Source organism: Sinohyriopsis cumingii, chromosome 8 (assembly GCF_028554795.1).
Source record: "Sinohyriopsis cumingii isolate HCF-2022 chromosome 8, ASM2855479v2, whole genome shotgun sequence".
NCBI lineage: Eukaryota > Metazoa > Mollusca > Bivalvia > Unionida > Unionidae > Sinohyriopsis > Sinohyriopsis cumingii.
This window is the reverse complement of record NC_142968.1, coordinates 65,219,441-65,507,798: the sequence shown is the minus strand read 5'-3', so window position 1 is coordinate 65,507,798 and position 288,358 is coordinate 65,219,441. Positions and strand designations below refer to the sequence as shown.

The following is a 288,358-nucleotide window of genomic DNA, read 5'->3' as shown; positions in this document are numbered from 1 at the left end:
CAAGGCTTGTCTTGGTCACCAACCTTGCATCCGAAGTAAAGATGATATGCCTTCTTCACTTGAGAATTGATACTTTTCTTCTGGTTGGCAAATGTCACTTCCCCACAAATATAGCAAAAATTGTCCGCGGTATTAACACACTTTCGAGGCATTACTGTTCTTTATTGTACTTAAATGGATAAAATAATAAGTTTTATGTAACAGTAGCTTGAACTGTCTCGCACAACGTCTAAAATATTTTAAATGCTGAACCTATCTGATTGGGCTTTATATAGTACACTGCTTACGTCAGCTTCAGCAGCCGCCTGGCATTAGTATAATAGGTCTACACATGTATAGTACACTGCTGACGTCAACTTACTTCAGCAGCCGCATGGCATTAGTATTGCATTGCATCAGAAAATGATGCAATCAACTGTGGATGATGTGAGCATGATGGTATTATGCAATGTTACATCATTATTCCGGATGTTGCTGCAGTCCTACTGGAGAAATTTACACAGTGAAACATAGAAAATGAGGTATATGAATATCTTCAAAACGAGAGCCAATACAAATTTTTCACGGTTATATTCGTGTTCGGCACACCAAAATACTACAGATTAGGGCCTTTTCAAGTCAGTAATGATTTCACTGTTGACCAGTGTTTTCAGTCTGATTTACATAATCAATTACCATATTTCTTGTGTCAAAGATGGTTCTTTAATCCTCTTTAAGATCATACATGTACTAATATTGATTCCAGTCCAGAAATACAGCATCAGTCTTAGAAGAATTACAGAAAATGGCAGCTAATTGCCATTGTAAAGTTTTGTAGAGACTATCAAATGCATTTTCATTAGCGTTAAGCTTAGTATTGACCTTTTTTTACTTCATCAGTAGAAATTGGTAGCCATTTTGATTTATCTATATCTTTTTGATTACTTACATATTACCATATGAATGAAATTATTGCAGAAAAATGCCAGTAATACTTTAAACCACTCAGCCACCTAGGTCCCTGTAGAAAATTGCAAGTACAGTAGAACCTGTCTTGAAAGACCACCCCTTCTGCCAAATAATAATGGTCTCTCAAGACAGGTGGTCTCTCATGTCAGGTCATAACACTATACAGTAAAACCTGTCTTGTGAGACCACTGCTATGAAAGACCACTTGTCTTGAGAGACCAGGTTCTCCTTGCACAGATTTATTGGTTATATAGTGTTATGACCTGACATGAGAGACCACCTGTCTTGAGAGACCATTATTATTTGGCAGAAGGGGTGGTCTTTCAAGACAGGTTCTACTGTATAACCAATAAATCTGTGCAAGGAGAACCTGGTCTCTTAAGACAGGTGGTCTTTCATAGCAGTGGTCTCACAAGACAGGTTTTACTGTATTAGCTAACCTCAATCATACAACAGTAAAGGTTAGAATAGACTATCAGACTAGTCTCCCCCACACCCCCAATACAAACAGGATTAGGCCAGACTTGCAGCATTAACCCTATTTCATCATAAATCAAACTACAGTGAAACCTGTTGTGAAAGACCACTGCTATGTGAGACCACCTGTCTTGAGAAACCATATTCTCCATGCACAAATTTATCAATTATATAGCACTGTGACCTGTTTTGAGAGACCACCTGTCTTGAGAGACCATACTTTTTGAGCAGAAATGGTGGTCTTTCAGGACAGGTTCTGCTGTATATTCATCTTTTGTATAATGTTTACCCAACATAAAGAACAAAGACCCTTGTCTGCAGTTGCATTATTTCATGTATTTTAACATTGACTTTGCCTGAAGTACTTTATGGGGCATGTAAATAATGACCTTCCAAAAAATATGGATGATGAGGAACCAAATAAAGTGAAAATTGCCATTTAAAGGTATCAAATTCTAAAGAAATGACAACCATTACTGAAATAATTAGTGTTGAATGCATACATGATCTATGACTTACTACAGGACATTTTGCAGTGACCAAATAGGGTCTGTTGTATGTGTCTGTGACTGTTGTTTGTGCTTCTGTGTGCATCTGTGATGTTGTGCAATTTGGTTTAAATTGTTTCAGAGGGGATAATATGGTATATTATAAAATGTAACAAATTTCATCTGTACATTTAATCTGCAGGAGCGTGGAGAAGTGACATCTTCATGTCCTTCTTTCTTGTAAATAGCTATGTACATTTTAGCAATTGTTCCATCTCTCTTAATCACCTTTTTTTTAACTTAACCTGTCCCAATAGTTAGAATTACCTGTGTTTGCATCTAGATCCAGGTGATAAACATCATGCTGCAAACACAAATGAAAGGAACAAGGTTCTCCAGGTAGGAGTTGCAGTGTAATTGTAGAAAATAATTTGAGGCAAACATACAGGGGTATAATTTTGCTCTCTGATCTGAGGGTGTCTTCTACTTTATTGCCATTTCCACTCTGATACTGAAAATTATTTATTGGCATGCAGAGCAATAAAGGGAAATCTGAGGCTGAAATTCAGTTATGCTTGTAGCTGATATTCGCTTAGCCTGCATATTTTGTACCAGCTTATGGTACTCCATTTATAATACTGAAGGGAAGGAGAATTATGAAAGTTACTATGGTTACATACTCAGGATCTATTTTAGGGTTCACCAAATCAACTGTATGTAATTGATACAAATTTATCATGTAAGTCTGCACTAAAGAAATATAAATTGCTTGGATTTAAAATGAAAAGAGATGATCATTCTTTCCAAACTACATATTTAAAAACACAGGGAAAACTGAATTTTCAGGACATTATCCTGCCTGTAAAAGATACCAGGTTTAATGAATGCACCATAAATAATGCATTAGAATTATGTTTTGTTTCAAGGAAAATGTGAAAGCTCTACAACATATAAATAAGATCAATGTGTACATTATGATACTTATACAAGATTTATTATTAATGGAATTTGTGCATTAATTTCTTTCAGGAAAGTTACTTATAAAATCAAGTTTTTTGTGTGCCCCAAACATACACACTGAATCAAACCAAAATTTAGAATCCTAACTTTGAAATCTGATCACATGATCTATATGAATCCATGTCCATAAAAAAGGGAACTGAAATTTATGATGGTGTAAATTGTTGTAATCAGAGCCAGTCCAGTGTCTGGTAAGAACATCTGCAAGCAAGCAGCTTCATATCATTTGGTATCTTATCAGATATCAGGGACTTGGATCTAGCTTTGGAAAGTTTAATTAGAATTTACGATGCCTTTACAGTTCACTCCCTTATCCCTAGATTGGAAATCATTCAGAAACAAGTCATAGATCATACCTGCACCCTAGAGAAGGTATGCTGGACAAAAGGTTTGCTGTCAAGTCAGGCTTTCATTTAAGATGAAGTGTGTATGAGTAATCCATTGAGTGCAGAGCCTATAAAGTATGAAAAAACAAACTCGCAAGCATCACCTACCATATATATAATACAACTTTTAATTGCAAGGTAATTAAAATGCAGGTGTAATTATCAAAGAGACTTTGTCATCACAATCTCTTAAATTTTGTCAGATTTTTCTTTAAGGTTGCTGTTATCATTAATCCTGCTGAGCATTAATTATTTTGAAAATATCTGCATCAGTTGCATAAATAAAGCAATAAAATTGGTTCATGCGTATTATTACAGATGGCACTGGTCTCAAATGTGATGAAAAGGCCTGTCTTGAGCGCAGATAAGCCAGTAGTCATACTGTTGACTAGAATATTACCTCTGCTCTAGATTTTTTTATATTTTTTATTACAGTATTGGACTTTTTATGTGAGAATTCAGCACAAATGTAGTTAAATAATACAAAACAGACCCCGAGACAAATGGAACTTTTTCTAGAAATGAGTTGGTAGAAATGTTGTAACAAAGGTCTGTAGGACGCAAATGTCATGCTTGAGTAACAGCTTTGTCTTCCTGACCTTGTCTTCCTGACCATTCAAGAGTTGTATTTTCAGGTATAAAATCTTTTTGTCCGCTCCACAATATTAAGTTGCTAAGCAGAACAGTTTTCTGGTGCCCGTGTCATCAGCAGCTTTTAAAATGTTCAGTTAAACTTTTTTACATATATTTTAAAGTTATGACATTTGATTCTGTGATATATTCCATGACTCCTTTTACTTTGGGATCATGGTCACAGTCTTAGAAAATGTGCTTTAAACTTTCGGTTAAAGATTTTTCGTTGCTTATATTTCCTAAACATCTTAATGGGTTTTGTTTACTGTCAGTTCATTCCGTGTCATGCTGGCATGCCCCTTTCTCTTTAAGGTCAAGGTCACAGTCGTAGAAGATTTTCATTAGGGTCTGAGTTAAAATATTCTCCATTTTCATACATTTCCTAATTCCCTTGATGGATCTTGTTCATACTTGGCATGACTCATTATTAAACTTGGACAGTTCATTCTCTGACATGCTTGTTCACCTGTTCTACTTAGAGTTGATGGTTATTTTCAGACAGTTTTGCTTGGTTAAAGGTTTTTCATTTGTTTATTTGTTCTTCACTCTTTGATGGATTTCATTCATACTTGGCCAGAATCATTTTGAATCTATGACAGTTCTGCAACTTACTTGTTTACCCCATTTTACTGTTGGGACAGTGTCATAGTTATGAAATATTTGCATTTAGATTTTAGTTCACATTTTTCTTTACTTCAGTTTTCTTCATACCAAGCATGAATCACTATAAAGCTAAGACAAAAGACATTTTATTTTACAACATGCTCACTCAATCCTTTTACCTCAAGGTCTAGGTCATACTTTTACAACAGTGTGGGATTGTGGGATCGATACAGCACAAGTATTCCCTTTTGCTTTTAAGAGATCATATTTCATTGAATAGTCATTTGTCATAAACTAGTTCACTCAGTCTTTACCTGGGGACAAGGATCTGTTCATTTGCATGCCTATCTTGCCTTAGATATGTCTCCCCATTTCAGGGGGAGAGACCTATTTGTTTTTGTGTTAACTCTTCATCCATTCTTCCATCAATCAATTACTTTATGAGTATGAAATATTAAAAACTATCAGTTCAATCAAACCATATTGGATATTTACATACCTTGAGGGGAGACATGGTAGCTCAGTTGTTGGAGTGTCAGACTTGGAATCCAAGAGGCATGGATTCCTTACCTGCTCAAGCCAGCCTGGGTTGGTTGCCTTAGTTTGTCTTTGGGAAAGGCTCCCATTTCCTTAGCATGATGTAACCAGCAATGTTTTAAAAAATGCCACTGAAACCCACAACCTCCCCCCTAAAAAAATAGAAACATACCCTTGAGTGGGTCTTAGGACCCAATTATGGTAATGTACCTTATTGTCAAAATAATGGCACAATAATTTGTGTCAACAAAGGGACATAGGTTTGTAAGCAAGATTTGGTTAAAACTGTCTTGAAAGATGGCTGCTATATAATAATAATAACAACAATGAGGACTTTGTATAGCGCCTAATCTTTAGAAGCTCTAAGCGCTTTACAACATTAGACAACACCTATAAGATAAAAAACATATAATAATATTATTATAAAAACAAACACCATGAAATTAGAAAAACATTAAAAAATAAAAAACATGCTGGGAATATTTCACGTAGGAAACATTATTAGGTCTTTGAGTTTGTTCTTGCAGTCGAAATAAGTGAGTTTTGAGAGCCCTCTTGAATGTGATCACTGTGTCTTTTTGTCTAAGTTCAGTGGGCAATTCATTCCATGTTGCTGGGCCCTGGTATGCAAAAGAATGTTGTCCATATGACTTTGTTTTTATAGTGGGAATAATGAGTATACGATTGTCAGAAGAGGAGCATAAGTACCTTGCTGGTGTGTACACATAGGTGAGGTCGGATAGGTATGTTGGACTAGAGTCTGACAGTGAAACGTAGCACAGAGAACAAATTTTGTGTTTGATTCTGGATCGAATGGATAGCCAGTGTAGGGTACAGAGCAGCGGGGAGGTGTGCTGTAATTGTGGTACTCTAAGTATGATCCAAGCAGCTGTGTTTTGAACTTTTTGAAGTTTCTGGAGTAGATATTGAGATGAACCAGACAAAAATGAGTTACGATAGTCCAGTCTTGAAAGTACTAATGAACACACAAGTGTTTTAGTGGCATCAACTGAAAGATATTTTCGAACTGAGCTAATGCTTCTCAGCTCAAGATATGCAGTCTTGCATATGTTCATGACATATTGGTGCGATGTGAGAATACTGTCCAGAGTAACACCATGGTTTTGTACTGATTGTGTGAATTTAATGTTGGTGTTGCCGATATTTATTGTTTGAGGTAAAGGATGTGAAAGAGAAAGTCTTTTATATGAGGCTGCTTGTTTTGAGAGACGAGATTTTTGTTGCACAAATTAATTACTTATATTATTTGATGACATATTTTGAGAGACTACATGTTTAGAAATACCATCTTTTATTGGCAGAAGGGGTACTCATACAGTATTCTATTTCAAATATGGTTTAATCAGATGGGGGTGGAGATATATCTTAATATTTTTTCACCAGGATTTACAAAAGAAAAGAATATCATCTTATTGTATGGTGCAATAAAATTGATAGAGGTCATTTGCCAGCTCATTTGGTTGAAAGAGCTTTCAAGTTGAAAGGGATCTAATTGGTTTGGCTCACTTGTGTTATTGTCCTCATAAAGTAATTTTGACCAATTTATCATACTGCAAGGGCAAAAATATTTTGGGTCCTTTCTGTAGAAATATTTACAGCATCTGGATACAAGAGTAAAATATATACCATGTTTTTTTAGTGAATAGAATTAATTTAGTAAGGTTTGGATAATTTGGTAATAATAGCTTTCGAACTTTACTGTAGTGCTATCTGCACTAAAGAACCTGTTTGTGTTGCTGTGATACCAAACATCAAACCAGACATTGAAAAGTAAAAGAACAAATGCATAGCCAAATTAATTATTTTAAAATATGAATGATGTAATAAAAATTAGTTAACAAATAGACTAATATGTAGTATGATCAATCAGGAAAAAATGCCAGTGATAACATAAGTAATGTCACTGAAGATGATGATGATGATAATTATGGTGATATTATTTTTATCTTTTAAGGATAAATGTAACTTATTTTATACACCACAGATATAAAAGGCCTTGTGGTAAACAAGTACCTTGTTTCCTTGTTATAATTAAGTTTTGTCGTCTTCAATAATAGGTATATAAAGGGGTTGGCATTAATGCACCAAAACAACCCACTTAAAATGAGCTATTTCTTGACTGACTGATGAAAATTTTGTTAACACATTAACCCCTGGAGGTTTTTGTCGTTATCGCCTGAAATTTGGGTCGGAAACACATTTTGAATGCTATTTCTGAATAGATCCAAAAACACCAAATCCCAGGTGATTTTTCAATAACATACTGCCTAGTTGTGTTAGAAACATTGTTTTTCATTGGCTATTTAGCTCGCGCATGAGCAGAAGGGTTGCCTTTTTTTACATTTTTTAAAATTTTATTTTATTTTATTATTTAAATATTTTTTTTGGCTAAATGGAGCCATTATTTTTGTATGGAGACCACTCTTTATTCCAAATGCCCATCTTATCCTACTTTTTGCAAAGGTTCATCTGTCTCTTTGCAGTTCATACTGGTTAGCCTTAGATCTGAGACCAAAAAGTCTAAAATCTGGACACAAAATCGGATTCCGACCACAGGTGAATTTTGGGTAGAAAAAAATCGGGTATAAAAATGAGGTTATTCCCTCTGTATTTTGTAGTGCAACTAGATATTCCAGATTATTTGGTATCATTGTAAAGCTACATCTGTCTACCTTTCTATAATACCAACCACTTTAGTGTATCCTGCATAAACCTGACGCTACAGAGCTTGGCAGTAGGCTACTACCTCCTGCCATGTTAACTCATCGCTAGGGGTTAATGTGTTAAACCACTGGTATTGCATGGATCATTTGGTGGTAAATTTTAACCAGTTAGGTGACATGTTTATGCAGTAGTCCAACTTGATTTATTTTGTAGAGATTTTTAAGCCTATCTTCACATAAAAGACTAAAGGCATTTCTAAACTTTAAACGTGTGCTGTTCAGCTATCTGAAAATGGATTTTGATCAAACAAGCATCAGTGGATAGTGAATTCTATTTTAAAAGGATCCTTGAAAAGGTTTTCACATTAACAGCACCAACCATTTTCTGATTGGTTTTAACTGTTACCAGACAAGAAAATTTTATGTTTTTGAGATTTTGTGTATTTTGTTTGATAACTTTGCAATGAAAACTATTTTACAAAATCTTTGAAATGGTTTACCAGAACGAATTTTAGTTATCCTACAAGCCTTTTTTTAAAAGAAAAAATGGGGACAGATGTCTGCAATATCACTGTTTGTAAAATGTTTAAACAATTTATCTCTAAAGTTGAAAGGTTTTTATACTGAGTATAAATGGATACGATTTTGTCATTCAGTATTCGTGTGAATTGAATTTTATACTAGAATGTACATTTTGAAATTTTAATGCAGAAATTATGGGGAAATATGCATAGAAAATTGTAGCTGCCATTCTTACCTTGATAAATTATTAACACTAGAGTAAATGTGATTCATTGAAAATCTTTATACTGCTGCATTGTTAAAAGTAAAAGAAAGTTCTTCAGATAAATGTAATATTCCCACAGTAATTACCATCTGGGCATCTTAAAATTTAATTACACAGCTCAAGTGGAAATAATTAATTTTAAGTGTAAATTACATGCATTAAGAAATAACTAGCTGGTTACACATAGAGGGGATATGAAATCAGTTTTTCTTGAGCAAAAAGGAGAACAGTTAAGCAGAGGCGTACCATATATATTTACAAGTGAAACCCAACTGCAAACAACAGAGACCCTGATTTGTTATTGCATAATGCACAAGCAGATCAGGGTCTATGTTGTTTGTTCTATTGTTTACTTCTAACAAAAATGCATACACCCAGATCTGCCTGCATATTATGTGATGGTAGGTCTGTGCAGTTTAGTCAGCTTTACTGGCAAGTTATTATAAATAGTACTATTACACATATACTGCTTGTTATTCCAGTTCTTTATATCAAACGATACATACATAGCACAGAGATTTGTAACTAGGCCACCAGCTTTGTTTTCATGTGTGGCTGCCTTTTCATTTGCAAATGAGGATATTGGCAATGGAAATGCCCTGTTAAGTGCCTGTATATGCTTCAGCTGTGTTTGAAGTCAGTCGGAAATGCAGACATTCATGATTTTTAGCTCACTGCTGATGTCACCTCTGCTATGATATTTTTTCTCCATTTAATTTAAATAAATTTTGAGTTTTATAGTTTGCCAAATCTTACGCACAATTAATACTTGTTTTGTGCAGTTATTGCTACAAAGCTATAATGTTCTAAACCATTCAGATTATTTTATCAGTCTGACATGTATATTTGGTTGATAACATAGTTGTAATCAACATAAATTTATCAGCTTAGAAAAAATGACATTTTGGATGATTTGGATGCTGATGAAGCTCATTGTTATTGCTAATTCTCCCAAACTACTTGGAGGATACATACGAAACTTGCACACACATTCTTCTCAAGGTCTAGATGTTCTTAAGTGAAAATGGTGCCACTCAGACACCCAGTATGGCTGTACTTTGGCCATCTTGAGTACATTGTTATCAATACTCCTCCTGGATGTTCGGTCATATTGGCTGTGTTTTTTCCACCAAAATTATCCTTCCTGATCATGTTCACTTTGGCATCAATGAAAATGGCATGACTCTTGTATCAGAATTGTCACCATTTTGGTCATCTTTAAAATCTTCGGAATGGAATGTCAGATTGAAATGAGGTTTTCACAGGAAGGCTTATTATATCTGGTTGGTCTGAAATGACAATGGTCAAAATCTTAAACTCAGTATGGTGGCTCTCTGGAAGATATTGTTATTGCTGTTCGTCCAGAACAGATGGTTGTATTGACATAGACATTTACCAGTGGACTTCTTATAATGTTTAGTTGGTCCTAATTTTAAATGGTGCTGATCTACAAAATAATATGTCCACTATGGTTGACATCTTGAAAATCTTGTTACTGATACTTCTTCTCAATGAAAAGTAATATTGACATGGGGCTTTCACTAAAAGACTTCTTGTGATGTCTTGTTGGTCATAAATGAAAATCGTGTCCTTTGGACATTCATTATGTCCACTGTTTGGCTCTTTTGACAATCTTGTTGTCACAACTTCTGAGTAGATGATTATATTGGCACTGGGCTTGCAGTAAAAAACTTGTGATGTCTAGTTGTTCCAAAATAAAAATGGCACTGATCTTTGGTGGCCATCTTGAAAGTCATATTATTATCACTTCTCTTGAGTACATGATTTTATTGATAAGGAGTTTTGACTAGAACTGAAAGAAGAAAAAAAACATTTTCTTATTCAGATATTCTTTTGCTGTATTCTAATAGAATCTGAATGTTTGTTAATATTAATAAAGCTACAAAATCCATCCTTTTTTATTTGTCTTCGCTGGTATTTATAACTCCATGAACCACCAAGCCAGATTAAAATGATTGTGAACTCTATCATCACAATCTAAATAAATTACATTTTAGGGTCTTGAATAATTTGGGGTGGACTTGGAATGACAGTAAAGCAATTGCAGGTGGGATTGTTCCTGTTCATGTAAACACAATATCAGTAACAAAAAAGTTTCTTTACTGGCATCTTACCAGTTCTCATCAGAAACCACTAATAGTAATAGTTCTTAAAAGCATGAATTTTAAAATTTGTTTTAATTGTTATGCTGTCCTTTCATTAGTAATTTGCAACTGCCTTTTTTCAAAAAGCACACCTAAATCCATCTTATTTATATGACTTTGCAAAGGGAAAGCATACATTGACTTTGTACATGCGCAGTAGAAGACAATAAGGGTAAATAATCACTATTGTTTTTACTACATGTACATGTATTGTGGATATGTCAGAAAACATTATTTGAAATCTGCATGTTGTAAAAATCAGACATGCATTGATGAAAGTTGCAATGTGATTTTTAGGTCAGTGTTCCATTATGATATGATTATTACTACTAATAATATATAATATGTAATAATATAAATGAGATATTAGGCATATGATTATTACTACTAATAATATATAATATGTAATAATATAAATGAGATATTAGGCATAAAATGTAACTCTTACTGACATAAAATGGATAACATAATACAACAACCATGTAACGAGAATCACTTCAGTAGGGCAAGATCATCTGGTCCAATAAGACTGTAGAAATGGTATGTACAGCAAGCTATTCTCACTAGAATGATTTATGCATTAGTTTCTCATGAGAAGAGTGTTAAACTAATTTTATTGTTAAGGTATTAAAATATACTGAAAATTGATCTTGGAAAGTAAAATAATGTTTGTTTTATTGATGAGAACTGGCAGGACACCAGCAAGGCTGAAGACAAGCTATAAAAAAAATGAGCAGTAACAATTGGTTAAGAATTCTGTTAAATGTGGAGACTGTCAAAAGGGAAGGAATTAAAGGCTTTGTTGATCTTGTTATAACCCCCAGTTATAAACCATCTTCTATATCAATTCGCCTTATCACACTTTTTCAAGAACACCTAAGTGATAACAAAAAGGGTTGGTTCCTCTTTGAATAATCACAGAAATGTATTGTGATTTGAAATCTGTTCGCTTTAGCTCTAGTTTTCCTAGATGTAGTTGGTCCCAAAAAAATGAAATATCAGTCTCACCTCCCAAAATCTGAAAAATCTTACTGTCCTAAACAGATGTACTTGCTTTGGCAGTACATATATTAAAATTGGAATGATACAGAGAAGATTAGCATGGCTCCTGCACAGAACAATTAAAAGATGACCATACAAATGTTTTTAAAAAGAAAAACAAAACTCATTTTTGGTGATATATACGTGTGTGTGTGTGTGTGTGTGTGTGTGTGTGTGTATATATATATATATATATATATATATATATATATATATATATATATATATATATATATATTGCCATGATGTTTAGCTCCTGAAAATCTTCATATGGCTATTCCTTCATCATGGATGATCTTACTGATATGAGGTTTTCAGTAAAACAATATTATAGCAATATATAGTTGGCTTTGAATAATAATAGTGTTCATTTGACCTCCAACATGATACCATAGTGGCCATCTTGAAAATCTTTTTATCACTACTCTTGCATGAATGGCACTGACATGTAATTTTTGCTAACACATTTCTTGCAATATTTAAATTTAATTGGTTCTGAATGAAAATGGTTTCAATCAGGTCAGAGGTAATTGCTTACATTTTTATACTCCACTGAGCTTATGAGCACAGTGATTAGTACAGATACAAGTTAATTTTGACTGGATTATTTAATTAGTTGCATTCAGATGAGCAGGTTAGTGCAATGATATTGAATTTAAGATCAAAAGTTTTAACTCTGGGTTTTAATACAAGTAATTCGTTTGAGGTGGCTCTATAGTTCAAGTTACATGGGTCATGTATGCACATTTACTTGTTTTAAATTAAATATAAATTGTTCTTTTAAAATTTAACACTCATTTTCTTTAAACAAAATATATTCAATCCTGATTATTGAATGCTATATACCTTTATTGTCACCAAGAAAGTTCAGATGAAAATTTTATTTTATGCTATGGACTTATACATTGGTGGCCATGTTCTAAACTTTAGTTTAAATAAAAGCACGTAGAGTGGCATTGTCACAATCGAGGCTAGTACGATTTTGTTCATCAATATGCGTAGCTTTCATTACGATGTCACAGCACATGACATTCAATCCGGATTGTACTGGATCACACCTTTAGGTTCATTTCTTCCAAAAATGTCTAAAAACTTTAACATTGATTTTGCCATATGCACCTCAAGGGGCATCTAAACAATGACCTTCTAAAGTAATATGGATGTATATGAATCCAAATGAAGTCAATACTTGCCACTTAAAGCTAAGTAGAATAAATTCTGAAAAATGACACCCATTAGTCAGTGTTGAATGCCTACAAGACCTGTGTGACTTGTACTATAGGTCTGTGCAGTTTAGAGTTGGCCTTGACTTATAACTGAGTATATTTGGTAACTCTGTCTCCCTGACCCCCATCATGGTCAGGATATAAGGATATGTTAAATTTACCATGACGCCGGCAGTGTGGGGTAGGAAAACAGTCCCAGGGCTCACTCAGGGTGTATTACTGATAACCAGAAATTTTAAATGAGGTTTATGATTTACAGTCGACATAAAATTTTCAGGCTTTTGAATGATACCATATGTAATTTAATGACATAAAAATATGGAGAAATTTATAAAATAGGGAAATTATATATTTAACATTTGCGACAGAAAAAGGATTATGTTAAAGATAGCAGTTTTGCTTTAAAATTTGAAATGAGCCTTTTCTAATACTTTGCATTATGCATACAAATTTTTAGGTTTTAAATGCTGCCAGATATGACTGGATTTGATAGAACATGGTGAAATGTATAAAATATGTTTGCATGGGATGGCTGCAACAGAAACAGGGTTCAGAGTACATCAGGGTTAGCATTCTTGTAACTATTTATAGCCTAAATACTGCCCATACATTTAAAAAGAGATTTAAAAAAAGTGTGCAGTCAGTAGAAAATTTAATAAATCTTTAAATTGAATCAGATATGGCTTAATTGCATACAACTTCTTGCATACATTAGAGCTATATATATATATATATATATATATATATATATATATATATATATATATATATATATATATATATATATATATATATATATATATATATATTTGACAGTTGGGAAGAAAGTGATCCAGGTGATTTAAAAAAATTTATTGCTCATATTATTTAATTTTGCATTTTCTCAGATACTGTTAAGTGTATACCAAATTTAGCTAAAGAATCCTACCATACATGATTTGATTTAACAGAACAGGAAGAAATTCATAAAATAGAGTTGTTAGGATGTAGTTATTTCAAAGGTAGAATTATATGTTCATTTTAGATACTGTAATTAACATTTTGATAAGCTTTTAAAACATTTTGCTGTTTACAAAAAATGTATGAACCTTTTGAATGATATCAGATTTGATTTTGTTTGAATAGACTATAAAGATATTGCAGAAAATATCAGTCAAGCCTCAGTATGTGCTGATACCTGTCAAAGGTGTGAGGCATCATGGGATTTACCTGCAGACCGGTAGCTTATTGGTCATTCAGGTGTAATATCCATCATCAATTTGACTACCACCGTGTATCATATACAAATTCAAATCATTTTTCAGTTATTTTTCAGGAAATTTTTTCATGAAATAAAATGCAGTAAGAAAGACCTCAATAGTTTACTTGGGGTAACTGTCAGCATAAAATACTTTAATATCATATGATTTGCAATGCTAATGAGTCGGGTATGGTTTTCTTTTTATCTGACGATAGGTTAATTGACCACTTGTTACAGAAAGCAGTTCATGTTGTCCTAAGAATAGAATGTTATGCTGATGATTATACTATGGTTACCGTCCTTTAAATGAAAATTGGATTTTTTAAAACTTGTAGTTATCAGAAATCTTTCAGCATAGTCAATAGAGATAATGCCCCAATTTGACTGTCAGTGTCACACACACCCCTTGTTCTCTCAACTCACACTGCCTTAAAATTCTTGGACCTTTTAGTTACAAAATGTATAAGAAACAGCAAGTGATAATGCCATTTTCATATCTATGTTATATATTGCTGATATATTCCAGAGAGATCACAGAAAAATAAAATCAAACCACATTTTGAGGCAAAACTTGAAATTACCTGTTGTGGTAGACTTAGAGCATGGTTGCCTCCACTTTGTTCTCAATCACATTCTGCCAGGTGGTTTCAGAAAGAGCCTCTGATCTATTGACCAGTTACTATTCTTTGTGCTATACATGTTGCTGATTTATCAGATCATCAAATTAATACAGTGCCGTGCTGATGGGGACAATATTTTTAATGGCACTCAGATTCTTGCTAGTGAACATGAATCCTGGATTTGCTTTTCATTTTTAACAATTCAAACATTTTGTAGGAAAATACTGAGAAAACCCAGAATCATTGATAAATTGTCCAACAAGCTCTGATGACATGCTTGAAATGACTGCTGTGCAGTCTCATGACACAAGCTCTAATGACATGCTTGAAATGACTGCTTTGCAGTCCCATGACACAAGCTCTAATGACATGCTTGAAATGACTGCTTTGCAGTCCCATGACACAAGCTCTAATGACATGCTTGAAATGACTGCTTTGCAGTCCCATGACACAAGCTCTAATGACATGCTTGAAATGACTGCTATGCAGTTCCATGACACAAGCTCTAATGACATGCTTGAAATGACTGATATGCAGTCCCATGACACAAGCTCTAATGACATGCTTGAAATGATTGATATACAGTCCCATGACACAAGTTCTAATGATATGCTTGAAATGACTACTATACAGTCCCATGACAAAAACTCTAATGACATGCTTGAAATGGCTGCTATGCAGTCCCATGACACAAGCTCTAATGATATGCTTGAAATGACTACTATGCAGCCCCATTACACAAACTCTAATGACATACTTGAGATGACTGCTATGCAGTCCCATTACACAAGCTCTAATGACATGCTTGAAATGACTGCTATGCAGACCAGTGACACAAGCTGTAATAACATACTTGAGATGACTGCTATGCAGTCCCATTACTCAAGCGCTAATGACATGCTTGAAATGGCTGCTATGCAGTCCCATGACACAAGCTCTGATGACATGCTTGAAATAACTGCTATGCAGACCAATGACAAAAACTCTAATGACATGCTTGAAACAGCTGCTATGCAGTCCCATTACACAAGCTCTAATGACATGCTTGAAATGACTGCTATGCAGTTCCATGACACAAGCTCTAATGACATGCTTGAAATGACTGATATGCAGTCCCATGACACAAGCTCTAATGACATGCTTGAAATGACTGATATGCAGTCCCATGACAAAAATTCTAATGACATGCTTGAAATGGCTGCTATGCAGTCCCATGACACAAGCTCTAATGATATGCTTGAAATGACTACTATGCAGCCCCATTACACAAACTCTAATGACATACTTGAGATGACTGCTATGCAGTCCCATTACACAAGCTCTAATGACATGCTTGAAATGGCTGCTATGCAGTCCCATGACACAAGCTCTGATGACATGCTTGAAATAACTGCTATGCAGACCAATGACAAAAAACTCTAATGACATGCTTGAAACAGCTGCTATGCAGTCCCATTACACAAGCTCTAATGACATGCTTGAAATGACTGCTATGCAGTCCCATGACACAAGCTCTAATGATATGCTTGAAATGACCACTATACAGCCCCATGACACAAGCTCTAATGACATGATTGATCTCGTGTCATGAACCATATCTACACTAGCTATACTTGCAGTGTTTCCTGCAACAACAAAACCCTTTTTGTTTATATTCGATGATCTGCCATTAATAATGGCATGGAGATAGTGCTGACCATTGAACTGGAACCAGCTAGAGGAAGATGTTATAAACTAGTGCCAAAATAAAGGAAATTAGCAATCAAAGTTTGATTGTCTTTTACAGGAGTCTTGAAATATTAGGGGACACACTGAACAAATGGAAAAACTACACAAACTTCATTAGTAGCTAAAACCATGAACTGACTGTCATTTTGGATTTGTGTACTGACAGTCATGTAGCCTGTCATGGGGTCCCTTGGGGATGACAGGTTCACTGAAATAAAGAAATTTTGTTACTATAGCCAGAAGTATGTTTTAAGTTTTTGAAAAACAAGATCAGATCATGTGAAATAGTTATTGAGGGTTTGAGACTTTAGCAAAACACATTTCTCCTAGCAACTACAATATATCCTTGCTTGTAAGTTAGGTCCAACTGCAAACATCATACACCCTGATCTACCACAGTGTAATGTGCCAGCAAATCAAGGTTTGTCTGGTCTATTTACTGATAACTCATTTCAAATGACATAGACCCAGATTTGTGTCACATTATGCAACGACAGATCTGGGACTATACTGTTCGCAGTTGGGCTTGACTTATAAGTAAATGTAATATGGTACCTTTTTCATATCTAACAAAAGCATATTTATATTTCATTGGAATCAATAACACTTATTGAATACATCATTGTGACTGCTAGCATCATGTTCTGTTTTTCTGTTTAAACAATATTCATACAGTTTCAATATCATTGTTTAATGTACACACACTTTATTATCCATTGCTACTGGGACAAAATGTTGCCTTGACAATAGCTCCTGTTGCTATGGTATACCGTATATACTCACTTCTAATGTATCAGCTGCTAACTGTTCAGACCCAGATCCTCTGTAACATAATGTACTGGCAAGATCTCTGTCTACACCAGAACAAACAACATAGACCCTGATCTACCTGTGCATAATGGGATAGCAGATCAGGGTCTGTATTGCTTGCATTTGAACTGGACTTGTAAGTGAATATACATCACTGTTTTCAGTTGCTGAATCAGGTAAAGTCAATACCATGATTTCTGGCCACTTTCCACATCAGTATGAGTAAACTCCAAAGCTTCTCCACTTGGCAGGTGGAATTCCAGATCTTTCTGTTGTGCTAGTTTCACATGGTCTCCTTAGAGAAGACATAATAATTGATTAGTGAAAACTGGAAGTTACACTGCTGGATAAAGTCCTAAGAGCACTGATCTGTTTTATTGGCACATTCTCATGAAATATTTCATAAGTCTTGTACCCATAGATTATATAATCCAATGCAGAAAATATGCTATCTACCTACAAATGCATATGTCAATTTTAACAATGGCAGATTGGAGGGCAAACTGCACATTTCAAAATTTACCAAGGCAAGCAACTTCTTCCTAGGTGTACAAGATACTAATATGTCATTTTCACTTTTACTTTCTTGTAATTTGTCTCAGTTTACCTATAAACAATGAAAAAGTATTTATTGATAAATGTTGAAAACATTACTCTTATGTATTTGTGACATATTTCCATCTGAGCTTAGATCATCAAATACAGTGATGGTCCCTGGCAATAGTAAGTAAATGGCGAGTAATATAAACAAATAAATGCTGTTAAATAGATAAAAACTCATAAATAAATTCATAAAGTTGTACCATTCATAAAAGCAGACATACAACAACTTATAATATAATTTTGTTTGAAATTATAATTACAGAGTGATTGTGATTGAGATATTGATTCGGTTTTGACCCAGTTTTTAGTACAAATTGATTTAAAGATACGAGTCTAAAACATGTTTTATAAAACGTATGCATAAAAAATATTTCCTAGAGAAGATAGATTGCTGCTGTATAAAGAACGTTTTTAATTGGTCATTTCTCATTTGGAACTAAGATAGATCCAGAAGCTCTCTACAGAGTAAAGAAATAGTTGAAAGTGATGTATCTTGGTGATTCAGATACAAATGGCTTTGATAGGAAGTCTTTCATTTGAAATACTTCTGACCATTACCCATCTTAATGCATTTACTTGTAATATGACCATTGCATTTCCTCCAAAATTTTCAATAAGTTTGATTGCTTGCTTGGTGTTTAATAGCATATAAACACATGAATGGTTTGATAATAATGGCAAAAAAATATAACTTGTCAATAAGGCATACATATGAAATACTCACCCAATGTCCTCTCTTTACCCATTTCTATCATATTCCAGTTCACTCAAGTACAGAGCACTACTACAGAGTGGCATGTTTGCTGTAATGAGCCATGTCTTCTGCATTCATTCATTTCAGTCTTTTCATTTTTGTCAAATATCATTTTTGCTGAAATGACTTATGTCCTCTGTGTTTGTTCATTTCAGTCTGTATATTTTTGTCAGACATCATTTGCAACATTCTGTGAGTTTTGGTCAGTTGTTCATTTCAATCTGTATATTTTTGTCAGACATCAGCTGCAACATTCTGTGATTTTTGGTCAGTTCATTTCAATCTGTATATTTTTGTCAGACATCAGTTGCAACATTCTGTGAGTTTTGGTCAGTTCATTTTCAATCTATATTTTTGTCAGACATCAGTTGCAACATTCTGTGAGTTTTGGTCAGTTGTTCATTACAATCTGTGTTTTTTTGTCAGACATCAGCTGCAACATTCTGTGAGTTTGCAACATTCATACCATCTGTCACAGACTTTCTCCTCCTTCCACAGTATAGTTTTGGAACATTGATTGAAAGTACATCAGCACATACCATCTGTCACAGACTTTCTCCTCCTTCCACAGTATAGTTTTGGAACATTGATTGAAAGTACATCAGCACATACCATCTGTCACAGACTTTCTCCTCCTTCCACAGTATAGTTTTGGAACATTGATTGAAAGTACGTCAGCACATACCGTCTGTCACAGACTCTCTACACCTTCCACAATATAGTTTTGGAACATTGATTGAAAGTACATCAGCACATACCATCTGTCACAGACTTTCTCCTCCTTCCACAGTATAGTCTTAAATGGTACAGCAACTGCACAAGATACGTAAACTCGTAGATATGTAAATGAACTGCCTGGTCTAGACTCCTGCTTTTGCGATCTTAAAATCGAGTACACCCGCAGTATATAGCTTTGTTCCTCATCATGTGTACATGTGTAAATCATTTCTGTTGCAATTTTTTCATAATTGTAAGGATTGTTTTTGGTATGTTTTGTTGAAGTTACACTTCACCATGATGTCAAAGCATAAGAATGATAGTAAAAACTTAAATAAAAACCGATTTATGTTGAGGTTGCAGGAAATGTAACCCTTTAATGAATCTTGGGAAGTTGCTATATAAACAATGTGATATTATTATAATATTTTTTACAAAGGTGTTAATATTGTGATAAAGCTTCAGGCTTATGATAACATCACTTCAGACCACTTCACCACCATGTCTATTTGCAAAATTTTCAATCAATTTCGTATGTCACAAGATCTTCTTAATTGTGGATAATGGGCAGGATGGAATTGCTTTTAAAATTATTTGACATTATGAAATAATCTCTTATATTTCTTGCAACTGATTTAAAATTACTGTGGCCAGACATTGTGTATACTAAATTATTTTAAAGCTATTTATAAACCTTAAAATTAGAGTCAGGTAGAGCTGATAAATAAGTCTTATTCTGACGATAAACTCTACTTTTCATAAGTTTTAGGTTGGTATTACACGTTTTGAAACCAAGATAAATATCTCTAAGGAATTTGGCTTACAGGGTTTGTTTCATAGCATTAAACTTTATATTGTTTAAGGTACACACAATGTACATTTGCTTTAATTATCTCAGATGAAAAGGACAATTGGTTGGTTACTTGGTTCTTAACAGCAGCTGTAATATATTAATGGCTATATCGCTCAGAGGAAATAGTGGCCAAGGAAACACCAAGGCAGATGAACCGAGCTGGATGGGGTGGATACTAGATATACTTTGAGCCAACTGCTCATTGCGTAGATCCAGACTTGCTGTAGCAGAATGCACTGGTGGATCCAGATCTGTACAGTTATGAATAACTCATTAAGCACCATGCCGCCTTTAGTCATGATGCAGTTGTACCTTACTTTCAAGCTTTGTAGTGTCACAGTAATTTAAGATACACCAAAGTGTGTGGTAGTACAGACAAGTAGATAGCTCTACAATGATGCCATATAATCTGGACATTCTAGTCACATTACAAAATACAAATGAAAAAATTTAATTCTCTAGACCTGATTTTTTACACTGTAAATTCGCCGGTTGTGAGAACTGGATTTTGTGTCTAGATTTTAGACTTTTTGGCCTGAGATCTAAGGTGGCAGGGTCCAGTTTCGTAAATTGGCCCCTGGCAAATTTCTTAACTTAAGGCTATGGTGTGACTTTTTCAGCTATTATTGTTTAGTATTGATAGATATGGATATATTTGTGAACTAGGTGTTTTGGTCTGGTGTTGTTCTTGAAATTGATGTCAGTCATGTACACCTTCCATAGTTGCTCTGCAGTATGTTGATAGTGAAATACCAATAGTTGGCTAGGAAGAAGAGCTAGCCTCCCATAGCAGTAAACACGTGGGTTCAAGGCAACTAGAGTATCTCAAAAACGGCTTGGATGACAACTATTCTGAATTGCATCAAACTATTTAGTAGACAATGTTTTTCAAAATTTTCATCCAGGGAAAGGGCTTGCGTTTGCACTGCGAGCACCACATGCTGTCAAAAATGGCATTTGGATGTGAAAAATGCAGGTATAAAATAGGGGTTGGGGTGCATGATCCTCTTCTGCTGTGAACTGCCATTGACTTCTCTGGTCAAGTGAACACTATTATTATGCTTTGTTTTAATAAAGGTATCTAAAAATATGGACCTTTTTGATCTCACTTGTGTATTTAATTTTTTATGATTTTTTATACTAGGTCACTGATTGCGGCATTAAATTTGTACATAAAAACTGGACCCTGCCCCCTAAGGCAGAGTGGTCTGAACTGCACATGGAAAGACAAACCTTTGACAAATTAGGATAACTTTGAGATCTGGGGTAAAAAGTGGCCAGGACCCAAAAATGAAAAAAAAAAAATATTTAAATTTCTACTTAAGGGCAAGCAAAATAGGCAAAAAAATACCCTGATATTTCTAACACATCTTTGCATCCAGCTAAATGAAAATCTCTTGTATTCAGAATTAACCTCCAAGATGTGTTTCCTGCCCCCAAATAGCAAAGACCCTGATCTGTTGGTGCATTATCTGATAGCAGATCATGGTCCATGTTTGCAGTGGGACTTCATCTCTGACCATTAGATTACAAGTCAAATTCTCTACCAACCAAGCTACCATGGCTCCCTGAAATGGCCAGACAAAATGAATAGTTGAAAAGAAGAATAAAATTGTGATAAGATTTTGCAGGAAAATTAGGTAGACATAATTTATGGTGGATTGGACAGTACTATGTAGCACTGCTTACCACTAGTAAGTGTTGAAGTCAGTGGATAAGGCAGACTCAGTATTCAGTTATTGACACAATCTAAACATTTGTACAAGGGAATACATGTACTAATATTAAATCTTCAATTAGAAGAGATCAATAGTACATTTGACACCAATTTCATGGTTAGTATTAAACATTATCAAACAGATCCTTTAGGTAGTCAATTATGTACTGCTCACAATGTATACAATTGTTGTTGAATGAGTTTAAAAATTCAAAGAATAGACAATTCTTGAAATCAGTGTCATAATTGTAGTCTACATATTTTTAAAGTATTGAAATGAAAAAATTTATTAGATAAATTGCAATCATTCACTATACACTGAATGGAAGTTTGAGATGTTTTCTATGCTCCAGTCAGTGTGACAGATAAATACAGTATTGTCCTCGTTAATCTGTCTGTATCTGTCCATCCTTAAACTTGTGTATTTGGGTCAGTTTTCAGGCACTGAATTGGGATTTGTGTTTAAAGCTAACTCCCTTGACTTGCACAAAAGATGTGTTCCCAACTGGTTGCATAACTTGAAATTGCATAACTCAGATCTTTTGGTTTCACTGCATTGAATTTTCATGGAAAAATATGTAATTCATTTAACTTTAATACTATTCATTTTGGCTGTTTATGAATCCAGGTTTGATGGTTTAAGGCAAATAATTATGATTTTCATCTTCATAAAAAATACATTTAAAAAAATTCATGTGAAATCATGTAATGTGAAATTTTGGTAGATGCCTTTACTGAACACATCTTATTTGAAGTAGCCACAAGGTATGACAGTAACAATATTTGTCACTATTGTTCCCCTGCCCCTCCCTAACTCCATATACATTTATCAGCAGTATCCCCACCCCCACCCCCATCACATACTTTTAAACCTTTGTACTGTATTCATGAATCTCCTAAAATTCACTTTGCATCCACACAATCTATTTTATAGCTTGTTTTTTGACGTTAAAAAATTGACTTTTATTAAAACTTGACGTGTCACTGAAACATGAAGCCTTGAATCATTACAAGGTTCACAGACTGTACAATACATGTAGTTTTACAAACATCTGCTTAGAATTTGAATTGGGTCAGATGTCTTCTTTCTTTTTAAATTGAAGTTTTCAAAAACTATATTCTTTAAAAGTTGGATGTTCCAAGGGATAATTGTAAGTCGAAATCTTTAATATCTCTGGTACAGATGGACAAATAATTGATGTAGACTTTAACACATTCTTTTAGAATTTAAACCCTACTCTGAAATGTGTTTACTTGATTAAACAGGTACTTGCCAGACATATCTTTATTCAGATATTCCATTAATATACACTGGCAGCATTTGGTCCTATCACAACATTAGCAGCAGGGGGTGAAAACATCAGACTCCCATTATCACTGGAACCAGTGTAGACTTTCACCAACTTCAAAAAATAAAGATAAGAGATGAGTTTAGGATGTATCAAAATCTAGGCTTCAGTCTGGATCTAACTGCAAGGCATAAGTAGGTCATTTTGATGTGGAATGTATTTCACTAGACAAAGGACACATTGCCTCCAACATGATTCTTAGCTGATCCAAGTACCTGAAAAGGTGCATCAAATAGATTTCTATAGTTCAATTGTGAGGTTTTTTAACACTGTAATCCACCAGATTTGGCAGTGTGGTCAATTTCATGATATGTAGGAGTCGGCCTTGCATTCTTGTTAAATGCCTTTTGTGCAATCATCATTAGCTTGGAGGTGGTTCTTGTGATTTTTGCATGGCATGGGCCCAGAAGGGTCTTGCCAGGTCAGGTTCATGCATCTGTTTACCACAAACATCTTTCAGATAACTTCCTAAATAATCTTTAACACTGAGTATCAGGAAGAGAGGAAACAGCTCTGTCAGATGATGCATTTACTTTAAACCACTAGGATGTCAAAACCATGCTTTTTTATATGGCTGTTATATTCTGGTGCTGTCTCTTCATCAATCTGATAAAATCTATGACTGGTGCATAACTCTGAGCAAGTTTGAGGCAGTTTGGATTACTGAAATGTATGTCATGACCTGACTGTACTTTGTGCCATAGCCTGCACTTGAATTCGATGGTGTCATTACAGCAAGTAAAAATGTAACTCTTTGACATGTTTCCTTTGTTGAAGTGAAGATATTTTCATGAAAGAGATTATATATGTATTATTACTAGACAGTGTATTGTATACCATATTGATGTTCCATACCTGAAAGTCAAGGTCACAGCAAAGGAAAATGTAACTCAGGGACCTATTTCCAATGTTTGGCGTACTGTCTGAACTGCAGGAGATAATTTAATGTAACATTTTCCAGATATCTATATTATGATTAGATAGTGTCAAACACTACAGTCACACCCACTACCTCAAAAGTCAAAATTATCATGGAGGAAAATATATTTAAGTACATCAGCACATACCGTCTGTCACAGACTTTCTCCTCCTTCCACAGTATAGTTTTGGAATATTGATTGAAAGTACATCAGCACATACCATCTGTCACACTTTCTCCTCCTTCCACAGTATAGTTTTGGAACATTGATTGAAAGTACATCAGCACATACCATCTGTCACAGACTTTCTCCTCCTTCCACAGTATAGTTTTGGAACATTGAAAGTACATCAGCACATACCGTCTGTCACAGACTTTCTCCTCCTTCCACAGTATAGTTTTGGAACATTGATTGAAAGTACATCAGCACATACCATCTGTCACAGACTTTCTCCTACCCTCACAGTATAGTTTTGGAACATTGATTGAAAGTACATCAGCACATACTGTCTGTCACAGACTTTCTCCTCCTTCCACAGTATAGTTTTGGAACATTGATTGAAAGTACATCAGCACATACTGTCTGTCACAGACTTTCTCCTACCCTCACAGTATAGTTTTGGAACATTGATTGAAAGTACATCAGCACATACTGTCTGTCACAGACTTTCTCGTCCTTCCACAGTATAGTTTTAGAACATTGATTGAAAGTAAAGATGAAGTAAACTTTTATGCAATGAAAATCTTCATCAGATTCAGTGTTTGCCTCATTCAAATGAAATTTCACCCTTGCGTCACATATTTTTTATCACTCAGCTTAATAGATTAAAGCCCAACATGTTAAGAGTCTTACCAAAACAAATTCAGCTACATTTCCCTGTAGGTGTGGGATGTAAAATGGGTCTGATTACATTTCCCTGTAGGTGTGGGATGTAAAATAGGTCTGATTACATTTCCCTGTAGGTGTGGGATGTAAAATAGGTCTTATTACATTTCCTGTAGGTGTGGGATGTAAAATAGGTCTGATTACATTTCCTGTAAGTGTGGGATGTAAAATAGGTCTGATTACATTTTCCTGTAGGTGTGGGATGTAAAATAGGTCTGATGTTGCCTTCAGCATGTCATGAGAGGCAACTGATGGAGGCAGGAGTCACTGGCTCAGTGGTTAGTGTGTCGGACTTGCAACCAAAAAGGTACAGGTTCAAATCCTACCTTTGGATCAGCCTATGTCAACTTTTTTTTTTGTATGTCCTTCAGCAATGTACTTGACTCCAGTTGCATCCGCACTAAAAAAAACCTGCTTGTGTTGAGGTGCCATAAAAGATCACTGAAATGAAACAAAGCCAATCAGCTTTACAGTTTTACCATTTTCAGCAAAATTTAACTGACATATGGCATTGTTATGACTTTGAAACTTTGATTTGCATCTTAAACCAAAATGTCTTGAATTGTATCATATTTCTGGTGCCATCCATGACTTCTAGACAACATTGTAGTTTGTAGAAACTATTACAAATGTGCATGTACATACAAGCAGACAATGAAAAAGTCCCCACCCTCAGTCTTTGTCAACTTGGGTGTATCATGTACTGCATGCCATACTCATGTCTTTTTTAATCACATTTATTTTTTGTATCTGCACAACTGGCACAGTTCAAGGCTGACATATTTGCGTAGCAACTTGAATCATCTCATTGACTGATCTGGTCAGCACTGAGAAATATTTGGTGTACTTGTCATGTGTTTATGTGAATTGGATTTTTAATGTAGCTTTTTTTTAAAATTCAGTCATATTGCTATGATGTCTGCAGTGTGGCAGTTTATAGTGATGTTTAGCACTGGGACATCATGCTGCAGACATGTAGCATGATGTCCCACCCAGTCACATTATCCTGACACCATGCTGACCAGTCCTAACACTAACCTCTTAATGCTGAGTGCCAAGCAAGGCAGCTGTTAGTACCATTTTTATAAGTCTTTAGTATGACTAGGCTGGGGATCGAACCCATGTCCTCCTGCATCTGAGGCAGACGCTCTAACCACTAGGCCACCGGAGTAGTTAATGGACTTAGTATAAAAATTAGATAGAAAAATATTTCAAATGGGAGTCAGTTTATTGTTTTCAGACACCATGCTATATAATGCAATAGAGAAAAAGGAGGGTAAAAAGACAGGGCTGTTACGTTTAGTTTGACTTTGAGAAAGAAAAAAATCTTGTGTATGATAAAGATTAAAAGGGAATTTAAAGCAAGTAAAAACTCCATCCGATTTATAATGGACATGCTTCTGAATGTCACATAAACTTCACTTGGATTAAATGACCAAGAAGCAACTGGATTGATTTCTTTTATTTCAACATTTTCAGAAGTTAAATTTTAATCAGCATTATGTAGCCAGGATTGTGCTGATGTGCCATTAAAATCATACACATGCAGACTTTTATTTGCGGGCAGTGGTTGTCAATTTTTTTGAAAGAATGGCAAAATATAGATGAGCAACGTAAAGAATAGTCTCTTGTTTTTCTTCATTTTTTTTGTATACATTGGATTTTTCTCCACAATTTGAAATATTCTATTCTTGTTAGAGATTACATGGTTCTCCAGAATGTTAGCATTTCTATGGCTGCACTACAGTTATGGCTTTGATTGCATTCTAAAGGAGATTTGGAGTGTTTATTCCCATTGCTGTTGCTCTACTGAAGACAGGAGCTGCAGTTGGAATGCATACATCTCCTCCCATGCCTGATAATCCATGATGGAGGGGAGATAAAATGGTTTTAATGTCTTACTGAACCTGAACAGGATTTCCTCATGCCTGTCAAAACAGATTACTTATCAGGTAAGTATTTCTGGCCTTTTTAAAATAAAAAAATAAAAACTAGAGTACACTTTACTTGCTGATTCTTTATTTTGTGCTTTGAATAAATAGCAATGTTGCAATCATTGAATATTAATTGCCATGTTAGTTAGCCATAGGTAGCACAAGCTGTGAGTGCAGTGAGAGGACATGTTGAGGAAGATAATTAAGATGTATCCACTAGACAAAGATGAATTTTCAACTCCCACAGACATAGGACCATTGAGCTGATGGTATGGCACTGTGCCTATCATGTGTCTGTCAGCAGTTGCTATTTTAAGCTCTTTTCAAAACCCACCAGACCAATTTTGACCAGACTTTGTACATGGCATAAAGGTATTCCAGAATTTTACAAATGATAATAACTTGTCATCATATATTGCTATCATCAGTACAAAATGGAAAAACTTGTATAGGACTGCTCCAAAACCATTCAAGGGAATTCAGTCATTATTTAATAGAGGATCTTGGTTTCAGAAACTTTAAGAAATTTACAAATGATGTGATCTGATAACATTTATGGATATCCTTACTAAAAGTAGAAAAACCTTAAAGTCAATTCTTATCCAGAACTGCTTAACAAAATTTGAATTTGCAGAAAACACTTGCGCAAAGACCTTTCATGTTTTTATAAAGATGCCATTTTGACATCAAATATGACCATGAGTAATAAAAATATAAAAACCTTTAAATTACTTTTTATCTAGGATTGGTTAATTGAATTTGACCAAACTTTACAGAGGCTACCATGGTGTGAAGACGTTTCAGATGCAATAAATGATGCCTATCTACCATTTAACATGGCCACCAATAGCATTTAAACACCTGTCCAAAAACTGCTGAGCAGAATTTGACCAAATTTGACAGAAATCATCATTAACTGTGTTACTTTCCATATAATACAAACCTTAATGATGTGCTAGCAAATATGGACACTCTTTCTAATTATAGACCAACTTTAAATGACTTATGAAAATATCCTTGCTTAAAGAACTTTAAATGATACCAATCCACATTCAGATATGGCTACAGTTACTGCACAGCAGAATTTTCTAAATTTGAAAGAATGTTTGGTTTTAAAAGCTTTCAGATTTGTTCAGATGATAACAATATGCCATCAGATATTACAACCATTAATAAAATTTTAAATCCTTAAAACAACTTCTAAAATCCTCAGCAGAATTCAACGAGATAGGTAGAGCATCTGGATTGAAGAATTTTGAGTTTGTGGAAGCCAAGCCTGCTGTTACTGAAACAAAATAAAAATCCTTTGCTGCAATTTGACATAAGCTTTAAGGCTTTCATATTTATAAAAATTATGATGCTGTTCCACCCTCAGCTAAAGTTGCTGTTACTCATTAACTTGAAAACTGTTGTACAGAATTTATGCAAACACAAAGTGTAATGGCACAGGAGTCTTTCAGTGTTGGGCAAGTGATGTGCCATCAGTAATGGATGAAGATACAAAAAATATTGGTTGAGGCAGTTGTTTTCATAACATATTACAAGAAATTTCAACATAAAACAACCCACCCACCCCCACACAAATTTCTCAACCAACTGCTCTTGCATTTGACTATTTGGCAGATGCCAGCTTGGTTAGCACTTGGAAACCATCATGGGCCTCCTGTTCTCAATTATAACTGAACCTGTTTCAATATTTTAGCTTGCTGTGGCAAAAATAATTGAAGAAGCATCATTGACATTGTCTTACATGATCAAGTAGACATCACAGATGAGGTAGTGACATGCTGTTAAATTAAAAAAAAATATTCATGAGCACAAAACTATACAAATATAGCGTGACAAATAAAGTTACAAAATATTGTCCACATTCATCATGACATAAGGGAACTATATTAGTTCAGTTGAATCACACCTGTAATCCATGGGTCACTCAGGCTGGTCCAGGTCATCTGCCTTGGTGTGTTCTTGGGTAAGGGACTTTCCATGTATACTCGTTTGAACAACTGCACAGACCCAGATCTGCCAGCACATTATGCACTGGCAGCTCTGGGTCTATGCAGTTTGTTAGGAATAATCAGTAAAACAAACAACATAGGCCCAAATCTGCTGACACGTTATTTAAGAGCACATAAGGGTCTGTGTTGTTTGCAGCTGGACCCAACTTGTAAACAAGTATATATGGTAGTTCCCACTTCCTCAGCATAAGAAACTTAATGGGTTGAAAGTGCCTTACAAAAACCACAAACCAACCAAATCATTGTAACATGTAAAATTTATTTTGCTGGTGTGTAGATTGGAAGAACTTTACATTAGCTACTAAACATCTGAAAAATTATGAGAATTTTAGATGCCAATGTTAAAGATAGGTGTCAAATATTAACATTTGCTGATGTCAGTCATAGCATGAAATGCATTCTTTAAAATTGAAAGTGAAGGGATTTAAAGTAAAATCCAGTGAAAAGGATACAATATCTTAAAACTCATATCTAAAAATGTTGTTCAAAAATGCAACCTCGGACATTTTAGCTCAGGTTCAGGGCTTGTATATTGCCCTGCATGCTCCACAATGACCAGATCAGAGCCTATAGTTGCCCTTAAAAATCATCCAGTTAGCATACATTCACTGCAGTTTGCTATCAATGGCTTAGTTTCATGTCCTGTAGGGCATATAGACATGTACACCTTTTCAGGATAAATAAACACCAACATCTTTATTGCATTAATTGTATTTAGTATTGCTTTCATCTCCTCTGAGTGACAGGTTGTCTGTTTCTCACTACATGTGAAGAACCTGTAGTTTTCTCTTGGTCTAGCTTGCCTGTAACATTCAAAATTCCAGAGAATCTGTGAGAAATTATCAAAGCTAGTTCAGTGCAGGAAAAACATTTACACAGAGACATAACTTCTGATAAGATTGGCAGATGGATAAGTGCTAATTTCATCCAAAGGTTTCAAAGTCAAAGAAAATTGCTTGGTTCAAACCCAAAGTTATCATACACCTTATCATAAAGAATTAAATTTGTAGATTTTGTAGAACACATTTTTACCACTTTTCCAGATGCCCATTGAACTTAGACACAAAGACACAGTGATCACATTCAAGAGGACTCTCAAAACTCACTTATTTCGACTGCAAGAACAAACTTAAAGACCTAATAATGTTTCCTACCTTAAATATTCTCAGTATGTTTTTTAATGTTTTCTTATTTCATGGTGTTTGTTTTTTTTAATCATAGCATTATATGTTTTTTTTATCTTATAGGTGTTTTCTAATGTTGTAAAGCGCTTAGAGCTTCTAAAGATTAGGTGCTATACAAAGTCCTCATTATTATTATTATTATTATTATTATTATTGTTATATACCAGCAAAGCATAAAATTAAGTTTTGAGATTGTATCTGTCCCCAGAAATTGATTCATCCAAACACAAATTTGTCATTAGCCACATTATCATCTAGAATTATTTATAATAATATTAAATAAATTATTAGGTTGAAAATCTGTGTACATTTCCAGATGCATATGTTTGGCAGACATAAATGGATATATATATATATATATATATATATATATATATATATATATATATATATATATATATATATATATATATATATATATATATATATAATTGTGTCATGATTTGTAACAAGTTTTAATGAACTTGAGAATGTTCAAGTTGAAAGATTTGTTAATTCTTTCATAACTGGATCATTAAATCCTGTAATTGATTTCTAATTTTCACATCAGAAGAAATATTGTTGGTAAATAATGATGTCTGGTTTGTAATCCTCACATCAGGAGGAGAGCAGGGTCATCTATGGTTTAACTTCAAAGGATTGAGATGGGGCCAAAATTAGGACCCTTGGCCCTCTCCACAAATATTAATCCTACTTGATTTATACCTTGACTTATATTTCTGTTACATTTACAGCTTGACACCTTTAATATGGTTCACTGAAAGAGCACACCAAGATGCCACAAAATACATGTACTGTCATCTGAGCTTAGAACGGGTTGGAGTTATGTCATAAAAGTTAATGCACGTTTGATGTAGTTAAGGTGTGTTTTAATATAGTGTGCTACTGTTTGGGATGACAGTACTAATGTATTTCAAATCTCAGCTTATTTGCTTGCTACTTTCATAAATCCTGATAGTGTGAAAAGTATCATAAAGTTGTGTTGGAGGGTCTGTAGTTACTTTAATGCCATCATCTTGTACAATATGTCTTGAATTTTGCTTTTGAATTTAATAAATTATTTGATATTGTCACTTTTATCCAACATTATGGAGTTATTTGGCCCATGTGTAATAAAAAGAAATATAGTTTCTGGTGAAGATCAATAAATTATGAAAGGTACAATTCAGAAATCCAAAGTGCCATGTAATGTACTATAATTAATGTTCCAATATAGAGGATCTTTTTGTTACTTCCAGGCTTTTTCTGTATAAAATGTTACATTTCTGTATTTCAAATGTTTATAAAACAGAGGGAGCACAGCCTATTTCTTGTTATTATGTGGAGAGAAAAAAATCCATTATGCCATTCATACTCGCTTAGAAGTCAGGTCGAATTACAAACAGTATTGTCCCTAACCTGTCGTTGCATAATGCACCGGGGTTTGTGTGGTTTGTTGTACTGATTACTGCTAAGAAACTGCATTGACCCAAATCTGCTGGTGCATAATATGGTGGCAGATATGGGTCTGTGCAGGTGGGTCTGACTTGTATGCGAGTAGGTGTGGTAATTTTATCAGTTTGTTTTTTCTTGGAAGAGAGCTTTTTACACCAGATCTGGATTTTATCAAACTGATATTATCAGGGTGGTGGACTTCCTACAGTTTGATAGCAGCACAGAAATGTTACAAGATAAGGGATCAGGGATTGCCATTAAAGTTTTAGGTGACTTCATGTTGAGAATTACTAGTATATGTACTTTGTGAAAAGAAAGAAAGAAATGATCATCAGCATATTACAGGCTATTAGTCAGGTTTAAATGAAGAAGAATACTTTCAGATCATCATTGACCATTTGATTAAGGAATGATTTTGTAGTGTAGTATTAGTGATAATAAAGAGAACCTTTGTCAGAACTGGACAGTCGTCAGAATTACTTGTTTAAATTTGATTTGACCACTTTGTACACAGACCAGATTTGTAGGATTTTTGTATTTTAGTTCAGACTGTCAGTTTGGTTTTGTGGCCTTTTATGGCATAGTAACACCTTCAAAGTTATATTTTGCCAGGGCAAGTACATTTATGGAAAGCCATTGCCACCCACAATATGAAATTAAAACAAAATAAATAACATTCATGTAAAATAAAACTGAAATACAGTAAAATAAGCATGCTTGTAGAATGAAAATATTAAAGCTCAGACAGTATGGTCAGTTCTCAAATAAAGCAAATGAGGCATGAACAAGACATAAACATCAAAAGAAGCAAAAAACATATGATGAACTCAAGCAAACGTCAAATGAAATAATGGTATTTAAAACAATGAGAACAATACTTCGATAAAACGAATGAAATACATTTTAAACATATATCAAAAGACACAAGGTACAAATGAAACAAGCAAAAGCTAAATGAAATAGAGCGAATTCAAATGAAGCACATTTTAAACAAATATCTAAAGACACAAGGTACAAATGAAACAAGCAAAAGCTAAATGAAATAGAGCAAATTCAAATTAAGCAAATTCAAATTAAGTGAATTTAAATTAAGCTGGATAAGCTAACAATAAAAATGAAACAAACATACAATTAAAAAAATGGAAAGAAACATGGATACAACACCATGCTCTTCACAAATGAACAAAACAGGATAGTCACATGATCAACTTTGTAAGTAAGGAATGGATTACATTTCTTGGCCCAAGAGTGCCAAACATTTCAAAACAGGATAGTCAGATGGTCAACTTTGTAAGTAAGGAATGGATTATATTTCCTGGCCCAAAAGTGCCAAACATTTCAATACAGGATAGTCAGATGGTCAACTTTGTAAGTAAGGAATGGATTATATTTCCTGGCCCAAGAGTGCCAAACATTTCAATACAGGATAGTCACATGATCAACTTTGTAAGTAAGGAATGGATTACATTTCTTGGCCCAAGAGTGCCAAACATTTCAAGGTGATGCATCAAATGAAACAAAATTATATCACTGTAAGTCTGTTAAATGAAGTAACCAATTTGTTGTCACATGCCTTAAAAAGAAGTACAGATGACTTGAGGTTACTGTAGGTCATGTCATAGCTATTGACAGCATCAAGAACGTCCCATGAATTGACTAGGGCAATATCATCACAGAGATATTTTATGAGTATCCAATGTAATTAGGCTTAATTGGTTGCAAAATGTTTATTTTCCATTTCTAGTCAATTAGGTACAGTTCACGAGAACCTCATACAGCAACAGATGAGTGTGTAGTGGGACTTGAAAGTATTTTAGGTGTGGATTTATGAAATCCGGAAAAGACAGACAAAAGGAGATACTGAGAGATGTGGTGAACATATAACCCCTATCGTTCATGAAGATTTATACTAGTCTTCCGTTTGTGTAAAAAAATTGGCTTGAATATATTCTGCTCTTTTTCTCTGTGGCGCAGAGAAAGTCTCAAGTGATGATAACTATCGTCCACTTGTCAAACAGGTTACAATGTTTTGCACATTTTCTTCTTTAGTTCTATTTTAATTAGATACCTCTGCACTTGCTATAATTTTCAGGCATGCAAAGTTTAGACAAAAAGAACTTAAAACAAATGACAGTATTGTCGTCCTTATAACAATTGTTACACAAATTATTTTGATGGTTAATTTATTTGATCGTCTATTAATTTTAATAAAATAGCATAAACTATGAAGTTCATGTGGAGTAAAGAAACTAGACAATTTCATTTTCATGTTTCAGATGTTATGTACATTTATTTTTTATTGTTTGTTTGTTTGTTGGCTTTCTCAATGCTTAAATGTTATGTACATCTGTATTTTCTCAACAACTTGATTCATAACTAATGTTTCTATAGGAGTATAAATGAAATATTCAGATCCTTATCAATGGAGGCAAACATTTACTTTAGTCTGAATGTAGAATATTAGTTTTTGACATGGAACTTCTTAAACTTTAAATGTTTTAGGAAAGAAACAACAGTTCTACATCTTGGTTCTACATCTTGGTTCTTAGCTTTTAATATGATGTTGTTTGCTTAACACATCACTCATTCTTGCCTTAACATCCAGAGCAGAATCATTCTTATTGCTGTGTTCAGTTTTTAGTTTGGTTGGGTTTATTTACTCAAAGTTTCATTTGCTGGAATTACAAAGTGCTCAGTAGTATTCTTGGGAAAAAACATCAGTTTGGAATTATAGTGAAGTTAGACAAAGACATTTTGGATTATATTATTGTGAAACATCAAGACTTAACACATCACTATTTTCAAGACCATTGGTACATTAGCACATTCTAGACCATAGGCACATCAACAAATTCAATATTGCAATTTATTCGAAACACCACTGGAATTCAGTTGGAACTGAATACATTTGGATTTATAATAGTACTTTAAGGACTATTTGGGATACAATTCACAATATTGGTTTTGCTGTTTTTGTTACTTAGTTTAAAAGCATAGGGTCATAACAGAGAAAATGTACATATTGATAATATAGACATCGAATTAGCAATTATTGTATGTTAAGTTGTGAATTTTCAGAGTAGTTTTTGTGAAAAATCAAACAATTCAGCCTTACAAAACTGATACATATTGAGGTCAAAATGCAACTTTCACATTTTTATTACCGTATGTCTGTTAATGATGATATTAAAATACAGTGGTGATATACAAATATATTGGGTGGAAATATATTACAAAATAATGAGCACACAAGTAGATTTCATGCTCACTGGATTCTCATGCTCACTGGATTAGGATTTTTCTCTCTCATCTGCTCATCCCCCCATATATGAAACAATGAAGTCTTGTCTGCATACTATCCTTTACAAAGCCTTAAATCATTTACTCATTTAAAATACAGAAACACAAACGGGATGAAACGGACATGTGTGTGTGTGTGTGTATATATATATATATATATATATATATATATATATATATATATATATATATATATATATATTCTTGTTTTGGTTTTGACTCTATTTCTTAGAACATGATAGGCTATACACAGTGGCCAGTATATATGGTGGAGTTAGTACCTGGAAAAATTCCGGGAAGAAACTAATTTGTATTTTAACATTTGTCTTATTTAAGAAGTCACTCAATTTGCATTTGTTGAGATGCTTCTTATTTATATTTCCTTTTCTCATTTTAGCAAACTATTGAAAAGATAGTTACATATGTTATGAGGCACACAATTGGCATTTCCTTTGAGATATATCATAACTTTAACTTGGAAACTTCATTGTTCCAAACTTTCTTTAAATTATTCATTATTTCAGTGGAATATATGCTTAAAATGGCACAACATGAAACAGTTTTTTAAAAATATGTCAGTTCTATTTGAAGAGGCATTATAAACACTCTCAACATGAATTTGGTTTACAGATGCTTTCCAATAAGGTCACTACCATATGATATTCTGCCCATTTTACCTGGACAAAGGTAAACTAAGCAGTTTCTCCTATATGAGACCACCAAATTGACCATTTTGAACAAAGCATACTGAAGCAAAATCAACTTGTAAATTTCAAATATGGATATTAACAGAAAGCCTGATTTGAATTCTGTTTATGTATTTTTTGTAACAGTATCTTGAGATTCAATGAATTTATTACAACTTCCAAACACCATATAAACTCATCGTAAATCTACCAGCATACCACATTATGGCCACTGATGACGTCTGTCAGGAAAAATTTATAGAGGGGACTGACTGAGATAACCACAAATGATTCATTCCTAAATCACACAGAAGTTTGCCTGATAAAGGAAAGTGACTTAAAATTTATTTCCTAGCAACAGTATGACTTAGTATTATTTATTATTTCTGGAATTTTTTATTTCTTTAGTAACAAGTCTACCCCAAAATATGACAGCCCTAAATTTTATGTCAATGTTGGTAGAAAACCTATCGGTCTCTCCAGAGAAGACATATACTGGTGTACATTTTCTTGATCATAGTCAGTAAGGTGATTACAACCACAAGATGGCAGCTAGCAGCCATTTTAAAACAATGTATTGGGCAATCAAAACTTTAAAGTTTTGTAGTAGTCGGCCAAGTTGTACTGTGAAGTCTTTGTCAGTCTCAGTGTTAATATTTTTCATGGTTGTAGGAACATCTACAGCAGTGAATATGTTATTTATTTTGAGCTGAAATTAATGACCAATGGGACTAAAGTTATTGTCATTTAATTGTTGTATTCTTAATTGGAAAAGATAATTCAGAAAAAAATGGGAGATATTATAAACTGCAGCTCATTTCACAGCATATCAGATACCAAATAGCTGGAAATTATCCTGATATGTCTTTCATCCCATGATACCTGCCATTTTACCTCATTTGCTTTTTAAACTTGTGTATTCATTGTGAATGATATCAGACCCACTTGGGCATCATGTTTTTCATACCTTTAAATTCAGGTATCAAAAGAAAAACAATATTAATTACCTTGTTCGATAGCAATATGATATTAATCCTAATATTTAAGTGCAATACATATATAGGTTTCTGATGTATTTTCTTTGTTTTGGTATCAAATAACAGTTAAACCTCCATACATGTGACATCACAGAAAAGTCAAATCAGGAAATTTACATAATTTCAGCAGGAGCTTTTATTTCAAACAAGATTTTTATTGACCAGATTTTTAATGTGTCATTAAGGACAAATACAGTATAAAAGAAAAGAAATATATGTATAATTGATTAAGTTGTATACCACCAAACCAATATGTAATTCAAGAACATGATTTTTAAAAATAATCACAGATGTGCAGTAAAAGCACCTAACTTCAGTACTATCTAAAACCAAGAGAAGTAATGTAATCTTGACCAAAGTTAATATTTAAACATGCCATAATATAAAAGCATATGATCACATTCATGCTATCCTCAGTAAAAGTATGTATATATATATATATAAAGATAGTGTTGCACACACGCACCTAAACATTAACCATTTTGAAAAATCTTGCTATCACTACTCCTCCAGAATGAAAAATCAAATCAACCTTAGATTTTACAGGAAGACTTACTATGATGTCTACTTGGTCCAGAATGAAAATGGTATTAATCTGGCAACCAATATGGCCAACTTGAGAATCTTATCACTACTCCTGCTATATGGATGGTCCTAACAACCCAGGGTTTTCCACCAAAAGATTTCTTGTGATATCTAATTTGACCTCTTCTGATATCCGGTATGGCCACAAGGGCTGCTATATTGAAAATGTTGCTGTTGCTACTTCTCATTCGAAAGTCATATCAGTATGGGTTTTCCACCACTGCCTTTGATATCAAGTTCTGAACTAAATTGGTACTGTTCAACCTCCAATTTGGCTGTCATGGTGACCATTTTGAAAATCTGAGAATCTTTTTGCTACTCCACCTGAATGGATGGTCATGTTGACATGGGGTTTTCACCAAAAGGATTGTAATGTGATGTCTAGTTGGTCTTAAATGAAAATTGTTGCTGATCTTACATCCAGTATGTCTGCCACATGTGCCTCATATGAAAACTTTGTTATTGCTCAGAAATTTCAGGGATGGTTTCAACACTCGACAGTTAGAAAGAAGCAATGGTTTTATCATGAAGTGCAGGACAATTTTTCTGCCAGAAGAGTCAGTCTCTATAAGGGTCTTGTGTTTAATTTGCATGACTAACATTTACAATCAATATATAATGTGAGATTATGGATTAGAACAGTAGCTCATGATTTACACAGTTCTTCCTCTTGAATTAATTTTGCTTCTGTATTATCAATCATCTTCAGATGGTCTGACATTAAACTGAGATCTTCCTAATCCAGAGCCAGTTGGTATATTTTCTTCATCTTAAATTCAAATATTGGTCAGAAATATTAGACCTCATTAGAGATGTTAGTCTGTATTAGCTGATCATCTATAACAAGGATGGATAGTTAAGACCACTCCCCCACATTCATAAGTACTACCCTCAAGTGGTAAACTGATATATCCTCCACCATCATGGATTTTTGTTAAGGAGAGGCTTCTTCTATGTAAAGAACTAATTAGATATAGAAATGCCTAGTTTGGTTTATATAACTCTCAAGATTTTTATTCAAAAGATTCAAGTTGTCTCTTAAATGAACTCTTTGGAATATTAAACAGGCAGTTGCGCAGTTTCATAGCAGCTGTGACCAGTGGTTCTTAGCTTAATATTTTAACTTCATGTATATTTTCTTTTGCAAACAAAAAAGGGTTGTGGTATCCTGCAAGTGTTTAGTATTTCTGTCAGTATGATTGAAGACATGCAGAAAAAAAAACTTTGCTGAGAAGGTTAAGTGGGTGTCAGTTTTTGGATGAGACTCACCTGATAATTGTCCAGGTTATTGTCAGCAGATTTCCAAAAAGACCTCATGCTGTGTTTTTCTTCTTTATCTCATCAGCCTGAATACCTTGTATTGATAATTTATGGTTTGTAAAACATGTGAATGAAGATATATAAATGGAATGTGATTCCAGTTAGCAGTTTATAGACATTCATGGAATTAAATTATTTAAATGTCTGAAGTAATGAAATTATTTATAGTCGGGTTATTTGAGGTAGGGTTTTTTGACAGGTACTTCTCAGACTCAAATACTATGTGCATATTGGAAGAATTAGAAATATCTTTGCTAGTTATGATATCTGATCACAATTAAGTGATTTATCTTTTATCTTACTATGTCAGTTCCCAAAAGCAATGATTGTCCCCCATCTTTTCATGAAAAGTTGGTGACAGTATCAATGTTTCAGTCCTGATGTCCTTCTTTATGTTTACTCTTTTGTGTTCTCTCTATAACATACAAACTTTAAACTTCTACTTGTAAATCATGATTAGCAGGTGTATGACATACCACTTTGGAGGTCTTGTCTTCAAGGTCAGATATTAAAGCATGACTGATAGAATTTTTGTCATGACATCAGTTATGTGAGTACTTAAGATGCAAATCATATTCCTGGATGGGGGTCAAAAGTTCATCCTTTTGGGAAAAAAAAGTTTATTTATGAATTGACACATACTTCATGTCACGTAATCCAAGTATGACCTTTACTCAGCTTAATGATTCTTACTCTGAGAAAGAATAAAAACAAATTTAAAAAGTTGTTTACCAAGACTGTCACTGATTTTAAGGTCAGCAACTAGATACAATGTTTCTATTATTAGGTATTTACATCAGTGAAAATAAATTTACAAAAATCAAAGAAGTCAAACAGAACTGAACTTAATTCTGAAAAAAATCAAGTCCAGTAAACAATATTACCATACAGTAACATGTAATGGAATACAAAATATTTTAAAACTAACAGATATACAATTAATTTAAATATACATAACAACTGTCAACATCTTTGACCTGTTTTTACCAACTATTATCAAAAATTATGTGACTCAGTTTGACCAAACCAGGTCACAGTAACCTAATTTTAATTTTCATGCTTGAGTGACACTTGTACTTTTTGCCATTTGTCGGTTACATCCTCAGTGTTTAATCTTGTACCTAGGCTAATCAAAATTGTTTTTGAGGTTGCACTGATGTAACTTGGTAAGTTGATGTATCTTAGAGTGTAGTATATTGCTGTACAACTCTACCATGATAATTCATGTACAGTGGGTAACGTAAACACAGACTGTAGTATACGTGACTGTCCAAATTACTGATGTACCTAAAAGTAAATTAAGAAGGGGATACTTTCCCAGCTGGACATCAACAAGGAGTAGTCAAGGGGGATTCTGCTAAATGGTTTAATACTTGTTTTAAAATCAAATTAGAAAGAAATTTTGACAGAATACATTTTTTATTATAGTTGTTCACTTTCTCAGTAAATTACCTTTATTTTTAAGATAAAAAATTTTAAAAATTTAAAAACTCCATGAGTATTCAACAAAATGGCGTTAAACCCTACAACAACAACAACAACAACAACAACAACAACAACATGAGTATTCAACAAACTCACAGCTGTAGTTTTGAAAACATTCTGTATTATACCACTGTTTTTTGCATGCATGTTATTGTGAATTCACTACAAAACAAGATTCTGTTTTTTCTTCTTCAAAAACTAGGGACATTTATTTCATGAAACAATAGTCCTCAACATTGAAACTCAATTTTTTTCTCCTGTGGAGTGGTATGGAGGACTAAGGTTGAGGCTGAGGCAAATGTATGGAGGACTAAGGTTGAGGCTGAGGCAAGTGTATGGAATGGTATGGAGGACTAAGGTTGAGGTAAGATGTTGAAATTTCAATTTCATTGCAAGTAATAATGAATTTTCTGCTCATCCTTCAGCAAACCTCTGAGTGCCAGGGTACATTGTATTTGTGATGATTACACTGAAACTGAATTTAAAAAATGAACTAAAAATAAGTTTCACTTGACAAAAGTTACTTAATTGGTATTTAAAGTGATGTCACTAGTAGGCATGATATTTTTATAAAACGAAATATTGTCTAATATTGTTATGTACAGTGTCCTGAGAATATTTTTTGTAGAGAAAAATTAACAATATATAAACTTTATATATCAAACATTGCACATTTCATGATGATGAATCAGATTTCTGGGCAATAACTCCCTGTTCAACTAACAAGCAATATATCTAAGTTTCATTTACCACTTTTGATCACAATTTTGTACACTTTCATCATATAGGGGTCAATTCTTTTGGTATTTTCATGGGGAAAAATAGGATCCATGCTTGACCATGCATTATAAGTGGGTTCACAATTCATCCAGGGATGAGGGAGAGATGCAATATTTTCCCTCCTCAAGATGATGGCTGAGTCATTAGCTGCATTCATGACCATTGGTAATAGGCCTGAATCCTGTCCAGGCAAGCCCAAATCAGCTGTTGTTGCATCTTTTGTAAGGTTCCACACTCTGGTTGCCTCAACCACAGTCCACCATACCACTCCATACATTTGACTCAGCCTCAACCTTAGACTTCCATACCACTCCATACATTTGACTCAGCCTCATCCTTAATCCTCCATACCACTCCTTACATCTGACTCAGCCTCAACCTTAGTCATCCATACCACTCGATACAGTGGTGCATCTCATCCATACCACTCAGTACAGTTGCATCAGCACCAGTCCTCCATACCACTCTGTACATTTGTCTCTGTCTCAGTCCTCCATACTGCACTGTGCATTTGTGTCAGCATCAGTCCCCCATACTACTCTGTACATTTGTCTCTGTCTCAGTCCTCCATACCACACTCTGCATTTGTGTCAGCATCAATCCCCCATACCATTCTGTACATTAACCTGAGCATCAGTCATCTTTACCACTCTGTACAGTTACTTCATTACCAGGCATTTGTGTCAGCATCAATCCTTCATACCACTCTGTACATTTGACTCAGTATCAGTCCTCCATACCACTCTGTATAGTTGCCTCAGTATTAGTCCTCCATACCACTCTGTACAGTTGCCTCAGCATCAATCCTCCATACCGCTCTGTACAGTTGCCTCAGCATCAATCCTCCATACCACTCTGTATAGTTGCCTCAGCATCAATCCTCCATACCACTCTGTACAGTTGCCTCAGCATCAATCCTCCATACCACTCTGTACAGTTGCCTCAGCATCAATCCTCCATACCACTCTGTAGAGTTGCATCAGCATCAGTCCTCCATGCCACTCTGTACATTTGCCTCAGCATCAATCCTCCATACCACTCTGTACATTTGCCTCAGCATCAATCCTCCATACCACTCTGTACAGTTACCTCAGCATCATTCCTCCATACCACTCTGTACATTTGCCTCAGTATCAGTCCTCCAGACCAATCTGTACAGTTGCTTCAGCATCAGTCCTCCATACCATTCTATATTTGTGTGCTTCTGTTGACTAGGTGATTTTATTTACTCATAAATACCTTATTTTTGCTATGTCCATCATGCAAGTGTTTATTGCCACTTATATGACATGTTATTGATGTTGGCATTAGGTAAAGAATAACTCAACACAAACACAAAACAACCAACTTTAGATGGGTTCCCACTTACCCTTGCAAGTACCATATATAAAGCTGGGCTGCAGAGGTGTCAGTCGGGGATATTACTGCCATGCTGTCCAGGCTATATAGGGGTAAAGGAGATGATGAACAGGAAACAGATTCAGTAGATGCATGGTTTGGTTTGTTATTTTACAGCATAGCATTGTTTGGTGCCAAGACAGTTGGAGTAAACTACCTTGCCCAAAGACACCACGGTAGCTGGCCCAAGTTGATCTGACGGTAGAAGTTGAACCTACACCCTGTTTTCACAATTTTGGCATGCTAACCAATGTGTCAATGCAGTGCCTTATGATGCATGGAGCCATTGATATTTTTAAAAATCATTTGATTCTCTGTGGCTCGGGGATTAAGCACTTTACTGTCTTTTCCTTGGAATGATATAAACTTTAAAGTGTTGCAGTACTGTCAAATGCTGTTTCCCACTCCCAAAGCAAAAAAAATAATAAAATAGACTGATGCTGTACTGCTGCATACTTTCATGGTCACAGGTTATCTTGCCATTTACTATATTATAGTTCCAACAGCAGATAATACAAAGAGAACTGACTGCAAACATGAAAAGTACATAGACTTGTTGGTTGGATGAATGATACTGGTTGACATAGTAATTTATTGTGAACAGTGGATTGGGAGTTTTCATCATCATCATTGGGATGTCATGAGACAGCAGCATCATATATGTTGATAAACATTATGTTAGGTGTTTCACTTCAAAATTCAGTGTCTTTGCATTGTGCAAAGACTTTAGCATCATCCTTGTTGATGAACAGTACATTTATGTGATCTGTTAATGAATCCATACAGTGATAATGTCCATTGATGGATGATACTACATGTATTTGTTATATTTGTTGATAAACAGTACATTTATCTGTTAATGAATCCATGCAGTGATAATGTCCGTTGATGGATGATACTATGTGTGATGTTTGTTGAAGAATGATATCATTGTTATATTTATTGACCAACTGTGCATTGATTGTATCTGTTGATGAACAGTGCCATTTGTTGTATCTGTTGATGAACAGTGCCATTTGTTATATCTGTTGATGAACAGTGCCATTTGTTGTATCTGTTGATGAACAGTGCCGTTTGTTATATCTGTTGATGAACAGTGCCATTTGTTGTATCTGTTGATGAACAGTGCCATTTGTTGTATCTGTTGATGAACAGTGCCATTTGTTGTATCTGTTAATGAATCCATACAGTGATAATGTCCATTGATGGATGATACTATTTGTGATATTTGTTGATCAACTGTGCATTGATTGTATCTGTTGATGAACAGTGCCATTTGTTATATCTGTTAATGAATCCATACAGTGATAATGTCCATTGATGGATGATACTGTGATGTTTGTTGAAGAATGATATCATTGTTATATTTGTTGGTCAACTGTGCATTGATTGCATCTGTTGATGAACAGTGCCATTTGTTATATCTGTTGATGAAGTTGATGTGCACATGTAGGCTAAATGTATAATTCATTTAGTTTAATTTGTGTGTAAGGTTGATGTAACATCGTTTGTCAAGGGTTTCAGAAATAACATATTTTTTACTCGTATCGTAAGTAAACCTGATTATCAATCACATGCTCTTGTTATGTGTCCTTGCTGGATGCCTCCCCCCCCCCCACCGCCAATTTTATCTTCTTACATTTTGAAGTGTTTGATTTGTATTGCATTTGTCTTATGAAAGCTGTTGGAGTATATTTTTTAAAATTCATTATATGGATAAAATGTAAAGAAAGTAATGTCAACACATGCTGGATATAAGGCATGTTTGATTAAGGAAGGTGTTTGTGGAGGAGAGGTAAAATATACAAGAAGATGAAATCAAGAGAAGGTGATATCAACTTCTGGCTGGATGTGAGAGGTTTTGGCTTGAAGGAAGTGGCCATTATTGGAGGTTGGACTGCATTTTTTATTTGTACAGTATAGCTCACCTTGTTGGGGTGGGTTTATTGGCGGATTGTACCTTCTTACAGTATGTCTGCTTTATTTGGATCTCATTATCTAGGAGAAGATCGCCCTTGGTGTTATAGCCTGGATCGAGTAAATATTAATGTAAAGTGTGGAACTTATAAGTGGAATAAATAGAGATCTGAGCAGATACATAGAACAGATTGACACGAGCCCCTGTATATGAAAACAACAATTTAATCAATTGCATAAACAATTGTGAAAACACAGTACATTAGGAAGATACACTTCTCTTTGAAATAAATCATTCACTGAATTTCAAACACAAATATATTTATATAAGTAGCCGATCTGTTTTAATGATATAATCGGTCATCATAGAATCAAGTGTACAATTGAAGTCATTGCCTTGTACAACTTCATAACCTGTACATTCTGGTTTACTCCAATGTCATGGTAGTTGTTCCTCTCAGCCCTTACGCTTTTTTGTTTTTCTCCTCCAACCTCCCTACTGTCTCGCCTCTTTCCCGCCTTCAAACTTTGTGTGGGTAGGTGGATACATAAGCATGTAGATATGTAGATACTTGTATCAGTAGGTACATGGATACATCAGGGGATACATCACTGTGTACATCAGTGGAGCTATTTCCCCTTTTAAAATAAACAAAGAGCATCCTAAATCTTCTGTCAGATATCCTACTGGAAATCAAACATTACTCCCTTCTCGTTATGGTCAGATATCATTCTATTGGAATTTGGACAGATACAAGGCTATCTGGTTAGCTAAACATGGCAGACCATAAACAAACCTAGTTTCATAAGATTTATGTATTTCCTAATGGCTATTCAATCCTGACTCACATTAACAGCACACGAGACATAACAGTTCCATTCTTGTCTGAATTACACAAAATGAATGAATGAAATTCATTAAATGGCTTAACTATGCTATTTTCAACAAATACACACATTCAATTCTTTATCATACGTGAAATCATCTAATATTGGTGAATATAAATGGATTCTCCTAACTCATATCAACTGAAGTAAGGCATGAAATCTTAGAATACCCAATTCCTATACAAACAAGATGACAACTTCAACCAATTCATCAAACTTATATAAAGAAGATAATTGTACAAATTCAGATGAACTCAAACACAGTTATATTAAGAACTTGGTATACAAATTTAAACAAATAAATTCATGCAAATATAAGCAAATAAATTTATGCAAGTCATAATATTGGTATTGACAAATTACATGAAATTGATGCAAATACCTCGTGCTTCAAGCGACATCTGGCCTCGGTGATAATTGTTTTATGAGAGAATTTCTTCCAGATTTACTCTTGGAGTCTCTTATAGTTTCACTCTTGCTGGAAAAATGCAGACTAATTAGACTTTTCAATGGAGCAATATTTAAAGGCCAAGGAATTTTGTGTGGGAAACAACACCCCTATTTAGTATAACCAATGGGGATGAAACATATTTACCACCCTTTATAACTAGGTGCCACAATTGGATTCAGCCTGACCTCTACTTTCCCGAATAACTGTTCTGGAGAATTTCAATTCTGACAGTTCTGATATGAAATTGAAGTTAAATGTCCCGTTTTTATTTATTTAATGACTAAGTAAATGAAGGCTTAATTAAGAATCACTTCCTCTCCCAACACAGACATTAGAAATCATTGCAGTATAGCAATTTAACAAGCACCTGTTCCATAAATTTAATTAATTTTTTCTATGGCCCAAAGGAATGTGCTTTTCATAGATCAATAGAAATTTGCATCCTTACATACAGGTAAAACCTGTTATAAAGCAATTCATTATGATGTGATGGCTTCCATTTTTTAATTTAAGGTGACCTCTCTTTTTTGACATCCTAAATATGTGCTCTCGGAAAAGCTGATTATGCATTTGCATCCTTACATACAGGTAAAACCTGTTATAAAGCAATTCATTATGATGTGATGGCTTCCATTTTTTAATTTAAGGTGACCTCTCTTTTTTGACATCCTAAATATGTGCTCTCGGAAAAGCTGATTATGCATCTCCCTAGCTGATTTTTAATTCCAGCACTGTGTTTAATGTTGCCTTAACTTCAATGTGCACTGTTTCCACCATATTGGCATATATACAATTCAAAACTGAAGTATATTTGATGTCTGATGAAACCCAGTGAACAAAACAAATGATATATGATCAAGAGGTTAGTTGAAACTGATGACATTGAAATTTCTGTGTACATTTTCTATGGGGAAGTTTTTTGAAAAATTTGTTTATGCAATCCCACTTATATTGCTGTATTATTCTTTGGACCCTGAGCATCATATTATAACGGGTTTTACCTGTACCAAATTTGTGAAAAAGTTTTTGTTTTTTTGTTCCATCACAACATAGTTTGCACATTTTGATACATTGTTTCATTTGATTTGTTTCATTATTTAATTCATTTTCTGTAGATTTCCACTGCCATTCAGACATATAAATAGTTCAGGTTTTCATGCCTCTATGTTATGTGGGAGTTATTTTTTGTTGTTTGGAAGGTGTTTGTCCCTGATGAAGAACTTGATTTAGCTTATATGGGAAAAAGTACTTATGGTAGGACTAAAGTGTAACCAGTTTATAAAGAACTCTCAAGGACCAGCAATGTTATTCTTTATGAACGTATGCCTTTCTATAGAGGTTGCAAATACAAGGAAAGGGGTTCATCTATTTTCTTCTATGATCAGGTCTCCTTTATATGGAGATGTGTACAAAGAAAGGTTCTGCTTTATTTTGTATACATGATCATAAAAAGGTTACAGTTGTAGATATGTACATTTATTGATAAGTGAGCTATCACTGGCATGTTTTCACTCAGGAAATAAATCTTGCTTTAGGGGAAATCAGGAACAACTGTCAGATGATGTATTTGAATTACTACCTGATAGCAACAGACCTTTAAGCCAGTGGTTGGTTTGACATAATGCTTGTACACAAATTTTTACATAAGTTTATATTGTACAATTCATTAAATGAGGGTGATTTACATGTTTTGCATTTAAAAGAAGAGACCTGGCAAAGATCGCAATGATTTTGGACCACAGTTCACCGTTTTAATTCCTGAGACTTTTTAAGGGAAAAACTATGATTTGTATTGATTAGTGGATGTTCATTCCAGAAGATTTAGAGTGGTAGCATTGTCTTCCTGGTCCCAAACAATAGGTTTAAGTTTTCACTATGATAGTGTCTAGCATGCAGAGTGTGTTTGTCACGCCACAGATGTTCTTGAGATTTATTATGGAGGAGCACTCCATTTAGAAGAGATTTGGAACACAGAAATGAGAAGTTGTCACTGTGGTGCCTTTGTAGGCCAGCTGGTATGGGGGATATGCTTGTGGACCATACTGTATGTATGCCTGTCAGAAAACTATTTGATGCACTGCAAGGAATTATTGCATATATTAGATTTACAAGTTATCTTGCTTACATCCTTGAATCAAGATTTTGGTAGTTAGAGCCTCTCTTGAAAGACCATCCTTTCTGTCAAAAATGTTTGGTCTCTCAAGACAGGTGGTCTCTCATAACAGGTCATACCACTTTATAATCAATGAATCTGTGCTTTGAGAATATGGTCTTTCAGTACAGGTGGTCTTGCATAGCAGTGGTCTTTCAAGACAAGTTTTACAGTACTGCAAAGTATTCTCAAGTTGATCTCAGGCCACATATGCAGATTTGTCAGGGCATTGTGGAATTGGCATTTTTTCCACAGATTTTATTTCTGCCACCAATCCGATTTCTTTGTTGTCTATGTGCGTGTCTCAGCCAGTATATGCAATTACTTTGCTCTCTGTATGCATATCCATTTATAAGTCCTTCAGTGCACCCATCCATGATCTTGATTAACCGCAGTGTTCAAGTTTTTATGTGGTCTATTTCCCAGTGTCATTTTTCTTGGTATGTCATGGGGCAAGAATGTATCTTTTTCTGCAACTTGCACTTTTTAAAGAATGGAGAAAAAATTTCAACTTGCAACTTGCAAAATTTTATTTCTACTGGCTCTTTCTCTTACTAGTAACTGTTATTACCTCAGAAGTTTGGGAGTAAGATTAGTAACTATAATCAGTTTCAGTTGTAATTTTCATTATCATTCTCAGTTAAGAAAAGCACTTATATGCACAGCTGAATTAATTTGGGTTTCTTTGTTTCTTTTATTAACTGAAGTTTGATTATTAAACATGTCCAGGTTTGTATTTGGACAATAAAATGTTTGTGAACAGTCAGCCACATCATGATTAAATATGAACATGATGCATTTTTGGGAGACCATCCTACAAAAAAATACTACTGTAGCATATAATGTGAGGAGACATAGTTACAGATTTTACCAAAATGAAGATAAGATTGAAAAAATGTTCTTGTATTTGCAATGTGAGGGAGCAAATTTCTCCTGATCTATGAAGAATACCTTAGTTTGAGACCAGAGAATAATTAATTCGATTTATGGAGACAGGCACTTGTTAAATCACTATACTGCAAGAATTTCTAAATGTCTGGTCGGGAACGGTAGTGAGGCTAATTACACTTTTGTTTATATAGCAGCCAGATGGACTATTAGGGACACAGGTAAACTTCGATTTCATAGTGGAACTGTCAAAAATTGAAAATTTCCTTAAACCGTTAGTCACAATGTGGAAGGTCAAACTGACCCCAGATTTGGTGCCTAGTTATAAAAGGTGGTAAATATATTTAATCCTGAGTGGTTACAGTAAATAAGGGGCATGTTTCCCACACTAAATTTCTTAGTTTTAAAGATCACCACATCGAAAAAATCTAATCAGTCTAAACTTTGCTGCAAGAGTAAATGTACGTGGACTCCGAGAGGAATTTGAAAGATATTCTCTCTCGTAAAACACTTGTCCAAGGGACCGGAGGCTGGAAAGTTCAACAGTCACAATTTTGCTGGTAGTAGAGAAAAACATTGATATCACAGTGGAAAATAGCTCTTCCGATGTATCCTCAGATGTACCTATGCACTGACGCAATCAGGTAGCTGTGTATCTACATGCTTACGTAACCACCTAACCACACAAAGAAAGCGGACCGAAGGGAGGCGAAGCAGTAGAACAGTTGGAGAGGAGAAAGAAAAAGGAAGGAAAGAAGGGGCAAAAGGACAGAGAACAGCTACAGTAAAATTGGAGGGAACCAGAGCTAAGCAGGTTATGCAATTGTACAAGGCAATGACTTTGACTGTTCATTCGAGCATATCATTAATTCTATCAGTAAAGCTATTTTTATAAATATATTTGTGTTTTGAAATTCGGTGAAAGATTTATTCTAAAGATGTGTATTTTCCTAATGTATTGTATTATCTCCAGTGTTAATGTAATTGATTAAATTTTTATTCTTTTCGTATGGGGACTCGTGTCATTCTGTTCTATATATCTGCTCAGATCTCTATTTATTCCACCTATAAGTTTACTCAGTCTGGGCAATAACACCGAGGGCGATCATCTCCTAGATAACAAGAACCGAATAAAGCGGACACATTGAAAGAAGGTACAATCTGCCAATCAACCCACACTCCATGCAAGTGAGGGGCATACCTTTACATGTGAATAAAATGATTTGGCACAAAAAATATATATCTAATTTATCTTGAAAATATAATAGTTGTGCTCTAATCCACTGTTTATGATCAGTAGGCTTAGCTTACTGTAAAGGAATCAATATGGAACTTGAAATCTCGACTCAAATTCCCACAATTAACTTGAATTGGATGTGGTCACTCATATATTCAGTTACCCAAGGCTATAACTGATAATTAAATTCTTTAACATAGAAATTATAATATTTGTTAATATTTAAATACTAAATTCCAGATTTCCTTCATGTCGGCAGTGGTTGTTTCTTAACTCCTGGTGTTTAAGTTGCATCAAGGTGCCACTGTTAATTACAGTGGTGACACTAAATCTGTCCAGTTCATACCTGGTATCATTTGTCTTAAATTTCAATTTACGTTAAATCAAGCATTCACTGCATTATGGTGGTGATGGCTGTAGTAAATGCAAGAACATGTTTTCTGACTACCTTAACCTCTTTGTTTTCAGACTTCAAACAAACTTGCCTTTATTCGGTCAGACTAAACATTCTCCTTCTTAAGATTCTCTGCCCCCTTTCTTCCTTTCAAATCTGGGTATATGTCTGAAAGGCTGAGATCTTAAACATTTTGGATTTCATTGTAATTACTTGATAAAGGAAGAATGGTGAGGGCAAAAGTATGTGAAAAAGGCTAATAGATGAAATCTTGTGTTTCAAATAAGACACACACAAGGTGCAAGTTTCAAGCATTGATGCTACTGGTTCACCCGTAAACACTAAGCACACCTGAATGTATGCAGCAAATTTCCTTGTCACTGGGAGCCGTGATGGTTAGAGTCTTTGACTTGCGACCAGATGGATTGGGGTTTGAATACAGCCCAGACCAGTCCTTGACTCCAGGTTGACTGTCATAATATGCCTAGAGCAAGAAACTTAATTTTGACTGTTCTCTCCCAACATAGTCTTTGTTGTGTTGATATGCTATTAAAAATACCAATTAAGAACTCAATCCATGTGACCTTCAACCCCAACATCCTGTGCAGACTTGGGTAGCTGTTAGACTTGTATTATTAAACAATAGGGTTCAAGTAATTCAGTGTGAATATGGCACATAGTTTAAGTGGTCTGAGTTGAGAGAAGATAAAATGAAATAGACACTGATTTGGGTTTGACCTGACTGATAAAGTTATTACAGATCATAATAAATCATACCACTAAAATAACAGCTTTATAGGGTCAAATAAACAACTGACCTACAACTTCCAGGATGGGTAAAAGCAAAAACAGTATTTCAGTTATTATTTACTTGATATTCATTATGCAAATATTAGGCCAAATGTACTTTCCTGCAGGTTATAGGAGACAACTAACAAGGCAGGTACTGTGGTAGGTAAGTGGTTAGCATGCAGAACTTAGTCTGTATGGATGCACTTTGAATCTTACCTTTGGATCAGCCCAGGTCAGCTACCTTGGTGTGTCCATGTGCAAATCAGTTTACCGTACTCCAATCGCCTTGGCACTAAATGGCCTTCTTGTGTTATTGTGCAATAAAGCATTAAATTAGACCAAATCTAACAAGATAATTTGGATGGCTCAGATGTTTCTGATCATTATGGAAATGGTCACTGAACAAGCAGTTAATAACCACTGGCCTATTCAAGAAAGTCACATTTGCTTTCTTGTGCTATTACAAAGACTTGAACATGGGACCATAGATATGCAAAGGATTACCGCTGTTCCCTCCAGCCTCCAAGGCGATAAAAGTGCTACCCACTCATTTTATTCAATGATCTAAATGAAAAGGTTTCCTATAAATAACCAGTATGTTTGATGCTTGAGCACCAATTTACTGTTTAATCAAATGAAGGTCAATGTGAGAAGGTTGTTGTTGTTGTTGTGGGGTTTAACGCCATTTTTCAGCACACAATAGACTATGCATGGCAGCAAGTATTAATGGTGGAGGAAGAACCTGGGAAGAACCACCAACTCACGAGAAGCTACTGGCAAGCTTAGATTTATGAGGCATCATCTTTTTATTCCTCCTTCTCCACTGTCTTTGGTGTGCATACAGGTAATAAAAAGTGAATATAATCTTTAAGACCAAAATTCGTTTGTCAAAACTTGATGCCTTTAGAAATCCTTTCTCCTCTTCTAGATTTTTAAAATAGCTAAGGCAGCCAGGAAAACGTGCCTTTTTATCATCCAAACTGTCACACTTGCAAGTAGAGGCTTATATATGTGTTGGTCAGTCTTCACGATGAAAATATTTTAAATTGTCAAGCAAGGACTTGTAATCCTTCAGCCCTAATAGTCTTGTACAATCTTGGGTTGTTATGTTGTATCCTAGCAGGAGAACAATGTCCATGACAGGAGGTGAAGAAGCAGCCTTCTGTTTGCCCCTTTATCAGACAACTGGTGCTGATATTGTCAGCTAAGCCAATATTATGGGTGCATGTTTTTGTCCTGGTGGCCCCAGAATGAATATTTTTCCAGTATGTTCTTCCTGCTAGAAGGCTGTATGTTGCATTCTCTATACTGATAAAAGACGTCAGTATCTAAACTTTGTAACTTCATACGTGTGACAGAACCAAGATGTCAAGTCACTAAGACTTTGATGAGATCATTGATTTTTAAATCAGCAGGAATTGGCATAAATTTTGCCAGATTGTTTTTTTCCCATAATATGTATTCTCTTATAAAGCTGAAAGTTTCAGATTCTGATGGCAGTGTTTATAAAATCCATAAGCATTTTAAATTTCCTTAACAAGTTTGCTGCTTGGCTGTCCACTGATGTTATTATCAGGTATTGCACTGAACAGGCTGTCATTAGTTTTCTGATCTATTTGTTCCCTATACAGTGGCATCTGCATGTGTTTTCTTAAAATTGACTTTGCTTTAAACACAATATGCAAAACTCAGGAATTTTGCTACTGCCTGCACCAACTTAAATTCTGATTTGCAAGCATTGTTGAACTTGTAATATTTTTTAACTGTTGGTCTATTAACATTGAGAGAAAGTGCAAATTTCAGCATTTGACATCAATTGATTAAATAAATATAAGAGCGTCCATTAAATATTCCTCTTCACACAGCTTGAAAAATGCTATTACAATTAAACAAGACAAAAAATCAAAATGCTTATTCAAATGTTTATGCCAAAATAATTTTTACCTCTGTCTCTCCTATTTATCTCTACCCCGGCAAAGGTCAGTTGATTTTTCACAGACTCACAGATTTTTCACAGACTCACAATTGATCATGGACCACCTTTGAAACCATTTTACATAGAACTTCTCATAAAATATCCTGCCTTTGGCCTTGACTCTCCAAATGTCAGCTGTTGTGTAACAATTTACCATTAGATTACTGAACATGCATTGATGCGCTGGTCTTTGCACTGTTGGAACATTTCCGATTATTAGCAAATGATTGTGACTGGTTTCTTTAAAGTGCTTGGATAGCAATGTAAAATTACTAATGGGCTCACCAAATATAAAAATAAATATTTTAAGTTTTAAAGTAGACTTCAAATAGGTAGTTTTGTCCTACTGCTGGTAGAATCATGTGTATGAAACTTGTTTGTTATGCTTCACTGTGTTGCCATATGTGTTGGGTTAACCCTGATGGTGGACTGTGTACCAATGTAGCAAATGAAAATTAATTTAATTATAAGTAAAAAATTAAAAAAAATAATATTTTATTTAGTTGCCTTAAATTCATTAATTAATTAATTAAAATTTGCAGACAGTATCTATTATTAATCTGTTTCACAATAGTTGAAATTTATTTTACTGAATAGATTTCACTCTGGATAGATTGCCAAGATGTTCCCAGAAATCTGGCCTACCATTTGGTTAGGTGGATTTCTAGATCATTGTAAAAGAATAATTTTGGTTTACATGGATACCACCTAGGTACTGCAGGTATTGCGAGAAATGATTTAAACATTTTACCTTCATAATATAAGATAATGAATGTACTGATCATAACAGCTTGTCCCTGGTACTAAAATAATTTTAATCACCCCCACTGAGATGGGAAACGATCTCCAGTAATGTTTCTCAAAACTTTCATCAGCTAATGCCTGATATTGTTTATGCCAATGTAATCTGTTATATCCTTAAGATTTGCTGTTAGGCTCTACACCACCCAAAACATGGCTCAGGCTGGAAGCTCAGGTGTTCCCGTTTTGTTATGTGCAATGTGTGAAAGCCTTTTATTATGTGCAGTCCTTTGTGTGGCAGTTATATTTTAGCTCCTTTGAGCTTTGATTTTTGTCTTCTCTGTGAAGCATGTGGAAAAAAACAAGGTTTGGAGTTGTTGGCTTAGGCATGAATTTTGCGTTTTGCAGTATTTTTTTAAAACTTGAATTTTGCAGTCATGAAACTTTAGGTCCTTTCATCTTATGGAGTGTTATTCATGTTGCTAGTAAAAGTAAATCAGAGCAACCTCCATCTAACAGCAGTGAATATGTTCTGTTTTTTGCATTTACTTACATTTCTCTGACACTGTTGCATGAATACTAATGAAATTCAAAGGGCACAGTATTGCATGCAAAGTACATGATGGTCACAGTGACATGCTGTTCAGGCTGCAGTGACTATGCTGTATTACATATTTATTAAATAGAGGCATCCTTCACAGTTTGTAGCATGCAGAGTGCTTCTATTCACAGAATATGATAATAAATTTATCTTGAATATGATAAAAATGTATCTTGAATATGATAAAAATGTATCTTGAATATGATCATAAATGTATCTTGAATATGATATAAATGTATTTTGAATATCATGATAAATGTATCTTGAATATGATGATAAATGTATCTTAAAATGACTGTATTAAATCAATGTTTAGTCAATATTTAAAAGAAATGTCACATATTAAAGGAAAAACTCTTTTCTTGCTATGGGAGTTATTCTAAACAGATATTTGCTGTGATACAAGTGATGTTTGTTTTGCAGATATGACCTAACTCGTATATTTTTCAGTTTAGTACACATGTGGTACATATGATGATACAAAATGGCTCACAATACCCAGCTATACTATTCAAGCATGATTAAAGACTTGTATTGGTCAAATCAAAGGCTTTCTTTAGTCCCTGATGATGTAAGTAACTGCTGATCAATTGATCAACGAATAATGGTAAATTAAGGGGTGTTGAAAGGGTTAAATCACCTTGAGGTTCAGCTGTGAGTAGAATCCATGTCAGCCATGTTTAGTTGTATCAAAACCCTTTGATACTTGTGTTCATAAGACTTCACATAAAGTGCCCATCCCTTACACCTATGTTATCTTTGTTTAATGCTTTTAAATATTTCTGAATATTAATATTGACCTAATATACCTATATAATGTTATTTTAAATTGACCAATCAGGGCACAGTATTTTATGCAGCAGATGTGCATTATCATAGCTATCATGTCCAACCATATCTGGGGAGGGTAAGTGATTCCTGAGAAGATGGGCTAGCATTATTTATTACAGAAAAATAAACAGACTATGCTGTAGGCATGAAACTGCAAATGTTATAAGCCAAACACATGATATCCATAATAAAGCTTAAAACATATGTTATATATATTTAATTTATATTTTGTGCAGGACCTTTGTCCATAATAGAGGTAGAGTTTTTCTACCTGACTTTTGTCATTTTGTTAAAAACAGATATTTACTTAAATTTAAGTTCAAGGCCTATCCTTGTTCATGAACTTAGAATATTCCAGGATTGAACATGTTGACAATTTGGTGGAATTGTCCATTGGAAATTTGGGAATTCCAGAAAATTCTGTTGTGTCACAGGTCAGGTGGGGAGGTTCATTAAAGAATTGTTTGTTCCTGTTTCATATCAGTCTTTGGGAATCTGTGATAAGAGTTTGTAGTTCAATTGTAATTTGAGAGGAATTATTTGTTTAAATTATTCATTGGAATTAGAAAATGCTCATTGACTGTTTGGATCAATAGTACTTTGGGATTATTGAGAAATCATTCAAAGACATTCTGGATTACATCATTGTGGTACATCAAGACATTCAAGATTATTGGAATTCATGCAGACTATTTTATACTTTGGGACTTGGGATACAACATATAGAATGATGTGGGATTTAATTCAAAATACTGTAAGTGCCTTTTAAATTTTCACTTTATAACTTAGAGAGAAAAAATTGTTGTTGAATTTTACTTCAGTTGTTATTTTCACTTTCTGTTTGATAATTTAAGACCACAGAGTCATAACACAGGGTCATACCAAGTGTTGCCTTTGGTAACCATCACCCCTGAAAAAGAAAGCACTGCAAACTGTTTATTTTTTTAAACATGTTAATAGTCATGAGAATGATAATTAAATGGAGGTATTTTAATTTTTAAAAAGCTGTACATTTAAGGAAAATACAGACTATAAGAACATGCACTGTGAAATTCACAAGCTTGATGTTTCATAGCTAGGCCCTAGCTTGAAAAAATTAGTATTATTTAAAATACGTTGTATTGAAGCACCCTCCTTTGTTTTTTCAGAAATAGTATTGTATATAGACCTAATATGTACATGACATGCATGAAAGAATACGATCATTTCAAGTGTAACCTTATTGATTTAATTTGAAATACAAACAGAAAATAGCATGTCCCCACGTTGTCATTGGAGTTGTCTCCTCTTTTGTTTGAGTACTCTAGTCCCAAAGATGGACTATTTTAAGACCTACTCAGCTTGGAGTCTAGGTTTCCTGAGTCCTTGTTGCAGCACTTAAGGTGATGTGTAGTATTTTGTTGAATTCTTATTGTCTCTTTTATTTCATTTGGAACTATTCAGATTCTATCCTTGTTGAGATTTTGGGCCAGATTATGAAGCAGTTCTTGCTTATGGATTGTTGATGTCGTACCATTCAGCCATCTGGCATTAACACTTTGGTTAGGACATGCATTTAGGTCTTTTGTCAGTCACTGTTACTCAGTCTGATATAACTGTTGTGTTTAGATGTGTCCTGTGGAGTACTATGCCTCTCAGTGAAAATTAGGTCACTGATATTTTTCAGTCAAGTGATTATTGTAAACCTTTGTAATTACATCTAGCTGTTTTGCAGGCATTGGTGCCTGTGGAGTGACATAACTCGGTATGTAACTGCAGGCATTGGTACCTGTGGAGTCACATAACTTGGTATGTAACTGCAGCATGAAGAGTGTTACAGATATCAGTAAAAACCAGATCACTGTGACCTATATGGGCATGGTTCATTGATTTGTACCTAACTTTGGGTGGAGCTCATGTTGTGTGGTTAGTGTTTGCATTTCAGTCATTTTATCAGACAGCATAGAGTCAAACAAGTTTTTAGTTAGATATGTCAGTCTCTTGTTCAGGTGTATATAAAAAAAATTTAAAATGATTTGTACACCATGAATAAATATAAATATAACTTCAAGGTTTGCATTCTGGCCATATTGCCATTGGTGGCCTTTTTGTGCTAAGAAAAACACATTTAAATATTAAAATTTAAATTTAAAATTGTACTATGTGGCATCATAAAGAGGTTATAAACAAATTTCTTTGAAACATATATAAATATGTGTTTTCAATTTCCCTTTACTTTTTTTGTCTTATTTTTTTGTTGGATAGGCATACCAAATTCACATTCGGTGTGTCAAATAGTGTATCATCACACCATAACTTGAATCTTGTTTTATAGTCATAAAAAGCTTATTAATTTCCTTACATAGTGATAAGGGTCTGTCCCTGGGAGCTAATGCTGTTTACCCTAGATAAAGAGGGAAATTCTGTCTAATAGCTTCTTATCAGTTCAGGTGTTGATATTGTTCTGATCACTATTTAATATGATTTTTATACCTGTGTCGTGATTGTATTTTATTTCAGCTTTGCTTCAAGTGGTTCTGTGGTAGAAATGTTATACAGGACGTGGAATTTTGCTAGACTTTGAGATTTGGGCTGACAGGTCTAATGCAGAAATCTGATTTACAACTGGCTTTTTCCCCCAATTTAAAACCAAATTGGGTTTTAAGAGGACCTAATTTGAGTAATAAATTGTGTAATACTTTCACTTAGTTAAGAGGTTGTCACTGAGATGGCCATTTATGCCATGTTGGATTGCCTGGCAAGCACAAACTTGAATTGGAAGAAATCTCTTTTAGGGTACAATAGGCATGTTAGACATTTTAAAAATTATTTTTGGGTTAAACTACAATGTGATCCTCATCTACCAATTAATTTAAGGTGAAATGATGCCACAATGGGAAGGAGCCTGGGGTAATTTTGGATCCCTAACCATTTGAGATCCAAAAAATGAATATGGTTGTCTGAAATCAAGTAACTGGCCAATTTGCATGTTGGTACTTCTGAGAGTGCATTGTAAAGATTTTATTCTGAATGTAGACATGTATTATTTGATTAAACAATCAGGAAATAATGTTACTATTTACATCTCAGTACATTCATGGAAGACACTCTTAAGATGTGTATTAATTTGAGGATGTGTATTAATTTTGGGGATGTATATTAATTTGGGGGTTTGTAAAGTGTCAGAGGTGGACAACCTCTGACCTGCGGGCCTTATCCGGCCCGTAAACATGTTCTGTCTGGAACTCAGGGCAAATTTAAACACCACAGAAATCTGGCCTGTGAACAGTAATTAATGTTTAAGAAATTATTTTTTTGTGGCTCTCGAGTGGTCTTAGAAAATGCAATCTGACCCTTGGCCGAAAAAGGTTGTGGACCCCTGCTCTACAGGCAATGTTCACGAGATTAGCAAATATGAAGCAAGTAAGCCGAACCACTTAGCGAAAGCTGGGCTCAGTGACATTGTTACAGTTCATATCTGTACTATCCTCATGTGAACCTTGATAAATTGTAGGTATTGTTCGTAGAATATTTACACTATTGTGCCTAATAGGTAACAGTTGCCTCCATACAGTACTCATATTACTTAATTCTATCTACATGTATTTAGGTCCATTTCTCAAAGAACTGTCCATACTTTTGTGAAATTTTATACTTTAATGTACATGAACATGTTAGAGTACTGGACTCCTGTTTTCAAAACTTGTTTACCGGTGACCTTTCGCTACTTTGTTTTTTTTTATGAACTTTTTAGTAAACTACTTCTTTTCACCCTAACTTTTGTAAAGGCAACACTTTGCTGTCTTGAACAGCTATTACATTTGTTCTTGGTAATATTTATGTGACTCAGTTATACAATAAAAAAAGGAAGTTATTTTTTCAGATTTCATTAGAGAGCTTTATTTCTTGTGTTTTGTTTGCAAGTTTTGTTTTGTTCTAGGGTTTAACACCATTTTTCAGCACAAGATAGGCTATACATGGCGGCCTCTATAACTTGTGGAGGAAGAACCCTGGAAAACCCAGGGAAGAACCACCGACCCATGAGAAGCTACTGGCAGGCTTTCCCACGTACCCACGCTAGCCGTGCCTTGGACTCGAACCCACACAGATAGAGGTGAGATGGCAGTGATCCGGAACGGTGAGCACTTTAGACCACTCGGCCACTCGGGGGCCCCTGTTTGCAAGTTTTAATTACCATATATACTCATATACATGATATGATCCAACTGCTGACTTCACAGAACCAGATCTGATGTTCTATAAAGCACTGGCATATCTGGATATATTGGTTTATTATGAATAATCAGTAGATGAAACAACATATGCCTTAATATATCAGTGCATTATTGTCAGCAGTTCATAGTCTTTGTTGTGTCCAGTTGAACCCATCACATACACAAGTATATATAGAAATTTAATTTTACATATTTTGTATTGTTCATATCTTGACAATATTAATGTTATAATTTTTTTTCCCAGTTATAGAAGGAGATGTGTGAATATGCAGCAGTAGCTAACACTGTGGAAATAGTATATTAAAGAAATTTGACCAATGTTAAAATTACCCAAGAGAGAATGTATTGGTATGATTTTGATTTATCTGGCTTATGAAATGCTGCTAGTTACACAAGGCTTGTATGCATGCATCCATGCATCCATGCATGCACGCACACATGCACGCACACACACACACACACACACACACACACACACACACACACACACACACACACACACACACACACACACACACACACACACACACATATTGTCCATCATCCAATGTCATCTGTCAGTTAGCACAAGTTTGTTATCTCTATTCCTCTCATACTTCATCCCAAGGTATACTTGATCCTGAAAATGAATATTGTGTTGCTCAGATATTCATTGGTCACATTAGTGGCCATCTTGAAAATCTTGTTATCACTACTTTGAATTGGAAGGTAATATCAACATGGGATTTTCTCCAGAAGGCTTCTAATATGTCTAGTTGTCCTAAATGAAAATGACCGACACATCTTGAAAACTTGTTTCATTTATAGTTGGTCTTCAGTGAAAATGGTGCTGATCTCATATCCAATATGGCCACCATAGGAACCATCTTGAAAATATTATCACATTGCCCTCTGAATGGAAAGTAATGTCATTTTGAGGTTTTCACCAAGAGACTTCTTATGATGTCTACTTGGTTCTAAATAAAAATGGTGCCAATCTACTATATTACTGAAAATTATCACCAGTGGGCAGTTTATATTGTTAATTTTCATAGAGGCATTTTAAAGACAAAGGCAGTTAGAATAAACAACAATTCCACAGATCACTTTATTGACTGACAATGGCTAGGGTGATTTTGTGCTTGATGGACCTTTAGCATTGCTGTCAGAGAGCTCATCAAGCTAATTTGCATGGGTAAAGTACACAGTTGGAACAGCCCAGTTTGTTTGAAGTTTGGTAAATCAGAGATTGCTTAGGAAAAAACAAAATGTATTACACTTTGTTGCTGTAATGAGAATGTTTAAGTTCTCATTATTAAAGATTTATTTGCTTATGATCAGTGGTAAAGTTTTGCTAAAGCTGAATTTTACACAATTCCAAAAATACAACATTTAGTTGGAATTAAGTTGGAGCTATTTCATTGGTGGAAATTTCTATGGCTGTTTTCAGGAAAGGATGATTCTTGCAAAACTAAATGTCAGAACTTATAGTTGATGGAGTTTGACCTTGAGAAGTGTAGCAGCAGCATTTCATACTTGACACACACTGCAAACACCATATAAACATTAGTCTTTCTGTTGTATATGATTACACCATAATACCACCCAGCATCAAGGCAGATGGAGAAAGATTATTTTAAGTGCTGAGAAAAATTCAACAAGACCTGTGGGGAAGTTTGAACATCAGTTCTATCCAGTTTCTGATGAGTGAAAAGTTGGATGCTAATGACATTTGCATCACCTTCAAACCCTCCAGTGAACTTCAAGGAGCAGCAAAGTCATTAACTACAAATTTACTCATTTTCTCCAGGAGATTCTTTTTCATTTTCACCTGAAATGGGGCCAGGAAGCCTTTTTAAAAATTTAGTTCTGATTTTATCCAAAACATGTTTGTTTCCAAAAGATTTACATATTGCCAAATGCTTAAGTGTGCAAAAGATGCTATTTTCAGTAGGCTATTTGGCCTATGCTTGTGCAATAGAGTGAATATTGGACATCTTTTGTTTTTGCTTATTGGACCCACTTGTTATGTCCTGGTCCCATTTTACTCCAAAGGGTCATCTGACTGTGTGCAGTTTGGACTAGTCTGCTATAGATCTAATGGCAAAAAGTCTTAAATCCAGGACACAAGCTCCAGATGCCCAACCTGTAATTTTCTGCTTAAAAAATAATCAAGAAAATTACATTTATTTCCACTGTATTTTTCAACATAAGTAGAAAGTCTTCATTATTTGGTATGATTGCAGAACTACATCTTTCTCTTTTTCAGTAATGCCATCCACTTTGTTGTATTGTAAATGATGGCATACATGTGATTCTACTGGTATTAGGCAAAAAAAATACTATTTTTATGGTTATCTATCATATGTACCATTTTGAAATCTACTGCTTTTGAAAATTGCAAAGAATTTTTGTAAAAATTTAGTTTAAAAACCCATGCACTGCATTTTTATGTGTTCTGTCAACACGTCAGAAAAATCAGTCAAAACATGACTACTGGGGACAGAAAAATCAGTCAAAACAAGACTACTGGGGACTGGAAATGCTCCACCGGTACACTGACAATTGCAATGGTGCATTGCAGAAAATGATCAAAATTTGTACACAACAAGCTGTTAATTAATTGCCTTAACATTGTAATAGGGAAGTTTAAAGCCAAGCATGGCATTTCTTTTGAAGTGTTGTAAGTAATAAAAGAATGAAAGGTGGCCCTGTTGTCTTCTGAGCCTTTGGTGAAAATCAGCCAGCCATTGTCAGAAGGGAGATAAGATGGATAGACTGACCATAATAAATAGTTTTGCCAGACACTTTGGACTAAGTAGTTTTTTCATTGTTTACTTAAAGTCTAAATCATTCTTCTGTTTTTTTAAATGTACAGTGGTGAAACTGGTCAACATATTTTTGAGATCTGAGTCAAAAGGAGAAAGAGTTCCTTGAGGATGAGACTCAGACATATATCTCAGTTCCAGGTCAGAAACTTCTTCCATGGAGTGAACATAACTTGGAGGACTAATGGATAGCAATCATGCATCTCACAAAGTCAGCTACAAGAAAAACTGAAGAGTACAGTTATTTGCAGGCTGAGCATAGTTGTCCTGTCATTACAAAGTTCTAATGCTGATACAAAGAGAACGTTATCCATTCTTTGCAAAATACAAAGTGGTTCACAGGGAGATATGGACCAGAGAACTATTGAGAGCCTGATAAGTGTGAAGCGTAATAATTACAGTGAATGTCAGCAGTGGTCACCTGACAGTTATCTTGTAAAGAAAACTAAAAATCCTATTGTATGTCATTAAAAAAGTTTGCAGTGAATTGTAAGATAAACAGCTCTTCCTTTTTCAGTTATTGACAATATATTGACTGATGTTAATTGATTATTATAGTAACATTGTCATCAGAATCTAAATCCAATTTATGTTCAAAACTTGCTGATTTATTTTTCCATGAAGAGAATACAAATTATGGCAAAAAATGTACTTTAATTTCAGTCCTCTTAAAGAACATAAAATTTATGCCATTAAAAAAATATATTGGTTTAGCAGCCAATCTACTGATGAAAATTTATAAATCTACTGGTGTGAGATCCTGGTTCAGTCACATCACTGACGATGTTATCACATAGGTCCAAACTAGTGTACTACCTCCTGATGCATAAAGGCTGCATGAAGGGATAATAAATTAATACAGTAGTCCACAGTTCAATGGATTTTAAGGCAGAAACATGGTCTTTTATTTAATATCTGTGTGGCTGGTGTTTTGTAAGAGAGAGTTTACATAAGTGAGATGAAGAGCACTACACTATGTATAACTGCTATTTTTATGTTTGGAAATGTACTCATGGCTTCAAAGAAAACATATTTTTGGGCTTTCAGATATGAATTTCCAATCATTTGTATGGGCATATATGAATAACTAACTTATTGTCAATTGTACAGTGTTGTTAATTTGGGTCACACACATTGAGGGCCCCCTCCCTAAATGGGACCATTAAACAGACTTTTCAGTCTATAAAAGACCCCAAGGTTGGCAGGTATATTGAAGGAATACATGGTTATTATCTATTTTGATATTTGCATGGTTGTCAATTGATATTTATGGGTCATCAAACCATTTCTTCACTCTATATTGAAAATGCAGGGTGGGGTGGGTGAGGTTTGAGACATGAAAATGGGTGTTCCATATTTATATTGATAGTAAACATTGAGAAAATGTTTTTTTTCTTCATCTTCCACATTTGTACAATACTTTTCTTAAGAATTTATGAATATAAGAACATTTTAAATATAGTTCAAGCTACATGATGCTTCAAACTGAACATTTCATTTTAGGTTATGAATTATTTTTCTTTGATTTAAATGCAAAAGTCAGATAATTCATTGAAATTGCTTTTACTTCTAATGAACAATTTTCAGTTGAGAACACATTAACTGTGGCTGAAATCGGTTAGACTAACCAGCTAATCCAAATGTTCAGCTATTAACTGCAAATTAGTATTTAAGCTTGCTATTTTGAATGGGTTGCCATGCCAACAACTCATCCAGAAGATTCTAATTGTCCTCTTTTAGAAGATTTCTAATTGTGAAACCTTATGCTCTGCTTCAAGTCCCTAATTATCCTGTACAAGGCATACCTGCATAGGGTTTTTCAGGTAGCAATGGAAAGCCCAGATTAAAGTGTTGGCATGACAATGGTCCATATCACCATAGCAAGAGATGGTTGACTAGTAAATGGAGGAGTGCATGGAAATATGACAAGTGGATGCAAGCTTGATGGGAGGAAGTCAGGACCCATTTTGGACACTGCTAATAGAATGAAAGTCATTACTGGTGTTAGTAGCACATGAAAAGGATTTACCAATTTAATTTTATTCTTGGTATGTGAAATGGATTTCAATGCTCTTTATTAAAATCAAACTTTGGCCAATGGTTATGAAGAAAGCCATGGTGCTTGCAATAGATTTAAAGAAATATCTCCACACCTTGAATAGAAAATTATATTACAGTGGGTGACAGTTTTTAAATGACATTTTGCAGTTATTTCATCTGATGTGTAATTGAGGGAAATTATGTTTTCAGGAAAGGAATTGTACTGTACATGTATTGTAAAAGCAGTGATAACACCATACCTCTAAAAAATGTAATGGACAGTTTCAGAAAAAAGATAAAGAAGATATCAGCAAATTATTATGTAAATTGGAAATCCCCAGCAGATTGACAGCCAATTTTTGACTGGAAATCAATTATTTTTTGAACTAATTGAAAAAAAAAAACAACATAAACAGATATACAGCGTAGATAACAAAAGTGCTAAATTATAGTTCTGTCAAGGTTGGCATTTATCACACCAGAATTATAAAGTGCATGTAGGTGAAAATTTAATTTAATTTAATTGATTTAAATAATTGAAAGAATGAAAATTGACACAAAATATGTATTTGGCTATGTTCTCATATGTCAGTCAGCATAATAAATCTAATGTTTTGGCAAAGAAAATGATTTTATTATGAGCTTGAGGAGTCAAGGTATAGATTATAAACATTCCGCTACTTGATAATCAGTTTGGTTTCTTTATCTTTCTTTGATATGAATCTCAGTTTGCTTAGGTAATTATCATATTTGTGTCCAATACTAAACAAGTAAATATCATTTCAGTATTTTTCCCCGTATTGACCTAGGAGACCCACCTTTCACATTTTTGGGAAAGTCACTGTTGGTTTCAAGATTGGATAAGCATATTGCCATATGTCACTCAAATCCAAAACATTTCTATGGACTGCCAGCTAATTCTATTGCTGGTCAAGCTTGTGAGCAGCGTGGGATTTTCAGGTGTACTAGCAGCTTGTCAGACAGCATGCCTGTGAAACAACCAGGATTTCAAACCATTAGATTTACAAAGTATGATCTGTTGATTGACTTCAAAACCAGCATGTTTTTATCAGCATGAATTTACATTTTAAGAGATTGAAAACAAAACAAGCATATTGTTTTGCCATTATATTTATTCTTTCTTCATGCTATAATAAAACTGTAAGATTTAAACATGAATCAGATCTGGATTCTGATGGAAAATGCTACAATAATAAGTAATTGATGCCATAATAATTAATACAATAAGAATTATTAGTAAAATAATTAATATGAGTCAGCATACTGTTGATTAATCTTCTAGATCATTGCAAAGATTATTTTGATATAAAATCCAATAGCAGTTTTCATTTCCTCCACAATATAACTATCTGGTAACTACTGATAACATTCACTGTGATTATTAAGCTTGACTCTTTCCATTTATATAATTTTGTATTTTGTGAAGAATGGAGAATGCCCTCTCTTTATCAGCATTACATTGTTATAACAAGATGACAACCATGCTCAGCATGCAGAGAAATTCTAACTTCAGTTTTCCAGTTGCTGGGACGGCGCTTCAATACTCCTTGAAGCTATGCTCACCCCACGGAGATTGGGAGAAAGTACATGTTGTATCATTTTGACATGAACAAAATATATAGGAGCTGTTGCTCAGTAATTCTCTAAATTTATTAAACAATGCAGTAATAAATAAACATAACAAAAATCAAAATACTTTGCATGTCTGCAGAAATCAATTTTTATGTTTGGTCTCTCCATTTTTATCTCCCCTCTGCCAAAGGTTAGCCAGTTTTTCTCAAAGGCTCAAAAGACATCATGGACCACCTTTTATCCCTTTATTACTTATAACATCTCAAAAACATCCTGCATTTGGCCTTAAATCCCTAAATACTAACACTGTATCAACAATTTTGTATGTGCACATGTCAGCTGTTCTTGAACATTTCAAATCAGATTGATCTGCTATTGCAGCATTGCACTGATTTATTGTAGTATTGGTTAGCTAGCTTAGCCTGGGAAGATTGCTGAGCAAAAGGGTTACCCTGAGAGAGCCACTCATAATTTGGCAGTAAAACTTAGAGAGTTAGATTCTAAGGAAAGAAAAAGCTTTGAAAAGGAAGCTTTTTAGGGGACACATAACTTTGGGTTTGATTGAGTCCTGAGTCTTCAAGAGTTGGAGACGAAAGTGAGACTAGCTGAAATAGTCAAAGTTGACCAAAATCTAGTTGGTGGAGAGAAGATGGAGGAGGAGGAAAAGGAGTCTGGAGGAGAATTTGGAGGAGGAGGAGAAGGGTATAGAGAAGTCGAGGAGGAGAAGGAATTTGGAGAAAGTTGGGGAGGATGAAAAGAATAAATAGGGAGAAATAGAAGAGAGAAACATACAACAGATGAGTAGAATACAAGGACAGGTGGAAATCGATCTCACATTGCTAATAAAGTGATGCAGTAGACTATTACAGTGTTGAGCGGAAGGGCTCTTATTGGGAATTTGAATCATTTGATTATTGAATTGTTATTAAATTGTTATTCATTGAACTTCAACCTTTTTGTATATTTAACCATCTAACCATTGGCATTGCTAACTGAGGGGCTTGGAGCTTCACATGTATCTTTCACTAATTTAACTTCCAGCCAAAACTGAGCCTGGGTGGAACTTCTATAATAGTTTAAATAAAATATTGGGAGCATGCCACCCCAACCATAACAACCTTTATATACTGTTTTTTCTGAACAAACTGCATAGACACAGATGTGCCGGCACATTATGTGATAGCAGATCTGGGTCTGTGCAGTTTGCAGTTTGACTCTTATAAGCAATTATATATACAATATGTATGATACAACAATGCTGAGAATATTAGGGTATGATTTATGATGCAACAGTGATATGAGTATGATACTGTGATGAGATGTAATATTAGAATGATTTATGATACTACAGTAATGATACTGTGATGAGATGTAATATTAGAATGATTTATGATACGACAGTAATGATACTGTGATGAGATGTAATATTACAATGATTTATGATACTACAGTAATGATACTGTGATTAGATGTAATATTAAAATGATTTATGATACCACAGTAATGATACTACAATGGGATGTAATATTAACATGATTTTATGATACTACAGTAATGATACTGTGATGAGACGTAATATTAAAATGATTTATGATACTACAGTAATGAAACTTTGATGAGAAATAATAAAATGATTTATGATACGACAGTAATGATACTGAGATGAGATGTAATATTGAAATGATTTATGATATGACAGTAATGATACTGTGATGAGATGTAATATTAAAATGATTTATGATATGACAGTAATGATGCTGTGATTAGAAATATTAAAATGATTTATGATACGACAGTAATGATACTGTGATGAGATGTAATATTACAATGATTTATGATACTACAGTACTACAGTAATGATACTGAGATGAGATGTAATATTGAAATGATTTATGATACTACAGTAATGATACTGTGATGAGATGTAATATTACAATGATTTATGATGCTACAGTAATGATACTGAGATGAGATGTAATATTGAAATGATTTATGATACTACAGTAATGATACTGAGATGAGATGTAATATTAAAATGATTTATGATGCTACAGTAATGATGCTGTGATTAGATGTAATATTAAAATGATTTATGATACTACAGTAATGAAACTGTGATGAGAAATATTAAAATGATTTATGATACGACAGTAATGATACTGAGATGAGAAATATTAAAATGATTTATGATACGACAGTAATGATACTGAGATGAGATGTAATATTAAAATGATTTATGATATGACAGTAATGATACTGTGATGAGATGTAATATTAAAATGATTTATGATATGACAGTAATGATACTGTGATGAGATGTAATATTAAAATGATTTATGATAATACAGTAATGATGCTGTGATTAGATGTAATATTAAAATGATTTATGATAATACAGTAATGATACTGTGATGAGATGTAATATTTAAATGATTTATGATACTACAGTAATGATGTTGTGATGAGATGCAATATTAAAATGATTTATGACACTACAGTAATGAAACTGTGATGAGATGTAATATTTAAATGATTTATGATACTACAGTAATGATGCTGTGATGAGATGTAATATTTAAATGATTTATTATAATACAGGTATGATACTGTGAAGAGAAATAATATTAAAATGATTGATGATACTAAAATTAATGCAGGCATAAAACTATGATGATACATTATTTTACGATTATTTCTGATACTAAATGATACAGGTTACAAGTACACTACAGTGATGTATATATTTCAATGATTTTTGATACTATTTGTATTATTCTATATTGATGTGTTTGTTATACAGTGATGATGTATGATAACAGTGATGTGTGATACAATGATGTTATGATACAATAATGAAAATAATGTACTGTAAATTAATTTCTGTGAGTACTTATACCAACTTCTATGGTTTTTAGAAGGAGTGCCATTGTCGCCACACAGATTCATAGTTGTTGAGTCTTTATATTTATAGTTTTGAAGTGGGCATCCATAAAAGTTGGTACCCATACAAATATAGTGAATTCAGGGTAAGTTAATTATAGGTCAAATTTTAGACCTTTGTTGGCAGTTCCTAGACAGTAACTAATTTCCTGCCCTTATCGTAATTAAATGTATAACATGATAATTGGTCATTGTGACTTCTTTCATCTTGTTACTAGTTTTGAAATTTGACCCAATATAATTAACTGATTTTCCCTGACAGCAATTTATCTTATTTGGAAAAGAGCACACTTTAATATCCCTGAAAATAAATTCTAATGCTTCATCAGTGGTTTCTGTTCAGTGGAGTGTACTCCTGATTGACTCATTCTTACAAGTTTCTATTAACATTAAGATTTCTGTAATTTTATCTGACCCTACACAGCTCTTATATTTATAATGGCCCATACTTCAATGATAAATTTAGCTTTTGCTCACTAAAAGCCCTCTAATTTTCTGCTCAAGTTCACCAGGGTTTAAATGTAAGTTGACATGACTGTCTCTCAGCTGAAAGATAGCATCTCAGTGTAAACTTTACACAAGTAACACTAATAGGCTATCTGGAGGGTAAAGACCCTGAGTTTAGTGCTACTGAAATTGTCAGAGTGGAAAGGTTTTCAGGTTAATTAGAGTTAGCCAAGAATTCAAAGGACCCAACACTTTACCGCTGTCCATCCTGTCAATACATTTTGGATTAAAGAATGTATTTTTTTAATGAAGAGAAATGGAAACAAATATAAACGCATTGATATTTCATACAGTTTTAAACTAAGGAGTACTGCACACTTGCCAATTTTCCAGATAGTGGGTGGGGTGGGGTCAAGAGAGAACAAGTCATTTACTCATATAAGCCTAAAGAAAATGACTGGAAATTTAAAAAAATGAACAAATATTCAAAGATTTTTTATATGTCAGATACACATTCAAACCAAAAAGAGTTGTTTCAACCAGCATTGTCATATAACTTCAGCACACTCAAACATGTGTGCTCAAATTCACATAATAACAGACAGACAGACATTAAATGAAAAATGCATCACGTTTCTGCCTTGGAATTTTCACTTAAGATGAAGACGTTCCTGTTCTCAGTAGTTTGTAGGGGAATTGAAGGTGATGTGAGTGTCAGTGTTCATCTTTGCACTAAGAAACTGGATGGAACTTTTGTTCAGACTTTCATGTTGATCTAGTATAGTAGTTCTCAACTTTGAAAAAGATCTTTCTGCATCAACTTAGTATTGTTACTACACGTGCTTTCCTTTTCAATTAAACTGGGTTTGATTTTCATTAATTTACCTTGGCATGAAAATATGGTATATAAATAAAAATTCAAGCAAAAAGCAGTCTTTATTCTGTAAGTAGAAATAATTGGGAATCTACTTAAAAAAGGGGTGTTAGTTAAAAGAACAACAACAGCAAAAAATGCCACAAATACATCATCCATACAGGGGTTGAAGAATCTCTTGTGATCATGAAATGTTTATATTTGCCCAGTCAGGCAAGCGCTAAATGTTTGTATTTGCCTAGAATAGACTCTTACTTAACCATTTATTGTACAAATATAAAAGGTGACGTGAATGACCTAAGTTTGATCATGTGAAAGGATGTTGTAGAAATATAAAAGATGATGACCTAAGTTTGGTCATGTGAAAGGTGTTTCTGCAACTTATTCTGTGACCCTTTTGACATCAGATGTAAGTAATTACAAACTGAGACCAGTCTGCTAACACTCTTGGTAAGCATTTATCTGTAATGAAAAGTAAGAGTGAACCACTTTTGTGAGCATGTCGAAAATAAATAGAAAACAGACTTTTTGGTAGAAAGTATAGACTTTCAATAGAAGACAAACATTTGGTAGAAATTGTAGACTTTCACTGAACAAAATTGGCAGTATTCTTTTGATCGGAAAATTTATTCTAGCATGATAGTAATTTTCACTAATTTCATGTTGGGAGAGTTCAAAAACATTTCATTGCCATCCTCCCCTGCCACTGTGTATTTAATTCCTTGGGCTTCAGTAAACTTCCCCCTTTCAGAAATTTATTATGGACACTTTGAGTCTACATATTTTTCTTTCAGATTCACTGCTTTGGAAATAAATGCATTGGTGATTTTGCTGAAGATTTCATCTTCTCATAATGTTTCTGTGATCATTGACCATGAGCTCACAAATGGTACCCAAGTTAATCAGAGTCAGTAAGACATTTATGTCAACCAATGACATTGATCATCTCGGTCTTTTGCAAGAAAAGCCCGCTTTGTTCAGTAAGCTATTTTGGGTGTGCTTGATTTAGTACTTCTAAAATCAACCACAGTGATCTTTTATATTTATTTTCTGATATGAATTTTTATGTGCCCTGTATGCTGTAAATTTATAAATTTTTCATGTGCTCTGCATGCTGTAAATTAACAAATTTGTTATGTACCCTGCATGCTGTAAATTTATAAATTTTTATGTGCCATGCATGCTGTAAATTTAGGAAATTTTATGTGCCCTGCATGCTGTAAATTCATATGCTTTTTGTGTACCCTGCATGCTGTAAATTTATTAATTTGTATGTGCCCTGCATGCTGTACATTTATGTTTTTTATGTGCCCTGCATGCTCTAACTTTTAACAGTTTTTATGTACTGTGCATGCTATAAATTTACACATTTTCTTGTGCAAAAGATGAAAACTATAGGTCAATGGTGCATTCTAAATTGAACACTGAAAAAGTATAATGGCAGAAAAAAGAAACATTTCACACCCTTCTTTGATATAGATTGACAGATTTTACACCTTCAAAGTAATTATCATACTACTGTAATTAGATTTTTTTTACAGTGCATTAAAATTTTGAGAATTTAGAAATAAAGCTGAGTTTATTTGTATCAGTAGGACAGTGATGCGAGACACTGCTGCAGTGTCAAACCAGGGAATTTGATCTACCATCGTTACTCACTTATTAGTCAAATACAGACAACATAGACTCTGGGGGCCCCGAGTGGCCGAGTGGTCTAAAGCGCTCTTCGTTACGGATCACTGCCATCTCACCTCTGTCTGCGGCGGTTCGAGTCTAAGATTCAGCCATTGTGGGTATGTGAGAAAGCTTGCCAGTAGCTTCTCGTGGGTCGGTGGTTCTTTCCGAGGTTTTCCTGGGTTCTTCCTCCACCATTAATACTGGCCGCCATGTATAGCCTATCGTGTGCTGAAAAATGGCGTTAAACCCCACAACAACAACAACAACAACAACATAGACTCTGATCTACCATTGTTACTTATTAGTCAAATGCGGACAACATAGACTCTGATCTACCATTGTTACTCACTTATTAGTCAAATACAGACAACATAGACTGATCTACCATTGCATAATGCAGATCATTGTGTATTATTTGTTCTAATAATTACTCCTAACAAACTGCACAAATCCAAATCTGCAGGCACATTATGTGATGGCAGATCTGGGTCTCTGCAACTTGCAGTTGGAAATGACTATTAGTGAGTACATATAGTAAATGAACTAATTTTGCCTTTATAGTCTCATTGCCATTAACTTTATTTTTGATAAACCAATTGTCAGATATACTAATTTAGTTTTGGACAACTTCAGGTATGATTTTTTGAAGTGTACCAGCTGTCCAGTAATGCGCAAAAATTACAGTGATTATATTGTTTGTTAAGATTTCAAGTGGACGCTGTAGAATATTACCAGTTGACATATATGTAATAACAGCTTTTGTCTATGCTGTTTTCAGTTGTTTGTGTGCAGATATACAGAAAACTCCAGATGAAGTCAAACTTGTCTTGAATGACCACCTCTTCTGCCAACAGAAGTGGTCTCTCATGACAGGTGGTCTGTCATAACAGGTTTGTGCAAAACAGAGGATTTTTTTTCCTTCCCTGCCTTAATACCAGATGTATTTCATTGTGTTGTACCAAAAACTTGATAATTTAATAAGTGGCAAAGCCACAAGTTAAAATATATAGTTTTTAGTACCACACAATGAAAGACAACTGGTATTAACAGAGGAAAAGAAAAGTTTCCTTTTATTACGTAGCAGACTTGCTCCAGAATCGACGTTTGGAAGATTAGACCTTCTGGAACAACATGCACCCCAACCCCTTTTTGTAAATTCACCTCACTTTCATAGGCTGATCTTAGAAACGTACGTGACTCAAGAAAGTGGTAGGATTGGATATACCTAATTTGTCATTATGTTTTTGTCATTTTGATAACTATTTGACCCTATATGAAAACAAGGCAAGTCCAATTCAGCAATGTATCACAGTAGGTTTTTCGTTGTTGTCAAGGAAGTAAGGGGAAATAACTTAAGAGAGGCTCGATTGGCATCTGTTTAGATTTCTTTATCAGAGATTTGTTTCCATGTCTGAAGTGTAAGGCAGTTTCTATTTATTTGTTCTAGCTCACAAAGTACTCTTTTTTTGTTGTTGCAGGTACAACCTTTGTAGGCACACACAATCAAGCATTGCATGGCATGATGGGAAATCATATATTCTTACATGTGAAAATATAAGGATATAATATTCACATATTTTTCACATATGAAATAAAGGGATATATTTTCATATGTGAAAATATTGGAATGAAAAAATATATAAATTATTTCATCAATAAAACATAAAAATTCAACTGGGATTAAGAAGGAAAGGTATCTAGAATGCCTTTATATTATTTATTCATAGTTATTGTTAAAGTTTTTTATGCATTCATTTTGAAATAATTGTTGCTAGCAATAAATATATATACATCAATAAACATTAACAGTTATTTTTGTAAAATTGTTAAAATGTCCATGATGGAGATGTTAACACCTGTAGCTGTTTTGATTAGGCCTTTGGTCGTTATAGAACATATATGTACAAATTAGGCCTTTGGTCATTATAGAACATATATGTACCAATTAGGCCTTTGGTCATTATAGAAAATATATGTACCAATTAAATCAAAATTCAGAATTAACTCATCCAAAAACAGAATAAATTTATTTAGAGATAAGTCAAAGGCTAAATTCACCCACAACATAGCATGGATTGACTTGTTCAACAGAAAGATGTAACTGACATGCTGCAGCAGGCCAACAGTATGATCTATGATGATGGTACTTTCAGCATGGTGTTTGGGTTTTAATAACTTATGTAGGGGTACCTTTACAATTACTATAGAATTAACTCATCTCAAAAACGCTAGTAATTTCTTAAAAAAACCTGGAATACATATAACCCTATAGACATTCAAAAGTATATTCGCAACATTGTGCAGTGAAAGCTTTAATTTGTACCATCTCTCAAACAACTTCCTTTAAAGAATGTGTGGCTGATCATAATGGGATGCATATAGCATAAAATAACATTGGAAGTAGTTGTACGAATACATATCATTTTGGCTATTACTTGGAGTGCACCACTTATGACAGAATAGACTGACAATGTCCTGATCGTGACTTTGTCTTGCTCCACTGCAGTATTATATCACGTGAACAAATGTAGTTCAGGATATAGTTTTCAAAGGACTTAAATTACATCCAAGGCTTCTTTTCCAACAAAAAAGGCAGAGGATGTTCTGATGGTACATTGGAAATTACCGATGTATGAACTTTATTTAGTCTGGTATACGGTAAGTAGCAAAGAATGCTACATGTTGGTTTAAGGCAACTGATAAGGAGACAAACTTTTTATTTTCATCTGGGTTCACAATAATCTGCACTCCACCAGCAGGCTTTGTTATTGTGGCTAAAAGTAAAGGTTAGGTGTGATTCTGTTTGGTTTTGTGATGCAGCCATTCATGTACATATTTTGTGGCCTCTGGCCCAGTTCAGCCGGTGCAATAGTGCATTTGTATCATAAAATCAATCCTTATAGGATGATCCATTGTTAGAAATGGCAAGTAGTTGCTCGTATAAGATATGTAAATCAAATCAGGGTTTTACTGCATACTTAAGTCTGAGTGACCCATAAAATCATATTGATCTGAATTTCATTTTTGTGTGGCAAAACGTATTATATACAATACCAAAGCTACCTTGTATTGTTATATTTGTTTACATCATAAATTAATAACTATATATATATATCTATATCTATATATATATATATATATATATATATATATATATATATATATATATATATATATAGTAGAAACTGCCTTGGAAGACCAATCAATAAATCTGTGCATGGAGGACCTGGTCTTTCAAGACGGGTTGTCTCTCAAGACAGATTCTTCTCTCTATCTCTGTCTCTCTCTCTCGATATATATATATATATATATATATATATATATATATATATATATATATATATATATATATATATGCACACACACACACAAACACTGGTGCCAATTTAATGGCACAAGATTGAATGTATTAAACCACCTGTTTGACCCAGTCAGTGTAGAGCTGAATCAGGAACTTGTGTATCTCAAGCACAACACACAAAAAGATCATTGTTATTATGTCTTTTTATGTCTGATACTTGTTTTAATGAGATGGCGACAAAAAGGCCATTTCAGAAATCATCTTGAACTCATTTGCCACTCTTCAAGGATATTCTAGTCAACAGATTTGTTAAACAATTTGACTTTGTAAATATGAATTACTTGATACTGTAAAGGCTCTTTTGATCTCTATTATTGACTATTCAGCAATATTTGTTGAGGATCCCTGCTGTTTGAAAAGGTGTTTATGATAGAAGAAATCTAAACCATTATTATTTGGAGATTTTGAGTGTCTAAAGTATGTTCAATTTTTCTCTCATTTACAGTCAATCTTAACAGGAGCAGGTTGACTATAATACCAGTAGTTTAAAATTACTTTGTTCATTTAGATTACACATGACACCCACAGGAAAGATCTGAAGACATTGTATAACCAGGTATCAAAGCATTGGTCCTAATGCACATTACTAAGTTGCATATACAATATAACTTTTACACTTCTTTGCAAGGTGGGGACTGGGGCATATTGGTTTGGTTGTATGTTTGTCTGTCTGTGCAATCATCATGATAAGCTTGTTAGTATCATTACAAAAATATAACTTGACTCAGTGTTTGATCATGACTTCCAAATGCTGTATATTATTTAATTATTATTTCAGTGCAGTATGTTATTAGCATATGGCTGATTTGTGTGCATCAGAGTACACTAAAATGTAGTATCAAATTTGTAATATTGACACACCATTATCCCTATATATGTGTGATTTTAAAATCTCCGCATTGTTCTCAATAAATTTTAGACCCAGTACCCAATTAAATGACTTGAATTTAGAAAAATGTGACCTGGAGACCTGGGCTGGCTTATCCCTGAGTCACTTACTGATCCATACAACCTAACAAATGATGGAAATGACATGGAACAAGCTGCATGAATGACTTTTGTTGGGGTGGTTGTATATTGGTACAATTCCAAGTGGAAAGTTGCTTTAAAATAATGCAGAATTCCAAGTGTAAACAACTTGTTTCTGTTTTTTCTGTTTTAGAAAGAAGATTTTTGTTAAGAATAGCATAGTGTTACGATGAGGCTGTCAGGCCAAGACTTATTCATAAGCAGTATCAAACATGTTCTTTCCCCCTCTTTTATACTTCCTAAATATTTTTATCAATACTGTATAAATGAAATTCAAAGCGAATCAGAGTTTATGAAAGTTTGATTCACTGTGTCTAAAACTATTTGAATGCTGACATCAAAGAAGACACCTAAGTAATTTGAATCTGGGTGTGTGATATAGAAATATAGACTGAACAGCTGTATCAAATGCCTGAGAAAGCATGTAAGATTAAATGTGTATGCAATCAAAGATGTTAATGATGTCATAGATTTTTACCATTCCAGCTTAATCACTTGAAAGCTGCAGTGATGCACTAACCGAGTTTTGTATTTGCACATTTTATCCTGTTGGACATACCTGTATTCTACTTCTCTCCATCTGTAGATACATGTACGGAATCTTCAGTTGCACTAATTTTTTTTGATGTCTGAAAAGAATACAGGACCAAACAAGAAACGCACACAACAACAGGAGAGGTCACACATTTATAAGAAAACTTATGAACTTTTGATCCTAAATTCATATTCATATTCAGGTATCACTTATTGACAATAAATTAAATTTCACCATTTTGATTTGTGCTGCTTTTCATATTTCCTGAAACCTTAAATTACAGTGCTTGCTTAGAGATAACAGGAAATAAAACAATAAAATAGCAAGGGCCAGTGGGGACTGGTGGGGGATAGCATGTGAATATAAAATCTGGTCTTCTCATAGTTTCATGATTTGTTGAGCATCTTAACATGTGTGATTTGCGTGGTATTTTAATTTTTCAGCCTATTGCCCATTAATTTTTCTTTTATGCATTAGAAATCTAACTTTGTGGAATTAAAGAATCTGCATTGAAACTAGGAGATGCCAGGTGTTTTCTCCCTTTGAAAAAAAGTGTTTTATACAAGATATATTCATTATTGGCAGATATATTGGTTCATATCAGTGAACTAGGATTAGCAAGAGATTTCAAATAACAGAAGCTAGTCTTGTGTGCTTTAGTGAAATGAAAACCAGGACAGAAAATAAGGGACATAAATTTTCCTTGTATCAGTTAAAAGACATGATATTGGTTGTTTTTATCAACCTTATCAGAACAGTGGTGAGGCAGTGAGTCCTTGGTAAATTCTCCTTTGCAAAACGCCCTGAGTGTTGTGACTTAATTTATTTGATGTATGAGAGAGATGTGTGATATCTTCAATAGTCCAGTTTCATGGGTTTGATGTTTTCCTGTCTATGATATTTAAGGGGCTAGATTAAATCCTCTTGTACTGTTACTGATAAAACATGTTACAATGGTAGCTTTAAATGTAGTGGGCATATGTTCATGTCATTGTTTCCCTTTGAGGCAGTTACTCTTAATCAAAATGAGAGAAGATGAAAATTATTGGAAAATTCATAGAAATTTTTCCATTCATTTAATTTAAAAATTGGTAACAGGCCAAATCATAAGCAATGTCCAGTTGATTTATTTCTTTCAGATTAAAATTATTCAGTTCAATGATATTTAAAACATTTTGCATTCTTGACTTTTCTTTAATAGTTCCTCTTATGTTTATATTTTTATCTTTCTCCCTTTAACTCTGTGTTTCAAGTATACTTACATTAGGCTTTCCCTTATTGGCAATTAGTAAAGTTGAAGAAAATGCCATAATTATAAATTCTCATTTAAATTGGCAAGTTTAATTTGTATTGTATTAATTTTATACACCCACTGTGAAAAGGAACATATTATGTTATTGTATCGATCTGTCTGTCTGTCTGTCTGTCAGTCTGGTACTAGTTTTATTTCCAAGGAGTAACATGAGCCGTGCATTAGCTACAGGTACCAGACAATGGAAATGACCTGCTCTTGGGATGAAGGAGAACCATTCTGATTTTGGGGTCAAGAATTTAAAAGGTCATGATAGCTGACTGCAAGGAAAAATGCTTTCTGCACATTTCCACTATGTACATCTGCCAACTTTTGTGGATGGCTTGCACTTGGGATAAGGAAGAAACCTGTTGATTTTGCAGTCAACGAATAAGGTTGCTGTGACTGAAAGAGGTAAATGATTTCTGCATAGTAACTTGAGTTCCATGTCACATAACCGGACAAAATGTTGTGGAAGGTTTGCATTTGAGATAAGCAAAAAGTTTATCCATTTTGGGCTCGAAAGGTAAAGGGTCAAGTTCACAATGACTGAAAGATGAAATTTGTTTCCACACACTAACTGATCTGAACCACACTTTTGGGACTGCTTACATGTTGGATAAATGAAGAAGCCTATTGGTTTTGAGGATTTAAAGGTCGAAGGTTAAGGTCACTAACTGAAAGAAAAGTAGTTCTTACATTGAAACATTAGGTATCTGTATACAGGACTATTACAACATGGGGCAGGTATATACCATGCCATCTCTGGTACTCTTGTTAATAATCTCCAAATCCTGAGGACAGATCTCCCCAGTTTTATGAATTCAGTATTCACCTTAAGTTTTCTATACTGCTGTAATTACACATATAATGTAGAAAGCACTGTTATTTCTAAATAACAAGAAGATTGATCACCATAATTAATACAAGACTGGGTTAATTTAAAATAATACAATAATTCTTTAAGTAAATCCTGTAAATGTAATGTTGAAAATATCAAAGATGTAATAAACAAACTTAAATTGCAAAATATCAAAGGTACATTTTAGTTGTATAAAATGAATCTGAACTATTTGTGTCACATTTTGTTTCAATTAATTATTACTTAGTAAGTATCATTAAGAGCTTGTTTCAAAGGAGCCCTAGTCTTTAACATCCATATGTACTGAATGGAGCCCTAGTCTTTAACACCCATATGTACTGAATGGAGCCCTAGTCTTTAACACCCATATGTACTGAATGGAGCCCTAGTCTTTAACACCCACATGTGCTGAATGGAGCCCTAGTCTTTAACACCCAGATGTACTGAATGGAGCCCTAGTCTTTAACACCCATATGTACTGAATGGAGCCCTAGTCTTTAACACCCATATGTACTGAATGGAGCCCTAGTCTTTAACACCCACATATGCTGAATAGAGCCCTAGTCTTTAACACCCACATGTACTGAATGGAGACCTAGTCTTTAACACCCATATGTACTGAATGGAGCCCTAGTCTTTAACACCCATATGTACTGAATGGAGCCCTAGTCTTTAACACCCACATATGCTGAATAGAGCCCTAGTCTTTAACACCCATATGTACTGAATGGAGCCCTAGTCTTTAACACCCACATATGCTGAATAGAGCCCTAGTCTTTAACACCCATATGTACTGAATGGAGCCCTAGTCTTTAACACCCATATGTACTGAATGGAGCCCTAGTCTTTAACACCCACATATGCTGAATAGAGCCCTAGTCTTTAACACCCACATGTGCTGAATGGAGCCCTAGTCTTTAACACCCACATATGCTGAATAGAGCCCTAGTCTTTAACACCCATATGTACTGAATGGAGCCCTAGTCTTTAACACCCACATGTACTGAATGGAGCCCTAGTCTTTAACACCCACATGTACTGAATGGAGCCCTAGTCTTTAACACCCACATGTACTGAATGGAGCCCTAGTCTTTAACACCCACATGTACTGAATGGAGCCCTAGTCTTTAACACCCACATGTACTGAATGGAGCCCTAGTCTTTAACACCCACATATGCTGAATAGAGCCCTAGTCTTTAACACCCACACATGCTGAATGGAGCCCTAGTCTTTAACACCCACATGTGCTGAATGGAGCCCTAGTCCTTAACACCCACATGTACTGAATGGAGCCCTAGTCTTTAACACCTACATGTTCTGAATGGAGCCCTAATCTTTAACACCCACATGTACTGAATGGAGCCCTAGTCTTTAACACCCACATGTGCTGAATGGAGACCTAGTCTTTAACACCCACATGTGTTGAATGGAGCCCTAGTCTTTAACACCCACATATGCTGAATGGAGAAATAGTCTTCAACACCCACACATGCTGAATGGAGTCCTAGTCTTTAACACCCACATGTGCTGAATGGAGACCTAGTCTTTAACACCCACATGTGCTGAATGGAGAAATAGTCTTTAACACTCACATATGCTGAATGGAGTCCTAGTCTTTAACACCCACATATGCTGAATGGAGTCCTAGTCTTTAACACCCACATGTGCTGAATGGAGACCTAATCTTTAACACCCACGTGCTGAATGGAGACCTAGTCTTTAACACCCACATGTGCTGAATTGAGACCTAGGCTTTAACACCCACATATGCTGAATGGAGCCCTAATCTTTAACACCCACATGTGCTGAATTGAGACCTAGTCTTTAACACCCACATATGCTGAATGGAGACCTAGTCTTTAACACCCACATATGCTGAATGGAGCCCTAGTCTTTAACACCCACATGTGCTGAATGGAGAAATAGTCTTTAACACCCACATGTGCTGAATTGAGACCTAGTCTTTAACACCCACATGTGTTGAATGGAGCCCTAGTCTTTAACACCCACATGTACTGAATAGAGAATTCACATTTGCCTCAAATGCTGCAAAGGTATGTAATCATTACTAATGATAGTAGACCATATTAAATAATGGTACTTACGAGCAGAGTAAATAAAAATTAATAGTAACAACAGAACAAATTCAAATTAATTAAATGGAATTCATTACTGGTGTCACATTTGTATAGCCCCAGTTCGTAAGTCATGTATAAACTAAGGTATTATTACAAACCATGGTTTGATGTCTAAACATTGCCGCAGGCTAGAGTTAATCTCTTACACAAGGTTAATGTGACCAGAGATAAGACTGACATCTTGAATCAGTACAGGCACTTGATCGTGCGACTTCCCACCTATGTGTTACAGCTTAATCCAAAGATCAGAGGAACCTGCAAGGGACCAGGACATGTTCTAAATCTGTCCCCACATGGACAGACAGCAAGAAGGACATTGTCTGCTAAGTTTGATTGGATCAGGTCAAAGCGACACCCAAGTGGAATTGTGATAACAGTTTTGATCTGAATTATTACTTCTAACCAGCAAGCAAAAATTTAGTCTCACCTAGGAAGATTGCTGAGCAATATAGGGTTACTCCAAGGAAACCACTCGTAATTTGGCGGTAAAACTTAGAGAGGAGATTCTAAGGTAAGACAAAGCTTCATAAAGGTCAGTGAGTTATTTGCTTCATTTTTGCAGAATATTATGGCATTGTAATTGTAATTATGTGTAGTATATATTCTTCATTACTTGGATCATGTAGTATGTAGAATTACCTTTGTAGTGTTTAATTTACATGTGTATTTGAGAAATGAGTTTGAGTATTATGTAGAGAATTATGTAGATTGCTAGCTTGTGGTCAGACCACAATTTGTCATTTGTTAATTGGTTACTTCATAGTAAACTAGTGTATTTATTCATGAGATATGATAGAATTTACACATGCTTGAAATGTGAATTTGGAAAATGTGTGTAAGATTAGTTAACATGGATGTATGGATATATCAGAGCATGGATATTTGAATATTTATTTACTTTGTATGAGTTGTAATGTAAAGAAATGCATCGGTCACATTTGCTCAGTCCCAGTTAGTAAGTCGTGTATAAAGAAAGGTATTATTACAAGCCATTTTTTGATGTCATAACAAAGCTACAGGTTAGAGTTAATCTCTTCCGCAAGGTTACTGTGACCAGAGAGAAGATCCAGAATCTTGAATCAGCACAGGCACTAGATAGCATGACTTCCCACCTATGTGTTACAGCTTTGTCAAAAGATTCTATGAACCTGTGAGGAATGGGGCATGTTCTAAATCCATCCCCGTGTGGACAGACAGCAAGAAGGACATTGTTTGGTTTAATGGGGTCAAAGCAACATCTAATTGGACTTGAGACCGAGAGTGTGATACCAATTTTGATCTGAATTATAACTTCTAACTAGCAAGCAAAAATTTTTGTTTCACCTTGACAGATTGCTGAGCAATAAGAGTTAGTCCAAGAGAGCCACTAGTAATTTGGTGGTAAAACTTAGAGAGGAGATTCTAAGGAAAGACAAAGCTTCATAAAAGTCAATAAGTTGCTTGATTTTTGCAGAATATTATGGCATTGTAATTGTAATTATGTGTAGTATGTATACTTAATTACTAGGATCATTTAGTATGTAGAATTACCTTTATCGTGTTTAATTTACATGCATATTTGAGAAATGAGTTTGTGTATTATGTAGAGAATTATGTAGATTGTCAGCTTGTGGTCAGAATTCAAGTTGTCATTCACTAATAGGTTACTTCATCATAAACTATTGCATTTATTCATGTAATATGTTAGAATTTACACATGCTTGAATTGTGAATTTGGAACATGGTTGAAGTGTGTAAGATAGTTAATATGGATGCATGGATATTTGAATATTTATTTGTGTACTTTGTATGAGTTGTAATGTAAAGAAATGCTGTGACATTGTTTAGTATAATGGGATTAGGAATATGCACTGATGTGATGCAATTTATTGATGTATATATGAGAAGTAACTGATACTGTGCTTTTATTAGGACAATGTTTTACCATACAAGAACGTATGAGTATTTCGATGTGAATGAATGTGTGACCGAAGAAATTTAACAGCCGTTATCTGATGATAGTCTGGGTGTAGTGTGAGATGTGTATATACAATAATTTAACCATCAGAACTGCTGACTTGGGGCTCGGAGCTTTACGTCTATCTTTCACTAATTGAACTTCCAACCAAAATCGAGCCTTGGTGGGACTTCTGTAATAATTTAAATAGAATATTGGGAGCACCCCACCCCAACCATAACACACCTACCGCAGTGGCGCCATAACAACTTGTCACACCGATTACTGTGTATAATACTTGTGTCAATGTCAGATCCAACTGCAAACCGCATAGACCCATAACGTGCCAGTAGATCTAGTTCTGATCTGTTAGCGTATTCTGCAAAACCACATAAGAATCTGCGCCTCAGATGCAGGAGGTCATGGGTTTGATCCCCAGCCAAGTCATACCAAAGACTTACAAAAATGGTACTAACATCTGCCTCGCTTGGCACTCAGCATTAAGAGGTTAGTATTAGGACTGTTCAGCCTGGAGTCAGGATAATGTGACTGGGTGGTACGTCGTGCTACATGTCTGCAGCATGATGCCCCAGTGCTAGACATCACTATAACCTGCTACACTGCGGACATTTTAGCAATATAACTGAAAAATTGTTAAAGCTACATTAAAAATCCAAATCACACACACACACACACATAAGAATCTGAGTTGTTTGCAATTGGACCTGACTTATAGGTGAGTGAAAATGGTACAATGCCAGTGCTTTAAGAGGAAAAGTGGTATACTGTGGGTCTTCATAGTGTATATGGTACCATTGTGAGGACTATATTCCTGTTGCAGTCTTGCAAAAGCTAAACGATAAATCTGATAAATCTCAGAAAGTTTTCAAACTAATTTCTAGTTTGGCAGATAGTACCCAAAAAAGGCATCAACCAGTACAATTAACTGGGTTTTAATTGTCATTACTCAGTCAGGTTTAAAGGTTATATCATGGACCAATTAAGCTAATGGTTTTTGTCATGAACCAATCAGAATAAAGATTATATTGGTATGAGATCATGTTTAGTAGCAAGTCAGATTTTTGCCCAAGGGGGTATAGGTCTGATAGATCATCTTGGAGGAACTAATTTGTCAGATTTATTTCTGTTCTAACACCCCCATCAGATAGTGATCAATACACTATGCCTAAGGCAGGATCTATTACTTATCACATATATGTATACATTTCTGGCTTCTTCCTCTTGCTGGGATTTTAAGCAAGTTGCACATTTGTTAATAAAGACAATTAAAGATATTTTAAATACTTGAAGAGAACGAGATTTTAAAAAGGTTCAAATGTTCTAGCTGTTATAAAATTTGTAAGATTAAGTTAATAGGTTGCATGTTGTAAAAAGAACACTACAGCTGTGGTTTGATTTTGACTGTGCATGACTAAAATACTCCATGTCTGGTGTTTTCATAATAAGTCAAAAAGCAAGTTCCATTGGAAAAAGTGTACTTTTGTTATAAAGAATTTGTCTTTGAAACATACCAGTACATTTACATAGATGATGCTCTGCTAACTCATTTGTGAAAATTGGATGAAGTTGTAAAAAAATGTTTTGATTTTGCATCAAGTTGTTAACACATCAACCCCTGCCGATGAGTTTACGTGTTAGGAGGTAGTAGCCTACTGCCGAGCTCTGTAGCATCAAGGTCTTGTATGATACACTAAAGTGGGTGGTATTATAGAAAGGTAGACAATGATACCAAATAATCTGGAAGTTCTAGTTGCACTACAAAATACAGAGGGAAAAATCTCATTTTTTGGACCCGATTTTTTTCCACCCAAAACTTGCCCGTGGCTGGAATCTGATTTTGTGTCCGGATTTGAGACTTTTTGGTCTCAGATTAAGGCAGACCAGTATGAACTGCAAACAGACAGATGAACCTTTGCAAAAAGTAGGATAAGATGGGCCTTTGGAATAAAGAGTTGTCTTGATATGAAAATAATGGGTCCATTAAGCAAACCAAAAAACCCCCCAAAAATCCAACTTTTACCCTTCTGCTCATGCGTGAGCCAAATAGCCAATGAAAAACTATGTTTCTAACACAACTTGGCATTAGGTTATTTGAAAATCACCTGGAAGTTGATGTATTAGGATGTATTCAGAAATAGCTTTCGAAATGTGTTTCCTACTCGAATTTCAGGCAAAAACAACAAAAACCTCTAGGGGTTTAATAAATGTGTTACGGTAATATTTGTTACAAATATTGTCATCAGTTTCCATCTGGTACTGTATATACCAGTAGTCACTTGTAAGTTGAGTCTAACTGCAGACTGCACAGTCTCAAATCTGCTTGGGCATAATGCATTGGCATATCTGGGTCTATGCAGTTGTTAGGAGTAATTAATAGAACAAACAATTTAGTTCCAAATCTGCACGGGCATAATGCATTGGCAGATTTGGATATATGCAAATTTTTTTAGGGGTCATCAGTAGAACAAATGACATAGACCCTGATATGTCAGTGCATTATGCGATGGCAGATCAGAGTCTGTGTTGTTTATATTTGAGTATGGTACTCAGTTTATGGTGCTGCAATTTTGTCAGTTTTTTATCCACCCATCTAAAGGTGTATTATGTTATGGCATTGTACTTCTATTAACATGATAGTCCAGCCCATAACTTTGTAATGGTTGGAGATATGTTCATGATACTTTGCCCAAGTAAATATCATAACAAGATGGTCTGTGACTACCCAGTCAAGCACCCATGCTTCAGGGTCAAGGTCTTGCTGCCTTTTATCCTTCTCTGTAGTGTACTGAACTGCTGAACATATTTTCATGAAACTTTGAATATATACATATATATATATATATATATATATATATATATATATATATATATATATATATATATATATATATATATATATATATATATATATATATATATATATATATATATCATGGCTAAATGGTTTGTCATGTATTATAACAGTGCACCCTTACATAAGGTCAAGGTCATGACAAGAGTAAGTATGGGTTATAACTCCTGATCCACTGAAGATATTTTCATGAAACTTTAACTGTTAAATATTGTGACTAAAACTGTCTAACATATTCAGTCATATACCTTACCCTCAAGGAAAGTGTAAGTTATTAGCCTGTTGCCTTGTCCAGATTGTCACATTTTTACACCAGCTGTAAGGTGGTGCAGGTCATGTCATGACATCTGTCTGTTCCCCATTTCATTTTTATACAATAGCTAAAGTTTTCTATCATCTACTGTTGACAAGCTTTGCAAATAGCATGCATTTGATGTAAGGAAGAAGCCTATTGATTTTGTGGTCAAAGAGTCAAGGTTACTGAGTAAAAGAAGAAAAATTGTTTTTGCACAGTAACAATAGTTCTACAACACAGACCCAGATCACACTTTGTGGATTGCTGGCACATGGAACTTGGAAAAAGTCTATAGATTTTGTAGTTAAAATATTAAGTCACGGTTATAATGACTAAGAAGAAATAGGGTTACAGCACATTAACTTTTAGTTCTACATCACGAACCTCGACAAAACTTTGCACTCTATGGTAGAAGCCTATTAATTTGGAGGCAACAGTTAAGGCCATTGTAACTCAAAGAGAAAATGGAGTTTGCTCAAACATATTCCTAGGGTAACTTTCTTGACCAAACATTGTGAATGGTATGCACTTAGAGTAAAATAAAACCTATAGATTTTGATGTTGAAAGGTCAAAGGTCATAGTTGTGGGAATTCTGATGAGAAAATAATGGTTATTGCATATAAAGTTTAATTCAAGATTGCACAAGGTCATTGAGCCCATTGGTCAATAATCTCTATAGTCCAGCATGCCCTGTTAATATCTATATAGAGGAACATTAAGCACAGGGCAGTTTTCAGATTATCCTTCAGATCTTTTGATAAAACTTTACCTAGGTCCACACCTTATCATGTACTAGTCAAGTCCTTATCTCAGAAGTCAAGGTCATTAATATGCAAAAGGTTATGAGATGTACATGTCATGGGATATTTGAGGTACTCTTGTTCAACTTTTGTAACGAGCAAATTTGGTGATCATTTTAGACGTTTCATTGGCATGGAGTTTTCCTAAGAATATGATTCTAGGTCATATTTTTATATATAAAAAAACAAGGAATAAAGTTATTTCCTGAGATTCTACCATACATTAAATCCTGTATAAATTTCGGAACTTTAAACCTGTACATTTTTTGCTTTGTTTGAGTTTGTATAAATTGCCCTTCCTGAATAATATCACTGTTTGAATTTTTTAATTTACCATAAACAACTGTATTGAAATCCCCAAAATTGTTTTTAAAAATGATCCAATAATAAAGAATTGGGAGATCTATTTTTTTATTTGCCCTTGGTAATTACCAAATAAACAAATACCTATTCATAAAATCATAAGAAAAGAACAGAGATTTTCTTTTATCCTTCAGCTTACCTATTTCCTTACATGTAGTACAGTTGACATATTTCCTTACATGCAGTACAGCTTACTCATTTCCTTGTATGTAGTACAGCTGACCTATTTCCTTGCATGTAATACAGCTGACCTATTTCCTTACATGTAGTACAGCTTACATATTTCCTTAATGTGGTACAGCTTGCCTATTTCCTTACATGTAGTACAGCTTACCTATTTCCTTATATGTAGTACAGCTGACATATTTATGTACATGTAGTACAGCTTACCTATTTCCTTACATGCAGTACAGCTTACATATTTCCTTATATGTAGTACAACTTACCTATTTCCTTACATGCAGTACAGCTTACCTATTTCCTTGCATGTAGTACAGCTTACCTATTTCCTGACATGTAGTACAGCTTACTGATTTCCTTACATGTAGTACAGCTTACCTGTTTCCTTACATGTAGTACAGTTTACCTATTTCCTTGCATGCAGTACAGCTTACCTATTTCCTTACATGTAATACAGCTTACCTATTTCCTTACATGTAGTACAACTTGAGCAATGATCCAAACTTTATTTGACAGCTAATTTAGATTCTTTACTGAAGTATCAGCTCTAGTATTACATCTCTTGAGGGTGTTTACTTTGTGTATGAAATCCACTTTGATTGTACAGTGTCACCTTTTTCTGGTCAGAAAAAGTTTGTTAGGACTTTGTTCTGAATATAGGTTTTATCATCCTATAATTTTTTTATATGTCAAATCACTTTAATGTTCATATTTCAATACACTTGATGTTAACATATTCAAAATATAAAAAGTGTCATTTTGTGCTGTGCAATTTTAAGAAATTATATTATCATCCCTACTAAACCAGTTTGGATGATGACATAATTTCATAAAATTGCAAAGCACAAATAAAAACACTTATCATCCCTGCTAAACCAGTTTGACTGCCCTGGTGACCTAAGTGGTTAGTGCATCCACCTCTGATGTGGGAGGTTGTGGGTATAAACCCCAGACAAGTCGTACAGAAAACTTATAAAAGTATGGTAACTGCAGCTGCCTCACTAGGTGCTCAGTACTAAGAGGTTAGTGTTAAAACTAGTCGGCCTGGTCTCAGGATAATGTAACTGGGTGGGACATGATGCCACATGTCTGCGGCATGATGTCCCATTGCTAGACATAACTATTAACTGCCACACTGCAGACATCAAAGCAATATGATGGAAAATGTTTCAAAACCTACATTAAAAATCCAAATCACACACATGCATACATACACACACATACTAAACCCATGTCATATCAAGGCTTGCATTGTTTTCCTCTGAATAAAATGTTTTTCATTAAATGATAATAATAATATGCTTTTAAGGTTGAAAATGTAGTCTGAAAAGCTTAATTTCCATAAATTGTATAACTACCGGGATGTTAGTAGATAGAACATAACTTTCCATTCTCGTCATAATTGAATTGACTCGTCCCCTCTGTCTGCAAAACCACATTCAATATAAGAGTTATATCCTATATAATTTAATATTTATGAAATAATGTCACTGATTTTGCAGCTGGCAAAAAAATTCCCAAGTATTTAAACAAATGTTCAAATTTGTTAAAATTCCAATATTGGAAGTTCACATTTATGTAGGACAGTTGTTTGTCTCACTAATTTTCCCTTGTTCAAAGCTTTAAATGGTTTAGATTTGTACAGGTGTATTGTGGAAATATTTGAATGTGTCTTCATTTGCTTCATAATTTCATAAATAATGCAGATTTGTTGCAATGAAATCTGGATATTGTAATATGTTGTATTTTGTATTTGTATTTTTTAAAAAAAATCTTTGGTTTAAAAAACAAATATCAACATTTGTCTAAATAAATATATGATTCCAGATTCACATATATTTGCTTGTCAATGAACACATGAGTGCCCTTCTATAATCAAAACCCTATAATTTCATGGCTTGCTGTGCACACTGGCTGCTGTACTTAAAAGCAAGGACATAAATCTCATCAGCTTGTCTCATCACTCCTAATAACGAAATTCATACTAACTCCTCCTTAATGTTGAATAGTTAGAAGGAAGAGACTGTAAAAGATCAGTATCAACAGCTATAATAGATAAAGCCAATTGTCCCTACTTTGCCTTAGGCTTGCTTTAGCCATCAGAGGTCCTAATAGTCAGACTTTCTGATTAGTACAGGATAATATGGCTAATGATGTGGTTGGGCAACTCCCCTGTCATCTCTATGATCAGGTAGCTGAACTGCCACTGTGGAAAATTTGATCTCCAGCTTTTATGATAGTGATTGATAGAAGATATGGTAACAAAAAGCCCAATTTGCAGGTCTACCTTGTCTTCTGAGCATTTTAGTGGGAAGTAAAGGACACGAATCCACAGATTTAGTAAGTAGAGTGTAATGAAGTACAGTAAATACAACTACTGTGGTATATAGTACATGCAGTTTAATGTAATATAGTAGTATATGCAGTTTAATACAGTATAATTGTAAAAACAGTAAATAGTTTAATTCAGTACAGTAAATACAGTTTAATTCAGTACAGTGAATACAGTTTTAAATAGTTTAATCCAGTACAGTCAATACACTTTAATGCAGTACAGTATATAGTTTAACACAGTACAGTATATACAGTTTGATGCTGTACAATATAAAGTTTAATTCAGTACATTATATACAATTTAATGTTGTACAGTATATGTAGTGAAATGCTGTACAGTATATGCAGTTAAATGCTGTACAGTATATGCAGTTTAATGCTGTACAGTATATGCAGTTTAATTCAGTACATTATATAGTTTAATACAGTACACTATACAGTTTAATGCAGTACAGTATATAGTTTAACACAGTACATTATATACAGTTTAATGCTGTACAATAAATACAGTTTAATGCTGTACAGTATAAAGTTTAATTCAGTACATTATATACAGTTTAATGCTGTACAGTATATGCAGTTAAATGCTGTACAGTGTATGCAGTTTAATTCAGTACATTATATACAGTTTAATACAGTACACTATACAGTTTAATGCAGTACAGTATATAGTTTAACACAGTACAGTATATAGTTTAATGCTGTACAGTAAATACAGTTTAATGCTGTACAATATATAGTTTAATGCAGTGCATTATATACAGTTTAATGCAGTACAGTTTAACATAGTATAGTAGTAAATAGAGCTGAATGCAGTACAGTAAATGCAGTTTAATGCAGCATATACATCTTAATGAGGTATAGTAAAGATGGTACAATGCAGTAGCATAAATACAGTTTAATGCAGTACAGTCTAATAATCAGACTGAGACAATGGTCATTAAAACTGATTTCTAAATCTAATAGATACATACAGTGAAACTTCTCTTAGCCATGCCCTTTAAAAACTGTTCACCAACTAGAATGTCCCTGGCCACATATTTTGGTCCTGAATAAACTATTAAAGTATGAATAAAAACTCAAAAGAATAGCCTAGTCCATTAAAATGCTACTCGTTTACAAATGGTTTTAGTGTATTATGTAAACTGACATTGCTAAAATTGTTTCCACTCCTATTTTGATTTTAAAGCAATAGATGTGTTGAAATCGCCTTGACAAGATTTTATTTATATAAAATAACACAAAAATTAATCACAGCCATAGCTGTGAGAGGAACCCAATGTATTGAGGTAGAAAAGCTCTTGTCAGGGAAGCTAAGAACAATTAGAAAAAAATAAGTGAACTCTTGGCATAAAAGTTATGGAGTGGAGATTTACATTATGGTATAAAGAAAATTAATACAGATTGTATAAAGAAAATTAATACAGATTGTTTACAACACAAATATAACATGAAATAAAAAGTCACAAAATGGCCATGTTACAGCAAGCACTTTCTTAACTCCTTAGGTTAACTTTCAGACTTCCTTTAATGAGGTATGATTGTCTATGTCAAATATTGTATAGTGTTGAGGTCTTTTTGGTAGTTTATAGTCCAGTCAGTCATCCCAAGAAAAGAATGGAAGCTGAGGTTCAAACACCTTTTTTGGCATGACTGACCAACTCCTTTTTCTTTGTGACTGACCAACACCTTTTTCGTTGTGACTGACCAATATCTTTTTTGGTGTGATTGACCAATGATAACTTCTCTCAGGTGCTTAAGTATCTTGCAGTAGTTGTCATAATATGCAAATGAATATCCATCTCTTTTGTGAAATATGCTGTAGTCTTGTAATTAATTTGGCAAAGTGTAACTCCCAGAATGCATTGCATCATTTGCTTATAGATTTTGACTGGGTACAACTTATGCCATATATATGCTACCATTTCCTGAAAGAGTTTTATTTCAGACAGCTTATTTGAAGAAAAAATATATAAATGAAAAGATAATACTATGACTGAAGCAACAGCCAATCCAGAATTGTTGTTTTGGGTTTGACACCATTTTTCTGCTCATGATATGCTATACATGGCAGCTAGTATAACCCACAGGAACCTGTCAGAAAATTACACATTTTCTCGTACATCAAATAATGGAATTTATCAATATCCTCTCATTTATTGTAACTGATGGCTTTTTTTAATGTATTCAGAAATACATTTTTGTCACTGTCAATTGAGAGTGTTGATTGTTTGGAAAAAATATCTTGAAAGAACCAGGAGATTTTGGAAGCCTTATATAATCATCATGGTTTTTTAATTTCATTATCTCCAACTGAGTTCAGAACATTTTATTTCCAATGTTACATATCCATGTTAGAATATAGTACCTATATCATAGTATGATGTCTATGAGGTCTATTTGAGTACCTATATCATATTATGATGTCAATTTGAGTACTTATATCATGCTATGATGTCTATTTGAGTACCTATATCATATTATGATGCCTATTAGAGTATCTATATCATATTATGATGTCTATTAGAGTGCCTATATCATATTATGATGTCTATTTGAGTACCTATATCATGTTATGATGTCTATTAGAGTACTGATATCATATTATGATGCCTATTAGAGTACCTATATCGTATTATGATGTCTATTAGAGTACCTATATCATATTATGATGTCTATTAGAGTACCTATATCATATTATGATGTCTATTTGAGTACCTATATCATGTTATGATGTCTATTAGAGTACTGATATCATATTATGATGTCTATTTGAGTACCTATATCATGTCATGGTGTCTATTAGAGTGCCTATATCGTATTATGATGCCTATTAGAGTACCTATATCATATTATGATGTCTATTAGAGTACCTATATCATATTATGATGTCTATTTGAGTACCTATATCATGTTATGATGTCTATTAGAGTACTGATATCGTATTATGATGTCTATTTGAGTACCTATATCATGTTATGGTGTCTGTTTGAATACCTATATCATATTACGATGTCTATTTGAGTATTTATATCATGCTATGATGTCTATTTGAGTTCCTATATCATATTATGATGTCTATTTGAGTACCTATATTATATTATAATGTCTATTAGAGTACCTATATCATATTATGATGTCTATTTGAGTACCTATATCATGTTATGATGTCTATTAGAGTACTGATATCATATTATGATGTCTATTTGAGTACCTATATCATGTCATGGTGTCTATTAGAGTGCCTATATCGTATTATGATGCCTATTAGAGTACCTATATCATATTATGATGTCTATTAGAGTACCTATATCATATTATGATGTCTATTTGAGTACCTATATCATGTTATGATGTCTATTAGAGTACTGATATCGTATTATGATGTCTATTTGAGTACCTATATCATGTTATGGTGTCTGTTTGAATACCTATATCATATTACGATGTCTATTTGAGTATTTATATCATGCTATGATGTCTATTTGAGTTCCTATATCATATTATGATGTCTATTTGAGTACCTATATTATATTATAATGTCTATTAGAGTACCTATATCATATTATGATGTCTATTTGAGTACCTATATCATGTTATGATATCTATTTGAGTACCTATATCATATTATAAGGTCTATTAGAGTACCTATATCATATTATAATGTCTGTTAGAGTACCTATATCATATTATGATGTCTTTTCATCATCATTCTGTTTCCTTTGTCATTTCTGAACAATAACTTAAGTTCTCATCATCAGTCATTACCAAATCTTTTAAATAGCTTTAAATAGCTTGCATTTAGGATAGGAAGAAAACCTATACAATTTCTGTCAAAAGGCAAAGGTTATTGTGACTGACATAATAAAACTGGTTCCAGCAAAATAACATTAGTTCTGCGTCACAGAAATGGGAATATGCAGATGGCTTGCTCTTTGATTAAGGAAGAAGCCTACTGATTTTGTGGTGAAAAGGTGGTCAAGGTGACTGAAAGAAATAATAGTTTCTGTACAAAAACTTTATATCAACATGACAAACATGGATACCAATTTGTGGATGGCTTACACTTTGGGAAAGAAAGATGACAGTGCAGTTTCTTAGTAGTCAGTAGAACAAAGAACATGGACCCTGATCTGCAAGTGCATTATGCTACAGTTGATTGGGATCTTTGTTGTTTGCAGTTTTAGTCAACTTAAAAGTGAATATATATATATATATATATATATATATATATATATATATATATATATATATATATATATATATATATATATATATCATCTCTCAACAACACATTTCAGATATTTTAATATTGTCTCCATTTTATCCCAGAGCCATATTCAATAAAAAGTTTTAAGACATTTTTATTATCAGGTACATATTGAACCATTCATGATTGCTTTGGTAGTGAATTTATTCTAAACTTAATGTCACTGATTTAATTTAATGGCATTCAGTGCAGACTGTAATATATAAGAAAGTTATGAATATCAATGATAGTTTGAAACATAAAATCAGCCACAGACTTGAGATGGATACTCTGTACTCAGTGTGAAAAAAAAATATCCCCTGTAATTGAATGTCAACTCCATGCCTGAAAATTAAATACAAACACTTCTCTCACCTACATAATTAAAGGTTTTACTGGTTAGTAGTTAAATTTTAAGATCTTTAACCACTATCATACCTGTTGAATGAATTTGCATAGCCAAGTTGACAGGGATGGATAAAATACTTGGTTACACTTTGAGAGATAGTACACAAAAGATACAGATGAGGGATGTGGAAAAGACCACTTGACAACTGCAGCTACCGTACATACTTGCGTAAAAGATGAGTATAACTGCAAACTGCACAGAAGCATATCTGGGTCTGTGCAGTTTATTAGGAGCAGTCAGTAAAAGAAACAAGATGGACACTGATCTGCAATTGCATTATGACAGAGCAGATCAGGATCTTTGTTGTTTGCAGTTTAACTCAATATACAAGTGAGCATATAAGGTACATTTTTACCAATGTAAAAATATTGAAACCTCAAAAATTCATCACAATATTAAGCTATATTTCATAAATCAAATTAAATACATTTGTTCATTTAACTGAAATTCAAACAGCTGGATTTGGTAACAGACCTCATTTTATAATGAATTATTTTTGAATGGGCTTTAATCGATACCAGCTTCCAGATGATTGACTTGGCTCACCTTCCCATGAGGTGCACAAGTTGTTATGTGGTCCTGTGCAATCCTATGAAAGCACAGATCTTCTATAGGAGCTAGACATTGTTATCTTCACACAAACATTTGATGTAACTATATACACAGAACCCCATTTATAGTCTAAACAATCTTTTAATCCTAAGACTTTTTTTTATATTACAGTCAACTGTCTGAAAAAAAACCCAACTCATCCATGAACCTAGTGTATTCAGTAATTTACCTGGGACCTATTCAGCACCTGAATAACATTTATGTTACCTAGTGCCTAGCTATAAACGCTCTTACAGATTGAATTTTATTAGTCCAAGTGTGTGTGTGTGTGTGTGTGTGTGTCCACCTTTTGTGGGAACATATAACTCATGTGTTCGTTCATTATACATTCATCTGAGATAAAGAGATCACAAAAATATTTGTATACATCATCATCTAAGGAGGTATAAAATGTATCACAATGTGGATATTTATTTACACCACATTAGAATGTATTAAATGTACCATAGTGGAGATACTCATTTGGAACATCTTCCAAGTAAAGTAACTTTGACTCTCTGAAAGAGATTTGAAGGTTACCTTAGTAATACTTCCAAGATTAGTAAGCTTTGGCAAATGAACATTCAGAGAACTGTTGTATAATGTGATAGGTCTTGAACATGATGCATGATGGCATTCCAAGAATCAATAAAATACCTGCACATTTGATTTGCAGTATTATTCCTACAGCATTGTAATAAACAAAATTGAAGAAATCATTTAGTTTTAGCTTTCTGTAACTATTGTTTGTATTGCTGTTAGTGATTATGTGTCATCTATTCATTGTCATGTTGTGAAATTATTATGACCCAATAACAACCACAGACTTGAGGACAGTTCAAAATTGCTACTGTTTACATATGAATTTATTTTCTAGCATGCGATGGAAAAGGCCAAGGACACATAGATTGATTGTTCTATGTAAACAGAAGTAGTTCCAGTTATGGTTCTTAATGCAGATGAATTACGTCTGAGGTTTCTTTTTCAACTTGATGGAAATTTCATAGTATGTTCCAACTGTGGAGATACTATCATCAAAATCATGGTCAAGGGACAATATTTTAAGTTTTATGTCACATTTTCCACTCAAACTTTCAAGTCGTTTGAGATTAAGGAATGAAACTAGGTATAATTGTACATCATTATTAAATGGTGTATCACATACCATATGTGACATCCTTGAAACTCAATGTCATTTGTCAGTATTTTAAGTTTCTTGTGACTCATTCTTCCTACTCTACAACATCCATTCAGGATTTACAGCTGTTTCATTTGTTTGGTTTTGAGCAACCAATTCAACACATTATAGACCATATTCTGTGAAGGAAATGGGAGCTTAAACCAAGGCAGCTCAAATGGGCTGGCCTGGCTAGGTAAGGTCTTTACAGTACAAGTCTGACATTATAGTAACGGAACTAGTGTGGCATCCTTGACAACAAGGGTTGAAATTTGGCATGCTTCTGCATCATAATTAGAAGGATTGTTGCATAATAAATATGGGTGGTGTTGGGATTATGGTCTTGTCTTTAAGGTGATGGTCAAAAGTCAGCAGTTTAAAATGCATATGATGTCTCCCAGATCTTCTGGAAAAGTGGTAAAACTCCTTGTCCACTAGTTGGGAAATTGAATCTCTGTGTTTTTTTTTTATTTTAATTATAATTTTATGAAATTTCATAGTATTTGTATGTTTCCCATTCAGTTGTGTAGAACTGAAATTAATTATTATGAAGATTCCTTAGGAGAGTGCAGCTGATCTTAGATTTTCTTTATGTTCTTTTTAGCTGTACAGGTACTATTTCATAAGAGCTTATGTGGTGACTTGTTGTCAATCTATCTTTTGTCTGTGGTCCATCCATCTGAAAACACGAGTTTGTTGTCTCTACTTCTAAACTAAAATAATGCCATTCAGACATCCATAGTTTCCATTTTGAAAATTTTGTTATTGTTGCTTCTTCTGAATGGATGGTCATAAAAGACATTATATGAAGTCTAGTTGGTCCTAAATCAAAATGGTGTCCATTTGATATCCAACATGGGAGCCATGGCAGCCATCTTGAAACTCTTATTGTAGTAGCCTAAACAGAAGGTCATGTGATCCTGGGGTTTTCACTTGAAGACTTCTTATAATATCTCATAGGTTCTAAATGAAAAATGATGCCAGCCTGTTATGCAATATGGCAACCATGGCAGTCAGCTGGTAAATGTTATTGCTGCTACACCTAATCAAAAGGTCATATCCACATGGGGTTTTCACTAAAAGACTACCTGTGATGTCTAATTGGTCCCAGTTGAAAATGGTGCTAATCTGACATCCTTAATGTGCCACCATAGCTACTCGTCCTCAATGAAAAGTCTTATCAATATGAGGTTTTCATGAAAAGACTTTGTGTCTGGTTCGGCCTAAATGACAATGGTGCCAATCTGACATCCAATATGGTGGCAATGAAAATCTTGCTATTTCTACTCTTCTTAAATTAATCAACACATAAATTTACATGAGTTTTTTTTTTCCAAAAGGCTTAAGATGATGTCTAGTTGGTCCTAAATGAAAATGGTGCTGATCTTACATCCAAAATGGCTGTCCGGCAGCTAATTTGAAAATCTTCTAATTGCTTAGAAGGTCAGAGATGGTTTAAACACTATGAAAAAATTTCCTGGAATTTCTTGTTTTTTCAGTAGAACATCAGTCTCTTTTAGGGAGCATTGTTCTTTTCATCTGTCGTTCTGTTCTTCTAAGTACTTCAAAAATCTGAACAAACATAAAATTTAGCTGAAAAAAGTTGTACTTATGATGCAGGCAGTATGTCAGTAAAACAATCTCCAGCACTGGAATGCAAACCTTCTGTTTTGAAGACCAAACATCCTGGATTTGCACTTTGAAATAATCACATGTATGGTCTAAGTTTTCCTTAACAATTTTCTTCTGGATCTATAACTTCTGAGCCATATTTGATTACAGTGTGATATTTGGTATTCTTATAAACCAACACTAGAATGTGCTGCATAGACCACATTGGGTACCCTATCTTGTAGCTGATGGTGATTAATTTTCAATATTTAACATTATCCACGACACTTTTTTTTTTTCTTCCATTCTCTGACTTTAGGGCTGTGAGAGATAAATGAGTCAACTTGGTATACTCACTGGCAAATATCTTCTCTAGAAGGTGTGACAGATAACATTTGACATGATTGAAGTTCATTGGTAAGGTCGATATTGAATAGGTTCTATGTTTTGTCTTTATGTCTTAAAAGTTATTTCAAGTACAAGGGTAAATATGTATGTGTTTGTATGCATGGGGTTTAACAACACAATACTGGCTATATAGTTGTGAATCAAAGTTACCGTAGAAAATAGAAAGGGAGATAAACCCATTCCAAATAAAAGCTGAAATTGTATGCACACAAAATGAAAGATGAAGTGTAATGATGCTAGCATTCTTTCATTTCAGAGTCACATGAAATAAAAGATAAAGGTTAAAAAAGGGAAAATAGGAATCAGTGCAATCCACATTTGTTACACAAGCTGCAGTTTTCTTTAAAATCTATGATGCTGCTGTTGGTATATAACCATAAAACTTAATTAAGATGACATTAAAAAAATACTTTATATCGGAGTGTACTAAAACATGTATACAGCTATGGTACAGTTATATACCTCACTTCAGTTTCTTTTAATGCATCACAGTCAGGGCTGTATCTCAAAGGTCAAGAGCACTGGTCAATATTTATATGCCTGCCATAAGCAGAAGAATATTATGGTATGTTGTCGATCCATTCATCCATCATTTACCAACTTCATTTCCACACAATAGCTCAAGCCATCTACCATCTACAGTTACTAAACATTCTGGATGCCATGCACTTGGGGTATGGAAGATCCCTATTGATTTTGGAGTCCAAAGGTCAAGGTCAATGCAGAAGAGGCAAAAAATGTTTCAGTATAATACTGATTGTTCTACACCAGGGGTTGGCAACCTATGCCACATGTGCCACAAGGTGGCACGTCAAGAGGTTTTGTGTGCCATGCAAAGGGCCACCAAAAATCACGATTTAACAGTGTTACTCTTACAGATGGCACACACTCGTTCATTTTGTAATTAATGCAGAAAAAAGTGGCACACTTTGTAAAATAGGTTGCTAACCCCTGTTCTACACCATCTACAGTTACCAAACTTTGTGGAAGGATTGTGCATGGAAGAAGAATCTTATTGATTTTAAGGAGTCAGATAGTCAAATATCATGGTCACTAACTTAAAGATAAAAACAATTATTCATATGCAATAACTTGAGTTTGCTGTCATCTTTAGTTACCAAATTTTGTGGATTATTTGCAGTTATGATGAGTAAGAAACTTATTGTTTGTGGGCTCAAAAAATAAAAGGCGAAGTTCACTGTGTCTAGAAGAAGAAAATGGTTTCTGTACCATAATGTTAAAGCTGCTTTACATACCTCAGCTAAATGTTGTTGATGGCTATCACTTGGGATAAGGAAGAAGGGTATTTAGGGGTCAGAAGGTCAAAGGACAGGTCAGTGTTACTGAGAACCGAAAAATGGTTTATGCACAATAACAGACCTGGATCAAACTTTGTAGCTGTATTATACTTGAGGTAAGCAAGAAGCCTATCAATGGTGGATCAAATGTCAAAAGTCACTATGACTGAAAAAAGAAGAATGTTTTCTGTGTAAAATTTCAGTTATCTACACAGATGACTATTAAGTATATAATGGTTGTGTAAATTGTGCTATTCACAGTAATCTTCTTGCCCCAAAACCCTTTGAGATAAAGTGACAAACTTTAATTACTTTCTGTGTCCACCCGGTAAGTTTGGAGATTTGCCAGAAAGATCCTAGTCAGATTTCATAATTATATACTTTTAGAAACATTGCCACAGTATGCAGGGAACAAACATCCACTGAATTTGCTTGTTTTCATGTGCCTTTTTAAATTCCTTTTACAACTCAGCAGTTTTATTTATTGCAAGATTGACCTTACCTGGGTGTCTTTCTTTTCTCATGGCATCCTCGTGTAGGACAGTTTTTAATTTGCAGTAGGAGTTTAAGATAAGACTTCTGGTCTAACAGGATATTTAAATTCAATTAAACTCCCATTGAGATATTTGCATTTCAGAGTAATCATGGACTGGGTTACCAGATCTAAACAGGTTGACCTCAGATTGTGATTACAAGGCATGAAATGAGAACCCACAGTAGCATACGAAAGTTTCAGGGTATAATTTGCATAATTTCTTGTAACTATTATTGTAACTATTATATAGGCATTTTTCCTTACTTCATTTTGTATTCATCCTGCTTGTTACATTAATTAAGGACAAGACTTGATGGTGTTTTGTGTCAGAATTGAAAGAAAAAAAATAAGAAAATAAAATGTTCAGTTTTTATGGATCTAAGTAACTAGTAGTGTCAAATGCCAACACCTATGGAAGCAATGTTGAATTTTATGGTAATCTTTCATGGCAGCTGTCTTTTTCACAATGGAGAGCAGATTTTAGCACAAAATGGAAATCTGCTTGATTGGACATATTTCTTGAATTGTTGTGTGCTAATTATGGGCATATCTGCTCAGCTGTCAAAATCATGCACACATTAACAAAAGAAAAAAAGTGACATCATATAAATTTCTGACAGCAAGTGACTTAATAATTAATTTTGTCTCCTCTACAGTTCGATAACTAAAAAGACATGAGAGCATATTTACCCTAAACAAAGTCCCACTACAGCACTTGACAATATGATACAGGTTTTGTGCCAATAAGTGTTGACTAATGGTCAGTTTATAATGAATGAAACCAACCTGAACTGTGCCCCATCAAAATAATACTGTATATTTGGCTAATAAGTTTGATCCAAGTGCAAAGACCAATTGAACTTTTGGTATTTACACACATCCATTGTGCATCTTATGTCTGTTTGCAGTGGCTTTTTACCACTGCAAACATCATATTTCTGATTGGATTTTGATGAAGCTTAGAATGTGTGCTTATATCATCAAGATCTCAAATGAATTCATAAAAATCTCAGATGAGTTCAGTAATGAGCGAGATCCACGCCTATATGAATAAGATGGACTCGTCTCTGAATGGCTGAACTTGTTGCAATTATGAATACTATATTTCTTTTCTTTTTTTTTCTTTCTTTTTAAGTCAGATATGGGCTTAATGTCATCAAGATCTTGGACAAATTCAATATGAAGTGAGATCCACACATATGAGGTTATCTTGCATCAGACTTTTCGGTGGCTCCCACAGCAGTGTTTGGCTCCTATAGCAGCTGGGCAGAAAACCTAAAATATAGGCTTATCTCCATCAAATATGGCTATTATATATTATGTAATTTTTTAAAAATAATAACAGAATGACTTTCATAATTTCCCTTAACATATCAGACCAAATGTTGTGGCATCTTTGCATGAGCTTCAATCACACAGATACAAAAATAACACTGTACCGTATAGTTCTGCTAAAGTTACTCATTGGATAAAATACAGTTAAAAATTTTATCAAATACTTGAAGTTTCTAACAAAAATACGTGGAAATTATCCTAAAATGTGTGTCTTTTAGCACAAGGTACTAGGCTTATCACTACTTTTGCCTTTAAATTTAGACTACTATGTGCCAGGTCAGTGATATCAGGCCCACTTGGAGATCTGGGTGTTGTCTTTTGCTTTGATCGAAAAATTTACTTTTTGGTGAGTTTTTTTGTGTTGAAATTTAAATGGGTGTGTATCTGTATTTGAATTTTGAATGTAACTTTAACAGTTTTTCAATCATATCACTACAATATCTGCAGTATGGCAGTTTGTAGTGATGTCTAGTATTGAGGCGTCATGCCGCATACATGTAGCATGATGTTGCACCCTGGGTCATATTATCCTGACACCAGGAGAACCAGTCCTAACAGTAACCTTTTAATGCTGAGCGCCTAGCAAGGCAGCTTTTAGTATCATATTTATAAGTCTTTGGTATGACTCTGCCTGTGTTCGAACCCATGACCTACGCTAAGGCTCTGACCGCTAGGCCATTGGAGCAGTCACGTTTTAAATGGTATGTTGTGTGGTGTGATGAATATTTTGATATTTATTTTGGTTAAGCCTTGCAACTTAAGTATTTTCGTAAAGGTAATTCCTGTCACATTTTGGCGATGATGACAGCATCAGAACAATAAAATTGTTATGCTGGGAAAACTTTTGTATCACCTAAATCATTATAAAGTCTCCTATTATGCAAGGAAGCTCTTGTGCAGCAGTTAAGACTTTTGGGGACTATCAGCAGGCCTATGGATAGGCACACATGAATGTACTGTTACTATCCTAATACCCTTACATAGGGGGACATGTACTGTTACTATCCTAATACTCCTACATAGGGGGACATGTACTGTTACTATCCTAATACTCCTACATAAGGGGACATGTACTGTTACTATCCTAATACCCCTACATAAGGGGACATGTACTGTTACTATCCTAATACCCCTACATAGGGGGACATGTACTGTTACTATCCTAATACTCCTACATAGGGGGACATGTACTGTTACTATCCTAATACCCCTACATAGGGGGACATGTACTGTTACTATCCTAATACTCCTACATAGGGGGACATGTACTGTTACTATCCTAATACTCCTATATAAGGGGACATGTACTGTTACTATCCTAATACCCCTACATAGGGGGACATGTACTGTTACCATCCTAATACTCCTACATAGGGGGACATGTACTGTTACTATCCTAATACTCCTACATAGGGGGACATGTACTGTTACCATCCTAATACCCCTACATAAGGGGACATGTACTGTTACCATCCTAATACCCCTACATAGGGGGACATGTACTGTTACTATCCTAATACCCCTACATAGGGGGACATGTACTGTTACTATCCTAATACCCCTACATAGGGGGACATGTACTGTTACTATCCTAATACTCCTACATAGGGGGACATGTACTGTTACTATCCTAATACTCCTATATAAGGGGACATGTACTGTTACTATCCTAATACTCCTACATAGGGGGACATGTACTGTTACTATCCTAATACCCCTACATAGGGGGACATGTACTGTTACTATCCTAATACCCCTACATATGGGGACATGTACTGTTACTATCCTAATACCCCTACATAGGGGGACATGTACTGTTACTATCCTAATACCCCTACATAGGGGGACATGTACTGTTACTATCCTAATACTCCTACATAGGGCGACATGTACTGTTACTATCCTAATACTCCTACATAAGGGGACATGTACTGTTACTATCCTAATACCCCTACATAGGGGGACATGTACTGTTACTATCCTAATACCCCTACATAGGGGGACATGTACTGTTACTATCCTAATACCCCTACATAGGGGGACATGTACTGTTACTATCCTAATACCCCTACATAGGGGGACATGTAGTGTTACTATCCTAATACCCCTACATAAGGGGACATGTACTGTTACTATCCTAATACCCCTACATATGGGGACATGTACTGTTACTATCATAATACCCCTACATATGGATCTTGCTGCTCCTTTTGTAGTTTGCTTGGCAAAATCTCTACTATGTATTTTGAATATTTTTGTTTATCTTTTTTGCAAAGGGTAAATTTTTCTTCTATTTCTTTTCATGAAGTTGCAATTTTTTGTTGTATTTTTGTGTGCTTACTGCTTCCTGACTAGTGTACATGGCAGCGAAAAATAAGATTTAGGCTTGGTTATGTTTTTCTGATATCTGCCACATTAGTCGAATCAAAAACAATTTCTAATTACTGTTCTTTAAAGATATCTGGTATCTTAGCAACTATGAAATTGGTGCAGCATTTCATTTATTGGTAAACTTAATCTGTCGCTCACATATTTACATGCACGGATGTTTCCATTACATTATACAGTATGTCCTGTTTTCTCTCATGCATTTTGATATATATATATTACTCAACCTCTTAACACACCTGGATCCATGCATGAATAGCCCTTAGTTAACCCAGTCTGTCAGAAACTAACATGGAAATCCATACAGTAAAGTATACATTGGAAATTACCTCAAACAGACTTGCAGTCAAATATCAAGGCTGGAGTAACAAATATCTCAGAAACAGTATTTGTCCATTACCTATGCATGTATCTCAGGCAGTTAATAGTGCCAGTCTTGGCCACTGCCAGGTAATGGGGCCAATCATGTCCCAGTGATGGGGTCATTATGAGCTGTGTCGCTGTTGACAGTTTTTGTGGGATGTGTACAACTTTACTGGCATTTTATTGCTTGCCAGGTGTAGTATATGTAGACGCAGGTAACAAACATCAAACATGAGTACTGGATTAGATGGAAAGACTTGTCTGATAAACATTATTGTAGTGCTCAGATGTCCTTTCATATTAATCTATTCAGAGGAGTTTAAAACCGACATATCCAGTGTTCATTTTTATGTACTGATGGCTTGATACTCAATGTGTGCTTGTTATGTCATGATTGCTGTCAGATTTGAAACATATTTAATTTCGTGGTTCAAAATAAAGGTGAGTAATAATAATAGTGTAAAGTTAAGTGGGTTTTTTCCATAATAGGTTGATGCCTATTATTTGATTTTAACTTGTTGGTTTGTCATGAGGTTTCTTCTTCTAATTCCCTTTTTCTTTTCACAACAATGAATAATGACAATAATAATAATAATAATAATAATAATAATAATAATAACAATAATAATAATATCAAATAATAACTTTATTTATGGATGGTTACAGTTTTGTGGAACTAGTCAAACTTGTGGCCCTGTGATATTTACATGAATACTCATAAACTGATTAAACACCACTACCACCCCACCCACTCCTCTCTCTCTCTGTCATGAAAATATATTTCCTTGTAAAATTAAAAAGATTTAGTTAATTTTGCTTTACATGGTAATAAGCAAAATGAAATCATATAACGTTTGCATGTCACCATAATTTGCCTGTTGAGTTCTTTACAACATTATTTATACAATGTTTTTTGGCAACTGAAGTGAAAGTGAAGGGTTCACACTTGCTGTGGGTAAAGGTCACCACTAATGAGAAAATTTAACTTTTCATCCAATTGATAATAAATAATAGTGAAATGAATTTATTGTCAAACTTTTTGAGGTAATTTATTCTTAGGAACAGTGGGATGCTTCAGGATTCAAAATAAATAGTTACAAAATTTATATATGACTTATTGGGACCAGTATTATGTCCATTTACATAATGTGTGTGGTACTTTTCATAGTATTTGTACATAATTCTTACATAACTTATTACTTAAAATTTTGAACCTGCAGAACCAGATCATTTTAATTGATTTTTTTATTTTAAATTATGCAATACCAGCTTTTAAATAAAGTGCCTCAGAATGCAACATTTTCTCAGTCTTGCCTGGTACTACCATCTATTTATTATCAAGAACAAAACTATTGTAGCCTAGCCATGGGTGTGAACATTTTCATCATGTCACAGCACAGTTTATCACATTTTCATCTTGCATATGGTGGATAGGTATCAGTTTGTAGATCATATCATATTCATTTCCATGGTAACAACATTTGTTAATCCTCAATTACTAGCAGGATAAAATCTGATATTAGGACAATCTGTCCAATCTTCACTCAAGCAAAATTAATTTATCAAATATTTCCAGTGATTTTTGCAGCAGGTGTAGTCTAAAAGGAGAGCAGGAGCACCATACTGGGAGGCTGGTGCCAGAAAAGTACTTTGGCAGATGCAAACTGATGTTGATTATTTGATAAAATTGTGAAACCAGTCAGGAATTCAGCTGATTAAAGATACAGAGTGTTTTTACAGACATTTTCATTTTAAATTTGCATCATGATAAGGATTGGTGTCTACAAAATTTTTGCTTTTTATCAGCCACATTACAAAGAAGTGTTTGAAATTACTTGTACAAAGAAAAGTACCTTTGTTTATTTATGCTAACAAAACCAAAACTATTATTTTGAATTCTCAGAAATCATAATTTTGTCTGTTTTAAGTAGGTGTCATTTTTTTCAGTGTTAAAATTTTTCTGGTTAAAATACTTGGTGGATTGTGATGAAACTATTAACTCACATTCTTCCAATTTTTAATTAGTATTAAAATAAAATCTTACTGCTTGGACATCCAACATGGCCACCATAGCAACCATCTTGAAAATACTATTATTGCTGCTTCTTCTGAATGAACAGTCATATCAGCATGGGATTTTCACTAAAATACTTCTTATGATGTCTTAGTTGGTCCTTGATGAAAATGGTGCTGATTTTATATCTAATAGGGCCATCATAGTAGAATCTTGAAAATCTTGTTATAGCTTCTCCTCCTGAATAATAAGTCATATCAACATGGATTTCTTATGATGTCTAGTTGGTCCTAAATAAAATTGGTGCCACCTGACATCCATTATGGCCACCACATGGGCCATGACAATGATCTCTCTACTCCATCATATCAGGATGGAGATATAAAATTTCACTAAGAGACTTATTATGATGTCTGGTTGGTCTTAAATGACAATGGTGTCAATATGACGTCCTGTATAGCAATACAGCTGCCATCTTGAAAATATTGTTTTTACTACTCCTCGAAAACAGAAAGCCATATCAGCACAGGGTTTAAACCGAAAACTTCTTATGATATCTAGTTGGTCATAAATAAAAATTGTGCCAATCCAATATTCAGTATGGCTACCAAAGTGGCTATCTTGAAGATCTTTATTAATACTTCAAGATGGAATGTCGTATCAACATCGGGTTTTCACCTCGAAACATCTTACAATATCTGGTTTGTAGAAAATGAAAATGGTGTTTATCTGTCTAGCATCCAGTATGGCCACATTCCAGTAATCTTGAAAACCTTGTTACTGCTATTCCTTCTAAAAGGAAAGTCTAATTAACATGGGGTAAATACCAGAGAACTAATTATAGCATCTGGTTGGTTTATAATGAAAATAGTGCCAATCCCAACTCAAATATAGCTGCAACAATGAATATATTGAAACTGTCACTAATATTTCTGAATAGTCATATCACCAAAAGTCTTCTGAGAGTGTCTAGTTTATCTTAACTGAAAATGGTAGTACTGATCTTACACCTAAATATGGCTGCCACAGTGACTAATTTGAAAATAATTTTGGTGGAGAATATTGGAGATGGTTTCAACACTCATTAAGCTAAAAAGAAGAAATGGTCTTATCGTGAATGCCTGACAACTCATTTTGGCCAATAGAGTGCCAGTTCATTTGTGGAATCTTTGTTCTTTCTTAGATTTGATCAGAAAGAAATAAGAAAAGGTATTTCTATCCACTAGTTTCTACCATAATATTTTATGTTAAACAGTATACATGTATACCATAATATTCTGTCAGAGAGTTTCTATCATCGTACCCGGCATTCTTTCAGTTTGCATTACAGTATTCTGTCACACAGTTTATATCCAAATATTCTGTTAGTTTATATCAAAATATCTGTCAGTTTATATCCAAATACATGTGTTCTGTCAGACAGGTTTACCATTATATTTTTTCAACCATTATTTTGTATTAACCTTCTTATAAATTGAACTGGAATTGTCGCTATTTTACATTCATATTCATGGCCATTTTAATGTAATGTAGGTAATGCTTTGATAGTTTTTACTGAGTAATGTAAGTGATCTTTTTCTAGTCTTTATTGAGGTAATGTAAGTGATGTTTTTCTAGTCTTTATTGAGGTAATTAAATGATGTTTTTCTAGTCTTTACTGGGGTAATTAAGTGATGTTTTTCTATTGAGGTAATTAAAGTGATTTTTTAAAGTCATTACTGAGGTAATTTAAGTGATGCATTTTTAGTCTTTACTGAGGTAATGTTTTTTTCCCCTGTAAGTATTTCTTTTCTAGTCTTTACTGAGGTCAGGTGAGTGATATTTTTTCATCTTTACTTGGGTAATAAAAGTGTTTTTTCTAGTATTGACTAACATGATGTAGCTAGTTTTTTCTAGTTTTTTATTGAGGTAACATAAGTGATGTTTTTCTCATTTCAGTGTACAAAAGGTCCATGCAGATTCCATCTCAACACAAAGCTGTTCTAGCTGCTCTTTGTGAATTCAAGGTACATATTAAAAATATATAAAAACTCCATAATCCAGACAATTAACATCTTTTTTGTCATGTCACTGTTATCAGTCTCGATACAATAGCTCACCTGTACATAAATGTCATCATGCCTAGTTTGTAATAGGTGGTAAATATTTTTGAATTCATCACATTCAAGTACATGTGACATGGCTGCTGTGTGGCAATCTAATAATACCCTACCTACATTCATAAAGAAGAGCGGTTTAAAGTAGTGTGTGTGATTAGGATTTTTACTGTAGCTTTTTAAAAGAATCAGTCATTTTGCTACGATGTCTGCAGCGTGGCAGTTTATAGTGATGTTTAGCACTGGGGCATCAGTGACAGATATGTAGCATGATGTCCCACCCAGTCACATTATCATATCGCTACGATGTCTGCAGCGTGGCAGTTTATAGTGATGTTTAGCACTGAGGCATCAGTGACAGATATGTAGCATGATGTCCCACCCAGTCACATTATCCTGACACCAGGCCAACCAGTCTTAACACTAACCTCTTAATGCTGAGTGCATAGCAAGGCAGCTGTTAGTACCATTTTTTAAAGTCTTTGGTATGACTTGGCTGGGGTTCAAACCCACAACCTCCCATTTCTGAGACAGATGCTCTAACCACTAGGCCATCGTAGCAGTCTTGCGTTAAAGTAGTAACATTTTAATTAGTAATGGCATTGTGGTAGCAGCGCTGACCTGTACACTGAAACTTTTGTTTTAGGAAAGAATCGCTGTATGCTTGCATAAGAAACAGTGCTAATCTGAGTCTGATTGTCAGCCTTGAAATGACACCCTGAAAAACAACCCAAAATTATTGAATAGCAAAACTATGAACTATCACTTTGGACTTGTGTACTGACCAATCTTATGAACTATATGTCATCTCCTAGGGTCCCTAAGGGAACAGAAGTTTTAGTGAAATTTAAACTTCATCTTTTTGTACGTTGACCTCCTGAGATTTATTCTAGTATGTGGAGCTGGAGTGGTTCAGGTGGTTAGCATTCGGAACTCGCAACCAGATGGGTGCAGTTTTCAATCCTACTGTTGGATCAGATCAGGCTACTATAGTTTATTTTCCTTCCTTGAGACCACATAGCCTTAATGTGTTGTAAAAAATACCAAGCCAAACCATTCTTCTGGCATGCTTTTGTTATGGTAATAATTAAGGATGTCTAGTTTTATTAAAATATTTTTCTTTTTAACATCTTATAACTTCTCTTGAAACTGTTAGTCTGTAAAAGCTATACCTTTTCTGAAAAGTTATAAAATGTCATTAAACCAATTTTTATCACATTGAAATAGAATTTTGAAATTTCAGATTTTAAGTTTAATATTTACCAACTGTTTTTGAGCAAAGATTTCTCTTCAATTTAAAAAGTATGTACACACCTTATTTTTTTAAATAAAATTTATTCCAGTAGCTAGATATATCTTGTAGTAAACCTTATCACAAATTAATGATCAAAAATTTTGTTTTCATGTTATATAAATTTTATGTTTACAAGAGAAATACATTTATTGAATGTAATGCACAAAGTTTCACCCTATTCCACCCTATTCCACCAACAAACATTTTTCAACTTTTTGTGTCTCTTGAAAGAGAGAGAGAACACTCTTATTAAGTATTGATCATTCTAGTGAGCTCAGTCTAACCTTTTTTTTGTAAAATGGCATACAGTTTCTTCAAAACTTGTTTATTTATATATTATTATATTTATTTATTTATATATTTATTTATTTATATATTTATTTATTTATATATTTATATATTTATTTATTTTCCTTAAGATGCTGATTGGGAATCATTGATTGTTTCATGGAGTCCTGCCATAATCATCAGATAGGGATACTTATGTATAACATGATGTAGAACACACTTCCATGTTGGGGGATTTAGTGATACCCTCCTACTTATGTATAACACGATGTAGAACACACTTCCACATTGTGGGATTTAGTGATTCCCTCCTACTTATGTATAACATGATGTAGAACACACTTCCACATTGTGGGATTTAGTAATTCCCTCCTACTTATGTATAACATGATGTAGAAAACACTTCCACATTGTGGGATTTAGTGATTCCCTCCTACTTATGTATAACATGATGTAGAACACACTTCCATGTTGGGGGATTTAGTGATTCCCTCCTACTTATCTATAACATGATGTAGAACACACTTCCATGTTGGGAGATTTGGTGATTCCCTCCTACTAATGTATAACATGATGTAGAACACACTTCCACATTGTGGGATTTAGTGATTCCCTCCTACTTATGTATAACATGATGTAGAACACACTTCCACATTGTGGGATTTAGTAATTCCCTCCTACTTATGTATAACATGATGTAGAAGACACTTCCATGTTGGGGGATTTAGTGATTCCCTTCTGCTTATGTATAACATGATGTAGAACACACTTCCACATTGTGGGATTTAGTGATTCCCTCCTACTTATGTATAACATGATGTAGAACACACTTCCACATTGTGGGATTTAGTAATTCCCTCCTACTTATGTATCACATGATGTAGAAGACACTTCCACATTGTGGGATTTAGTGATTCCCTCCTACTTATCTATAACATGATGTAGAACACACTTCCATGTTGGGAGATTTAGTGATTCCCTCCTACTTATGTATAACATGATGAAGAACACACTTCCACATTGTGGGATTTAGTGATTCCCTCCTACTTATGTATAACATGATGTATAATACACTTCCACATTGTGGGATTTAGTGATTCCTTCCTACTTATGTATAGCATGATGTAGAACACACTTCCATGTTGGGGGATTTAGTCATTCCCTCATTTTATTTATATTATGTTAATATAGCTCATCCTACATTACTGCTGGAAATTCACTAAACGTATTTCATATATATTGCAAATATATGTCAGAGTGGTATAGGTTTTTTGCTTTCCATTCATGGAATCCTAGAGAAAGTTGTATATTTTCTTTTAGTCAAGCTCTCCATCTCCTCTCTCTCTCCTTCTCTCCATATGTGTGTGTCTGTCTGTCTGTGTTGAAGTTTTAAAACTGGAGATCTTGCTGGAACTACTGATGAATGGTGAAGGTTATAAGTGCTTTCTTCTTAATTTTTCATGTATTTATTTATTTAAAAAAATAAAAAGAGTTAAAAAAGATTCTGAAAGAAGGAAGCATTTTTATTGTCGTCTTATTCAACAAATACTACATTGCTGTTGGGACACATCAGGTCAGGTGTGTAGTTCAGTCCTTTATGATTACATTTACATTCGGTTACATGCTGGAGTTTGAAAGTCACAAAAAATATTAACATGTGTAAAATTATAATTGCACACTAAATCACTGACATGGAATCTGAAGAAGTGAAATTTCATTATTGTAAAAACATGTCTACCAAATTCATAAATAATGACATATGTAATGATATAATTTAGAATGTACATGCTGCACACATAGAAAATGTGAAATAGAATAATACAAAATAGAATTTACAGCATAGAAGTGATAGAAAATACAAATAGAATAATGCAGGATATAATATAATAATAGAAAATACATGCATAGAATTATGGTTGTAATCCCCCTCAGTATTGGATGGATGCTGTGATATTAATGTCATTAAGATACCAGCTTTGATTTAATTGAGACCTTAACTGGAGAATTAAGTTTCAAAATTAAAAAAGCATGCCTCTCAAAAGGAATGAAGTTTTCTATTTAATGCAAGATCCATCTGTGGCTAATCAGAGTTGAAGACAGCAATTGGGGTGTTGAGTTTTGTTTTGAAAACTGAAAATGAACTTGTCACAGAAGCAGCCCAAGTCAATCTCCATATGTCTTGTTGAAAGAACCAGCAGCAGTAGCAGGCTGATCCTAGGTCAGAGGGTCACAGGTCATGACCCCTCATGTGAAGTCAGTTCTTGGCACTGAATAATACTCCATTCTATGAAATCAATCTATCTCTTTAATATGCTATATTTGTTGTTTTCTAGTGTTAGCAATCTGGACTACATTTAATCAAAGGTTTGGAGTTTGTTTCCAAGCTTGACTTGTTTCAGTTAAAATGGGCCCAGGCACTGATATAATTTAGAGAGACTTTGCTCTTTTGTGGACTGGAATACAATGATCAGTATGTCTGTTTATGTATAATCTGCCATTCATGTGAAAATTCCCCCATTTATCTCCTTCTGACTTCAACCATTTATTTCTCAAATATTAAAACCTTGTTTATTTACATTAAAAATAAGAAATGCAAAAGTGTCACATTTAGTAGCAACAGTAATCTGTACAAGTTTAATTTGTAACAATTATTCTGTGAGAGATGTGTAACCTAAATGTCCTGTAAAAGAGTAGTGATCAGTCACACTATGCCTTGCCCTTTAGAAGTGTTGGCTCACTACCATAAGTACTCCGTTTTAAGTCGACTCAGACTGCAAGCAACAAAAATCCCAATCTGCTGTAGCATAATGCACCTGCAGATCTGAGTCTGTATTGTTTGTTCTTCCAATTACTCCTAACAAACTGCACAGAACCAGATCTGCTGGTGCTTATATGACTACAGATATGGGTCTGTGCAGTTTGCAGTTGGACTTGACTTATAAGCAAGTATGTACATTATGTCTTCTTTTATTCTTTTCTTGTCTGTGGAGTTTTGTATTTGGATTGCTCAATGCATTGGCTGCATGTGGGATGTGGTCAGCTATTATATGAAGCACCACTTACCTGTCACACTGTGCAGGTAAACTACTTGATACACCCGACTGAACAAGATTGATTGACCAAAAATATTGATAGCAGTAATGGACTCATTAGTACATGCACCATGGTGGACATCAATGCATCACATCTTCTTCAGTTCGAAGCTGTCACTTTGGCAGCTGCTAGAATTCATTACTATCAGCCATGTGGAAATTCCATCTAGCTCATCATGTCTGGAACATCCAGTGCCATAATTGATTAGTAAATTGAAGCATGACTGGAATTTTGCACTTGTGGTGGTATTAATACTGGTAATTAATATTGTTTGCTTTCATACTTTGCAATATGCAGTCCTTGTTCATAATACATTTAACTTACTGTTTTGTTGTGGAAATGTACATAATTTTGACCAATTTAATGGTAGGTGTTGAATGTGAATTTGTGTTTCTTTGATGGTTCAGTTTTGAGAAGGGATGGATCATATTTCTGTTTGTTGTTTTTGCTTTAAAGAGAAAGATGTCCTGCTTTGGTCAAAAAATGTTCAGTAATTCTGCTACTGAAATGTTTCAGTCTTCTGTATAGTGTTTATTTTTATAAGTTATATTGAGTGATTTGTTTTTACTGTTTTATGGATATCTTTGTGGAAGGAGCAGCAAAAAGTAAATAATGCAAATTACAAGAAATATTGGAGATTTATGCCATGTTGGGAATTTTGCATTTCACTTACATCCTTCTCTGCCCAGTGCATATTTTTGTCTTTGTTCATTCGTTCCATTGTCTTCAACCACTAATTGTTTCTTATGTTACACATATTAAAAAATAGGACAATAGAACTCGCCCTGATTGCAATGTAATTCTGGGTATAGTGGTGGCCTGCAGTGGATCCCGTGACCAAATAAAAGACGCTGAGAAAATAGAAAAAGAAACTTTTGAATTTTCCACAACCATTGCTGAAAGATATATGTGAAAACCATATGACAATACAAGATGAAAAAAGCAACATTAAAATTAGTATTATATCTTTATTTCCTTTTAAGATATTATTTTATTTCACAATAAGTTACATAAACTAAATTCAATACACATATTGATCAAAATTTAGATAAATCTTGCTAAACCACATTTTTCCTTTTAAAGCATTATTATATGACCAAATTAAATACACAGATTCCATAAAGTAAACTTAATGCATTACATGTATTGTTACAAGTTTAGGTTAATCTTGCTATACATGTACATATAACATGATCAGCAGCAGTGTTCCTCCAATCCTGGACTCACGTGTATCAATCAAATTATTTTCTTGCCTTCATGCTAAGTTACTGTGGTGAGGTATAAATGCAGTCTGGCAGTTTTTACTATACCATGGTTCTGTGCATACTGTGGTCAGGAGTTAGGCAACTACTGTGTTATATATGTAAAACTGTAATGTTATTCTGTGATGGCATCATATTAGGAAGCTGATAAAATACTAGATTAGCATCGTGACTTTGTTGCTGTATTAAAACTACATGCATTACTTGGATGTCAGACTTTATCAGCATGATAATCTCTAGGCTGGGCATATATCTCTTGCCATTTTATCTGCAGCAAATACCAGGATGATCATCAATCATTATTCCTTCTGCATATGTGCAAAAACTTTTCTTTAAAGATATTTCTGCCATACCTCACCCTCAATAAGCAATAGAGTTCATAATTACAGAGTTCAGTTACATCATACATGATGGCACAAGATGGCAAGGGAGATTCTAATTTTGGTTAACATCACAAATATTTGTATGATGGAATTCGTATATCAGTCAAGATGACATGCAGTACTCATGAATTTGTGTTAACTCCCTCTCAGTATCAAAGGAAACGTATTCATTGTAAGCAAACACAAATAAATTTAAACTTTATAGCAAGAATTACACTCATAAACTGCTGCTGTAAAACCATTTATTACGTTTGCAGTAGATAATTCTTCGATGTACATACTCATATTTGCAGTGGACAGTTCCTCAAGATGTACGCCCAGTTCTCTGATAAAAATGTATGGAGAGAAAGAAGATGAGCAGGAGTAAATAGGGTGGGTAGATATTTATTGCTTTTTGTCTATATTGGAATGCAGTTTTAAGAAAATAAAGATTAGGGTTAATAAACCATTTCCTGCATCATATTTCAATGTGAATATTTTGTTTGAGCACTTCATAAAATGGTTGCAGATATTTTTGAAACTTCCTGAATTGCAAACTTACAATGTGGTTCATACCTTTTGTGTTGATGTTATAATTGGTAACTATTTTATGTTGATTTTTCCAGACATTTTGGGTTGTTCAATGTGTCCCTGATGTAGTTGCACCACTCTGTTTTTGATGACTCACTATGTGATTTTAAGTTTGGCTAAATATCTTCCCACTCAGTTTATTCTGTCTTGTCCATTTCTCTGTTTGCCATGTTCACTAAATATTGACTTGCTCAGTTTGCCCTCGTTCTCATCCATTTTTCCATGTGCTTTATTCATTAAATTTCTACCCACCCAGTTTACTCAGTCTCATCTACTTTTCCATATGCTTTGTTCATTAAATATCTACCTACCCAGTTTTCTCTGTCTCATCCATTTCTCAGTGTGCTTTGTTTATTTCCATTATATATATATATATCAGAAAAACATATGCAAAGATGGAGATATTTGGAGATCACTCTACACTTATTCCTCAATAGCACTTGACTGGTTCCATGTCATTTGTACTAATAAACACAGATGGCACATGGGTTACAGTGTCATTGAATACTACTTCCAGATTAGAATTAAAAATACATTTTAAAAAATAGAAAAGAAAGAGAAATGACAAAAATATATGTATTTTTTGGTTATATCAAGTTATTTCAGATTTATCACTGCAAATTTTGAAAAACTATCCACATAAGTCTAAAACTTGTTGTCAAAAGTGTGATTTTAACAAGAAATTAGGTTTTTCTACACTGAGATGTTTAATTTAGTTTGACTTCATTTATGAATTGTAGTTTGCTAGAGACAGTTAAAAAGTTTGTGTCATCATGTCACATAATCATCAATATTATGACTTTTTCAAAATAAAGCCAGCTTAGCAACAGAGTAAGAATTTAATTACATTATAACAGAAGTACTTGCTGGCATTGCCATGACTGTAAATTTACTTTTTCATGTTTTATTAACATAGGTAATAATGAATTTATTATCACTACATTGAAAGCAAATTAAGTTAAATTATATTGACCATTTTTAAGAATAAAACAAGTGATACATTGGTAAATTTTGAACGTAATTTCATGTTAAGCAAATAATAGCCTTGTTTTGCCTTTTGTAAGAAAAATTTAAATTTGTGTCCATGTTATAAGGCACGCAAAAATGAGGGGATGGTGTATCATCAGATAACTAAACAAGAGGTCCAGGTGGATCTGAGATTACTCACCAGGGTACATAACTCTTGAGTTGACCATTTCACTAAGCAGATTTATGTAATATTATAAAAACAGAACCCTTTGTAAGTTGTCTCACAGGATATAAATCATTTTGATTTTGCCTATTTTGCTAGGATGATAAAACTAAAAACTACTTTCTAAAGAAAAAAGCGTAATTAATATTGCTTACAATCAAACTCCTCTTGGTGTTATAAACCTGTTCACCACATTCAGACAAAATTAAATGGGAATATAGTTTATAGAGTGGTAACAAGCTTAATCAGATGCAAGATTACCCCATTCATATGGGCAGATGTCATTTATTATAGAAACTCGGACCATAATGATAGAAGCTTCTTAAATTTGTATATGATTTCAGTTTAACTCATCTAATATGTTAATTATATAAGATTATTTAACAACTTGACCAAAATCTTTTAAGAAATTGAGTCTCTCAAGTGTTGCTTGTCAACCAATGCAATGCAAGATCTTCATTATGCAATGATTTCAATCATATGCATATTCAATCAAGATTTTGAATTAAACCTAGTTACCAAGTTTGATCTGAATCTCATCAAAGTGTTGTCGTGTTAATTAGCCCAATAGGTGCAAGAACACCTTATTAATATGCATAGATCTTAACTCATACAAATTCTTATTCATTGTCTCGAAGATGTTTGCCTGTTCGCAAAAGTCGGCTCAGACTTGGATCAGAAACACAATCACATAGACTGTAAGAAACTTGGTCAGTTAGGAGCAAGCTTCGATTCATTACCAGACTTTTCTTAAATCTTGATAATATACACCTGCAGGATAAATTCAATCAGAATCAGACCCAAAATATATCCTCCCGAGTTGTAAAAAGCTCACAAAATGAGATGCACAGTCACCTCAGTGCTATGTGTAGAACTTACTCATGATCAAGCTCACCCAGAATCTTGATGATATAATCCCATATTCCAGGTCTGATCAAAGTCAGATAAAAAAGATATGGCCTAGATAATGGTTTAAAACATGGATGATTAACGACTGACAACAAACTTAGGACTATACCATAAGCTTACTTGGTGTTACAGTAGGATGAGGTAAAACTTTCATTAGTGATTTTGTAAAACATCGGAAATGCATAATCAGCTCTGGCACGAAAGAATAATGATAGCAAAAACTACTGCTAGTTGTATTAATCATGCTTCCTTCCATTCATTTGATACATCACATTAGTAAAGAATTGCAACATTTAATTCAAATTTAAGTATTATAATCCCACTGCCCGATTTATAAGACAGTGTAAGATTAAGAAGACTTCACTGTGTTTTGATCACAGTGTTCCTGTAGATATTTTAATCTTCTGCAAGTATGGAAATTTATTGATGTAGTTAACGTGCAGTCAGCTTACATTTTGCAGAATGACTATGGCCTGGTTTTATCTGACAAAGTGTTATATTTTTAAAAAGTTTGAATTTTGGTAAAGTTTATGGTTAGGTTTATAATAGGAATATTTTTCAGACAAACTTGAGTTGTACTATTAACAATGATGGATGATGTAAAAATAATTCAGATGTCTAGCAAGAACAGTAAATTCTAAGGGCATTCTAGACCCTTGGATGAGTCATTCTAGGACAATGATTTAACTTCTTAACATGTTTGGTTTAAAAACCCAAGATCTATTGGTGAATTACCCTGAAATGTGAACATTCCACTGATCCAAGGTTAGATCGACATGTTACCGGGCTTTTACCCCAATAAAGTAGATGTTTCATTTTAGGTTTTGTCACATGTCACCTTGCCCCCTACAGCTGCTGACAACAAGTGGAAAATACTGGATTAATTAAAACAGGTCTTTGAAATTCTGCAGGTCTGGCGTCCTGCACCTTTGCCTTATCCCAAGAGAGGCATTAAATTAATGAAAAAGGAGCCAACAAAAGCTTTTTTCAAATGGCCATAAATCACTAGATTTAATGAGCTGTCCCACTTCATTGTCATGGACCAGGTATAATGATTTTGTTGGAGCTTGATGCTTATTTTGAACAAGTCCTTCTACAAGATGTAAGACACATGGTTATGGTGGGTTTTTGGAATTGAGCGTTGTTGACCTAACATTCTTCTGAGGACACGGACAAGTGTCGACAGTCTTTTTATTTTCTGCACATTGTAAATATCTCTTGCCACACTTCAAGACTGAATTTGTGGTTTTAATGGGAGGCATTTCCTTTGATTCCTGAATACCAATATGGCTTTTTTTCTCCAGTGGGATTGATAGATGACTAGGGTCATCGCTGAATTATGTCAACAATGAGGCATATTTTTGGGGCCTTTCTGATCTGGTCGTTTAAATCAGAAAATTTCCTCAGCAGTTACAATAGAGGATTTTGAAATGATATCAGATTTATCTTGCATTAATCAAGATGCATGACAGATCTGTTTACGGCATGACATGATGTTGTCAGTTACAGTAACTTCAAATATCTCCACACTGTTGTTCCATATTTGTACGCTTTAGGATTTTAATAATTTTTCTTTAAAAATGCACATATGTTACCATACAGACTGTATTCATGTCAGAGAATTTGTTCACCTTTTAAACTGACAACACAGATGAACCAGTTTGATGGTCACTCTAGAGAAAATGTTATACGGAAACAGTTTCATTTCTTAGTTTTAGCTATTTCAGACAGCTTTTTGTACAACTAAATAAAACAAGCTGTTTGGGGGAAAAAAGAACCAACAAAAATGATAAAGAGGAGCACTTTGTCCAGTTTTCAAATGTTTAGTCCATCCTGAAGATGAGTTTGTCGGTAGCTGCTTTTTAAAATGAAGTGTCCCAAGAGATTGATTTAAAATATTTTTGTTTCATCACCACATTTTTGGTAATTTACTTTTGAAACAATTACAAAATATAACACATTCACACATCAGCAAAAAGATGAATGTTTCTTTTAAAAATTCTTTTAGGAAATATATTATTTTATCTCTGGGAGAATTTTAATTACTTTTACACGGGATCCCAGTAACTTCAAATATCTCCACACTGTTGTTCCATATTTGTACGTTTTGCACGGGATTACAGTAAAAATGTCTTTAGTGACTATTCCTTTAGCCAGTTAGTTACCATATACCCACTTATTAGTTGGATCCAACTACTAATTGCATAGACCCAGATCTTCTATCCTCTAATGCATGGCAGATCTGGGTCTATACAGTTAGGAGTAATCAGCAGAACAAACAGCATAGATCCTGGTCTGCTGGTGCATTATCAGGGGGCCTGAGTGGCCGAGTGGTCTAAAGCTCTCTCCATCACGGATCACTGCCATCTCACCTCTGTCTGCGTGGGTTCGAGTCTTGCTCTCGGCCAATGTGGATATGTGAGAAAGCTTGCCGGTAGATTCTCGTGGGTCGGTGGTTCTTTCCAGGGTTAAACCCTATAACAACAACAACAACAAAAGCTGGTGCATTATGAGATGGCATGATAAGGGTCTGTGTTGTTTGCAGTTGGACTTGTAAGTGAATATGTATGGTATTGATCAGTCAAGACAGAGTTGATTTGTGCATGAAAAAAGTCTTCCATGAGTGTTCTTTAGTGCTCCTTCAATTACCAAGTAATTTTTGTCTCCAAGATTAAGGATGCTGTTACCCACCCATCATTCAACCAATGCATGGTTTTTGCAAAGAAAGATAGCTTTATAATGATTTTAATATGCCAGTATGCATAGGATCTATCATTAGACGTATAAAAAAGAACTAATTATACCAGTTACTTTGACAACTCCAACTTTTGGAGCTTTATTGTCTCTTGTTTTGTGGACAGTGCCATTCAGTTGAAAACCTGTATTATGTGTTAATATCCTCATGTGTTATAAAGTCAATAGATCTTTATGGCATGAATCTAGTAAGCAGGATATTATCAGAGATTGAAAATGGGGGTTGGTTGGTTGGTATCCAACTGTTATGCTTACCTTTCTCAGGAATAATATGACTTTGATGCCTAGGTCTCTCGATTATCTGTGATGTTTCCTTGTTAGATACCCAAACTTTATATTTAATGAAGAAAAAAAAACCTCAATATATCTGTCATAATCTCATGAAGAAACACCAACTTGCATTTTTTTATATGCCGACCATAAAGTGATACATGTAATGATACCAGTATTCATCTGTTCCCAATACATGTATCATTTCTGCACAACAACTAAGTTCTTCACAACCTATTATTACCAAACTTTGTTGATGGCTTGTGCATGGGGTAAAGTAGAAACCTATCGATTTTGTGGTGAAAGGTCAAATTCACTGGCCGAAAGAAGAAAAATGGTTTCCTTATGGTATTATTCGATCTGCATCACAGAAATGGACCAAAATTTGTGAATGCTGTGCAATTGGGTCAAGGAAGAAACCTATGGATAACATGATAAAAGATCAAAGGCATGAATTGAAAAATGAAAAATGATTTCTGCAGTTACTTTAGTTCTACATCACAGATTTGGGATAAACTTTCTGGATAACTTGAACTTGGAGTAAAGTAGAAACTTCTGATTTTATGATGAAAAGGTCAGAAGTCATGGTCACAACTACTGAAAAATTAAAAATTGTTTTGACACAGAGTTCTCTACCATGTACCTTCAGAATTTGTTGATAACTTATATTTTGGGTCAAAGGTCAAGGCAACTTTGACTGTCAGAGCAAAATATATTTTGTTTGCATAAAAACGTAACTTATAGGCTGCTTATCTTGACCAAAATTTGGGGAAGGCTTGGATTTAATATTAGGAAGAGGCCTATTGATTTGGGGTCAAAATGTCAAGGTCACTGTGACTCAGAATTCTGCCTAATAACTTTTGTTCAAGGACAAGTTCCAAGCTTTGTGAATCGATTACATTTTCAGCAAGAAAGAAATTTTCATGTTAGGTATTTTAAGCATCCAGCGGTAGGGTTATAGTAAGTTTTTTAAGAAAGTAATGATTTGTGTACAGGAACTTTAGTTCAAGACTTCAGACTTTTACCAAAGATCATGATCAATGAGACCAAAGGTCAGGATCATGAGACCAAAGGTCAGGATCATGAGACACATTGTTTAGTAATATCCAGAGTCAATCATACCCTACCCAGAGTCAATCATACCCTACAAGTACCTACATATACTATTAATTGTAGAGTGGACATACAATGTGCTGTTTATGGTATTCTTGTGTTTGCAGTTATTTTTTTAAGCCAAAATACAGCAGCACAACAGCAATGGCTTGTAGCTAATAATAATACATACATTTTAGGAATGTCAGTGTTTATTTTAGTTTAATGATATAATTATAGAACTTTCAAATTAAAATTTCCATAGTAAAAGTTAGATTTCAATACTACATGGTTTCCATCAAAATCTCAAGATATGAGAATCATCAAATATTGTCAATAAAGTTTCAATCCTGCATGAAACTGTCATAACATAGATTGGGTATAATATTTTAATTAAGGCTTGGCTTTGTCTCTTTTTTTAAGAAATGGAATATTAATCACTGAATCTTATAATTTGAGATTATGTATCTCATATGTAGATAGATGAGAATTAATTACTGGGTTGTCATGCGAGTGTGTCTGCTACACATGAGTGCATATAACACGGATTAAGTAGCATAATTTTTTGGTGATGTGTGCTTAGTCATGATGGAATATGGGCTGGTGCAGAGAAGCCATGGATGCCATTTACCTGCAGACCTGGGTTTGAATCTCTGTTGAGTACAATTAAAAATTCTCTTAACTGTATGATAGTATTATTTGTATTAAATATTAATTCTGCCTACTGTTGTCAAGCATTCTCCTTTAAAATCCAGGGATTGCACTTTCCGTTCTGTGTGGTGTATATTTATAATTCTCTCTCTCTTTATATGTATGTATATATATATATATATATATATATATATATATATATATATATATATATATATATATATATATATATATATATATATATATATATATATGTGTGTGTGTGTGTGTGTGTGTGTGTGTTTGTGTGTGTGTTATGAATTCTAGGAGCAGGATATGTCCTTTGTTTGGTGTTATCTTAAAAATTATATATATATTGTTGTTTTGGCTCTTAATAAGCACAACAACAAAAAAAGTGAAGACAACAAGCTTTGTAAAATTTAACAAATTTATTTCCCTAGTAAAAAGCAAGGTAAAAATGGAAAAAAAGAAGGTTTTAAGAATCAAATCCACAAAAAAATCCAAGAATTCAAGAATTGAAAATTAGAAGTCCTAGTAATAAAATATTCTTATGAATTTGAGTTCAAGTCCTGATGAAACATCCAAAATGGAATGAGATGACGTATGCTATATCCAGTGTAGTACTGATGTGTCAACAATTTCCTGTTGATCCACAAACAATAATATTCCAATGTTTGAATTCCGAATAAAATTTCAATAAATGTCTTTGTCCAAGATTTCTGTATAAGCACTTAATTATTCTCAAGAGAAAAAAATTAATCTCTTAGAATCCAAATAATTTGAAGAAAAATTAAATGTAACTACAACTGGTTACAACAGAACAAACACCTTGATGTCTAAGTGTTTATAAACCCGACTGAGATTATTTCTCATTACATTAGTATTAAACCTATCTACTGCACAAAATAGATGCTTGTTTGAGGGTCATGTGATCATTTTCCAGAACAAGGTAGAAGCTTTACATCACCTTAATCCTGTACAGCCTCGATTTCATTCTTTAAATAATGTATTAAGAATGAATAAAAAAGTTGTTTACACCAACTGTTACTAATTTTTAATCAAGGTCAGGAACTAGGTCAGCATAAAAATACGAAGTTCTGTTTTTAGGTGTTTATGACAAAACAGTCAGGTCAGACTAATTTCTGAAAAATGTCAAATTCCAGTAAACAAAATTAAATTTCATTACTATAACATGTAATGGAATATATTTAAAAAAATGTTTAAAAACCTAACAAACAATTAAATTATATATATATATATATATATATATATATATATATATATATATATATATATATATATATATATATATATATATATATATATATATATATATATATATATATATATATATTACAAGTACAAGGATTTCAGTTTGTGTTTGGTTTGACCTTTTACAAAACAGCATCACAAGTATAGAGGCTAAAATTGGAGTAAACTGGCTTGTGAATGGATGCATCACATTTGAACCCTTTCAGTCATGAGTCTGGCACACTAGGCACTCAGTCCTTCTCATGGCTTCTTGCATCACAAGAAGTCCACTGTAAACAAAACTGAAAACTTTAGCACTTAGTTGTGTAGATGGTGAATGTTTCATGTATATACTTTCAACATTTGAAGTTTTAATTTACATTTAGAGAACAGGTATTAATGTTTTTCTTCATTGTTTTATGGCACAGGATGAGGGCACATCAGGCCTGTTCCATTTTTCAAAGCACGCAGGGAGTGATTTATAGTACTGCATTAAATATCTTCAGATTCTATAATAAGGCTAGGGCTGTCATAAATTGCTTTCATTGAAAAAATAAGTTGATTATAGACAAATAACCATTCTTTAATATTCAGGATAATGAATTATTTGCTCTTTTGAGTTTTATTCATCTGCGTTTGTTAGCAGTATGTGTGATTTGGTTTGGTGTGTTAAGTCAAATTAACACAACTAGAACGATATTCAGCACCAATGCAATTGAGGTAAAGTGAAGGACGCACCACGGTAGCCGCCGCTCACTGATCCAAAGCTAGGAAATTAAACCTATCCTTTCTATTACTAGTGACTGGATGCTAACCGATGAATTACCACTGTGACTTTTGGTTCCATTAGTCACCTTTTATGACATCCTGGAAAACACTGAGTCTATTCTGTATCCCTAACCCACAGGTGGTGATGATTCTACAGTTCAAATGTGATAATAATATTTATTATTAAAATGGTTATGGCATTTGTGCAGAAAAAAATTTCAGCTCTAAATGCATGTTTACTGGGGTTTTGTGTGTTTATCATATAAATTTTCAGAGGTTGACTCACACAGCTTTCTTTTGGGCTTTATGTAACATGTATGACTTGGCAACTTACAGTTTATACCATGACATATGATGAAAAAATGTTATATTCTTGTTGTTGCAAGTTTTATTTATTTTATTCATCTTTAATTTTCATTTTGCTTTTAATTTTAATATTTAGTGTCATTTTAAGTCCTCGTTCACTTGTTTGGTTAAAAGTAGTTCCATGCACTGTTTATGTTGAAGTAAATGCAATTCAGCCTCATCACATAGTTACATTTCTGACCCATGGAATTCAGAACCCTCAATGCATTTATCAGTTAATATTATAAAACCGTAAAAGGGGGTAGTGGTGACATTTCGTTATCCAATCATCTTGCATATGCAGACTTGTTCTGCAGATATTGAATCACAAAATTTCAAAAACTAGAGAGTTAAAGAAAAATTAGCATAAATATACAATTTTCTACATTACAGAGAAAAATTGCTGTTCTGCGACATGGAAATTTTATTTCACAAAATATTAATATTAGAAGCCTGTAGTCAAGTGTTACATACATCAGTAAATAATAATGATGGGTAATACTTTACATATTTTTATTTAATAATAAACTAAAATGACTGCTTGTTGTAAAAATAAAAACTCTTGCATTTTAAGGACCCCAGGATAATGAGATATCCAGAAGGATGTCTGAATCTTGCACATGAGTCCTGTCAGTTAGTAACCATAGAGTAGTCATTTGCATGTCTTTTATCTGGTTCTGACCCCTAGGCTACCTGGAGTCTTGTTTTATCAGTGGAGACTATTTTCTGCTAGCTTGAACCACTTTGTATATCAGGGTCATAAATTCAGCCACAATTTATCATGGTTGACTACAATCAATTTGTCTGTGGTGATTGATTCACTGTAACTGATCCAGACATATTGTTTTAAGCTAGAAACATGGTATCTTTACTTTGATACTGTGAAATAGGACACATGATAAATATGCATGGAAAATTAAAATGATTCTGATGCATAGGACTCTGCATTCTGTGGAGTCTGTATGTGAATAACATGTTCATAAATTGCATTTGTTAATCAGTCTTTGTGGAAGTTAAATTTCATTGTACCGGATAACCACTTCCCTGACCTTATTTCAAGAGCTATCCAGGTTGGAGATAGAATTGGGAATTTTGTCAGATTTATAGTGGAGGTCTGGGGAGGGGGTAAATTCTCAAACAATCTTCATAAATGCTGAAAACCTTGAAGTTGCAATGTTACTTTCAAAAGTCATTGCATTTTTTCTTTTTTCTTTATTTTTTCTTCTTTTTTTAAATTCTTGATTGTTGCCAAAAGGCTGCTTTGGTTGGGGTTTTTTTGTAGAAAAGAAAAACAGTTTAAACTGAATGAAATAAATTATTTTTTAAATAGCCTATTTTCCAAAAACAATGAATAAATAATTAAAATTGGATTAAACTGGATCAATCAAAGGACATGTGACACCATTATTTACCAAATGGAGTAGAGTACCTCTGCTGTAGCAGTATTGCTATAATTTGTAAATTCTACCTTTGTGCTTATTTTTGCAGTGTTAAAGTAACATGTAGTCTAATTTCCCATTCAACAGAATGGTTCTTAAAAGCTTTCAGAAGTAGTTGAAAACTCCATGAAATGTCCTTTAATAAATGCTCTCTATATAGATAGCTGTAAATGTGTGTATATATATATATATATATATATATATATATATATATATATATATATATATATATATATATATATATATATATATATATATATATATATATATATATATATATATATGTTGCATCTACACTTAATACATTTGCATGAACTCCATAGGTTATGCTATTTTAGGGTTGATAGTAAGTTGTAAAAGTATACCAGAATGGTTTCCAGTTGTAATTCCTTACCCATAAAATTTCATTCCTGCAGGTGGATTTTGGCTCTTTTGTTTAAAGAGATGATTAATTATGTTTGAAGAAGAAAAAAAGAAAAAAAAGGATAAGAAGAATATTTTGCAATTATGTAATTTTTTTCTTTAAGTAAATCCATCAGTACAGCAATTTTATTGTATGTATGCCATAAATCTTTAAATACAAATATTTTGATCAAATATTTCACTTTTCAAAAAAAGTTGGACAGTAAGTATAACTTGGACTTCATCAAACAGGCAGTTTCCAGTTTTGAAAATACTTTGTTAAAGTTAATTAAATGCATTTCTTTCAGTTTGTAACATACTGACTGCTTGAGAGAGGAATCACATCGAAAACAAAAGCATGCAATAAAACATGGCAATACAGATATACACATTTTCTGAATATTATTTAATAATTAATGAATCTGAGGATTAATTATTCAGTTAACCTGGCTATAATTGTACATACAAATTGAAGATGTGGCCGAAATAGTTGCACTGACTTTGAGAAGCAATACATGTTACTTCAATTTTATCTAACTTTAATATACTTCTGAGGTCCTGATATGGTTACCCCATGTAGGTTACTGTTTTATCCCAGGGGGAACTTGCACTTGTGCTTAATGTTGACGCACAAAGGTGAACTTGTAAGTCTTTTAACTGTTAAAATTATTTATGTGTAATACTTCTGATTTCATCTACCATTTAGCTAAATTGGTTTATTTTAAAGCAGATATGATGTACACTGTTATGCCATATTATTTATTTATGTATCTATTTACTTAGTTAATTAGTTCATTAGTTTGTTGGTTGATTGGTTAGTTAGTCAAGTGTCAAACAGTTTCATGAAATGACAAATCAACAGATGTTTGGCTAACTTTTTATGATAGATTTATTCAGTGTAACTCAGTAGAGCCATTGATATAATCCGCTCTGTTTCAAAACATCTAGTAAATATGTCACATCATGATAGAACAAGTCCATTTTTGCCTTTATTCACTCCAGGGGCCACAAATGATGAAGTGCTTTGGTTACTTTTGGCACCTCTATTTTTACTGTGAAATGATATTGCATCAGTATGTAGGCTTTAGTTCAGTTGTTACCTAGAAAGTATATACAGCTCAAGTTGCTTAAGGGTTGGAGGTGAAAGAGACATACTGATAGCTGAAATGAATGGTGTTTATTAAGGCCCAGGGCTGTCTCAGAGATTTGTTTTGATATTTTGACATACAGTGAAGAATTAGGCACAAACTTTGGATTATCTTCTGCTTTGGGACAATGAGTGTTGATTTAAGAATTTGGGCTATTTTGAAGTTAAGTAAAAACCAATTAAAAAGGGACTTAACAGGAAGATTGGATGGCTGAGACTAGTTTGAATACTACTGGTCATAGACAAGATGAGTTTATGAGATGGCCTGTTGTCCATTGTCCGGTGTCTGTTGTCTGTTGCCATCCACAGGTTTGTTATTGCAACTCCTCCTAAACTGCTTCGATGATTGACACGAAACTTCCACTCTTATTCATTCCAAGGTTTACATTGTCGTAAATGCTGTGATATCCAATATTGGCATCACAGCCAATATCTTAAAAAGTCTTGTTGCAACCTCCCAATTGAAGTTAACATTGGTATAGGGTTGTCACTAAATGATGTGTGATGTCTGTTTGGTCCAAAATGAAAATGATTCTGCTTGGACAGCTAGTATAGCTCAACAGCAGCCATCTTGAAAATCTTGTTATTGCTACTCCTTATGAGTCAATGGTGATGTCAACATGTGGTTTTCACCAAAAGACTTTTTGTCTTTTTGGTCCTAAATGAAACGTTGCTGATTTGACATCCAGTATGGCCATGTGGCAGCTATCTTGGGGTTTTCTCTTAAAGACCAATCAATATTTCTAGTTGATCCTGAATAAAATTGGTGCTAATCTGATCTCAAATATGGCCACAATAGCAGCCACCATGAAAATCTTCTTGTTGCTACTTGTTTTAAATGGAAAATGATATTGACAGGAGGCTTTCTTATGGTGTCTAGTTGGTCTTGAAAGAAACTGATGCATTTCTGACTTCCAATATGGGAACTGTGGCAGCTATCATGAAAATCTTGTTATTTGTACTCATAAATGGAAAGTCATATAGACATAGAGTTTTCACCAGAAAACAACTTATAAGATCTAGCTGGTCATGAATGAAAATAGCACCAATTTTACCTCATAAATGGTCACAATGGCAGCCATGTTGAAAGTCTTGTACCTACTCTACTTAAGGCTTCTTATGGTGCATAGTTAGTCCTAAATGAAAACAATGCCAGTCAAAAATCTAATGTAGCCACCATGGTGGCCATCTTGAAACTGTGTTTTCAATACTCCTGTAGAATGTATGCTTATATCAACAAAAGGTTTTCACCAAAAGACTTCTTATGATATCTAGCTGGTCTTAAATGAAGATAGTGCCTCTTAAACATCAAATATGGCTGTGACAATGAACATATTGTAAATCTTGTCACCAATTCTCCTGAATGGATGGTCATATTGGTGTAGGGTGTTCACCAAATGTTTGGCTGATTTTTAAATCTTGTCGCTCAAGAGTATCAGAGATTGTTTCAACACTTGTCTGTTAATAAGAAAACAAAATATCCTTACAGTATCTTGAATTCCAGTAAATTCTTTATCAAACAGTGGAGCATCATTCCCTTTGAGGAACTCTTATTTATATATGACTCAATTCAGTTAAGTTCAACCATATTTTATTTCCATAAAAGTAGGATTGGACTACAAGTTCTCACAGCTTTGAAAAATACCTTTTTGATACAAAGTTGTACTACATACATGGAAAGTAGCAAAAGAATATTAGAAAATGAAATTATGGAAAAAAGAATTTGGTTCACAAGAGAGAGAGAGAGAGAGAGAGAGAGATCTAGTTTACTATTTCTGAAAAATCAGATAAAATGCATGGTTTCTTTTATATAAGTTTGAATTAAATGACAAATCTGTTGACCCATATAACAAATAGGATTTGCTTTCAAAAGAGTCTTTTGGAGGTGGGAGGAAAGGACTCAGGTACTAATTATATGGAAAAAATGAACCAATCTAGAAATAGGTGAACATGAAATGGAGTATACATAGGTTTGGAGGGCTATAATGATTGATAATGAAAAGTACAATTTTATTCAAATCAGTCAAGAGCTTATCTTATTTGTAACTGTAAAAAAAAACCACGATGTTTTGTTGATGCAATTTCAGTCCTTTTAAGGAATTGACTAATAAATTGGAACACTAATTACTAACATTAGTGGGGCCCCAAGTGGCCAAGTGGTCTAAAGCGCTCTCCGTTATTGATCACTGCCATCTCACCTCTGTCTGCATGGGTTCGAGTCTTGGATTCGGCCAGTGTGGGTATGTAAGAAAGCTTGCCAGTAGCTTCTCGAGGGTCAGTGGTTCTTTCCAGGCATTTCCCAGGTTCTTCCTCCACCATTAATACTGGCCACCATGTATAGCCTATCATGTGCTGAAAAATGGCGTTAAACCCTACAAGAACAACAACAACAACAACTAACATTAGCACCTGGTTCTTTAAGTACAGATTTGAAACAACATGATCAAAACATGTGTAGATCAAAAAATGATACAGAAAAGTTGCATCAAGGATGGGCCTATAGTTCTGATCATGAGTACCTAAAAATTTAAACTTACTGAATTTTTTTAATATTATGTTTCCATAGGTTTGCTATGAATTAGTACCATGAGTTGCATAGAGAACAAAAACCTCAGTGATTCCACATATGCATGTACAAATAAATTACCACACATTCATAATTCTGGTTCTGTTTATGGATAACTAGTAAATTGGATACAGTACCTATGTCTACCTCAGAAAGACTTTCAGTGGGAATTTAAAATTTAAACACATTTTCAGATATATCAACAGTTGCCATGAAAGGAGGGGTTAAGAGTGTGCAGATTTGACTGTGTTGGGTGGGATGTTTTCCATGGGAAAATCCCCTCAGTACAAAATTCCCCTAGGATAAAATAACCAAGGACCAAAGCACCCCAGCAAAATGAAAGATGGGGAAATAATTACCTACCCCAGTCTGAGATTTTAAACTGTCAGAAATATACTGGCCTATTGGAAACTGTCCTATTTTGAAATGGGATATGGGATAAAAGAAGAAATGTGACATGTCATCAATAATAATTTGGATATTTCATGTTTATTCAATAAATTAAGGCTTAGCTTTTAAGAACTTCATAAAATACAAGAACAGCGGTCAACTACAGCAATTTCAGTACTTATGAAAGCAAGGTTACAAAGCCATAACGTGCCTTTTATTCTTCAGATCAAAATGATCAGTAGGCACCTAATATCCTTGTCTGTTCAAATCTAACATCTAACCCGCACACTGTACATATTTTATCTACTAAAGGGTTAGCCAACAAAAAGGGCCCAAGATGTTCATTTAAAAAGGGCTAAACCTGGACTGGGTGGGGATTATGTCCTATTTTTCATTTTGCTGGGCAAATTTTGTCCTGAGGGGATACTGTCCTGAGGGGATATTGTCCCACATTCAAATTTGCAACTCATGATTAGACAGTTTTATTTTAATATTTTTTCCTGTTTTTTAAATGAAGCTCATATTCTTGAATGTTGCCTGAAAGACACCATTGCTAGTGTTGGTGATAAGGATTTCAATTATAGATTAAAATGCAATAATTTAATCATTAACAAGCAGAACTATGGTCACTGTTTACAATTAGTACAAGACATAAGAGTCATGTATGTTTTCAGTAGTTACCAATTCAGTAACGTGTTATTTTTTGGAATGTGATTACACATACCTTTAATTGGTGATTGTTTGCATCCTCATACATCCATATTCCTTTGCAAGGTCATTATTTACATGCCCTGAGAAATACATACTGCAAAGCTCAAGTATGGGGATAAATTTGGATAAGGTCAGCCTGAAGTGTGGTCTCATTGACTGTTGTGTGCCATTATGTAGCAATGAAAGCTATGCATGTTGAAAAAAGAAATTGTACTACCTAATATTGTGACAGACCCCATGTGCTCTTTTCTTGACCTAATTTAGTACCTGGCAGCCACCATTGTAAAAAGTACACTGATCAATAATTTTCATCTGGCTTGTTGACTGTTAAGGACAGCGCAGGATTAAAAAAGTTTAGTTGATTAAACCATATTAGCATTAAATTTTAGAAGCACAATTAGTATTTAATTTAAGGTGAGTAAATGCACCTACATGACCATATCTAGATGCTCTTTAGTACTGTACAAAGATGTGTCAAGTAAATCAAGAGTGGATAGAGCTTCTTGCCACATGAAAGAACATAGCTTGCTTGATTATCTCCTTCCCTTCAATGTATTCCTTGTCTGTAGGAGTCAATTTGCACTGGGAAAAGAAGTGAAAAAAGTCAGCATTACACAAGCAACAGGCAGTGGCTTGGAACTGGATATGATAAGGTTATCTCTTCCTGCAACTGTAGAAGTTTGCCAGGTTTTCTTCTCACTAGAGGGAAGATTTATTAGGGTGATAAAGTCCTCCTGCTGGAATTAAGCATTTTAGCACCTAAAAATTGGCAGTCTTTGATTCATCAGGATTTTACATCTGTCAAATTCTAAATACATAAAAATGCTGTTCATCCAGGAAGTTATTGACTAAACTTGACTTGCTGCAAAAAAAATTTGCTGACTGCAATGACTGTGAATCTACTTAAAGGAAGTTTTCAGTATATAATATAAAAACAGTTTTGATCTTCATAGAATTTAATTTTTAATTAAGGAATAGTGTTTCTGGGCTTGCTGATTAAATAAATGTTATTCATGTTTGAGTTTAATGCCATTTTTCAGTACATGTTAGGCTGTACATGGTGGCCAGTATGACTGGTGGAGGAAGAACATGGGAAAACCCTGATAAGAACCACTGACCCACAGGAACCTAATGGCATGCTTTCTGACATACCCACATTGGCTGAGCTTGAGACTTGAACCAATGCAGACAGAGATGAGACGGCACTGATCTTTAAGGACAAATGGTTTAGACCTCTTTGCTACATGGTTTTACTTTTTAATAAAAGGCGTATTTTCTATCAAAACTGCTTACATGATGTTTGTAAAAAATTTAGGTTCTATTTTGTGTTATAAGTGTTAAAATTTGATAATACAAAGATTTTGTTGTCATTATTACCTTGAAAATTAATGAGGTGCCTCATTTCGATCCCAGTATGACAATATTCATGAACAGAATATAATGACCAATACACAAACAGTACAGTGTTGATTGTCGTGATACTTTTGGGAACATCACGACTGGGTCCTGTCTGTGTGTTTTCAGAAAATTTTGAAGAAACAATCCTTGTTAACAAACAATTTCGATCACATATTTTGTAAGCATATATATATGGCATGAATGGATTTTCAAGCCATTACAGAAATGTTTTAGTATTTGGACTTCAAGTATTTTCTTTTAAATACAGAATCGTTATTACTGCTCCGGTGGCTTAGTGGTTAGAGCATCCACCTCAGATGCAAGAGGTTGTGGGCTCGATCCACGGCCAAGTCATACCAAAGACTTACAAAAATGGTACTAACAGCTGCCTCACTTGGTGCTCAGCATTAAGAGGTTAGTGTTAGGACTGGTCAGCCCGATGTCAGGATAATGTGACTAGTTGGGACACCATGCTACATGTCTGCAGCATGATGCCCCAGACTGCTAGACATCACTATAAACTGCCACACTGCAGACATCATAGCAATATGACTGAAAAACTGTTAAAGCTACGTTAATAATTCAAATTACATACACACACACACACACACACACACAAAATCCTTATTAAAATGATTAAGCAAAAACGTAACTCAAGATAGATGAATTAAATTTTTTTGCATATTTGTATTTTTATTTTGATGGCCTGATTAAATTCTCAATCAATTTCAGCAGTTTCTTTTAAATTACCACCCCACCCCACCCCACCCACACACATTTTTGGAACTTTTTGGTAACAAAGTCTTTATGAGCACAATTTAGGAAATTTGCTATGTATGTTTGTATGCATAAATAGATTTTCTACAGTTGGAAATTTGTTTGAACTTGTATACCTGCAGTGTCTACAGCCAAGGTATGCATGATTTACAATCACAACTCTATATTTTTTCTGTTTACTTGTGAGTCATTTAGGTCTGAGAGTCCCCCACCAAATATACAGAGTGACCTTTTTTTAATCGTGATGAAGAAATCCCAATTATCCAGATAAATCCAAGCTTCCAAGTGAAATGGAAGACTCAGGAGCATAGTACTTGCATTTACAAGATCAGACTTTACATGTTGAAGAGTTCATGAATCTAAATTTATTGATACCCAGTATTCATCTTATTTAAAAAAAATCAAGTTTATCTAGTCATGTAATACCATTCATTTTTTTGTCTTGTATCATGATTAGTCTTGCTGTGGGGAGAGGGGGAAGACACTTGTGAGTCATACAAAATCCTGGTGATTCAAAATCCTGGTGACACTTGTGATTCATACAAAATCCTGGTCAGTAATATTTTATTTCTTTTTCTCTAAGTCCAAAAATAAACAGAATAAAAGTAATGGCAAAATAATTTTGGACTACTGTTTGCCTTTTCAAAACTGAACATAATATCTTTCTTCTACATAATTTAAATGTTGTTCAAAACAGATTCTAAACCCCATTTTAAAGTCACATCTGTACTTAAATGCCATCTAACGTTTTATTGTGTAGCAGGTACTTCTGGTGCCTGCTTCAAAACAGTCTGACATTAATAATATTTCATTCTATACTCATGGAGGAAAGAATTTATCATAAGTAAACTGAACCAATTGAGATTAGCCCAGTAGAATAGGACAATTGATATACGAATATGACAGCTATAGATTGGAAGAAGCGTATAAGGTAACGGGTCACTGGGGATGAATAATTTTGTGCATTACACACAACCATTGTATCTTGACTGCTAGATAAATTTTATTCATATCTTGACTTTCAATCTTTGTTAAGGACAGAGGATTCAAATTCAAACAGGCTTCAGTAGCACCAGCTGAATACGACACTAACAGGTGAAGTGTTGTTTGCCTCCATCTGCTGATATCAGTAGAAATTGACTGATCAAGTTACAGATTAGTTCAGAGTGATACTACAGTTTCAGGAAATTGAGTTCTGCCTCCACTTTGTGGAAACTGAAAGTTTTACAATTTTCTAAAGACTGAGTCTGCATCTATTTCCTTGATAAAAAAAGAAGCTTTGGACAGGTTGTTTAAAAATATTATTTGAAATAACTAAAAAGGTTGCTTCCTTGCTCAGGATAATTCATGATCATTAGTAATTTCCCATGCTCAGAGCATAAATATCTTTAGATTTAAAAACTGAAGGTTTGAATTCATCTCCAATCAAACCAAGGTGATCACATCAGAGGACAATCTATAGAGAGAAGATTCAAGTGAAGGAGGCAATCGAAATACAACAGAGGAGGCCAACACTAAACAGGAAGGAGGGGCTTGAATTACTACCCATCTACACCAGTCTCCTTGGATCAGATGATCAACATTAGTCACTGATGAAAGCAGTGTGATATTTCCAAACATTTTGAGGCTGCTCCAGTGGCCTAATAGTTAGAGCATCCATCTCGGAAGCGGGAAGTCATGGGTTTGAACCCTGGCAGACTCATACCAAAGACTTACAAAAATGGTACTAACAACTGCCTCGCTAGGCGCTCAGCATTAAGATTTTAGTGTTAGGACTGGTCGGCCTGGTGTCAGGATAATGTGACTGGGTGGGACATCATGCTACATGTCTGCGACATGATGCTCCAGTGAAGACATCGGTATAAACTGCCACACTGCAGAATCGTAGCAATATGATTGAAAAATCGTTAAAGCTTTGTTTTTAAAAAGCCCTAATCACAAACCAAATATTTTGAAATCTTAAGATATTTATGCTCAGAGCATGGTAAATTACTAATGATCATTTTTTAAATTGTTTTGGCATGACCTTACTTTGACTCTGAGCCTTATGGGAAAAGATAAATCCTAAAGTCCTCTTGTACATCATAATGTCATTGCTACCCCCCCCCCACCTAATTATTTAAAAACTTTGATTAAAATGTTTCAAGATACAGAGTTAACAAGTTTGGAGTATGTTCCATTTCTGGATATTCTTGTGGCAGTGTGGTCTGTTGAATCAGGTAGGCATGGAATGTGGTTTTCTCTGATTACCAATATTTTGGACCTAAATAGAAATAGCATTTGAAGAACTTGCACAATTTGACAGTATTTTAGCACAAGTTTGCATCAAAAGATGCTTTTGAAGTTATGGCTTTAAGACCAGGGTAACAACTTTGAGACCCATCCTTTTTTCCAATCTCTCTCTCTCTCTCTCTCTCTCTCATTTTCTGCAAATATTGATCTGTCCATTGTTATGTAAAATTCTGCTAGTTAGTTGGTCACATCAGACATCAGAAATGATGTCAGAGAAGCAACTGAAGGCATGCATGCCTTCCATCCTTGTTGAGAGATAAAGGGAGAAAGAGGGAGGATTGTCCTTGATGAATGAAAAAGTTGTTTTCTTTGAAGGAGAACAATAAGTAGTTTGATTGACAGCTTAAGAACACATCACCCCACAACTTTCAGAACATCATCCTTGTTTTTTCAAGCCATCTGTTTTGTATGCCATTGTGCAATTTTTATAGAATTTTAATTCAATTTCAAAAGGCAGATCATTACTTCTGATAGAGAAATGAATTTTGAAAGTATTTTATGAACTGTGTATGATGTAAATCTTGTGGAAAATGTGATTTAAACTTCTTGTAAATTATTATTGACAATCATTGAATTGGTGCACATTTTGAAAGTGAGTAATGAGGTTGTTTTTCCTTTTTAGCATTGTGGCTACCATTAAAAATTCAGTTTGATATCTTGAAAATAACAAATATAAATTACAATTGTATAGCTAAAAATATCCCTCATGGTCTTTGTTATGGTGGTGGTGATATTGGCAGTATAAATTACAGCAAGAGAAGCAAAACATATAACTGTTTCATGATATAAGAGACACACACACATACATGTTTGTGTTTGTGAACTTTTTTGCCATGTCTAATATTTAAATTTTTTATTTTGTATATGATTGTTAAATTTAAAAATTCAAAATGAATGAAATATAGTAACGTGTGTGTGTGTGTGTGTGTGTGATTTGTTTTGGTCATGTGTCTAAGGTTGGAAAAATGAGGCACCAAATGATGCACTAATTTATTCAAAGAAAATGAGTTCACCAATATCACGACGAGCAGTCAAATAAATTATCGTATGTTACACAGTTCATTAGCATAATTCTCTGAGGACATGATTATGTTAGTGTGAAAAATTTAATTCAAAACAGTTCATTGGTGAAAGAGGTTATTATACCCTTTAAAATAAATCCTGTTCAATTTACACTGCTTTGTTTTAGCTGTACATAGACAAAGTCATATTGTAGTCAATCTTTTACACATACTATTGCTAATCATGGGATGAGAAAACAAAAACATGACATCTGTTGGTGATGGTGGCAGGTAACCAGAATTGATATTTTTTGGTTCTTACAAGAAATTTTTGGTGCAGTCCTAATCAGTGGTATAACTGTCCTTAAGATCAATGGATCAGAATGTAGTTAGTAACCATCTCAGTATGTCGAGTTAAGTGATGCATGCAGGAAAACTATGTCACCAAAATGGGAAGATCTGCTACTTGAAAAGAACAGAGATGGCAATTTCGTACCATATTGTTGACTTTATATTAAACACTATTTTACAGCTATCAATCCACTAGTGACTACATGAACATACGTGCAGAAAGAACACATTAATGCATTATTCCTCACAGAATTTAAATGCATCATTGACAAAACAGTAGAGGGTCAAGTATTTTCAACTCATTAAAACAGGAAGCATGATGTGATAATTTTGTGAACATTTGTTAATGTTCTGTGAAGCGAATAGGTTTGGATGGGATTTATTCGTTACAAATTATGATTTGTGGGGTCTTTTTAATTCATCCACATAAATATGGAAATGAAATTTTAAGATACATTTTGGTTTACATTTAAATGAAAGTTTTAAAAAATAGCTCTACATGTTTTTTATTTTAATTAAAGTATAGAATAAATAAGTTACTGAATTTGTACTTACAAATATTAGTGTGGGCTTGTTGTTTGGGCAGGTTGATTTGCAAGTTCATCTGCCACTGCCAACATAATTTGTTTACACCAATATTTTTTTTCTCAGTATAAAATAAAAATAACCCATCAAAGCTGTCATCTGTTTTTATGTGAAGGAAAAATATCTGTTCATAATTTTAAAAAAGGCTTATTGTCAGCTTAGTGAACACAAAAAGTTCTGTGCATGTAAGTAATCACATTTAATACTGGCTTCTAAAACATGAATGATACAACATGAGTATTCACTAACATAGTTCATACCTAAAAAATGTATGAAAATTTTCCAGGGCCCTAACGGTCAGAAGTTGTACAGCTAAATTTCAAACTGGAAGAAGAACACCACCCTTGTGTTATGCCTAGACACTGTGTGGGCTCACTGTTGATCTGTTATTGGCAGATAGGCGGAGCTTAGGATTATTGATGGCTGTCATGTTATCCACACAACTCTCAACCATTTGCAGGGCTGCTAAGATAGGAGAGTAAACAGCTCAGAGAATATCACAGGTAAAGGTAGGACTATATTTGCTTACATTATGAAGGCTGTTTGCTGACTCCCAACTAGGTGAACATATTAGTGGATTTACGGATAAATTTTAATGGTGTACTTGCTAAATATGGATTAATGTGTGTCTGAGTCAATTGAAGGTGCTTATCACAAGAGATTTTACCCAGCAGAAAGAATTTGTCTGTGGATATAAAAACAATGGACAGATAGCAATTTAATAGGCTATCATTGTGTATCAAATACAGAGTTGGAAATTTATCTAACTGTACTGATTCAGCTGGTCACCAAGTCTGGTGTCTTTCTATAGATATATTGTTTTTGGCATGAATTCATTTTTGTTTACAAAATAAGAAATCATTTACAATCTGAAATGGATGTTGTTTACTGATATTGGAAAAAGAAATGGACATTAATTGCACATGTGAACTAATTATAATTACATATTACTGGATTGTAATATATACTGGATTTACAGAGGCAGCCAGAGGAATTAATTAAGATCCCTACCAGATCAAGGTAAGTTAAGCAACTTTATGTAGTTCTGGGCAGGTGAATTGGTATAATCTACCCTTGGACATATACAGGTGGTTAAAATTAAGATTTTATCACAAATTGATTGACTTGCAGCCATTTTAGAAAATCACTTTGTAGGTGTTGTAAAGGCATGTCTTAAGGCTCACTTAAGGTCACAATTTTTTATAGCCAGAAGATTGATATCCAGTACATCCTTATGTAGCCGTTTGATATGTCACAGCTTTATTTGCTATATGTACATAGATATATTACATAGATATATTAGCTGTTGTACTCATTATACATTGGTTTAATAATATCCATGACAAAATGAACTTTTTTGTATTTTAATCAATAAGTGCACTGGACATGTGTGGTCTTCTAATTCACCTGTGATTATGGAAGTAGACTTTTGCAATATGAACCATATTTTAGTATAATAATAATAATAATAATAATAATAATAATAAAAGACAATCTTTACTCAGTGTGACAAAAAACAAAACAATTTTAAACTCCTGCTAAAATTTCTTAAACATTTCCTACATTATCATGGGGAAAAAGAGTGTGTGTGTGTGTGATTTGGATTTTTAACATAGCTTTAAAAAAATTCAGTCATATCACTACAATGACTGCAATGTGGCAGTTTATAGTGGTGTCTAGCACTGGGGCATCATGTTGCAGACATGTATCATGATGTCCCACCCAGTCACATTACCCTGTCACTAGGCCGACCAGTCCTAGCACTAACCTGTTAATGCTGAGCACCAAGCGAGGCAGCTGCTGGTACCATTTTTCTAAGCCTTTGATATGACTCGGCTGGGGATCGAACCCACAACCTCCCACATCCGAGGTGGACGCTCTTACCACTAGGCCATTGGAGCAGCCAACGAACCTTTGAGCTTAGCCAATGTTTATTTCTGACATTAATCCAATGTTTGTTTTGAAGAAAATAATGGCCGGTGGGGGGGGGGGAGAAAAACCAATTGCAGAATGGCTCTTTCAAAAGATTAAATATTTTGTATGCCTTTTTTGCTTTTGCAATTTTTCTTTATTTTGTTTTATATATAAAAAAAGAATCTCTGTATCAGTGTGATTTAACTCCATACTGTTTGATTTAGTGTTCATATTTTCATTTTCTTTTAACTCCATGCTGTTTAAATCAGTGTTCAGTTCTTCTTTAACTCCCTGCTGTGTGATTCAGTATTCATTTTATTTAACATTTAACTCCCTGCTGTGTGATTCAGTCTTGATTTTATTTAACCCCATGCAGTGTGATTCAGCATTCATTTAAACTTAACTTCATACTCTGTCATTCAGTATTCATTTTTAATTGTAATATTATTGAAAGATATAAGCTGTGAAATGCACAAATTCTGAGAAAAAAATGATCTTGCTGATAACAGAGTTCCAAACTTTACCATTTTGGATAGGGGTCAACTGGCTTTTGGATTTTATAATTATCAGCAGAAAAGGCTAACTTCTCTTTTCATTAATAATTCATTGTTTTAATTTTGGACAGTTGATGATACCAGAAAATGTCTTGGTCTGCTACAAATATATATGTATTCATCTACTGAAAAAAAATTAACCATCACAAAACCCCGGATAACATATATAAATTTTCCAGTCTTTAACTGTCAGTTAATTATGGCTCACTTAATTTTTTGTCTTAATATTGGAAAAAATAGGTTTGTTGAATACTTGTGTGTTTTTTTTTTATGTGTGTGAGAGAGAGAGAGAGAGGGTGGGGGAGCGTAAATGTAATATCTGCAGATAATATCCGGCCACCTCCACCATGAAGAAAACAGTTAAATTGTATGTGTTAATATTTTTCATTTTCTGTCCTGGTCTTGTGTAATTGCCCTACTGTTGTCTCCTTGCTTTTTAAGTAAGGTGTCTGCTGCATCTCGTCTTGTTTTTTTCTCTCCTAGTTTGGTGCTTCTGCATTTAATGTTAATTTCAGTTTTTTCAAAATTATTTGTTTTTGGTATAAATTATTGTAAATGGTGGCTTTAACTTATCCAGATATTAAATTCAATTTTAATCACAGCCTTTTAAAATGCTTTGCTTGTTCATGTTTTAGGTTATGCGCTGTGTGTTTTGTCCAATTGTATCTATTATGTACAATGCTGTGTTTGTAAGTATAAGAAATCGTACTTGATTCTGTTGTTTTATGCAATGTTGCTAAGAAGCTTATTAGAGCTTATGCTGAATTGTTGTTTTAAATCATCACTTTAAACAAAGCTGAGAGAGAGAGAGAGAGAGAGAGAGAATAGTCATCAGGAGTTCAGTTAACTCTTTATATAGGTCATAATGGTTGACTAAATTTGAGAAAGGCTAATTTTCAATGTAAGTTAAATCAACATACATGGTCATAAATTATTAAGTGTGTCAAAGCCAGGAGCTGGTTGACATTCTTATTTTCTATTAATTCAGTTGCATATGCATAATGAATTAATCGTATGCTGTTTGACATGTGTTATTCAGATAGTGCAAACTAGAGTTTTAGATTGGTAAATCAGAATTATATTTGTAATAATTATAATTTAATTGAACTTGACATCATTTACTGTGTAAGAAAAAATCGTGAAATGCTGCTTGCTTTCTAATTCTCTTCCCACACTGCCCCCTCCTCCTGCCTTTTTTAAAGAATTGTACCTGTGTTATCATTGTCTGTTATTTTATAAACATTTTAAAGAATTGTTTTTACTTCTTTATGTTTTATAGTTATCGAGTTGTACTTAACTTTTTTGCATTTATCTGGAAGAATTTATCTTCCAATTTTTGTGTGCAAATTTGTCAAAATTCTTTATTTTAAGTGTGCTATAGCCATGTTTTTGCTGCAATACCATTAAAACTAATACTACTACATACAATCATACATACATACATACATACATACATACATACATACATACATACATACATACCTCACCCCAGCTTCTCTCTCTCTCACTGCTCTGATGGTCTAGTGGTTGAAGCATCTGCCTCAATTGCAGTAGGTCACTGGTTCAAACCCCCAGTTGAGTCATACTAAAGACTGATAAAAGTGGTACTAGGAGCTGCCTAGCTTGTCACTCAGCATTAAGAGGTTAGTGCTATGACTAGTACCCCAGTGCTAGACATCACTATAAACAGTTACACTGCAGACATTGTAGGGATATGACGGAAATTTTTTTAAAAGCTAGGTTATAAATCCAAATCACACACACTCTCTTTCTCTCTCTCTCTCTCTCTCTCTCTCTCTCTCTCTCTCTCTCTCTCAGTGACAGTATATTTCTGCTAAGACATATAACATTATATCCAGCTGAGCACAAACAAAATACTTATATCACAGAAGTTGTACTGATTTAAGCAATTCAGTGAAATCATAACATTTTCCTGGTGTTTGGACCCACCCTTATTTTCCCCAACAGCTGTTTAGAATTTGATTCATGTTGTGTCTGTTGCATCTTCTCCCAGTAATAAATCAATATAATGCATTATTTCTCTTTCATGTCTTAACAAGTATTAAAAAAACAGGTTGTTTCTTATCAAGCATAAATTTTCATTGTTTTAAATGTGAATATCCAATATTCTTGAAATCTTACCTTAGCATGTAACAGCCAAGAAAGAAAAAAAAAGAATTCTGGTACATTACTGGCATATGCACTTTAAGTCTTGATAACATGTATATAGTCCTAGTTATATGTTAATTAATTATGCATGGGTACTAATTATATATTAATAACCTGTATCCACAAGGGAGATAAGATTTGGTACTAATCATATCACCCTCTTAAAATAAAGACTTTGTCACCTTGATAAAATATTATTATTATTATTATTATTATTATTATTATTATTATTAATCTTAGTACTATTTACCTGTATCTAGGTCCTAATTGTGTGTTAATAACCTGTATCTGAGTACATGTACTAGCTATTATGTTAATAACCTGTATCTGAATACTAGTTATGTGTTAATAACTTGTATCTGAGGACTATGTATGTGTTAATAGACTGTATCTGAGTACTAGTTATGTGTTAATAACATGTATCTAGTTACTAGTTATGTGTTAATAATCTGTATCATCTGGGTACTATTTATCATTTGTTAATAACTTGTACCTGGATACTAGTTATGTGTTAATAACTTGTATCTGGGTACCAGTTATGTGTTAATAATCTGTATTTGGGTACTATGTATCTAGTTACTAGTTATGTGTTAATAATCTGTATCATCTGGGGACTATGTATGTGTTAATAAACTGTATCTGATTACTAGTTATATGTGAATAACCTGTATCTTAGTAATAGTTATATCTTAATAACCTGTATCTGGGTACTAGTAATGCAGATTTTTCAAGCATCCAAAGTAGTTAAACATTATCTGTGAATATCAGGTAATCTTGCTCAATAGAGCAACCATTGTTGTTAATTTGGTTTGGCTCATTTTTGTATAATTGTTGTACAGGTGTTTTGCATGAGGTAACTTTCTCTTGTATAACATGATACCATGACAGGTAGGTTTTTTGCATGAGGTCATCATACAGACTTAAAGTTAAATATATCTTTTAACATTTGAGACTGGTGTGGTATATACAAATGCATCCCAAAGGCTATAGTTTGCACTTTATATACTTTTTTCTGTAATTTAATCGAGATTCATCTTCACACTGCATGTCCATAAATATCCACCTGGGTACAGTTGTTGCATCATGCTAAAATTTCTTGTTAATATTTATATTAATCTATGAACTTTTAATATGTGTATTATAAATGAACAAAGGATAGCATTTTATAGATGGCAAAGACACTGAATTTATGTAAATTGTCAAACTTTAATAATGCTTAAATTGGGGATGATTTGTGTAAACCACACCAAGCTATATTGCAGGGGTTAAAAGTGTAGTATCAAATTGGAGACTATACACAATAACCAGGTGTGGGATGATAAATAGGTGTCTAGGTTGCTACTAGTTCCTGCATTAGTGATGTAATCTTATCTACCATTTCTGGTGTCATATCCCATTAAATGCTTCACACTTCCACACGTGTACCATATATGCACACACCTGTCTTTTCTTGCTTCTGTCATGCATGATTTAGGAATCACCTGTGTTGGTTTACATTTTCTGCTACCTCAAAAGTACTTTTGACTTACTTTTCTTAGTCAGCACCAAGTATAAAACTGATCTGTAAATGACCAGCTATTGCCAAGTATACAATTTTAGCAAGTTTAGTAAGAATGTATATTTTTGAAAAATTTCCTCATGTTAAAACAGTATTTAATTTAATTAGCTACTATTTTATAACTGCTGTGTTACACTTTGGGTGTTCAAAGAGTGAGTGATGGTATTCTTGTACTAAAATACTACTGATTATTATTTCTTCTATCAGGACATCCTTCATTTTGATTGCATTAATTAAGCTGTAAAGTCTTAATTATAGGTGAGGGAGTGGCCGAGTGGTCTAAAGCGCTCTCCGTTACGGATCATTGCCATCTCACCTCTGTCTGCATGGGTTCGAGTCTCAAATTCGGCCAGCGTGGGTATGTGAGAAAGCTTGCCAGTAGCTTCTTGTGGGTAGGTGGTTCTTTCTGGGGCTTTCCTGGGTTCTTCCTCCACCATTAATACTGGCCACCATGTATAGCCTATCGTGTGCTGAAAAATGGCATTAAACCCTACAACAACCCAACCCAACCTTAATTATAGGTAATGGTGAACAAAATGCAAGACAACAGCAGTCCTCAAGAGCTGCTTAAGTTGAACAGAAAACTTTATTAAAACTTAAACCCACAGAGCCAAAGTTATTTGGTTTTTGCCCACTGGTGTGTGTGTGTGTGTGTGTGTGTGTGTGTGTGTGTGTCTGTATCTGTGTGTGTGTGTGTGTTTAGATATTCTGTAGATATGCACCAAAGCATTGGACTTAAGTGCATCCCCCTCACCCCTCTGTGAGGTTAAGATAACTGGGTTGATGGGGAGAGAAAAATTAAAAAATAATGTGGACACTCATTTTGCAACAATTTTGCTGCATAAATTGCAGTTATGTTAAAGTAAAATTTTCTTATTACATGTCCTATTAAGTTAGCCATGGCATAGGAATGGTATTTTACCAATGCAGTTGACTTTCAAGTTTCACAGGTGTGGAAGTTTCAATGTTAGGGTAAACTTGACACACTAAATATCATTGTTTATGTGAATGAGGATTTAGATGAGGTGAAAACAATGATAATTCTCATCAAGACGTCAAACGCTGATAAAGTGGTGTTTATAGTAATGATAAGAAACACAGGATCAAAGTTCATTTTGATAAATCTCTCAAAATATTGATTTGTGTACATTAGACAAAATTATCCATATGCTTCGATGCATCTGGGGACTGGGGACATTTCTAGTATTAAAACCATCTGAATATTTCCAAGGCAATAAAAAAATTTTAGAAAAATTGGTTATGTAGTCAAAACGAAAACTTGCTGGGGGGGGGCACTAATGCACTGTTAGTCATTTTGGCTGGTTGAAGACTGAGACACATTGGTGTGCCAGACTCTAGACAGACCAGAGGTGTTTTGGTCTAACTCTTAACCAGACCAAGTCATGTCAGCTGCCATTGTGTGTTTCTGGGCAAGATACTTTATTCATTTGCTTTGACATGATAGAACCTGTGGTGATGTGCCATCAAACACCAAAGCAAACTTTCATTTGCTCAGAACTTCAAGTGAATAAATAAAAAAGTGAAACTATTGACAATAGACACTGAGAACTAAATAGTTCTATCCTTGTGGACAGATGTGTGAAATATGCAAGTTAACTTGAGTAAGGTGGTTCATTTATATACAGATGTCTTGTATGTGGAGTTTTCTTTCTAAGACAGGTTAAATTGTAATATTATTTACAGTTGCAGCCTGATCTTTATATACTGTAGATAAATAATTGATGGGGAGATGATGATATGAAACATGTACACCAGCATATATAAAAGTATGGATTAGAATTTTGTTGAAACAAATTACTCTCTGCAGTATTATCAGTGGGGGTGAGATGAAAAACCAGTTAATTGCTAATCACTTATTCATACAGGCATATTCATTTAGTTTTATAAAAGAAGCTTATTTTAAGAAGTTTAATTGTTTTTTATTAGAGAATGCACCAATCTGTTAATGGTTAGTTAGGTCATGAAACAATCTGTTAATGATTAGAGAATGCACCAATCTGTTAATGGTTAGAACATGCAACTATCTGTTAATAGTTAGAACATGCAACAATACATTAATGATTGGAACATGCACCAATCTGTTAATGATTAGAACATGCACCAATCTGTTAATAGTTAGAACATGCACCAATCTGTTGATAGTTAGAACATGCACCAATCTGTTAATGATTAGAACATGCACCAATCTGTAAATAGTTAGAACATGCACCAATCTGTTAATGATTAGAACATGCACCAGTCTGTAAATAGTTAGAACATGCACCAATCTGTAAATAGTTAGAACATGCACCAATCTGTCCATGTTTAGAACATGCACCAATATGTTAATAGTTAGAACATGTATCAGTCTGTTAATAGTTAGAACATGCACCAATCTGTTAATGATTAGAACATGCACCAGTCTGTAAATAGTTAGAACATGCACCAATCTGTAAATAGTTAGAACATGCACCAATCTGTCCATGTTTAGAACATGCACCAATATGTTAATAGTTAGAACATGCACCAGTCTGTTAATAGTTAGAACATGCACCAATCTGTTAATGATTAGAACATGCAACAATCTGTCAATTATTTGAATATTGAAATTCCTGTTAGAATTTGCTCATACTTTTTCATACTTTGTTCACTTAAAATGGAAAAATTTATCAGAATGTATGTCATCATTAACCAGGTATGTTTGGGAAGGCCATCATTATGTATGGAAAAGCCATCATTAGGGTAAAGCTGTGACTCTCTCAGTCTGTTAAACAAACTTAGCTGTTCTGTCTATAGAAAACATTTAATGGTAAATTGATACTCATGTTCTTCTTTCAGTATTTGCTGTCTGTACTTGCTTTATTCAGTATGTACTGTCTATACTTGCTTTAAGATGAAGGTGAATATAAAACAGCACAGACCCAGATCTCTTGTTGCCCATTGTACCCACAAATCTAGGTCTTTGTAGTTTGCAGCTGGACTTGACTTGTATACAAGTTATCCATGGTACAGTTAGTTATACATTTTTACTCCTTCTAGCTAAAAATGATGACTGTGTTCATCCCTCATTTTCTCACATCTACCATTTTCTATTTTAATATGCTATGGGAATGGTGAAAAATAATTTAATTTGTACAGGTTTCTTTAATTTAAAATCATTATTGATTTTAACAGAATTGCAAGATTTTCCTTGTAATGGTTCAAAAATTTAGATACTCTTGTTGAAGGGCCTTCAGAGTTATTGAATAACATTTGTTGACACTGACATTCTTCAGTTTCTACTGGTAAAGCTCAAATTTCTTTCCAAAATACAGCTTGTATATTTCTGGAGAAAGACACCCCCACCCCCTCCGGGAAAACCCCAGGAAGAACCATTGACCCATGGAAAGCTAATGGCAAGTCTTCTCACTTACACATGCTGGACAAGCCCAAGACTGCAACCCATTTGAATAGAGATCAGATGTCAGTCACCTGTAAAGAAAAGCACCTTAGACCAGTCTGCTACATACTGAGTATTATGATCTGAGTAAATCAGAGGGATGTGTTCGAGACTATGCCAAATACAAGAAAATAGAAAATATTATGTAAAAGTGCGCTCAGAAATGCCCAAACTCAACAGTATAGCCATATTGGAACTGTACTTATTTATGCTGTGATATATTTACAGAATTTAGATACACAAGCTTAAGATTTTGATCCCATTTTGATGAAATTATTGCAGTTTTAAGTTTAGACCATTTTTCCATGAAATTATTGTGATTTTAATAGGAAAGATTGCAGTGGAAAAATGTAATACACTTTGTTAAACGATCTCATGTAATACACTTTCTTAAACATCTCTGACTTGGAATACACTGTGCTCAGTTTGCCCCTAAATAATAGTAATTGCATTAACAATCCAGTTTTCTTAAAACGAAATTTAAACTTTAAACTTCAAAGCAGTGATTATAATTATCCTCCATCATACAAATGAAACCTTACTGAACGATGATATTAATAGTACGAAATCCAGTAAAAGTAAGCATTGCACATTTGGTTCAGGGATATTTGTACATGAATATTTATCTGGCTAAATTGTACATCAGTTCATGAAGATAAACAGTTTGTACATGGAATCATGTGACCAGTTGTAATTGCAGTGTCAATTAGTTTATCTCTCTTGATTATATGACTTTGTTCTCATATTTTTTCAGCATAGATGATGTTTGTGTCTCTTTATCAGCACAAATTTGACCATAAGGCTTACTAAAACAACCCTTAAATTACAACAGAACAGTGACAAAACTTTAAATAATCCTCGGTGTCAAGTCCATATATTGACCTATTCAGGTTCACTCCAGGTTAGAGTTTTAGCATTGAACTTAGTGGAGCTGGTCAAGTAACCAGACTAATTTTACTAGGGGTAACTTGGACACTTTAGCCTGTCCATGCTGCTTATGCAAAGTGCCATCTAATAAACAAAGAATAAATGCACTGAAGATGAAGGGGACAGTCAGCCTTGTAAAACAATACAAGCAACAAGCACAAATGTACTTAGCCATGCATGGAAAGAGCAGAAAAGATGACAATTACATTTAATGCATATTATGTCATATCAGTCAGAGTATTTCCCATGGCTATAAAAAGATGATTGTCACTGTCATGTTGATCCAAGTCTTTCCCATGGCAAGATGGATGATTGTCACAGTCATGTTGATCCAAGTATTTCCTATGGCTGGATAAATGATTGTCATTGTCATGTTGATCCAAGTCTTTCCTATGGCAAGATGGATGATTGTCACTGTCATGTTGATCCAAGTCTTTCCTATGGCAAGATGGATGATTGTCACTGTCATGTTGATCCAAGTCGTTCCTGTGGCAAGATGGATGATTGTCACAGTCATGTTGATCCAAGTCTTTCCTATGGCAAGATGGATGATTGTCACTGTCATGTTGATCCAAGTCTTTCCTATGGCTGGATAAATGATTGTCACTGTCATGTTGATCCAAGTATTTCCTATGGCTGGATAAATGATTGTCACTGTCATGTTGATCCAAGTCTTTCCTATGGCAAGATGGATGATTGTCACAGTCATGTTGATCCAAGTCTTTCCTATGGCTGGATAAATGATTGTCATTGTCATGTTGATCCAAGTCTTTCCTATGGCAAGATGGATGATTGTCACTGTCATGTTGATCCAAGTCTTTCCTATGGCAAGATGGATGATTGTCACTGTCATGTTGATCCAAGTCGTTCCTGTGGCAAGATGGATGATTGTCACAGTCATGTTGATCCAAGTCTTTCCTATGGCAAGATGGATGATTGTCACTGTCATGTTGATCCAAGTCTTTCCTATGGCAAGATGGATGATTGTCACAGTCATGTTGATCCAAGTCTTTCCTGTCTGTATAGGCAAGTGTCATTGCCATGCTGATCCAAGTATTTCCTATGGCTGGATAGATGACTGTTGTGGTAATGTTGATCCCATTGTTTGATACATGATTATCATCATGTTGATCCAAAAATATTTCCTATGGCAGGATAGATAATTGTCCTCATCTTGATCCAAGTATTTTCCATGGCTAGATTGATGATTGTTGCTGTCATGTTGGTCTGAGTATTTCCTGTGGCTGAGATAGATGATTACCATGGTCCTAAACGAAGGGGGCCTCAAGTGTTCTAAGGCACTCACCTTTACAGATCACTTGACATGCATCCTACCTCTTTGTGTAATCATAATTGTGTATGGTTTGTCCTGATTGAAAGTGGTGCCAATCTTCCATCAAATATGGCCACCAAAGCAGCTAATTTGAAATTTTATTGGATATGAATATCAGATTGTTTCATTGTGCAACAGCTTAAAAATTAAATGGTTTGGTCTTAAATTCATGGAATTATGTTTTTGGTTTTACTGACCATCAGTCCCTTCAATGTGAAGATGTGCAAAGATGGCTCAGTGACATCAAGATTCAACATGTACATCAAAAATAAATTTAACAACTGGCCCTAGGCTACATAGCAGTTTTCAAACTCCCAAAAGTGTTGAATTAGTTATTAAGACTTAAGGCAATGATCTAATTACAGATTTTCTGTTATGTGTGTATGGGAAGTAAATGTAGTTTAAAGTAAAAAAAGTTTCTTTTTCAAATTTACATATTTGTTTCCTTATCTCTTAAATTCATATTTGTTTCCCTGCCACCTGTTGGATAATCGCTTAAGTTTTAGATCCTTTTCCAATTTGTTTGCAACAATTATATAGTTTTATTTTTTTTTACATAAAGGTGTACACCATTTTTTTGTGGTATTTCAGTATATACTCTTTCCATTTGTTTCCACAACATTATGCATATGATTCAGATCTGCCAACAATAATCAAAACACTCGATTGGTCAGCCTGTGAGAAAGTGAACATTAAAAGTACAATATGTACTATGTATAGCTCTCCCATGTTATAATGCTCTTCATTATTACATGATTCCAGATATGGTAAGAAATGCAACCAACCAATGCTTCTTATATAGTGTGGCAATAGCTATTGTTCTCATCTATTATAATGTTCTGTATTTTGCAAAATGACTTTATCAAACAACAATAGCGTATTTTCTGTATCACAGACTGACAGATGTATGTTACTTTCAGTAGATATTAATTCTGAGTGAACAATAATTGATTGCATAATTATTGACCATGTGTGAATTCTGATATACCAAAAATTAAAAAAAAAAAAATTCCATCTAGTCACATGGCATGCACTGTAAGATTACATATTTTCCTTGCTTGTTTGATCTTTATGGTGCTGTTACATCAACCTTTCAACTCCATCAAGTTCAGATTAGTGGGCATTGAAAATGCACATTTTAAAGTATTAAATACAGTAATTAAAAGTTAATTATTTTTCACCAAGCTAGCCATCTTCCTTACCATCAGTACTCTTATCTTGGCAAAATATTGCTGCTGGTCAGGCTGTAGCTGATGGTCAAGCTAGCCATTTATAAAGTTTGGATGAAAATGAAAATTATTCACATCTTCCTTAAATTACCAACATTCCATATTTATACATTATTATATAAAAGATGGCATCTTGTTATTTTACAGTTATGTCTGCATGATATACAATATCAAATCAGGTGAATTAACATGTAGATTTGTAAAACAGGACATCCTGAACTCAATTACAATTTATTAGTTTTTTTTTATTGCCAAATGGATATAAAGGGACACTAGTTTGTCATGTTTTTAAATGTGTAACGGTCAGATTAAAGACATGTCTATAATTACTTACATATACAATAAAACATAAAAATGTCATCACATAGTTATTGAAATGAATCAATGACAGTTTTATGGCTGGTCTGTAATTTGCTACATTGGAGTGGGACTGAAAATGTATCAGGGTAAATTTATTTTGATTTGACAGTAAACAGATGTGTTAATTTATTCATACTTCAAGGACATTTCCAAGTAACTTGACCCATATTTTAAAATTACAAGTGTTGAAAATATTTAAGGGATTCAAAATGGTACTGTGAGCCATGGATAATAGCTAGATAAATGGCTTATTCTTTCTTGAGAGGGTGGCACTGTTATCCATCAAAGCTTCCTCAATCTGACATTTAGGGCCAGTATACAGTCACTGATATAAAGTGGTCATAAATGCATGCCCACTAGTTTTGCCCAGCCTGTCATTGATACAGATTGTGATCACTAGGGGGTGGTGTCAATTCCACATACATACCTGATCCATTTCAACACATGCTGATTGTCATCCATTTCTTCTTTTGACAGAAGCCTTAAATGAAAAGAAAAAAAAATAATTTAACAGACCCAGAGAGGTTGCTGTGGTCCAGCTGATATTTATTGACTCATTGCCTTTAATTTACATACCATCTCTGGTATTTGCAGTATTTGGAGCCAGTGAAACAAGTGAATAACTAACTGATGCATGGGGTCTGCGTTGTTTACTGCTGAGATCCAATTAAAATGTTATACATAGATGCATTTTTGCTCTTCATTTTGGTCACATTTGTCAGATAGTGATAAGTTTATATATGGGGGGAGGGGAGGGGGTATGTTTTTTCTGGCAATGAAAATATATCCTGATCATTTCAGGTGATCAAATTCGGGACATTTGAATGCGCTTTTATTTTACAATCAGGAAATTAAAATCTTGGAACAGTGTAAATATTTGGCATCTGCAGTTGTTGGAGAAAATAATATGCAGTTGGAAAAAGAAAGTATATTTTACATCATTTGCAGAACTGTGAAATAACTAATGTTATGTATTGATACAAAATAAAACAAAAGTCAATTCATTTCAATTTGTTATTGCCAAAAGTACAAACTTGCAAACATACTGTAGTATTCGGGATGGCAGAAGCCAAAGTACTTGAACAAAACCACTGACCCTAAATACACATGAAGAAGAAACATAATTCGAAATGTCATTTGAGAAATATGATGACTTCTAAGAATTAATTTTTTTAAAGTAAATTCAGGTGCATTTTTTTTCTGGCTTCAAAAAGATTAAAAAATTGTGCAGAATTTTATTCAAAAATACTCTGAGGTTTGGATTAGACAGATTCACTTTTTTGCACCTTAGATTCTTAAGTGTTTGCAAGGAAGAGGAAGGATGTTATGTAAATATACCTGAGATAAAACCGTTGTGGTTTGCCATCAGGTTTCAATTACTGGTACTTTCAGAGTCATCAAATGTACTCCATTTTGTTACCATTTTAAAATTCCTTCAGTCTTCAGTATTTTAAAGCTGAGTTGGGTTTTTTTCTCTCCCTCTGCCATTTATCACTTTCAACAAAGCTGTGTGTATTTACATTTCATAGTTTGGATAAGAGGAAGATAAAGTTGATTTTTCTTAGGGAAATGATATACACAGCAACTGTTGAGAGCTACAGTTTTTTGACCCATGGATATTCTGCAGCTGTCTCGCTGATTATAAGAACCTCTTGGGATTCTGCCTCTTTAAGGCTGTACCATATTTACCCACTTGTAAGTTAGGGCTAAAACTTAAATCTGCAAATCCATATCTGCTGTTGCATCATTATTTATTGTAGCTTAAAATCAGCTAATTACATCATTACAGTTTCAAGTGGAGTTTAATTTATTTCCTTCTTTGTCATCTATACCTAGTTTCACCCACATTTGAAGCACTGTTAAGACAAGTAAATGTATGGTATTTTCTAAGAACTTTATTATTTTCCCTCTCTCTATTGGAAGCCCCACTCTACAGAGGAAGGTTGTAGTTGTGGGTTTAATGCCATTTTTCAGCACACGATAGGCTATACATATTGGCCAGTGATCTGCAAAGGCGAGTGACCACTCAGCAACCCAGGGCCTATACAGAAGAAGAATTTCTCATTAAAGGTTAGAAGTGACCACTATCTGGACTCTTTTGGTGAAAGATGTAAACAAGTAATTGCCTCTACTTTAAATTTTCTTTTAAACATCTACTTATAATGAAGTAATAAATCAAGTCCCACCCCCAATAATATAATGTTCTGAGAAAAATATTTTCCAAAGATATTGTGGCTGAAAATTCTTTACTTGTAATTAAAAGTTTATCATAGGAAGGGCATAGTGCTGTAAGTTGTACAAATACATTTTTGAGTTATATTGAAGAATAGGACATTTTAGTCATTGCCTTTGGGTCTCAAATATAATTATCAGGGATTTTCATATGTCATTTGGGGGCCAAATTTTGGCCCCATCCCAAGTTTTAAGGGATATATATATTTGCATAATTTTGAACTTTAAATTCAAAATTGAGAAATTAAGAGGAACTAGTTTGGAGAGTCCGATGACAAGTAAAATTTTAAAAAATCATTGTTCACTGTTTATCATGATTTCTATGTGAAAGATGATTAAAAAAAACTAATAAATATGAAAAATAAAATGTATACACTCTTGTTATTTTAAGAGAATGTATAAACATTTTGTCACACTGGAATTTATGACATTGCCCAGTAACTCCATATTGACATTGCAGCTTGCATTATGATGAATGTTACTGACCGCTTTATTACATTTTAGCCTTCTTTATAGCGAATGTTACAGACTGCTTATGACATTTCAGCCTGCTTTACGATAAATGTTACCAACTGCTTTATTACATTTCAGCCTGCTTTATGATGAATGTTACTGACTGTTTTATGACATTTCAGCCTGCTTTATGATGAATGTTACTGACTTATATGACATTTCAGCCTGCTTTATGATGAATGTTACTGACTGTTTTATGACATTTCAGCCTACTTTATGATGAATGTTACTGACTGTTTTATGACATTTCAGCCTACTTTATGATGAATGTTACTGACTGTTTTATGACATTTCAGCCTGCTTTATGATGAATGTTACTGACTGTTTTATGACATTTCAGCCTACTTTATGATGAATGTTACTGACTTATATGACATTTCATCCAGCTTTATGACAAATGGTACTGATTGCTTTATAACATTTCAGCCAGCTTTATGACAAATGTTACCAACTGCTTTATGAAATAGTTGCCAGCATCATGACAATTGTCAGTGTTTTTGACATTTTCCTGCTTAATGATGAATGTCATGTAAGCTTCCTTCAATGCACATGCAATCTTGTTTTCTCTTTTATTTCTAAAATTACCAATTTAACTTATTTGCAGATAATTTTACCCAACTCTGCAGGCACCGGGGCCAACGTAGAAATGTTGAAAAATCCAATATAACATTAGTTTCTATTTCATTCACACTGCTTTTGCATATTTCTGAATTTAGCAACATGGTCATATTTGTACACTATGTGGGAACTGAGTTCAAGTTGCTTCCTAAAATGCCATAAAGTAAAAATTTTAAGTAACTCGTTACTGTTGTTAACATGAGAGAATCATTTGCAATTGATATCCTCAATTCGTGTTTCATGGCTGATCTAGGTAAGATCACATTACTGCACTGGGTAGCAAAAGATATGTTAGGAGTGATAAATAAAGCTTAACATTTAAAAAAATTAGGGCACAAATTGTCACACGTCTTTCATCAAGCAGCCAAATTAAAATGTTTTAGCTCCTGTTATTAGTTTTGATAAATTTAAACAAATATCTTCTTTATCAAGACTAAGTCTCTTTTATTTCATCCACCCAGTTTTTGTACTAACAACCAGTCATGTAACCATTAGACTTGTGCCTGAAAGACTATCTCTTTTATTTCATCCACCCAGTCTTTGTACTAACAACCAGTCATGTAACCATTAGACTTGTGCCTGAAAGACTAAGTCTCTTTTATTTCATCCACCCAGTCTTTGTACTAACAACCAGTCATGTAACCATTAGACTTGTGCCTGAAAGACTAAGTCTCTTTTATTTCATCCACCCAGTCTTTGTACTAACAACCAGTCATGTAACCATTAGACTTGTGCCTGAAAGACTAAGTCTCTTTTATTTCATCCACCCAGTTTTTGTACTAACAACCAGTCATGTAACCATTAGACTTGTGCCTGAAAGACTAAGTCTCTTTTATTTCATCCACCCAGTCTTTGTACTAACAACCAGTCATGTAACTATTAGACTTGTGCATGAAAGACAGAATTAGTTTAGCTGAAGTAAGTTTTTAAATGAAAATAAATTATATTCCGTTGGGAAAATACTGTGAATTATCGAGTAAATGTGAAGATGTAGTGCAAACTCTTTGTAAAATAATCAAACTGTGGCAAGAATTCTGTTTACAACAGAAACGGTCTAGAATTTTAATCAGATAAATTGGTTCTTGCCCATAAAATTACCATACCAAGAGTTTAAGACCTTTGTAACTTAAGGTGAAATATTTAGCAAGTATGCATCACACAGACTTCAAAGAAACCTTCTATATGGGGACTGAACCCTAATGTACTGTTTTTCTGTTGATTGTGGAAGTCTCTTATGGGTTATTGTGCAAGAGAGATTTAAGGACAATTTATGATGGGGCTATAACCAGTAATTGCAATGATAAAGGCAAAGATGGGGGCTTTATCCAAGTTTGCAAGCAAGTACAGTTTGCTTTTGATAAAGGGATTTAGACCATTGGTCATAAAACGAGGGAGATGAGTTAGAAAGGAGACCTAGTGCCATTATGGCAAAGAATCACACAAAAGGCAGGTAAAAACCAAACTTGAGAACCTTTAATCCTGGTAACAGTTAACTTGTAGACAGATCAGTGTTCACTAGTGCATAACATGAAAAGTAAAACTGCTGTATGTAGAAGTACTTTTCCTATTGATATTGGTGTCCTCTTTTCAACCAAGTTCTTTCCTCACAATCTTGAGATTTGTTACAAAGTTTAGAACATTCAGCTGGTCATAGTACTAGACTTATTAGATTTTACACTCTTATACTGCACAGCATATTGTGGTACTTTTAAAAGTTCTTCTCATTACATGCTTCCCAATATTCTGCCCATTTAACCTGCAAGATGGGTAACATAGCAGGTTCTCCTATGTACCACCACCAAATTGACCATTTTGAGCAAGGCACAATGAAGCAAAATTAACTTATAAGTTACTAAGATACTAAATACTCAAAAGAAAGCCTGGTTTATGTTCTGTTTATATATGTATTTTTGTAACAGTATCTTGAGATTCAATGAATTTATTTTAACTTCCAAACACCTTATAAACTCTACGGTAAATCAGCCAGTATACCACATATGTGGCTGCTGATGACGTCATACGGGAACTATCTGTAAGGCAGGTTACAAACTCATCTTGTTGTTATAGATAGAATTTGATGTCATTTATCTTCATCTAACTACTTATTGACATGTGGCTGCCATTTTTCAAAGTTTGTGTGTAAGATCTAAGATATTGCCCATGCTGTCTATTTTTAGGCATGGTGTCATTACACATTGCATCACATCCACCTAATTCATACTTGCTCTATTGCAACTCAGTGATATTCAAGAAATAAATGCTACCTTCTTGCCATCCCAGATGGTCTGAACATATTGGCTTCTGGTATGTGTTTTGACTGTTGTGCACTATGTACCGAGTTCAGGCCATGGCCAGAACTATGCCTAATTCATTTTCCAGTGACATTCATTCGAATGTTCATCATAAACTGTGATAGATCCAGAAGAGTTTTTGGAAGTCACTTGAATCCTCTTCCCCCTTTCTTTACACACCCACCCACCCTGGAATTGGTACTTGAAAACAGACATGGTTGGCATATTTATGCAAAATGAACACCTCTTCTTAAGACTGAAGCCATCTGGGACAAAGTTCTTAACCCTTTCTTTTATATATTGCTAGATCTTCATAACTGGTTCATTTAGTCTCAATTTCCCATTCAATCCCATATCTGATACTTCAAGACTGTTCTTATGTTATGTGTTTAGGCTCTTATAAACAGTAACAAAAGAAACAATGAAAACGACAAGCTTTGAAAAATTTAACAAATAATTATTTCCCTGGAAAAACAATGTATAAAATTAAAAAATAAGAACTTACAGTTTTAAGAATCAGATCCAGAAATAATCCAAGAATAATCCATGAATTAAATTTTAGAAGTCCTGGTAACGAAATGTTCTGATGAATTCATGTTCGAGTCCCGACAAAAAATTCAAAATGGAAGGTGATGACATATACTGTAGTCAGTATGGTGCTGTTGTTTCTACAGTTCTTTGCTGATTCACATAAAATATTCTGTGTTTGAATTTCTGAATCAAATTTAAAGAAATGTCTTTTTCAAGAATTCTGTACGAGCACTCAAATATTTCCAGGAAAAGGGATTAATCTTTTAGAATCCAAATAATTTGAATAAAAATTAAAATATGATCTCCAAACTGGTTACAAACAAACACTTTTCCAGTGTCCAAGTTAAAAGCCCAGCTGAGATTTTTTCTCTATAGACAGAGGTTATACAGACAAATAATGTGCAAAACAGATACCTGTATGAGGGTCACATGATCACACTCCAGAATGGTTCAGAAGGTATCTATACATCTAAGGTCACATATTCCAGTACAGCCTTGATTTCATTATTATCATTCACACATTGAAAATGAATTTAAAAAAAGTTGTTGTTTACTTGATTCTCAATCAAGGCCAGGAACTAGATCAGCAAATGATACAAAGTTTGGTCTTTACAACTAACAGTCATGTCAAACTAATTTCTGGAAAATATAAAATTCCTATTAAATAAAATACATTACTTTGACATATATTGAAATGAATAATAAATAGATTTTAAAACTTACAAACAATTAAATTAAATCAAATATACATAACACTGTACAGACCCCTTGTTGCTGTTGATGATAACAATTTTTGACATCCAGCTTCATGAGTGACACTGAGATAAACACTACCTCTCCAGCAAGTACAAGTTTTATCACTGTCCATACATTTTACTACGACGTGATCACTGACATTCAACTAATCAGAAACCGTTATTGGATTCATTGGCTTTAATAAGTTTAGGTTTTTGAATTTGAGGGTAAACAAAATTCTTCTAACATGCCATTTTTGTTAAAATATTAATTGCTGCTATTATTTTTAAATTATTCAAGTCCTTTTGCATGATTAAGTTTCATAAAACCTATGATAACAGAATTTTGAGCATTTTAGGCGGTATGAATGGTAAGCCCCAATTCAACCAAACGTTTTCACCTATAGGAAATAAGGGTGTAATTGTCTATATTTGTATGATAAAATTAAGCCTTGACATGTAATTGGAAGGATACTTCTCTTTTCTTATGTGCATTTCTGTTGCATCATGTGTGGCTTTCTATATTCAAACATCAGTTTGTTTCTGTGGTATTTTTGACACAAGTTGAATGATTTTGTTCAGCATCATAAAGTTAATTTAAAAAAATTATGAGTTAATATATTACTTGGAGTGAAAGCATGTCACTGAATGATATAGAATGAAGTCCAGTATTCTATTGGGGCCCCAGAGTGGTCTTGTTGTTGTGGGGTTTAATGCCATATTTCAGCACACGATAGGCTATGCATGGCGGCCAGTATTAATGGTGGAGGAAGAACCCGGGAAAACCCTGGAAAGAACCACTGACCCATGAGAAGCTATTGGTGAGCTTTCTCACATACCCATGTTAGCCGAATCCTAGATTCGAACCCACGCAGACAGAGGTAAGATGGCAGTGATCCGTAACGGAGAGTGCTTTAGACCACTAGTCCTAAAGTGCTCACCATTACAGATCACTGCCATCTCACCTCTGCCTGCATGGGTTCTACTTTCTCAGGTTTGGCCAATGTGGGTATGTGAGAAAGCTTACCAGTAGCTTCTCATGGGTCGGTGGTTCTTTCCAGGGTTTTCCCGGGTTCTTCCTCAACCATTTATACTGGCTATCATAAGTAGCCTATCTTGTACTGAAAAATGGCATTAAACCCTACAACAACAACAACAACAGTATTTTATTTGGGGGAACAAATCTATAGACAAACCAAGATAAGGGATTTTCTTTCCATTTGATTTTTTGCTAATGTTAAAGGTTAATGCTACCAAGAAGCAACAAATATTTTTAACATTAAAGATTTCATATTCCATATTTTTTTTATCATTCCCAAGTTGTTTACTTTGTCATATTTATGTATTAACAATCATGCATTCTTTTACTTTATAATTATTCATACCTTGTTTATTTCACCATACAGATGAAACCACATTATTATGGAGATGAAAGTGGAATCTTATTTGTTTTACGATATGTACATTCTATGTGACCTGTATGTGTATTTTATTCTAATGCAATCAATTATCTTGGTTAAATTTTCAGTACACTGCAAAATTAGTAAAAGGAGTGGCACAATATTTTTCTTCTATAAGTCATGTTTTATCTGCACACAATACCTGTATCAAGCAGAGAAGATTCATCAGAATCTCATTTTGTGTTTACCTGGTTTCTATGGCAACAAACAGATGACATCATTGTATACCATAATCTGGGTGTGACAGATGGGAAAAATTGTAATAGATTTGTAGACATGTTATATCTGGCATCCAGCAGTTCATAAACACATATTTTTAACGAGAAAACAATATATAGTCTAAACTGGAACCTGAATAAGATCATTCAATAATATCACTCCTTTTAGTTGAATTTCTGATATAACATGTAAAGTGTCTATTGATTTTTTAAAATCCTTTCCATGATTATTGTAGCTGTTGTACCCAAAGAGACTAAATGTAACAGTGGTGTTAATGTTCAACTCTAGGTCTTCAGTACTGATGACGGCAAATCAGTGAAAGAAATATCTGAATACAGCTTGGTATAATACACCTGTAATGTCATGGTGGGGCAGTAACAAGTATTACAGGTAGGAAAGTAGTCTGAGTTTCTTCTGACCCTTGCCACCCCATTTTTGATAATTTGACATTTCACTGTTTATCAACACCCCATCATAAATGTCAAAATTTCAAAAATGGGGTGGGAAGGGTAAGAGAACTAGTAGGAAAGCTGAGAAGGAAAATAGGCAACAATACCAATGTACAATTGTTAAAGATTTCTTAACTCTGGCAGCCTACTGTGTTGGTCAAATTAGGAGAGGCTAATTGACGATGTCAGGCACCTCTTGAAGAAAACAAAAATGTAAAAGAACAAGTTCAACCAAGTTTGAGGGATCAGTTCTGACAAAGAGCGAAATTCTTTGTATGTCAGAAGCCCATCTAATGACTGGCATCTTGGTGAACAAAGAGTGGACAAGATAACACATGTTAATTTTCATGTACTTTAATGGATTCCATACTTATTTTAGACTTATTAAATGCTCTAAACAAAGGTTCTGTCACATCCTGTCTGCTGTCATTATGTCATTTTAATTTTGGGATGCCATTATTACATTTTCACAAGTGGTGGCTTGGACAATAAATTGTTTTTTTTATAAATAATATGGATGTTTCATGGTGAATTCATTTAAAAGCAAAAGAGTATACTGCTTTCAGTATTGTTATTACTGGGCAATACAGTGAGTTACGTGTCTCCCAGCATTGTGTTAGTTACAATGATATATGCTGGTCCCTAATGTACGTGTCTCCCAGCATTGTGTTAGTTACAGTGATATATGCTGGTCCCTAATGTACGTGTCTCCCAGCATCGTGTTAGTTATAGTGATATATGCTGGTCCCTAAGGTATGTGTCTCCCAGCATTGTGTTAGTTACAGTGATATATGATGGTCCCTAACATATCTCCCAGCATTGTGTTAGTTACAGTGATATATGTTGGTCCCTAATGTACGTGTCTCCCAGCATTGTGTTAGTTACAGTGATATATGCTGGTCCCTAATGTACGTGTCTCCCAGCATTGTGTTAGTTACAGTGATATATGATGGTCCCTAACGTATCTCCCAGCATTGTGTTAGTTACAGTGATATATGTTGGTCCCTAATGTACGTGTCTCCCAGCATTGTGTTAGTTACAGTGATATATGTTGATCCATAAGGTACGTGTCTCCCAGCATTGTGTTAGTCACAGTGATATATGCTGGTCCCTAACATATGTGTCTCCCAGCATTGTGTTAGTTACAGTGATATATGCTGGTCCCTTACGTACATGTCTCCCAGCATTGTGTTAGTCACAGTGATATATGCTGGTCCCTAACGTACGTGTCTCCCAGCATTGTGTTAGTCACAGTGATATATGCTGGTCCCTAACGTACGTGTCTCCCAGCATTGTGTTAGTCACAGTGATATATACTGGTCCCTAACATATGTGTCTCCCAGCATCGTGTTAGTTACAGTGATATATGCTGGTCCCTAACAACATAGTTCCTCATAATACTGTTGTCTCATATAAAGTTGATAACGGCATGGATACCAGTCATTGAATTAGACCGATTTGGTTTTATTACTGCTGCTTTATTAATTTCACTTTATTTTACATCTCAGCTCACGACAACCATTAGCACTGTTATTTCACATCGATATTGAGTTTAATATACTGATTTGACACCATCTAGACGGAACATCCATCCCTCAGTATCGAGTTCTCACATGATTAATACCCGTTGCTTTTTTGGTTCCCATGAAGAACACTATATAATTATATATATATATATATATATATATATATATATATATATATATATATATATATATATATATATATATATTTGCAAGTCAAGTCCAGCTGCAAACAACATAGATCCAGATCTACCATCAACTAACATGCTGGTAAATTATGATTTGTTTCGTTTGTTGTACTGATTACTCCTTAACAGACATACAATGACCCAGATCTGCCAGCACATTATATGGTACATTATATATAGCAACTTACATGCCAAGTTTATATTCTCAAACAGAAACAATTTATGTTTGGTTTGGGGTATCTTGTTTAATGTCATTTTGTCATACATGATACATGGCAGCCAGTATATTTGATGGAGAAAGTACCCAGGAAGAACCACCAGCCTATGGGTCACTACTGAAAAGCCTATTCATTGGTCAAGTTTAGACTGGAATTCAATGAGATTTGTGAGTGATCTGTAACAGTGAGTTTCTTAGATGACACAGGGACCCATACAAACACCTAAGGTAATATCCCTTTTAAGGCAGTAATAGCTTTTTTGTACTCTTGCTTCATAGACAAAATTTAATAATAATAATAAACTGTGAGAACAAAACCAAAGGCTAATTTTCAGGTGTTGTTGAGCATAACTGACCAGTTTACAGAGTATATAAATTTCAAAGGCTTTGTAATGGACAGCTTACTAGGGGCAACTTTCCCAATGAGCTGTCTCCACCCCATACATCCATGTGACACTGATTTGTCCTCTGACTTGACTAACAATGGTAGCAAGGACAATGCCCCAGCCAGGGGCTGCAGGCTGAATGATCAGCACACTTGGTAAAGCCACCAGGTTATCAGCAGGCTTGTAATTGTGTGTTCTCATAGTCCTAAACAAAAGTTGGAATAATAATAATAGTACAAATAATAGTAATAATAATAATAAAATAACAATGACACTAATAATAATACTAATACTACTACTGCTACTACTACTACTACTACTAATAATAATAAAATAACAACAACATTAATAATAATAATAATAATAATAAACTTTTTTAATGAGGTTAACTCTCTCATCATTTAGACACATCAACATTCATAATTTAGACACATCAACATCATCATTTAGACACATTAGCTGTCATAATTTGGACACATAACACTCCTTATGTAGGTACGTTAATATTTTTAATTTAGGTACATTAATAGTAATCATTTGTACACAGCAGTCATCTTTTAGACATGTACAGTAATCATTTAGTCATCATTTGGACACATTAACACTCATTTAGACACATTACAGGCTTTCTTTAGACACACTAACAGTCATAATTTGGATCCAGTAGCAGTTGTCATTAAAAGGATTTGTATGGCTGTTAGAAATATGTACTAAAGAAAATATATTACTAGACATGCTTTTCTTCTGGAATAGATTGCATGATTTCTCAGTCAAAAGTCACTGACAGACTCCTGAGACTGTTGAAGCAAGACACGTGCAAATGAAGTAGTTCAGGAAGACATTGTTGGTCAGTGTCTCTACACATTAACTGCCTGAATTCATCCCTTGCAGTGATAATAACATCATGATAATTAAGCATTTTGAAAGTAAATTTTATGATTGATCAGTGAACTTTTTTCCTGAGGCCCTCAAGATGAAAAAATAGAGTGAAAAATGCAGTTAAACAATTGTGACATTTACATAAGACATACACAAGTCAAGACAGCAAACTTTTTTCCTTATGTTAAAAGGTTATATATGTGTTATATATAAGCACAGTGTATAATATACTTTGTTATAAATAATAGTAATATACTTTATAGACAAATATAATATAATCTGTTATAAATAATTGTAATATACTTTGTTATAGATAAGTATCTGTCATAAATAATTGTAATATACTTTGTTATAGATAAGTGTCTGTTATAAATAATTGTAATATACTTTGTTATAGATAAGTATCTATTATAAATAATTGTAATATACTTTGTATAGATATGTATAATATAATCTAATATACTTTGTTATAGACAAGTTTAATATGCTCTGTTATAAATAAGTTTAATATACTCTGTTATATATAATTGTAATATACTCTGTAAAATACAGAGGACACATATTACATCCAGAAACCACCAGGACTTTACTGTAATTGACCTCTTGATCAAGGTGTACTACTTCACATGACCACTTGATCAATGTGTACCACCAGGTAGACATTTCACATGCCCTCTTGATCAAGGTATACCACCAGGTAGACATTTTCACATGCCCTCTTGATCAAGGTATACCACCAGGTAGACATTTCACATGCCCTCTTGATCAAGGTATACCACCAGGTAGACATTTCACATGCCCTCTTGATCAAGGTATACCACCAGGTAGACATTTCACATGCCCTCTTGATCAAGGTATACCACCAGGTGTACATTTCACGTGCCTTCTTCATTCAAGTGTACCACTAGGTGTACACTTTGACACACTCTTGATCAACGTATACCACCAGGTGTACACTTCACGTGCCTTCTTCATTCAAGTGTACCACTAGGTGTACACTTTGACACACTCTTGATCAAGGTATACCACTGTGTGTTCTTTTTACATGCCCCAATGGTCAAAGTGTTCAGCACCACCAGGCATACACTTAACATGCCCTGTTGATCAAGGTGTACTGCCAGATGTACACTTTACAAGCCTTCTTGATCAGTGTGTACCACCAGGTGTACACTTTAATACCCTCTTTATCAAGGTGTACCACCAGGTATACAGTTTACATGCTCTCTTGATAAATGTGTACAACCAGGTTTATACTTTACATACCTTCTTGATCATGGTGTACCACCAAGTGTACACTTTAGATGTCCTCTTGATCAAGGTGTACATTTAACATGCCATCTTCATGATCAAGGTGTACCACCAGGTGTACACTTAACATGCCATATACATGATCAAGGTGTACCACCAGGTGTACACTTAAGATATCCTCTTGATCAAAGTGCACCACCAGGTGTACACTTAACATGCCATCTTCATGATCAAGGTTTACTACCAGGTGTACACATAACATGCCATCTTCATTCATGATCAAGGTGTGCCACCAAGTGTACACTTTACATGTCTTCTTGATTAAGGTGCATTCAGTTTTTGTCAGAAATGTTCATATGTTTTGACTTTAAAATTAGTGAGGTATGATTCAGACCAGATTGATGTTGGGAGTTATCCATGGTATAGGACCTGACTAGAATGACTTCTTTTTTTAGTGTATCAGTTTTTGGCCACATGCTCCACATTAGTTATTTTAATTGTTCTTAGCTGCAGTCCTTGATATATTTTTGCTCATACTTTTGTAATATATTGGACAGTTTTCATTTTTAACTAAACATGAATATCACTTTGAAGTTTTGCAGGGAAGTTGATATTCAAATTTCAGACATTTTACATTGGAAAACTTTGAGATAAATTGCATACTGTGCAGACCCAAATCTACCATCACATACTGTGCTGGCAGATCTTGGTCTTTGTAGCTTGTTACAAGTAATCAGTAGAACAAACAGAATAGACCCTGATCTGCTGGTGCATTATATGTTGGCAGGTCAGGGTCTGTGTTGTTTGCAATTAAACACGACTTAAATGTGAGTTTCAAGACATCTTTATTGGTTTATTAAAGGACATTCTTGCTTTCTTATGATGATGTTTGTGGCTTAACCTTTCCAGGCACAGAAAATGGGGTGGGGCCTGGGGAGAAATGACTGTCATGACACTGACTTGGGCAGTACATAAAGCATGATATTATATATATATCCAGATGAAGAAAGCTACATAAACACTTCATAGGATACTTTAATAGGTTATTATTATTATAATGCCTAACCATCCTGAATGAAAGATACTTGTGAGACTCTATTTTTTTATATACATTATCTATGGAAATCACATTCTAGAACATCCCAGGTTGTGTTAATTTGAACTTAGTTGTACATGTAGCCTTTTGGAAATTAATGTACACAAGGGTAGAATGTTTAGCCACTTCCTCTTTACCATATTTATGGTAGCACATGTAGGTATTTCTGGTTTACCATATTTATGGTAGCGCATATAGGTATTTCTAGTTTACCATATTTATGGTAGTGCATATAGGTATTTCTTGTTTACCGTATTATAGTAGTGCCTATAAGTATTTCTTGTTTACCGTATTTATGGTAGTATATAGATACTGCAGTACTTAGGCTACCAATATATCGCCACTTCCTCATTAGAGTAAATATACCTGCCTATAGTATAAACCTAACTGGAAACAACAAAGTCAGTCCATATCAGCATCATAGTGTGCCAGCAGATCTATGTCTGTGCTGTTGGTTTTGCTAAGGATTTCAAGCAGATAGTGCAAGCACTAATTGGCTGGTTCACCATGCAGTTGTTCATTTGGGTCTTTGTTGTTGGCAGCTGTGCATGCTTTAAATGCAGCAATTAATTATCAATTAATCAATTAATCAAATCAATACGTTTACACAGATTACCTTGAGGCAATTTATATTTTATTATGCTTTGCTAGAAATATATTTTCAATCATCAGATAAGAATTTGAAAGCTTTTCTTGTGCATCTAAAATGATTTAAATAAATTTATCATCCTGATAGTGGCTGGGAGAATTTTAGATTGCTGCATGATTAACAGTAATGACTTATACTTACATACATGTAAAAAGTTTCTAAATATATATTCAAATAAGGAGTGGATTAGTGAGTTTTATCTTTGTAGTTTAGTTTATCAAGATTATAAATTTTGGATTATAAATTTTGGAAACCCTTGAACTGAAAGAGAAACACTCCAAGTGTAAGGAGATAAATTGGTCATCATACTCTCCAGTATGACACAGAGTAATAAATAGTCAGGAAGTCCTTATCAGCCAGTCTAGTTGGTTCTTAGGTAGATTTGATCCTCATGACAAGGGTAGTATCCAGGTGCCACCACTACACTAAATGTGTCATCCTCTTAACTATGACTGTTGTAGATTTAGTTTAGAAACCTCTTGTATGAATATTAGGTTTTATGACTGGCTAAACTGTAGAAGCTTAAATTAAGAGATTATTTATAATAATTTAGATTTTAGAACAATCTTCAGATTATAAAAACTTGATTGATTCAAATAGTTTTGCATCAAAAAATTTGAAACAGCATTACTGATATTTTTTAAACAGTTTTGAAATTTAACAAGTCATACAACTATGAAGATACTTATTAATGCTATTGTGTTATGCAAAGATTTTTGTTTGTGTGGTGGAGTAACTTCAAACTTTGAAGTTTGCTTGTAGCTTATTACTTTATACAGTAGAGAAACTAGAATGAGATGTGGCCTTCCCTGTTTTTGAAAATGGACACATTTTGCATGTGTATGTTTGCCCACTAAGAATATATTGTATATTACAACGGACATTTTATTAGATATCTTTTTGCATATGTTTCTTCACCAACAATAATTTACATGACCTGAAAATTAACAATTTTTGGAATATGATTTTTTCCTCGTACAATTTACTTGATATAAGACCTGAAAATGAACACCTTTTTGAGTGTTTTTCCTCCAGCAATTTACATGCAACAGAACCTGAAATTGAAAATCATTGTCATGTGTATGTTGTTTTTCCCTGTAACAATTTGCATGAAACAGGAAATTAACATTTTTTTGTTCAACAAATGATCTGTCAGCAGAGATGCCTGCTCTTCTCATTAATGCATCATATAAAACCGAACATTGTCACTTACTAGGGTTGATATTAACTCCAGTGTTCATGGCAATGTGAATAAGTGGGGTCAATAGCAGGTGTGCCAAGGATGAGCCATTGAGTCAAGAATCTTACAGTCACTTGTGATGACCTCCCCCTCTTTTCTGCAGAGTTTAGTTGGCCTCATAATTCCATAAAGTCTGGAAAGTGGATAATAAACTGTCGATCATGTTATCCAATCACTAAGGCTATATATGGACAGGCATGGTTCTGAAAACTTTGTGGGTCTTTATTACAAAGCTTAAGAATGTTCAATAGAGAAAACAAAGCAATAAAAATTTAATGTGTTTGTGCTTTGCATTTTTTTACCCCTCATTTGTTGGAGCTTGACATATAAGCAAACATCAAAGCTTTGACATTTTATAAAGAACTGAACATGTTAAATCTAAGTTATTTATCCCTGGGATTATGTTTTCCTGTGTGGATGTGTGTCTCTCCATCCATTTGTAATGTATTGCATCTTTTCTTACACTAGTGAGGATCCAGTTATTGGGCATATGATTGAGACTGGTTTGTGATTTTTTTTTAAAATTTGATTTTGATTTATCTGCAGTGATTTGTAAAAAAAATTGTATGACTCTTGGAGTGTATGGCCAGGTACATAGACACTTTAGGGTCTTCCCCAGGGGATGGGGAAGACTACCCCAGATCATAACTTGGAAACATTTGAGATCTATATCCTCTCATAGTATCAAGATTTCAAGGACATGAAAAGATAAAATTAGACTTATATACAATACAGATCCTGGGTCATACCCAGGATAGGTTACTTGCCATTGGGTCTTAACTTTGAAACTGTTGAGATCCCCATACTGTAACAGTATATAGGTTTTTGGAGGACATTAAGTAAAATCAGACAAATACCCATTACAGACCCTGGTACATGCCTCCAGGGTAGGAATTTTGCCTCATCGTTATAACTTGGAAATGATTAAGCTTCCTACCCTATAGTCATGTATACACTAAACTGGACATAAATACATATATATTTATAGGGTTGCAACACGGGCCCATGGATCAGACCTTGTCCCTAGTCATATGGGGATATATGCAAGGGTGTGCCATTAATATATTATGTATTATGGGTGCATGTTGTTACATGCAGTTGTGAATCCAACACAGACCTTGAGTCATTCCCCTGGGGCAGAGGACATGGCCTTGACTCATAACTTAGACACTGTTAAGATCCCTATCATGAAGCTTTTTGTACATTAACAAGAGACAAATACACATTTCCAGTGTTGCAACACTGACCCCATGGTCAGGCCTTGTCCCACGTGGTATAGCTGGTGGCTTGGGGATATAATTACACAAGGGTATGCCATTGATCTAATTTTGCTTTCTTCATTAAAATCTTATTGTCACAGACACCGTAATCTGCAGTGAAAAAAATAATCTGATGTTTGCAAATTTCATCTTTGCACCATAACAGGAGTGATTCATTGACAATATTCCATGGAATGTTATTATGTTTGATTGGTAATTAGTACTGTTTATATAATAGTATATTTTGTAAGGTACTGATATCAGATATTACAAGGGGGATATCTTTTTCAATCTGATTAGAGCAGCAGTTCAGTGAATAAATATGATTATTATTATGTCGTCCCATATCACGATGCAAGATATAGTAATCACTATTTTCATCTGTCCATCTGTCTTGTCTGTCTTTCCATTCACATTCCTTGTAGACACCTTGCTTTGCAACTTCAACACAAACTTAGATGACTTTTGGCAGGTAAATTGCCCATTTCAGGTAGATGTACCTTTTCAAGTTTTCAACGTTTTTACGTCCAATTTTAATGGATTTGTTGCCTTTTTGCTATCAATTTTAAATCTTTACTTCAACATATGCTTCTATCTTGTATCCAGGAACTATTCAACATATTCTGGTGCAATTTGGTGTGTGCATTGTCCCTTAGACCTTGATGTGGTTTTATGGATTTTGTCACATCCATTTTAGTTTGGATAAGAGTTATGGCCCTTAGCAATTAACATCATGTTTTCACACAGGATATTGCTGGTAACCACCATAGCTCAAGAACCATTCTTCATATCCAGGTGCAATTTATGTGAAAATTATTTTATGAACCACGATTTTCCTTTTATGGGGCTTGACTTACTTATTTTTTGAGAGTCTAAAACCTTTTGGTGCTAAGGCCAAATGCCTCAGTCACTGTCAAAGAAATTTAGAAAAAGTTAAGAGAATTATTGAAACATACAAATGTAAATATTTAAATCCCAAGACTGGTATATGAATGAAATCTGTTTGACAGTATATAGACTGGTATAAGAATTAAATTTATTAGACAGTCTAGCTTAAAAGTTAATCTTTGTTTCACCATACCAACAGACATTTATGATATTATACCTTTTGAGAATGCACCATTCCCTGAATACTGCACTAGAATTAGGAAAACTAGATTTGAAGAGGAAAGACAGAATGAAATCATGAACTCTTTCTTCCTGTAGAGCTGTAGGGAGTTGCAATGAATTCTGGCAGTTTGACATTATAGAAGGATAATATCAATTTAAGTGCCTACCAGAAATGTCTGTCTTATTTTAGACTTCAAAATTATCAGGAACCCTTTCCATACCTTACTGCTTGATATTAAGACCCTTTATCATTTTTTAGGATGTTAAAAAATGCAGAAAGGATTGAATGTATTCACAGGGTTTGCAAATGGAAAGAGAGAGATACCAACACACTTTATTGATTTGGTGTCAGAGGTTCACACACAATGTACATTTTGGACCATACATACATATACTGAAACTTTTTAAAGTTAGACATAATATTCCAATTTTAGAAAACTACTGTCAGCACTGTAAGAAAAATTGCATGTTGATAAAGAAAAGTTTGTTATGTAATCTTATTAATCATTTATTTGAGCATGTTTTCATCTGGGACTAATATATTTAACCTCTGTTATCATCAGAGATTTTTGATTAAGAGTTTTCCACCTCCCCCACCTTACAAAAGAAATTGAACAGTCATAGAATATTAATTTTGATAAGGACATTTGTATTTCATTTGTAACTGACAGAATTTTCATTCTTTCTTGCCCTTTTCACAATACTATTATGCATACCTTTTTGTGGCAAATACAAGACATGAAATATTTTAGAAATGTTAAGATAGGAAAACTTCATCTTTAGGCATGAAGATTTGAATAGTGATTGATCTATGTATTTTTAAACAAAATTGCAAGCAAGTTTTTGTTGAATACTATATATCCAGAGCCGAGTGGTCTAAAGTGCTCACTTTACGGATAACTGCCATCTCACCTCTGTCTGCATGGGTTTGTGTGTAATTTGGATTTTTAATGTAGCTTTAACAACTTTTCAGTCATATCGCTACGATGTCTGCAGTGTGGCAGTTTATAGTGATGTCTAGAACTGGAACCATCATGCTGCAGACATGTAGCATGATGTCCCATCCAGTCACATTATCCTGACACCAGACCAACCAGTACTAACACTAATGTTTTAATGCTGAGCGCCTAGTGAGGCAGCTGTTAGTACCATTTTTGTAAGTCTTTGGTATGACTTGGCCAGAAATCCATCCCACGACTTCCTGCATCTGAGGCAGGCGCTCTAACTTCTTGACAACCAGAGCGGTGTCTGCGTGGGTTCGAGTCTAGGGCTCAGCCAATGTGGGTACATAAGAAAGCTTGCCAGTGGTTCTTTCCAGGGTTTTACCTGGTTGTTTCTCCACCATCTATACAGGTCACTATGTATAGCCAATCATATGCTGAAAAATAGTGCTAAACCCCATAGCAACAAAAACAACAACAATATATCAAGAATTGTGCTGATGTGCCATACACACACACACAGACACACACATACATACATATATACATTTAAATAAATTAGGCAGATCCCATTAATTCCATAAATTAAGAAATACAAGAATTCCTTGATCTTGCTGCTAGATTTGATGCCAATGATTTCAAGGTTTCATATTGAACATATTGTAAGAATATTTTTGTGATCAAACATAGAAGAGTGTTCCTTTTTTATGGTGTCAGTGATTACATCTTATTTCAGTGCAGAATTCACAGAACAAGCATATTTTTACAATTAGGTCAAGACTTTTGTTGCATGGTATTAGAATTTCATGAAGAGCCCATAGTCATGTAGAATTTTAAAAGCAAATTAAGAATAAATTCCAGATAGCTAAGGGTTACTGCAGTTTTACTGCATAAATAATACTGACTTGATAAAAACAAGTTACAGTAACTATTTTGCATGTTTAAAACACTTTTTCAGAGAAAGCTGTTTCAGCAAGAACAAAAATAATTAACATGAGACATTGCCCTATTTATCTAAGTAGCCTCATTTGAAGAAATTGAATGAAGCTTAGCAGACTTTTGGCACGTCTTTATTTTTATACCAAAGTGCCAACTGTTATTTTATTGCAAATATGATACAGATTTGACTGATAGGGAGAATATAAAGGAAAATTTAATCAGCAAATGTTATATGCTCATGCTGAGTTTTATCACTGTGACTAGGAGATGATATCTCAACTTATCAGCTGTTCTTCTTCAGTGCAAATACATTCCCTGGTAGATCTCAGTTGATCCCATAGGGTCCCAGAGGGCCACATTGTTCTGTGATGTTCAAGATTTTGTTTTACAGACAGTATACCAGAAAACATGACTCGAAAGGCCACTTTTAAGGGAGGTCACTCTAAATTGCGTGGATTAATAAAGACATTATGTATCTCAATGTAGAGACCATCTATATTTAAAGACAGTCATGTTTTATTCGTCAGTAGGCCTGGTCTCTATGTGTCTCATGGCAGGTTTATTGCACTCAGACCCAGGCATCTCTCTACTAAGATGACTTAGTTTGGGCTTTGCACAGAATTTTCAGTATACAGGAAATAGCCTTCAAAAAACTGGCAAAATGTCATACAGATCAAGTGTAGATATAGCTGTTAATTTGTGACTGAAGGCACCAGGGCAAAACTGGCTCACAGGAGTTCTTCACAAGTAAAAGCTTTGGTGAATTATCTTGCTGGTTCAGTTGGAATTAAAGTTCAGTGTGTGATTCTGTAACAAACCCACTCAAAACTTGGAATGTATTACTGAGGCAATGTAAATTACAGGTAAAGGTTTAGACAAGGTATCGTGATACATCAGTGTATGTTTAAAAGAGCAAAATGTTACAGTTGAAAAGACAAAATATCATTTTATTATTGATATCAGGAGAAAAAAACTCATTAACTTTAATTTAAGGAATGTTTTGGAAATTACCTTTTAAGTTTAAGATTTAACTCACTGTTTATTCAGATTTGTATCTGTTATGTTACAGGGAAAATAGCTACCCTGATTAAATGCAGCATTGTTGATGGACACGTCAGTGATGATCTGATTTTAAATAGAAATGTTATCAAGCAGTGTAATTGAACTCTTCAGACTTGGATTCTTTTCTTCCTTTTGTTATTGTTGTTCTTTTCCTTTTGTCAAAATCACTTATGATCAAGGTGCAGCATGTTGTGTGGTCATCAGCAGTACTTATTCTGGTGGTCAGTTTGTGTGGTCAGTTGGTAAGATCTCAGGTTGATGGTCATTATTGTGTATTTACTCTAGAACATAAAGGAATTTGTTTTCCAGTCGACTTGTTCATAAATGAGAGTTAAATAGGTAGATTTAATATGGAAAAGGTAAAGAGCTATGAACCAGTCGCCTTTGAAAAGAAATGATTGAGCATCCAGTACAAGTACAAAAATAGAACATGGATCCAGAAACAGTGTTGTATTATGCCCCTTTATCTTATAATGGTTTGTTTTTGTTTCTTTATTTCTCTTTTTTTTTACATTACACATTGGAACTAAAGTCCAAAAAGTTAAACATGCGTACAAGCTTTGCCTAAAATTCAGTGACTAAGAAAGATAGAATTTTCTTTATTTGCCTGACTTGTTCTTCATATTTTCTAAAATCAAGGTGCAGTGATGTATTGTAGAGTATAAGAATGATTTAACATCACATCAGCACATTACAGGTTAAATGGTGGTATTTAAAAAGTGTTCTAAAACTGTAAAGATAAAGAATTTTAAAAAAGAAAAATGTCAGGTGGACAAAAGCTTTCAAATGTAAACAACTACAGTAGGATAAAAGATAAAGATTTGCAAGAATAAGGTTTGAATTTAAACAGTTTTGTGAATATTGTTCCCACTTTCATAAACTTTGAGAGAGAAAAAATGAGCTTACACTTTGCGTTCAAATTATTTTGTCAGTTATGGTTGAACAATTGCATTATAACATTGTTATAACTAACAAGTTGTTATTTTTATAACTGAGATCGTGACTTTCATATATGCAGTATAGAAACTTTATACAGGAACAAATTCTTGAGTTGACAATACTTCGTAGAACTTCTCAGGACATATTTTGTTCTACCTTTTAACAAATGGTACGAAATCAAAATAAAAATGGATTGTATTGATGATAATCCATATGTTTACCAGCTTCTTTCAAACAAGTGTTGAATGCAATTATCTGATCATAATTTACAAATGAAACTCGTGCTGAATTTAAGCAGCAATTTTACTTTGAGAACATTTTATGAAAGCCATGGCCAGAATGTTTTTCCGGTTACAGTTATCTCTGTAGCAGATTGGACAAAATTTTATAAAGTGCACATTCTGTTGTTAATATCATGTTCAATAACATCCATAATAACAATTTTATTATTAATGGGTTTGTTTTAATACATGGATACTACATTCATAACATTATGTGTAACAGGTACCTTTATTTACCATGGATTCTTGATACATTGCCACATTTGTCTGGGCAATACTGTCACTTTACATGTCCACATTTATTTAGGCAATACAGTCATTGTACATTGCCACATTGTCTGGGAAACACTGGCATTGTTCATTGCCACATTTATCTGGGCAATACTGTCTTTGTACATTGTTACATTTATCTGGGCAATACTGTCATTGTACAGAAGAAAGAAAAATAAATTTTAGATTGGGTTCAGATGCACTTTTAGAGTGGGTTCAGATGCACTTTTAGAGTGAGTTCAGATGCATGTGTTTCCAAATGCTTCTAATGCCTCATGCCATTTTATGTATCAACTGACCAAATTTATTATTGACTTGTAATACATTTATATAAAGGATCCTCTAGACTGTAACTTGCGTTACCATATGTACTTGCTTATAAGACAATCCATCTGCAAATTGCACACAACCAGATATGCACACAACCAGATATGCACAGAACCAGATAACCAATCACATAACACACAGGCATATCTGGGTCTGTGCATTTTGTTGGTAGTGATCAGTAGAACAAACAATATAGGACCAAATCTGCAGGTGCATTATTCTACTGCACATCTGAATCTTTGTTGTTTGCAGATTGATTTGACTTATAAGCGAGTATATACTTTTTTTTTCTCTTTCTGGTTAAAATGCTTTTTCATCTATCACAGTAAGCTTGAATTTCAAAATTGATTACCTTCATCTTCAGTCAAATTTTAGGACCCAGCAAATTTTCATTTTTCATCAGTAGTATAAAAAAATTTTTTTTATAATAATGAGGCAGGATTTTATTTCATTACATTCACATCAGCTTCAGCAGCTCATAGTATGACATATATATATATATATATATATATATATATATATATATATATATATATATATATATATATATATATATATATATATATATATATATATATATTGTTAAAAGTCAAGTCCAGCTGCAAACAACATGGGTCCTAATAATGCAAGTACATAATGCACAAGCAGAATTTGATCTATATTGTTTCTTCACAGCTTCCTGCACATTATATGACAGCAGATCTGGATTTGTAAAGGTTGCAGTTGGACTTATGTGTGATAATTATGGTAATGTTAGTATTCAGGCAAAATTAATGAAAGCTTTGAGAAAAGAGTTTTTTCTTTCATAGTGAATGACCATTATGAACTGATATCAATTTTACAAATATATGTGTGTGCATCCGTGTGTGTGTGTGTGTGTGTTATTATCTAGCTTGGAAATGCATGTTGCTCTCCAAAGTTCTAGATGAACTCTTAGGAAATGGAACTTGCTCTTTGTAGATGCATGTATATTGTGTACTTATTGATAATTGTATAGTAGCATTTATACTGTTACAGGTATGAAGTCTTGGAAATCAATACCTGTATAAAGGTGGCTGAAAGACGGCCACTGGTTTTCTTCTCGAAAGTGCCATAAACAGCAGATTTGCATTTAATAATAAAGAGGACTTTGTTTAGCGCCTAATCTTTAGAAGCTCTGAGCAATTTACAGCAGTAGACAACACCTATAACATAATATAAAAAATATTGTTTTATTTTTCATTTATGTATAATCATCACTGGAGGAACAACAGGAAATCCTTTGTGCCCATCCAGCACTTACTTCAAATATTCCCCCAGTTTTTCATGGCTTGTCATACAACTTAGCAAATAGTATGGTTGTCACTTGAAGATATCAACAAATCACTGGTTTTGGCCAGTTAATGACCATTTGACTTGCACCTGGATGTGGTGTATCACAGTATATCTTGTGAAAAAAAGTAGCCTTACAAATTCTAATGGGTCATCTTGAAATTTGGTAAATGTTTGGTCATCTTTAGAGGATGTTCAGTATATGCTCACTTAAATATTGAAACCAACTGCAATATGTACAGACACAGATCTGCAGGTGCATAATGTACACTTTGTTAGGAGTAAGTAATCAGTAGAACAAACAACATAGACCCTGATCTCTAGGCGCATTTATGGATGTTCATTTGGGCAAAAGCTACCTGTCCTTACCTACCCAACACTTGTCTGGAATTGTGGTCAAATGGACTTTTTTTAATACTGTTACAATTACAGGATATTAGTCCAACAGATGAACTGTTGATTTCATTAATTTTAAATAAGTGACATCGTGAAAGAACTTAGGGTCATATTGCATGACTAGTTTATTACAAAGTGGGATTTGTAACAAATCATTTTGTAATGTACATATATTGGTTATGGCCCACTGAATTGAAATATACATGTAGTAGTAGTGTTCATAAAGTTTGCTTTTTTTTGCAGATTTCCAGAAAAGGAGTAACAATTTGACAAGTCTCCAATGACCTGAAGATTACTATAAAAAAATAAAGTCTGGTACATGACTTTACATTAAGTCAGTTAGATGGAAGATAACACAAGAGGTGTATAGATGGATTAACAGAAAATCTGAGAATTTATTCATCTGGGGATTATCTGATAATCAAGTGGACAATTAATAAAGGATTATGCTGTAACCATGATTATACAATTGTTGATGGATTATTCAGTGCAAAAACATGGTTCTACAATGCCTGAAGCAATTGACCATTTGTTTTCATCTGTATAGAAGATTAATTTTGCTAACAGTGTAGTTCTGGTAGCTGTTGTTTGATTATTAACCGAAGATTAGTGCTTTGTGAAGGCTCATGGGTTAATAGAAGTTGTGGAATATCATCAGAACTAACAGTTTCCTTGGGATACCAGAGTTGTGGATTTTCTTCAGGATACCCAGAATTGGGGATTTTCTGGGAGATATCCAAGTTGTAGATTGTTTTCCTTGTGGAAAGTTCAATACATAACATTATTGGATATGTACAATACTTTGTCACTACTATGCGACACATGGTATAAATGTAATCCACTGTGTTCTTGAGAAGGATGTGTAAAAGTAGCTGGTGTCATGCAGTTCCAGGGATTTGGAGCCTTTTGCAGCATGGATTATTTTTGGTGGTATACGTCTGTCACAGTAAGTAATTGTGTGTGTGTGTGTTTCATCATCCTCTTCACTATTTCATCCATATCTATAATTTCATTTAAAGCTTGTTGACCAATACTTTATTTCCTTGAAGAACATTGTAATGTAAAATCTGCATCCTTTAGAAATTTTTATTGATTTTCCATGGACTAAGCAGAAACAAGTATGTTGCTTTGTGATGTTTTTCAAGCAGTTTAAATCTCCAGAATTTTATAAACATAATTTTTTTTAAATTGCATTATTTTTTGTCTTGCCTGCAAAGCATGAGAATGACGGATACATTTTGAAATGATATTATCATTCTCACAACACCGAGCTTTCAGACACAATTTTACATACAGTCATAAAGTCTGATGGTTGTATTCATCTTGGAAGTGCTTCTCGCATGAGGCAAAAGTAATTCACAGTGATTTTTCATGTTCCTGAAACTAAATAATGTTTTGCATTAGCACAGTTTCTCAAAAAATAATCTGTGTATAGTGATTATAGTGATTCATTTGTTTTTATATTAGGGATATTTATTGCTTAGTGACCAACAGTTTAGGGCACATTGACCTACTTTACTTGCTCTATTCACTTTGAAAGATGTTTAGATTATGTCAAAGTGGAGCAGGCAAGACCAAGCATTCTGCAGAATTGTGTTGGAGTCATATTCAGTATGGCTGTCACAACAGCCATATTGAAAATCTATTGAATGGAAAATCACATTGACAGTGGGTTTCACTGCAAGACTTCTTATCATGTCCTTAACAAAAAGCAAAAGCATGCCTTTCAGACAGCTAACATGAACAATATGGTGGCCACATGAGTTATTTTAAAAATCTTGTTATTGCTACTACTTCTGATGAACAGAAAGTTATATTGATAAGGCAGTCTTGAAAATCTTATCTTAGATCTGTTGACACACACAGAATTGACAGTTCTCTAAGGCATCATTAAGTCCTACTTCCATTAGGACACACACACACACTTTTAATTTATTGTGCCCATTACAGTGTACTTGAAGTGTGGTCACTCTTTACATAACTTGGATGTAACTCAAATATATTTCAAATTTAGCTTTTATATGTCATTAGCTTCATGTTAGATCAATGACATATGACCATCAGTGGCCTAGTACATGTAGTTAGAGCGTCCACCTCAGATGCAGAAGGTCATGGATTCAAACCCTGGCCGAGTCATGCCACAGACTCATGAAAATGGTACTATCAGCTGCCTCACTAGGCGCTCAGCGTTAAAAGGTTAGTGTTAGGACTGGTCAGCCTGGTGTCAGGATAATATGACTGGTTGGGACATCATGCTCCATGTCTGCTGTATGATGCTGCAGTGCTAGACATCACTATAAACAGTTAAACTGTTGACATCATCGCGATATGACTGAAATTTTATTAAAGCTGTGTTAAAAAATCTAATTCACATGCACAGAACATTGGGTAGTAAAAATACCAAGTACAGATGCATACATTGACAGATTCAACAACTGGACAGATCAATGATCTCATTGCCAGCAGAAATTGAATTAAGTGATCCGAAGACTCATCCAGATGTTTTAGTTGAACTATAAAAGGCAATATAAGATGAAATTGAAGTCACTCCTAAGAAATTGACCAACACTATTGTAAAATGTTTACCTAAGTTCTACCTGTCTACCCATAATAAAGGGATCACAGTTTGAGCCAATAAAATCCAGCTTTACAGCCATATCAATACCCGATTTGAGACCAATTTCACAGGCTACTGGGTTTTACATCATTCAGATTGATGGATAGGTAGATAAAGGTCTTAGCCATTTATAAGTCTCCTTGGGGCGAAATAGGACTTGAAAGTTAGCATGTTGTAAAATGATGAAAATAATAGTCATCCTTTAGTGTATCTGAGCAACATTAAACAACTTTTGACCTTATGAGTAGACCGGTATGCAGTTGTAATATATTTCTAATTATATCAACATTGGAAATAATTTAAAAATAGATAATGATGATGATTCTGCCATGTATAACTACATAACAAAGTTGTATTTAATTTACTTGAATACTGGTAATTAACATCATGACTGAATAGCACCATAAACCCATGTTTTTATTGGTATAAATTTCTATGGCTTGTGCAAATAATTACAATTTTTTATTTGTAGTTTATGACAGGGGTCCTATTGTTTTCATAGTAGAAACACTCCTCATTTCTCAGTTGGTAGCATGTGTGAAATCTGTGAAAGGTCTTAGTTCACAAAAATAACGATTAAACAGTACCTAATTTTCCACCTTAATTATTAAAAAGATGTTAATTTTGCTGGGGCAGTGACAATTTTTAAAAAAAAGTGTATCCTACTGAGGATAAAATAAAGAAACATTGTAAATTATAGCTATCTGGTATAATTTTTTTGAGTTAATATTAAGGAGTACCTGTTTTTATTTTAGGAAGATGAAATAAACATTTTGATATTCCATAAATTTTATGACAAGTGGTATAATGGTGTGTGATAACATTTGTATGGTACATTATTGATTTTATCAACAGATCTGGTGGTCTAGTGGTTAAAGTGTCCACCTTGGATGCAAGAGATCATGGGTTCGAACCCTGTCCGAGTCATACCAAAGACTTGTAAAAATGGCACTAACAGCTGCCTCGCTTGGTGCTCAGCATTAAGTGGTTAGTATTAAAACTGGTCGGCCTGGTGTCAGGATAATAAGTCTGGTTGGACATCATTCTATATGTCTGCAGCATGATGCTTCAGTGCTAGACATCAATATAAACTTCCACACTGCAGACATCATAGCGATGACTGAGAAATGTTAAAGCTACATTAAAAATCCAAATCATACACACACACATTGGATTGATCCTGTAAAGTTTGTCAGCAGCATCTGTTTTGCCAAACAGGGGACATAATAGACTACAAATGGACATCTCTACAGCTTATCCCTACAAAAACTAACGCGAGTTTCAAGCTTTTTATCTATGCTGTCTTCCTCTTCAAATACCAGGGAGGCCCCAAGTGATCAAGTGGTTTAAAGTGCTCACCGTTACGGATACCTGCCATCTCACCTCTGTCTGTGTGGGTTCATGTCTTGGGCTCAGACATTGTTGGTATGTGTTAAAGCTTGCCAGTAGCTTCTTGTGGGTTAATGGTTCTTTCCAAGGTTTTCTGGAGTTTTCATCCATCGTTTATACTGGCTGCCATGTTTAGCCTCTCTTCTGCTGAAAAATGGCTTTAAACCTAACAACAACAACAACAATCTTCAAACACTATGCATACTAGTATAAGTGAAGTCCAACTGTGAAAGGCATACTCAGGTCTGCCATCACATGATATGTAGGCAGATTAGGGATCCTGTTATTTGTTCTGCTGGGGCCCCGAGTGGCTGAGTGGTCTAAAGCGCTCATTGTTCCGGATCACTGCCATCTCACCTCTGTCTGCGTGGGTTCGAGTCCAAGGCTCTGCTAGCGTGGGTACATGGGAAAGCTTGCCAGTAGCTTCTCGTGGGTCGGTGGTTCTTCCCTGGGTTTTCCAGGGTTATTCCTCCACCAGTTATACTGGCCGCCATGTATAGCCTATCTTGTGCTGAAAAATGGCGTTAAACCCTAGAACAACAACAACAACAACAATTTGTTCTGCTGATTACTGCTAACAAGTAACATAGACCCAGATGTCTTTGTGCATTATGTGATGGCATGTCTGGGTCTTTGGAGTTGGACTAGACTCAAATGCATGTACATATGGTACCTCAGATCATATAATGTTGTACTGTGTTTTGTTTCTTTCTCAGTACTTTCTTTTGTGTACTTCCTATATACTTAGCCCACTCCCATTTTAAAAATGTAAACCATTACTTTATTTTTTTACATATATTCAAAACCCTGAATGACCCGGATTTTGTCAGCCTAAACATTAAATAAACATTAATTAAATACAAAACAAAATATTTGGTGTTATTCAAAGTTGTATCTTAGGGTGATACCTGTATGTCAAAAATGTCAGCTAAGTTTGTCCAAATATGGAGTGGGAGTACTACATTCAGTGTTGTGACATGAGGTAGTGATTCATGATGTTCTTCTACAAGGGCCACTGCTAAACATAGCTATCGTGATGTTGAGTTGGGATTTGAATTGGCCAGTGGTCAGTTCTTGTGTAGTGGCAATTACTGACCTTCAATAGAGAGAGCTTCTTTAATCTTGTAATATAATATCACATGACTGATAATGCATAAATGATATGTATCTAATTTTCATTTTCATGCCTTCCCAGCTTTTTCAATTTATCTTGTCTTCAGTACTTGATTTATCCTTTATTACACCTCACAATCTTTCACAGCAATCTAAACCTTCGTTTAAATTTATCACGGAAACATATTTAAATTGGCAAAGGAGCATTTTCATTCTTTGAAATTCAGGAGTCCTGACTGTTGTGTATTGTATAGACGATGTAGTAATTTATAGTAAATGTCACGTAAATGGAACCAAAACGTAATGCTTCACTTACTGGTATACTGACAAATCTCAGGTAGCATAATGCCGTGTGTGCTGTTGGTTTGGTAATTACATACTACAGTGTTTGTGCTGTTTGATATTGAGGGTGAGAGTGAAGTACAACAGGTTATGCTAGTTAGCCACATGTACTTAAGACAAGAATATCCACATTATAAACACTATAATTTTTTAATTATATACATCCTATAATTAAATTTTATAGAATTGTATATAAATTACTTTCATTTAATAAAAAGATTGTTTTTGAATTCCTTTTCATAAAATTCCAGTGTAAATATGCAAATACTGTATATACTCGCTTATAAGATGACTCCAACGGCAAACTGCACAAACCCAGAACTACTGTTGCATAATGTGCTGGTGGATCTAGGTCTGTGCAGTTTGTTAGGAGTAATCAGTATCACAAACAACCATAGACCCTGATCTGCAACCACATTATGTTATGGCACATCAGGATCTTTGTTGTTGGTAATTTGACTCCACTTTTATAAGTGAGTTTATATGTATGTTTAAGGAAAAATCATGTTAAGATTATTTTTATTAGGGAATAGTTCGCAAGTGAATACTGTACGTGATGTCATATTTCATATTATTGTATCAAGGGATAGAGCAGCTGTGATGTCATGTTATTCAGGAACAAACTGGGTCTTGTATAGGCTTGATAACATCCAATAAATGCCTGAAGTTGCCCACTAAGTGGAAAATTTGCTAGATCATCCAAGTCATGCATTTGCATAGGAAGTCAGGGCTGGGTATATAATGACAACTTTTACCTAGATGATATATGTATGTGGATATGTATGCATCTCTGTATGTATAGTGTTTAATGGCATATCAATACATGCATGGCTATATTGTGCCAGGTAATAGTAACATAAAATATATAAAGGTTGAAATTTGCTACAGTCTCTTGGAAAATAAACCACTATGAAATAAGCAGATGTGTCTCCATGAAGAAGGGATTATGTTAACCTGCCAATCCAGACCTGCATGGATGAGGCAGTGATTTTATTTGCCTGCCCAGATAGATGTACATGTATGAGGCAGTGATTATGTTAGCCTGCCCATTCAGTCATGCATGCATGAGGCAGTGATTATCTTAGCCTGCCCATTCAGACTTGCATGCATGAGGCAGTGATTATCTTAGCCTGCCCATTCAGACATGCCTGCATGAGGCAGTCATTATCTTAGCCTGCCCATTCAGACTTGCATGCATGAGGCAGTGATTATGTTAGCCTGCCCATTCAGACATGCATGCATGAGGCAGTGATTATCTTAGCCTGCCCATTCAGACTTGCATGCATGAGGCAGTCATTATCTTAGCCTGCCCATTCAGACATGCCTGCATGAGGCAGTCATTATCTTAGCTTGCCCATTCAGACATGCATGCATGAGGCAGTGATTATGTTAGCCTGCCCATTCAGACATGCAGGCATGAGGCAGTGATTATGTTAGCCTGCCCATTCAGATTGGGGCTTTATTGTATCAATTCAAAATAACCCACAAATTATGAAAAAAGTAAGTCTGAGAATTAAGTGTGTCTGTGTGTTATTATCAACATCAATGTCAATATGAGACAAATGGGGATGTTTAATGGAACTGCTGGATCATGTCCATGGAAATGTAGTTTTGGCCCCTGGACCACAATTTAAAAACTATGGAGATTTCCACACTATAGCTGTGTACAACTTACTGGATGTGAAAAATAAGAATCTAGAGATGCAAGTGACATTTTCCCTGGAGTCATTGTACCTATATATAAATTTATATTTTCATGTCCAGTAAGTATGGCTGTAAAGTGGGGATCACAATAGTTTACAAGTTAGGACCCAGAGATCAAATAATAATGAACCCTAGGAACAATGTCATTTGCATTGGTAAATTTGTCTTTTCATGCTTAGTAAGTTTATGTGTGTGGCTACAGGATGTTATGACCCATGTCCAAGTCTTTGAATTTAAGAATAGCCTCTGGTTCTGTTCTTACCACCTGGGATCAGACTCAAAACTCACATGGGGGAGGGGGGGGGGCAAGGCTCAGGGATATGTATCAAAAACATAATTAATCATCAATTACAAACAACTAATTATCAATCATGAATTTTTATCAGATTCCCAACACAAGTTCAAACTTTGGAATATAAATTGGTGTTGTATGCATCTAAATTTGTGACCAATCCTGACCCCCCATTTTATGCACAGAGAGGGATAGGGTGCAGAGTTTTAAAGTTCAGAAGTTGGTGGTTGAAATGGGTTAGGCAATCAATGATACAACTACACTTCTTTGATTCAGCCCATGACTGATACAATAAACCCACCATATTGAGGTATAATTTTATTAGATATATGCACCAGACAACAACTTAGAGTTTCTCCTACCCTTTGACACAAACATTTTCATAAATGGATTACATACATTTAATTTCCTTTTAACACTCCTTGCCTGTCTATAACTTGAGCCACAGTTTAGTGATCAGATGATAAATTTTTAAGTTGTAAATCTCAAATTACTTTACACAGATCATTGTTACCTGGAGACAGCAACCTATTTAATATTTATCTTACCATATGTACATGCATATAAGACTGGACTGGTCCAACTGCAAACTGCACAGACCCAGATCTGTCATCACATAATGTACCATCAGGTCTGGGTCTGTACAGTGGGTAAGAGTAATCAGTAGAACAAATGGATCCCAATTTGCAGGTGCATTATGCTACAGCAGATCAGGATCTTTGTTGTTTGCAGTTTGACTTGTCTTATAAGTGAGTACATATGGTTCTATAAAGATTCTATATGTACGTGCACAGAAGATAGTTGGATTTTAAATGAATAAATAGACTAATGTTATCTTGTCATAATGTTCACATTCACTCGTTTTAGAACACATTTATACTAGAAGTCCAATTCAAGAAGACATTAAATAAACATGTTGGCATGTGCACAAATGACACTGCACTAAAATTATCATAGTCATTTTAGAACATGCATTACATAAAGAAAATTAGTAAAAATGACCGCAGTAAATTTACAAGTGAATTCACAATATTCACGTCATCCGTGATACACCATTGTGCTATTGGAAATAGAATCTGACATAAATAAAACATAAAATGAAACAACTATTCACATGCATATATATGTGTATGTGTATATATGTGTATGTGAAAGCAGAATTTAGGTTTCAAACTGGTACTTTGGGGTTTTATTCCTATGTTTTGCTCCTGTCTCTCTCCCACTGTCTCTGTCTGTCTGTCTGTCTTTCTCTTTTTCTCTCTCTCTTACACACCACATTCCTCATTTAGCATCAGTTATTTTTATGTCAGGACATGAAAAACTTGTACAAACTTTTTCCAATCCTGAAAAATCACAAATTTGGATTAAGGCAAATATAATGCAAATTATATGAAATACTTGGATATTTTCCCCATGTTATTAAGACAAGAATCAATTATTTCCACAAACTTACTAAAATAACAAAGTCACATCCATTTTTTTCTTAAATAATTATTTCACCCACCAAGCATACAACCTATCTACTGTGTTGCTGTAGATAATTTTAACTTGGTCATGCTGTCTTTTTTATTGACTAGATCATTACAGCTTAAAGCAAATTGTAAAACAACCCACAGGAAAACTTAATTTGATGTGGGGAGTATCTATGTACCATTGCATACAGGGAATCAGCTTTTATGACCCTACCCTAAATAATAAGGTGTATATGTGTGATAAATATATACACTTCATACAGAGAAAAGGTAATTCAGGATGGCTCAGATGGCTGTGTGATCTTAAAGCATGAAATCAGCTTTTTTATAACAGATAATACAATTAGGGCAGGTGTTGCAAAAAATGCTACATTTCTATTGGCTAGTAATAATTTAGAAATTATTTTCTGATCAAAGAAGCTGACCAAGATATATCTCTTCTAGTTTAAATTTTTGCGTGTGTTGAAAAATTGTCTGTAGTACAAATTAATAATTTCTTTGTCTTTTGCATTTTTTTTACATTGGGATTTTCTGATGCAATGATAAGTGATTGCACCTTAATTATGCATTTCCTGATATTGTATATTTTATGTAATTTTCCTTAAGGTGGTTTCGCTGTAATTGATGCATCAAAATCACAGTATTTTTTGCAATTTATGTAGTATAACACAACACAGGCTCCAACTATATATGGCAAGAGTAAATTGAACATTTCTTCTCTTTATACACTCGTAAATTGTTAATAATTTAACTCCAGTGTAATGCAAGTTGTTTAAAAAGTTATTTATTATCATAATAATATTCAGTAAATATAAAAGACAGAAAAGAGAAGAATAACTTTCAATTTGTTCTGGAGATTCAGCCTATATGGTGATAAATTTATGCAATGATGCAATCTTTGTTTGGCAGTTCACTTCTCACATGTACATTTTACAGTTTATATATGTGATTACTGGTAGTTTGTGGTAGATATCATGTCGAAGACAGTTCTTGTGATAGAGTATCAATATCCAGCTCTAAATTCTCCTATTGATAAATAACTGAATATACTTTTTTCTATTAATTGGGTGCAATTGCAAACTGCTTATGCAGAGATCTGCAAGCCATCACATGACACACCAACAGATCTGGGTCTGTGAAGTTAGGAATAATCAGAAAAGAAGCAACATATTTACTGCATATATTGGGACAAAATAAAATAATTCTTTCTTTCTGTCCCAGAACTTATGGTGAAACTTTTATCACCTAGGTCCCAAGAGTTAAGAAATTAAATAAATTTGTGTTGAATTTGTGCACTTCCCATCCCCACTACACATTGCAATAAAAAAAATAAACATAACACTAATAAAATTCTGTAGTACTCAAGTGTGCTGCAATGTATCACACCATCAACATTGTAGCAACACCCAAGTGCAGATATATTGACAGGAGTAATCAGGCCCATATTTGATGACATGAATATTAATTCTCTACCTTCAGATTTGTGTCTTCATTTAAAAAAAAAAAAAAGAAATTGTGTTCATATGGAAAAAAATCATTAAAATCTCCCAGTGAATTTAGTTAATGTTGATTTTAGCTTAAGCATTATCATATTCAGCACTTAATGATTCATAAATGTAAAAATTTTACTAGCTTTTCTAAAGATTTGAATTGTCCTTTTTCCTTCTTTGGTATAATGCTTGTATTTTTAAGACTTTACTGTGAAATATGGGGTTTTGAGATTTGATAATTTATTAAATCTCTTATTAAAGATAAAGCTGGTACATGTGTTTTTAAAGTATTTGTCCATTTTACAGTAACTGCAGGAGTAGAATGGATTAAGCAGCCCCATGATACAGAGGTGGTGAAAGGACAGACTGCCACACTGGAATGCCAAGTTCGTGACAGGGGAATGCTTACTGTTCTGTGGAATAAAGGAGGAAATGTTATTTTCATAAACAACCAGAGTAATGCTGGAGTTGACCCAAGATATAAGATTTTGGGTGAATTTAATCTCGTTATAGAAAATGCCACAGAAGGAGATGATGCCTTCTTTAGTTGTATTGTGTTCAGTTTTGATACAGTTCAAGTAAAATTGACTGTTTTATGTAAGTATATCAGTTGCATTCAGTTTTCTTTATTTCACTAGAACTTACTGTGTAAACATTTTGGTTTGTACTGTTTTGATTGTTTTTATATAAAAAAATTCACTCAACTTTTCCTTTGTTTTAAAAGTTATGCAAGGGAAACAACTCAATTTTAACTAATATAGCAACAACTGTAACTATTGAGTAATTTCCCTTAATCTATGTTAAATACATGTGAACTTTGCAAAGAGGGAGCGTCTAAGGTTATTGAATATTTGACTCCTTTATGTTTTAAATTACTATTTTAAAGCCAGAATGTTTACAAACTTTAGATTTGAAAACTTGTATCAGTTATTTTACGTGATTGTATTAATTGCAGGTAGAACAAAGGGATAAATATTAATAAATTTGCAACTACTACTACTAGTACGTATTATTATTATTATTATTATTATTATTATTTCCATTTCAGTGTTACCAGGGGACCCTGTGATAGCAAGGAACCCTTTAAATGATGTATATACTGAAAATTCTGTGATATCTTTAAATTGCTCATCAATGGGTGGAAATCCTGACCCAACAATAGTGTGGTATAGAAATGGACAAGTTTTGTCTGGTGCTATTTTTTCTCCACCAAGTCAGCCAAAAGGGACATCATCTAGTCAGATTGCTGTGACATTAGAAAGAACCGATAACGGAGCTAACTTTACATGTGTAGTGTTTAACAAAGCCAATCAGAACCAGCCTAAAGTCAAAACACAGTTTCTTGATGTGCAATGTGAGTATGAACTTTTTTTGTTTTATTGAATTTATTTTCATTTATGTAACAATTTTAAATGTCATTTTAACAGTTTCTTTACATATTCATGTGAAAACTGAAACTTGAATATTTTTTCAATTTCATTTTGATTTTGATGATCTGACTTTGCCGACAATACATTTTTATTGTATTGATTAAAAATGTTCAGAAAATATCTCTCTTTCTCTCTCTCTCTCTCTCTCCATTCCCACCCCACCCACCCCAACCAATAATTTTGTGTTGTCCATCATCTGTTTGTCATGCTTTTCTGCAAAAGGATATCAAATTTGATATTTAGATGCCACAGGTGTGTCACAAGACTCAAAGTAGGGTTTTCAGGACAATACTGTTCAGTTTTGTTGAGCCCTTCATAATGAGAAAGGAGACAGCAGTCATTTCTACAGCACAGACAGCATTGCCATCAACAGTTAGGGTTTTGGGTAAAGTTTTCAGTCTGATTATATCTTCTAAACCCATTACTTGGCATAAACAATTAAGAAGACAATTCATTCAAAGACATGCTTTCTCACTCCTTTTGACCTTGAAATCAGGGTCACAAGCATAGAAAATTTGTGTTCAGGTTTCGATCAATGTTATTCATTTATGTATGTTTCCTGAACCTGTCAATTGATTTTTCTCATTCTTTCCTTGACATATTATAAACCTAAGACCATTCAATTTGCATTGTGTTCACTTTCCCTTGTGAGACTGTCCTAAAGTTGATCTTGAGGTTTTGGTTCAAGTTTTTTCATTGCTTATATTTCCTAAACTTGTAAGTATGTTTGAGCAAAAATGACTTGAAATAGAGAAATGAAGGTTGTCATGATGAGGATGGGTTTGAATTTGAGTCGTTTATGGTCATTTAACTATGTACATGTAAACTTTGGCATGCGTAGCTTGTTGTAACATGTAGATTACCGTATATACTCATCTTTAAGTCAGAGCCAGCCACATAGATCAAGACCTGTCGCATAATACACAGGCAGATCTTGATATGTGTAATTTGTGTTGGACTTGTCAATGGAGCAAAGAACACAGACTCTGATTTTTTGTTGCATCATACTATGACAGACCAGGGTAGGTGTTATTTGTGTAGGACTTGTCGATAGAGCAAAGAACACAGACTCTGATTTTTTGTTGCATCATACTCTGACAGACCAGGGTAGGTGTTATTTGTGTAGGACTTGTCAGTGGAGCAAAGAACACAGACTCTTATTTTTTGTTGCAACATACTCTGACAGACCAGGGTAGGTGTTATTTGTGTAAGACTTGTCAATAAAGCAAAGAACACAGACTGATTTTTTGTTGCATCATACTCTGACAGACCAGGGTAGGTGTTATTTGCAGTTGGACCTGACTTATATGCAGGTATATACGGTACCTGAGTATTTTTGGGGTAATCATATCATTTTTTTAAATTTTGTTTACAGATGTTATAACTTTTTAAAGTTTGACATTTGTTACAAAACATTGTAAGCAAGATCACCATATTTACTAGTTAGATCCAAGTGCAAATGGCATAGAACCAGATCCGCTGTCACATTATGGTTTGGCTTAATTGTATTATTATGTCAATTAGGTGACTAGCTTTTTAGATCATTGCAGCAATTTTTCTATTTTTAAACACTTTTTGGAGCTTTGTACTTTAAAAAAACATTTGGCATGCAAGTTTGTAGGCGTATGTATTAGAATTTTGCCCATGATAGCAATTTTTCAACATTTGAGAATTTTTCACCTATAAATGTTTTGATGTGCAGTGTTTATACAAACACATTATTTTCACATAAACAGCCTTGTTATCATCTGTCAGACATCCACTTACAACACAAAAGTCAAGCTCCTGGATGGTTGAATAAAGATCATAACATGAGAAATAGAAGTTAAACATCTTCAGAATAGAAAGGTCTAAGTAGAAAGTCAAAATATGTGCACAGTTAGTTCTGAGATTTATTTTTAGGCCAAACAAATATTTGTTTCCTATTGCACCAGTTTTAAAATTAGGGTAGGTATGTCGTTTTTTATATACATTATCATTTGTTGACCTTCAGGGCTTGATGAAGTCGATCTGTGCTGCACTTTGTTGATGGGTCCTCATGTGGCTGATGAGTCCGATATGAGATGCGCATGCCCTGGAGCAGTGTGTACACATGAGGCATGGGTTGGTTCATGACATTTAGGCCTTCCTACGTTCCCTGGTGTTGGCGACTTTTGTTCTGCAGGCATCCTCAAAAGTTTTGCACCCATTACTAACAGCTGCATGACAGCCAGGTCCATCCTTGGCACATGACTCGAGGTTTGTCACAGATATCGAGCAGCATCTCAGGCTGTCCTTGATGGAGTCTTTGAATCTTTTCTTTGGAAGACCGATTTTTCTGTGTCTACTAGATAGAGCTTCATACAAAATCTGATGTGGCATTTGAGACTCCTCCATACAGATGACATGAACCATCCACGAAGTTGGCCTCTCATGACTATCGCCTTGATACTGTTTAAGCCTGCTCTATCCAGCACTTCTACGTTCGACACTCTGTCTTGCCATCTGGTGCCCATAATCCAGCTCAGGGCTCTCATATGGAAGCTTGCTTGATGTGCTTCTTGTATGTTGTCCAGGTCTCACATCCATATAGAAGGCTTGTTAACACATGCTTTATATACCTTTATCTTGGTGGACAGTTTGATACTCCTGTGATTCAACACACAAGAGCAGAGATGTCTTAATGATTGACTGGTGCTGCTAATGCATGCCATTATCTCTTTGTCTAGCGATCCATCAGAAGAAATGATGCTCCAAGGTACTTGAAATGATCAACAGCTTTCAGTTGGGTGTTTTTGATAGGCAGTTGGGGGATGAGCTGTGGTGCCTGGGACAGGTTGGTGAAGTACCTGTCTTGTTCAGACTGATAGTGAGTCCAAAAAGCCTCGAGGCTTCCATGAAGTGAGTAACGATGATCTGGAGATCTGCTTCCATGTGTGCCTTGAGAGCACAGTCATCCATGAAAAGTGCTTCAAGAATAAGTTTCTTCATTATTTTGGACTGGGCATTCAGTCAACAAAGGTTGAAGAGAGAACCATCCAGTCTGTACTTCATGTACACTCGTTTCTGGAGATCATATGTAGCATAGTTCAGGACATGTGAAGAATAGGTTGAATAATACTGGGGCGAGAACTCAACCCTGCTTCACACCATTAGAAACGTTGAATGGCTTAGAGACATTCCCATTGTAAAGAACGAGTGCTGTCATGGAAAAGTTGGATAATCCTAATGAACTTCCTAGGGCAACTGAGTTGTGCTAAGATGACCCATAGTGCATATCTGTTGACATATCGAAGGCTTTTGTGAGGTTTATGAAGACACTGTAGAAGTTCATGTTTTGTTCAATGCACTTTTCCTGTATTTGTCTCACTGTGAAGATAATGTCGATCGTGCTCCAATCTGGTCTGAAGCCACATTGGGCCTCAGGCAGTATGACTTTTGAGACATTACCGACCAGACGCGTGCCATAATCTTGCCTGCAATTGACAAGAGTGATATGCCTTGATAGTTGCTGCAGTCAGCTTTGTTCCCTTTGTTTTTGTAAAAGGTGACAATCATTGCATCTTTGAACTCCTGTGGCATGGACTCCTCCTCCCAAATGATGATCAGGATGCTGTACAGTGCCTCAAGTACCTTAGGGCCAGCTGCTTTGGAGTGTTCAAACAGGAATTCCATCCGCACCTGGTGCCTTGCCAGAGCTGATCATTTTGATGGCTCGCTGGACTTCTTCCATGGTAGGGGGCAAGTCCAGGTCCGAGATAGTTGGCTTTGGGACAATTCCGTCTAACGCTTCAGAGTCTGTGGTGGAGGGCATGTTCAGTAGGTTGGAGACGTGTTCCTTCTGCCTTTCAGTGATACTCTCTTTGTCCTTGAGCAGAGTGGTCCCATCAGAAGAGATTGGCTGGGTGCTGCAGGCTTTCAGTGGTCGATGGACATCTTTTGGGGACCTGAAAAACTCAATAAGATGCATGAATCAGTTTTGGGAATTGTTATTATTTTTTAATTTTTTATCCTGGGGAAATAAGTGCTTGGGTCAGCAATGAAAAACAGTGCCTTATATCAAATATTTCTTTGTCATGTTGGTTGATTACAGATTAATAAGACTTGACTGTGCATGCTGTATTTACCAGTGTATAGCATGCATCTGATGTCAAACATGTATTTATAATGTTGGTCATTGACAGATTAATGACCCTTGACTATGCATACTGTTTTTACCAGGTGGCTGATTAAGAAGACTTATTGACTCTACATACTGTATTTATCAAATATTATAGCATGCTCCCAAATATGGAAAACCTACACCCAGACCTGCCATAACATAATGTACTGACTGACCAGGTTATATCTGAAATTGTTTGTAAATAAACTTCCTATTCCCAGATATGCCATCATAGAAGATACAGACAGATCTGGCTTTTCTTGAAATCATGGGTAGAATAAACATAGTAGATCTTTGGTGACCGAATTCTCTGCCAGATGTGATTATACCAGAAACATTTGGTAAAAATTAATATCCTGCACCCAGATATGCCATGACAGAATGCACAGCAGATCTGGCTGTACTTGAAATCATGGGTGAACACTGATCACAGAATATGTTGACAGATATGACTGTACCTGAAATGTGTGTATATGTGTGTGTGATTTGGAATTTTATTTTTTCAGTTATATCACTACACTGTCTGCAATATGGCAGTTTATAGTGATGTCTAGTACTTGGGCATCATGCCGCAGACACGTAGCATTATGTCCCACCCAGTCACATTATTCTGACACAAATTGACCAGTCTGAACACTAACCTCTTAATGCTGAGCACCTAGCAAGGCAGCTGTTAGTACCATCTTTATAAGTCTTTGGTATGATTCGGCAAGGGTTTAAACCTGCAACCTCCTGCATCCAAAGTGGACACTCTAACCACTAGGCCACCAAAGCAGTCATTTACCTCAAATAATGGGTTAAATTAACTTCCTAGACCCAGAGCTGGCTTTTCCTGCAATCATGAATAAACATCCCAGACCCAGATCTGACATTGTTTGAATGCACTAGCAGATCTGATTCTATCTGAGATGATTGTAAGAATTAACATTTTAGACTCAGATTTACCAGCACAGAATGCACTGATAGATCTGGTTCAGCCTGATATCATCATCAGAATAAATGTCCTAGACCCAAGTTTGCCACCATAAAATTCACTGACAAATTTGAGTATACCTAAAAACCATGATAGAATCTAAATTCTTTATCAGCTGTCACAGAAAGCAATGATAGATACTGAGTGGAATTTACATCCTAGACATAGATCTGCCATGACAGAATGCACTGACAGATTTGGTTCTTCCTGAAATTATGGGCAGAATGAAAATCTTAGACCCAGATCTACCTTAAGTTTACAGAATGCTTTGGCTTCTGGCTTTTCCCACAATCAGGATCTGGTTTTACCTGAATCTTGGGTAGAATTTACATCATAGATAGAGTTCTGCAATCAGAGAATTTGATGACATTTTTTATTATGCAAGAAATCATCCAAGGAATAACATCATAGACCCAGATCTGGCTTTGTCTAAAATTGTCAATAGAAAGAATATCCTAGACCCATGTCCTGCTGTTCTGAAATCATCATTAGAATAAACATCATAGATCCACATCTGCCAGAAACTTCTGGGATGGCAGATCATGATGTACAATGTTAGCACTTAGGTATGTGTTCATATAATACTTCCAAAAACTGTTATTAAGCATTGTATACCTCAGGAATTATTTTAGGTTTTATATTTCAGATGCTCCTTACATAAACTTTGCTCCCCATGCTCCTTACTATGTCAAATTCAACCAGCGAGCCCAACTGGAGTGTGTAGTCGATTCCAACCCTGTTGTAGCCACAGTACAATGGCGAAAAAATGGCTCTCTGTTGCAAGGTATGTGTAGCAATAAAAGATTTAGAGATAGAAAGAAAATGGAACATATATGAAAGTGCCCCAATTGTTAATTGATAACATGTACATAAGGTTATAATGTGGTATTTGGTATTTGGGGCCTTTAGCTGCCAGTCAAGTTATGAATTAAACTAGTTTGATGAGAATTACTCAGAGTTTGATCAGTGCAGCTGTATGTGCTGGGTGAAGGTGAAATGATAATTTTTAACTCATTCTGTAAGTCCTTTAAGAGACCATTTTAAGTACAATGGTTTAATATTGGTCACAGAGTCCATAGTTCTACTGCATTATATCACAGGGTCCATAGTTGTATTGCATTATGTCACAAGGTCCATATGTGTACTACTGTTTCTGACCCTGAGCCCATCACTTGACTGCTGTTTTGAACCCTGAAGAAATATAAAATCTATCACTTTATTGCCAGTACTAGCTCTGCCATGGTTACAAGCAGATATTGTAGTTTAGAAACAACAAATATTTTAAATTGTGCACATACAAAAGTTTTGTGAGTTTGAAAATAGTAAATGTTCATGACAAGAGATGAAATGCTTCTTAAATTGGTAATAACTTTTGAAGCGACTGACTTCTTCCTGTAAATGCAGTTTCTGTAGAGAATAGCTTTGTAGTGCAATGTTCTTTTTTTATTATTACAGCCCAAAAATAGATCTAATGGTAATAACATTTGTCATGACAGCCCAATAATAATTAATTTAACCATAATTAACACAGCCAAATAACAATAATTGTAATCATGATTATCATGACAGCCAATGAATAAAAATATTATAATAATGTGTATAACAATTTAAATAATACTGATTATCATTATCACAACAGCCTACTCATAATTATTGTAGTAATAATTATTGTGACATCCCAATGATGAATTGTAATTACGTGAATCGTGACAGCCCAATAGTAATTGTCATTGCAATATTTTGATCATGATAACAGGGATAATAAGAAGGTAACCATAAAACACATTTGGGACAAAAGTCGGCTGTTTTAATTAAAATTTCCATGTAATTGTTATTTTGTGTTTTCTGTTTTCAAAGCATGAAAAGGCATAGAATATTTCCAAATAATTCATTTTCTTTATATTGGTAACATTCAAACACATGTTACTAAATATGTAGTATATATATGTACAGTTACATTTTATGCATGTGACTTTATTAACAGACATTTAAAAAACCAATAAATACTTGGAATAGTCATGTGAATATTGATCTTGTCATTGCTGTTATCATCTTCCTCATCATTATCAGTATTAAATAGCATGCATACTTCATTCCAGCCACCGGTAAGACTTTGGAGTTCAGCACAGCCCGTAAGAGTGATACAGGGAACTATTCTTGTACAGCCACCAACACAATCAATAACCAGAGCCAGACTAGGTCTAACCTCACAGCTCTTTATGTGATATGTAAGTACCTAGCACAAGATCAGATTGAACTTTACAAACTTATCTGCCAGTGATCACTTTTTTAATTTGTCCTTACCAGTATTAAGAGTGAAATTTGAGCTGGATCACACATTATCATCATGGTTTAGCATTAGTAAATCTTAAATTTTAGCATTTTATTGAAATAAAATTTTGGAGATCATGAAAATAGAATGCTTGGTTTTATTTACACTGTATAAACAAAAGTGACATGTTATGGTGCTTCGTTATGTAAATGAAATGGAATATAATCTTATTACAATGCAAGAGATTATCAGATGTCCAGCAACATGAATTACCATAATTACTCACTTGTAAGTTGAATCAATCTGCAAGCAAAATAGACCCTAATCTGCTGTCAAATTATACGCCAGTGGATCAGGTCTATGTTGTGTGTTTCATTGAGTACGCCTAACAAACTGCATAAACCCAAATTTGATGGCACATTATGTGATGGCTGATATGGGTGTGTGCAGTTTGCAGTTGACTATGACTTATTAGCTGGTATATATGGTACTGTAATGATGGTACTTAAATGGTACTTATAAGCAAGTAGAAATGGTACTGCAGACAATGATGGATTTGAAGGTAGAATTCTAAGTAAATTTTAAATGGTGGGAACTAATATATAATCTGTCTCGATGGTGATTGTTTTATGGCTTATACATTATGATTTTTTGTCATGCAAATTATAATTTGAATACAATATTTAAATTTCAGAGACAAATTAGTTCACTTGCTAAATTCACTTGATTTTTTTTACTCGCAAATATTTTGTGATTTGAGATATAATCAGTAGACTTAAAAATGGTTTCTTTTATTTGAGCTATATCAAATGTCAACTTTTGTTTCATCTGTAAACATTCCACAACGGTTGTGCAATTACCAGTACCTTGTACTAACATGGGTGGTAAAAGTTGGTACAAGGCCAAATATTACCAGTACAAATGCTAATCAACCAGTCTCATTAAAAATGGTTTATCTGTTACCATTAAGTTACCAGAGAAAGTTATATTGTAAACCATACTTTAGAAAAAGTAAAAAAACCTTTACAGTAGCTGCTTTAGTAGTGGACAGTAACACAAATCAATACTGTAGTAATAGCATAATCCCATTCCAATAGCATAACGGTCAGTAACCAAATTAATCCATACACACAATAACGACTGTGGTTCAGAGTTCATGTATAAAGTAAATTGTTACAGGTGTTTACATGCACCGAATAAACAGATTTGTTTTTGTGGATTTTCACAAGCAAAAAGCCTTCAACTTCAGCATGACTTACTTAGCACATGATTTACTGACATTTAGAAATAGAAATTAGCAGTCTACAAAACACGCCAGTCCCGCAGCAAATGCAAAGGTGGTTATTAACTAGTTTTCAACTATAACAAATAAAAGTACAAATGAAATAACTCGTCACAGATCGTTCATTGCAAAAGGAAAGAAGAAATATGGGTATTTTAATTTTTATTGTTTCTTGCACCTTCAGTTATTATGCACAATCTTAACAAGAGTCAGCATATCCCTGTGGTATATAAAACAGCAACAGCATATCCCTGTGGTATATAAAACAGCAACAGATCTGGGGCTTTGACTTTTGCTTTATCTTCACATGAACACTGGTCAATTCACTTTATGATATGGCATTCACCTTTCATAAGTTCATCACATTTGATTAAGTTGGTGTTAATGTAACACTTTCAAATAACACCATTAAGACTTTCAAATAACACCATTAGGACTGCTATAAAAAGTTGAGTAAAGTGCTGAAACTTTTATGATTTTTAAAAATCTCTTTGGTTCATCATGAGAAGAAAAGTTTTTTGATAAGTACTTTCTGCTTCTTACAGATTTACCATAATACAGTGAAAGCTCGAGAAACCAAAATCATCTTGAAACCAGTCATGTTTCTGATCTGTAGTTGTTCCTTCTTTATTAACAGTATTCTTTAACTCAGTAAACCCAAACTAGTATTCTTTAACTCAGTAAACCCAAACTATATTACTGTGTTTTTTGTTTGCCAATGTCAGTTGTACAGTAAAATAAACCTCATAAAATGTAAACTTATTTGAACATGTGGCCAGCCTTTAGTTTTTAGATAGGTTAAAGTCGTGCAGAACATAATAAAAAAACATAGCATATACATATTGATTGATATCCTAATTATATAAAAAATACCTGTTTTTAAAAATTGCCTGATTATTAATGTTTTGTCCAAATATATATCAATATTTTTGTGTGAGTTTAGATATGAATAAATCTCATTCTTAGGGGAAAATAAACAACCTTGATAAATCAAAAACCTATCAAATCTGAACATTCTCTGTTGTTCTGGGGGATTTGGGTTTTCGAGGTTTTGCAGCAATAATAATACAATAATGTTATTATTGATAATAATAATAATAATAATAATAATAATAATAATAATAATAATTTGTTACCATTTAAAGAAAATGCCTTAAAGGTATTTTTCTTCTGTAATGATTAAAGAAATTACAAAGACTATTTTACATAAGTGTAATTAAGACCTATTTACGTTTATTTTTCCGTTTCTTGCAGATGCACCTGTAGTTACAACTCCATCTGAGGTCATCGTCAACATTTCTCAGACCGTCAACATCACCTGTCTAGTAGATGCATATCCACCAGCTTTTGAGGTTCGGTGGGAGAATGTGGATAAAACCATGATGGCGGATGGTCCCAACTTTGTATTTCAGGCAACCCAAAGATTTGCTGGAAATTACACATGTACAGCTAAAAATAAACTGGAGCCCTCAGGTAGTGCACCTGAAGAGATCAGCACAAGTGGTACAACAACTGTCAGAGTGCAATGTAAGTATAGTGCCATTATGAGTGTAGACCAAATAGACTTCAGGTCTTGTTTATTTAAGTTTTGTGTGGCCTGTAACTGTGCCTTCATGATTACAGTGTAGAAAATTCAGATCTAGTTTATCTTAGTTTGTCTGGTCTGTTACTGGCAATAACTGATGTCACTTTTCCATAGCAACATCGGTGTTAACAATTTTTCTTTAATCTTATTGAAAGTCATATGTCTTTCAATTCAGTGACCATATTCAACTCAACCATGGGAATAATATTACTATGTTCCTAAAGTTTCTATCCAGATATGCTAGAATCTCTACTCTTTCCTGTGTCATCCTAGCAAGGGTTCTTGCAAGTACTGGAATCCTAGAAAAATTTTACAATTTCAAAAATAGATTTAAAGGGCCTTGAAAAGTCTTGGAATTTCTCAAAACCTTGTAGAGTTTTGGAAAAGTCATGGAATTTCTGACAATGGAGTTAAAATTGATAAATTTGTTAATTTCATAGAGCACTGAGCACCGATTAAAAACCCCTGTTTTGAACACAACACAATTATGTTCGATAAATGGTTTAATTTCTTATAACAAGGCTAAGTTCCCTTAACTTAATAGCTATTTTTTTTATTGGTATATGTCCTTCTTTATATTAATTTACTTGACAATGCAAAATATTGTGGTCCATGAATTTTTGTGAAATTTCCATAATTTTCTTTGTTTAATTTCTTTCAATTATTGCTAAAATATTCAGTCTGTAAATAATTACATTCTCTTTGCCTAATTGTTTAATTAAAGTGGTTGGACATTTGTAAAATGTCACAAAACTGCCTTTTTCAACAAAGAACTTAAATGTCAAAGGAAAAAATGATAAAGTGAATGATAAAGTGAAAACTTAAATATATTAATATTTCTCAAAAGTTGACAGGGAAATTGTTTTATCTAAAATTAATTCCTTGATGGAGAATATTTGTTTGACAATTTAATTTTTTCCTCATATTTTTAAAATGCATTGAATAAATGTTTTACGAAGGTCAGGTTTTAATTGTCAACATTGTACTTTACAGATCCTCCTGGAAGAGCCTCCATTACCCCTGTTTCTTCAGTCTTGGTTGGAGGTGCTGTGTCCTTAAGATGCACAGTTTCTGATCCAGGTAAATTTAGAAGTTTTGGGTATGATTTCAGTTTTGTTCCATGGAAAGCCAGCCACTTCTAAGGAGGATGTAATACTTACTTAATCATTATTAACAACCCATTTTAATAAAATATCCATCTTGTGGCCAGTAAATTGAGTTACCTCCCCTTCATCTTACTATGCAAAGAGTATAATTACATTGACAGGGATAGTCTCCATTAATTCACTTCTTTTGCTTCTTGTAAATCATCTTCATAAATTTATTTAGTATCCTCAATTAAATTTTTAAAAAATTATTTTGTAAGGAAATATTTTTTCTAATTGGACTGGACAAGTTGTTTCCACAGAAAGCAAACCAACAGTATTAAATTAAATCCCTAATGTTTCATTTTTCCATGTAGGCTACCCAGAACCAGTTTTTGAGTGGCGGAAGGTTGGAAACAGTCAAATCCTTCAGAGTTCCCCATCACCCTTATATCAGATCAATAACGCTGTGCTTGAAAACAATGGTAACTACACGTGTATGCCAAAGAATCTGATGGGAACTGGACAGTCAGCCACCATTATGTTGGAAGTTAATTGTAAGCTATTGAAAGATGGCTGTAGACTAATTGTCATATTATATTATACATGTTGCTTTTTATTTTGATAAAGAGAAAGTATATGTGTTGTCAAATTATATGTTGCAGGTTGTGCTCAGAACGTATCATATGAGTAAAAATATAGGGATTTTTCTATATAGATTATTGCTGTAGTAGAGTGTAAAATCCTGAACATTTCTTTTCCATATACATATTCTGTTCTTTAATGCTTTGATCAGAAGTTTTCTATTTATCACAATACTAGTATAAGGTTGCAGAATTTAAATATAAATATTTTCTCAGTGGAGGCATTGTATAAAGTTTAAGAATAAGTAGTTTCCAAAATTATAATTTTTTGTCAAGTTTGCATTATTTACTAATTCAGAAATCCTTAAATAATATGATCGTGAAAATATGTGTAACGAAAGCCTAGAAAAAATTTCATAAACTTGATCTAATAAATCAAGGTCTGTAATAATATACTTTTTGATTTCAAAGCTTTTGCTTTCATTTCATATAGTTAATTGGTTGGGTTATAATTAGTTGCTTTACTTTTTGTTTTGTTTGCTCATTTATTGGTTAACATGTAGTTGCCTTATTTTCATATGATCCATTTACTGGTTAATAAGCAGTTGCAGTTCCATTATTTTTGTATAGTTCATTGCTTGGCTAACAAAATGCTGCTTTATTTTGTCTAATTAATCAATTGATGGGTAACAAAATGGCTTTTATTATAGTTCATGGATTGGCTAACCACCAACCACCAGCTGCCTTATTTTTGCATAGTTAACCGGCTGACTTATTTTTGTATTGTTAATTAATTGCCTAATGACCAGTTGCCCTATATTGTTAATTAATTGCCTAATAACCAGTTGCCCTATATTTTATATAGTTCATTGTTTAGTTAACAACCAGTTGCTTTATTTTATGTTCACTGATTTGTTGACAACCAGTTGCTATGGTACTGTGAATTAATTTACTATTGTGCAGTTTATTCTTAAATAAATAATAGTTTCTTTAATAAAGCCATTAAACACTCTTATGATACAGCAAAGTACACATTTTTCATTTTCTTACCAACCCAACATTTTATTCATTTTTGGACTTTTTTCTTTCTAGCTCCCCCAAACATAACAATCACAGTTCCTCCCTCTGCAAAGGTCACTGTCCCAATTGAGCAGTCGGTCCTGGTACTGAAAAACATAATTGAGGGACGTCCACTTCCAGCTGTCCAGTGGTACAAAGATGGAATGGACTTGACGTTGATGCCAGAATATTATGTTATAGAAACTAGCAATAGTTCAGTTGGCTTCAAATATGTTGTTACCACACAATTGTCTTTCACAGGTAAATGTTCCAGTCCATTAGTTGTGAAACAAGCAATCTATTTTGCACTAGAATATAACCAATTAGCTGTTGTGCTGATGTAATGCACTTTGTGTAGTTGTTTGTGATAAGGCATCTAATTCACCATAACGATATGCTTGAAGTAATAGGAATAGACACTAGGAAACAAGTGAAAATTGACCTATGACTAGATTAGAGATAAGAGTTATAAATGACCTGTGACTAGATTAGAGATAAAAGTGATAAATGTCCTATGACTAGATTACATATAAGAATGATAAATCTCCTATGACTAGATTAGAGATACATGTGAGAACAGACCTATGACTAGAATAGAGATAAGAGTGAGAACTGACCTATGACTAGATTAGAGATAAGAGTGATAAATGTCCTATGACTAGATTAGAGATAAAAGTGATAAATCTCCTATGACTAGATTAGAGATACAAGTGAGAAGAGACCTATGACTAGAATAGAGATAAAAGTGATTAATGTTCTATGACTAGAATAGAGAGTGATAAATGTCCTATGACTAGATTAGAGATAAAAGTGATAAATGTCCTATGACTAGATTAGAGATAAAAGTGATAAATGTCCTATGACTAGATTAGAGATAAAAGTGATAAATCTTCTATTACTAGATTAGAGATAGAAGTGATAAATGTCCTATGACTAGATTAGAGATACAAGTGATAAATGTCCTATGACTAGATTAGAGATAAAAGTGATAAATCTTCTATTACTAGATTAGAGATAGAAGTGATAAATGTCCTATGACTAGATTAGAGATAAAAGTGATAAATCTTCTATTACTAGATTAGAGATAAGAGTGATAAAATGTCATATGACTAGATTAGAGACAAGAGTGAGAACTGACCTATGACTGGATTAGAGCTAAGAGTGATAAATGTCCTATGACTAGATTAGTGATAAGAGTGATAAATGTCCTATGACTGGATTAGAGATAAGAGTGATAAAATGTCATATGACTAGATTAGTGATAAGAGTGATAAATGTTCTATTACTAGATTAGAGATAAGAGTGATAAAATGTCATATGACTAGATTAGTGATAAGAGTGATAAATGTTCTATTACTAGATTAGAGATAAGAGTGATAAAATGTCATATGACTAGATTAGAGATAAAAGTAATAAATGCCCTATGACTAGATTAGAGATAAGAGTGAGAACTGACCTATGACTAGATGAGAAATATGAGTGAGAGTTGACCTATGACCTCACCTCTGCTCATTAAGCACAGCACATTTTATACCATTTCTTCTTGACACACAATACAAATTGGTGTTTTATTCTTAATACATACAAAATTTCATGGAAAATAGTTGAAATTATTTAAGTTGTGATGATGTTGTATTATGGTTTAACACCATTTTTGCACATAATAGGCTGCACAATGCAGCCAGTTTATTTGTTGGAGGAAGAACCCAGGAGAACCCTGGGAAGAACAATTGACCCACAGGAATCTACTGGCCAGATTTCTCACATACCCACATTGGTTAAGCCTGCAACTCAAACCCATGTGGAAAGAGTTGAGATGCCAATGATCTGTAAAGGCAAGTACTTGAGACAATTAGCCAGCTGGGGCCCTTCATGTACTGATGATTTGAATTAGTATATGATGTATAGATAGTTGACAAATATTAGGCCTGACTGTCTGAAAAACAATTTAAATCACAGGATGCTCACACCTTTGCCAGCAATAGTATCAGTTGGAGGTTTCTAGATATCAGTACATGTTAGGGTCTGAGTGACATAACGCATTATTTAAATATGCAAAACATACATGAAATTTGTACAATGTTGATATTATTGGAACTTGTTTGTTTCATTTCAAATACATTACATTTCACTTACAACTATCATATATGATGTTGTTTTGTTAATGCTGATTTCAGTGCTTTTTAGTATACTTTTATAAAGATATTTGGATACAGTTATATGATTTTAGGTTTCCCATGAATATACAAAGACTTTAAACCCATTCTGTATAAGTGGGATGCTCAAGAAGTAATAGAGGATAACAAACTTTCACATTGTTTATTATGTAGGAAAAGGGCGTCAGCAGATTAGTAATAACAAACTGAGGATTGAGGACATTGGGAACTATACATGTACTGTCACATCGGGAGCCATCAACACACCTGTTTCCAAGACTACTGAGGTGTCTGTCCTCTGTGAGTATTGAGATATCCATGGTTTCAGATATCCTAACAAAATGTAAAGAATTTTTTTAAAGTTATGGGGAATTACAAATTATATGCATTTTTCAAGGGAATGCGTGCATATATGCATGCTGATAAGGTGCTGGGGATATAACAGTCTCAAGTGGAAACTTAAACTCAAGAAAGTATATATTATAGTCATAAGATCTTATTACGCCCTTGATATTATCAACATGTTGAATGTGTTTTATAATGAGCTGGAGTTACTCATTAATACGGTAAATTTATACCAGATTGGTTGATCCTGTTACAACTTGGGAATGACTAAATTTCACTTGAATTTTATTCCAACTTGGTAGATAAACATATATTATCATTTTTTTAAGTTCTATAATTATATCTGTACATATATTCGAGATCATGCATCCGATTGACAATGCTTCTAGATCTAAAGACTATACTTTTTATCCAGTTTCGAATAAAGTCGATAAATATCCAATTGATTTTGGATGACTTCTATTATGAGCAAGTGGTTACGTACATCAAACGTGCCATTATAGAACTGTTATCATATTATAGTAAGATGGGTAAAATTATCATGTTATAAAGTTTGAGAGGTAGCTTATAAATCTTAATGAAATGGTGTGCTGATAAATTAGGTAAGCCAGGTGATTCATATCAGGCCCCATTGGGCCTCTTGTTTTTCAGTTGGCCCTCAGATCAGCATTGAGAGTCGGATAGCATCAAACGTGGGTGAGTTGACCGTGTTTTCCTGCCTGGCTCAAGCAAATCCAACCCCTCACTTCTACTGGTCAAAGGGAGGCTCACCTATTACTAGCGGAGACAGGGTGAGTTTAGAAGAAAAGATGATGGATGGCATTGCTATGTTTGCGGGATTGCTGCGGTTGCAAAGGACTACCCAATTGGACTTTGGGGAATACAGTTGTACAGTGAACAACAGCATTGGCCAGACTACGAAGAAGATACAACTTAGCTTAAAAAGTAAGCATTGCATTCCCTTGTCTTTTCTGTATAGTTTATTTTCTCTTGACAGTACTAGATCAGACATTCATTCTAATCTTCTTTGAAGATATTAGATACATGTATATCTCATAGTGTTTACAGTTTGTCAGAATAACTTATACTGATACAGTAAAAGTTTACATTTGAGATTTTCAGATTGTTTGTACAGCTCCAGATTGTATATTTTATAACATATTATTCATGGCACATTTTATTTTCACAATGGATGATGTATTTTAAAAATAAAATAAAATACTTCAGTTGAATTCTGATAGTTGTATTAACACGGTAATCATGTTTTAATAGACATGAAATAAAAAGTATTAAGGATTATGCCTCAACAGTGCACATTCTCTCTCTCTCTCTCTCTCTCTCTCTCTCTTTCTCTCTCTCTCTCTCTCTCTCTCTCTCTCTCTCTCTTAGCTATATCAGAATGGTTATATTACTTGCATGATATCAGTTTGGGGCTATTTTTCCTTGATAAATATCAGTTTTGGAAATGGTCCATTCCAGCTTTACATTGTACCTTTTCCCTCCCATTTCTCAGGTACACCAGATCCTCCCATTAACTTGTCCAAACTCAGCCAAACATGGGAGTCTGTCAATCTGTACTGGGAACCAGGCTTTGATGGTGGCTATAACCAGTCATTTGTCATCTATGTTAATAGTATTTATGGTCTAAGGGAGGTCAATCTGTCATCACAGACTAGCTTTAATGTAACAGGTATGTTGCTAGAGTATATTGTAACATCTATTTTACAGCATTATGCACAATATTAGTTATGGAATTATTTTTTTTAAATTATGTTTGTACGGATTTGTTTGCCTAGAATCTCATGTTAATAATTTTAAAAACAAATGTGCCATACCAAGTATTTGCCATGTAAATATTGTTTGAGGAAAATATTCAGATGCTTTGAATATTATATCCAGATTTTTAGAACTTTAAATTTTATGGAGGATGAACCCAGGAAAACACTGTAAAGAACCACCAACCCAAGGGAAGTTAATGACAAGTTTTCTCACACACCTGTAGTGGTCGAGTCAAGACTGGATCTCACACAGGTGATATGTGAGTGGTCTGTTAAGGCCACCAGGACATCCTTCAGTGTTAAAGGTCTGGTCATACAGGTAACTGTACCTGACTCAGTTAGTGTCATGGGACATTTGTATGGCTGCAAAATGTTGCCAACATTATGGAACACAACAGAACCATATGTCTGCACACCTGAGGTATCCTTCAACTCTGTGACAACCCACTAGCTCATAAATCCTTCATCATGACAAACATTCTAAAGGAGCACAGCATTCAAAGTTTGCCACATCATTCTTACAGCCCAGATTTAGTTCTGTGTGGCTGAATCACAATATTAAAGATTCACTGAGGGGCACATGATTTGAATGATGCCATGTTGTTGAAAGTGCAGTTTTACAGTGTATGAATGACATACCAACATACCAAAAGTGAATACAAAATGACATTTAGTAATATGATAATTAGACAGAGAATGTGTGTTGAGGCACATGGGGAATCATTTGAGAGAATGTACTGTTTGATAAATAGAAACTTAGTTGTTCATTGAACTTTAAAAAAAAAAAAATTGAAATAAAAGTATTACAGGACTTGTAGAGTTTGCAGGCCTCCAAACCATCCCAACATTTATATAAACCTAAATTCAAATATTTTTCAAAATTCACTTACAGTATGAGAGTTTCATGGGCCATTTTTTCTACAAATCTTTTTTCCAGACAACTGTATATAATGATTGGTCATGATGGATATACAGAGTAGAGTCTGAATACCAACATGAGATACAATATATGTTTACACTATTATTTCAGTGTTTTATGTTAACAATATTGGCTAATATGTGCATTACATGGCTTGTAATTATTGTATTCACTTGGGAATATTAGCATATTCCAATATTCTTTGTTTTCCCCATAAAATCCCTAAATTTGTTATACCCAATGTCCTGGAGTATTATTATAATTTGAAAAAATTAATGGCTGGAAGGTCTCAATTTTTTGTTCCTGTTTTGATGTATTTCAGGAGTTAATTTCATGGTAGGCTTTGGCACTAATAAATCTTTCAGAGTAATCTGTACAGCATTCTAACAAGCAGTGATTCATGACTGCTAATACACATAAATCTGTATAGCATTCTAACAGTGATTCATGGCTGCTAATACACATAAATCTGTACAGCATTCTAACATACAGTGATTCATGACTGCTAATACACATAAATCTGTACAGCATTTTAACATGCAGTCATTCATGGCTGCTAATACACATAAATCTGTACAGCATTCTAACATGCAGTCATTCATGACTGCTAATACACATAAATCTGTACAGCATTCTAACATACAGTGATTCATTACTGCTAATACACATAAATCTGTACAGCATTCTAACATACAGTGATTCATGGCTACTAATACACATAAATCTGTACAGCATTCTAACAGTGATTCATGGCTGCTAATACACATAAATCTGTACAGCATTCTAACAGCGATTCATGGCTGCTAATGCACATAAATCTGTACAGCATTCTAACAGTGATTCATGACTGGTAATACACTTAAATCTAAATAAATACACATAAATCTGTACAGCATTCTAACATGCAGTGATTCATGGCTGCTAATTCACATTTATCTGTACAGCATTCTAACACTGTGATTCTTGATTGCTAATATACATTCAAGTACTTGGATAATGAAGAATGTAATTCATTATTTTACAGGCCTAATGCCACAAACCAGGTACAGCTTCACCGTGGCAGGGAAGAACATCAGAGGTGGGGGAAATAAATCTGAAAGTCTTGCAGTCCAGACTGATGGTGAGTTAACCAGAGTTGCTTCCCTTGATCCAAAAAAAGAGGGTCTGATTGTTCAAACTTACCATAATGAAATTTTAGAATAAATATAAATTAATAATGCATTGCATCTTTTAACAGAATAATATATGAGTCTAGTCATAATACTGTCATCGTGATTAAATAGACTTTCTTATAAAGGTAAAGCACTGGATTCATAATCAAGGGGTTAGGGTTCAGTATCCAGGATAATCCGAGTCAGCTTGGTTTATCGTTATGAAAGACACTGAGCTCAAGCTTCCTCCCCGTAATGTAACCAACACACTGTCAAAAGTTAAAAGTGTCATTAAAACCAACAAAAATAAAAATCTCAAAATTTTCTATAATAAGAATGCCTTTTTTGGACTTGTTTTGTCAACAACAACAAAATTGATCAAGCAAAAATCGCTTGAAGTAATAATAAAAAAATGTTAGTTTATTTATATTAGGTGAGCTGGGTTGATTTTCATGAACATTAAAACAAGTTTTAGTTCACATGGCCATTACTGCATATGTGCTTATGTTATGGTTCTTTGCTGTATACTGTCAGTTCAGTTATTATTTACAACTTGTCAAAAATTGCTTGACCAATTTACATATATGTTTACCAATGTAATTCTTAAAATACAAACACATTTAAATGATTTCTCAAAACTTGCTGAACAGAATTTGACCAGATTTGATAGAAAGCATTGGGGTACAATCTTTGTAACAAGTGGTGCTGATTTTTGTACAAAATTGATGCTGATCCACCAACAGATATGGGTACCATTACTAAAAGTAGACAAACATTTAAAGTACTATGTCTGTCAGGGTTTAATGGCACAATTCTAGTTATATACTATATGCTACTTATAATGTGAGTCCAACTGCTACTGTACAGACCCATATCTCCTGTCGCATAATGAACTGGCAAATCTGGGTCTGTGCAGTTTGTTCAACATGGAGCCTGACCTGCAGATGCATTATGCTATGGCAGATCAGGATCTTTATTGTTTGCAGTTTGACTCTACTTATAAGGGAATACATCGAACATTATATAACTTTAAAAATTTAATAATGTTGGGAAAATTGTATGACATGATAGAAGGTAAAACTGTTAAAATTCTGTCTAGTTGTTTTTAAAACAACTGCATCCCAGAGTGTTCACTGAGTAATCACATATCCAAATTAAAGTGTCACATTTGCTGTCTAGTTGAAGTAATGTATGAGTTTGCAAGAATAGGGGTAACCTGACATCCTGACACCCAAACATAGTATAGTGAGAACGATTTAAAATTTTATCTTTGCAGTGGCAGAAGTGGGATAAACAATATATTAGTCAAATGTATCATAATTATTTTAGTAAGTGCCAGTGTGTATAACAATCAGGGTTAAGACAGACCCATGCTAGATGAAATTAGAAATTTATTTGTGATGCCATGTGAGCCACATAGGTATGAATGCATTGTTATGAAATCCAGTTCGTGGATACATCTGAAAAATGACTTCAGTGATGCCATTTCAATAGCTTTTATATTTTTATGCCGAGTTTAGTTATTCTTAATTGTACAACGTATGATCATCACACAAAGCATAGCTTCACAGTTAATACGGTAATTTGCATGTAATTTTTCCTGTCACCAACACGAGCAGTACATGTTGAATAATAAGTAGGTAAGTATGTTTAACATTGTTAGCTTTTTTCTCAGAGATTGAGACAAATAATGGAAGACTGTAATAAATAATATTATAGATGACATGTTTTATTGATATTATTACAGTTACAGTAGTGCAATTCGAGGTGGATGCATATGTAAGTGGATGCGACTGTATCTTTGCCTCATAATGTTTAAATGTATGTTAAATGGAGATATATTAGTCAGCTTAATTCATGGAAAACAAAATTATTTTGACAAATCTATTTCATTGTTTGAGCTGTATTTTGTGTGTAATGTAGCTAAATAACAATGCATAATTGACATTTGCAGCACTGGTTTTCCCAGTACTGGCTGGAACACCAGAGTTCATTGCAGAAGAGGGAAAGTTACGCGTGCAAGCAGTGCTGAATGTATCTTACTGTCTGCGAGTTGAGGTTAGCAAAGATGGAGGACGGAGTTGGCAAAAAGCTCAAGACTGCCAGGAACTAATGGGTGACTTTATTCTTTTGGCGCTTCAGGGTGTTAGTAATGTCAATGTGTCCATCTGCCTAACCTATCGTCCTGAAGTCTGTGGAGAACCAGTTTCTGCAACAATCAGTAAGGATTTTTTTTTGCTATATATTTTAGTTACTACGACTGCTGAATTTGGACTAATTTTTTACATAAAGATTTCATTTTTTTAAAGAACATCTTCATATATCATTTATATTAACTTTTTTTTCAGAAATTAGATTCTTCAGCAGATGCCTAAAATGTGCCCTCCCTAAAACATTTCTTCAGTACTTCAAGGAAAATTCATGTTCATACCACATCTTAGTCATTGAATACATTCCTGACTTTTTTAAATATCTTTAAAATGGTACTGAGTATTTTTCCTTGGACTCTGTTGTATTGGAAACAGTTCAATGTGACCTACACGCGCATATATATATATATATATATATATATATATATATATATATATATATATATACTGCATGGATCTGCCTTGAGAAATAACAGATCGTAATCTGTTATGTTCACAGTTTGGCACATTATGAAATCGTAGAACTCAGTAATTAATTTTGACATTTTGGTGTATTATGAAATGGTAGATCTCAATTCAGTTATGTTCACATTTGGCTGCATTATAAATATTATCTGTACTGTTGGCTGTTTTTATGATGTCAAGAAAACATCATAGACTGAACTGTTAGCATATTATGGGATGATACTAAAATCTAGATCTATTAGCATATTATGGGATGGTAATGAAATCTAGATTTATTAGCATATTATGGGATGGTAATGACACCAAGAGGTACTAGCATGCTATGGGATGCTGCTGACACCCCAATTTAATAGCACATTATGGGGTGATACTGACTATAAATTTTACTAATGAGAATCTGTGTTTAGATTTGTACATATATTAGTAACTATCCCTGTAGCAATTTCTCAGGTCACTCTTTGTCACAGACCAAGTCTTGGCACCAAATTAACCTTAGCCCATGACCTCAGAAATAATGCATCCTGTCATGATGAAGGGTTTATTAATTCTTTGATAACTGTATTTGAATCATTTATAATCCCAAATGGGCTGCCAACAGGTTTGATTGATTTCTGTTGTCAAATAATTTGCTTTCACATTTGGATTATTGATGATGCTCCTACTAATAATGACTTTAATATCATGAACCTTCATCTACTTGTGCATTGTGTAATGGTACATGTGAGTACATTATTAGTTTTAGTTTGTAATGTAAGTCTGTTATGTTCTGTTTGGTGCATTATGTAGTGGTAGATCCCAGTCTATGATTTTGATGCGCTGTGTAATGGTAGACCCAAGTCAGTGATGTTCAGAATATAGTGCAATCTGTAATAGTAATTCCAAGTTTATGATGTTCACAGTATAGTGCAGTCTTTAATAGTAATTCCAAGTTTATGATGTTCATAGTATAGTGCAGTCTGTAATAGTAATTCCAAGTTTATGATGTTCATAGTATAGTGCAGTCTGTAATAGTAATTCCAAGTTTATGATGTTCACAGTATAGTGCAGTCTTTAATAGTAATTCCAGGTTTGTGATGTTCACAGTATAGTGCAGTCTGTAATAGTAATTCCAAGTTTGTGATGTTCACAGTATAGTGCAGTCTGTAATAGTAATTCCAAGTTTATGATGTTCACAGTATAGTGCAGTCTGTAATAGTAATTCCAAGTTTATGATGTTCACAGTATAGTGCAGTCTGTAATAGTAATTCCAGGTTTGTGATGTTCACAGTATAGTGCAGTCTGTAATAGTAATTCCAGGTTTGTGATGTTCACAGTATAGTGCAGTCTGTAATAGTAATTCCAAGTTTGTGATGTTCACAGTATGGTGCAGTCTGTAATAGTAATTCCAAGTTTGTGATGTTCACAGTATAGTGCAGTCTGTAATAGTAATTCCAAGTTTATGATGTTCACAGTATAGTGCAGTCTTTAATAGTAATTCCAAGTTTATGATGTTCACAGTATAGTGCAGTCTGTAATAGTAATTCCAAGTTTATGATGTTCACAGTATAGTGCAGTCTTTAATAGTAATTCCAAGTTTATGATGTTCACAGTATAGTGCAGTCTTTAATAGTAATTCCAAGTTTATGATGTTCACAGTATAGTGCAGTCTGTAATAGTAATTCCAAGTTTATGATCTTAGTATAGTGCAGTCTTTAATAGTAATTCCAAGTTTATGATGTTCACAGTATAGTGCAGTCTTTAATAGTAATTCCAAGTTTATGATCATAGTATAGTGCAGTCTGTAATAGTAATTCCAAGTTTATGATGTTCATAGTATAGTGCAGTCTTTAATAGTAATTCCAAGTTTATGATGTTCACAGTATAGTGCAGTCTTTAATAGTAATTCCAAGTTTATGATGTTCACAGTATAGTGCAGTCTTTAATAGTAATTCCAAGTTTATGATGTTCATAGTATAGTGCAGTCTTTAATAGTAATTCCAAGTTTATGATGTTCACAGTATAGTGCAGTCTTTAATAGTAATTCCAAGTTTATGATGTTCACAGTATAGTGCAGTCTGTAATAGTAATTCCAAGTTTATGATCTTAGTATAGTGCAGTCTTTAATAGTAATTCCAAGTTTATGATGTTCACAGTATAGTGCAGTCTTTAATAGTAATTCCAAGTTTATGATCATAGTATAGTGCAGTCTGTAATAGTAATTCCAAGTTTATGATGTTCATAGTATAGTGCAGTCTTTAATAGTAATTCCAAGTTTATGATGTTCATAGTATAGTGCAGTCTGTAATAGTAATTCCAAGTTTATGATGTTCACAGTATAGTGCAGTCTTTAAAAGTAATTCCAAGTTTATGATATTCATAGTATAGTGCAGTCTTTAATAGTAATTCCAAGTTTATGATGTTCACAGTATAGTGCAGTCTTTAATAGTAATTCCAAGTTTATGATGTTCACAGTATAGTGCAGTCTGTAATAGTAATTCCAAGTTTATGATCTTAGTATAGTGCAGTCTTTAATAGTAATTCCAAGTTTATGATGTTCACAGTATAGTGCAGTCTTTAATAGTAATTCCAAGTTTATGATCATAGTATAGTGCAGTCTGTAATAGTAATTCCAAGTTTATGATGTTCATAGTATAGTGCAGTCTTTAATAGTAATTCCAAGTTTATGATGTTCACAGTATAGTGCAGTCTTTAATAGTAATTCCAAGTTTATGATGTTCACAGTATAGTGCAGTCTTTAATAGTAATTCCAAGTTTATGATGTTCATAGTATAGTGCAGTCTTTAATAGTAATTCCAAGTTTATGATGTTCACAGTATAGTGCAGTCTTTAATAGTAATTCCAAGTTTATGATGTTCACAGTATAGTGCAGTCTGTAATAGTAATTCCAAGTTTATGATCTTAGTATAGTGCAGTCTTTAATAGTAATTCCAAGTTTATGATGTTCACAGTATAGTGCAGTCTTTAATAGTAATTCCAAGTTTATGATCATAGTATAGTGCAGTCTGTAATAGTAATTCCAAGTTTATGATGTTCATAGTATAGTGCAGTCTTTAATAGTAATTCCAAGTTTATGATGTTCATAGTATAGTGCAGTCTGTAATAGTAATTCCAAGTTTATGATGTTCACAGTATAGTGCAGTCTTTAATAGTAATTCCAGGTTTGTGATGTTCACAGTATAGTGCAGTCTGTAATAGTAATTCCAAGTTTGTGATGTTCACAGTATAGTGCAGTCTGTAATAGTAATTCCAAGTTTATGATGTTCACAGTATAGTGCAGTCTGTAATAGTAATTCCAAGTTTATGATGTTCACAGTATAGTGCAGTCTGTAATAGTAATTCCAGGTTTGTGATGTTCACAGTATAGTGCAGTCTGTAATAGTAATTCCAGGTTTGTGATGTTCACAGTATAGTGCAGTCTGTAATAGTAATTCCAAGTTTGTGATGTTCACAGTATGGTGCAGTCTGTAATAGTAATTCCAAGTTTGTGATGTTCACAGTATAGTGCAGTCTGTAATAGTAATTCCAAGTTTATGATGTTCACAGTATAGTGCAGTCTTTAATAGTAATTCCAAGTTTATGATGTTCACAGTATAGTGCAGTCTGTAATAGTAATTCCAAGTTTATGATGTTCACAGTATAGTGCAGTCTTTAATAGTAATTCCAAGTTTATGATGTTCACAGTATAGTGCAGTCTTTAATAGTAATTCCAAGTTTATGATGTTCACAGTATAGTGCAGTCTGTAATAGTAATTCCAAGTTTATGATCTTAGTATAGTGCAGTCTTTAATAGTAATTCCAAGTTTATGATGTTCACAGTATAGTGCAGTCTTTAATAGTAATTCCAAGTTTATGATCATAGTATAGTGCAGTCTGTAATAGTAATTCCAAGTTTATGATGTTCATAGTATAGTGCAGTCTTTAATAGTAATTCCAAGTTTATGATGTTCACAGTATAGTGCAGTCTTTAATAGTAATTCCAAGTTTATGATGTTCACAGTATAGTGCAGTCTTTAATAGTAATTCCAAGTTTATGATGTTCATAGTATAGTGCAGTCTTTAATAGTAATTCCAAGTTTATGATGTTCACAGTATAGTGCAGTCTTTAATAGTAATTCCAAGTTTATGATGTTCACAGTATAGTGCAGTCTGTAATAGTAATTCCAAGTTTATGATCTTAGTATAGTGCAGTCTTTAATAGTAATTCCAAGTTTATGATGTTCACAGTATAGTGCAGTCTTTAATAGTAATTCCAAGTTTATGATCATAGTATAGTGCAGTCTGTAATAGTAATTCCAAGTTTATGATGTTCATAGTATAGTGCAGTCTTTAATAGTAATTCCAAGTTTATGATGTTCATAGTATAGTGCAGTCTGTAATAGTAATTCCAAGTTTATGATGTTCACAGTATAGTGCAGTCTTTAAAAGTAATTCCAAGTTTATGATATTCATAGTATAGTGCAGTCTTTAATAGTAATTCCAAGTTTATGATGTTCACAGTATAGTGCAGTCTTTAATAGTAATTCCAAGTTTATGATGTTCACAGTATAGTGCAGTCTGTAATAGTAATTCCAAGTTTATGATCTTAGTATAGTGCAGTCTTTAATAGTAATTCCAAGTTTATGATGTTCACAGTATAGTGCAGTCTTTAATAGTAATTCCAAGTTTATGATCATAGTATAGTGCAGTCTGTAATAGTAATTCCAAGTTTATGATGTTCATAGTATAGTGCAGTCTTTAATAGTAATTCCAAGTTTATGATGTTCACAGTATAGTGCAGTCTTTAATAGTAATTCCAAGTTTATGATGTTCACAGTATAGTGCAGTCTTTAATAGTAATTCCAAGTTTATGATGTTCATAGTATAGTGCAGTCTTTAATAGTAATTCCAAGTTTATGATGTTCACAGTATAGTGCAGTCTTTAATAGTAATTCCAAGTTTATGATGTTCACAGTATAGTGCAGTCTTTAATAGTAATTCCAAGTTTATGATGTTCATAGTATAGTGCAGTCTTTAATAGTAATTCCAAGTTTATGATGTTCACAGTATAGTGCAGTCTTTAATAGTAATTCCAAGTTTATGATGTTCACAGTATAGTGCAGTCTGTAATAGTAATTCCAAGTTTATGATCTTAGTATAGTGCAGTCTTTAATAGTAATTCCAAGTTTATGATGTTCACAGTATAGTGCAGTCTTTAATAGTAATTCCAAGTTTATGATCATAGTATAGTGCAGTCTGTAATAGTAATTCCAAGTTTATGATGTTCATAGTATAGTGCAGTCTTTAATAGTAATTCCAAGTTTATGATGTTCATAGTATAGTGCAGTCTGTAATAGTAATTCCAAGTTTATGATGTTCACAGTATAGTGCAGTCTTTAAAAGTAATTCCAAGTTTATGATATTCATAGTATAGTGCAGTCTTTAATAGTAATTCCAAGTTTATGATGTTCACAGTATAGTGCAGTCTTTAATAGCAATTCCAAGTTTATGATGTTCACAGTATAGTGCAGTCTTTAATAGTAATTCCAAGTTTATGATGTTCATAGTATAGTGCAGTCTTTAATAGCAATTCCAAGTTTATGATGTTCACAGTATAGTGCAGTCTGTAATAGTAATTCCAGGTTTGTGATATTCATAGTATAGTGCAGTCTGTAATAGTAATTCCAAGTTTATGATGTTCACAGTATAGTGCAGTCTTTAATAGTAATTCCAAGTTTATGATGTTCACAGTATAGTGCAGTCTGTAATAGTAATTCCAAGTTTATGATGTTCACAGTATAGTGCAGTCTTTAATAGCAATTCCAAGTTTATGATGTTCACAGTATAGTGCAGTCTTTAATAGTAATTCCAAGTTTATGATGTTCATAGTATAGTGCAGTCTTTAATAGCAATTCCAAGTTTATGATGTTCACAGTATAGTGCAGTCTGTAATAGTAATTCCAAGTTTATGATCATAGTATAGTGCAGTCTGTAATAGTAATTCCAAGTTTATGATATTCATAGTATAGTGCAGTCTTTAATAGCAATTCCAAGTTTATGATGTTCACAGTATAGTGCAGTCTTTAATAGTAATTCCAAGTTTATGATATTCATAGTATAGTGCAGTCTTTAATAGCAATTCCAAGTTTATGATGTTCACAGTATAGTGCAGTCTTTAATAGTAATTCCAAGTTTATGATGTTCACAGTATAGTGCAGTCTTTAATAGCAATTCCAAGTTTATGATGTTCATAGTATAGTGCAGTCTTTAATAGCAATTCCAAGTTTATGATGTTCACAGTATAGTGCAGTCTGTAATAGTAATTCCAAGTTTATGATCATAGTATAGTGCAGTCTGTAATAGTAATTCCAAGTTTATGATGTTGACAGTATAGTGCAGTCTTTAATAGTAATTCCAAGTTTATGATGTTCACAGTATAGTGCAGTCTTTAATAGTAATTCCAAGTTTATGATGTTCACAGTATAGTGCAGTCTTTAATAGTAATTCCAAGTTTATGATGTTCACAGTATAGTACAGTCTTTAATAGTAATTCCAAGTTTATGATGTTCACAGTATAGTGCAGTCTTTAATAGTAATTCCAAGTTTATGATGTTCACAGTATAGTGCAGTCTTTAATAGTAATTCCAAGTTTATGATGTTCACAGTATAGTGCAGTCTTTAATAGTAATTCCAGGTTTATGATGTTCACAGTATAGTGCAGTCTTTAATAGTAATTCCAAGTTTATGATGTTCACAGTATAGTGCAGTCTTTAATAGTAATTCCAAGTTTATGATGTTCACAGTATAGTGCAGTCTGTAATAGTAATTCCAAGTTTATGATCTTAGTATAGTGCAGTCTTTAATAGTAATTCCAGGTTTGTGATATTCATAGTATAGTGCAGTCTGTAATAGTAATTCCAAGTTTATGATGTTCATAGTATAGTGCAGTCTTTAATAGCAATTCCAAGTTTATGATGTTCACAGTATAGTGCAGTCTTTAATAGCAATTCCAAGTTTATGATGTTCACAGTATAGTGCAGTCTTTAATAGTAATTCCAAGTTTATGATGTTCACAGTATAGTGCAGTCTTTAATAGCAATTCCAAGTTTATGATGTTCATAGTATAGTGCAGTCTTTAATAGCAATTCCAAGTTTATGATGTTCACAGTATAGTGCAGTCTGTAATAGTAATTCCAAGTTTATGATCATAGTATAGTGCAGTCTGTAATAGTAATTCCAAGTTTATGATATTCATAGTATAGTGCAGTCTTTAATAGCAATTCCAAGTTTATGATGTTCACAGTATAGTGCAGTCTTTAATAGTAATTCCAAGTTTATGATATTCATAGTATAGTGCAGTCTTTAATAGTAATTCCAAGTTTATGATGTTCACAGTATAGTGCAGTCTGTAATAGTAATTCCAAGTTTACGATGTTCATAGTATAGTGCAGTCTTTAATAGTAATTCCAAGTTTATGATGTTCACAGTATAGTGCAATCTGTAATAGTAATTCCAAGTTTATGATGTTCACAGTTTGGTACATTTTACAATGATAGATCTAAGTAAGTGATGTTCTGATAATGGCAGATATGAGTCAGTAATGTTTGGTGCATTATGTTATGGTGGATCAGAGACTTATGTTTGTAGTCTGGTTGTAGTCTGGTGCATTATGTTATGAAAAATCTGCCTATTATGTTCACAGTCTGAAGCATTATGTAATGATAGATCTGAGTCAGTGATGTTTGGTGCTTTATGTAATGATAGATCTGAGTCCTGTGATGTTTGGTGCATTATGTAATGATAGCTCTGAGTACTGTGATGTTTGGTTCATTATGTAATGATAGATCTGAGTCCTGTGATGTTTGGTTCATTATGTAATGATAGATCTGAGTCCCGTGATGTTTGGTGCATTATGTAATGATAGATCTGAGTTGTGTGATATTTGGTACATTATGTAATGATAGATCTGAGTGATGTTTTGGTGCATTATGTAATGATATATCTGAGTCAGTGATATGTGGTACATTATGTAATGATAGATCTGAGTCCCGTGATGTTTGGTGCATTATGTAATGATAGATCTGAGTTAGTGATGTTTTGGTACAGTATGTAATGATAGATCTGAGTGATGTTTTGGTGCATTATGTAATGATATATCTGAGTCAGTGATATGTGGTACATTATGTAATGATAGATCTGAGTCAGTGATATGTGGTACATTATGTAATGATAGATAAGAGTCATTGATATGTGGTACATTATGTAATGATAAATCTGAGTCAGTAATATGTGGTACATTATGTAATGGTGGATCTGAGTCAGTAATATGTGGTACATTATGTAATGGTGGATCAGAGACATTAATGGTAATATACAGTATTAATATTCTGTTGCAACAAATGGTCTGACAGTTACAGGTCACCTAAGGTCAGCTCCACTCTCACCCACTTGTAACCCTATATGCCTTATGATAACGTTAAGGTATTCTCCCTTGGACATGGTGTCAGAAGTGAAAATTTTGGAATATGTTGGATTTATACCATTAAGAAATATATCTCCATAACAATCCTAAATTTGTATGCACAAGTTTAGGTGTTAATTGTGACATCATGGAAAAACTCAGTCAGCCACCTGAAATGGACTTTAATTCACACCATCTAGCAGAAATTTGGAGGAGGTGGAAGCAGACTAAGCAGTTTTACTTAGATGTTGCACTTGCAGATAAAGAAGACAAAGAAAAATTCAGTGCTTTCCTATATATTATCAACCACTTTGGTGGTCTAGTGGTTAGAGCGTCTGCCTCAGATGCGGGAGGTTGTGGGTTCGATCCTGGCCGAGTCATACCAAAGACTTACAAAAATGGTACTAACAGCTGCCTTGCCTGGCACTCAGCATTAAGAGGCTAGTGTTAGGACTGGTCGGCCTGGTGTCAGGATAATGTGACTGGGTGGGACATCATGCTACATGTCTGTGGCATGATGCCCCAGTGCTGGACATCACTATAAACTGCCACACTGCAGACATCGTAGCGATATGACTGAAAAATTGTTAAAGCTACATTTTTAAAAAATCCAAAATCTTGTATATTATTGGTCAGGATGGCGAGACATTTACAACACATTTACATTTAAGGCCAATGAAGCTGAAAACATTGCTCCACTTATCAAGACGTTTGAGGACTATTGCAGTCCAAAGAAGAACATTACAGTAGAAAAGCACAGATTCAATACAAAAATCCAACAAAAGAATGACCAATATATAACTGAACTTAAATTGATTGCAAAGAGCAGCAAATTTGAAAAATGATTAGAGATAGAATTCTGTTGGACAAATTCTGAAAAAGTAAAAGAAAGATTTTTACAAGAAGATCAACTGACATTACAAAAAGCACTGGTTATCTGCAGAGCAGATGAAATGTTATATATGAAATCACACTCCAGATTATTCAACTGTGGCAAATGTGATAAATTATATGCAAAAGGTAGGTGTCCAGCCTATGGAAAAACTTGCTACAGGTGTCAAAAACAGCATCATTTTCGGAAATGCTGCAAGACAAAACGGGTGCATGGTATGCAAGAATACTCAAGTGAAGAGGAAGAAACATCTTTTGTAGGAACAGTGACAAAGACAAACACTGAAATCAGTGGTAAAGAATGCTACGTCACTCTGACTCTTCATGGTACTGATGTCAAATTTAAAATTGAAAATGGCTCGCAAGTAAACATCATTCCAAATCACAATTTTGAAACAATTAACTTTGACAACGTTGAAGTAAAACAAACCAAGACCTGTCTCACAAGCTACTCAGGTGACAAATTAACTGTCATAGGCAAATGCAAATTAAACTGCATGAATCAAGAACTTGATATTTTTATCACAAAAACAAACCAACCGCCTACTCTTGGGTTCAAAGCATCTCAGGATTTGCACTTAATACAAGTAGTTTGCAGTGTTCACAGGAATAAGGACAATCATCGTGAAAGATTTTCCCAGTGTGTTCAAAGGTCTAGGATGCCTGAAACAGAAATATCATATTGCAATTGACAAAAATGTGAAACCTGTCATCAATCCACCAAGGAAATTTCCTACGGCTTTACGAGAACCACTTAAATCAACTTTGGAAGAGATGGGTTGGAAAAATGTAATGCATAAAGTAAATGAACTAACAGACTGGGTCAGTTCATTAGTAGTTGTTGAAAAACCCAAGTCGGGAAAACTACGAATTTTTCTGGATCCAAGAAACTTGAATCAAGCTATCAAGCAAGAGCATTATCAGCTTCCTATAATTGAAGATATAACCACAAGGATGGCTGGAGCTAAGGTTTTCTCCAAACTAGATGCCAATCATGATTACTGGCAAATACCCCTGGATGGGGAAAGCCAGTTATTGACAACATTTAACACCCTGTTTGGTAGATATTGCTACCTGAGAATGCCTTTTGGTATTAAATCTGCTCAAGAAGTGTTCCAGAAACACATAGCACAGTGTTTTGAGGACCTGCCTGGGGTGGAGTCTGATATAGATGACATAAGTGTTTGGGGAACTTCAAAGGAAGATCATGATGGAAAACTGAAAAATGTTTCAAAGAAATGTCAGAAAATTAAATCTGACACTGAATTTGGAAAAATGTCAATTTGGACTACCGGTAACAGAAGTGTGCTATGTGGGTGTAATGATAAATTTGAGTCAGTGATGTGTCATGAAATGGTAGATCTCAGTCATTAATTTTGACATTTTGGTGTGTTATGAAATGGTTGATCTCAATCATTAATTTTGACATTTTGGTGTGTCATGAAGTAGTAGATCTCAGTCATTAATTTTGACATTTTGGTGTGTTATGAAATGGTAGATCTCAATCATTAATTTTGACATTTTGGTGTGTTATGAAATGGTAGATCTCAATCATTAATTTTGACATTTTGGTGTGTTATGAAATGGTTGATCTCAATCATTAATTTTGACATTTTGGTGTGTCATGAAGTAGTAGATCTCAGTCATTAATTTTGACATTTTGGTGTGTCATGAAATGGTAGATCTCAATTCAGTTATGTTCACATTTGGCTGCATCATGAAATGGTAGATCTCAGTAATTAATTTTGACATTTTGGTGTGTCATGAAATGGTAGATCTCAATTCAGTTATGTTTACATTTGGCTGCATTATGAAATGGGATATCCAAGTCTATATCTTGAGTTCAGTTGGCCCCAGTTAAATTACAATGTTAGTGGAGATGTTGAATCACAGTGTATGTGTGTATCTATATATACACATACAGAAACATCTTTATGGCATGCTAGTACAATCCAGGCTATATGGTACCTGTGTGAGTCACAGACTCATTGTGGATATTTTTCCAACTATCCAAGAAAATTACTATTCTGCAGGAATACATAAATCATTACTTGAGCATAAAATATTTTAATTGCATCTGATGCATTTTGTAACCTTCAAAGCCTAATTGAAGATTAACTTTTTCCCCACAGCAGTTACTCATTGTACGATTCATAATGGTGAGTGATAAATATTCAATTCAAATATAAAAATGGTATGACCTTAACCCTGAAAATTCAGCACGTGTGGTGCAACCTTCACCTAAATTTTGTCTTCAAGCCCATACAGAATTCTGTCTTTTAATAACCTAATTATAATCACTGTAGAGTATTAAATCTAAATTATTGTATGCTTTTGTGTAATGACCAATTATAGATCATACAGTTTGTAGTTGAAGGGTACATTATATGATTTATATGAGTGCTTCATGAACTAAATTTAGTGCTAAACTGTGAACTTGGTAGTTAATACAAGAGTTGGATTCTACTTAGGTTCCTCCAGCCAGTTCTGTATAAATCTTCATTGGTCTTATCTTGGCATGCACTAGATCAGAGTTGAAAGCCACACCACCTGACCACTACAAATATATTTGATAAAAACCAGGATGAGGAGGGCATCCATTGTACACTCATTCTAGTAAGATAGTATCTAGCCGTAATTTCACTAGATGTAAATATTTGCATTGCTAAAAGACAAATCATTTGGGGGGGGGGGCAGGCATGGGATTTTTTTTAAAACTAAGGGTTTTTTTTATATATAAAAAATAACATAGTGAATATAATTATTTATTTCTATATAAACCAAAGCAAGAATATTTTTCAAGCTATTTGGGGGCTAGACTATTTTTTGTATTAAAAACAACCAGACCCCCAACCACCCACCTAATATTGGTAGCAGGATCACTGTATTCTGAAGAAAAAAAAGATTTAATTGTGGATGGTTAACTTTGGGTGCAGTGGAAAGGGAAAGGACACTACTACAACCTAGCAGGGCCAATAATAAAGCATACATGCAATCTTTGATTGATAGACACCAATGCCCTTCAGGTACTGAGGTGATTGTAAAACCCAACCACCCACCCACCCATTCCTAAGCCAAAGAGATGTTCTTTGTTCTTTAACCACATACAAGATATTTGGTTGGAAAAAGAAAAAAAACTATAACCCATTTAAGACCCTGGTATCCAGCTTTCCACCTTTTGGGGAACCTAACTTTTGTATTGAGATAATTGTGTTGCTGGACAATGAGGCATTGATCACCCTGAAATACACCCATTTTGATAAAATGATACCATGGACCTCTGTCACAAGGGAATAAAGGAGGGGCACCATACAGGGATATATAAAGTATTGCCCAAAATTGTTTTCTCTCATTTTAATTGTTTTTTTTTTATATATTTAAATTATTTTTATTGGCTTAAATGTTGTATCTCTTACATAGTTAGAATCTCCTGCATTTTACACCAATAAATTTCCTTGTTCTTTTGGTGGAGGATATTTAAGGATGGCATTCATGCCGACTGTAATAGAAGCTGAATCTGACTTGGTTCTCAGTAGGAGCTGACTCAAATTATTGCCCAATTTTCTGTGAGAGACTGGAGTTGAAAATGTGGGATCCCCAAAGGGATAGGACCAAGACTTAATTTAATCCATTTAAGATCATAATGATTTTACAAAATCTTGCACCCATAAATTCATATGGCCATGTTTTAAACTTTAAATGTGATATTAATATTTAAATTCAACAGACATTTTTTTAAATACCAGACACACACACACACACACACACACACACACACACACACACACCAAAAAATTAAATGGTTTATACCTAATATTGGTATGATTTTAAGTAGGATTTGTAGGAGTTATGCTAAGAATACAAAGTACCATATACACTAACTTGTAAGTTATGTCCAACCGAATACAACATAGATCCTGATCTGCCATCATATAATGTGCTGGCAGGGCATATCAGATCAGATCAGGGTCTTAGAATGATTTTTGTTGTACTGATTACTCCTAACAAACTGCATAGACCCATACCTGCCAGTGTTTCATGCAACTGCAGATCAGGGTCTATGCAGTTTAAAGTTTTATGTGACTTTAAGGTAGGTACATGTGGTAAATTTCATTGTAATATAGAATAACTTAGCAATACAAAAATTACATCCCAGAAAACAATGACAATGAATGACAGATAATGTGCATGGCACAAGCAGTATCTCAAGTACACAACATGCACATGTCATGATGTGGCGCACTTTATTGTAAATGATGTAACTTAACATTGATTTTCTTGGTGGAGCCACAGTAGCTGTCAGCTGGTAGAGCATTGGATTCATAATCCAAGGGTTGCAGGTTTGATAACTGCCCATGCCAGCCAGGGTCACCTGCTTCATTGTGAACTTGGGAGAGGTGCTAACTCCCATTTACTCAGCATAATAAAACCAAAATTATTTTCAGAGTGCTGTTATAAATATTTTCAGAGTACAGTTAAAACTGCATTGTTGTTGTTGATTTTCCTGCACTTATTTTCCATGTTATCCCAATTAAATGTGGCATGGTATGATTTTAATTTGGTCTCCATGCATAGAAGTAGACAAGTGTGTGTGTGCGTGTGTGTGTGTGTGTCTTTGTGTTTGTGTCTGAGTGTCTGCATGTGTCAGATATGAAAACCCACTTCCTTTAACAATGTGCATCTGCCTGCAATTTCATACATTATTCTGTAGACTGCATTTGTGAGCAGATATAAGTGTCATGTACCATGTATATGCCTTGCCATTGTAGATAAATCTGTACCTGTGAAATATTTTTTAATGGCAGAATTACTACCAGAGTCCTTGGTATCCCTCTCTGTACAAGTGTTGATAAGTGTTACCTGGCTGACAGATTTCCAATAATATTGATTTCTTTGAGTAGTGACTTTGACCTGTATGTTTGTATAACACAGTAATATTGTCTCTTTATATACTCTTTATGAAACCTGCAGCCGTACTTTTGGGTCATTTCATTCTGACACTGTCTTACCACATTTGCTGTTAAATAAGGTTTCCAGCACTTTATATAAAATTTATCAAAAATATTATAACTTAGTTTTTCATTTCAATTTTACTAGTCCTGTCATATGCTAATGCTCTACAATGCTATCGATTGTCTAAAGCTTCTGATATCCTGGCAACAAGTTCATTATCTTGGATGATGGGATCTTTGACATCTCATTTTTTCCCAGTTAATTTTCATTTTCATATATTTTGCAAGGAATGTATATTGAATGCCACTTGGGGGAAGAAAACAGTACTTTTTAATTTCCTCATGTTTTCTCCAATATAAAGCATATCAGTCAGTTTTCACTATTGGGAGGTGATATAAAATTCATGAGGAAACAAAAATGTTCATATGCATTTCCATGGGTCCTATGTTATTTCTTTTGTGATGACTGGCTAAATTACCGTATATACTTATTTATAAGTTAAGTCCAACTGTGAACTGCACAAACCCAGATCTGCCATCACTTAATGTGCCAGCAGATCAGGGTGTGTGCAGTTTGTTTGGAACAATCAATAGAACAATCAACATAGACTCTAGTTTGAGGTGCATCATGCTATGGTAGATCAGGATCTTTGTTGTTTGCGTTGGGCTTGACATATATAAGCAAGTATATACGATACATTAAAACTTCATTTTATAACTGTAATGGTGATATGGTAGTAATTGATATATTATCAGCTGTCTTTGCCACAAATGTCGGACTAACATGATGATTTTGAGGTCATTTGCTCAGTGGTTACTTGAAAGATTGGGGGCCCCGAGTGGCCGAGTGGTCTAAAGCGCTCTCCGTTATGGTGCCATTTCACCTCTGTCTGCGCCGGTTCGAGTCTCAGATTCAGCCAATGTGGGTTTGTGAGAAAGCTTGCCAGTAGCTTCTTGTGGGTCAGTGGTTCTTCCCGGAGTTTTCCCGGGTTATTCCTCCACCATTAATACTGGCTGCCATGTATAGCCTATCGTATGCTGAAAAATGGTGTTAAACCCCGCAACAACAACAACTTGAAAGATTGTGGACATTTAGTCCAAGATTTGATAGTGGGCATTATAGTCCAAAAACATTGACAAAATGAAAGTGTTACACTATGGCAGATGGTAACTTATATTTGCTGCTAAAATGTTCAAATTTTTAAAATCAAATTATATGCATATAAAACATTTTAATAATAACTGGTTTGCTTGAAATCTGAGGTGGAAAACAACTGTCAGCAAAAGTTTGATCAACAAATTATGACAGATCTTGATAAAACATTACCTTAAGTGACACTGCAAGCTTTTGTGTGAAAATGTCAGATAATACTGGAATCTTATATGAATTTATATATTAGTATATTTTAAATAATTGTGTCATATAACAAACATCATTGACAGATTTCCCTCATAAATGTTCTATGCTTAGAGAAAATAATTTTTCATTAAGTGTAAGCAACTTTATAATCTTCAAAATAGACCAAATGCAATAGTACAAGATTGCAATGACTATGCTTTTTATTGCATATTACAAACCCTACTTCCCAAAACTTTGCCCATGCTTACTCCAAGGGTTTTAATGCAGAATCCATGTGGTTCATCTTTATGTCAGGATTACATTTATGAAGTTTAAAACTGGCATTGTAAATTGTGACAGAAAATATTTATTTTAGTCCCAACAGTTTATCTTCATGAAGGTTTTTAGAGTTGTATTTTATCTTGACAGACTTCATATTTCTGTTTATTTTGATTGATTTATCTTCCATACGTGTTTATACAATTATTCCCTTTATAATTTTAGAACAAAAATTTCAGTCATGCACCATATATCCTGGATTGTGCTGATGTGCCATATATCTTTGATTGTGATGATGTGCCATACACATATATGTACATTGATGTCCATACACATGGAACCCTATGGGCTCCTTTATTCAGCACTACACAGCCAGCACTGAGCTGACATTCCATTGAACTCTACACATACTGAACATATCTACTGAACATTTAACTTTGATCCCCTCCCAGGAACCATAAGGGTATTAGACTTATATGATGGCTCACCCCCACCCTGCTGTTATAGATGGCAACTACAAGAGTAACTTAAAAACAAAACAAAGTTCTGTGAATTTCCACTTTTGGTATGTGCATGACAGGTAAATGGGTGGATGGGACATACGATATCACAATATCCCTGCCACTTATCTCATTAATCCTGGGAGATTCTTGTCATTTTTGCCTGAGACAGAGGTAAGATGGGTAAAAATTGTAATTCCTTCTCTTTTTTTTTCTTCTTTTTTTTATTTGGCCTATTGGACCCATCATTTTCATGGCATGGCCACCTTTTACTCCAAGTCTCAAACTGATCCTACTTTTTGCAAACGTACATCTTTGTATGTGTAGTTTGGACCGGTCTGCTTTAGATCTCCAGCCAAAAAGTATAAAATCCTTACATGAACTCTGGTTCCGACAACTGGTAATGCAAGCACAAAGTCTGCATTATTTAGTATCATTACTTAGCTACATCTGACTACTTTTCTGTACTACCACCCACTTTGGTGTATCTTAAAACCATGTTGAACAGTACAGAACTCGGAAGTAGGTTACATCATGATAGTAAATGTGAACAAGTTTAAAAAACAAAATGGGGTATAATTACATGATTTCTTCAGAATTGAGCATTAACAAAAATGATAATTTTCAAGTGTTTCTTTAGCTCACCCAGCCATAGGGCTAAGTGAGTTTATGGTGTGGTCCTTTGCCATATCATTATCTGTCATGCATCCATCAACAAATGCTATTTTCACAAATTTCTCACAAAACATTTTCAGCTATAAGTCCTGGCATGATGGTCTATTTGATTTGTATTAACACATTAACCCCTTTACGGGGCAGGAGGTAGTAGCCTACTGCTGAGCTCTGTAGCGTCATGGTCATGCATGATACACTAAAGTGGGTAGTATTATAGAAAGGTAGATGTAGTTCTACAATGATACCAAATAATCTGGAATATCTAGGTGCAATACAGATAGAAAAACCTCATTTTTTGGACCCAACTTTTTTTAACGCAAAATTCGCCCATGGTCAGAATCCCATTTTGTGTCCGGATTTTAGACTTTTTGGTCTCAGATCTAAGGCAAACCGGTATGAACTGCAAACAGACAGATGAGCCTTTGCAAAAAGTAGAATAAGATGGGCATTTGGAATAAAGAGTGGTCTCCATACAAAAATAATGGCTCCATTTAGCAAAAAAAAAAAAAAAAAAAGAAGTCCAACTTTTACCCTTCTGCTCATGCACAAGTCAAATAGCCAACGAAAAATGATGTTTCTAACACAACTAGGCAGTATGTTATTGAAAGATGACCGGGGATTTGGTGTTTTCGAGTCTATTCAGAAATAGCTTTCAAAATGTGTTTCCTACTCGATTTTCAGGCAAAAATGGCAAAAAGATCCAGGGTTTAATGTGTTAATGATGCCAATCTGCCACATCTTTAAAGTCTGCAAAACTCTTAAGCAACTCTTTCTATAAAAAAAAACACTGAGCAGAATTTTACTGAATTGAACAGAAAGCATCCTGGCATGAAGTACCTTACAGTTTTAAGGTGATAGAAATCTGCCATTGAATGTGGCAACTGTTACTTAAACAAAAAGAAAAAACTTTCACTGACTTCTCAGAAAATTGCTTGACAGAATTTGACTAAATTTGGTAGAAAACAGCCAGATGTTGGCTTTCAGATTTATACAGAGTATGCCACCTCAACATAAAGTATGGCCATTGTGTAAAATAAAAACTTAAAATTAAAAAATTTAAACAACTTTTCAACAACCAAGAAATAAAATCTTACCAAATTTGAAAGAAGACATTATGGTGTGAGGAACTTTTAGTCTTTATATACATTTTGGAGATTGGCCTTAAAATGGCCATGGTAATAAAGATAGAAACACATTCAACATATTTTTTTGGTAAAATTATGCTCATCCAAATTAAACCAACTTTAAAAGAAGGAAACTTAACAAAAAGGCATTTTAGTATCAGACAAATGCAGCTGATGTGTCATAAAAATGCATAAGAAAAAAAACAGATTTTCTCCAGTAAGCCTCCTACTGACTCAGATTTCTCAGCCGTCTGCTTTTGCTGATAGGCAGCAGTCAGGTGAGCAATCCCAGAACCAGTTGAGCCTCCTGTTTATGTCTTCAGTCCTCACATTGCATGAGAGATACATTGTTGTAAGCCCACACTAATTAAAGATAGTGCAAGTTCAGGCCTAATTTTTTTACTGAATTTTGATAAGGGATTCAAAAGTGATGTTCTGCTTAACATTTTCAGACAAGTTTATCTTTATGATCTGTTGATTGCCTTGGGAAAAGTTTTAATTAGGACCTGGCATTCATGTCTTATTTCTTTGTTCTTTCTATGTATAATTTATGCCCTTTTTGTGAATAATACAAAAAAATGCACGAGGGATGAGTAAAATAGCGATTTCATGAGTGTTTGTCTTAGTTTTGTTATCTTAGTTTTGCTGTAGATTTCATTAGGATCCATGATGAAAGAGATAACACAGCTTCACCACTGTCAAACAGATAACTAAGTGATAACCAGAAAACCAAACCATACTGATTTTGGAGCAGTTGTAGACATTGCATACAAATAATATCTTGTCAGAAACACACCAGATTCATGGGGTTAATTGTTGTGATTATGTTCAAGGCAGAAGATGGAAAGTTAGCATTTTGGCTATACATTGTACCAAAGTCTGCAATAATTGTTTCAAGGTCATGACTCTGTTTATGCTGTAACATGATGGTAAAGAACTTGTGAAGTTTCATTCCATTTCTTGAGGTCAAGGTTATGCATGCATCTAACTGACCTGTCTTGGAAATCCGAGTCTGTATACTTGAGTTTTGCTTGAGAATCGTGTTCAATTAATCACAAGTAACTTGACATCTGTGACACTGTTCTTGATTGACTCGTAATTAAACTTGAGCTCAAACTGAGCATAGAAGTTTCTTTTTTTAAGGTCATGTTATCTGATCTGGATCGTTTTGTCTAGTCTTTGTAGTCTAGCAGGATGCATGCCAGTTTTTGATCAGAAAGGTTGTGAGTTCAGTGCTCAACAGCAGCTGTGCTTTCCCTTTACCTGTTATGATGTGATGTTGCGGCCAGTTTTTATTTTTGGGTCATGGTAGTGATGTGAGAGAATATGCTGATGTTGGTGAGGGACTGAGTTTTGTTTATGAATCCCAATAGGTCAGAGACGAGTTTGGAATCCAGAATGAGAAGAACAAAAAACCTACTTAAGATATCCAACTTTGGCTGGTCATGATCTTCTAGCTTTGTATGTTTGCTTGAATTTGTTGGCATATGTCCTGGGTTTGATCTCTATATTTTGTATTTAGGAACTGCAGTGGCTCAGTAGCTAGTGTGTCAGGCTCCTGACTGAAAATGGTGTGGGTTCAAATCCTACTACTGAGTCAGTGCCAGTTGTTTATCTTGATGTGTTCTTGGGCAAGGTATTTTACTCCACTTTCCTGGGCACCACATAACCTGCTTATGTTTCTGTGCCCTTAATCACCAATCTTATTTATTTCTTGTCACATATTAATGTCACATGACACATTCATGATTTCTTTGTCTGCTTAATTGTACTACTTTAGTCAATTGTTAAAAATATCATTATAATCACAGGTTGTATTACAAATTAAACATCTTTTTATAATACATTTCAAATACATTTCAAAATCCCATACAGTGTGATTTAAAAGATGACTGTAGATACAAAAGTTATGATAAAAGCCATTGAATATTGAGTAACTTGTCCCAATCTTGCATGCCACCAAACCATTTAATATTATAAGTAACTTGTACTAATCTTGCATGTTCGAAGTCATTTAATATTATGAATAACTCATACCAGTTTTTTTTATGCCAGAAGCCATTTAATATTATAAGTAACTCTACCAATCTTTTATGCCTGAAGCCATTAAATATTATATGTAACCTATACTAGTTTTGCATGCCTGAAGACTTTTGTACACAAAAGGATAAGCCTTGTAGTACATTTACCCAGTTACTTTGCCATCCTAATTCGCCTGACCTTCTATACACATGCCGTATATAGTCACTAAGAAGTCTGGTCCAACCACAAACTGCATAGACCAAGCTCAGCAATCACACAATACACAGGCAGCCTTTACAGTTTGTTAGGAGTAATCAATAGGACCAACATCACTATGCAATCTGGCAGATCAGGGTCTATGTTGTGTGCGAGTAGATTACAAACGAGTATATACAGTAGTTTATATTTGGACACAGATGGGGTTTGTTTGCTCTCACAACAATCCCATAACCAGGAGCTGTTGATTTTACATACCATAAAGTGTTCTATTAAGAGATTATAGGCTGTCTTGTAATATTGTAACCAACATGTACACTTTAGCTGGTTTGAAAAATGTAATACAGGTGCAGGGTTACCAATTTTTTTTATGGACATACGTCACGCTAATATTTGAGTATTCGTCAGTTGTTTTGACCGCTATGTTAATAACTTATATAACCAAGTAGTATCTTAATTATTTTGAGCTCACTTAACCAGTGAGGATAGTTAACTTGGTCATTAAACCAATCTGTCACATGTCTAACATGGTTGCTATATAATGCTGTTCTGCCCCTAAATATAGCCACAGTTACTAAAAAATGAAAATCCTTTCAATGACTGCTTCTCGAAAGACAAGAAGTTGAAGCTGAATAGACAGAAAGCACTATCGTACAAAGACCTTTAAAGTTTATACTGAATAGACAGAAAGCACTATCGTACAAAGACCTTTAAAGTTTATAATGAATAGACAGAAAGAACTATGGTACAAGGACCTTTAAAGTTTATACTGAATAGACAGAAAGGACTATGGTACAAAGACCTTTAAAGTTTATACTGAATAGACAGAAAGCACTATGGTACAAAGACCTTTAAAGTTCATACAAATGACGCTGATCCACTATCAAATATAGCCACCATTGCTACAAACAGAAAAACCTGAAAATTAGTTCTGAAAAAACTGCAAAATGGAATCTGACCAAATTTGACAGATCATTGTGGTGTAGAAATCATTCCAATTTGTATTAAATAATGCATATCCAAAATCAAATATAGCCACCATTTTCCTAAAAACAGAAAAACTTAAAACAACTTTGTAAAAACTGCAAAACAGAATTTGACAGAAAGCATACAAGCATGATGACCTTTCCACTAGTACAAATTATATAAATCTGCCATTAGGTATAAATGGCTGCCATTACTAAAAATAGGGAAAAACTTTAAACAACTTCTTTTAAAAATGCTTTTAATAACATTTGATCGAATTTAATATAAAATATTCTGACATGAAGACCTTTTAGTTTGATATGAATGATGAGGATCTACCTTCAGATAAGGCAGCCATTACTAAAAAAATAAAAATATAAGAACTACTTCTCAAAAACTACTCCACAGAATTTGACCAAATTTGACAGAAAATATCCAGTCTTAAAGATCTTTAATTTTTGTGAAAAGAGATCTGGAATAAATTATTGCCACTTTGACAGAAACAGTACAACATTTGAACAACTTCTCCAAATAGTCTTGACAGAATTTAACCAAAATTAATAGAAAGGATCACAGCATGGTCACACATGCCTGTTTTTACTAATACCAAAGTTTCAACCTCATGAGTTGGTCACTTAGGGTGAGGTCTGCCCCAAGAACATCAGTTTTCTTTGGCTGCCTAGTAATTATGTACACTGTTATAGGGTACAAATCTTTAATGTTTTCAAGCTACAACCTAATGTTGCTCTAGTCTCTGGGAATATATAGGTGGGTGTGCATGTGTGTGGTGATCTCAGTTGCTTATGTTTGCAGTGACCCAGAGACTTGGTACCAGGGGGGAATGATAAACCCTGGGTCAGTGTTAGTTAAATGTACTAGTATGTACATTTGCCTAATCATGCCTAGTAAGCCTGTATATAGTTACAGGCTGGGAATATCATTTGTTTCCATGTTATGACCCAAGATCAAGTTTTCTGACTGGTAGGGAAAGACCCTGAGGTGTATTACCCTTACCATTCAAGTCTGACATTTATTGACACTTACGCAATTTTTTTGTATGTTTGTATTTTCATGTATGCTTCCTGATTTGTGTCATTCTTCCTATCAATTCTTTTCATAAAACCTGTGTCATAATCCAAATTTTAGTCCTCAAAACAGGTAAATGTAAAGCTTTTAACTTGTAATCTCCACAAACCCTCCACTAACATCCAGGCTAATTATCTGTATATCAGTGGGTTTATATCAGACATCCAATTGTTTTAACTACAGTACGGCAAGCTTTTTAGAAAATCTAAAACTTGTAATTTTCTTTGTACCCAAGTGTAAACATCTGTTCAACAGTAGTCATTAATTACCACGTTTCCCCATATGGAGCCTCCAAAATACCATGGCTTCAGGCTAGTAGTACAGTTCTCTCCTTTCACTAAAGCAACAAAAGCCTGTCAATTCATAGCTGTATGATAAGGCAGGGGGCCCAGTCTGCAGTTACTACTACCAGTTTTCTCGACTGAGATACGGTGAATAGTGAAAAACAATATTTGTTCTGTTGGACACGTTTAGAGCTGAAAACATTGGATATTCATATTTCTGTTATCAGCTTGTGATTCATATTTGCATCTGTTGTGAGGAGTTTGTGTTTTTGCTGTCTGGAATATATGCCATCAAAATCAAGACGTTTACTGTACAAATCAATGGTAGCCACAAAGTCTAGGCCAATTAACGATTTGTATCTTGATTTAAAATCTAATTTGTTATGTGTACGAGGAAATAATGACTGTATACAATTGATTTAATGTATGGATTGAACATTTTTTCTTATAAAAGAGGAAATCTACCCAGATAAACAGTGGGAAGTTATTAGTAATTCACCTTTACTGGCTAAATTGAACAACATTGGACATGTACGTAAACCAGATCACTCATGCTTGACCAGTATTCATGGCGGACTTGGCTTTGTTTATACAATGAGTTGCCTTGTGTATAAATACCCAGTAATTAATGCATGCACACAGAAATTGAGCTCTATGTGTTGCAAATAAAGGAGATATTTTGCCTGGACACTAATAAAATTGTTAATTGTACTTGTGATTTGGAGGAAATACCGTGCTCTTGAGACTTGATTAACACCTTTCTTTACCAGTCTGTCAACATGAGTAGCTCAAAAGGTGAGTATATATCCCGAGTGAAAGATTACTGATTTGCCTGGTATCAAGAGAAATAAAGGAAATAATTTTGTAAATTGAAAACCATTTTATTTTTTTTCATCAAGCGAGCCATAATGGAAGAGTGAAATGACTGGAGACTTTGCCCAATGCTATGAATCATACCTTGAATGTATGCAGATATCTGACATTTGGTCCACCTTGGCTGGTTACAAAACCAGGACTGACCAAGAAGTTGCAAATAGTCGGGGTACCGGTAGTCTTGTGAAGAAATTTCTGGCATAGAAAATATATGATTTTTCTGTAAATTACTCTGTCGATATACATGCATGAGATATATTGGTCTCACAAAAAAGCCAAGGTGATCTAAATGAAGTTACTGTAACTATCAGTTTTGTGTTCATGTGGGTGTCCATCCATTAGCACTGTATATATGTGTATAGAGGAAGGAATTTTCTAAATAGCATGATTTAGGAAAGAAATAAAGGTGGGGCTTGCATGCATGATGCACAAAAATTATGCAGTTGGATGATTTTTGTTAAAATTAACATGAATCATACATTGTCAGTTAATGGCACAACATCATAATCCTGACTGTATGCTGCAGAGTAAGTTTAGGCATCCCACAGAAGAATGATTAAGACACAAAAGGGTAAAATCCATAAAATACTTAGTAAGATTTGTATATGCTTGTTATAAGACGTAGCATTTTACATTATAATGTTGTCTGTTACCAGTTTCATTTAACACATTAACGCAGACTGTCATCCATCCATAATTACTGTACTTTATGTGCATCTTGCATGTCAGGTAAATAAGAACAATATCAATGTCCATGTCAAAAACTTGAAGGCTAAGCTTACTGTGGCTAAAAAGAAAAATGATTTCCACACAATAATTCAAGTTCTAAACTTTGTGGACAACTTAAGGACAAACACAGTCATGGTCAAGATCACAAGACCATGGTAACTCTGACTGAAAGAGGAAAAATTAATTCTGCAAATTGACTAAAGGTCTTCATCATCTACGGTTACCAGACTTTGTCAATGGCTTGCACTTTGACAAAGGAAGAACCCATTTAATCATGGATTCAAAATGTTAAATGTCACGTTCACACTGCAACAATAAAAATTGTTTCTGTACAAAAACATGAGTTTTACATCACATACGTCAACTAAGCTTTGTTGATGACTTCAGCTTGGAGTAGGAATGAAGCCTTTTGAGTTTGTGATGTCATAGTTAATATTTATGATCACTGTGACTTGAACAAGGAAAATGCATAGATCTTATTTCATATAAACCTAATTCTTTTAGAATGACCCCAAGACTTTCTTGGCATGGACATCATCATGAGAAACATCTCTGGCCAAAATGATTAACCTTATTCGGTTTTCTATAGAAACTAAAAATGTGGACTTGACAAAAAGGGATCTTCTGTCATTATTTCGGATAGTACTGGTGAGCAGTCATACCAATTTCTTCCATTTCTGCATGTCTGTTATGTGAGGTAATTACCTTTAATAGTATTGATAGGCAAGGTTATCATATGTCACATTCCCACACCTGTATAATCATGGTCTTTAGTCTTAGAACAGGGATGGAGAATATATCTGAATTTCATCACATGACTTATCATTCATCACATGATCTACTGTAATCATCCTCCAGGCATAAAAACAGGCACACAAAAAACCATGATTTCCCAGAGGTTGGAGATGCAGAATAAGCTCTCCTGCATGTTGGAAGACGTGGCTAATATTACAAATCTATGGTGTTAAAATATGTAATAGAAAAGAGTGAAAATCAAAACAATTTGGAACATTCAACAAACATTTTATTTCCCTAAACTACAGAGTGAAAATTTTATATGAAAAGTTACTTTTGGTATTATTGCGAGTTAACCCTTTACCTCATGCAAATGCCTTTTGGTGCCTCTACTCCATTCGCATGGAAGCGCCTTTCGACGCCTGCTGTAAACATCAGCCGTTTTGAGCTAAAGGGTTAAATCTAAAATAATCTTAAAATTTCTAACACAAGTCTTAATATTGGAAGTTCTGAAAAAACATTTTGTAGCATTTCAAAATAAATCCAATGCTGAAGGTGTTGATGTGCCTGTGATGGCCTGAATAGTAATGATGTGCCATCAGTCTTTTATGAACCACAATAATAATATCAAAGAATATATCCTTTTTTAAATTTCACTATAAATCCAAGTCTGTTCTCAAGAATAGTATTTTAGATGAGCACTTTGTATTTCCAGTGAATATATAATGAATAATTTCAAGATAAACAAATTTTAATTAGTCCTCAACTGGACCTTGGGTACAGTTAGCAAAATATTTACAAGATAAAATCTTACTTTTAATTAGAGGGTCCATTACTGAAATTGTAATATAACATATGGTAAAGAACAGGTAGACCCAGAATTTCATTGGGAAACTTTAATGTTAGGACTCAGCTTGAGATAAAAATGTTGTTTACAAAACCAAAATCAATGATTCAGTTTAGGTAGAAAATGAACTTGATTTTGGACAAGGTCAAGTCCAAATAAATACAATTATCCATAGCATATAAGGCATAAAAACTAACAAATAATGCAAATTAAATATACATAACATTAATGAAGGCAGGAACCACATTGTCTCAGTGGTTATTGTGCTAGACTTGCAGCTGAAAGTGTTCAGATTAGTTGCTGAAAGTGTTCAGATTAAACCAGGTAGGCTACCGTGTACGGTTCTTGTGCAAACCATTTTACACCAATTCTTAAAAACCTGGTTGAGATCCTTTGCATTAAATTAATAAACTGATGCATGTTACATGTGTGACTGTCTTCAGGAGTTGGGTACCATTAAATCTTTTCGTATCACATAGTGCAAATATGCTAGACATTATGCTGTTATAAGTGAGCTTGTGTATAAAATAGGGAAGTGACACTGAAGTCTCGACTCCATAAATGGCACTACTGATGTCAGGCCAAAAAAGAATATGTGTGGTTCCGATTGATCTGGTTTTAAAATTAGGGTAGGTAGGTGGGTTGTTTTTGGTTTTCTTTAAAGAAGACATTTCATAATGATTTGCATAAAAAATGTACAAAGCACTTCAAGTACTTGGCTAAACCAGCTCAATTATTTGCACAAGTCAGTTTTAGGAATTTTTAAAAAAATTGCTTTGTGCTTAAAAAAGTTTAAATCTATATCATATATAGAATGATTAGTATATATAATGTGCTAAGCACTTTAAGTTGCACAAATCAGTTTCAGGGATTTTTTATAATTGGTTTTTTTTTGTTTTACCAAGGGGGAAAAAAGTGCTTGGATAAGCAAAATGAAACAGGGATGGTCATCTGATTATTTGGCCAGATAGACAGGGAAACTTGAATGAGATGCCAACACCAATCCCAGTACCCATGCTTGATATTTATTGTCAGAGAAGGTTGAGGAAAACTTGAGAAATTACATAAAATCCAAACAGAGAACATGATTTTTGAGCCTGTCAAGAAATGCATATATTTAACACAGTATGTAGTGCCATTTTGAATTTGGCTCTCGATTTTCATTCATGGATTTGAGAAAAATATTTCATCATTGTACATTAGTGTAGGATATGAAATTCCACCAAAAGGGATCAGAATTTTGTGGGGGAAATCATCTTGCTGTTGATGATGAAAATTTCTGACCCTCTATTTCATATAGAGGAAATGGATGGAAGCAAAGGGCCTTTCTCAAGGACTTGCAGAGGCATCCATGATTCTTGGATGAATGAGCTTGATGCCTCTACGAACTGAATTACCATAATTCCCTGATCTTCTGGTGGAATTTTCTTATGCTGAACTAATGCTAATGAAGGATTCTATTAAACTCTGATATTGTTGTACTGCAGATGACCATGGCAGATCAAGGTACAAGATTTACCTAGTTTAGTAGGGTCAGAACTTTCTGACAAATCTTACATTAGTAGATAAGACATTTTTCTGTTGGCTGGCATCCATATTAAATATTGGTCACTGTTAAAGTTAGAACTGTCTACTGCAAACAGCCATTCTTTTGATATAAATGGCTTTTTAAGAAAATATCTCACATGGATGAGATCCCTTTTATTTATGTCAATGGCACTTTCATGACCAATTCTTTTCTTTTGGCCTACGAGGAACCTTGTTCCATTGTTCTTCACCAAACCCCCCAGTGTGTACCACCTAGTACACTTCTGTGTCATTGACATGTACATGTACCTACATGTGCACAGTATATCATATTTTATTGATGTGAAGAGCACCAGTAGGCATGCACCTTTGTGTTTTGGAGAAAGGATTTTTATGCATCAGATAGGAAGGAAATCAATGTAAGGAACATGAAAAAGAAAGGAAAGAAAGGTGCAAATGAGTAAAAATGACAGTTGTGGTTCTGCATATAGTACACCTGTCTACATGTAGACAGCTAGTGATTCAGCAAATACGCATGTTGGATATATAGCCTCTAGCCTGCAGACACCTGTAAATATGATTCACACATACAAGCACACACACACACACACACAAATTCAATGTGCTTGAAAGAGCGGGGGGTTCAATTATATTGAAACATTGAAACTTCTGTATTATTCAGATAACAAGTACTAAATCGTGTTAAATTGACTTGTGTTCTTTTGTTTCAAAATAGTTCATGTAAAGCATTCATTTCCTCCAGGCCATGATGTAAACCATTGTCCAATTGCTTAAAGAAATCTTTGTAAGACACAGGCCCAGACAAGTGGCTTTGCATCGACTTCAAATCCATTTGCTTGACAATGCCATATTTGTACTATGTTTTTGATAACACCCAGAAAAAGTAAATGGTCAGTCCCAATTACTTGTAATACAGTTTGTGACACACCCCTTGTTCACATTCTGCTTGAGATAATAAGAATTATTTAAATTTCCAACAGTTTGATAATTTCTGCATGCTCAGTGGTGAATTGTGCTCTTGTGATCTCCATCTGTATGCTTTCAGGTTGAAATGCATTCAGTGTATTATTTAATGACGGTTTGAGTAGAGATGAGTATTCAGTGACATAGATGGACTTTGGGTGTCCAAGTGGTCTGAGGCACTCACGTGAACATATCACTGATATCTTACCTCTGTTCATGTGGGTTAGAGTCTCAGGCTTGACCATCATAGATATGTGGAAAAGCTTACCAGTAACTTCTTCTGAATTGGTTGTTCTTTAAATGTTTTCCTGGGTTCTTCCTCCACCAAATATACTGGCGGCCACTATTTATAGCCTTTCATGTGCTGAAAATGTTGTTAAACCCACAAAACTACAAGTAGTTTGTTTTTCTGAACACTAAAAACATCTGAATGTTTATCCATCAAAGTTGAAAATAGAAATGAAATCAGAGAGACATTAATCTTTTTTTATATAGGTCAGCTGGTCATGGACCAGATCTATTGTCTGTCAGCTGTTCATCCGTTAGCACCATTTTCTTATCAATATTTCTTTTAATGTACTTGGAGGATTGCCTTGAAACTTGAAACATAGCACACATTTATCCCACCAGCATGGGATTTTCACTGAAAGACTTATGAAATTTAGCAGATCCATGGTGCTAATCTGAAATCCCATAATGTCTCCTTTTTTTGCAGCCATCTTGAAAGTCTTGTTATCGCTACTCATTTTGGTATGCTCATATATGGGATTTTCACTAAATGATTTCTTGTAATACATTCTAGTTGGTTCTAACTGAAAATGGTGGTAATTAGAAATCTAATATACAACCATGGTGGTCATGTTGTAAATATTGTTATAAAAATAATAATAATAATAATGACCTTATTTAAAGAGGGTAACACAATTAGCTAAAAACTAATCTACCTTGAGGCCCTCATACAAAGGAATTCATTTATTTAAGCTGCATCTCTGAAGCCACTGGATATATTGGGTTTGGAAGAAGGAAATAGAGTGGGCATTTCTAATCTCAGCTGGAATACTATTCCAGAGCAGAGTTCCAGAGTATTGGAAACTTTTTTTAAATAACTCCTTATTTGGTTTGGGAATTTTATACTGTTTGCTTGACATGGATCGCAGGTGGGGAGTATTACCAGGTAGCCTATACTGGAATAGTGATTGTAAATATTCAGGAGCACTATTCTGAGATATCCTGTACATTAATTTGGCTTTTCTCAAACAGATTCGGTCTTTAATAGGTAATATTTTTAACCTACCAGCTAAACTTTCCTTGCTTTCTTTCTGGATTGATATTAGCTCAAATGCTCTTTTTTGAAGATGTGCCAGCTTTGCTATGTTTTTATCATTTGAATTACCCCATACTGTACTACAGTAGTCCAAATAGGGTTGTATGTAACTGTTATAAAATAGTTTCCTGTGCCTTTCAGGGAGAAAATGTCTTATCCTACTGAGAAGCCATAAACTTGAATTGACTTTTTTACTGGTATGTTTGATATGTTCAGTCCATGATAGGTTATTATCTACCAGAACACCAAGTAGCCTATCATGACAGACTATTTGCAGATTTGTATCCTTCCATGTCAGACATAGTTCATCACTATCAAGATTTGTCCTTCTTTGCCGTGTTGAGATAAGTAATATTTTAGTTTTACCAGTATTTACCACCATGCCATTACATGTGCACCAGTTTTCCAGTTTGTTTAGGGCATTCTGTAAAGAAATTTCGAGCTCATGCTTTGTGTTTTGGATGTCTGACAATGTTGTGTCATCTGCATAGAGATCTGTAGATGTTATTGAGTCTCTTAGTAAAAGTGGTAGGTCATTAATAAATAAAATGAATAGTAGTGGACCTAGAATTGAGCCTTGTGGTACTCCATATCTAATTGTTTCAGGTTCAGACAGAACATTATTTATGTAAACATGTTGTGTTCTCTCATTTAAGTACGAAGTAAACCATCTAATTGTTCTTTCATCACACTGGTTACTCTTCCTGTACGATTGTCATATCAGCATGGGTTTTCACAAATATGATATCTAGATGGTCCTAGCTAATATTGATGTCAACCCACCCCAAGTCACAAATCTACTGGCTTAGCTTAATTGTCATAATAACAGTAACTTCTCAATATATTGAACAAGCAAGGAAATACAGTGACCAGTTAGTAGTTTCCTAAGTCATGCTTTGCTTTGTACACACAAAGTCTGTATAGGATTTGACAGTTAAGTAGATGATCATGGCCCTGGGTGGCAAAGTGGTCTAAAGTGCTCACCTTTGCCAATCACTGCCATCTCACCCCTGTTCACATGGTTTCAAGATTTGAGGCTGGACCAATGTGAGGTTTGCAGAAATATGTTAAGTCCACAAGAACAAATATGAAGGGACCTACCGATGGAGTCCCAGCAGGTAGCAGAGTAAAAATTATCTAGTAATGTCTTTAATGAACTTGAATTGAAAATCACACATTGCAGGCTTAAGGTTTCTTTCAGGCAAATTAGAGAAAATATTTTGGACATATTACTGTGAATATGAGAGAGGCCCAGTCTAGAGTTTGAGGAGTGTCATGCTACAGATTTGTTTGAATGCTAGGCTCCACCAACATGGGTATGTGAGAAAGCTTTCCTGTAGCTAAAGTGTTTATTCTTGGGGTTCATCCTCTGCCAGATATACTGGCCAACATGTATAGTCAATTGTGCCAAAAAATGGCATCAGACCCCTACTTTTGCAGGTGAGAAAAAGTTCACTTTACAAACAGGAGTATTGTTTTACTGTAGCATGTGTTAACATGGAAAATTGTTCAGTTTACTTCTTTGAATGGGGATTTAGCTTTGAAGAACACTTGGAAATAATTGGATGTGTAGAAGTATTATTAATTTATGATGAATGGGATTAGAAAAAGGAAAATCATTGATACCCTTCAGTCACCTACTCCAGAACCTTGTAATGATGAGGCATTTGAGTCTATGGATTGGTTTTTGATTTACACCTTTGTACCAAGCTAACATATTAGCCTCTGTCTGCATGGGTTCAAGTCTCTGGCTTGGTCAGTGTGGGTATGTGAGAAAGGTTCTCGTGGGCCAGTGGTTCTTTCCGGGTTGTCACGGGTTCTTCCTCCGCCATTAATACTGGCTGCCATGTATAGCCTATCTTGTGCTGAAAATGGTGTTAAACCCTATAACAACAACAACAACATAACAATTAGCTCAGGTAATACTGCACCAGCAGACTCCACTGGCTATACTGTGCCACATCCCCAGGTTGATTCTAAAGAAAGACTGGTAGGAAGTGGCAGTGATCAATAATAAATTGGCATGTTGGTGAGGCCCACTGTCTAAAGTGATGATATATAATCAAATAAGAGCTAAGTGAAAGCAGAAAATTTCACATAGTATTTTAAAAAAATGATAATTAATAATTTGACTAGGGTATAGTAATTTAATTTTTTTAAATCACTATTCATCTGCATACTTTTTAAACAAATTGAGCAATTTCTGTACATGAAATTGGTGAACTCATTTGCATACGCATCATTGGTTATAAATTAACCTGTGTTGAGGTGGCCCTGAGTGGCCGAAAGGTTTAAAGCACTCACCATTACGATTCAGTGCCATCTCACTTCTCACTCAGCAACAACCTGTGTTGAGTACAAGCAGTAAAAAATAACTCAATGAAATCCCTGAAATGGATGGTATTTATTTCTCCTCAGCTCTATCTGTGTTATCTATTTTACAAGGTTTTGTCTAGAACATACTTGTTTGAATGCAGGATACACAAAATTCAAAACAAAATCATTGCACACACAAACATTGTGCAAAATTCACTAATTATTTGAAGCTACGATTTTATTAAATCCCTCCTATTTGGATAATTCTCATTTCTCCTGTGTTTTTATTTCAAATGAAGGAGGTGGGTAGTTACCAGAAATCGTATCTAGAGCAAAAAGTATGCTTGACTTTAATTCTGGGCCCTCATGCATGTACATGTATCAAGCACCTGCTACTATGAACTGGTATGTGTCACGCCAAGTCCATCATTTATGTTATGGGCAACAATGGGCAATTTTATTTACTGTATGTGTCACAGACAGGTGCACCATTTATGTATGGGCAGCAATGGGCGATTTTATTTATTGTATGGTAGTGTCTTGCAACGAAACCATTATTAAACCCAGAGACTGTCTGTTAAGGTGATAAATCAGAAATACACAATACACACCACACTGGTGCAACACCATTGAACAATGAATTGAACATTGAGTTTGTTGATTGAAGGCAGTTTTCTATTACAGTAGTAGATGCATTAGATATACAAGCAATTCATTGTGTGCTTCTATGTCCCAATGTAGATTACTTGTATAGTTATGAAGCATTTTGCCTGTCGTCTTTTGTTATAATGCTGAGGTCACTATTTCCTATTGTTATATAGGAATGTGTACGTAGTTCTCAGTTTCACATGTTGTACAGTACCAGTGTTGTTCTTGAAACAGTTTTGTTGCAGTTAATTAGTGGAGAAATAAATAGTACTGGATTTTAGTAATGATTGTTTACTAATTCTGTCACTGTCAGATAAAATCCCTGCTTTTGGACCATTGTTCAGAGTACAGCTTATTTTTTCTTTTTTGCATCTTGTTCTTGTATTGTGTTCACTCAGTTGTAGCACAGGCTTGAAATGGATACATGTTTACCCTGTCTGTAAAACAGGAGGATCTACCATCTATGCCTTGTTACAAGTCAGTCCAAGTACAAAACAACATGGACCTTGATCAGGGTCTATGCAGTTTGCATATGTACTCAGTTTAAATGAGCATATACAATGGGTGCTAAAACATGTATTCATGACCAGTCCTCTGTTTAGAAAGTGGTTTGCAAATGTTTATAATAGGAAGTAGTTTGCATATGGTTTTAACAGGAAGTGGTTTGCATACGGCTATAACACATGAGCAAGAAAAAAATCACTGAACATCAGCATGTTTTGTAGTATTCAAATTTTTTGACAAGTTTTAACTGATATACTGCTGCAGTATTCCATCAGTTGTCATGGTAACTGTTCATTACTGTTAGCATACTTCATTCAGTAGAAGAAGACACATGTTATGCAAGGAGAATGGTTCAGTGACCTGCTGAGGAACTAATTAATAGTATATCCCTGAGATAAGAAGAAATTGTCATTTCCCATAGGGATTACAGGACACTGTGGAGTCTGTTTTGTACATAAACCACAATATTTCTGCATCATTATGTTTAAAAATAAGATGAAATTTTAATGTCTTGCTGAATGAGCACCAATAATACCAGTGGCCTTCATTACCATGTTACCGTGGAGTTAAATGACACTTAAAGGATAAGTCAGTTCTTGTCACACAGATTATGCTAATCCCAGTAGTGTAATGCTTAACTTCCCTTTCATTTGTAGTGTGCTGATTTGAATTGCACATAAATGCATTATGACATCATATTGATCATAACATTTTTGCAACTTTGATCGCCTTTGTAATCAGCAATGTTTAAGTATCTTGATGTAACCATGGATTTTTATATATACATCTGCTTCTTTTTTCTCTAATGAAGAAAGGTCAAACTCTGAGTGCTTTATTTCTTTAAGAAGAAATACAATAATTTTAATGTAACTTATTCTTGTGAAGTAAGTTTTGATCTTTGTAAAAACAGAAGAGGCTTTCTCCCATTGAATACATTTTATAGCAAGAGCTTTTGGCAATGTAGACATGCAACATCACAACTGCCACCATTATAATCATTATCAACAACAAACAACAATAATAATAATAATAATTCTTATCATCTGCACTATCCATCTATCCACATGCATTAGAAATTTAGTTTCCATACAATAGATAAGAGTTTTCCACCATATACTGTTGTGGAATTTCAGGCTGGCTTGCACATAGCTTAAGGAAGAACCATATCAAGTTTGGGGTAAAAAACTTAAAGGTCATTGTCACATACTGAAGTAACGATGATGGTTTCAGAAATGTTCAGTAATTTCTGATCCATCTGCAGTTACCAGACTTTGTGGATGGCTTGTACATAGGGAAAGAAAGAACAAATTTGACTTTGGAGTCCAGAGGTCAAGGTCACTGACTGTAAGGCCAAACTTTATACATGACATGCACTTGTAATACTGAAGAAGATTGTTGATTGTTGGGTCAAAAGGTCATTGGTCAGAATCTCTAACTATAAAAGCTGGACAAAAATTATTTTGAATATCTACATAAAAGAATATTAAATATTCAGTTCCTCAACAAATTGAAATAATGAAAAACATTCTTTTTTGAATGCTTATATATATAAGTATGCTTGAATTAGGTCCTAACACAAAAAAGCTGGCTGTATGGTGCCAGTTAAAAGTTAATTGGTTTGGTGCTTTATGGCACAGCAGCACAAGTAGATTATTTAGATTTTTGCCAAGGCAACTGAAGTAAAGTGCTTGCCCATGGACACAACACAGTAGCCATGTACTCAGGTTGGTCTAATGGTAAGTTATGAACCCGCACTCCATTAATCTTGAGTCTGGCAATGAGCTACTGCGGCTCCTATGAAAACTATAAATACAAAGAATTTCACCCTTCCACGTAAATGTAAGCTTTAATTGCAACAAAATGAAATACAAAATGCATGATTCATTTTGATTTGCCTTGATGTGAACATTTTCTCCATTTTGGAATGACTGTAGTGAGCAAAATTAATCACTTCTTTGCACAGTTTTGACTTTTTCTGTTGTCCACTACTGTAAGTACTGTGACATCTAGGTTAATAGTAAAAGTCCAGATTTAGGGTTTATTGGCACATGAGCACAATGCTGGCATTTGGTATCAATACTTTTTGAAATGTAATTGTGAAGAATTAAAAAAACAAACACTGGGAAGGTAACTCCCTTCATAAGTCACATATACATGAGGTACATACTACAAAACAAAGGATCAAAGGTACATTCTTATCTGACAACATGGTAAAAGATATGTGAAAATTTTGAGTTTTAAAATCATTGAGCTTAATTCATCACTGCCTTCAGTTCCCAAATCTTGTGCTGTCCATTGTTGTAGCATTATGACATAATTTAGGTCAAACACATGAGATCACTGAGGTTACACATGAAATCACAAATTTTGATAAAATTCAGTTACTGATGTTGTTCAGTGTCACAAAACCATTCATTACCAAGTTTCTGAATAACTACCTGAGCTGCCATCACATAATGCACTGGCAGGGCATGTGTTTGTTCTACTGATTACTCCCCAAAAACTGCAGACTCAAATATGCCAGTACATTATGCGATGGCAGAACTGGGTCTGTGCAATTTGCAGTTGGACATGGCTTATAAGCAAGTATGGTACTTGGTGGGCTACCATCCCAGAATGTAATTAACATTTTCTTTTAATTAAACAACATGGTAGGTTGTCATAGCAACCTTTTATCTGCAGATAGTATGTTCCTGGCTTAAGGCATGAAATGTGTTCTCCACATGATTAGGCTTTTCATAGCTTGTTGGCATGGCTGTAAAACATTAAGAGGCTCATTAGGGGAACATGTATTTGGCTATAAATCATTTCAGACTATATTGGCAGCTTATCATCATAGCTCCATTTTAAAATACACCAGGTTTATGAGCTATACCAAGTCTGGATCCTAAAATATCCAAGTTCTCTTTTGCCAAATATGATCTCTCTCTCTCTCTCTCTCTCTCTCTTACACACACATACACACACACACACACACACACAACACACAACACCTATACAGTTGACTTTGAAATTATGTTTCAGTCTCTAAATCAGACATCTTAACCTGTTGCCACCATTCGCATTAATGGTGCATCTTTGAAAGATAAATTTGATAAAAAGTGATCAACTGTAACCTCACTTCCAGTGTTTATTTTATATTGGTTTAAATACTGACTTGTGTCACAGAATTGGAGATGTGTTGTAAGTTCATGTACATTTAAAAATCATTTCACAGTTTCATCTGTTTCATGTCATTTTCGATATAAATTTTTATTGAATCACAGTTTGAACCTATTTACCTGTATTTTGCAGGAGAGCCAAGTACTCCAGACTTGTCAGAGACCCAAGTGATCATTATTGGCTGTGTTTGTGCTGCCGTACTTGTCATCCTTTTGATTGTACTAGTGGTCATCATCTGCAAACGCAGACAGAGATTAAGTAAGTAGAGTGAAAGATTGAATATCATGATGCTGATTATCCAAGATGTTGTTTCTGTTGTTAACACATTAACCCCTAGCGACAACTTAACGGGACAGTAGGTAGTAGCCTACTGCCGAGCTCTGTAGAGTCATGGTCATGCATGATGCACTAAAATCAGTGGTATTATAGAAAAATAGACAGATGTAGCTCTACGATGATACCAAATAATCTGGAATATCTTCAAAATACAGATTAAAAACTCATTTTTTTGGACCCGACTTTTTTTAACCCAAAATTTGCCCGTGTTGTCGGAATCCGATCTTAGACTTTTTGGTTTCATATCTAAGGCAAACCAGTATGAACTGCAAACAGACAGATGAGCCTTTGCAAAAACTAGGATAAGATGGGCATTTGGAATAAAGAGTGGTCTCCATACAAAAATAATAGTTCCGTTTAGCAAAAAAAACACACAAAAAAACAACTTTTACCCTTCTGCTCATGCGCGAGTCAAATAGCCAATGAAAAGCCATGTTTCTAACAACTAGGCAGTATGTTATTGAAATTTGACCGGGGATTCGGTGTTTTCGAGTCTATTCAGAAATAGCTTTCAAAATGTGTTTCCTACTCTATTTTCAGGCAAAATGTCAAAAGCTCCAGGGGTTAATGTGTTAAATCATTGTTGTGTGGACTTGAAATATTTTCCACATATTAAAATATCCAAATGGGGCTCCATTGCTGTGAATGAAATTCTTGCCTGCCAATGAGCGCTGAAAACCACCATTGACTATTAAGTGGTCAGAGAGAGCCTTATTGTTAGCTGACCTTATCTTACTGAATGGCTCTTCATACATAGTGTTCCAGTCAGTATTTGCTGTTTTCAACTTCTTCCTCAAAACCAGTGATCCAATTTCATAAATTTGGCATGGATTTTCAGATTTGTACAACTAATGCTCATCTACAAATATGACCACCAACAGAATTTGACCAAATTTGAAAGAAAGAATAATGGCATGGAGGTCATTAAGGTTTGCGCAGATCTGCTACCAGATTTGGTCATCATTTATAAAGCAAACAAAAAATACTTTAAAATGACTTCTCAAAAATAAAAATAAATTAACAAAAAACTGATTTTTACAAAATTTGGCAGAAAGCCTCCTGGCACAAAGGGCTTATAATTTTTCTAGTTTTGCAGGTGTTGCCAATTCGCCAATCCAAAGCCACAGTTGATGTTAATCCACAAACAAATACGGCTGCTGTTACAAAGAAAAGACAAGCCTTTGAAAACTTTGTTTCAGGCAAATTTGACAACATTTGACAGAAAGTGTCCTAGGTTTTAAAGACCTTCAGATTTATACATATCTGCCATAAAATATGACTGATGTTATATCAAAACAGAAATATACTTAGACAACTTGATCAAGAGCCTAAACAGAATTTGACAGACTTTGAAAGAAAATGTTCCGGTATAAAGGATAACCTCAGTCATTCTTGGGCCTCTTAATTTTTGTTATGAAACAAAATGTCAGTCCAACAGAGGAAGAAGAATTTTAAATGTGAAATTTTTTTTATTAGCTGAGCATTTGAACCAGTAGAAAATTTACCTTTAAACTCGTTAGTAAGTGTTGAATCATTTTAAAGCAATATGATTTGTCTGATTCACACTCTTTGTATTTGTAAAACACATTATGTGTTCATATTACAAGGACTTGAATATATTTAATCTTCCATTTGTTAGTCAGGAGGTGAGATCATTATGGGATTATATTACAGTGTTTTAACAAAGTTTACTTCTGAAAGTCTATGCTTAACCACCAAGCATTTGTGGCAATTTTTTAAGACATGATTAATTGTAAATTTTCATTTCCTTCTACTAACTTGGTGATTTTTTTATTTTATTTTAGAGAAAAGTTCTGAAAATGAAACAGCAGCGTAAGTATAACTTTTTCCTTGTTTAACTTTTTAAACTCCAAGACTATTTCATGGCTTACTGTTAACAACCAGGACAATAACTAAATTTAATGTACAGTACATGAAAGCAATTTAAGTTCACAGCCGCAATATCATAAAGTGTTCAGTTGGAATCAAATGTATGTCATTATGTCAAATTAGATGCCTTTTCAACGGAAGTGACTTCTGAACAGTTAATTACCATGTATACTCACTTAAATTAACTTGCTGTGTATCATATATACTTGTTTATAAGTTGAGTCCAACTGCAAACTATAGAGACCCAGTCTGTTAGGAGTTAATTGGTAAAACACAGATCCTGATCTTCCAGTGCATTATGTGAAGGTAGATCAGGGTATGTGTTTAGTTAGACTCTACTTAAATGCAAATATATGGTAGGTCCTTTCTATAATAAAAATAGCCTAATTGGAACCATTTCTTGCCATTCACCTTTTATGGTGCATTATTATATTTATTTGAGTGATTTCTTTTATTTGAGTGAGTGCATTTTCCATCTTTATACTAAATATCTTGGTTGGGATAATTATTTTAAGAAAGGACACTGCTACTTGCATCAGTGGCTGTAAAAATTACCACTGAATCTGTAAAGTAGGACAAAGTTGAGGTCATCCATGAAATAGGTAGATACATTTGACATGCTCTTTAAACTGCAACGCTCTGGTGGCCTAGTGGTTACAGTGTCTGCCTCAGATGTGGGAGGTCATGGGTTCGAACTCTGGCTGAGTCATACCAAAGATTTATCAGAATGGTACTTCATGGCTGCCTCGCTAAGCACTCAGCATTAAGAGGTTAATGTTAGGACTGGTCAGCCTGGTGTCAGGATTTTGTGACTTGGTGGGACATCATGCTACATGTCTGTATCATGATGCCCCAGTGCTAGGCATCACTATACACTGCCACACTGCAAAATTGTAGCAATATGACTGAAATTTGTTAAAGCTACATTAAAAATCCAATCACTCACATACACAGAGTCTTTAAACTTACTATGAAAATGAGTATTGTTTGAGAATGCACTAAAATATTACAGCTTTCCAGATTTATGCATTTTGATAACATTATTGAGAACTGGTAGGGCACTACTAGACCTTTGAACAAGTAAACAAAAAATCTAATGTGAAAATGGCACATGTGCCATTAGGAGGGATAATGAGGGAAAAGATTTACTTTCCAACAATACACATCTACAAGCAGATAAAATTGGAATCTTTAATTTGTTATCAGAAAGTTTTGTTGTGTTCATTATTTTTTAATTTAGAAATCTTGGAAGTTAACATGTAACACATTTTAGTTCGATTGTGAAAGCATGGGTTTTAATTATTACTTATCCTTTACAGGCACAGAACACAGACACAGCCTGTTAACGGTACAGTACCTACTGATAAACCACGTCAAGGGTATGAAAATCAAGGTATGACTGACATAGATATGGTAGATAGTGGTAGTAAAAGAGGAACAGTAACAAGAACTAACCATTATGATGGAAGTAACTGGTCATATACAAATTACACAACAAACCATATGTGTGAGTATTTTGATTCAATACAAAAAGCTACTTTCCCTTCCCCAAACCTGAACATTCCTGCCGTGCCAACTTTTGTTCTTGTCTGCTTACATATCCATAATTATTCTGCATACTTTTTGCTTCCTGCAAGTTAACTTGGTCATTGCTTATTGGAAAAAACTTACTGATGAACTAGATTCCAAACCTTTGAAAATATTAAAGTTTAACTAAGGGTGAAAGTGCCAGTTGTGCATTTCTAATTTGCCTGTGCTAACTATCAAGCTTGTTCATTATTTAGATTTTGAAAATGAAAAAATAATTAGGTCTGTATTTTTAAACTATTATAACAATTATTTAACTTGGAATTTTCAAATGCAATAAATTACAATAAATGTATTCATCACAGTTGGCATTAACCCCTCTGAGTGCCAAGTATGAATGCCATATCAAGTACATTCTCAGATAAAAATATGTCCTATAAGTGTGTCAGAGTGTGCTAAAAGTTCGTCAAGTTCTATTTTATTGTTAATTGTCTTGTTCCATGTGACTGATGTTACAAATCTTTCATCAGTTCTAATATTTTGTGGTGGGTGTAATAATGAGAGTAACTGAACTGGAGATATATACATATATATATATATATATATATATATATATATATAAGTAACTAACTGGTTTATGACAGATACTTATGGTTGCATGTGTAGAAACCTACTTGCATTTAGTCATAAAGCCTTTATGTGAAACAATAATACCTGCCATTGAACAGCACAACCTGTATGAAAAAAAAAAGACCACTCATTTTTATTGTTGTAAAGAAATATATTATACATATAACTGTGATGACAAACCTATAATGTTCCTTGGTAGAAATATGAAAAATAATCAGCTTTCCTGCCTTTTCACTGCATTATATATATATATATATATATATATATATATATATATATATATATATATATATATATATATATATATATATATATATAATCACCTGAGTTTAATCCAAATGCAATCTGTGCAGGCTCAGCTCTACTATCACATAATGTACCAGCTGATTTGGGTATTTGCAGTTCATTAGGAATAATCAGTAGAAATATACCCTGATGTGCAAGTGCATAATGCACTAGCAGAACAGGGTCTGTGTTGTTTCAAATTGGACTATGCCTGTAAGCAACAATACAATACATCGGGTATAAAAAGAGCATTTCAAATTACTGAAAACTTCTGCCTGGGTACCCACTCAAAAGAAATTGTATTAGATGTGTACAGACCTGAAGTTAAGTCTGCATATTTTTTTTAAATTAAATGTATCCAATATATATCACTATCTAATGTCATCTGCTACAAAGTCCAAGAATTCATCATCATTGTCTGAGGCCAAAAACCAATATTTTTCTGCTTGGCCGACCATCCATGTTTTTCATTGCTCACCATAGCACTATTTTCCCCTCATGAAAAAAATTCCTGAAATTGATTTGTGCATCTAAGTTTTGCGCAATATTTAAAGCGCTTACTACATTGTATATAGCAAAAATTTTAATAATTATGTTTTTAAAAAAATAATTTAAAACCTAATTTTAAAGCCATTGTAGTAGGAGATATATATTTTTTTCTTTTTGCCTGATAAAATTCTGAAATCCTCCAATGTTGTCTGATAAATCATAGTGGTATTTATAGTCCTTGTAAATATTGTCTGACCCTCTTTTCTTCATCACACTGTCATATGCGGATGCTTATTTAGAGACTGAGCTTGAGTGTTGTAAGTAACACTTTGACCGTAGTTGTTGAAACTAAACACATACCAGTTGTGCAGCAATATCAAATAGACACCCTCTGTTACTTGCCACCGAAACGCACTTGTGGCACAATCAAAGGGTTGTCACATGGGAAAACAAGCTATGGGATTATGGTCAGTTATTTACTAGAAGAGCCGGGGGCCCCGAGTGGTCTAAAGCGCTCTCCGTTATGGATCACTGCCATCTCACATCTGTCTGCGTGTGTTCGAGTTGGATTCGGCTAATGTGGGTATGTGAGAAAGCTTGCCAGTAGTTTCTCGTGGGTCAGTGGTTCTCCCGGGTTCTTCCTCCACCATTAGTACTGGCCGCCATGTATAGCCTATCGTGTGCTGAAAAATGGCATTAAACCCTACAACAACAACAACAACTAGAAGAGCCATACCTCTGCTTGGCACTAAAAAAGTACACAAATGCAAGGCTCAGTCAAAAGGTTTGTCAAATTAAAAAAATTTGATTTGAGTGCTGCCTTAACAAGCATTGGCAGAAAACTTGTATACGGTAAACAAGTACCTGGCTCATCTTATTACCTGGGTAATTATCAGCATGTGGGTACCCATTGACAGCTTTAAGTATGCTATTAAACCTGTACAAAGGATCCCGCTATTTTTTTCCGAAACGGCCATGTACCTTGCTACTGATGAACTGTATAAATTCATCATCATATAGCATCTTTCCATTATTTTCATCAGAGCACACCCTTACTACAATCAGTTATTATTTCATCCATAACGTGCATAAAACTTTTTGGGGGTAAATATTAGTTGCAGAAAGTTATCGGAAATATTTTATTTTGAAAATAATTTGCTTGAAAAATAGACCCTGCATTCAAAATCAAAAGAAGAAATTTCTTTTTGTTTCTTCACCAGTAATTATTTTATGCATTTTCATGTGGAAAATCTCTATCAAATATAATTTTTTCATATATCGACAGTCCTTTTTAGATGTTTGGTACTGGATTTTTTTCTCCAATGTTTTCATTTGTAACAGCGTATTTATTGTTTACAAATTGTTTTCAATGTTGTCTACAGTATATGCATATAGGTGTCTTACACCGAACTGACATTCATTACACTTGAAATTTCTACAGTTCACTTAGGGCAGAGTTATAAAATCAAATGACATTGTCACCAAAACAGCATCTGTTCACAGACATACATGTAGTAAAAACCATATCTCAGGTCATAAACATGGCCATAGAAATAACTACCAAGAAGAAGAAACCTTGAATTTCAAAGAATGGACTGTTTCATTCAGGGTGAATACAGTCTTGGGTATGCCAGAATATGAAAAAAGCAAGTTTTGTTGTAATTAGGGAACCATCACTTTGAAACACAATTGTTTTGCTTATTTCACATGGAATGGCATTAGCTTTGCATCCAGCCATATGTTAGTGTGAGAAGAAACCATCTATCACAGTTGTCTTTTTCTCCCACTCCAGGATTATTATGTTATGATTAAACAAGCCAGTAAATGACCCACTTTGTTTGGCTTGTCTTGATTGATTTTATCTTATTAATACAAGCCTGTGAAGATGATGTAAAATTCCACCCAAAAAATATTTCCTTCCAAACGATACTAAAATAATTTTTGAGTGTCCATCTTGGATGAGGGAGTTCGTGGGTTCTAACCCCAGCCAAGTCATAACAAAGACTTATAAAAATGGCACTAACAGCTGCCTTGCTTGTCACTCAGCATTTAGGGGTTAGTTTTAGGACTGGTCATCCTGGTGTCAGGATAATGTGACTGGGTGGGACATCTTGCTATGTGCCTGACATCACATCACTATAAACTGCCACACTGCAAACATAATAGCGATATGACTAAAGAATTTAAAGCTGTGTAAAAAAAATCCCCAATGGATACTAAAATAATTTTATGTACACATTTCAAAAGAGTTCATTATAATTCAGTTTTTCTGCAAATAGTGTGATCATTCTTGTTTAGAGTTGACAAAGTAATCATCATAAATCAATAATGGAAAATGTCACATTTGACTGCCAAATATTTTTGATGTTTGAGTTTAACTTTAACCAATTTGATAAGATATCATTAAGGAAGAAATTTCTTACATGATATTTTTATGTTAGACATTCTTTAGCTGTATTATTTTTCATTGCCTTTTTAAACTTTATCACTCTTATGCTTTTGTGTGCTAAAATCATGAAATCATATGATTGATATTGTTTGGTTGCTAATTTTCATCAGTTCTAATCACACAAGCACGTTTCACAGCTTTCATTGTTTTAAATTAGAACATACATTGTTATTACATTCCTTCATGTAGGAAATATTACATCCCTCTATGTAGGAAATATTACATCCCTTTATGTAGGAAATACTGTGTAACTCTGTTCCATTATCATATAGAGGTGGGACAAAAGTTACTCATTTATCTGTAATTAATGTTCAGCTATGGCCCTTTTTAGATTCCCTCTGACCTACAGTTACTTGTCTGTTGCAGATGATACCCCCATGGACACTAGAAATGGGTATCCCCCCAACCCCCACTATACACATGGCGAGTCTGTCCCCCTTGACACCTCTTACGATTCCCAGCTTGAAAAGCAAATGTTTGAAAATGAAATGAATAGACGAAATGCAAGTAAGTTCTCTAGACTAGATTCTTGTTCATTTCATGCTTGTTATATTGTTATTGTTTGGGTTTTTTAAAAAATATTTTTTGTTTTGTTTTTGTTCATTAGCTGTCTTATCTTACTGGTGTCAATTGGTGTAAACTATTTTTCTTGCAGATGATTATATGGGTATACAACACTAATATTTTTCATAACAAAGAGAGGACACGCACACACATCATAAATGTACTTTTTATGTGCCTATTATATCAGTCCATCTGTCTGATGCCCAATTCATTTTCTGCATAACAGTTTTACTTGTACTTGAGGTAAGGAAGAACCTTACTGATTATTAGTGTAAAAGGTCACAGTTTCTACATATAGTGGAACCTGTCTTGAAAGACCACACCTTCTGCCAAAACATAATTTTCTCTCCTGACAGGTGGTCTCTCATAATAGATCATAACACTATATAATCAATAAATTGGTACATAGAGAACCTGGTCTCTCAAGACAGGTGGTGTCTCAAATCAGTGGTGTCTCCAGACATGTTTTACTGTAATAACTAAATTCTCAAACCATCAGTAGTTGCTAAACTTGTGCATAGCTTGCACTTAGGGTAAGGAAAAAATGTTGCCTTCAGAGTCAAAGGTAAAAGGTCCCAGTCTGTGTGACTAAAAGAAATAAAAAATGGTTTCTTCATAACATTATTTCTACATGACATACCTCATCCAAACTTTGTGGATGGTTTGCACTTGGGGTAAGAAAGAAAACTATTAATTTGGGGTTTAAAGGTCAAGGTCATTGACTGAAAGAAGAAAAATTGTTTCTAGATATTGACGTTAGTATTATGTCACTGACCTGATCAAAACTTTGTGGATGGCTTGCTCTTAGGATAAGGAAGAACTCTAGTCTGGGGTCAGAGTGCAAAGGTCAGAGTCACTGTGAAAGAAGTAAAATGGTTTGTGCACAAAGAATTCAGTTAACTGCATAAGGAACTATTAAACACGGTGGGCAATACCATGTGCTGTTCTGATACCCTTTAAAATGGAGATTATTCATTGATGAATCTTAGACCTAGGATCCCAAAGGCATGGGATATTGTATCCCCCATCCTTCAGTTTTTGGGGACACCACATTTTAAAGGGACAAAGGAAAACAGTATATAGAGCTAAAATGCATAAGTAGTTGCTATAAAAATGAGATCTGAAAGTTTTGCCACCTTGTAATACATGTGTTGTCTACCCATCCTGTCTTCTTTTCCTTAGACATGAGCATAATTGTAACACATGTGTTGTCTACCCATCCTGTCATCTTCTCCTTAGACACAAGCATTATTGTAATACATATCGTATAAAATGGTCGATTAAATTATTTGTACATTTGAATATCTGATTCATCTAAAATGAACTGCATAGAGAATTTTCCATTCCAGATCTTGCTCACATTAACGTAAGCGTTCAATTATCATCTACCATCATTCATTATAATGACTTCCATTTTTTTTCTGAATTATTTTTCTTTTCAAATTGATTCATTCCTTAAATGACAGATTTTATGTTACATAAATTAGCTTCCTTATGTATTTAAATCAGTCTTGAAAAGAATTAAATTTTCATCACCAGAGTTATTTATTCAACTTCACAAATACATTACACTATCCGCTGTCAAAAACGTTGCATGTCAGGAGACTACCACAAGCCTTACATGTTTTCATTGCCTGATATCTTGTTTAAAACATACTAAAAGCTATCTTGCTAGGGGGATTTTTTGGCCATTGATAGCACCAACATAACATGGATTGAAATGTACTAAAGAGAAGTAGCAAGCAATCTGACAAGAAACAAATGGGGGTGGGAGCATTGGACAAAAAAATGTGGAAAACTTGCAGTCCTATGTTTTCAAGAGCAACACTGCCTCCTGTCTTTTTTCTCAGTTTTTTGTTTTAAAAATTACACCAAGTTTAAACAGTTTAATTAAAATTCTAAAAATATTCAGTTATCTGCCAAAATTGAAGACTGACAGATTGAAGACTGAAATTTTTATTAACTCATTAACCCCTGGTGCCGCATTTACGTGGCAGGAGGTAGTAGCCTACTGCTGAGCTCTGTAGCGTCAAGGTCATGTATGATACACTAAAATGGGTGGTATTATAGAAAGGTAGACAGATGTAGCTCTATAATGATACCAAGTAATCTGGATGTTTTCATTGCACTACAAAATACAGAGGGAAAAACCTAATTGTTTGGACCCGTTGTTTTTTCAACCAAAATTTGCCCATGGTCAGAATCTGATTTTGTGCCTGGATTTTAGACTTTTTGACCTCAGATTTAAGGCTTACTGGTCTGATCGGCACACACAGGTGAACCTTTGCAAAAAAATAGGATAAGGTGGGCATTTGGAATAAAGAGTGGTCTCGATACAAAAATGATAGGTCCATTAAGCAAAAAAAAAAAACTCCAACTTTTACCTTTCTGCTCATGTGCGAGCAAAATAACCAATGGGAAATGATGTTTGTAACACAACTAGGCATTAGGCTGATGGAAAACCTCTTGGAAGTCGAAAACGACAAAAACCTTTAGAGGTTAATGAGTTAAGTAAGATGCTGAAGATCCAAACTGTGTCCCTGGTTATTCATGGGGAAAACTCAATGACAACAGTATTTCAAATAAATGAATCACTTGTCATTCAGGGAATTTAAAATATGCAACATGGAAGTGATACTTGTGTTGCTTCGTTTAATGGATCGCTGTGAAACTTTTGTACCTGTCATGGTCATTATCAGAGTGGCACATATTTTCAAATCGTATTCTTTTGTGTAATTGTGTAATAGAGCTCTTTTTGGTTAAAGCTGGAGGCAGTATATTAAGGAGCTTTTGAATACTACCTCTGGATTGCCTTGAAACTTCCACATATTATGGTCATCATCATGCATGCTAACTAATGATTGTACTCGTACTATTTTAGGAATAGTTGAACGTTTTTTATATGCCCACCTAAAGTCGGATCATGTTATGGTATAATACTGGCATGTATAGCTTGCTTCAGGGTACAGATAGCAATTATTAAATGTGTATAATAGAAGAAAATCTGACGATAGCTTGATCTCCATCGTCTGCAGTTACTAAACTTTGTGAATGGTTTGCACATGGGGTAAGGAAGAGCATTATTGATCTGGAGTCCAAAAGGTCAGTGGTCAGGGTTAAAGTGACATCTGGGGTCAGAAAAGGTCTTTGGTCAGGGTTAAAGTGACTGAAAGAATAAAATTGGTTTCTGCACAGTGACATTATTTCTACATCATTTACCTGGACCAAATTTTGTGGAAGGCTTGCACTTGGGGTACTGAAAAGTCTGTTGATTTCTTTTGTCAAAAGATCTAAGGCCAGGGTCACTATCACAAAGGAAAAAAACTGGTTTTTGCTTAATAACACCACAGACCTGAACTGAAGTTTGTGGATGGCTTAGATTTGGGGAGAGGAAGAAGCCTTTCACTTTGGAGATTTTTAAGAAAATGTCAGACGTCAAATCTGACAAAAGTGTTTACTGCGCAAAATTTTAAGTTATCTACATAGTTTGGCATTTTATATGCCATTTATGGTACTTTTGTTTTGCTGAGGACTCCTCTCCATCACCAGAGTTAGATTTAATGAATTTCTTTTTTGAAAACCAGATGATTTTGTTGGGCAGTCAGATTTTGTAGAATGATTGTCCAAGATGGACAGCCATGCTGTTTAAAATTTTCCCACTTCTGTTGTATGTTGAGTAGTGTTTATAACTGAAAATATTTCTTTGTTTCAGATTTGAACGGGGATCCATATTACAATGAAAAGAGAGGAGGTGAGTTGATACAATGTTAAGAGACTGAAAAATGTAAACCAGTGGCAGATATTGATAAAAAGCAGAGTTTGTGATGGACATTTAGTTCACGAATTCAGTATGTGGCAAGTTTCTTATTCCGAGTTGTCTAAAGCACTTTCCATTACGGATCACTGCCATCTCACCTGTCTGCGTGGGTTCGAGTCCAGGATTCGGCCAATGTGGGTATGTGAGAAAGCTTGCCAGTAGCTTCTCGTGGGTCAGTAGTTCTTCTCGGGGTTTTCCCGGGTTCTTCATCATTAATACTGGCTGCCATGCATAGCCTGTCGTGTGCTGAAAAATGGCGTTAAACCCCACAACAACAACAACAGCAAATTGCTTATTAATTTAGATCAGCAGTACAGAGATCTCTTGTTATAAAGCTATGATGTCTTGTTGAATAAGCAGTCTTCACAAGCTCCAGATTTAAATGATCAGGATTTCCAGTCACTAAGAAAATACTAATCTCGTTTCTGTTAAAAACTCTTATTTATTTCAGTGTACAGACTTCTGCATATAACAACATATAATGTAAGCATTTTTTTTCTTTTCAGATTTGTCCTTTTCAAACTTTTCAAATTCACCAAGAACACCCACAAAAGATCCACAGCAGTTCATAAATTTGACACAGGATCGAAAAGGCGAGGGTGGTGGCGGCATGGAGAGTGGATATTCCACTCCAGAACACCAAAAACCCAAAAAGGTTATTTATGAAGTTGTTGTATGATGTACGTATGTGAAACCAGTCAACCTTTTCTGAATTCTGTGCACTGTGAACCAACATAAACAGATTTGTGTACAGTGAACCATTCTTGCCTCCTCCATTGTGAGAGCCAGTAACATGACTACCCAAGTTTCCCAATCACATGCTTCCATACTTGATGCCTTTCCTTTTGTATGTGGTTTTATTGTCATTCTCAGTGCATGATTGCATGGATATAGTGATGTTTCCATGGCAACTACCCATTCTTTATCAAGTATTCTGCTATTTCCCATCAACTTCTTCTTGGAGTCTCAACTTCACACAATTGAAGGACAAACATCACACATATTTGCTCGAGAGCTTCATAAGGAAGTCTTCCAATGAACTATATTTAAGGTAGTCTTAGACTGAATTGAACCAGTCTGTTTATGAAGCAAGTAACCAGTCTGTTTGATTGACTGGTAAATAATGTTTCAAGACCAGTGTCTCGATTTTTGAATTCCATAAGTCCAGGCAATAAGATTGGAGGAATTCAAGACTTTGCATTTTAAAGCAAAAAGAAACAGTATATGTGGCCTGCCATACTATGATATCCCTACAAGTTGTTGGATTATCAGTTGCAGCTCCCACTGGAAGTACATATCTCAAGATTTTATAGAGAAAAACATGTGAATTATATGTGTGTTTTAATTGTACTTTCTTCCTCCAATCATGATAACAGAAATATGTAGCTGTGAAGTATTGAACAATTGAACAACTGCTGGAGTTCAGATGCTGCAATAACCTGCACTTGCACATGGGAGCCTTATTCGGAACTATTTTATAATCCAACATTTTTAACCATGTCCACAAATCATAATGTTGACTTTTCATTCATACCATATATACTCATAAGTGGGGTCCGACTTCAAACAACAGAGACCTTGATCTGCCATCACATAATAAACCAGTAAATCAGAACCTATTTTTATTCTACTGATTACTCGTAATCAACTGGTACGTTTGGTTATATGCAGTTTGCAGTTGGACCTGACTGGTAAACGAGTATATATGGTACATCTAATGCCATGTTATCAAAATGGTGCTTGATTGAGTCATATCAAAGAATCTTGATGTTGCGGGGGGTGAGGGTCAGATTCATAATCAAGTATCCAAACAAAAGGTGAATATTTCAGATTTATGTATGCAGATATATTTTTTTAAGATACGTATGGAATGAATGGAAGTTGTAATGTGTCTATAGTGAACACAGCTTGGCATATTTTTTTATGTTCCGTCATAAGAAATTTAGTCATGAAATTTATTGATATCCAACTTATAGACAAGACATTATTTTGCAGCCTTATAATCCAATAAAGTCGGACCTAGATGATACTTATCTCATGGTAACATATATGAATATTTTTATCTTCCTCTTTTCATAACTAACAAAATTGGAGATAGAGATTTTCATTGAGCTGTATGAAGAGGTATGAAAAAAACTGTTTTCAGTTGGCTATTACACTCACACGTGTGCAGTAAGGTAAAATTGGACTTCTTTGTATATTGGGCTGTTAATTATCATACCCTGGCCACTTTTTTACTTCAGAATCTCCTTATCCTTCTTTTTGCAAAGGTTTGTCTCTTTTTGCAGTTTGAGCCATTCTGATTTAGCTCTCAGGCCAGAAAGTCTGGAAAATCTGGACATGTACTCCATTTCCAAAAACCAGTAAATTTTGGCCTAAAAAATTGGGTCTTAAGAATTAGGTTTTTCCCACTGTATTTTGTAATGCGAGTAGAAGCATTATTTTGGTATCATTGTAGAGCTACGTCTGTCTACTTTCCTGTAATACCAGCCATATTGGTGTATTGCAAATGATGTTAATGGTACAGAGCTCAGAAGTAGGGTACAGCGTTGTGATGTGTAAACATGACACACTGGGTTAATGAATAAATCTGCCTGTGTTTTTCATGCAAAATGCATGCGCGATCATGCTTTCGCTTTTTCATTACAGCTATTACGTACAGCATATGTCCAAGAAATGAAAATAAAGGCAAAAGGGACTATAAGATTTTTTAGAATTTCAGACAATCAGCACAGAAATCTAAAAAGGAACATTTAGTCTTTTGGTTGTGTTTGGATAAAAAGCAGGAAACTTATCAGCATTCTATATCATTTAGCAGAGCTGTCAGACCCACCCACTTTCATTTCTGTACAATCCCTCCTTTTATGGATTTAAAACAAATATAGTAGACACCTGATATTAATGAGACCTTTATTGAGCTTGATAGTCATTGTGGCGTGGGTACATGTTAAACATCTGGCAGGATATTTGGGCAATTTTAGCTGAGTTGTGGCATGAGTACATGTTAAACATCCCGTGGGATATATGGGCCATTTTAGCCGAGTTGTGGCATGTGTACATGTTAAACATCCAGTGGGATATTTTGGCAATTATAGCGGAGTTTTGTTGTGGGGACATGTTAAACATCCAGTGGGATATATGGGCCATTTTAGCCGAGTTGTGGCATGTGTACATGTTAAACATCCAGTGGGATATTTTGGCAATTATAGCTGAGTTTTGTTGTGGGGACATGTTAAACATCCAGTGGGATCTATGGGCAATTTTAGCTGAGTTGTGGCACAAGTACATGTTAAACATCCAGTGGGATATATGGGCAATTATAGCCAAATTGTATCTTCCTTTACAGTCATACCTTAACTTGTTTACTATATCACTTTCCTCCACAAAAATATACTACTTCAAGCAAAAGGCCGAGTATATCATCAGACCTGCCAACCCTTATGATTTTATCATAAGTCTTATGAAAATGACCCGTATAATACAGACTTAAGGAATAAAAAGAAAAACCATGGAAATGTGGTTGTTGCAGCAAAATCCAGATAATTGGCTCGTCTGTGCTTGATTTGGATCTGGATTTCATATTAGATTTAGTGGAATTAGTCAGAAAACCAGACTAACTGTACAGTAGTGCTTCAGACACTTTAAACTGCACATATTTTTCCTAGCAAAGCATCTGCATGATCAAGCTGTTGATACAGAATATTTAAAAATGCTGCAGAGATACTGATGCATGTTTAAGATGAAAGGAAAAAAATAAGCCTCTTAAAAAAGTTTTAATAATCAGTGCAGAAGAATACAAAAGAATATTTTGATTGTTCTAAATAAAAGTAGTAGGGTACAATTTATTAAAATCACATGTTGATTTGAGTGTGGCAGGAGATATGATTGCCATCATAGTATGAAATGAAATCAATTCCAAGAATTTAAGTAGAAATATAGTTGTCAGGATAATGTGACTGGGTAGGACATCATGTTACATGTCTGCAGCATGATGCCTCAGTGCTACACATCGCTATAAACTGTCACACTGCAGACATCGTAGCAATATGACTGAAAAATTGTTAAAGCTACATTCAAAATCCAAATCACACACACACACAAAACTTTATAGTAGCAATACATGATATTTTGTTACACCTAATTAAAAACTGGTCAAACTTACAGAAGATAATCAAATGCCTTACTGAGACAATCTTGTTAGGGTTGGCATGTCTGTATCATTCCCAAGAAGGTGCTTGTTTTCACTTGAAGCTACTGCTCAAAGACCATCAAACAAAAAGAAAAAGAAAACTACCTTATTTCAGTTAGTGATGCTTTTTGACTGATACCAGGACAAATGTTTTCTTCTATGCTACTGAAGAGTCACAAAAATAGTAATTAGGGAACCGGTCAGGAGGTGGTGCAGTTCAGGGTAGATGCCTCCTGAAGTGATGAGTGTTTATCCGTAACTGTTCAGAAGCAAAAGGTGCGTGCTAATCCACATAATCAACATAAATTAATGTCTTTATGTTTTTAAATATTCCCATTGACAAAATTTAACATTCTAAAGCCACTTTCAATGTAGGTATGAATGTTGCAAGTGAAATTTCAACATTTTATATGCAAATAACATTAACCATGGCAGCCAATCATGGAACAGATTTAATATTGTAAAATATGAAAGTTGTAAAGAAAAAAGTTTATATTCTGTATGTGTGTATGTACATAAGTATCGAGCACAGACACTCTTAATTCTAGTCATTTGATGAAAGTGGAATAAAAAGTAAACTGTTTGGTGTACAAATGTTCTCTGCAACTCTCTGGTAGTTCTTCAGTTTTGTCCTGTCAAAAATTTAAATGTGAAATCGAGTCGAGGTTATTCCCCCTAATCTGATAAATGGGACCACCTGAAAACCCTGTCCCAAAAATGATTAAAAACAATGTTGTGTTACTGTTTTAAGTATTTTTCCCCTATTGACACGATCATTTTGTTTCTGTAGTAACCCATTCAGATGATTAAAAAAATGTTTTATTATAATTTGAAGTAAGTAATGTTTGAAATTCATATATCACCGTAGCAATTGAAGGCATAGGTTTTGCATGAATGTTTAAATATTAAATACTCAATCCGAAAGTAAGAAACATGTTTTGATAAGTCTCAGAGATTTGTTTTTTGCAATTATTGGAAATTTTGGAGCTATACAATTAATAATAATAATAACAATATGATCTTGTTTTACTTTATTATTATTATTATTATTATTATTATTAATGTTAAATTATACTGTAATCCAAATAAAGGTTCTAACATTCTCCATTAAATAATGACATAACTGTTTTTTAAAAAGTCATTTTTCCCTAATGTTTAACATACTTGTAAAGATTTCTTTGTCACCATTGTTAATTAGAATGATGCATATCAAGACAGTGTTTTTTACATTGTTTTTAACTTGTTCATAAATAAAATTTCTTATTACAGTTTTTAAGCTCTGAAATTTATAATTTGAATATCAGACTAGACAAGTCTCGATATAAAAAAAATTTTATATATCAAATTCTTCGCTTTTATTTTGAACGTAAGAAGAATCCTATGTACAAAGCATTAATGTGGTAGTTTGAAGTATAAATTTAGTGCAGTTATGAAGATGAGAATTACGAACAATACAAATTCTCATACTGATTATGGCAAGAATTAACTGTCAGCCAAATGTTAATTGCAAAATGTTATTTTTAATTGCCTACAAAGCCGTGATATTATGGCATTCACGATTTCCAGAATAATTATTGTTACTATTGGGGTTGAGGATCCGCTTTTCCACTGTGACAGCTTCTAAGCTGGAGAAAACTTAGCAGTGGTGGCTGTTGCTTTGACATAATTAGGATTCTGACTACAGACAGTGTGTGGAGAATGATTTAGATAGTACCATGGTTCAAAACTAAAAATACAGCACAATATCCAGTCTGAATGGTCATATTGCTTAATGAGACCTGGGGATAAACTCGAATTCGTGACATACGGGTACTGTACATATTGCATTATCATGGACTTCCTGTCCCAAACCTGTTATGCCCTGCCAAATGAGGAATGGACATACTGTGTTTTTTCGTTGTGTTTGTCTGTCTCTCTCTCTCTCTCTGTCTCTCTTAATTCATAATCATCAAGTTTTTTGTTTGCGTCAGTTTCTACAGACTCTTGCAACTTTGTGTGTGTAGATTTGTTTTGGTGGAAGCTTTGCTATCCTAGCAAAAGTAGATCACTATGGAATTATTTGTGTTCCATGAACACATTTCATGTTTATACCACATTTGACGTGTCCATTCAGCCAATAAGGCAGTCAAAATGCTTCTTTCAGGCCTTGTTTTCCTTCTGTATACCAATGGAACCTGTTTAAAAAATAGTTCAACAAGAAAAAGTTACTATATTTACTGCAAAATTTAAAATTACAAATGCAAAGAGTGGGCCATTGGTGCTTCCCAGTGAATGGTAATTTTTGTGGTTGTAAAAAAGCTTGTGTGAGAAATATCTTTTTACAGTATCAGGGGCACAATTCATATGCCCAACTACTTTGGACAACTAGAAATCATTGTTAGGCTTTACGAGTTCATGTAACTAGTCCAATTTTGACAAATTATTTTTAGATGGCACTCAAACGCCCTGTGCTAAATTAATAGGTCAATACTGGAATTTTTAAACACGGAACAAGATAGTGATGTGTACATCATTTTTTTGTGACAGAAAATTTGTTGCTACTTACCACTATACTTAATTGTCCTAGCTTGGGGGTGGGTGGTGGCTCATTTGCAGACTGAATACTGCAAGTCTTTTGGTTCTATTAGTGTGACTTAGTTGTACAACATGTTTATAGTTGCATGCTGAATGTACTTAGTACATTTCATGCAGAATAGATATTTAAATGGTCGTTGAAGAGTGAATGGTTTAAGAGGGAGAGAAAAAATAATTAGTTTGTCTGAGCATATGTTGTTATACATATAGTTACATAGTTGCAATGGCTTTTAAAGCTGTTTTGAGATACTGTTTTGTAGATGGATGTAAGAATATATTTTTCACTTGTCGATTAGCTATAAGAAGAGATGTTATAGAAACATCTATATATGTTGACATTTCATTGTAGATATTCACAGGGTGACTTCACAGAAATAACACATTATCCACTGACAAATCAGCAGTATATTTCACTTTATTGAAATATATATATATATATATATCCATCATTCACATAGGTTTTTCAATCCTAAGTTGTGGAAAACTTTTTAGATGAAATAACAATATTTGAGTGACTTTTATACTTGTAATGAGGTTGTTGCTATTTTTTTCTGGACAAAAAAATATGAAAGATAAATTTAACAGTATAGTATTTTATACTACAAAAATAAAAGAAAGATTATCTTTCAGAAAGAAACAAAAATTCTTGGAATTTACAGTACCAATATTTTTCTTATTCAGTCATGAAATCATTTGTACATCACAGTACCTCATTAGACTGAATTTTACTTAGATTATAGCTGATTGGTATTTAAAACAGTTTGTGAACTATGATGCACAGTCAGTACACTGGTACATTTGCAGGTAATTTTTGCACATGTATATTTTCCCCAATACAGAGTCTGGCATGTTCTGTTGGTTTGTATTGTGGACTTCGTCTTTGAAATATATTTTGACAAGTCATTGCCTTATGAACTTTGCTATAATTTTTCTTTACCATTACAGATGTATATTTTGGAGGAAAAAAATTCTGGTTATCTTTTTCTAATGAGATTAAAAAGACGGGTTTTTAGCCAATTGCCAGTGGGCAAATTGTGCTTGTAATCATGCATATCTATAATATATGTACATGATTGCATCTCATTTAAAATAAATATAATTTTGCCTCAACATTTTTGTAGAAATTGGAAGTATAATAAATCTTAGTATGAGATCATGCCATGCCAGTGTGGGATGAATCTATTACATTCTTTTGGTTGGTCAGTAGTCTATGCTCCAGCTTATCAGTCTTTGGTAGAATTCATATATTCTGTTTGCTTATCTTAATGCATTTGTAAATGTGACAAAGGAGTACAAAAGAAATGTAATAGTTCAGGGCGGATCCAAAAATATTGTGGGGGTTAGCTGGTATTAAGGAGTCAAGAAGTCTATGGATGGATCCCCAGATGAGAGCCATTGGAAGCTCATTTACATGGCGTAATTTTAATCATTAAACTGGTACACTTTAATATTCTGGTTGTTTCATGCTCATGGTAACAGGTGCAGGCTCAGCCTACCACCCCATGATCTGCTTCTGTTTTTTAAGGCAGAATAATTTAACACAATGTGCAATTAAAAAATCTCTAATTCGTCATACATCTTTCATATATATATTCTCACATGATCATTTCAGTACATAACATTACATTTTTAACATGCACATTTATACTGTTTGTTACATTAACTAGTTAGATATATTAAATTGTAACTATCAAAATTGACATGTATTTGTTCAGATACATTTTTATAATAAAACTGATTTCACACCATGCACTTGTGTACTGTTTTTCTCACTGCAATAATTATAGTTTCATTTCCACAGACTTGTTCCTATGATGACATGAATTTTAAGTTGAAACTCTTCTTAATTTGGCCACCGCTCCTGTGGCTTAGTAGTTAGACCGTCCACCTCAGATGCCGGGGGTCATGGGTTCCATCCCCAGCCGAGTCATACCAAAGACTTAAAAATGGTGCTTACAGCTACCTCTCTTGGCGCTCAGCATTAATAGGTTAGTGTTAGAACTGGTCGACATGGTGTCAGGATAATGCGACTGGTTGGGACATCATGCTACATGTCTGCTGCATGATGCTCCAGTGCTAGACATCAGTGTAAACTGCCACACTGCAGACATCGTAGCGATATGACTAAAAAATTGTTAAAGCTACGTTAAAAATAAAATATAAAAAAAATCATATCTTAATCTGTATTACACACATTCTGTTGAATTGGTGAATTTTCTGAGATGTGTACAATTCTAGAGATCTGTCAGTCTCAAAGGAGTATAAGAGCTGCTTCTAGTATAGCTCTATTTTAGCGTATGCTCTTTGTTTTTAGCCTGACTGTAATGATAAGTTAGCTTATTGTATGGGTTTGTGTTTTGTGGGTTTGGCGCCATTTTTAAGCACACAATACATTTGTATTTGGTGCAGGAAGAACACGAAAAAGAGCCACCAGCCCACGGGAAGCTACTGGCAAGCTTTTTAATATACTCGTGTTGGCCGAGCTAAGATTTGAATTGACGCGGGCATGGGTAAGATGTCGGTGATCTGTAAGGCGAGCACCTTAAACCACTCGGTCAAGTAGTGCCCTAGCTTATGACTGATGTGGCATTTGATTTGTTGTTAAATCTCCGCCAAAAATTGCTGTGTTAAACTTCTTCAAAAACTACCGGACCTCTTTTCAGGAAAACGTGGCACAGACCTTCAATAATAGCACAAAGTCCTATCAAGTTTGTACAAATGATGACAATGCGCCATAAAATAGGGTTATTGTTACTTAATACAAAAAAATTCTTGAAACAAATTCTCAAACACTGCTGAACAGAATTTGATCTAATTTTACGGAAAGCATCCTGATTCTGGCATGAAGAGTTATAAAATCATATGGAGAAGACATGAAGCACTCGTCTTCATAACACATAGATTCAATAGCAATGGAAATTTTCCATCAAGTTATATATTTCTTAGCCAACTGCTCTTGCATTGGAATTCGGCAGGTGAGTGATCTCGCGTTTCTTTAAGCCTCTTGCTTAAACAAATATCAAGGTAAGGTTCTATTTGTAAAAGCTGGTTTTCTACAATATATGTTGGTTAAACAACATGAGCTATGTTGTATAGAACGGCGGCATTGGGTTTTTAATGAATAATTTAAGAAACTAAAACCCAAATTCTGTTGTGGCTTTGGGGGGGGGGGGGGCAGAATTGTGTTTTGCAAGAGGGGAGACAATTTCTTGCTACTTCACTCCAGCTACGTTTGATTTCCAACATTTTACGCCATTATTTACAGGATTATTGTACACGATAACTATTATTTCCACCCAATAATAATTGTTAATTATCTTGGATTTGAATCAAATTAAGCAGACAGTCTTTTGTTTCCAATATATATTAGTGTATAAAAAATATCGCTTTTTACAAATATTTTTTTCTGTGTAATAGATTGTATCAGTATGCAAATATAACTGGAAATTATACTTACCTATTCCAATCAATTACTTTAAAATATTGGGAATTGTGTTCATTTCACTGTTACGTTTTTCCCCTTGGTTTTATCCCCTTTCTTTGTTCACTTAGGAAATTTTTAAAAAAATATTATGATTTTAACAGACAAACAGGAATCATTATTTCCATTTTCTTTACGTGTTTGAAGGATTGTATTTTTGTTGTTGCTATCTTCTCTTTATATATACCTTTTGAAAGTTCTAGCATCATTGCCATTTGCAGTATATTATGTAATGCTCCAATTTTACTTTTATTTCGAAGCGTTTAGTATCCTGTTTTGAAGTTCGTTGCTAGACCTTTTAATCGGCAATAGATGACCAGTATTATACATACATATTGACCGCTCCGGTGGCCTAGTGGTTAGAGCGTCCGCCTCAGAAGCGGGAGGTCGGGGGTTCGAGCCCTGGCCGAGTCATACCAAAGACTTACAAAAATGGTACTAACAGCTGCCTCGCTAGACGATCAGCATTAAGAGGTTAGTGTTAGGACTGGTCGGCCTGGTGTCGGAATAATGTGACTGGGTGGGACATCATACTACATGTCTGCAGCATGATGCCCCAGTGCTATACATCAATATAAACTGCCACACTGCAGGCATCGTAGCAATATGACTGAAAAATTGTTAAAGCTACGTTACAAATCACAATCACACAAACACACACACACATGCATATTGTAAACGCTCCCTCTCTTTGTAAATGGTGAGGGTTGAATGGCGGATTATAACTTCTTTCAATGCGTCCGCTTTATTCGATTCTCGTTATCTAGGAGATGATCGACCTCAGTATTATTGCCCGGATCCAGTAAACTTACAGGTAGAATAAATAGAGATCTGAGCAAATATATAGAACAGAACAACTCGAGCCCCCGTACATAGAAAATCAAAATTTAATCATTTACATAAAAAAATGGTGATAACACAATTCATTAGGAAGATACACTTCTTGGAATAAATCTTTCACCGAATTTCCAAACACAAATATGTTTATAAAAATAGCTGATCTGTTTTACTGATATAGTTAGTTCATCATACGATCGAGTGAACAATCTAATACATTGCCTTGTACAATTGCATAACCTGTTTATCTCTGGTTCACTCCAGTTTCAATGCTGCTGTTCTCCGTCCTTTAGCCTTTTTCCTTTCTTATTCTCTCCCTACTGTCTCACCTCCTTTTGGCCCTCAAACTTTGTGTGGGTAGGTGGACATGTAAGCATGTAGATACACATATGCTTGGGTACGTCAGTGCGTAGGTACATCTGATGATACTTCTGGGAATACGTCTGAAGAGCTAATTTCCCCTTTTGTGCTTTCAAGCGTCGTTCGTCTATACCACCAAAATTGTGTCCATCGACTTTCCAGACATCAGGTCACTTGGGCAAATGTTTTATACGAGAGAATTTCATCCAAATTGATTCTCGGAGTCCCCTTTACCCTTACTCTTGCAGCAAAGCCTAGACTAATTAGATTTTTCGATTGGGGGGGGGATATTTACAGCTAGGATATTTCATGTGGGAAGCACGCCCCTTATTTAGCGTAACCAATCAGGATAAAATATATTTACCGCCTTTATCTAGGCGCCAAAGTTAAGGTCAACTTGACCTTCCAGGTTTTCGACTAACTGTTTCTGGAAATTTTCCAAGTTTGACAGTGTCACTATGAATCGAAGTTAGCCATGTCCCTAATAGTCCGTCTTGCGGTTAAGTAAACGAATGCTTAATTTAAAAATCTCTACCACTACCAACCAGACATTTGGAATCACTGCATTATAGCGATTTAACAAGCGCCTGTCCCCATAATTCTAATTAATTGTTCTCTGGCCCAAACTAATGGGCTTTCCGTAGATCGACATAAATTTGCCCCATCACACATATGAAGTCAGAAGTTTTTATTACACTTATAGCACATTGCTAGTTGTCGAAATAATGCACTTTCTGTCAGATAAGAAGCACAGAAAGATGCTTAGAGAAATTAACCATAAAAATCGTTCTTTTATATGTTTTTACTATCTGTTATTCAAAGGATTATTAAATCAGCATGCGACACTTGTAATTTTTACATCTTTTCCTCTTCTGTATTGACACTTTCCATACAAACACATACCCACAACCGTACGCGCATTATGTTTATCGCTCTATGTTCCGTAAATTTTTTATCGTCCTGTCAATAGTTCTGTTTAATTTAAAAACGTTACAAATCGAGTGTTAGTTTTTTTCCTGACAAGTACATTCTAGCTGTAAGACCGTTTATCGTTATTACCTCTTTCTTTCTTCCAGTAATTAACTCTTGTTTGTATATCCCACCCACCCCACCCCCTGTTTATCAAAGATGATAAGAATCCAGTGCTTCTCTTGGTTTTTGTGTTTATGTTTGCTTTGTGGATGTAAGTATTTTCTTCCTTATACCAACAAGTAGTGGAAATGTAAGGAAAAAAAAGCTGAAATCTACGTGTTGGTCTAATTTCTTCCCCTGACGAAGACCTTGTTTAGATCGAAACGTTGGGAAACAGCTTTGTATTTTCAGCTTTATCAATTTTTTGTGTCAATATACTCCCCCGTTTCTTTGATTTGAGCTCATGGGAATATTCCTGTTTTTGCCTTTCTTCGACATTGCTATGATGAAGCAATCGGGTTCTATTGTTAGAAACAAGGGTAGCCCCAGCCATCACTCTGTGTAAGTGATTATAGTATATTATGATGCATTTCTCTCTCTCTCTCTCTCTTCAATTGCATCTCTTAAAATAGTGAAGAAAATGATATCTCTAATACAACTGTTTATTTTTCAATTCTAGTAACATACATCTTATCATAAACGGACGGCGTTGGGGTTGCAAAACTAACATATTTACGTTTTATTTTCTGACTGATGTCTTTTAGTAACAACATCCTACATAGCTAATTCTTGTCTTTGGTTTTAGATTGTGTATAAGGATCATTGTTACTTTGGAGGTAAACATGTTCATGTGTCCTTTTGACCATAGAAGTTTCTAGAAGCGTTCTTGTTCTTTAATTTGAAATGCCCCTCATCCTGGTTTTGTTATTGTGTCTTAGTTTCTTTTTAATATAAGCAATACGTAAACAAAAATTCTTTAATCCTGTCTTAATATCAGTCTTTAGAGGAATGAATTATAGTGGTGTTTAAGTTAATACTTGATAAGATTTATTTATTTAAATTATTCATTGGAATTACAAAGTGCTCAGTAATACTTGTGGACTAAATCACTATTTTGGAATTATTGTGAATTTAGTCAAGGACGTTGTGGATTATATCATTGTGAGACATCAATATTGGAATTCATTTGGAATACTCTGTAGTTTTGGACGTTTGATAGAAGGTTTATGATTGTTTGGGAGATTATTTTTGTTACGTGTTTAGGCTCTTATAAGCAGTAACAAGAAAAAAATGAAGACAACAAACTTTGTAAATTTTAACAAATAATTTATTTCCCTAGAAATACAATGTAAATACGAGGAAAAGAAGTTATGGTTTTCAGGATCAAATCCAGATCTAATCAAAGAATAATCCAAGAATTAATAATTAGAAGTCCTAGTAATAAAATGTTCTAATGAGTCTAAGTTCGAGTCACGACGAAAATCCAAATTCGAAGGCGATGACGTATACTGTATTCAGTATAGCACTGAGGTGTCAACAGTTTTTTGTTGAACCACAGAAAATAATATTCCGGTGTTTGAGTTCCGAATAAAATTTAAATAAATGTCTTTGTCCAAGGATTCTGTATGATCACTTAAATGTTCACATGGAAAAGAATTATTAATTATTTAAAGTAGAAATTCAACTCAAACTGGTCACAACAAAGCAGACACCTTGACGTCTAAGTGTTTAAAAGCCCAACTGACTAAATTACCTATAGAAAAAGGTTATAAACTAATTTAAGACGTAAAACAGATTCCCGTATTAGGGTCACATGATCACTTTCTAGAACAAGATATAAGCTTTACATGCTTAACATCACGCACTCCAAGTACAGCCTTTATTTCAGTAAAAATTCCAACACTAAGAATGAATTTTAAAAAATTTGAAAACAAAAGTTGTTTACTCCATATCTTGCTGATTTTGAATCAAGGTCAGGAACTAGGTCAGCTTTTAGAAACAAAGTTCTAGTATTAGGTGTTTACGAAAAAAACAATCAGGTCAAACTAATTTCTGCAAAATGTCAAATTCCAGTAAATAAAATTACATTACAATAGCATGTAATATAATAAAAAAAATTAGAACAAACAAACAATTAAATTAAATCAAATATAAATTAAATCAAATATAAATAACAATTCGCAATATTGTACGTTTGTTTTAATTTTTCACTTTGTATTTTAGGGAAATAAAGTATTTGTTGAATTATACAAAACTTTCATTCTTTTCTGTTGCTTAGTTTAAGACCATATTGTCGCAACAATGGTCATATCGACATAGGAGTTGTACTAAATACATCTTATGATATCCGGTGGTCTTAATTGCAAATGGTGCCAATCGTTTCCTAAATAGTTTTGCCACGATGGCCATCTTGATCTGAAAATATTGTTTTGACTACTTCTGAACAGGACCAGTCAGAAGTAGAAGGGGTCGGGGGTGGGGTGGCGCATATGGTATGTTTCTCAACCTTTAAGATGCCTACGATTTTGCTTTAAAAAAAATTATTTAAATCTCTTAAATATTCTCATCATATAGGGTCCTGAAACTGTTTAAGTGGCCCAGGCCTCTCCTAATCTCTGAAGGTGATTAATGGTCATATTGTCATAAAGTTTTGACCAAAAGTCCTCTAATGATGTCTAGTTTGTCCTGTATGAAAAGGGCACTGACCTCACATCCAAAATGGCCGCTACTTCGCTAATTTGAAAATCATGTCACTCAAGAATATCACAGATGGTTTCAACACTCAGCAATTAAAAGAAGAAAACTGGTATTACCTTCAATTTCTGCGAATTCTTTTCGGAGAGTAGAGCGTCATTCTCTTCGAGGGACTGTTATTTTAATAAAATTAAAAGTAAGTTATAGAATAATTTCTTCACATTCTTTATTAGAAATTATATATGAAGTCGGATATATCATGCAAGTTTCAAGAATTGAGGTATATTTAAATGGTTTTAAGCTAAGTCTACCAATAGTTTAATCGGCATTAACTCGCTGTTGCAAGAAATGAATTTCTCTTTTAACGTTTTACTTTCTTTTAAATCCCGTATGAGCTGGGTATAAGACGTTTATTTTATCAAATACCCCAGAATAATGTCTTTTTTCTATTTCAGATCTTGTTTTTAAGTAGACCTGCTCTCAAGATGCAATTGCATCTATCATTTTTAACATTATCGCGTTTAAATAAAAGTATACCTTGAAAAGTCAAATATTACTAATATCAAATATTTATAATATTAAATCAAAAGGAAAACCTTGATTTATTATTCTGATCACCACGCAAATACTTTCTAATTCATGTCTACCTAAAACAATAAGTGTAAGCGGTACCACCATTAAAGTCAATCGATCATTACGAAACCTATGCATCACTCTCGATACTACTAATTACACTAACTTGTCAGGAACATAAGCAAGGCTGCATATATGGTGCTGAGACGCATCAGCTTCATTTGCAATTTTTTCTCACGATTGATACCACTAAAACACGTGTTTGTTCCTTAGTACTTTCAAGACTGGAATATTGCAATTCACTTCTTTCTGGTGCGTATAAGACTCTAAGTATTACATAAACTACAAAAAGTTCAAAACACAGGTGCTCGAATCTTCTGTAGAGTACACCTCCTGCCTGCTCTGTAACCTCCACTAGCTTACCGTCCGATCCAGAATCAAACACAAAATTTGTTTACTATGCTACATTTCGATGACTAGCTCCAGCTCAATATACCCATCTTAACTCACCTATGTTTATACCCCATCTAGAAACTTACGCTCTTCTTCGGGCAATCATATTGTCATTATTTCCACTATTAGAACGAAGTCGTACGGAAAACGTTCTTTTGCGTGCCAGGGTTCAACTTACGTGGAACGAACTGTCTATTAATCTTAGATACAATGACAATGTGCTCTCAATCGAGTGTTCCCTTAAAACTCACTGATTTGGGCTATAGGAAGATACTTACGAATGTTTACTTCCTTGACTACTTTCAGCTTGCTTTTGTTTTGGAATTTCATTGTGTTTGTTTTTGTAAACCTGTCGTTATTATATTTTTCTTTTTAATGTGTTATTTAATATTGTAAAGCAATTAGAGCTTCTAAAGATTAGTCAATGTACAAAGTTTTCATTGTTTTTATTTTATTATTATGATAAAAGTATGGGTTGGGAGCTATTCATAGCAATCTGTGGAAGATACGAGCTGCAAATCAGCTTTCAGCTGACCAAAATGATATATGTAAACGAGGAACGATCTCTAATTAACTGTCCTTTATTTAAATTATTTTTGTTTTAATTGTTTTAAAATTATGCGAATATTTAATATACAAGAGAAACGATCTCTAATTAACTGTTCGTCTTTTGTTTACATTGTTTTTATTTTAATTGTTTTGAAATTGTGAGAATATTTTAAAATGGATTTTTTACACTATGCGAAGTATTGGAAATTATTTCGCGTTCGCAAAGCTCTAGAGTGAAATTACATGGGCAAGCGCAGTATGGAGCTTGTTACATAGCATACAACACACTGACTTTACTGGTGTATTTGACCAAGTTTCAACCAAACTTTAAAACCTTATAACATGAATTCTTCAAATCAGATCATTTTCAAACTGTCCATTTACGAACAAGACCTAGCATTAATCGTGCATGGTATCAGCCAAGTCAGGGTTCTTCCTCCACCATTATTACTGGCCGCCATGTATAGCCTATCTTGTGCTGAAAAATGGCGTTAAACCCTACAACAACAACATCAGACATGTCTTAAAACGTGCAGTAAAAGTTTGTCCTTATGTGATGGAAATTATCATTTCTTAATGACCACCTTTTAAGATTTGAAGCGCTTTACTTTTGACAACTCGTAACCAAACGTTAAATGTAAGCTACGAATAAACTAAGAGAATGAGCCATTAAGAACTTTAAAATAAATTATAAAGCATTTAGTTGATGAAATTAACTCATGATAAGGTCAAAGGATTTAGGGTTACGGGTGCACAAGTTTACATCTATAATTTTAACCGTCCTTCATTTTTGTTACATGCTCGCCATAACGTTAATTATGTTATTATGTTGTCTGTCTCTTCATCCATCGGTGCGACTGGTAGAAATTTCGTTTTCGCAAAATAACTCGAGTTCTTCATCATCCACAGTTAACATACTCTGTGGACGGCTTGCACCTGAGGTAAGGAAAAAGTCTACTGCCTTCGAAGTCAAAAGGTTAGCGGTCAATGTCGCTGTGGCTGAACCAAAAAAGTTTCTTCTTTTTTTTCTTCACAATAATTTTGACTCAACAACAGACCCGAAGACAATCATTTGTAAGAATGTTTGGCACATCCTATGAAGATATCCTGAAACCTCAAATTCTACCTCAAAATATTAGTTCAGTTATATAAAAAAAATAGGTTACATTTTTCAGGCTAAAGGAAAGGCGCCTATGATTAAACAATCACTTTGGCGGGATACAAAATGCGATAAGGCAAAACATAATACAAACTACTGATTACGACGTTTTAGATTCCCAAATACTGAAGCTGTATTTAAGTTATATAGAGTATAAATCAGCTTTAAAATCAACAATCGCATTCAAGAAAAGATACACAGGAGAATCCAAGATGAATAAATTAACTCAAGCGAGGAGAAATCTTCGAAAATTTTGGCATATGTTTAAATGGGAAACACATTTTCTCAACATAAAGTGGAATGTATCCCCCCAACACACACACACACTGGTATGAATAATTAAAATCTTTATCAAAGAAGCCCGTGCCCGAGTTAGTTGACTGATAATATCGTAAGTGAAGAAATGCGTCACTTACTGGTTCAGGACTTAAATACTCCTGTTACAAACGATGACATTATGATATGTTTACTTTAAATAAAAAGCATTATCCCCAGGACCTGATACGATACCTACTACTTTTTATCGGTGCATGAATGAAACGATCCTGCCATTCCTTGATGCTCTATTCAACAAAATCTTTGAAACCGGCTATTTTCCTAACAGTGGGAGAAGAGTATGATCTGTCTGTCCTATATATGAGAGGGGTGACATGAGCGATCCAAACAATTACAGAGGGATATCCTTTACTGATGTGACAAGAGCGATCCAAACAATTACAAGGATGTGATAAGAGCGATCCAAAACAATTACAGAGGGATATCCTTTATTGATGTGACAAGAGCGATCCAAACAATTACAGAAAGATGTCCTTTATTGATGTGACAAGAGCGATCCAAACAATTACTGAGGGATATCCTTTATTGATATTTTATACATGATCTTATCTGACATATTTAATAATTGTATATACACGTGGGGATGAAGGCAATGGTCTGATGGACGAATCACAAGCACGGTTTAGGATTTTAAAAAATACTCCGCATGCGACAATATCTTTATTATTCAGGCTTTAGATCAGAAATATGTATCCAAAGGAAAATGTATATTGGAATGCGTTTTTGTCGATTCTGAACAAGCTTTTGATAAAGTACAGCATGATAAATTATGTTCGTCATTAATACATAAGGGTATAAATGGTAAAATAGTAAACATTAAAATAGAAACATGAAAAGCCGTGTCCGAACACCTAGATGTTTATCTACTTACTTCGAATGTACAATAGGTACAAGGCAATGTGTTCTGAGCCCTGTCATGTTTTCACTTTTTATCAATGGTTCAATTACACAGCTGAATCTCGAATGCAATAAAGGTGTATTTATCTCAGAAGATATTGATGATATGTTTACAATACTTTACGCTGATGATGTTGCTAATTGTGTTGATACAGTAAAGCTACTTCAGAACCAAATAAATGTTATCGAACGTTTCTGTGATAAAACAGGCATGATGCTCAATCTCGATACAACTTGAATCATTGCTTTCAGAAATTCGGGATATCTCAAGTAAATGGAGGTATGGTTTTTCAAAGAAAGTCGTATATAGAGTATGTGCCTTATTACAGGAACATGGGTATAGTTTTCATCCCAAAGTTTTTTGGACAAAAGATAAGCAGATACTAGTGACTCGGGCAAAGAAAGCAACTTCAAGAATTTTACACTATCAACAATGATTTGTCTGTTTTACTGCAACGGATGCTTTTAAAATGTTTAATTCTGTAATAAAGCGAATTGTTTGATATGGGTTAGAAATATGGGGACATGACTTAAGCAGAGATATCGAAATTGTGCAATGCAACTTTTGCAAACGGTATTTAGGTGTTTCTAAAACTACCAATAATGCGATTGTGTTAGAGGAGTGCGAAAGATACCCACTTTGTACCTCGGATTTTTTTAATACGATGTATTAAACACTGGTTAAAGGATGAAGGTTGTAAGAATTCCTTCAAGTTGTTGTTGTTGTTGTTGTAGGGTTAACAGCATTTTTCAGCACACGATAGGCTGGCTATACATGGCGGCCAGTATTAATGGTGGAGGAAGAACCCGAGAAGACCCCGGAAAGAACCATCGACCTACAAGTGACTGGCAAGCTTTCTCACATACCCACATTGGCTGAATCCGAGACTCGAACCCTCGCAGACAGAGGTGAGATGGCAGTGATCCGTAACGGAGAGCGCGTTAGACCACTCGGCCACTCAAAGCCCCACCTTCACGTTGCTACCCACCCAAACCTATGTCATTTGTTGTTGAAAAGGTTCGATGAAACTAACCGTTTCACTTGGGCTTCCGAAGTTAAAGACGTTAATTCGCTTCGGTTTTGGGTATGTCTGGCTTTATCAAGATTTTGGAGACGAAAAACAATTTTTCACACTATTATTGTAAAGAATGAATGATTTGACATTCCAAAACTGACAAAGTGATATTAACAACTCGAATGTATGTATGTATGTATGTATGTATTATAACATGTATAAAATTAGAACCGGAAAGACACCTCTCATGCGGATTATTTTCTTAGGAAGTTACTTGCTGAATGTACGTGCTCTGCGCATACGCTGAAAATGGAGACCGGTAGGGACATCAGGATTGAGCGAAATAATGGGTATTGCAAATTGTGCCAGAAAATTAATGTTTTTTGGTAGAAGATGAATTCCAGTTTGTTTGTGCTCGTCCAGCTTATGACCATTTAAGAAAGAATTATTTTAATGAAGTTTATCATCTCTATCCGTCTGTAGACAAATTTGTATCCCTCTTGAGTCCTAGTAAATTATTAATTATAACAAATCTTTTTTTTTGTTTGTTTTACTGGATCAATTCGTCTTTATGTCATTTACAGTCTTTGAGAACTCAAATGAATGGTGAATTCTATACTTAGAGGTAGTAACAGCTTTATAATATTATACATCAATTATAAGAAATTATGTACGTATACTCATGATGAACACCATATTTAACTTCTTTACACCATATTATATTTACTTGTATTTTGTAATACATAAATGACTGAATAAGATATCATTATTATTATTATTATTGATATTATTATTATTATTATTATTATTATTATTATTATTGACATTATTATTTTTTATTAATTTTATTATTATTATTATTATTATTATTATTATTATTATTACTATTGGTCAAGGGGCACGTTCATGTTCAATCTAATAAGAAAGTATTATCATTAGTAACATCAACATAGATTCCGTATTTATTTCTCAAGCTCTAGTCACAAACAATCTTATTATATAGTTAAACATGCAAAACCAAAGCTTTTATTATCCGTTGTGGTATATTAACAGTGTGTTTTTTTTTTAAATTTATACAGATAAAACGTTTCGTTTGCGGCATGTCTTTAATGTCGCAAGTTCTTTTTCTCGCTTGACAGTATTTTGCATTTTTGTTAAATAGGTCGTTTACTGAAATAAAACTTTCCATAGCGTGTTATTTACTATGAAAAAAATCATTTAAGTTCAAGACTTTTGCAAAATAATATAAAAATTACATTTGTTCAAATGTTTTATTAATTGCACCGTTAAATTTAAAGTTTTGTACACCCTCATATTACCTAATTTCGAATCAAAGTTGGAACAGTTTTCAATATTTGTCATTATAGATAGCTTTGACTTATTAATTAAAAATACCCCCCCCACACACACACACACACCAGCGAGATGTCATAGAATCATATAGATTACTTAAAGACAAAGTATGTACGAATGTATTAGTAAACACATTAAAATATGTAAGTAAAATATATTTTCGATTAATTTTACAGAGCTGGTTCGCAAAACAGAGAACACGCCATATGCTCCGAAAACAAGGTCAAAGAAGGTCGGATATTGTACCGTATGCGCATGATCCGCCGGGTCACACATGCGGTCTGCCTTGCTGCGGTGGTGACCTTTACATTCATCTTAGAGAAAAAGGTCGATCTGGGGGCTGCTTCCAAGCATCTGACGCTGAACTTGGAAATTTCACACTTCGGAGACAACGAGAGCTTCCGAGGGGGAACCCCTCTTGTCCGAGAGGTGGATCCTTTTCTTTGCAATCACCTCGCCCTAGTACACGAGGTCAGATTTCAGAGTTTCGAAGCACAAGAGGTCAAAGCATTTTATCAAATTCTGACACACAGAGCACAGATCACGCAATAGCACCGCAAAACTTCTTGAAAGGAAGAGAGATAACTCTTCCACATTCATTAGATCTGGCTTTTGGAGTTATTAAAAACGACTACAGTTCGGAAGAAAGCAACGATTTTCTTGACCTGGATTCTGACGTTGAGATTGAGTTCTACATGTCTGTTCCACAAAATGATGTCAGTAATGATGAAAGAGAACAGAACGAATCCAGCAAATCGAAACCCATGATATTATCCTATGACAGCATTCTCGATTCCCAATCTGTGTCTAACTATTATGAATCACTTACATTTGAAAGAGAAGGCTTTGATAATACGTCAACAGACCATTCAGTGGCTACCGAGGATACCGAACGTGCAACAAAAGCAACAATCCAGTCAGAGAGCCGAAGACATACAGAAACAAAGGTGAACTTGTCCACTCTGCTTGCTTTTGGAAGAAATAGTGAAGAAAAGTGGGACCAGAGCACAGCTACGTTAAAGTTAAGTTTCACCAAAATCGGTATTCTTTATGACACAAAAATGCAAGAGACATGCCGGGAGGAGGATGCCAAGGAGTCTAAAACCCTTAGTACAAACAGGAAATATCCACTACCAGTGTCCATCTCACGGGTACCCGTCATGGAGATATCTGACTGCGATCAAGGAAAGGATACAGTTTTTTCCGTTGAGGCAGAGCAAACGAGACAATCAAGGTTAAACTTAAAACACACAAGTTCGATCCGGTTGAAAACCATACAACGAGAATTAAATGATAAGATTTTAAACGACAGTTCTGAAAAAATAAATTCTTACACCTCTTTTATGTTTCTCAATAGTGTTGACAATTACGAGAATAACATTGGAAAGTTAGAGAAACTAAATTCGAGAGGACAATCCTTGAATCGTGTTTCACATAAAAGATTAAAACGGCAGGACGTGAGAGAAATAGACTTTCGAAGCCATGGGGATGACAAGATGATATTGAAGTATGCGAGTAAACACATAAGAAACAAGGATACAGAAATATCTGTGTCGTTACTGCAAGATGAGGACATTGCAATACTTTCAAAAGACAATGCCTGTGACTGGGAAACAAACATGGCGAAAATGCATGGTGGAAGTAATTACATGGGAGAGACTCCAATCACTTTAATTCTTTGACCATTCAATCACACAGATTTCGTGAAAAAGAAACGGTAGTATAAAATAATCGTGGCATCCATTTTGTCTAATTTGGACTCTAATTATGTAACAGTTACTTTCATACTACGCACGTGTATTTCACGTTCGCATCATGCTACTAAAATCTGAAACTAAAATGTTTTGTTGGCCTTGTGAATTCGTATTTTCATGTACATTTAGACTGCTCCGATATTTGTTACTTCTATATTTCCTGGATTTATGGGTATATTGAAATTGATGGTTATGCTTTCATTTTGTGGGGGGTGGGGGCCGTCAGTATATGAAATCATATTGTCTACGCAATATTTCAAGTTTCTCGTTCAATTCATCACAAAAGCGCGGGTTACCCTCATCGCAGGTGGACAGATCCTTCGTGACCTGGTTTTAATAAGGTCAAGGTCGTCGTAGGGCTTGTCCAATTTTTTCAGAAATGATAACTCTATATTCCGTCAACATTTTTATCTCAAGGTAAACTGCATGTAAAAAGGCCAGTTTCATATCCTTAATGGTATAAACATTAAAGGTCATGGACATCATATAAACATACAATTTTTACGACATTACTCTTTGAACTTAATCACTGGCTTGCCCTGAATGGGTTGGGGTGAAGTGAGGGCATACATTTCTAATGCTTCACAATTAAGAGGTCAAGGCTAGATTAGTGTACATAATTTTAGTGTACATAATTTTCCTCAAACATTTGCGATTAAACTGCATTCATGCCGTCCCTCTGGGCTACTTCTTCTTGGTGCTAGTACCATTTTTATGTCTTTTGTGTGACTCTGCCGGGGTTCGAACCCTCATATCACAGACGTATAAAATGGTACTAGCAGTTCCATCGTTTGTCACTCAGCATTAAGAGGTTAGTGTTAGGACTAGTTAGCCTGTTGTCAGGAGAATGTGACTGGCTGGAATATGATGCCGCCCCAGTGCTAGACATCACTAAAACCCGCCAAACTGCAGACATCGTAGCGATATGAGTGAAATTGTTAAAGCTATGTTAACAAATCCAACACATACACTCACACACCCTACCCTCACTTACACTCCTTCCTCTGGATGCCATCAGTCGATGTCCAAGTGTCTTAGGTTAACGTACAGTGATGTTGTTCGCATCTTCGCTAACCTAGGTTCCGACAGTGTTAATCTATCTACACCTTGGCAGATCGATCAGACATTTCAGTGCCTCGGGTCTGTGAGTTTCATTGGATGCAGCGGCAAGCCATCGATAAAGTTGTTAAAATTTGAAAATCAAGTTGTTCAAATTTCAATATTGTTCCTACATGATTGAGACAAGAGGGTACGCAACTGGAATGGACTCATAAATGAGCAATTTTTCACGGCCGATCCGTGCTTGCACAAAGACATTCTTTCCCTCAAATACACTTTCAATATTAAACGTACAAAGTATCGGTTTGAGGTATATTGCATACACCATTTTCGGCCCATGTGCAGCGTACCGCTGGAAATAGAACACAATCAATTTTACTATAAGTTCTCTACATTTGTTTCTCAGGACTGACCTTTCCACTGTGTGACAATCACTGTAAATCATATGTTAATCTAAAATACCTTCAAAGATGACTTCTAGGTGAAGTTCTTGTCAAAGGTCGACCTGCTCCTTTTTGAGATGCTGGACTGTCAACATAGCAGCATGTAAACAAACACAGATTTCACTTCCGGATCATCACCAAGGCCTTATTACTCACTGTGCACTGTCGCCGAAATACACACAGACAACAGCACCCTGAGCTCATATTATCAAGAATAAACAGTTACCTTTAAATCCCTACCAAAAATGCATAAATAAAACTGTTCTATCACCACCAAAATGAGAGAGGAAAAAATGTTCTAAAAATAGACTAGAACTATACATTCCCGCTGTTAAACGCTGTTGGTTAGCTGACATTACTTACTAAGGGAGGCAACTCATGAAATTCAATAGATATCGTTAGAACAAAGTACTTAAATATCGGATCGATCCGCCAAGGTGTATATATGTTAACACTTCGAAACCTTGGCTAGCGAATATGTGTTATATGCTAAAATATCCTTATAAAAGTGGGATGAAATGCACCACCTACCCCATAGTTTCCATTCAACATTTTTCGCATGAACCTCGATCTCATATTTGCATAATGTTATACATCCATGGATCAGTAAAATATGCAAAATTTAAAGATATACACTTATGTGATACAAAGAGATTTGCATGGTAAACTACACTTTATGAAAAAGTGTGGAAAATGGTATGACGTATTGTTTTTAAATAATTCTGAATTTCGCCTGTTTGTATTTTCATTAGTAATGATTTTAGTAACGTCTATTTTAAAATGTACTGATTCAAACGTGTAAGAAGATTTTGACTCTTGAAGATGAATTGTACAAATATGGTCATAATGGAGGTACATGTACATGGAATTTGTTCAAATTTAAATATCCCAAAGTTTGGAATACTTTCTGAAACTACGGTACGAAATTAAGACTTGACTTGCCTACAATACCAACCTTGTTTGTTCAACAGTTGAATTGATGTAGGGACGTTTTATCTTGGAGTGTCAGAAAATACGAATTTAAAACAAGACTCCTTTGTGTGGACTTTCGATCTACTGGCAAAAAGAATTTACATGAATCCGAGAAATGTCTATTTCTTCTTTTTAAATGTTGTGCACTGAGTCTATCTCTGGTGTTCTGAGAAACCCAAACATACCAAATTTGGTAACAAAACTATAGAGAGTTAACATGATCATAAGATACCTGTAAAATCAGTACAAATTTATGTTATGACCATTGACCTTAAACCCTTCATCACGGATTAATAATTACCGAGTTAGCCACGATAGCTTAGTTGTTAAAACGTCAGATTCGTAATCCATGAGTCGCTGGATTGATACCCGCCCAGACCATCCTGCGTCCGATGCCTTCATATGTCATTGGGGTAAGATACTTTGCTCCCATGTCCTAGGCATGATATAGCCAATAACGTGTTAAAAACGAGTTTAAAAAAACAACAACAAATAAACAACAACACAGTAAAAAAACGAGAAGGATTGCACAACGCGTTTCAGATAATCTCAAGATATAATCACGTGCTAAGTTCGGTTCAATATATAAGTAACATGGGTGGGTGGGGTATTTTAGTTATTTATTTGAGGCATCCAGAAACATCAGATAAGAACAAGATTTTGGCAGCAATAGTAAGGTCTTGTCGGCAGAATTTTCATATAGACCCATGTTTACATCCTTTAGATGGGGTAGTGATAATATTTTCAAGATGGCCACCATGGCAACCTTATTGTTTCTCCGAGGAGTACCAATTTAATTTAGGACAAACTATACAGCAGAAATTTGTAAGTAAAAACACATAAACAATATACCCGTTCAGATTTGCAAAAACACAATTTTTCATAAGATCGTCATGGAATGTCAGTTTGCTAGCATTTTCAATTTCGACCAACTAGTCGCCAAAAGAAATCTTAGTGCACACCCATGTCAATACAACCATCTATTCAGGATGAGTAGTAATAGTATTTTCAAGCCATTCGCCGTGGGAACCATATTGGGTGTCCTAAAGGCATCATGGTTATTTAGGGTCAACTTAAGATTACAAGAAGTCTTTAAGTGAAAAATCAACGTTGACATGGTAGTCCGTTCTGGAGTTGCAATTATGTTCAAGATGAATGCCATGGTGGACAATCGGATTAAAATCATGTCTCTACAGCCATAAGCGGGGATCTAACAGTAAACAAATAAAAGTTCACGTTCTGGTGATCTTTGGAATTTCCAGTCCACTTACTTTTAGTATCCTATCGGATAAAGCTTTGCAGATTACGTTAGTGAGATGTACCATTAGCAAAGATATGTTCCGAAAGATGTATCACATTTCAGAAATTTTAAAGCTGTGACTTGATTGATTAGCCACAAGGACAGTAGAACATGACCTCGTATTGGTGCCTATCAGATCTCCACCTAGGACTGTGGAGATCTGCTTTTAATCAGATTGCCATTGTGGACATAACGCCTGCCTATTGTGTACCATTTCATTTAAGACCAACTAGAGATCACAAGAGGCATTTCAGTGAAAATCCCGTCGATATTATCATCCCTTCAGGAGAAGCAATAATAATATTTTAAGCTGGCCTTCATGGTGGCCGTATTGGATGTCAAATCGACAGCATTTTTAGTTAGGAAGAACTAGGCGTCATAACACGTCTTTTAGTCAAAATTTGGTGAATCAACCAATTTACCTCTATATGCCTTTCAAACAAATATGTAATAGTATGATGATGATGCAGGCAAGACCGAGATCGATCAACTGGTGGACAAAACAAAACAAAACAAAAAGAAAAGAAAAAAAAAGGAGGGGAAAAAAAACGCAAAAGAAGCTGGTCAAAAATAAATAAGGGTCAGCTGTATCCTTTCTAGAGAAATTTCATCTAATGCCGTTGATTGCATACATTATTAAAAAAACAACTGTTTCGAGGTTTCCGGTTTTGGTTTGTTTTGTTTTTCATCTTCATCCATATTTGATGGCACATCGGCATCACTTGTCCAATATTGGAAGGTTGTTTTCTGATAAAGTTGGTTAAAAAAATGTTGTTTGAACATTTTTATACGGTTGCCACATCTGATGTAAGAATGCTAAGAATCATTTGTACACAATTTTAAACACCTTCAAGCAAGGTCAAATTAAGCCACATTCTACTAAACGGTTTTCAAGAGAAAATCGTTTAAAGGACTTTTTGCAACAAGAACACCATTGTACCAATTTGAAAAGCATTTGTGCCAGATTGCTGTCATATTTTGTAACTTTCATTATAAGTGATTTCAATATTATTCCTTATTTAGTAATGGCAGCCATATTTGATGGCGGATCAGTATAATTTGAATAAAGCTGAATGGCCTTAAAGTCAATATGCTTTCTGTAAAATATGGTCATTTTCCGTCGAGCGTTATTTAATATATAATTTAAAGGATTTCATAATTTTTGTTAGTAATGGCTGCCATTGTTGATGCCAAATCGGCATGAACTGTACCAAATCAAAATCTCTTCAAAACTGAATGCTTCCTGACAAATTTGGTCAAATTCTGTCTACAGGTATCCAAGAAGTAGTTTGAAGGCTTTTCTATTTTTAGTAACGGAAGCTATATTTGATGGCGAATGCTTTCTGTCAATTGCATTACATTCTGTTCATTGATTTCGAGAAGTCGTTTCGAAGACTTGTACATATTTAGTAACGATATCCATATTTGATGACAGATCATCATCATCACATGCACAAATTTGAAAGCCTTGTATGCCAGTGGTTCAGCACGGAAGTTTCGCAATTTTGTAGAGCTCAAAATGAAAGAAAAATGTATTCATCATATTATCCCCATTGGCAATCTTTGGTATAAAAATATGTTTATTCTAGTGGAGGTTTAAATAACTTGCAATTGTCTTCATTTAAAAAAATGAATTCTGTGGACTGACTTGGAAAGATGCAAGGACTTCCTTCTGACGTGCATCTCACTGACGACTTCTACCTATGCATGGATACTTTTACTTTCTGAACTTCATAATTAAATTATCACAAGAGTATCGTGAACGGCATATTGTACTCCTGTCTTGTGTTTAATACTTCATCTATTTAAATAACTTAAAACGTTGACTATGAACAGTTTTCTTCTTTAAGTAACAATTTGAATCCTTAACGGATATACGTTTTCATTAACCCAATTAAAAGACATCCATGTCCGTGACGTGTAAGAAATGTTATCGTGCGGAAACAATATCTGCGTTCAATCAAGGTGGACTTGACCGTTCACCTTTTGACCACTAAATCAATAATCTTCTTCCTAACCCGAAGTTCAAGCCACCCCCAATGTTTTCTCCAGGTATGTGGTGTAGAATTAATGTTATTGTGCAGAAATCGCCTTTATTCCTTCAGTCACGATGACCTTGACCTTTAAACTTTCGACCCTGAAATCAGCAGGGTTCTTCCTTAACCCATGTTTACCATTCACAAATCTGGTATTTCTAGATGGCGGAGAACAAGAGTTATTTTGCAGAAACCATTTTTTATTCTTTCAGTAAAAATGACCTTGAACTTATTTTTTTAACCCCAAATCAACAAACGTCTTTCTTACCCCAAGTGTACGATGTTCAAGTTTGCTGACTGGTGCAGAACAAGAATTACTCTGCAATAACAATTTTTCTTTCATTCACAGTGAATACAGTTCATTCTTATCTCTAGTGCAAGCCACACTAAATGTTTAGTAACATTTGATGGTGTTATTATGCAAAAACAAATTCTGCAACAGACATAATGGGGAATATAACAGTACAGTATGATATACTCCACATTATGGCAGGTATATAAAAACAATATGACTACCTGTAATTTCGTAAGAAATAGCTTCAAAATTAAACAAGTACACTTAAAAAGTGTCTCGCAAAGGGACTGGTGCTCTAAAAGGCCTTACAGAATTTCCAAGAATTTAATATAAGACCACAAATACTGTAACTGCAGCATACCAAATTTGATCTCTAATTATCTTCTTATCTTTGAGTTGACAATACCTTTTAAGGGCAGTACAAAGTTCTTTTTCATTACTGAGATTACTGAACTAGTCTCAGACAATGTCAAGACATAACCACGTACTGTGTTAAGTTAAATTTGTAAATATGTTTCTGAGAATAAAAAAATGAAGTTATCTTAGCGGCATTATTCAGGCTGGAAAAGATTAAACAAATTCATTTGTATTCGCTTGTATTCGCATGCTTACAAGCCAGTACAGCTACAAAACCAATCTCATTGACCTTAATATAAATGT

At 34.3% G+C, this 288,358-nt stretch overlaps 2 protein-coding genes and 1 non-coding gene across 6 annotated transcripts; all 3 read left to right on the top strand.

Moving 5' to 3' along the window:
- The first annotated feature begins 11,774 nt into the window (after nucleotides 1-11,774).
- LOC149793705 (U6 spliceosomal RNA) lies at nucleotides 11,775-11,876 on the top strand. The gene has a single exon (XR_016423111.1). It is a non-coding gene; the product is annotated as a U6 spliceosomal RNA (small nuclear RNA).
- Nucleotides 11,877-104,222: 92,346 nt separating this feature from the next.
- Nucleotides 104,223-266,969, top strand: LOC149793704 (nephrin-like). Of its 4 annotated transcripts, none has more exons than XM_089967705.1 (22): nucleotides 104,223-104,614; nucleotides 137,751-137,967; nucleotides 176,499-177,201; nucleotides 186,981-187,271; nucleotides 187,723-188,028; nucleotides 193,865-194,002; nucleotides 195,318-195,446; nucleotides 198,027-198,299; nucleotides 199,351-199,437; nucleotides 199,820-199,999; nucleotides 201,119-201,346; nucleotides 203,416-203,541; nucleotides 204,238-204,531; nucleotides 205,100-205,276; nucleotides 207,308-207,403; nucleotides 209,389-209,655; nucleotides 246,602-246,727; nucleotides 248,611-248,638; nucleotides 250,015-250,202; nucleotides 254,442-254,582; nucleotides 258,352-258,390; nucleotides 258,963-266,969. In XM_089967705.1, the coding sequence occupies exons 3-22, from the start codon at nucleotides 177,114-177,116 to the stop codon at nucleotides 259,133-259,135; spliced, it is 3,375 nt and encodes a 1,124-aa protein (XP_089823831.1). In that variant the 5' UTR covers nucleotides 104,223-104,614; nucleotides 137,751-137,967; nucleotides 176,499-177,113; the 3' UTR covers nucleotides 259,136-266,969. The 4 variants fall into 4 exon arrangements, with proteins under 4 accessions (XP_089823831.1, XP_089823830.1, XP_089823833.1 ...); XM_089967704.1 differs by having other exon boundaries at nucleotides 137,751-138,484; XM_089967706.1 differs by having other exon boundaries at nucleotides 104,230-104,614; nucleotides 137,751-138,484; nucleotides 250,015-250,088.
- A 12,885-nt stretch (nucleotides 266,970-279,854) lies between these two features.
- On the top strand, nucleotides 279,855-281,666 carry LOC149793703 (uncharacterized). Its single transcript, XM_089966456.1, has one exon. The coding sequence runs from the start codon at nucleotides 280,046-280,048 to the stop codon at nucleotides 281,519-281,521; it is 1,476 nt and encodes a 491-aa protein (XP_089822582.1). The 5' UTR covers nucleotides 279,855-280,045; the 3' UTR covers nucleotides 281,522-281,666.
- Nucleotides 281,667-288,358: the final 6,692 nt, after the last annotated feature.

Coding starts and splice junctions, on each gene's coding strand:
- LOC149793704 (XM_089967705.1), top strand. CDS start 177,114: ATGTGTAAAAGTAGCTGGTGTCATGCAGTTCCAGGGATTTGGAGCCTT. Junction 203,542..204,237: donor TACTGAGGTGTCTGTCCTCT/GTGAGTATTGAG, acceptor CTTGTTTTTCAG/TTGGCCCTCAGATCAGCATT. Junction 209,656..246,601: donor ACCAGTTTCTGCAACAATCA/GTAAGGATTTTT, acceptor TGTATTTTGCAG/GAGAGCCAAGTACTCCAGAC.
- LOC149793703 (XM_089966456.1), top strand. CDS start 280,046: ATGCTCCGAAAACAAGGTCAAAGAAGGTCGGATATTGTACCGTATGCG.